The sequence below is a fragment of the Erythrolamprus reginae genome, chromosome 9, assembly GCF_031021105.1.
Source record: "Erythrolamprus reginae isolate rEryReg1 chromosome 9, rEryReg1.hap1, whole genome shotgun sequence".
NCBI classification, from domain to species: Eukaryota; Metazoa; Chordata; class Lepidosauria; order Squamata; family Dipsadidae; genus Erythrolamprus; species Erythrolamprus reginae.
The window spans coordinates 12,860,472-13,147,962 of NC_091958.1; the positions used below are offsets into that span (position 1 = coordinate 12,860,472).

Sequence of the window (287,491 nt, forward strand, 5' to 3'; positions counted from 1 at the left end):
ATAATTATTATTATTATTATTATCAATATCATCATCATCATTAATTGATTATGGCCGATTCCAGTGGGTTATTGATAGGGGATTTTCAGATATCATAAATACAGGTGACAGATGTATGAGCCAAATACAAAATACAAAAATGCAGATGTAATAAGGGGAAAACCCCTTATGAATTATAGCACATTTGCGCACCAGCACGGATTCGATCTCATTCAAAATAATAAATTGCTTTATAGAATTTGAATACATTTAGTTCACAGCAGGGGGGGAAAATGAGTGTAGATTCAGCCCGGGCCTTTTAAAGATACCTGCATAATGGGATAAACCTTGAACTAATGTAAGAGCTTAAAGTGCTATGTTGTGTAAATGAAATTGCTCCTAATCCTACCCTATGTTTCTTCCCCCAAGATAAATTATACGGCACTGTAATAAAATGTCACTTTTTATTAGGGAAAAAAATGCACGTCACAGAACCCTGTGATGCGAACACTTCAATAAATGTAACGGTGCTTTAATAAAAGCATTTTAAATGCATTATATGTCATTCTGGGCTTTCCTTTTCATAATATTATAAAGCCGTGATGTATTCTTCCTGGAGTTCATTTTCCTGGTAATTATTATTGAACTGAATAATTCATAGATTTAGGGAAAAAGTCGGCCCAGATTTAATTAAACATTACTTTTCACTACAGGCAGTATTGTTTTTCCTTATTCTCGATTTCCCCCAAGAATAGGATTAGACTTGAAGGCGAAAGCTAGCTGTTGAACGGAATTTTATCTGACAACATAACACCCCGTGCATTTATTTATGCATGCATTAAACAGATTTTTATAGTTTCCCAATTTGCACCACGTAATTCCAGGCAGCCCAAGATATCTATTGTTAAGCGAGACATTTGTTAAGCGCGTTGGGCCCAGTTTTACAACTTTTCTTGCCTCTGTTCTTATTTCTATTTATTTATTAATTGGATTTGTATGCCGCCCCTCTCTGAAGATTCTGGGCGGCTCACAACATCCAGTGTTCCCTTGACTTTCGCGGGTCCGACATTCGCCAAAAGTCTATACCACGGTTTTTCAAAAAATATTAATTAAAAAATACTTCGTGGTTTTTTTTCTATACCATGGTTTTTCCCGCCGGATGATGTCATACGTCATTGCCAAACTTTCATCCGCCTTTAATAAATATATTTTTTTAACAAACTTTGATAAATAAACATGGTGAGTAATAATCTAAATGGTTGCTAAGGGAATGGGAAATTGTAATTTAGGGGTTTAAAGTGTTAAGGGAAGGCTTGTAATACTGTTCATAGACAAAAATAGTGTATTTACTTCCGCATCTCTACTTCGCGGAAATTCGACTTTTGCAGGTGGTCTTGGAATGCATCCCCCGCGAAAGACAAGGGAACACTGCATATAAAAACATAATAATACATCTAATCCAATTAATATAATTTTAAAAAACCCCTAAAATAATTTAAAGCATTCAGTAGGACTCACTCTATACAGACTAAAAAAAAACACTCATTGGTCAGGGGAAAGATCTAATGATTCCAGGCCTGGCGACAAACATGAGTCTTTAAACTCTTTCGGAAGGCGAAGAGGGTGGGGGCAGTGCGAATCTCTCGGGGGAGCTGATTCCAGAGGGCCGGGCCCACCACAGAGAAGGCTCTTCCCCTAGGCTGATAAAACCCTGAGGAGACCAACTCTGTAGGACCTTAAGCGAATCACTGCAGTGGATAAGTTAGTGGTTCAGTTGTTAGGGGAATCTGGCTTCTCCATTGACAATTTTTGCTGATTTTTTGCTCCTGCGCATGTGCGTTGCAAGGTCGCAAACATGATCTTGGGATCATAGAACCGTCATAAATATGAGTCAGTGGCCAAGTGGCTGAATTTTGATCACTGACCTCGGGGATGCCGAGGTGGTCACAACTGTGAAAAAGCGGACATCAGTCACTTTTCTTAATGCCGTCGTAACTTTGGACAGTAACCAAAGGGGCTGATGTAAGTGGAGGACCAGGCTGTGCAGCATTTAAGAAACCCGCAATTTAACACATGTATGCTCAGTCCAGAGATGGTCTGCTACCAGAATGGTCAGGTGCGCTCCGGTAGCAATTTTTGGGATGCGCATATGCGCCCCATGTGAGATGATGATGATGATGATGATGATTATTATTATTATTATTATTATTATTATTATTATAATATTCACAAAAAAGAGTAGTACAAAATGAGATTGATATGCTGCATTTTGTATCACAATATCATAATATTAGTTTTTAAAAAAATATTATTATTATCATTATCATTATTTTCTTCACAAAAACAGCAATACACAGCAAATGAGATTGATATGCTGCACTTTGTATCACAATATCATGTATTAGTTGTTGTTATTATTATTATTTTATTCACAAAAAAAGCAATATCAGCAAATGAGATTGATATGCTGCATTTTGTATCACATTATCACAATATTAGTTGTTTATTATTATTATTATTATTAATTTATTATTTTATTCACAAAAAACAGCAATACACAGCAAATGAGATTGATATGCTGCATTTTGTATCACAATATTCTATTAGTTGATGTTGTTGTTATAATAATAATAATAATAACAACTATTATTGTTGTAGTTCTTGTTATTATTATTTTATTCACAAAAAACAACAATACACAGCAAATGAGATTGATATGCTGCATTTTGTATCACAATATTCTATTAGTTGATGTTGTTGTTATAATAATAATAACAACTATTATTGTTTTTGTTCTTGTTATTATTATTTTATTCACAAAAAACAATACACAGCAAATGAGATTGATATGCTGCATTTTGTATCACAATATCATATATTAGTTGTTGTTATCGTTATTATTATTATTATTATTATTATTATTATTATTATTATTATTATTATTATAAGTGACACCTCCACTCCCAGCCTCTTATGCTGAAAGAAAGTAGAGGAATGCAGGGTTTTGTTTTTTTAAAAAAAATATTTTAAATTCAAAGTAAAATATCCAGGTGGCTCCCTGGAGCTGAGATCTCTTATTCGCTCCTGGATATTTCGAAGGGCCTAATATTTGTCCCCCTCCCAGGAGCATTTTGCAGTCACGGGTAACTAAACGCCTGAAAAAGGCAAAAAAAACCCGCCCCCAACTCTGCTTGCTCCTCCTCTTTCCAGCCCCTTTTGTTCCGCGTTTCCCTCCAGCGACGCGCTTTCCCCGCTCAGACACATGAAGCCTGATCTGCGCCTGTGCTCAGCAGCCGGCGCCGTGGCTTAGTTGGTTAAAGCGCCTGTCTAGTAAACAGGAGATCCTGGGTTCGAATCCCAGCGGTGCCTCTGGAGCGGAGACTTCCGTTTTGCGTTAGAAATATAAATATATTTTATTGTGCCTTTTTTATTGTCTTCCTTCGTTTGCGGGGACCTGCAGGAAAGGGGTCGCTTTTTTAAAAGAAAATAAAAATAAAGGCCGTTCCATGTTTTATTCCCCCCGGTTTCTGTCCCCTACAGGTTTTAAAGGGCCGGATAGAGACCATTTTTCTTAAGTTCCCTTTCTGCACAACTTTTAAGAAGACTAGAAACCCCCAGAAATATATGCAAATTGGGAAGCAGGGAGGGGAGGAAAGAAATAGGGAGGGAGAGGATAAGGGAGGGAGAGAAAAAGAGAGAGAGAAAGAAAAAAAAGAAGAGGGAAAGAAAAAATGGCTAGGGAGAATTTGGAAGGAGGGTGGGAGGAAGAGAGGAAGGGAGAAAGAAAGAAAGAAAAAAGAAGGAAAGAAAGAGAAAGAAAAGAAGGAAGGAAGGGAAGGAAGGAAAGAAAAGAAAGAAAGAAAGAAAGTAAAAAGAAAGAAAGAAAGAAAGGGAGGAAGGAAGGAAGGAACAAAGGAAAGAAAGAAAGAAAAAGAAAAGAAGAAGGGGAGGAAGGGAGGAAGGGAGAGAAGAAATGGGCAGGGAATGAGGAAGAAGAGAAGAGAGAAAAAAGGGAGGAAGGAAGGGAAAAAGAAAGAGAAAAAGAAAAAGGGAAAAGAGAGAAAGAAAGAGAAGATAAAGATAAAGAGTAAAAGAAAAAGAAAGAGGGAGAATAGGGAGGGAAGAAATGTAGAGGTAGGGAGGAAGAGCGTAAGGAAGAAAGAGAGAGAGAGAGAGAAAGAAGGAAGGAACGAAGAGAGAGGGAGGGAAGAAATGGGGAGGAATGAGGAAGAAAGAAAGAAGGAAAGAAAGAAAGAAAGAAAGAGAGAGAGAAAGAAAGAAAGAAAGAAAGAAAGAAAGAAAGAAGGAGAATAGAGAGGGGAGAAATGTAGAGGGAGGGAGGAAGAGAGGAAGAAAGGAAGGAGAAAGAGAAAGAAAGAAGAGGGAGGGAAGAGGAAGGAAGGAAGGAAGGAAGGAAAGAAAAAGGAAAGAAGGAAGGGTTAGAATTAGGGGAAAATGTGTTGCAGCTTTCTTCTCCAAAGAAGCAGCAAAAGTCTATGAGTTGCATTCAAAACCCAAGAGAATATTCGGAAATTACTACCAATGCTTTCAGTATTTGACCTGCTGAAACATGATGAAATTTTCTTACTCTTTTCAAATCAAATGACATGCAGGATTTTTTTTTTTTTAAAAAGGAACGTTTGGGTGGAACAGAGCCAATTCACAGAAAAACATCCCATTACAAAGGCAGCGTTTTTAATGCCGAAAAATTCCCGAAGCGAACATGCCGAACTGTTCCCGAAGAAGCAAGATGCACGCCATAAGGTGCCCCACTCCCATTATGAAAATATTTCAGAACAAATCTGCTTCTTTTTCTCCTTCCTGTCTTTTTCTACCTGCTTAGCCCATCCCTCTCTGCCTCTGCTGTCCAAAGGATTTTTCTATCTGTTTTTCGGGGAGGAATTTACAGCAGCCGGTTCTATGGGTTTGGCTGGTGGGAAAACAAATCCAAAAAACTGCCTCCTTCCTGTGCAGTTAAAAGAGAAACATTAGGACAGGGGTCGGAAGACACACTGGTGCACTTATGCACACCCTTTACAGACCAATCCTTGAATAGGAGGTCATCTGTCTGGAACCCACACTGCATTTCGGACACAAATATATTAGAAAGTGTCCAGAGATACTTTACGAGAAGAGCCCTCCACTCCATCACTCCCTACGCAACTAGACTTACAATCCTAGGCTTAGAAAGCTTAGAACTACGTCGCCTTAAACACGACCTAAGCATAGCCCATAAAATCAACTGCTACAACGTCCTTCCTGTCAACGACTACTTCAGCTTCAACCACAACAACACACGGGCACACAACAGATACAAACTTAAAGTAAACTGCTCCAAACTCAACTGCGGGAAATACGACTTTAGTAACCGAGTAGTTGATGCATGGAACTCACTACCTGACTCTGTAGTATCGTCACCTAACCTCCAAAACTTTACCCTTAGACTCTCCATAGAAACATAGACGATTGATGGCAGAAAAAGACCTCATGGTCCATCTAGTTTGCCCTTATACCATTTCCTGTATTTTATCTTAGGATGGATTATATGGTTATCCCAGGCATGTTTAAATTCAGTTACTGTGGATTTACCAACCATGTCTGCTGGAAGTTTGTTCCAAGCATCTATTACTCTTTCAGTAAAATAATATTTTCTCACGTTACTTCTAATCTTTTCCCCAACTAACCTCAGATTGTGCCCCCTTGTTTTTGTGTTCACTTTCCTATTAACAACACTTCTCTCCTGAATCTTATTTAACACTTTAACATATTTAAATGTTAACCCTTTAACCCTTTAACATATGTAAATGTTTCAATCATGTCCCCCCTTTCCTTTCTGTCCTCCAGACTATATAGATATTCCTAAGAGGTCAGTAAGGGACGTGCATAAGTGCACCAGCGTGCCTACTTCCCCCTGACCTAATGTTTCTCTTTTACTAATATCATATCTATAAACGTTATTATATCTTTGTATACTACCAATACGTACTTGACAAAAAAAAAAGTTAAGTGAAAACTTAATTGCAGAAAAAACAATTGCTGCCAATCTGCCTTCCATTGAGGACCTGTATACTGCACGAGTCAAAAAGAGGGCGGGTAAAATATTTACTGACCCCTCGCATCCTGGACACAAATTGTTTCAACTCCTACCCTCAAAACATCGCTACAGAGCACTGCACACCAAGACAACTAGACACAAGAACAGTTTTTTCCCGAACGCCATCACTCTACTAAACAAATAATTCCCTCAAAACTGTCAGACTTTCTACTAAATCTGCACTTCTATTCTACTAGTTTTTCTCATCATTCCTTTCACCCATTTCTTCCCATGTTGACTGTATGACTGTAACTTGTTGCTTATATCCTAAGGTTTTTATTAATATTGCTTCTTCATTGCTTATTTGACCCCTATGACAATTATTAAGTGTTGTATCACATGATTCTTGACAAATGTATATTTTATTTTATGTACGTTGAGAGCATATGCACCAAGACAAATTCCTTGTGTGTCCAATCACACTTGGCCAATAAAAATTCTATTCTATTCTATTCTATTCTATTCTATTCTATTCTAATGCCCTAGAGAAGGCTGAGAAAGGTGGAAAGGTAAAGAAGAGGACTATGGAGATCCTTCATCATCCAGGTCATAGTTGTCTTATTAATGGTCCAGCTTCATTTTGAAAAAGCATCCTTGAGATACGGAAGAGGAAGACAGCCAGCAGCAAGATGAATAGACTCAGTTACCGTGGCGATGGGAGCCTCATCAGAAGAGCAGAAGGACCATATTAGGGACAGATCGTCATTGAAGAAATCCATCTAGGCGGTTGCTTAAGAGTTGGCAAGGACTTGATGGCAGATCATCACTCAAGATCCGCTCCAGAGGCCTTACGTCTTCCGTTTTAACTCCTATGGGATTGAATCTTGGCACCGAAATGAGATCCCAGCCAGCCTTATGATGACTCCTGGCGGTGCGACAGAATTCGCTGATTGCAAAAGTAAGATGAAAAATACTGAGACAGTCGGTTCTTTTAAGCTCTTTTTATTTGTAAAGGACAGGAAAGCTCTTTTTGTAAGTGACTTCAAGTAAGAACGCGACTGGAATAAACAATGCCAGTGCGCTCCTTTTATACTTTATGTTTCCCGCTAAAATCCTACTGTCAAACTCTTAGCCAATCAGAACGCACCAACCATTCAACTATTTACATTTACCTCAGCGCATATTTAACATACGACATAGGAGAGGTTTCGTAGAATTGCCTAATATAAGGCATCTCCCGAAAGCAAGACGTTTCGTTTCGTAGCATTCCCGAACAGAACATATATAACATATATTTGATGAAAGTATAATTGTTGTACATGGAAATAATGGTACGGTAGTAGTAAGAAATTCTTGATAGGATTCACAGTTTGTCTGGTTATGCTGGTTTGTGATGACAACTACTGTATAGTATATAATAAATGTTCAAATTTTTTTGTTCAGCAATAAATGTGAATTCTTCTTCACTGAAAATTAATAAGACATCCCCTGAAAATGAGACCTTAGCTTTCGTTAGCGTGCTGCTAACTTCACACAATTAGGCTTGCCGCAGAGGGGAGGGAAGGGTGTGGCCCTATGACGCGGGCAATGAGCAGACTGAATAATGCTTTATAAAGGTGATTGTCTCCCATGGCATTTTAATACTCTGACGAAGTTAGCAGCACGCTAACGAAAGCTAAGTGGTTTTATTAAAGTTTCTATGTTCCGGTGATCGAGATGGCTGCTGCCTCATCATTCACACACAGCAACCGGTGAGGTCCCACGGAGTCAGCCTTCTCCAGGTCTCATCAACTAGATAATGTCGCTTGGCGGGGCCTAGGGGAAGAGCCTTCTCTGTGGGGGCCCCAGCCTGCTAGAATCAACCCCCCGCCAGAGATTTGCATTACCCCCACCCTCCTCGCCTTTCACAAGAGTCTTAAGATTGATGTGGGATATTAAATTGATGCTACCGTTGGTTCAGCTGTCATCTGGAATATCAAAAGAAAAAAAATACCAGCGACCGGTTAGGTCCTACAGAGTTGGCCTTCTCCGGGTCCTGTCGCCTAAACAATGCTGTCTGGCGGGACCCAGGGGAGAGCCTTCTCTGTGGTGGCCCCGACCCTCTGGAACCAGCTCCTCCTGGTGATTAGAATTGCCCCCACCCTCCTTGCCTTTCGTAAACTTCTTAAAACCCACCTCTGCCATCATGCTTGGGGGAATTGAGACACCTCCCCCAGGCCTATACAGTTTATGCATAGTTATGTTTGTGTGTATGTTCTTTGCTTTTTAATAAGGGTTTTTTAGTGATTTTAAATTGTTAGATTTGTTATACATTGTTTTATTGTTGTTGTGAGCCGCCCCGAGTCTACGGAGAGGGGCGACATACAAATCTAACAAATAGATAGATAGATAGATAGATAGATAGATAGATAGATAGATAGATAGTTGTGGAAAAGGCTTAAAGTTAACACAGGAATCCTATTAAAAAATAATAATAAATGAGGCATAAACGTCCAGCAGACGTGGTTGGTAAATCCACAGTAACTGAATTTAAACATGCCTGGGATAAACATATATCCATCCTAAGATAAAATACAGGAAATAGTATAAGGGCAGACTAGATGGACCATGAGGTCTTTTTCTGCCATCAATCTTCCATGTTTCTATGTTTCTAACTGGATTGAATTAGAATAAATAGACAAACTGAAATACGGCTCTAATGAAAGAGGGAAAGAATATTTGTTTTCTTCTGTTTTGCTGTTCAAACTCCCTTTGTTGTCTTTGTTTTCTTTGCTACTGTTCATTTTGTACTAAGGGTAAAGAACATGTTCCACTAAAAATACATGGTTTGCTCTTCACAATGGTTTCGGGGATGATAGCATTGCCATCAGCTAAACAAGGCTAACTCTTGTTAAGCATTTTCCCACTGGATTCTAAGGAGAGCCTTTAACAAGGGCTTTTCAAAGCAAATGAATGTAACATGCTTGAAGGGAGCAATTCGGCAGAGCTGTGCATCTTGCTTATGTGGCTGAAAGAGACACCAAACATCCAAGGTTACATGGGAATTACCCTGAGCCATGAAATGCACCTTTTTCTTTTTACAAAAAGTTTTATTTTATTATAAACATACAACAACCAACATAAACAAAATTATAAAAATATTGGACAATGTGTGGCAGTCCTGTTTCTTATTTTCTATAATGGTATTACAGCCGCCTCGATTTTTCGGAGAAGGGCAGCATACAAATCTAATTAACAACAACAACAACAACAACAACAACAATAATATTTTCTATATTACCATCATTTAATATTTCTAATACTACATTGCTCAAAAAAATAAAGGGAACACTCAAAGAACACATCCTAGATCTGAATGAATGAAATATTCTCATTGAATACTTTGTTCTGTACAAAGTCGAATGTGCTGACAACATGCGAAATTGATTGTCAATCAGTGTTGCTTCCTAAGTGGACAGTTTGATGTCACAGAAAGCTGTCTATCATTTGTCCTTTTTGCGGCTATTCAAATAATGTGACTTAATCAACTGAAAAGGAGCCCAAGCACCTATTTGAAAACTTATCTTGGTTGGTAAGCCACTCCCATCCAGCCACATGACCTTTAAGCCACCCCATCACATGATTGTCAAGCCACTCCCACCTGGTCACATGGCCGGCAAGCCACTCCTACCTGGTCATATATTTTTTTAACCAAATCTGCACTTCTATTTCTACTAGTTTTTCTCATCACTCCTATCATCCTTTTCCTCCCACTTAGGACTGTATGACTGTAATTTGTTGCTTGTATCCTAAGATTTTTATTAATATTGTTTCTTCATTGCTTATTCATTCATTCATTCATTCATTCATTCATTCATTCATTCATTCATTTATTAGATTTGTATGCCGCCCCTCTCCGAAGACTCGGGGCGGCTAACAACAATATAAAAAGACAATGTAAACAAATCTAATATTAAAAATAGTCTTAAAAACCCCAATTTAAAGAACCACTCATACATACAAGCATACCATGTATAAATTCTATACGCCTAGGGGGAAAGGGAAATTTCAATTCTCCCATGCCTGATAACAGATGTGGGTTTTAAGGAGCTTGCGAAAGGCAAGGAGGGTGGGGGCAACTCTGATATCTCTGATTATTTGGCCCCTATGACATTCATTAAGTGTTGTACTACATAATTCTTGACAAATGTATCTTTTTCTTTTATTTAGGCTGAGAGCATCTGCACCAAGACAAATTCCTTGTGTGTCCAATCACACTTGGCCAATAAAAAATTCTATTCTATTCTATTCACAGGACCATCAAGCCACACCCACACAATAAGCCACGCCCACAGCATGGCAGTAAACATTTTGGCAGCCCATCACTGGGTGGTATTTACCGGTTCTCCGAACTACTTAAAATTTCCGTTACTGGTTTTCCAGACCTGAAACCCACCACTGACTTAAATGGATCCCTGCAAAGCAATTTTGCTGAATCCTTTTGCAGCTGACCTTACACGAACTTCAGCAGAACACGATGTGGAAGTGGATCAGGTTGTAAACCTTTTTTGCCTTCTAAATAATTCAGCTGCAACAATAAAGATTCAGCTGAAAGGACTGGAATATTTGGCTTGCAATTTTTCAAGCTGAAATTCAAGACCTGCTTTGAGAGACATGTTTTTTTTTAAAAAAAAGAACAAACAAACAAACAAATAAATAAAGACCAGGACTGCATTAATACATATTTTACTAGGTATTTCTATCACTCCAGTTACGAGGGTGTAATTTTAAACCTTGCCACTTCAAATGTAGGCAGCAATGATTTTAAGAGTCACAACGGCATAACGACATTGCAAAAGAGCTCTTTCAATGGGGAAACACATAGATTTCAGGGAAGGGTTCTGTTGAATTATTGTAATCCATAAAATGCTTCTGTGTTCTGCAGTTTCACTTCCTTCTTTTGGACTTCTGTTGAAGATGCTTGGCTTCTTTAAAATCTAAAGAATATTCTTCCAATGAAATCTCTTTGAAAATATGGGCAAGAGCTCCACAAACACCAATGCGCTACCTTTGAAGTGTTCGGAAACTTCAGATCGTGCAGAATGCAGCTGTGAGAGCAATCATGGGCTTTCACAAATATGCCCATGTTACACCAACACTCCGCTGTCTGCATTGGTTGCCGATCAGTTTCCGGTCACAATTCAAAGTGTTGGTTATGACCTATAAAGCCCTTCATGGCACCGGACCAGATTATCTCCGGGACCGCCTTCTGCTGCACGAATCACAGCGACCGGTTAGGTCCCACAGAGTGGGTCTTCTCCGGGTCCCATAGACTAAACAATACCACTTGGCGGGACCCAGGGGAAGAGCCTTCTCTGTGGGACCTAACCGGTCGCTGTGATTCGTGCAGCAGAAGGCGGTCCCGGAGATAATCTGGTTCCTCTGGAACCAACTCCCCCCAGAGATTAGAATTGCCCCCACCCTCCTTGCCTTTCGTAAGCTACTTAAAACCCACCTCTGCCACCAGGCATGGGGGAATTGAGATACTCCTTTACAATTTTATGCATGGTATGTCTGTATGTATGTTTGGGTTTTTTATAACAATGGGTTTTAATTGTTTTTAGTATTGGATTATTATTATATGCTGTCTTATTATTGCTGTTAGCCACCCTGAGTCTCCAGAGAGGGGCGGCATACAAATCCAATCAATCAATCAATCAATCAATCAATAAATATGCCCATCCTAAATTGGGAATGAAATAAATCCAATGGATGCTTAGATCACAGTTCCCCCAAGGCCTGGCCAGCAAGACCAATGGCCAGTTCTTATAGAAGTGATGAAATGGAGGTAGTCCTTGAGCTTACGGCCCATAACTGAGCCTCAAATTTCTGTTATGTAATTGAGATGGTTGTTAAGTGAATTTTGCCCTGTTTTGCAACCTTTCTCGCCTTAGTTTTTAAGTGAATCTCTGCAGCTGTGGAATCAGTAACCTGGTGTGTAAATGAATCTGGCTTACTCCTTCTGCTTGCCAGAAGGTTACAAAAGGGGAATCGCATGACCTTGGGACATTGCAACCGTTGTAAATATGAGTCAATGTCTGAATTTTAATCATGTTGAAGGAAAAGAATGATTAGTTGCAACTTTGCTTTCCTTTCGCCTCTCAATGATAATATACCAATGATTATACGTCAATTGATATATATATATATATTGCACACAAACACACATACAGTACATTCAAAGTGACAATAAAGTTCTGTTCTGTTCTGTCCTATCCACTATGTTCTGTTCTGTTCCGTTCGGTTCCATTCCACTCCATTTCTTTGAAGGGAGGCGCTGGCTCCTTTCCAATGCCAACCCATGTCCCTCTTGCTCCTTTCGGAGAGGGGAGGCGCTGACTCTCCACCCAACTCCTTCTGCTGCATGTGTGTGTGTGTGTGTGTCTGTGTGGTAGCCCCCCCCCCCCCGGAGGCGGCGGCCAGAAAACTCGGTGCAGGCTCAGAGGCCTTGGGAAAAAACCTGCGCCTGCCTTTAAAAAAAAAAAAAAGTTTTATTGACTTTTGCAGATTAAAATGTACAGTATATGCATCCCAATAATTTTTTTACAGATCTTTACTCATTTCCTTATAATTCTTATATTACACACTCTGGTTCACATTGATACATCTATCCGTTTTTTAATGTACCCTTACATGTTTATTCATTTCCTGCTTGTGTATTCATCCATTTTTGTAGCCCTTGCTTCTCTTTATCCATTTGCACCAATTATTCCACAGTCTCATGGTATTCTCTTTCCCTTATTCGCCTTATTTCCCACCGTGGCTTTATCCATTTCTGCACAGTTGTAGATGTTTAATTCCTATTCTATTCACTATATTCTCTCCTCTTCTCCTCTCTTTTCTTCTCCTCCTCTCTCCATTCTATTCTATTCACTATATTCTCTCTTCTCCTCTCTTCTCCCATTCAATTCTATTCTAACCTCTCCACTACTGTATATTCTATTCACGTTGGTAGATGTTTCATTTAATTTAATTCATTCGACTTCCATGCCGCCCAACTCCGACGTTGTTGTCGTCTGTTGTTTTCTGATGGAATCGTGTTTACCCCCCCCCCCCCCGGCCTGCCTTTTCCGGGTTCGGCACCGCCGCTGCGCCTCTCCTTTTTTTCTGCCAAGCCTCGCCAAGCATCCTCCTCCCGCGCCCCAGGGCGCACGGAGACGCGGCTGGGGAAGCGCGCGGGGCGGAGCCGGGCGGGAAGGAGGAGGAGGAGGAGGAGGAGGAAGAGGCGGCGGTCGAGCCGTGGCGTCACGCGGGGGGGGGGGGATGGCTCTCCCATCGCGGCCAAGGCGAACCGAGGGGGCCATGGAGCCCGGCCGGGATGCCGCTGCCGGCTGCCCCGCGCCCCTCTGACCCTGGCGGCGCGGAGACAGCCCGGCAAGCCCGCCATGGAAGCGCCGGCCGCAGAGCCGCGGGGCCCGGGCGCGCTGGGACCGCTGGCGGCGCTCTGCTTGGGTGAGTCGAGGCCAGCGCGGAGCTTTGGGTACCGGGGGAAGGGGGGGGTCCTTCTTTGCACCCGGGGGGGAGAATGGAGGCGCCCCAGGTGTGGGGGGCAGGTGGAGAGATATGGAAAGGTTGGACGGGGGGCGTGAGGTTGTGGGACCCCGCAGGAGGAGGAGGAGGAAGCCCGGGCAGCCGAGGGCGCATCTGGATCCTTTTGCGCGCACTTTCCCATCCGTGGCTCTCTCTCCTCTCCGTCTGGGAGGCCCGGAGAGCCTGGTGCGCGGGGGGGAGGCGCGGACTCTCCACGGGGCAGCTTAGGGAGCTTTTGAGGTCATGCAATCCAGCCCTCCCCCCCCCCAAGCCAAGACACACACGCACACACACACAAGGAGTCCAGGGACATCCTAGGGGGACTCCTAAGGTCATGCAATCCACCCCTCTCTTCCCCCAACCCAAAACGCACACACAAACAGACAAATACACACACACACAAACGCAGAGTCCAGGGACATCCTAGGAGACCCCTTAGGTCATGCAGTCCATCCCTGTTTCTATCCCAACCCAAAACACACATACACACAAACAAACATTCACACACACACACTAGGAGTCCAGGGACATCCTAGGGGGACTCCTGAGGTCATGCAATCCACCCCTCTCTTCCCCCAACCCAAAATGCACACACAAACAGACAAATACACACACACAAACGCAGAGTCCAGGGACATCATAGGGGACTCTTGAGGTCATGCAATCCACCCCTCCCCCCACAACCCAAAACACACACACACCAGGAGTCCTAGGGGACGCCTGAGGTCATGCAATCCACTCCTCTCTCACCACCACCAACCCAACACACATTCACATAAACACACCAGAACTCCAGGGACATCCTAGGGGACTCCTAAGGTCATGCAATCCACCCCTCTCCCCTCCCCAACCCAAAACACACACAAACACAGAGAGAGAGAGAGAGACAAGGAGTCCAGGGACACTCTATGTGAGACTCTTAAGGTCATGCAATCCATCCCTCCCCTCCCCAACATACACACACATGTACACACACAAACACACACCAGGCGTCCAGGATCCAGTAAACCAAAGGTGCAGTTGGAAAGGACCTAAAAGTGCTTTTTTGGAAAGGAGGCTGGTGGTGGTGGGGGGACGGTTGTGCATGACTGCAGCTTCGGCAAGCCGGCGTGTTTTTCCTCGTGCAAGGGCACTGCGGGATGAAGTGACATCAGCTTTGTTTGCCGGAGTGAAGGAGGTGGGTGTTTTTGTCCCCCCCTCCCTCTCTCTCTGGCGGCTTTGGCTAAGTTGCTAGACCTCAGTGAGGAAGGCCAGCCCCGATTCCATTTCACAACAAGTTTGGGGCAGTTTGGGTTAAAGGGAGAGGTTTGATTTATTGCCGATGACATCACAGAAATTGTATTGCTGCTTCTGGGACATTAAAAAAAAAAGTAATCTATTGAAAATTTCCAGATATGAATAATGCATAGAGAAAGCATTTTTTTTTTCCCAAAAACAAAACACCACATTTTTGAATAGATTTTTAGTTAGCTCAAAGGCTGGAAATGCACTTATAAAGCCATTATGAGCTAATAATGCAACTATAAAGTCACTTATAAGCTTACCTGGGAAGCCCATTTAGCTCATTTGGGCTTATTTCTAAACAGCTGTATCAATCCGGGCTATGAGGCAAACATTTAAGTTGTGAGTCTTGTCGCAGGATGGAAAAGGAATCTAATTTAATGATTTCCTGGGCCAGGAAGTCAATTTGTCTGCAAAATTTCACAGCATAAGCCAGAACGTAGCAATAACTTTCTGGTCCTTATAATTATGACTCTTCACGCAAACCTGTTCAATTTGGCATCGCTTTCATGTCTCGGCTCAATTAAAAAAAATTGGGAACCCGTAATAAGAACACATTTTTGGTATGGAGGTATATTTAGAAACATAAAAGATTGACGGCAGAAAAAGACCTCCTGGTCCATCTAGTCTGCCCTTATTCTATTTCCTGTATTTTATCTTAGGATGGATCTATGGTTATCCCAGGCATTTTAAAATTCAGTTACTGTGGATTTACCAACCACGTCTGCGGGAAGTTTGTTCCAAGCATCTACTACTCTTTCAGTAAAATAATATTTTCTCACGTTGCTTCTGATCTTTCCCCCAATTACCTTAGATTGTGCCCCCTTGTTCTTGTGTTCACTTTCCTATTAAAAACACTTCCCTCCTGAACCTTATTTAACCCTTTAACATATTTAAATGTTTCGATCACGTCCTCCCCTTTCCCTTCTGTACTTATTATACATAGTAGCCTATTTGGTTTGATACTAATTTCTAAAAAGCAGCAATGTTATCTTCACAGGCTTTGTTGGCAAGGTTGTATAAACATTTAACCTTTTTAATTTATGCCATCTCTATCTTTAGAAGTTGTAAGAGCTGCACTAACTATTTTAGCAATATCAATGGTGGATAGCAGTTGAGAAATAGCAGGATGCAATGTCCTTTACTATATTTGTTGTTTTATTCTTTGCATTGTTTCCTGTGTGTTTCATTTCCTGTCTTCTGTCCTGCCATTTGCAGTTAACACTTCTTCATTTTTCCAGGAGTTTTGATAGAGAAAAATAGACAGATAGTCTGCATAGCGATAGCAGCCTCAGATTTTGACTTATTAAGTACAGTGGTACCTCTACATACAAACACCTCTACTTACAAACTTTTCTAGATAAGAACCGGGTGTTCAAGATTATTTTGCCTCTTCTCAAGAATTATTTTCCATTTACAAACCCGAGCCTCCGAAATTATAACCGGAAAAGGCAGGGAGAAGCCTCCGTGGGGCCTCTCTAGGAATCTCCTGGGAGGAAACAGGGCCAGAAAAGGTGTGGAGAAGCCTCCGTGGGGTCTCTCTAGGAATCTCCTGGGAGGAAACAGGGCCGGAAAAGGCTGGGAGAAGCCTCCATGGGGCCTCTCTAGGAATCTCCTGGGAGGAAACAGGGCCGGAAAAGGCTGGGAGAAGCCTCTGTGGGGCCTCTGTAGGAATCTCCTGGGAGGAAATGGGCAGAAAAGGTGGGGAGAAGCCTCCGTGGGGCCTCTCTAGGAATCTCCTGAGAGGAAACAGGGCCAGAAAAGGCTGGGAGAAGCCTCCGTGGGGCCTCTGTAGGAATCTCCTGGGAGGAAATGGGCAGAAAAGGTGGGGGAAGCCTCCATGGAGCCTCTCTAGGAATCTCTTGGGAGGTAACAGGGCCCTATGCTTTCCCCAATCGCTTTTACATTGATTCCAATGGGAAAAATTGCTTCTTCTTACAAACTTTCTACTTAAGAACCTGGTCACAGAATGAATTAAGTTGGTAAGTAGAGGTAGCACTGTATTAGTTATCAACTAATACTCTTTACTTGTAAAGAGGAAGCTTTATTTTTTACTAAATAATTCCTTTGAGGAGAAGATGCATTAATGTGAATGAAATCTATAGATTTACTTCTTGGTAAGTGTGAGTAAGAAGAGTGAATTTGACAGGCCGCTTTGTAAGTTTCTCTGTGGTCGAGCACCTCCCAAATGCAGTGTTGATAATTAAGTCCTTGACGCTGTCTGAGCTTAGTGGGTTTTCTTTCAGACATTTCATTTCCAAACTAGGCAATATCATCAGTGTTGATTACCTTGCCGGCAGGCAAATGAAAAACTTAAAAATCCAAATAATTAGAGATGACCCTTGCCATTTATGCTTAATTTAGAGCAGTGACCCACAAATGTTTTGGTTTCAGGAACTTTTGATGTTCTTAAAAATAACTGAGGAGCATGTAGAGCTTTGGTGGATAGGAATTGTATCCATCATCATTTGCTGTATTATAAATTAAAACGGGGACATTTAAAAATATTAAAAATCTCAGCCTGGAGGGTAGAGTCAAGTGAGTAATAAACCTAGACTCTCACAAACAATCAAAATCCAACCAAATTCCATTAGCTCTTTTCTAGCTCCAATTTAGTGCTGCCCATTAGTTGACTAGATTCTTGTGTATGGGCATGAGTAATAATAATAGTAATAATAATAATAGTAATAATAATAGTAATAATAATAGTAATAATAACAGTAATAATAATAGTAATAATAATAGTAATAATAATAATAGTAATAATAATAGATTAGATTTGTATGCCGCCCCCCTCCGAAGACTCTGAGTAATAAATCAGTTTACTTGGAATTAAATGGGTGGTCCCGATTCTTTGCACCCAATGCCAGTTTTGAAAACCACTGATCTATGATAAGTTCCCAGTGGAAATCATTGATACTGGATACCGTTTGGAGCCAGGAGCCTGGAGCTAGAAGAAATTGAACGTGAGGTCAGTTGAGGATATATAAATGTACAGATTTACACATTTTTAGTCTTGGTGGATAAACCTCAGGTGAAAAAAACCCCAGGGATGTAAGCAGCTGCCTCCCCTTCCCCTGGTTTATTTTCTCCTTTCTGCCGTCAAAATTAATGCTATTCTATAAATAGAAATAACAGAAAAAGCCAGAGTCTTTGGGAATAATGTGATGTAGTTTTAATGAAAGGTGCCAGGGCTCTAGGCTATCGTACCATAGCTGAATTTTAAAGGCCTTTTCAGGTCACATCAAACATTCTGCAGAGCTTAAAGAGTTTTGTTGGCTTTTGCCAGTGATACAGGTATGCAGAACCGATAGAAAAATTTTAGTAAGGCATGCAGAACCAGTAGAAAAAAAAATTGCATTTTTTCTTTTCTTTTTCCTTCTGGGCTCTGGGTATGTTTTTCCTATCGCAGTAAATGAGGTTGAATGCGTATAATTTTAGAAGAGCTGTGCGTGTGTGTGTGTACATACACATAAAGTTTATATAGTAGATAATGTATATTTTTGTGTGCTTGTGCGTAATATGTATACATGCATAGGGCATATATACATAGAATTAAATAGTATATATTGGATGTTCAGTAATATGACCAATAAATGTGATGCGTGGCATGATTGGATTGATTAATACATTGGGTTTTTAGCTGTAGTTTTTTAATGTATTAGATTTGTCTTGTATGCTTTGTTTTTATGTTTATTCTGTGAGCCGCCCCGAGTTTTCGGAGAAGGGTGGCATGCAAGTCTAATAAAAAATAAATAAAATAATAATAATAATAATAATAATAATAATAATAATAATAAGCGCAGTGCCAAAGGATCTCAGCGGACATTTGAAAACCATCGGAATTGACAAAATCTCCATCTGTCAATTGCAAAAGGCCGCTTTACTGGGATTGGCAAACATAATTCGCCGCTACATCACGCAGTCCTAGGTGCTTGGGAAGCGCCCGACTGGTGATGAAATACGAAATCCAGCATGGTGTTCTCGTTTGCTGTGTTGTATTGACATAATAATAATAATAGTAGTAGTAGTAGTAGTAGTAAATAGACAGGGAAATTGTATCTCTTTGAGGCGAGAAGAGGCCAGGCACCCTAACGAAAACCCTTGACGTGAGTGAGGCCAAGTTGGCCATCTTTAAGCCAGTCACATGACCTTTAAGCCACCCCTGGTCACATGATCATCAAGCCACTCCCACCTGATCACATGGCTGGAAACCACACCCACAAAATAAGCCACGCTCACAGTGTGGTAGTAACATTTTTTGCAGCCCTTCACTGGCTTTCGCTGACCTATTCAGTATGATTTTTATTAACTTAATAATTTCAAAAAGGATTACAGTAAGGCGGAAGAAAGCAAAACGAGAATATATATAAGTAATTAACATGCCGATAGAAAAAACCATAAAAAACCCCGATGGGGTAAAGTGTAAAATAGCTATATATTAATTAATGATGTAATGTTTTCACAATTTATATGTGTGTTTTTGTTGTTGTTTCATTTGTATTGTTATTGCTTTGTTTTTTTCTTTTCTTTTGTATTGTTTTTAATGTATATAAATTAATAAAAACTATTAAAAAAAACAAAAATAAAAAGTTAAGCCCAAGATTGCTTGTAGCAACACTTTCAAAACACATCCGATATAGATATCTTTTTGATCAATATCTTACGGTAAATGCCACCCTCGTAACGTCTGATTCATGTTTTTTCAAAATAGTGAATCTCTTCCTGACTGGGAAAATTGAGACTGCGGTTCCTTCCTTAGGTAAGATAAATTTCCTTTTTATTATAATTGAAATTTCATAATCTTTTTGGTAATTTATAAGCCCGGATCAGTGTCATGTTAAAAAAAGACGCCCTTTTCAAAATACAGGAAAATGTATCGCGTAAAGACATTGATCAAAAGATAATGCTGAGACATTCCCTGAATGATTTCCTTAACAATTTACTCATTGTATAGTCAATAGAATATTATTATTATTATTATTATTATTATTATTATTATTAATATTTATATTATATTATATTATATTATATTATATTATATTATATTATATTATATTATATTATATTATATTATATTATATTATATTATATTATATTATATTATATTATATTATATTATATTATATTATATTATATTATATTATATTATATTATATTATATTATATTATATTATATTATATTATATTATTATCATCATCAACAACAACAACAAACAACAGAGTTGGTAGGGACCTTAGAGGTCTTCTAGTCCAACCCCCTGCTTAGGCAGAAAACCCTACACTACTTCAGATAAATGGTTATCCAACATCTTTAAAACTTCCGGTTTACTTTTTCTGGGGTCTAGAAACAACAACAGGATAACAGATTTAGAACTTTCCCAGCCTTTTAAAACTAATTTTGGAAAGTAAAATTTAGGTTTAAGGCTTGTGGACTTCAACTCCTAGAATTCTGGAGTTGAAGACCATAACATAGAAACATAGAAGTCTGATGGCAGAAAAAAACCTCCTGGTCCATCTAGTCTGCCCTTATACTATTTTCTGTATTTTATCTTAGGATGGATATATGTTTATCCCAGGCATGTTTAAATTTAGTTACTGTGGATTTATCTACCACGTCTGCTGGAAGTTTGTTCCAAGGATCTACTACTCTTTCAGTAAAATAATATTTTCTCATGTTGCTTTTGATCTTTCCCCCAACTAACTTCAGATTGTGCCCCCTTGTTCTTGTGTTCACTTTCCTATTAAAAACACTTCCCTCCTGGACCTTATTTAACCCTTTAACATATTTAAATGTTTCGATCATGTCCCCCCTTTTCCTTCTGTCCTCCAGACTATACAGATTGAGTTCATTAAGTCTTTCCTGATACATTTTATGCTTAAGACCTTCCACGATTCTTGTAGCCCGTCTTTGGACCCGTTCAATTTCATCAATATCTTTTTGTAGGTGAGGTCTCCAGAACTGAACACAGTATTCCCAATGTGGTCTCACCAGCATTCTATATAGCGGGATCATAATCTCCCTCTTCCTGCTTGTTATACCTCTAGCTATGCAGCCAAGCATCCTACTTGCTTTCCCTACCGCCTGACTGCACTGTTCACCCATTTTCAGACTGTCAGAAATCACTACCCCTAAATCCTTTTCTTCTGAAGTTTTTTCTAACACCTAACTTTAAAGTTGGCAAGTTTGGGGACTCTTGGTTTAGGAGAATTTTTTTTATTTTAAAAACCCCAATAGTTTCTGTGGACCAGCTAATTATTATTATTATTTTAATAGTAGTTGGCTTTGCTTTTGAATTCTGCCTGACGATGAGATTTCTTAACCGGTCATGTTTATTTCTTTGGCTCCCTTTGTGCAAAAAAATCCTTTCCTTTTGGCAGACCTATTTAGGGTATTGATCGTCTCCTAGGAAAAAAAAGCCTGTAACAGCACATTTCAGCCAAGCAAACAAAGAGTTTAGTAAAGTGATAGGAACAGGAATTGATCAGCCTGATGGTATTTTTCTCCGAAAAAAGAAATGCTATGGAGTTTTAACGTTCTGTTTTTGATGCTAATTCCAACAGCCGCTTGTAGTGGAAAACCCGAGCAGCATATGGAACGGAGAGGAGTCATTTATAGTCCTTCATGGCCACTCAACTATCTCCCAGCCATGAACTGCAGCTGGTACATCCAAGGAGACCGTGGCGATGTCATAACTATCAGGTGGGTTGTATAATTTTTTTGAAATGGATAATTAGAACTGCAGAAAAAACAGTTGCCACCAACCTGCCTTCCATACACATCGTGTATACTGCATAAGTCAAAAAGAAGACTGTGAAAATATTTACAGACCCCTCACATCCTGGATATAATTTGTTTCAACTTCTAACTTCAAAACGATGCTATAGGACTCTGCACACCAGAGCAACAAGACACAAGGACAGTTTTTTCCCCAAATGCCATCACTCTGCTAAAAAAACTAATTCCCACAACACTGTCAAATAATTTATTAAGACTGTATTCTTCTTCTTCTTCTCAACCTTACTAGTACCTATCTCTTCCCACAGATGGCTATATCCATGTTGCTTTACAACTTATATTGTTTTTATTGCTTCCTAGTATGATTTGATTAGTAGCCTATGATTATTACTAAATATTGTATCTTATGATTCTTGATGAGAATATTTTGTTTTTTCTTTATATATGCACACTGAGAGAATAAACACCAAAGAAAAATTCCTTGTGTATCCAATCACATTTTGATCCACATCTACCAATGTGGGCTGAGTCTGTCTGTCTGTCTGTCCGTCCGTCCGTCCATCCATCCATCCATCCATCCAACTCCATCCATCCATCCATCCATCCATCCATCCTATAAAATACAGTACCATTTGCTTAATCACCATTCAAAATTTCAATGATGCTGAAAAAAGTGCCTTATGACTGGTCTTCAGACTTACGACAGGATCCCGGCAGGTTCCTCCTCCCTGTACCCCAACCCCCCCCAAAACACCCATCTCTGACGGTCAGGAGACCAAGTGCCAGGCCTTCCAAGATGTGAACCAGGTTTATTTTCCTTCATTCGTATGACTTCTTCTTTTCTCTCCATCTTTTTGTCTCGATAGTTTTAAGAACTTTGATGTGGAGGACTCTCCCAAATGTTCCGTAGACTGGTTGATGATGGGTCCTTCTTCCAAAGGGGAGGACTACAAAGTCTGCGGATCATTTATCCCTCCTTCGTTCATCTCTGCCAGGGACCACATCTGGATCTTTTTCCACTCAGACCCATCAAGTTCAGCCCAGGCTCAGGGATTTCGCCTTTCTTACATTCGAGGTAAATTTTGCTCTGTTTGGTTCATTTTATCTCTGGATAGCACATCTGGGTGAGGGAGTAATTCCTTGCAAGGATAGAAGAGAGAACAATGAACTGGAATAAGCAAACACACCTTAGACCAATGGTTCTCAACCTTTCCAATGCTGTGACCCCTTAATACAGTTCCTCATGTTGTGGTGACCCCCAACCATAAGTCTAGCGCCAGTTCTCCCAACACAGCTTTAAGCTGATTGGGAGGAAGATCAGAGGGACACCCCCACTGTAAATGCCTGATTGGTCGGATTATAAAAATATATATTCCAAGGCACCAGAATTGCTAGGAGACTGGGAGTTCTGTCTGAGGTATGAAAACCAACTGGGTGACCTTGGGCCAATCACCAGGAGCCTGGGAGTTCTAGTTCGGCTTTAGGAATGAAATCCAGTGGGGGAGTGGTCCTAGTCAGAGGATAAGGAAGACATGAGAATAGAAAGTCAGTGGATAGATCCTCGCTATAGGAGATTGCTCAGAAGGTGAGAGGAGTTGCATAGGAAAAGGTATTAGTGTATTGACGTAGCCTCTTTGTGGTGTGATGTCACTTCTAGGAGTATAAAGGCAAAGGATCTTGAGAAATTGGGTGTGGGGATTCAACAAAACTATTCTTGTTGCTGTTAAAATATTTATTATCAAGTGTTGAATTTCTTTTTTATATTTTGGGGGAAGTATTCCTAATAAGAAAAATTCCAGGGTTTTTTCTTAACTCCTGTTTTGTTATTTCCCTTAACCATTTCTCAATAGTACAGTGTTCTCTCGATTTTCGCGGGGGTTGCGTTCCGAGACCGCCCGCGAAAGTCGAATTTCCGCGAAGTAGAGATGCGGAAGTAAATACACTATTTTTGGCTATGAACAGTATCACAAGCCTTCCCTTAACACTTTAAACCCCTAAACTGCAATTTCTCATTCCCTTATCAACCATTTAGATTATTACTCACCATGTTTATTTATTAAAGTTTATTAAAAAATATATTTATTAAAGGCGGACGAAAGTTTGGCGATGACATATGACGTCATCAGGCGGGAAAAACCGTGGTATAGGGAAAAAACCAGGAAAGTAATTTTTAATTAATATTTTTGAAAAACCGTGGTACTGTATAGCCGTTTCGCAAAGTTCGAACCCGCGAAAATCAAGGGACCACTGTATTCCAATATAGGTTGGCTTTGGGACACGTCCACCACTGGTGATAATAGGCGCCAATTTGGTCTTGCAAGTTTCTAACTCATCTTCCTTACTTCGCAGGAAAGGTTGGCCAAGCCAGCTGCCAATCGGACGAATTCCACTGCCTCAACGGCAAATGCATCCCCGTCACTTGGAAGTGCAACTCCATGGACGAATGCGGGGACAATTCCGACGAGAAAAACTGCAGCCTGCCCCCGACGGAGCCCCAGTCCAACCTCTGCCCTTTGGGGACCTTCCAGTGCAGCGTTGCCCATTCCACCAAGTGCCTGTTGAACGAGCTGAAATGCAACGCCGTCAAAGACTGCAGCGACGGGTCCGACGAAGAAAATTGCCCCGATCTCTCGTGCGGCAAGAAGCTCAGCCATTTCTACGGATCGTTCGCCTCGCCGGATTTGTTCCGCCCGGATCGGAACCGGGCCGACCTCTGTTGCACGTGGCAGGTGGACACCCAAGATAACCGCCACGTCCTTCTGCAGCTCACGTTGCAGCTGGGCTACAAGGATTATGTCAAGGTGTACGACGGCTTAGAGGAGAGGGCCGACAAGCTGATCGAGACGCTCTCGTATCGGAATAACAAGCACTCGGTCAGCCTGGAGTCCTCCAAGGGGCAAATGACCGTCTTGTACTACGCCTGGTCGAAAAGCACCGGCCACGGGTTCAACGCCACGTATCAAGTCAAAGGGTATTGCCTTCCCTGGGAGCACCCTTGCGGCGACGAGGAGGAGTGCTACTCCGACAAGCAGCACTGCGACGGGTGGTGGCATTGCGCCAACGGGAAGGACGAGGAGAATTGTCCCGCCTGTCAGAAAAACGAGTACCCCTGCGAAGGGAACAGCGGGCTCTGCTACTCCTTGCTCGACCGGTGCAACAATCAGAAGAACTGCCCCAACGGGTCGGACGAGAAGAACTGTTTCGTGTGCCAGCCAGGGAATTTCCATTGCGGCACCAACCTCTGCATTTTCGAGACCTGGCGTTGCGACGGGCAGGAGGATTGCCAGGACGGCAGCGACGAGCACAACTGTTTGGTGATTGTGCCCCGGAAAGTGATCACGGCGGCTCTCATCGGGAGCCTGGTCTGCGGGCTGCTGCTGGTGATCGCCTTGGGTTGTGCCTTCAAGCTGTACTCCCTGAGGAGCAGGGAATACCGGTGGGTGTTGTGAATGGTCCTTGTCCCGCTCAGGTCATGTCAGATTCGGAAGAGAATGAGCCAGGCCCCCTCTGGATACCCTGTGCATAAACTTACTTGCATAAGTAACAACAGACTCAAACTCAACCCTGATAAGACGGAGTGGCTGTGGATTTTGCCTCCTAAGGACAATTCCATCTGTCCATCCATTACCCTGTGGGGGGGAAATATTGATTGACCCCCTTATTTTTTATGATTGGATTTGTACTGTATTTTATTGTTGTGAGCTGCTCCAAGTCTTTGGAGAGGAGCGGCATACAAATCTAGTAAATAATTAATAACAATAATAATAATAATAATAAACTTAGCCACCCCGAGTTTTCAGAGAGGGGCGGCATACAAATCTAATAAATAATAATAATAATAATAATAATAATAATAATAATATTATTATTATTATTATTATTACTACCACTACTACTACTACTACTACATCCACTGCACTCCACAATCCCCCCGTGGGGGCAGCAGCCCCTCCCTGCCTGTCACATCTATCACTGCTTTTTACCCCCAGAACTAAGGTGGGGCTTTGCTGGCAGCGGAGGCTCTTCTGTCCCAAGGATCAGCCCATAGATTTCCACTGCTCTCCTCTCTTCTGCCTTCTGCAAAACTGTGTGTTAGGCACAGGACCCAGCTGTTCCTCTTCTTCCTCATCGGCCACCTCCAGACATGGGAACTGTTGACTCTCCACCTGAGGGCTGACGGATGACCCAGGCTCTGTCTCCATTCTCTCTTCCCCTTTGGGGCTTTCAGGTTGCCTTGATGCTGACCCTGACTCCCACACTGCCCCCCTCTCCTTTGAGTCGGCTGCTGGAGGGCCAACTGCCGACAGGCCACAACCAGTGATGGTTGTGCTACGTTGCGCTAGCGATTTTCGAGATGCGTTTCGATCAGCTGCTATGTTTCGCTAGCGATTTTCGGGATGCGCAAGCACATGCACATGCTCCCCCACGTGAGATTTGGCTTCTGCGCATGGGCAGCAAGTGAAATCTTGTGTGAAGATGCATGTGCGAGCGAGATTTTGGCAATTTTCGCCGATTCTTTTTGCTTCACCGCATGCACGGAAGCAAAAATATTGTCAAAAATCGCTGAAATCTTGCTTGTGTGTGTGTGTCCTCAGGTAAGAAGCCAAATTTTGCACCAACGTGTGTGCGCGTGCCCGCTGGGCGTCTGCGCCAGCCTCAGAGGCGCACCACTAGTGCCAATGATGGCAGTCCATTGCTGGCCACAACAAAGGAGAAGGCAGAATCTTGAAAAATGAAATACAAGTAGTCCTCAGCTTACATCCATTTGTTTAATGACTGTCGGAAGTTACAACGGAAGTGAAAAAAGTGACTTATGTCTGTTTTTCACACGACCTTTGCAGACTCTCCATGGTTACCTTGGCAACTGGCATTTACTGGCATTTACTGGCATTTTTCCTTTGATCCCGTTTTTAGGGCATTTGAAACCCAGATGACTCGCTTGGAGGCGGAGTTCGTAAGGCGCGAAGCCCCTCCTTCTTACGGGCAGCTGATCGCACAAGGCCTCATTCCTCCCGTGGAAGACTTTCCTGTTTATAATGCATCCCAGGTAAGGCCTTCTGGATAGAATAGAGTAGAGTAGAATTATGGAGTAGAATTAGGAATAGAATGGAATGGAATGGAATAGATATTGGAATGAAGAATAGAATAGAATATAGAATAGAATAGAATAGAATATAGAATAGAATAGAATATAGAATAGAATAGAATATAGAATAGAATAGAATAAATAAAATAGAATAGAATAAATAAAATAGAATAGAATAGAATAGGATAAATAAAATAGAATAGAATAGGATAAATAAAATAGAATAGAATAGAATAGAATAGAATATAGAGTAGAATAGAATAAATAGAATAGAATAGAATAGAATAAATAGAATAGAATAAATAGAATAGAATAGAATAAATAGAATAGAATAAATAGAATAGAATAGAATAGAATTCTTTCAAAAACAAAAATTCATGCAAGAATCTTTTAACAACCATCTCACTTAGCAACAGAAATTTCGGGCTCTAATTGTAGATCGTCAATCGAGGCCTACCTGTAAATAGCATGTTTGCAAAGCCTTAGATTAACAGAGCTGGTACCTTATAGGTCTTCTAGTCCAACCACCCACCGAATCAGAAGACCCTACACCAGTGATGGTGAACCCATGGCATGTGTGCCACAAGTGGCACGCTGAGCCATATCTGAGGGCACGCGATGTCAGGCCGAAGCCATCGTTTGAGTTAGAGAGTTGAGTTGTGTCAGAGTTCCACATGAAGTGTTGCCCTATGTCAGCTCCAGTGCGCTGATGTTCAGCTTTATTTGCTTGTTTGTTTGTTATCTATTTATCTATCTATCTATCTATCTATCTATCTATCTATCTATCTATCTATCTATCTATCTATCTATTTTTATGCCACCCTTCTCCTTAGACTCAGGGCGGCTTACAACATGTTAGCAATAGCACTTTTTAACAGAGCCAGCCTATTGCCCCAATAAACAGGGTTCTTTTCAGCCGTTTTTCGCTCTCCTCAGGTTTCAGGAGGCTTTTCTGAACCTGGGGGTGGCAAAAAACAGCCCAACGGGCCTACCGGAAGTCTGGAGGATTCAGTGAGGCCTGTGAACATGGGCATTGCATTATGGGTGTTGGCACACGTGTGCATATTGTTGAATGCGTGCGCACCCTTTTGGCACCCAAGCCCAAAAAAGGTTCACCATCACTGCCTTACCCAATTTCTAACAAAATGGCAGTTCAGTCTCTTCTTAAAAGCCTCCAATAATGAAGCTCCCGCAACTTCTCTTCCATTGGTTGATTGGTCTCACTTTTTTTTCTTTTTCTTTTTAAATTTTTTTAAAATTAATTTTTAACAAATGTATATTACACACAACATAAAACAGTGCATAGTGAAATGTGCCCACCACCCAGACACACACACATTCCCCACCACCAAATCGGGGGTGTTTCTTATATAATCCACTTGACCCAAGAGCAATATATCTATTTACATATTATCCAAGAGCAATATATCTATTTACATATTATCCAAGAGCAATATATCTATTTACATATTACCCAAGAGCAATATATCTATTTACATATTATCTATTTATCTATCTATCTATCTATCTATCTATCTATCTATCTATCTATCTATCTATCTATCTATCTATCTATCTATTTTTATGCCACCCTTCTCCTTAGACTCAGGGCGGCTTACAACATGTTAGCAATAGCACTTTTTAACAGAGCCAGCCTATTGCCCCAATAAACAGGGTTCTTTTCAGCCGTTTTTCGCTCTCCTCAGGTTTCAGGAGGCTTTTCTGAACCTGGGGGTGGCAAAAAACAGCCCAACGGGCCTACCGGAAGTCTGGAGGATTCAGTGAGGCCTGTGAACATGGGCATTGCATCTTCTTACCTTGTCCCACCGTCTCATCAGTTGTCCCAACTCAGTTTCATTATCCGAATTTATCCTTTTATCCATAATTTCAAATTGAATATGGTCCACCATGTACCTATACCAATTTTGCATTGTCCATTTTGTCGCATCCTTCCAACCCAAAACTATTACTGCCTGAGCGCTTTCTATTGCTGCGTTTTTTATTTCTCTAAATTCTCCCATCGCATGTTGATTGGCCTCACTGACAGAAAATTTCTCCTTATTTTTAGGTTGGATCAAAATTAGAGTTTTGATGAAACTCACCAGGGGAAAGATTTAATTTTTTTTTTTTTAAATCTTTGCAGGCTTCCGTGCTGCAGAACATCCGAACGGCCATGAGGCGGCAAATGAGGCGCCATTCCTCAAGGCGCAGCTCTTCCCGCCAACATTTGGGCAGACTCTGGAACAGATTCTTTCACAGGCCGCGAGCGAGAGGCCAGGTCCCGCTCTTGCACACGGCACGTACCTCCCAGACGGTTCTGGGGGACGGCATCCTGAACTGCACAGACGGGGCGCCTGCGGAAAGTCTCCCGGCTTCTCCTGAAGAGGCCTGTGGCCCGCCTGGAGGCCTTTCCGAACCTGGCAGCAGCCCCTTGGCCTTGGAGGCGGAAGCAGCGGAAGGCCCGTCCACCGAGAGTGCGCCAAGCCCTTGCCCAGCCGTTTCACCGGATGCTGAGGGCCACCACAGCTGCATGGCCGAAGCGGCCCCCGAGGGCAGACTCGCACAAGCCGGCAAGGCGGATTCAGGAAGAACATTTAGGGACCCTTTGTTGGAAAGAGTGACACCAATTCACCAACGGGGCAGGGCGTCGCGTGGCAGGACAGCTGGAGACGCCAGACATTCTCAGCTGCTGAGGGAAGAAACGCCTCACGCGACGCCCTTAAAAAACTGGGACTCTGGGTACCTTGAAAGCCCGGGAACCCTCCCTCTTCGGGGGGAACACCAGCCCAGTGGTGACCCGCACTCGTGTCACGAAGAACCTTTCGGCATTCACCCTCCTCGTTGCCATTCCATGGAAGTGCCAATAGCCGCCTCCCCTCTCCCAGCCCGTGAAAGTAGTCCCAGCGATGACGAGTCTTTGTTGGTGTGCTGAAGGGTCATGTTCGCGGGCCCTCAGGAGCCCAGCCTGAGCTCACGCGCTCCGACGCCAGGCAAATGGCGCAGGTCCCATAATCCACATCCCAGACGCAATGACACCGTGGGGCACGTCACCTCGCTAGCTCCCCGGTGCTGTGCGTGCCATGGTAGGATACCCCGCCCTCTGCCTACACCCCGCCCCCACATCTCCTTGGTCTCTTTCTTTATAGCAATTTTCTCTCTTCCCCACTTTTGGTTATAAATGGGCCGAGATGCATAGAGCAGTGTTTCCCAACTGAGGCAACTTGAAGATATCTGGACTTCAACTCCCAGAATTCTGGGAGTTGAAATCCAAATATCTTCAAGTTGCCAAGGTTGGGAAACACTGGCATAGAGGATAAATATAGTGGCTGACTGGCTGGCTCTGTGTACAAATCCCCCAGGGAACGGACACCTGCCTCTCGGCCGGTGGCTACTGAAGACAACCTCTTGTTGTCCTAGTTGTGATGCCCACAAACGGAAGGATTGCTTACAGAGAATGCGAGTCATCTGGAGAAACAGGATCGAAATGTGTGCTGGAGAGGGGGGAAGGTATAAAAGCTGGTGAGTTTTTGGCCGACCTAAAAGAAGAAAGTTGAGTCGGATGTCCAAGTGCCGCCTCTATGTTGGTTGAGGCAAGCAGGGTTCCCTTGGGTCCCTTTTGTTGGGGGTCAAGGGAAAGAGAGGGTCTTGCCTTCTCTTTCTGCTGAAGATCCCCATGGACAATTGGTGGGCCACTGTGTGACACAGAATGCTGGACTTGATGGGCTTTGGCCCGATTCAGCATGGCTCTTCTTATGTTCTTATGTTAAAAATTCAACGGGAGAAAAAAAAAATCAAGTTCCATGGGCATCATTCGGCCTTTGGAGTGCTTAAATCTGGTCCGCGGAGCCGTCCTAAAAACAGCGAAGGGCCGGCCCATGTGTGGGCCCCCCGAGCTCCGTTTTAAGCTGCAATGGCCTTCTACAGCCTTCTGCCAGTGAAAACGGACCTCAGGAGGCTGCAGGATATTAAGATGGCCCTGCACAGCCCTGCCTCACTCACTTCCTCCCCCCAAGGTCAAACACAACCCTGATGCAGCTCTTAAATCGAGTTTGATACCTCTATTCTAGGTCATCGTGTTGACCAACCAGCTGCCTGGGGAAGTCCACTAATCTCCTAGCAGATGGCCTTCAGAGGTAGCCCCACTGCCATCAAAGCTAATAGCTGTTGATCCCCAACACTTCCACCAATGGGTCCAACCATTTTTGAAGCCACCCGGGCATCACCGCTTTGGATAGTTGCTGCAGTTCTTCTACTGTTTTCATTATTATTATCCAGGGAGACTTTTTTTTGTCCCTTGACTTCCCAATCTGCAGTTCAGAGTGATTCCCTCTCCAGGTTCACAGAAGTGACCCCATCCAGAGGTCCCCAAGCTTGGCAACTTTAAGACCGGTGGACTTCAACTCCCAGAATTCTCCAGCCGGCGATGTCGGCAATGGAATATATTTTGTGGATAGGAAAACTAGGTTGCTTGTTGTAGTCTTCGGCAGCATCGGTCAGTGCTCTCTTGGTGTTTTCCCATCCTTTCTTTAAGGTTTCCATCCATTCAGCAGGGGACATGGAAGTGGGTGCTTCCGTAGGTGGTTCCGGCATGAGAATGAATTCTTGACCACTGGTGACTCAGTGTTGCTGTGGAGGGCATTGTTATACGCTACTTCTACAAATGGCAGCAGCCCCCACCCAGTCGTCTTGTTGGTAATCTATATATCAACGGAGGTACTGCTCCACCATCGCATTGACCAGTTCTGCCGCACCGTTGGTACTCGGATGGAAAGCCGAGCTAAGTCCTTGCATGGATCCAATCACGTGTATGGACTCTCTCCAAAACTTGGCGGTGAACTGCACCCCTCTATCATAGGAACATAGAAAACTGATGGCAAAAAAAGACCCATTTCCTGTATTTTATCTTAGGATGGATCTATGTTTAAATTCAGTGACTGTGGATTTACCAACCACGTCTGCTGGAAGTTTGTTCCAAGCATCTACTACTCTTTCCGTCAAATAATATTTTCTCACGTTGCTTCTGATCTTTCCCCCAACTGACCTCAGAATGTGCCCCCTTGTTCTTGCGTTCATTTTCCTATTAAAAACACTTCCCTCCCAAACCTTATTTAACCCTTGAACATATTTAAATGTTTCGGCCATGTCCCCCCTTTCCCTTCTGTCCCCCAGACCAGTGTTTCCCAACCTTGGCAACTTGGAGATATTTGGACTTCAATTCCCAGAATTCCCCAGCCAGTGAACGCTGGCTGGGGAATTCTGGGAGTTGAAGTCCAGATATCTTCAAGTTGCCACGGTTGGGAAACACTGCTCCAGACTATACAGATGGAGTTCATGAAGTCTTTCCTGATACGTTTTATGCTTAATACCTCCCACCATTTTGTAGCCCGTCTTTGGACCCGTTCAATTTTATCCACATCTTTTTGTATTGAACTGAGCTGAACACAGTATTCCAAATGCGGAATGCTGGCTGGAGAATTCTGGGAGTTGAAGTCCACCAGTCTTAAAGTTGCCAAGTTTGAAGACCTCTGCCCCAACCCAACATAGTTCACCTGCCGCTGACCCCTGGCTCCATGGACGCAAGTTGAAACCGCTGCTGTGAATTAAACCCTCTCTTTTCTTTGTACCTGTCTGTAAAATGGGTTCCTTCCGCTTCTTCAGGTGTGAGCTTTTCTACAACCCAGTCAGAAGCTGTAAGAGGCAGGGCTGGTTGACAGAGCAAGCATGGGGCCTGCGCTGTTATTACCGGGACTGCTTAAATGAAAAAAAACCCAAATCCAATTATTGCCAGTTTATAATATTGGTCTACACTGGGTAAAACTCTGATGGGAAAACCAAGCCCTTCTTGGCTGCACTTCTTTTATTTCTTTTAAAAATAAATAAATAAAAGCTTCATCCATTTGCTTGTTTGTTCCTTTCGTGTTAAAAGTCAAGAAATGCCCAGGATTATCAGCGGTTCTGTTTGGTACAGAAGAAGAAGAATATTGTATTTTATTACTGTATTTTTCAGAGTATAAGTGTTGTGGTTAGCTCTGGCCCAGCTCCTGCCCCAAGGACTGTGGATGTGGGGGAGACATCCACATGCTGCAGGCCTGTTTTGCCCCTGGTGGAATCTGATGGTGAAGGCTCCTCTGACCAAGAAGACATGAGTGACAGGGAGGAGAGTGTGGCAGACAGCTCAGAAGGAGATCAATTATCTAGCTCCTCCTTGGATTCAGAACAAGAGTTAATGATATAGCCACGCATGAGGAGAGCGATGCATAGGCAACAACAACTGAGAGATTATTATCAAAGAAAATGAGGCCACCTGTGGTTGGGTGGGGCTGTGGTGATTAGTGAGGCTGCTATAAATAGCAGCCTGTGGGTTTGGCCATTGTGGAGGATTATCTGATGGTTGTGTTTTGTACCTGCTTTGCTGACTTTGACCTTTGTGTGCTGATTTTTCCCCACTTTGAAACTATACCAGAGCAAAGAGTGTTTCACTTTGTGAAAGAAGAAGGACTGTGAATTGCTAAGTATCACAGAACTGATAAGGGAGTTGTACAAATTACCAGTTTGTTTGGAGACGAGTGCTCTTTGCTATACAAAAAGAGTGCTTAGTTTATTTGAATTTTCGTTATAAAGAACATTGTTTTGAATTTTCAAAAGTGTGTGTGTCTGAAATTGTATCTGCATTTTCGGGAGGATTATACCAGAGAGCTCGACAGAACAATAAGACACACCTTTTTCTCTCCCTAAAAGAGGCTGATAATTTGGGTTCATCTTATACTCTGAATGTAGCTTTTTTCCCCCCAGCCCTAACTAGCTGCTAACAATCTTCCCAGCTCTTATCCTGCAGGCTCTTTCATTGTTTCTCTCTGCAAATAATATTTTCCAAGCCCTAAGTCTTTGGAGGTTTTTTTTCCATTGCTTTACTTGCTCTGGATGTTTCTTTCCAACCCTACCCAGGTGCTAACAATGTTCCCAGCTCTTACCGGCTTGCAAGCTCTTTCATTGTTACTCTCTGCGAAGAATGTTTTCCAAGCCCTAAGTCTTTGCAGGATTTTTTCCATTGCTCTACTTGCTCCAAATGTTTCTTTCCAGGTGCTAATGATGTTCCCAGCTCTTACTGGCTTGCAACTTCTTTCATTGTTACTCACTCCAAATAAAGTTTTTTTAAAGCCCTAACCAGGGGATAAAATAATGTCCTGAAGCTCACCAGACTAAGGACGCTAGCCAGATCAATACCTGGTAAGCAGATTCTTTTTCCTATTTTCCTTCCCCCAAACTAAGGTGCATCTTATACTCCAGTGCATCTTATACTCCAGTGCGTATTATACTCCGAAAAATATGGTAGCTGTTACATTGCTATAATAACAAGCCAATGTTTTGAGATTGTGGGTTGGATCGAATGTCACATTCAGTAACAATTGTAATGCTGGGTATGATGCTTCAATTTCGCCGATTTAATCTTGTATCTTGCATCCCCCTTTCATCTCTGTATTTTCTGAGAAGAGGCCAATTTGAAATGTTGGGAAGGTTGGATCATTTCTGGCGTTGCATTTGAGTCCTGTCAATTGTCTTACGAGGTTTTCCTGGTGTTCATTGGAGAAAGAACTCATCAAATGCAAGGGTACTGGCCTTTAAAGAATGAACAAACCCTTGCTTCTATAAATTGGAGGCATCAACAGAGTATAATTTGTGCAAAATCCTTGGATGCAACCCTCAGGGATTTTCAAAAGTAATTTTGAATTTTAAAAGATGGAGAAAAATACTTAGCTACAGAAAAGGAGAAACAGTTTTTCATTGTACAATTTTGCATGATGATATGGGCCTATTATGTAATGATGATGGTGATTGATGATGGTAATTTAAAAATTTCCAGAAGCTGGCAAAAGGACAAACCTTACATCACTTCAGACAAATGGTCATCCAACATCTTAAAAACTGGAAGTTTGGAGCATTCACAACTTCTGGAGGCAAGTTGTTCCCTTGATTAATGGTCGTCACTTTCAGGAAATTTCTCCTGGCCAAAATTTCTCACTTTTAGCCACCAAAGTACTTAAAGGGGATCCATTGTGAAAATTTTTTTTTTTGAGAACCACTGAAGTACAGTGATACCTCGTCTTACAAACGCCTCGTCATACAAACTTTTTGAGATACAAACCCAGGGTTTATGATTTTTTTGCCTCTTCTTACAAACTATTTTCACCTTACAAACCCACCACCGCCGCTGGGATGCCCCACCTCTGTACTTCCGTTGTCAGCGAAGCACCCGTTTTTGCGCTGCTGAGATTCCCGTGAGACTCCCCTCCATGGGAAACCCCACCTCCGGACTTACGTGTTTTTGTGATGCTGCAGGGGAATCCCAGCAGGGGAATCCCAGCAGCGCAAAAATGGGCGCTTCGCTGGCAACGGAAGTACGGAGGTGGGGTTTCCCAGCAAGCGGAGCCTCAGTGAAATCACAGCATTGTAAAAACACAGAGGCCCGGAGGTGGGATTTCGAGGACTTCGGTGTTTTTCCATGCTGTGATTTCACTGATGCTCCCTTCGCTGGGAAACCCCACCTCCGGACTTCCGTTGCCAGCGAAGTGCTCGTTTTTGCACTGCTGGGATTGCCCTGCAACATCACAAAAACACAGAAGTCGGGAGGTGGAGTTTCCCATGGAGGGGAGCCTCAGGAGAATCCCAGCAGCACAAAAACGGGCGCTTCGGCTGGCAAAAGGGGTGAATTTTCGGCTTGCACACATTAATCGCTTTTCCATTGAGTCCTATGGGAAACATGGTTTCCTCTTACAAACTTTTCACCTTAAGAACTTCATCCCGGAACCGATTAAGTTTGTAAGACAAGGTATCACTGTGCTTTATAAAGGACAATAATAACCAGCCATGGTGTTTCTTTAAAGATGTGTTAGATTTTCAGAGACAAGACAGAGCGAGAGGACAGGCTCTCGGACATTTCCAATAACTTTACAAAAGCTTTTACGACTGTCCTAACAGATGGCTGGAAGCAATATCTTTATACATGGTCATTTCAACTTGCGTGTTAAAATGCATCATGAAAACAACAACAACTCACTGAGCTCATTTTACTTTATTTTGTTCCTTTTCAGGATAAAGAGCTAAACACTTTTAGGTATCTCCTAGAATTGTCCAAAGGCCGGTCCTTGTTTCTTAAAAAAAGAAAAAGAAAAGGAAAAAAAGACACCCCCCTAATCAAGGTTTTTCCCCCTCTCCCCTGCCAATATATATATATGTCATAATTCTGTAAAAAGTATCATTGTTTTTTTAAGGTCTTCTGACTTCTTGAGAGGGATAATCGGTGAAAGGTAGATCATCTTCAAGAGATCCCTTCTGAGGGTAGACAACAAAACAGAACTTCTGGCCCCAGTGGGTTACATATTCTGAAAAAAAGATCAGAGAGGTAAGGTTGATCATGCTAGTTTGGAGACTGGGGTGGGCATTATTAACTGGGAAGGCAATTTAACTCAACAGAATAGCATTAACAGAGTTGGAAGGGTCCTTGGAGGTCTTCTAGTCCAACCCCCTGCTTAGGCAGGAAACCCTACACCACTTCAGACAAATGGTTATCCAACTTCCAGTGTTGGAGCATTCCCAACTTCTGGAGGCAAGCAGTTCCACGGATTAATAGTTCTAACTGTCAGGAAATTTCTCCTTAGTTCTAAGTTGCTTCTCCCCTTGTTTAATTTCCATCCATGGCTTCTTGTTCTACCCTCAGGTGCTTTGGAGAATAGTTTGATTCCCTCTTCTTTGTTGTAGCCCCTCAAATATTGGAACACTGATATCATGTCACCCCTAGTCTTTCTTTTCAACATTTGCTTTCCATACAGAAGATCCAAGAGTTTAGTCCCATGTCTTAGAACAGGCATAGGCAAAGTTGGCTCTTCTATGACATGTGGACTTCAACTCCCAGAATTCCTGAGCTAGCAGGATTCGCTCAGGAATTCTGGGAATTGAAGTCCACAAGTCATAGAAGAGCCAACTTTGCCTATTCCTGCCTTAGAAGGACACGTTAGACATTTGGGCCTGATCCAAATGTTAATCCAGCGTTTTGTTTTTCCTCAGATTCTTCTGGATTATGCAAGAAATGGAGGCTCCTCTTTCTCTCTCTTCCACCATTTTCCTCAAAACTAGCTTTTATGGGCAGATGTTACCACAAGCGTGACCATGAACTTTGAAGGACCATAAGTCTTAATAATAATAATATGACTGGTGTGTATGAATGTTTTTAACTTGGGGTGTTTAGATCATTTTAAAATTGGGTTGTTGAATTGTTTTGTATTTTTTATATGTTATGAGCCACCCTGACTCTTCAGAGAAAGGTGGCTGTTGTGGTCAGCTCTGGCCCAGCTCCTGCCCCAAGGACTGTGGGTGTGGGGGAGACATCCACATGCTGCAGGCCTGTTTTGCCCCCGGTGAAATCTGCTGATGAAGGCTCCTCTGACCAAGAAGACATGAGTGACAAGGAGGAGGAGAGTGTGGCAGACAGCTCAGAAGGAGATCAATTATCTAGCTCCTCCTTGGATTCAGAACAAGAGTTAATGATACAGCCACGCATGCGGAGAGCGATGCATAGGCAACAACAACTGAGAGATTATTATCAAAGAAAATGAGGCCACCTGTGGTTGGGTGTGGCTGTGGTCATTAGTGAGGCTGCTATAAAGAGCAGCCTGTGGGTTTGGCCATTGTGGAGGATTAACTGATCGTTGTGTTTCGTGACTGCTTTACTGACTTTGACCTTTTGTGTGCTGATTTTTCCCCGCTTTGAAACTAAACCAGAGCAAAGTGTGTGTCACTTTGTGAAAGGAGAAGGACTGTGAATTGCCTCACAGCTGCAAGCTAAGTATCACAGAACTGATAAGGGACTTGTACAAATTACCAGTTTGTTTGGAGACAAGAGCTCTTTGCTATCCCAAAAGAGGGCTTAGGTTAAGTGAATTGTCATTATAAAGAACATTATTTTGAATTTTCAAACCTGTGTGTGTCTGAAATTTGTACCTGTGAATTTTTGGGAGGAGTCTACCAGAGAGCCCAACAGAACAGGTGGCATATAAACCCAATTAATTAATTAATTAATTAATTAATTAAATGAGAAGATCTTTCATCAATTTAAAAACTTCTCTGATTAGGACGGGTAGGCAAAGTTGGCTCTTCTATGACTTGTGGACTTCAACTCCCAGAATTCCTGAACGAATCATGCTAGCTCAGGAATTCTGGGAGTTGAAGTCCACATGTCATAGAAGAGCCAACTTTGCCTACCGCTGGATTAGGACAACCAGGTAATAAGATGGGTTTCCCTCCCCCTTTCTGACCTAATCTAAGGCAGATTTCTGCACATCTGTAATAGTGTGAGTCATATGGGCAACCAACCTTGCGTTAAAGAGTGGATTATCTTGTAATCAATGGATATACCTGGATGGTGCCTCCAAGATTGTTTTTATTTTTTATTTTATTTTTTCTTACCTGTTATTCTATTTACACACTTTGGTTTGTTTTTCCAGTACACGCCAATAAAAAACACTGGCACGCCAGTTAAGATGATAATCAGTCCAATGCCACAGACCACTGGCTCAGAATACAAACTGAAGATTAAGAGAAAGGCCCAAAAGATCAGGTAAGTGATTGGAACCAGGAGGTTTACCTAAGAGGAAAGAAAATATTGGAAGGGTACACAGAGATTTGTCGTTTCTGCCCTAATTCCCTTGGGGCTGATAGACAACATTGGACCATCCACCACTCAGCTTCAAGGGTAGGCAAAGTTGGCTCTTCTATGACATGTGGACTTCAACTCCCAGAATTCCTAGCATGGTTGGCCCAGGAATTCTGGGAGTTGAAGTCCACAAGTCATAGAAGAGCCCACTTTGCCTACCCCTGACTCAGCTAGACTACCAGGAGCTTCTTGGCTAATCCAAATGCCACACTTCTGGACACCAGTACCCCACACTGGTATCCATGATGGGCATGTAAATCTGGGGATGATGGGAACTGTAGTCCTAATCATTTAAAGCTCAGTAGGATCAGGAATGTAAGCTCATCTCTCTCTTTTCTTAATTCATGGGCGTACTTAAAGATCTGGCAGGTGAACGCCAAGTAATTTGACATCCGAGCCTCCAAGCTGTTTAACAAGTGAGGTTATAAACAGTGATGGGCTACCAAATTTTTTACTGCCACATTGTGGGTGTGGCTTATTTTGTGGGTGTGGCTTGATGGTCGTGACTAGGTAGGAGTAGCTTGACAGCCATGTGACCAGGTGAGAGTGGCGTGACAATCATGTGACCAGGAGGTGGCCTGAAGGTCATGTGACTGGGTGGGAGTGGCTTGCCGACCGAGATAAGTTTTCAAATAGATGCTTGGACTTTTTTTCCAGTTGATTAAGTCACATTATTTCAATAGCCACAACAGAGACAAATGATAGACAGCATTATTTGTTGAGGAGCACAGTCACATTGTAAGGTTTTGTACTGAACCCACAAGGCTCAGTATGATAACAGATTAGGCAAGTAGCTCGATTTTCTTTCATTGTTATAAAAGTTCAGTTCTAGATAATGATTGAAATTATTAAAACATTTATGGGTAAAAACATACTATTTAATTATTTCCTATTTTAAAAGTAATTAAGGATCATACTAAGGTACTAGAGAAGGAAGGACAATAAAACAACTGTATTAAGTATTCAATAAATGGTGCATAAACTTACTATTCTCACTGCATCCCCCTCCCCACCATGGGGGCAACAGCCCATTACTGGTTATAAACATGACTGGCTGCAAATCACTTTGTTCAATGCCCTTCTAGCTTCGAATGGTTGCTAAACGAAGCTTTGTAAGTCAAGAACAACCAGTATGGAGAAGAATTAAAATCGGATTCTGCCCCACTATTTTTCACCTTGATGGGTCTGAAGATGTGAGGCTTCCTCCATCTTAGCACAAGCATTCCTATTATTGTCACTCCGTAGCAGAGGTAGTTGATGAAGGACACGTAGTTAATTAATGTGTAGGTGTCTCCAACCAGCATGATGACCACAGTAGCTAGGCACTGGGGGTGGGGGAGAAAAAGGAAGGAGCGTATTCTTTCAATTGAGAAGCAAAAGGCAAAAACTTCCTCGGGTTAAAAATGCAGACTTCAGTGGAGGAGTGGGCGCCCAATAGCAGGATTGATTATCTATCTATCTATCTATCTATCTATCTATCTATCTATCTATCTATCTATCTATCTATCTATCTATCTATCTAATCTATCTCTATCCATTATCTCTCTGACTCTATCTATCTATCTATCTATCTATCTATCTATCTATCTATCTATCTATCTAATCTAATTTATCTCTATCAATTATCTCTCTGACTCACTCTATCTATCTATCTATCATCTATCTATCTATCTATCTATCTATCTATCTATCTATCTATCTATCTAATTTATCTCTATCCATTATCTCTCTGACTCACTCACTCACTCACTCACTCTATCTATCTATCTATCTATCTATCTATCTATCTATCTATCTATCTAATCTAATTTATCTCTATCCATTATCTCTCTGACACTCTATCTATCTATCTATCTATCTATCTATCTATCTATCTATCTATCATCTATCTATCTATCTATCTATCTATCTATCTATCTATCTATCTATCTATCTATCTATCTATTCCAATACACAATGAGGGTTTTAGTGGGTATATATCTATATACACATAGGAGACATGAAGAAGTTTGCCCATTCAAAAAGCTTAAGCCGGGATTTCCAATTTTAGGATTTGTGGACTTCAGCTCCCAGAATTCCTCAGCCAGCCACGTATGACTGGCTGGGGAATTCTGGGAGTTGAAGTCCATAAGTCTTAAAGTTGCCAAGGCTAGAAACTCCTGCCTTAAGCTATTGCAAAGATGATAGAACCACTGCTAGGATCAAACAGGCTAAGAAGACACTACAAATGAAAACTATAGATGTAAAGTTTTTGCTTTCCCATCCATCCGTCTGTCTTCTGTCTGTCTGTCTGTCTGTCTGTCTGTCTGTCTGTCTGTCTGTTAAAGCTACTGCCTTACAGGCAGACTCCCCAGATTCAAATCCCAGTAAGGGTATGGCTAGCTGATGAGAGCAAAATAGCTTAAAATAGATCTATACTTGTCTCCTTTCCTTTTCATTATCAGAAACAAAATGTTACACACACACACAGAGGGAGACACACACACACACACACAGATGGGTGGGGAAGTAAAAAGTTGAGGCTGTAGTGTTAATACTTCTTCTATTTTGCTAAAAAGAGTTGGGAGTCAAATATTTTTCTGTCTTTCCCCCCCATTTTAAGCTACACTTCTTTCTCTTTCTCTTCTCTTCCCCCCCAAATAGTTTCACTTTTTTGTTTGTATTTTATATCTTGATAATAAAATGAATCAAAGAAACCGAAAATTGCTGTTTGTATGATTAGCTGCCAATGGAGTTATATATGTCACGGTCGTTTATGTTCCCTCTTTCTTTTTTTGTTCTTTTCACATCTGTTTACGGATCTCTCGGCTTTCAACATTGGCAACCTAAACCTGTTTCTTCTTAAAGTTTTACAGTGATACCTTGTCTTACAAACTTAATTGGTTCCGGGACGATGTTCTTAAGGTGAAAAGTTTGTAAGACGAAACTATGTTTTCCATAGGAATCAGTGGAAAAGTAATTAATGCGTGCAAGCCCAAAATTCACCCCTTTTGCCAGCCGAAGTGCCCGTTTTTGCGCTGCTGGGATTCCCCTGAGGCTCCCCTCCATGGGAAACCCCAGCTCTAGACTTCTGTGTTTTTGCAATGTTGCAGGGGAATCCCAACAGAAGTCCAGAGGTGGGGTTTCCCAGCGAAGGGAGCATCAGTGAAATTGCAGCATTGCAAAAACACTGAAGTCCTCGAAACCCCACCTCCAGACCTCTGTGTTTTTGCAATGCTGCGATTTCACTGATGGTCCCTTCGCTGGGAAACCCCACCTCCGGACTTCTGTTGCCAGTGAAGCGCCCGTTTTTGCGCTGCTGGGATTCCCCTGCTGGGATTCCCCTGCAGCATTGCAAAAACATGGAAGTCTGGAGGTGGGGTTTCCCATGGAGGGGAGCATCAGGGGAATCCCAGCAGCACAAAAACAGGTGCTTCGCTGGCAATGGAAGTCCGGAGGCGGGGCATCCCAGCGGCGGTGGTGGGTTTGTAAGGTGAAAATAGTTTGTAAGAAGAGGCAAAAAAACTTAAACCCCGGGTTTGTATCTCGAAAAGTTTGTATGATGAGGCGTTTGTAAGATGAGGTATCACTGTATTTTATTAAATTTAACAAACTAATATATATATACATCACACTAACTATTTGTTTTACAGATCTTACCCATTTCATTATATTATAACCTGTTTCTTCCTTCTGTCTAGTGCAGTGTTTCCCAACCTTGGCAACTTGAAGATATTTGGACTTCAACTCCCAGAATTCCCCAGCCAGTGCTGGCTGGGGAATTCTGGGAGTTGAAGTCCAAATACTGTATCTCCAAGTTGCCAAGGTTGGGAAACACTGGTCTAGTGATTTGGCTACACTAAAAGTAATGCAAGTGGCAACCGCTGAGCTCCACATGGGTGATATTCCAAAATAGATTTGCTTGGTATTCAGTTAAACCAACAGTTCTTTCTATTATCTACGTCAATCAATTCTACAGGAATGGAAACACCTACACCAACGAGGAGAGCTGGAATTGGGGTGCAATGTTTGACGTGGATCATGGCCAGGAGACTTGGTAAGTGACCTTCTCTGGCACCAGAGAAACACAGCCTAGAAAAAGGGAAGAAGAAAAAACACTCCTGAGGCTGCCTTATTTTATCCCCTTTCAGCAAACACATAGTTTAACTTCTTTCTGATGTTTCCTTAAATGGAGTCATACCAACACCTCCCAATTATTTAAATAGATCTGCTCCAAACACGACTAAATCAAGGTTTAACTCAGCTGCCTGATCTTAATACTAAAGAGGACACTGTTACGTTTCAGATTATACTTTTACAGATCTTGAAAATTGATGTGGCTTTCTGGAAGTACAGTTATGCTCTGCTCTTTAAAAGAAGATACAATAGCACTGGGCCTCTTCAGCTCAAGCCTTTATTTTAAAAAGCTTCTTCATTTTGTTGTCTAGACCAGGGTTTCCCAACCTTGGCAACTTGAAGATATTTGGACTTCAACTCCCAGAATTCCCCAGCCAGCAAATGCTGGCTGGGGAATTCTGGGAGTTGAAGTCCAGATATCTTCAAGTTGCCAAGGTTGGGAAACACTGGTCTAGAACAATAATAATGCAGTCTTTAAAAAAATAAGTCTAATAATTTGAACATTCTAAAGACATTTATAGTTGTTGACTTACCTCCTTGCATCCAGTTCAGCAGAAAATAAAAATCTGTGTCCCTCTCCCAGCAATTTGCCTCCTTGCAGCTTTAGTTTCACTTTCAGTTTAGCCCATGGCTATCCTGCCTGCAGCCTCAAATTAGTTAAGGGTTGGGAAGCTGATAATGAGTTGCTTGGCTTAACAGGCTCTGTTCTGTTTGCTGCAAGGAGGTAAATTGCTAGGAGGCAGAGGCCAAAGGGTGGGGGTGGCTGGGTGGGGCTATATTCGGTGTATAAGAGTCACCCAAGTTTTCACTTGCTTTTGGGAGGTAAAAAGGTGCATGTCAAGGTTCCAGGTAACCTCCAAACTACGTAAATCAGAGTCCGAGTCAAAGTACAGGGAGGGTGGAGGCCCTGTTTCCTCCCAGGAGATTCCTAGAGAGGCCCCACGGAGGCTTCTCCCCACCTTTTCCGGCCCTGTTTCCTCCCAGGAGATTCCTAGAGAGGCCCCACAGAAGCTTCTCCCCGCCTTTTCCGGTTCTGTTTCCTGCCTGGAGATTCCTATATGGGCCTCACAGAGACTTCTCCCTGCCTTTTCCGGTTACAATTTCAGAGACTCGGGTTTGTAAGTGGGAAATGGTTCTTGAGAAGAGGCAAAAAAATCTTGAACACCCGGTTCTTATCTAGAACAGTTTGTAAGTAGAGGCGTTCTTAGGTAGAGGCGCCACTATACAGCCATTTGCATGGCCAGCTAAGTATATTAAGAGTTCCATATCCCAAAACTTTGTTCGGCATGAAACACAGGAGGATATGCCCACTAGGAAAGCAATGATATTTCTCCACCCTCTTCCCAAAATAAAGAAATGGTGGGGAAAAAAGATGTTCAGGAAAAAGAAGCAAACAAATAAATAAATCGTACTTTATCTAACCTTGAGGAGGTAAAAAGGTATCCATTTATTCCTCCAAATGTAGACAATGCCACAGACACTGGCATAACCCAGGAGAAATAGCCCAGCAACTTCTCACCAAATGTCTAAAGCAACAAAAGGCAGGAGGAGGGATGGAAACGAAACAATCAATGGCAAAGCACCAAACAGAAAGCAAAAAAAAAGATAATTTTTCAATGAATCCCAAACTCAAGTCAATAATTCCGGAGTATGGTTTTACTTACTACCGCCACAGCATTGGAAGACAGGAGTTCTTGGGGTGACATGGCCGTAAAATATGCAACGTTGGTGAAGGTGTATACAAAGGTCACCAGGGGGATGGAGATAAATATGGCGCGGGGTAGATTCCTAATTTCCAAAAACAAAAATGGGGGTGGGGGATTTGTTAAGCATTGATAAGCGAGGCCCGAGAAGCAAAACCCAACATGGAGATGGACTAAGGCTACATAAATGGTATTATACACCAGTACAATTAGCACATTTTCAAACAACGAAGAAAGGAAATTGTTGGCATGGGTGCAAGGAAAAAGGAGTATTTATGCATATGTTTTGGGAATGTAATAAAGTTCAAAAATTCTGGAAACAAATACAAATGGAAGTGAATAAAATTACGAATGGTAATTGGAAAATAACTAAGGAAGCAGCATTACTGATAAAAAATAGTGAGGTAAAAGAATATGAAGAAATCAAAATTGCAGCGATAGAAAGTGCCCAGGCAACTATAGTGCTTGGGTGGAAAGATGACAATAAATGGACGATAAAAAATTGGTGCAAATACATGGCGGATCACATTCACTATGAAATTATGGAAATTAGACTACATAATTATAATGAAGGAAAATTAGCAGCAACAATGAGGCGGTGGGAGAAGGTTAAAAATTATATATTAACAACATCAGTAAGCGATGCAAATGTAAGAAATAAAATTCAATCACTCTATAAAGAATGAACAATGTAACCCAGAGACAAAGCAAATGAAGGATACAAAATGGATTCTTCCCTGGTGAAGGGATTTTTTTTCTGTATGGTGATGGTACACTTTATGCTTTCTGTTTGTTTTTTGTAAAATTCTAAAAAAATCAATAAAAATATATTTTAAAAAAAAGAAAAAAAAAAGAAATGGACTAAGGCCAACAGGCAACTGAGATAGAATGTGGACGAAACTAAGCAAAGCTAAGTTGCGAGAACGTTAGGCCAAATCACATCCATGCAGGCGCATGTGGAAAAAGGTGACCAACCAGACCACAGACTGGCATGCTTATAGAACAATTTCTATCTCTTAGAAACATAGACAAACGTAGAAGATTGACGGCAGAAAAAGACCTCCTGGTTGTTGTGGTTAGCTCTGGCCCAGCTCCTGCCCCAAGGAATGTGCAGGTGGATGTGGGGGAAATATCCACATGCCGCAGGCCTGTTTTGCTCCCGATGGAATCTGCCGACGAAGCCTCCTCTGACCAAGGAGGCGTGAGTGACAGGGAAGAGGGGAGTTTGGCAGACAGCCCAGGAGGAGATCAATCACTTGTATCATCCCTGGATTCTGAACAAGAATTAATGACACATCCACGCATGCATAGAGTGATGCATAGGAGACAACAACTGAAGGATTATTACAAGAGAAAATGAGGCCACCTGTGGTTGGGTGGGGCTGCTGTAATTAGTGCTACAGATAAAAGTGCAGCTTGGTGTTTTAGCCTCATGGCAGTTTATCTGATTCATTGTTTCGTCAAGATTGTGGTTTTTGTGCTGTTCAAGATTGTGTGTGGACTCTCTGGACTTTAGAATTGGACTCAATTTTCCAGTTATTGGGTGAGCAATTGGATTGCATTTAACCTGTGCCTTGTGTGAACCAGAAAATCCCTTTGACATTTAAAAAGGGAGCGGGTTTTTTTTCTGTTTATAAAAACTTTTGTGTTTTCCTTTTATCGTGTGGTGTGTGTCTTTCTGGACTAATTACCCTGTAATTACGGGTGGTTGAAACACGCCGGCAGAACACTGGTCCATCTAGTCTGCCCTTATACTACAGTGTATTTCCTGTATTTTATCTTAGGATTGATATATGTTTATCCCAGGCACCCCTGTTTTAAACCTTCCCATCTTATCTATCATTCCGCCTTTTCGCCTACTGGTATCACCTTCTTTCCTCAAACAATAAGGAAATCACTGATCACCTGGAGCTGTAGGACGACAGCTTGACCTTTCTCCAAACCTTGCCCAAAGTGCACAGGTACACTTACCTGCGGGGATCAACCAGTTCTTCTGTCACGTAATTTAGGAAATTCCACCCACTGAATGCAAAGGAGCCTTGGAGAAAGGCTAGCGCCAAATGTCCCACAGTCGGGGTCATCCAGAAGCTGAAGGCATTGCTTGGTATTAATGCTTCATAGTTTTCTACAAGGAGAGCAGACTTCAGTGAGGGCATCGTCAGTTCACACAAACACATCATGTACTGTAGGGTCAAAAAAAGAGTCAAGATGGCAGCTGGTCCCGCATGATTGAAATCCCGTCCCTTTCAAATGTATATCATGTGTGTGTGTGGGGGAAATGGTAGGATTCACGTGATGGAGCTTCAGCTATCCTGTTGAGTTTTTGATAAGCTGTTGAGTTTTTGATAAGCTGTTGAGTTTTTGATAAGCTGTTGAGTTTTTGATAACATGTTGAGTTTTTGATAACATGTTGAATTTTTGATAACCTGTTAAGTTTTTGATAACCTGTTGAGTTTTTGATAACCTGTTAAGTTTTTGATAACCTGTTAAGTTTTTGATAACATGTTGAGTTTTTGATAACCTGTTAAGTTTTTGATAACCTGTTGAGTTTTTGATAACATGTTGAGTTTTTGATAACCTGTTGAGTTTTTGATAACCTGTTGAGCTTTTGATAACCTGTTGAGCTTTTGATAACCTGTTGAGCTTTTGACACACAGAAAAAGGGGGAAATGACTACAAGAAAAAGACCCATTATTGTCATCTGGACACAACCATCCTTGACCTCCCCTTTTTAAACACAATATGTACAATCAAGTATATTTCTTCTTTATTAAAATTATTTGGTAGAATGCTTGAAAGAACTATTTCTTTGACTGTTTTTCCTTGAAGATGTTTTGCTTCTCAGCCAAGAAGTTTCTTCAAAGAGTTGGAGTAGTGAAACATCTTCAAGTTGCCTTTTGAAAAAAAAGTACCTTTGGGACATCCTCCAGAAAACCTAATTTATCAAACGATGAGATTTTCCATCACATAATTGTCCTGTCTCTTTTGTGGGAATGATGGTAGAAAAATCAGGAGGTAATGCATTGTGGAGATAAATCCAATAAATAAATAATAATAATAATAAATACATTGTTCTCAATAGTTGATTACATCTGACATTTACTGCCCAAATTAGATGTTGGAGCCCATCATGAAGCTTATCACAGATGCTTTCAAATATCACGGCATCATGGCATCGGACCAGAATATCTCCGGGACCGCCTTCTGCCGCACAAATCCCAGCGACCGGTTAGGTCCCACAGAGTTGGCCTTCTCCGGATCCCGTCGACTAATCAATGTCGTTTGGCGGGACCCAGGGGAAGAGCCTTCTCTGTAGAGGCCCTGACCCTCTGGAACCAGCTCCTCCCAGATATCAGATTTGCCCCCACCCTTCTTGCCTTTCGCAAGCTCCTTAAAACGCACCTCTGTCGTCAGGCATGGGGGAATTGAAATTTCCCTTCCCCCTAGGCTTATAGAATTTATACATGGCATGCTTGTATGTATGAGTGATTCTTTAAATTGGGGTTTTCTAGATTATTTTTAATATTAGATTTGTTTACATTGTCTTTTTTATTGTTGTTAGCCGCCCCGAGTCTTCGGAGTGGGGCGGCATTCAAATCAAATCAAATCAAATCAAATCAAATCAAATCAAATCAAATCAAATCAAATCAATAAACAAACAAATAAATCACTTGAAAAACACTGGGATGCGGTAGTTTTTTTAAAAAAGTATTGAATTTCATGCAGAAGACCATTTAAACACCGGGGTTTTTTGTATCAGTACCTTTGAAGATTTGCACAAAGCCAACAGTTATGATGAGGCCCAAAGCCAAGAGTTTTCCTGCTGTGAAGATGTCCTGGATTCGTGTCGCCCACCGAACGCTGGAGCTGTTCACCCAAGTCAACAATGCTAGAGATTAGAAAGCAGAGTTCAGTTCCTCCAAAATAGGAAGCAAGAACAGGGGTGTCTGAAACAAGGCATTTTAAAAAAAGTCAAGATGGCAGCTGAAACTAGAGGGTTGAAACCCCGCCCTTTATTTAAATACAAGTAAATCGCGAAGTATTTTTTAATTAATATTTTTGGAAAAGCCGTGGCATAGGTTATTCGTGAAGTTCGGACCTGCGAAAATCGAGGGAACACTCGAGGGAACACTTCGGAGAGGGGCGGCATACAAATCTAAATAATAAAATAAATAAAAATAAAATAAATAATAAATCTAAATGCTCTATAAATATAAATGCTGTTGATAGCCCTCGGCCCAATCATAGCCTTACGAGATAAAGAAAACCGATGATAAACCCATACTTACATAAACATAATATGGAGAGGACTCGCGAAGCTTTGTAGGGTGGGATGCAATTGGGAAAGACTGGTTGTAGTACATAATTAGAAAAAGTCAATGCAATAACAGCCAGGCTGGTTGGGTACATGATAAGGACCGCGCTCCATAGCAGCAGAAACCTGCAATCAATATAAGCAATTCAAGATATCCCGTTAAGACTAGACTGCAGGGCAAAATAGCATCAGTCGTGGGTTGCTACCGATATGGCAAAGGACGGCACACTGGTAGCGAATGTTGCACTGCGTGCACAGTTTCTGTTCTCTTGTGTACTCATGTGCATGGTCCAGACTGCTTTTGCTTCTGCACATGTTCAGGAAGAAAAATCTCACGAGGGGACGGCGTGCAAGAGAGATTTCAACCATTTTTTGCTTTGGTGCATGCGGGGAAGCAAAAATATTGCCGAAATCTTACACGCGCATTTGTCCCTTCACAAGATTTTGCTTCCTGTGCAGGCACATGGAGCCATATCTGAGGGCCCATGAGACATTGCCCTATGTCAGCTCCAGTGTGGCTAACTGATTTTCGGTCTTTTTTTCCAGCTGTTGTCTCTCTCTCCCCAGGCTTCAGGGAAGCCTCCTGAAGCCAGGCGACGGCGAAAACCCCATGAAGTTCTGGTTGGCCTGTTGGGTCATTTTTCTTTGCAATCTCCCAGCTTAGAAACATAGAAACAGAAGATTGACGGCAGAAAAAGACCTCATGGTCCATCTAGTCTGCCCCTTATACTATTTTTTGTATTTTATCTTAGGCTGGATGGATGTTTATCCCAGGCATGTTGAAATTCAGTGACTGTGGATTTGCTGACCACGTTTGCTGGAAGTTTGTTCCAAGCATCTACTGCTCTTTCAGTCAAATCATATTTTCTCATGTTATTTCTAATCTTTCCCCCAACTAGCCTCAGATTGTGCCCCCTTGTTCTTGTGTTCACTTTCCTATTAAAAACACTTCCCTCCCAAACCTTATTTAACCCTTGAACATATTTAAATGTTTCGGCCATGTCCCCCCTTTCCCTTCTGAACCCTTTAACATATTTAAATGTTTTGATCATGTCTCCCCTTTTCCTTCTGTCCTCCACACTATACAGATTGAGTTCATGAAGTCTTTCCTGGTAAGTTTTATGCTTAAGAGCTTCAGGAAGCTTCCTTGAAGCTGGATAATGGTGAAAAACAGCTCAACAGGCCAACCGGAGGTTTGTTTCCGAACGTCTGGTTGGCCCTTTCAGACGTTTTTTGCCGTCCTCAGGTTTCAGGACTCGATTGTAAGGCCGGTGTGCACACATGGGGGGTCAGTGGGGGGAAGTGTACATGCACAGGGGAGGGCATGGATGTGGGAATGCACATGTACATTAGCATGCATTGTGGCTGACTGATATAGCATAATGTTAGGATAGGATTTGATATCTGTACTTCTAACGTAAATGCCTTATTCCTTGAATCTGGGAGTTAGTCTGCTAATGTTAATAAAATTGCCCCCATGTTACACATTTTCTGAGCTCAGATACAAATCAAATGGGAAAGTTACCCCCCCCTCCCTTTTATTACGTCCTATGTTTCCCTGTACCACTTCTTTTGAGTTTTGAAAAGATGATTTATATTTCTGAAGCGTTTAAAAACCTGCAAAGCCCATTTAACTGGGAGAAAATGCTTGTGTACCTCAAGAGCAACTGTAGCTCTCGCTGAAAATATACTGCTCAAAAAAATAAAGGGAACACTCAAATAACACATCCTAGATCTGAATGAATGAAATATTCTCATTGAATATTTCATTGGCACAACTATTCCGGAGAGGGGTAGCATACAAATCTAATAAATAATAATAATAATAATAATAATAATAATAATAATAATAATAATAATAATAATAATAATAATATTCCATTTGCACAACAGCATGCGAAATTGATTGTCAATTAGTGTTGCTTCCAAAGTGGACAGTTTGATTTCACAGAAGTTTGATTTACTTGGAGTTATATTCTCTTGTTTAAGTGTTCCCTTTATTATTATTTTTGAGCAGTATAGATTGAGTCTTGCACTGCAGTAAAAACCTTGCTCTGTAAAGAAAGGCAAGATTTGAATTATGTTTGGCTGAAGGAGGGAATTAATTCCTCCATAAAGTTGAATTTTCGAATGTCACCGATTTCAGTTTTTTCTATTCCCATTTAAAACTCGGTCCCTTCTTTTGCTGCAATAAACATTGATTTCTAGACAGGTCTGAGCTTTGGAATTTATCAGATGTTGCAGGAATAAAACCTTGCTTTTTGTTGCGTTTGTCATTTAATCCCGGAGTGCGCAAGCAATCTTCCTCAAAGGGAATCTAGCTTATTGTGCTCCTATAAATACAATTTAGGTCCTGCTTATCTATCAGCCCAAACTTGCCCTCCCTTCCTCCCCAAATCCAATCTTTATGCAGATGTTTTCTGCTTGTCTGCCCAAAACCCAGCACTCTGACTCTGCTGTAGGAATCTTGAACAGTCCATCAGATAGCAATTCAATAAATGTTCTTCTTCTGTTTCTTTCAAATTTTATGTTGCAAACAACAATAAAACACGACAAAGTGTCAAAACAATAATTACACCGTTATATAATAAATCGTTTTTGATTCACAGGTCACTGGATTCATAAGAAATTATACGGTTCCATAAATCCTTATGAAGAATTCCCTTCATCAGAAATAAATATTCATATATTTCTGCAAACATACAAAATATAATATATACTTGAACTGTAGTCCTACCCTTTGAAGCGAACATATTATTTTTCCTTCCTTCATCATCTGCTCTTTAAGTCATTTGGAGTACAGTGTTCCCTCGATTTCCGCTGGGGATGCGTTCCGAGACCGCCCGCGAAAGTTGAATTTCCGCGAAGTAGAGATGCGGAAGTAAATATACCATTTTTGGCTATGGACAGTATCACAAGCCTTCCCTTAACACTTTAAACCCTTAAATTACCATTTCCCATTCCCTTAACAACCATTTACTCACCATTATTACTGGTATTCACCATTGAATAAGACCCTTAGTGATCCTGATATTTATAAACATAATTATTTATTAACAATAATTTTTTTTTTGTTATTTATTTGAAAAAATTATTAGTTTGGTGATGACATATGACATCATCGGGTGGGAAAAACCGTGGTATAGGGGAAAAAACCATGAAGTATTTTTTAATTAATATTTTTTGAAAAACCGTGGTATAGGCTATTCGCGAAGTTCGAACCCGCGAAAATCGAGGGAACACTGTATCCCCAAGGAACCTTTTAACCTTTATTGTAAATACCATTCTGTCAGAGTGAACGGACGTACTGTATCACTATAGTGGTACTTCTACTTACGAACTTAATTCGTTCCATAACCAGGTTCTTAAGTAGAAAAGTTTGTAAGAATAAGAGATTTTTTCCCATAGGAATCAATTTAAAAGCAAATAATGTGTGCGATTAGGGAAACCACAGGGAGGGTGGAGGCCCTGTTTCCTCCCAGGAGATTCCTACAGAGGCCCCATGGAGGCTTCTCCCTGCCATTTATGGCCCTGTTTCCTCCCAGGAGATTCCCAGAGAGGCCCCACGGAGGCTTCTCCCTGCCTTTTTCGGTTACAGTTTCAGAGGCTCGGGTTTGTAAGTGGAAAATGGTTCTTAGGAAGAGGCAAAAAAATCTTGAACACCCGTTTCTTATCTAGAAAAGTTCTTAAGTAGAGGCATTCTTAGGTAGAGGTACCACCGTGTACAGTATATACTCAGAAAATGCCTCCATTTTCTAAAGAATGGGGCTATAAACTTGCTTTTGGATTTTTCTGCTTCTAAGCATTCTACATGAAAGAGTCGTTTCATTTGGTGTATCACCATGCCCACCGTAGGGACTGCGAGTTCCAGCCCAATGTTCTTCTTTTAAAAATGGATGGTTGTGGATGCTACTGAACCATGGGCCGTAATAAGTTTGGTTTAAAGCTTGGATCCTCAGCTGGTGAGCTCTGATCCTGGGGGGCCTTCAAAAAATTGCTGTGAAATTGAAATTTAAGTTTGAAAGAAGAGGGGGGTGGTTCAAATACCGCTGTTCCCCCCTTACCAATGCCTCTACTCAGAGTAGAGGCATGCCAGCTTTTTGCCATATTGTCGGGCACAAAGAATCAGGACTGTTAAATGGCAGTTTAGAAGATTTATGGCTCAAGCCTATACCCGAGTATCTAGTCAATTAAAGTTCAGTAGTAAATTTGTGCCAGATAAGATCAATGGAATACAAGAGGGGTTGGACTTGGACTGTTTGTGAGAATATAACAGTTCCAGGCTGATGACTCACTTAACTCCACCTCTTCCCAGCTCTACCAGTTTTTCTCCTACATAAATGTGATGCATGGTGTGATTGGATTGTCTGACTGAGTAATATATAGGGTTTTTAGTTGTACTTTTTAATATATTAGATTTGTCCTGTGTGATTTGTTTTTATATTTATTATGTGAGATAAATAAATAAATAAATAAATCTTTTACAAAAATCAACAGAGGATACAGTATAGGACACTGCAATGGATTTATTTTATAATACTGTATTTTTCAGAGTATAAGATGCACAAGAGTATAAGACGCACCTTAGTTTTTGGGGAGGAAAAATTACACATTATTTTATCTCCTGCTTAGGGCTTTAAAAAACCTTCTTTGGAGAGAGTAACAATGAAAGAACTTGCAATTTGGAGCAAGTAGAGCAATGCAAAATAACCCTACAAAGGCAGGGTTTGGAAAACATTCTTCAGAGAGAGTAACCATGAAAGAGCTTGCAAGTGGGTAAGAGCTGGGTACATCGTTAGCACCTGGTTAGGGCTGGAAAGAAACTTATTTGGAGCAAGTTAGAGCAATGAAAAAACCCTGCAAAGACTTAGGGCTTGGAAAACATTCTTTGCAGAGAGTAACAATGAAAGAGCTTGCAAGCTGGTAAAAGGTGGGAACATTGTTAGCATCTGTTTAAGGCTGGAAAGAAACTTACTCAGAGTAAGTTAGAGCAATGAAAAAACCCTGCAAAGACTTAGGGCTTGGAAAACATTATTTGCAGAGAGTAACAATGAAAGAACCTGCAAGGTTTGTTAGTACCTAGCTAGGGCTGGGGAAAAAAAGCTTTGAAAAAAGCAACATTCAGAGTACAAGGCACGCCTGAATTTTAAGCCTCTCTTAAGGAGGAAAAATGTGCATCTTATACTCCGAAAAATACGGTAATTGTGAACTGGAGTGGGCACAGAGTTCTTCTCTAATTTTGTTCCCATGACAACAACCCCATGCAAGAGATTGTTTTGGGAGGAGATGTTTGAAGCAACCAGCGGGTTCCAAAGTCAAATGAGGTCTCAATCCCAAGTTAGTTCCTAGTGAAAAATATTGCACACCGCTAACATGTTGTGGCTTAGACTAGCTCTGTAGAGGAGCATGAAATAAAATGCACAGCTGTGATTTGAAATCCTTGTGACAAAATTACTATCCACCCTGATCCTGAAGCCACACTTACCCAACTAATCCACCGAAAATCTCAGTGACGTAGGAGTAGTCACCTCCTGACTTTGGGATGGTAACTCCCAATTCAGCGTAACAGAGGGACCCAAGTGCTGAGATGCCACCTCCAAGTATCCATATGATGAGAGCGAGTCCCACTGACCCAGAATGCTCAAGAACTCCTTTTGGTGAAATGAAGATGCCAGAACCAATGATATTACCTAAAAGAGACAAAAAGGTGAAATGATATGGTTATAACATTCACACTCGGCATCAAGTAGATCTTAGCTGACCTTGAAAAATCTGGGCCATACGTGTTCTGCCTGGCTCACAGCACGAGCTCCCAATTAATTGCAAAGTTAGACAAATCAGACACACACACGTGAAAAGGCAAGAACGCTGTCTTTATCCAAAGCAAAGTACTGTAGAAGCAAAAACCCCTTTTGGTAGTCAAAGGGCTCACCTTCAAAGTAACAGAATTGAATGCGGTGAAAAACAATAAACAAACACAAAGCAATTAACAAGTAGCTGTGAAGACATCACAGCCACTCTCCTTCAAATGTTTTCAAACTCACATGTTTGACTATGGTTTAAGTTCAGAGTCCTGGTATCAAAGCAAAGAGAGTCCTTGGAGACGAAAGCCACTTCCACTGTCACCGAATGGATAAACCTCCACATTTCTGCAGCCAAAACACTGCCAATTTAACGGCAGCCCCAATTAGTTGAACCACACCCAACCACTGGTGAAACTCTCTTATCTCCTGAAGTATTTCCGCAGCTGCTCTTTCCTAGTCATTGCTCTGTGGCTGCGTACATCAATGAATGCTTCTTCATCTGAGTCCAGCAAAGATAAGGAGGAGGATGAATTGCTCCCTAATTCAGACGCTTCGCTGTCTGAAGCAGTCGGCAGTAAAACAGGCCTCTGACACTGGGAGGATTCACCCACATCCACCCCCGCAGTCCTTGGGGCAGTAGCGGGCCCAAAACCAAATACAACAATACGTGGACAGGAAACCACCTTGGAAGGTGTCAATGGAAGGTATCATAGTAGCAATGATATGCTCCTACAGGAACAGTCAGGAACACAGTTCCGGTAGCAAAATTTGGAGCTCTACCCCAGAGCACCCAATTTGCACTGAAAGATGTTGAAACAAAATGCATAAGCCATGCCCACAGTGTGGTAGTAAAAGTTTTGGTAGCCCATCACTGCACAGTAGTAACTGTGAGAGGGATCTTGGAGTCCTAGTGGACAACCCTTTAAATATGAGCCAGCAGTGTGCAGCAGCTACCAAAAAAGCCAACACAGTTCTAGGCTGCATTAACAGAGGGATAGAATCAAGATCACGTGAAGTGTTAATACCACTTTATAAGGCTTTGGTAAGGCCACACTTGGAATGCTGCATTCAATTTTGGTCACCACGATGCAAAAAGGATGTTGAGACTCTAGAAAAAGTGCAGAGAAGAGTAACAAAGATGATTAGGGGACTGGAGGCTAAAACATATGAAGAACGGTTGCAGGATCTGGGCATGGCTACTTTAATGAAAAGAAGGACCAGGGGAGACAAGATAGCAGTGTTCCAATATCTCAGGGATTGCCACAAAGAAGAAGGAGTCAACCTATTCTACAAAGCACCTGAGGGTAGAACAAGAAGCAATAGGTGGAAACTAATCAGGGAGAGAAGCAACTTAGAACTAAGGAGGAATTTCCTGACAGTTAGAACAATTAATCAGTGGAACAGCTTGCCTCCAGAAGTTGTGAATGCTCCAAGACTGGAAGTTTTAAAGAAGATGCTAGATAATTAGGCCTGCTGGTTTGCAGTCAGTGATGAGCCGGGTGAGCAATTACACCAAGATTTGAAGGTCATGGAGACACAGGATCAAGATGTACATGGGATGGCTGACTATTGTTGGAGCATCAAGCGAGAAGGTCCACAGATTAAACACTCCAGAAAAAGCTATAAGTGAAAATGTTTAAAACTTAATATGCATAATTACCAATCGATAAAAAACCAACTCTTTGTATGAACACAATTTAACTTGCAGTAACTATTATAGCCTTTGTATGAATAAAATTAATCTTTGTAAACAGTATATTGGGTAAGTTTTTCCTTTCCTTTGTATGCACAATTTGTATGACTTTGGAGGGTATCCTGTAGCTTAAAAAGTTGACATGATAGACAAAAACTGTGGTTATTTTTGGATCCAGAGGCCAAACGTCAGTTGAAAAGAAGTCACAGATTTAAGACAACAAACATTGCTGCTCCCCAGTGTAAACGCAGGCCAGATTAGTTGGAAAAAAAAAGCATGTTTCACCCTCAATGTGTCGAAAAGAAATAAACCCACTGTGGCTATAACCATCAAAAGATTGCCTGCCTCTTAGTGTAATATGTATTATGTTAATCTCATTTTACGGTTGTGCCTGTCCCTAGTCATCATTTGTGCCAACAACACAAATACTTCTGAAAGTTGGCAAACTCAGATGTCTTAGACATTATCCCAAGCCAATAAAGGATTTTTCTCATTTGTTTGCATGCTCCATGTAAGACCTTCAATTATACGCAAGTGTTAGGTTGAATTATTTCTCCTTCAGCGAGTTGGAGATGAAAATAGGATTATGTTGGCAACCTATTCATCTTCTACGGTGTTTCCAAAAACCACTTTTTTTTCCTAAACTCTTTGGAGAAGAATAAACAAGTATCACATGGACCCACTAAGCCATCACTCCCTAAACCAGTGTTTCTCAACCTTAGCAGTTTGAAGATGTGTGGACTTCAAATCCCAGAATTCCCCAGCCAGCGTTGCTGGTTGGGGAATTCTGGGAGTTGAAGTCCACACATCTTCAAACTTCCAAGGTTGAGAAACACTGCCCTAAACCTTGAATCCAGTAAACAAAAATGTCTAAGAAAACCAAATTATTAAAGTAATAATTTTTTTAAAAACCTCAAAATCCAGGTTTACAATTTTTATTTATTTATTTATTTATTTATTTATTTGTCTGTCTGTCTGTCTGTCTATTTTATTTATTTATTTATTTATTTATTTACTTATTTACCTACTTACTTATTTACTTATTTATTTGATTTGATTTGTATGCTTTTTTTTTTAGTATAAGGCCTATTGATCTCTCCCCCCTTTCTTACTCTCTTTTTTCTCAATGTTTGTTTCTTATCTTATAGCTGCATGCCGTAAAGAGAATTTTAACCTTGTAGCTAAATGGCTTCTTTGGCAAAGCCTTTAGACCCGACCAAAGGAGAATCTAATTAACATTCAGAAGACCTTTCTCTAAGGAAGACTGTCACCTTGGTCAGAATGCTAAACTAGTCGGAGGAAACCGGAGGAAATTCCAGAGCGTAGGGCAAGAGCAGCATAAACGGAATAAGTGGGATTCTGAAAACAAAAAGGAGAGATGGGCCAATTGGTTCCGATGTTTCTTTTCAAGGTCATGGGTTATATAAGGAGATGCTAAGGAAGCAGGAGAAGACTTGGCTAACCCCCAACAACAGCCTTTTAGTAAAAAACATTATCATGTTGAAGCTAAGTTTTAAAAAATATGCAATCTCTTTTTTCTAATTTTATTTGTAACCTGTTTTTTTGTCATATCAAATGACCTAAGTGCCAAAGCCCACTGCAACAACATCACCAAAAAGGCTTCAAGAGTTGTTCACCTAATCCTAGGTAGCTTCTGCTCCGGTAAACTCACACTGGTAATCAGAGCATACCCTTGAATACAGCTCATCTGTCTTGAACCCACACCGCATTTCGGACATAAATACTCTAGAAAATGTCCAGCGATATTTTACTAGAAGAACCCTCCATTCCTCTCGTAACAGAATACCCTACGCAACTAGACTTACAATCCTGGATTTAGAAAGCTTAGAACTACGTCGCCTTAAACACGACCTGACTACAGCCCATAAAATCATCTGCTACAACGTCCTTCCTGTCAACGACTACCTCAGCTTCAATCACAACAACGCATGAGCACACAACATATACAAACTTAAAGTAAACAGCTCCAAACTCGAATGCAGGAAATACAACATTAGTAACTGAGTAGTTGATGCATGGGACTCACTACCTGACTCTGTAGTATCATCACCTAACCCCCAAAGACTTTACCCTTAGACTGTCCACTGTTGACCTCTCCCGATTCCTAAGAGGTCACTAAGGGGCATGTATAAGTGCACTAGCATGCCTTCCGTCCCCTGTCCTAATGTTTCTCTCTTACTAGTATCATGTATATAAACATTGTTATATCTTTGTATACTACCAATACATACTTGACAAAATAATATAATAATATAATATAATATAATATAATATAATATAATATAATATAATATAATATAATATAATATAATATAATATAATAAATAACTCCTAATTGGAGTGGGGGTGGAATCAGTTGAGACTCAACAAGAGAAAGTCAAATGGCAAAGACAACAAGAAGATGCGCAGAAAAATTGTCATGATTCCAAGTATTTGCAATGAAAGCCTGATACGTTTGCTAAAGGGATAGCATTAGGTCAAAGGAATAAAGCATCTTGGAGCATCTTGGAGTGGCTTGTTGGCATGGTCTCATTAACCATGGTTATTGAAGAAACCACACTTGGTTTGCATGCCAAGCCATTTATCATGAGTAGCCACAAAGAAACTGCCCTATATTACAATGAAAAGGTTAGTATTTTCCCGAGGAACATCAAGTTGAACAATCGAGATTTTGAGCAGCAAGGGGACCCATACTCCATATGAAACAGGGATATTCGAGGTTAAGTTTCCGTCTTCTAAATAAGATTGATTGATTATGTGCCATCAAGATAGTGTCAACTTTTACCAGCCCTAAATAAGCTTGTCTGTTCCTAAATATATTTATTTATTTTTATTTATTTATTTTGTCCAATACACAATGAGGGTTTTAGTGGGTATATATCTATATACACATAGTAAAATACATGATGAAGGTTATAGAGGAGATACTCATAGTAAAATATATCTAAGAAATAATAGAAAAGAAGGTATAGGAATAGAACATATCAATGAAAGAATAGAAGAAGAGATATAGGAATAGAAGAAAGGTATAGGAGATATAGGAGAGAAATAGGACGGGACGGAAGGCACTCTAGTGCACTTGTACTCGCCCCTTACTGACCTCTTAGGAATCTGGATAGGTCAACCGTAGATAATCTAAGGGTAAAGTGTTGGGGGTTTGGGGATGACACTATGGAGTCCGGTAATTCTGAGGAAAATGGAATCTAATGTTTGTTATGGTTTGATGTTGATAAAAGTTTAGTTGCCACACTCTTCGCTACGACAAACAATAAGTCCAGCTTAGATATTCAAAAATTTTGAGCAGGCAAGAAATGGGTCAGACCTTATAAGGCCAATATAGATTTAGACACATTTGTTCATATGTTTTAATCAGAATTTAACTGTCTCTGTTGTTGATTATAACCAACCAACTGAACACAAATAAAGCAACAATATTTTCTTTGTTCAAAAATACTTTGTTAATATTCTCAAAGCCAAGCTAGGTGGGTATGGGTAGAACTGGCAAACACAGCAGTTGGGAACATTTGATCTTAAAGAAAGCACTTTTTGTTCCCAATGGTTTTGAGAAATTCCACCGTCAATCATTCCAGACCCAATCATTCATAACTCTCTGTAACACTGCCAAGGCGAAGAAGACCTTAGATGATCTCCAACAGAAAACATGATTGTCCATTACAGTGTAGCCACTTACAATAAGTGAGTGATACTTGGTTGGAGAAAAGAGAACACAAATGGTTTGAGTTTAGTGGTGCTCATGTTCTTTTGTTTCAATGAATAAGCATGGCTTTTAAAATTATTATTATTATTATTATTATTATTATTATTATTATTATTATTATTATGTCAGTACAACACAGCAAACGAGATCACTATGCTGGATTTCGTATTTCATCACCAGTCAGGCGCTTCCCAAGCACCTGATGTAGCGGCGAATTATGTTTGCCGATCCCAGTAAAGCGGCCTTTTGCAATTGACAGATGGAGATTTTGTCAATTCCAATGGTTTTCAAATGTCCGCTGAGATCCTTTGGCCCTGCGCCCAGCGTGCCAAGTACCACTGGGACCACTTTCACAGGTTTATGCCAGAGTCGTTGCAGCTCGATTTTTAGATCTTCGTATTTCACTAATTTCTCTAGCTGCTTCTCCTCAATTCTGCTGTCTCCTGGGATTGCGATGTCGATGATCCATACTTTCTTTTTCTCCACGATCACAATGTCTGGTGTGTTATGCTTCAGAATTCAGTCAGTCTGAAGTCGGAAGTCCCACAGTAGTTTTGCTTGCTCATTTTCGACCACTTTTTCGGGCTTATGATCCCACCAGTTCTTTGCCACTGGTAAATGGTAGTTCCGGCACAAGTTCCAGTGGATCATCTGTGCCACAGCATCATGTCTATGCTTGTAGTCAGTCTGTGCGATCTTTTTGCAGCAGCTGAGTATGTGATTGATTGTTTCATCTGTTTTTTTACAGAGTCTGCACTTTGGATCGTCTGTTCATTTTTCAATTCTGGCTTTGACAGCATTTGTTCTAATGGCCTGTTCTTGTTCCTCCTCCTCCTCCTCCTCCTCCTCCTCCTCCTCCTCCTCCTCCTCCTCCTCCTCCTCCTCTTCTTCTTATTATTATTATTATTATTATTATTATTATTATTATTATGATATCCAGAAGAGCAACAAAGATTACGAGGGTACCGGGGGCTAGTTTAATGAAAAGAAGGACCAGGGAGACATGATAGCAGTGTCCCAGTATCTCTGGGGCTGCCACAAAGAGGAAGGAGTCAACCTATTCTCCAAAGCACCTGAGGGTAGAACAAGAAGCAACGGGTGGAAACTAAACAAGGAGAGAAGAAACCTAGAACTAAGGAGAAATTTCCTGACAGAACAATAAATCTGTGGAACAGCTTGCCTCCAGAAGTTGTGAATGCTCCACCACTGGAAGTTTTTAAGCACATGTTAAGCAGCAGTGGAAGTGATGTGCCGGTGTCTGGAGGCTGTTGGGGCCTGGATGGGTGTCAACAGACTCAAACTCAACCCGGATAAGACGGAGTGGCTGTGGGTTTTGCCTCCCAAGGATAATTCCATCTGTCCTTCCATTACCCTGGGGGGGGGGGGAAATTATTGACCCCCTCAGAGAGGGTCCGCAACTTGGGCGTCCTCCTCGATCCACAGCTCACATTATAGAACCATCTTTCAGCTGTGGCGAGGGGGGCGTTTGCCCAGGTTCGCCTGGTGCACCAGTTGCGGCCCTATCTGGACCGGGACTCACTGCTCACAGTCACTCATGCCCTCATCACCTCGAGGTTCGACTACTGTAATGCTCTCTACATGGGGCTACCTTTGAAAAGTGTTCGGAAACTTCAGATCGTGCAGAATGCAGCTGCGAGAGCAGTCATGGGCTTACCTAGGTATGCCCATGTTTCACCAACACTCCGCAGTCTGCATTGGTTGCTGATCAACTTCCGGTCACAATTCAAAGTGTTGGTTATGACCTTTAAAGCCCTTCATGGCACTGGACCAGAATATCTCCGAGACCACCTGCTGCCACACGAATCCCAGCAACCAATTAGGTCAGAGTGGGCCTTCTCCAGGTCCCGTCAACTAAACAATGTCGGTTGGCGGGCCCCAGGGGAAGAGCCTTCTCTGTGGCGGCCCCGGCCCTCTGGAACCAACTCCCCCCAGAGATTAGAACTGCCCCTACCCTCCTTGCCTTTCATAAGCTCCTTAAGACCCACCTTTATTGTCAGGCATGGGGGAACTGAGACATCTCCCCCGGGCATATACAATTTATGAATGGTATGTTTGTATGTATCTGTGTTTAGAAAATGGGGTCTTTTAAATATTTTTAAACAGTAATTTAGATTTGTTGTAAATTGTTTTCACTTTGTTGTGAGCCGCCCCAAGAGGGGCGGCATACAAATCTAAATAATAAATAAATAAATAAATAAATAAATAAATAAATAAACCATCTGTCTGAAGTAGTGCAAAGTTTCCTGCCTAAGCAGGAAAAGAAGTTGGACTAGAAGACCTTCAAGGTCCCTTCCAACTCTGTTGTTGTTGTTATTATTATTATTATTATTGTTGTTGTTGTTGTTGTTATTATTATTATTATTATTTATTAGCTTTGTATTCCGTCCCTCTCCGTAGACTCAGGGCGGCTTACAGCAATGATAAAAACAATATATAATGACAAATCTAATAGTTAGAATCTAAAATAACAATAATACATTTAAAAAGTCTAAAAAACTATTATTGTTATTGTTGTTGTTGTTGTTATTATTATTATTATTATTATTATTATTATTATTATTATCCTTGATTTGGCTTCTGCACATGCACAGCAAACAAAATATCAACAAAATATGAGGATGCACGCGAGAGCGAGATTTCAGCGATTTTCGGCGATATTTTTGCTTCCGCGCATGCACAGAAGCAAAAAGTCGGCAAAAATTGGTGAAATCTCTCTGGCGTTCATGCGCAGAAGCCAAACCTCATGCGGGGGGGGGGCGTCAGGTACGCGTAGCTCTGTGCGCATCCCGGAATTTTCTACCACGAGGGAGCACCTGACTGCACCAGCTGCTGCTCACTACTGCTCCCATCCGGTCACATGACCATGAAGCTACGCCCACCGTCACATGACCATCAAGCCATGCCCACAAAATAAGCCACACCCACATTTTGGAACCTGTCCCTGCCTTTAGGGCTACACAACACTAAACCTTTTTTTGAATTTAGCAATGTGGAGACCCCACTTCTTCTACAGACAGGAGAATTACATATCTTCCTGAGTTACAGTCTAATTTTAACTTATCTGCTGCCCATTTGGCTTAGACACAGTTCTTAAATAACTACATTTCCTTTTGCTATAGGCTAGTTATGGCGAACCTATGGCACGGGTACCATAGGTGGCACATGGGGCCGTATCTGCTAGCACATGAGCTGTTGCCTTAGCTTAGCTCCACAGTGCATGAGTGTGACAGCCAGCTGATCCCAGGCTCTGGGAGGGCTTTTTTTGGCTTCCAGAGAGCCTCCAGGGGGATGGGGGAGGTCATTTTTACCCACCCCTGACTCCAGGAAAGCCTTTGGAGCCTGTGGAGGGCAAAACGTGAGCTATTGGGCCCATCAGAAGTTGGGAAACAGGCCATTTCCAGCCTCCAGAGGGCCTCCGGGGGGATGCTGTTTTTGCCCTCCCCAGTTATTGAATTATGGGTGTGGGCACTTGCGCATGAGCGATAGCATGTGCACACACTCTTTCGGCACCCGAGGAAAAAAAGGTTCCCCGTCACTGCTATAGGCCATCGTCGTCCCTTCTTCTGTTAGACACCCGTATGTTCTCCGATGCCGTGTTTTAAGCTTCTTCCGAATCCTCCGCCTTTCCTTCTGTTTCCGACATCCTGCTGCTCCCATCTTGCCAACTTTGGGTGATGAGGCTTGCATTTTATTAGGAGGGTTTTAAAAAAAAAACCACGTTACACAGCTAGTCAAGGCGGGATACAGTCTGGACAGTTATGCAAGGGAGTTTCTTAAGTTCAACTCGGGGGAAAAAGCCATCGCCGAGTGAGGTCTGGCAAACCAAAATAGAATTACCATTCGGCAAGTGAGAAGTGAGACTGAACAAATCTATTGTCAACATCTCTCCCCCACGTGCTTTTTTTTTTTTTGGGTCAAATCAGTGGAAATCTCGCTGGAATCTATCCTTCCCTGTTTAATTATTTTGCAATTTATTTTAGAACACTGCTCTTACGCAAAGAACTCGCGATGTAAATACTGAGAAAAGAAATACCGCTACATGAAAAAGAATCCTTCTTCCAGAATGTTTTAAAATTATTAAAAACTTAGCAAGGTATAAAAGAGGAGACTGTTAAGCAGTGAAGGGCTGCAAAAATTTTTACTACTACACTGTGGCCGTGACTTCTTTTGTGGGTGTGGCTTGCCGGCCATGTGACCAGGCGGGAGTGGTTTGATGATCATGTGGCAGGGCTTAAAGGTCATGTGACTGGCTTAAAGGTGGCCAACTTGATGTCACTCAAGTCAAGGGTTTGGGTTAGGGTGCCTGGCCTCTCCTCACCTCAAAGAGATAAAATTTCCCTATCTATTTGCTATGACTGAACATCCAAAATATACTATTTAATTCTATGTATATATGCCATATGTGTACCTACCTATTACAGACAGGCACACAAAAATATACATTGTCTAATATATAAACTATATATGTATGTTTCCCAAACTTTTGACATATGTGTACCCCTTCTATAATTTTCATAATGCTTAATACCCCTTGTAAAAAAAAATGGATGTATTTTAATAACAATCAATATATATTTTTTCTTTTTTTGTTACATACACAAAAAAATAATAAATGAAAAATAAAATTATTCATAATAAAATATAAATAAAAGTTATATTATAAATAACATTTATTTGGATCAATGAGAAGGATGAAATTGTTTGTGCTGAGATGACAGATCGTCATAATTTGGTTCCCTGGTTGTTAATTTTAATCTGAGATGCGATTCCATGTCCTATAGTCTCTTCCGTTTTTTCGACTGAATGTCTACAAATGCCGAAAAAGCAATTTCGCATAAATATGAAGTTGGAAAAGGCAAGGTGTATTTCATAACTTTTTCTGAACACATACCCCCACCAAACTCTTCCCATACCCCTGGGGATATGCGTACTACACTTTGGGAAACACTGGTGTAATTAATCAATTTTCAGAAGCTAATGAGGTAAGGATGCACCTTGCTTTTTTGAGTGGGTGGGTGGGTAGCTAAAGAGAGTTTACAAGTCAATCTTAACTCCTGGCAACTCCCTGGGTATGTCTCTGCACTTTTTTGGGGACAAGATTTCAGAAGTGGTGTGTCTTTGCCTCCTACCTAGGGTGAAGAGAGAGGTAACAGTCCAAAGTCACCCAGTTAGCTTCATCCCTAAAGTGGAACTAGAACTCAAAGTCTCCCAGTTTCTACTCTAAGAAGCTCTGATCATTATAAAAGCAAATATGGGGAAAAATTAGTGCCAATAAAAGAGAATATGTGTAGCCCAGGAATAAACTGTGCTCTCCTTGATTGTCTCTCAGCTTGGTGGCTTTCTTGCAGATGTTACATTACAAAGTTAGGTAACATAAGTGCACTGGTGATGTTACCTAGTTTGGTAGTGAAACGTCTGCAAGAAAAGTATCAAGATCCAGTACCTTCAAAAATTAGATCGTATCAAATGACCTAAGTGCCAAAGCCCACTGCAACAACATCGCCAAAAAGGCTTCAAGAGTTGTTAACCTCATCCCACGTAGCTTCTGCTCCGCTAAAACACTACTAAGCAGAGCATACAAAACTTTCACCAGACCAACCCTTGAATACAGCTCATCTGTTTTGAAGTCACACCGCATTTTGGACATAAACATTAGAAAATGTCCAGAGATACTTTATTAGAAGAGCCCTCCACTCCTCCACTCGCAACAGAATACCCACGGCAACTATACTTACAATCCTAGGTTTAGAAAGCTTAGAATTACGTTGCCTTAAACATGACCTAAGCATAGCCCATAAAATCATCTGCTACAATGTCCTTCCTGTCAATGACTACTTCAACTTCAACCACAACAACACACGAGCACACAACAGATACAAACGTAAAGTAAACCGCTCTAAACTGGACTGCAGGATAAACTTTAGTAACCAAGTAGTTGATGCCTGGAACTCACTACCAAACTCTGTAGTATCATCACCTAACCCCCAAATCTTTGCCCTTACACTATCTATCTATCTATCTATCTATCTATCTATCTATCTATCTATCTATCTATCTATCTATCTATCTATCTATCTATCTTATTTATTTATTTATTTATTTATTTATTTATTTATTTATTTATTTATTTATTTATTTATTTATTTATTTATTTAATTAGATTTGTATGCCGCCCCTCTCCGTAGACTCGGGGCGGCTCACAACAATAACAAGAACAATGTAAGAACAAATCTAATAATTTGAAAAACACTAAAACCCCCATTATTAAAAGCAAACATATACACAAACATACCATGTATAAACTGTATAGGCCCGGGGGAGATGTGTCAGTTCCCCCATGCCTGACGGCAGAGATGGGTCTTAAGAACTTTACGAAAGGCAAGGAGGGTGGGGGCAGTTCTAATCTCCGGGGGGGAGCTGGTTCCAGAAGGTCGGGGCCGCCACAGAGAAGGCTCTTCTTCTGGGTCCCGCCAAATGACATTGTTTAGTCGACGGGAGCCGGAGAAGGCCAACTCTGTGGGACCTAACCGGTCGCTGGGATTCGTGCTATCTACTGTTGACCTCTCCTGATTCCTAAGAGGTCAGTAAGGGGCGTGCATAAGTGCACCAGTGTGCCTTCCGTCCCCTGTCCTAATTTTTCTCTCTTACTAGTTTCATATATTGTTATATCTTTGTATACCACCAATATGTACTTGACAAAACAAACGAACAAAATAAATAAAATAAATAATCTCCCAAAGAATTGTGTCCACATCAATTCTTCCTCTGAACCTGCTTCATTTCAAATGGGCTCCCAAAGAAACACCCTTCTCCCAAAAACCTCAGGTAGGCAACTGTAAAAACTCTTGGCTTTACACAAAGATCTGCTTTATGGTCTGATTTCTGAAAGTTCACGTTTAACCTTCAAGCACCGAGCTAGAAAGCCAAAATACTGCCAGCTAATGCTGTTCTTTTCAATCACATGGGCAACATGAGATTAATTAGTGTTAAGTCCAAATTTATTAATTTCCTCCAAGGCTTCACCCAAGGCCAACTGGCTTTGATTCCTTCCAGTTGCAGTGGCCTTTGGGGGGTGCTTTAAAGAGTTCTTTCCAAGTTCTTCATTTTTTAAAAACAGGGCACCTAACCTTGTAACCAAGATCTGTAAGGAGTTGGAGGGGCGGGGATTGAGCCTAAGAGATATGTAATGAAGTAGGGGGAAATTGCATTTATCTAACAGTGTGCCTGGAATTTTTGTACCCAATGAACTCAATTTGTATAGTCTGGAGGACAGAAACGAAAGGGAGGACATGATCGAAACATTTAAATATGTCAAAGGGAAGTGTTTTTAATAGGAAAGTGAACACAAGAACAAGGGGGCACAATCTGAGGTTACATAGAAACATAGAAACATAGAAGTCTGACGGCAGAAAAAGACCTCATGGTCCATCTAGTCTGCCCTTATACTATTTTCTGTATTTTATCTTAGGATGGATATATGTTTATCCCAGGCATGTTTAAATTCAGTTACTGTGGATTTATCTACCACGTCTGCTGGAAGTTTGTTCCAAGGATCTACTACACTTTCAGTAAAATAATATTTTCTCATGTTGCTTTTGATCTTTCCCCCAACTAACTTCAGATTGTGTCCCCTTGTTCTTGTGTTCACTTTCCTATTAAAAATACTTCCCTCCAGGACCTTATTTAACCCTTTAATATATTTAAATGTTTCAATCATGTCCCCCCTTTTCCTTCTGTCCTCCAGTTAGTTGGGGGAAAGATCAGAAACAACGTGAGAAAATATTATTTGACCGAAAGAGGAGTAGATGCTTGGAACAAACCTCCAGCAGACGTGGTTGGTAAATCCACAGTAACTGAATTGAAACATGCCTGGGATAAACATAGATCCATCCTAAGATAAAATACAGGAAAGAGTATAAGGGCAGACTAGATGGACCATGAGGTCTTTTTCTGCCGTCAATCTTTCTATGTTTCTATGTTTTTAAATATTTTCATCGAAAGCAGGAGTCTCCAACCTTAGCAACTTTAAGACTGGTGGACTTCAACTCCCAGAATTCCTCAGACAGGAATTCTGGGAATTGAAGTCCACCATCTTAAAGTTGCCAAGATTGGGGACCCCTGATCTAGAGCACAAACAAGCTGTTCCTACAAGAAGCCAAAATGTTTAAACCTAGCAGGTTATAAGCCTGCACATTCACACAAGACAAATCACACTTCTAACTGTAAGAAAGTCAGACCTTGAAATGTGTAGTTCCTTTATGAATAGACTTCATGCTGGCTAGGAATTTGGGATGATGGTGTCACGGTTAAATAAAAAATCAATCAGGAAACTATCAATATTAATGTAAGTTATGATGTACTCTGCCTAGAGTCATCTAAAAAAATTAGAGAGTCAAACAAAAAAATAATAATGTTTAGTAATGGTTGTATAAAGACCTAGTCACCTTGGAAAGCTTTGAGCTTCCATTTAGAAGGATGTGACTATTCCATTCCAGATCAGGGGAGGGGGGAGAGGATATTTGTTTTTTTCAATTGATTGAAAGAAGTTGTAACTTAAAGTAAACATTAGCCTACATTCCTCCACTTAAAATAAAGGGGGGGACATGAACAGTTCAATACAAATATTTCTTCTCCTGTTTTGTATTTAGGATCAAGGTTTTTTTTCAAAGTTTTGTTTATCGATTTTCAAAGAGTAATAAAAAGAAAACAGAATAAATCTAATAGATTTTCCACAGGTCATAACCTGTATCCATTACAAGTTATTATTTATAATTCACTACGCAGTATATTCCATTCAAAATATGACCCCACTAATGTATGTGTGTGTGTGTATATATAAGTATGTATATATAGTGTTTGCCCTAGAACAAGGACAGAAACAGCAGCCTGAAGATGACGAGTGGGACCTCGTCGAAACGTCGCCAGAAATTTCCAAATCCTACAAGGGAAGAAACCCGAATATACCAAGACCGTCATACCTGTACCCGTGAAAATCTACAAAAACAAATGTATATATTTATGTCGGATCACCCTGGTATATTGAAGGAACGTCACAGCTCCTTTTTGCCTGTAGGCCCAACCTAGGACCATTTCAAGGCAGTTAATTTATTTATAGCCGACAACTATATTCTGTATGTGTCAAATGCTAAAAAAAACATATATATATATATATGTGTGTGTGTGTGTGTGTGTATACATACAATTTTTTTCACTTTATATATTATAAATGTATATATATGTCAAATGTTTTTTTAGCTTTAAAACTTTAAAAAAGTTTTCTTTTTTTGACACATACAGAATATAGTTGTCCACTATAAATAAATTAACTGCCTTGAAATGGTCCTGGGTTGGGCCTAGAGGCAAAAAGGAGCTGTGACGTTCCTTCAATATACTGTACCAGGGTGATCCGACATTAAAAAAACCATATATATATGGTTATATAGTATATATATAGGCCGAAATAGATCTATCCTAGTCTCCCTTAATTTTCAAATTCAGCTTAAACATGTGACATATATATATATATATGTGTGTGTGTGTGTGTGTGTGTGTATATATATATATATATATATATATATATATATATATATATATATATATATATATTATATATATACACACACACACATGCACACACACACACACACACATTTATAATATATAAAGTGAAAGAAATCGTGTTGATATCTCTTATTTTATATCAGTAAAGAGTTAACCGTATTTATAGTTACTTATTTCATCTAAGGGGTTTTTTTTTTATGTTAGGTGAAGATTAACAATAGCAGAGAGACCTGGCAGTGGATTAACAAAATTGTTTTGTGCACCCTCAAGGGCTCAATTAATATCACTGTGGAGTATGTTGGTCCGTTCTCCTCTTTCCTTTCGCCAAGAAAATTCTAATTAGAGCTCATTATTATTTTTCACATGAATTTCAGTTTTATTTTTGATCTTTTGGGGTCACACAGGTGAGCTGGCGAAGAGAACGTAGAGGACTTCCCAGAGGAAAGAAAGATGGAGATCTTTTGATAGAGGCGATACTTTGCAACCAACATCCAATAGAGCCTTGAGGTAGAATAATTCTTCCCAAAAGGAGCACCCTCCAAATTTTGGAACGGCAAATTCCATAATGCCCAGCCGGCTCATGAAAAAATGAACCAGGTAGTGGAACATTGAGGGGAATGAGAGCTAAATAGGCATTATATACCATTATATATTATGATGTAGGGTTTCCTATTTAAGCAGGGGATTGGGCTAGAAGACCTCCAAGGTCCCTTCCAACTATGTTATCCTATCCTATCCTATCCTATGCCATCCCATCCCATCCTATCATATCCTATTTTCTATTCTTCCCTTCTCTTCTCCTCTTCTCTCTTCCCTTCCCTTCCATTCCACTCCATTCCACTCTACTCTTCTGGCTGCAAACTGTGAGATTTTTTTATTTTGTATCCGTCATATAAACAAAAATAGTGTATTTGATCATGCAGTTGGGGATCAACAACATAACTTCCTTGTTCCTTCTGCAGACGTTTCTGGTTCCAACCCTAATATCATCTTCATCGTAACACCAATATGACGGGTGGATTTTGTTTTAGAATGTTGCTACTATCTTTATTTTATTTTTTAACTATATAACTCAAATAATATTAACCGCTCCAAACTTGACTGTAAAAAATATGACTTCAGTAACCGAGTTCTCGAAGCGTGGAACTCATTACCGGACTCCATAGTGTCATCCCCAAACCCCCAACACTTTACCCTTAGATTATCTACGGTTGACCTATCCAGATTCCTAAGAGGTCAGTAAGGGGCGAGTACAAGTGCACTAGAGTGCCATCCGTCCCCTGTCCTATTGCTCTCCTATATCTCCTATACCTTTCTTCTATTTCTATATCTCTTCTTCTATTCTTTCATTGATATGTTCTATTCCTATATCTTCTTTTCTATTATTTCTTAGATATATTTTACTATGAGTATCTCCTCTGTAACCGTCATCATGTATTTACTATGTGTATATAGATATATACCCACTAAAACCCTCATTGTGTATTGGACAAAATAAATAAATATAAATAAAAAATAAGAAAACCTCCCATTTTACCTAGAACAACTCTGTGAGGTAGGTTGGGCTGAGAGAATGGGAGTGGTCCAAAGTCACTCACCTAGGTTTTATGTGTAAGATGGGGCTAGTATCACATTCTCCTGGTGTACCGACCAGTCACTTCACCACAACATGAAGCTTGCTCTGCCTGGTCAACTATCTGTAGAATGAATCTCTTAGTCCTAATTGAGGCAAACTGTCAACGTCATCATTTTTTTCCAAGTCAACCCGATCACTTATGAAATTTTAGAATCTATCTCATGTCGATATTGGCTACAGTAGAAGAAGTAGTGCATCAAAGACAGGTGAAAACTTCATTGTCCTCTTTATAATGTCCCTTTTAAACTCCTCGCCCTCCCAAATCTTCCTGAGAAATCTGTATTCAATTTAGCCAACATTCTAGAGAAAATTCACAGATCAATAAAGACGAGTAGGGGACTGGAGGCTAAAACATACAAAGAATGGTCATAGTGATGGGCGAACCCAACTGTGTTCGGGTTCGGCAAGTTCGGACAAACTTTAGGCAAAATTCGGCTGAACCCGAACCGAACCCGAACGGGGAATCCCACCAAGAGATTCCGGGGGCAGAGCTTTGACGTCACGTATACCGGCAGGTTGCTAAGGACGCCAAGGTGATCCATGGAATCCAGGAAGTGATCACCTTGGCGTCCTTAGCAACCTGCCGGTGACGTCAAAGCTCTGAACGCCGAATGCGACCCCGAACTTTGCCCGAAGATTCAAAAAATTTTGGGTTCGTGTTCAGCATACCAAACACCGCAAAATTCAGTACGGACCCGAATTGTGCGGGTTCGGTTTGCCCATCACTGATCATAGGGTTGGATTTGTCTAGTTTAATAAAAAGAAGGAATAAAGGTAAAGGTTCCACTATCTCAGGGATTGCCACAAAGAAGAGGGAGTCAAACTATTTGCCAGCACCTGAGGGTAGAACAAGAAGCAATGGGTGGAAACTAATCAAGGAGAGAAGCAATTTAGAACTAAGGAGAAATTCCCTGACAATTAGAACAATTAATCCGTGGAATAACTTGCCTCCAGAAGTTGTGAGTGATCCAACACTGGAAGTTTTTAAAGAAGATGTTGGATAACCATTTGTCTGAAGTGGTGTAGGGTTTCCTGCCTAAGCAGGGGGTTGGACTACAAGACCTTCCAAGGTCCCTTCCAACTCTGTTATTCTGTTATAACATCTGATGCCCAGTTCCTGGTTGGACTTATTTAATAAGGATGGTAGCATATTATTTACCACAGGTAACATGATAGCTATAACTATAGCTTGTTATAACTATAACTATAATGATAACTATAAATGAAATCTGAGTGCAATCCTGAAATCAGAGTGTGGATCTATGATCTCCAAATCTTGCAAAAATAAGCCTGCATCGTATCTCTATTTTTTGCAGGGCATCAGTGTAAAAACCCAACAGGCATATACTAACTCTTCAAAATTATAACCATCAGGAGAAAATATTATAAAAATCATCTTGACAAAGAGAATGAAAGAAAGGGAATACTTATGCTTGAAATATCAGTAAATGGTAATTGATCTACAGTGTTCCCTCGATTTTCGCGGGGGATGCGTTCCAAGACCGCCCGCGAAAGTCGAATTTCCGCGAAGTAGAGATGCGGAAGTAAATGCACTATTTTTGGCTATGAACAGTATCCCAAGCCTTCCCTTAACCCTTTAAACCCCTAAATTACAATTTCCCATTTCCTTAGCAATCATTTAGATTATTACTCCCCATGTTTATTTATTAAAGTTTATTAAAAAAATGTTTTTTAAAGGCAAACGAAAGTTTGGCAATGACATATGACGTCATCGGGCGGGGAAAAACGTGGTATAGGGGAAAAAACCATGAAGTATTTTTTAATTAATATTTTTGAAAAACCGTGGTATAGACATTCCGCAAAGTTCGAACCCACCAAAATCGAGGGAACACTGTATTTGGAAATAATGGCAACAACTCTGCAAGAAATACAGTCCATCTTATCTTAGTTAGCATAACTATCCTGCTTCCTGTGCAAACGCAAAGCCCTGATGGGTAACATAAACTTTCTTCGATCCTAGTGCCAGGGATAGTGTAAAGGTAAAAGTGGTTAGAAAAGTTAATATGGCAGTTGCAAGGAGAAGATCGCTTTGAAGGAGGAAGAGGACACTATGTCCCAAAGCAGCAAAACCATCTTCTAGGAGAAGGGAAACTCTGACTGCAAACCTCCACTGCCTTGTGGCTATATCCGCCATTGGAAAAGGCTTCAGGAGTAAACATTGAGGAAAAATCCGGAGCTTGGAAGCAGTTAGCAACAACAACAACAACAACAGAGTTGGAAGGGATCTTGGAGGTCTTCTAGTCCAACCCCCTGCTTAGGCAGGAAACCCTACACTATTTCACACTTGGCCAATAAAGAATTCTATTCTATTCCACTCCACTCTACTCTACTTTACTCTTCATTATTCGATTCCATTCCATTCTATCCAATCCATTCATCCATTCCATTCCATTCACCCATTCCACTCCATTCTATCTATCCATTCCATTCCATTCCACTCCACTCCACTCCATTCTATCAATCCATTCCATTCCACTAAATTCTATCAATCCGTTCCATTCCATTCACCCATTCCACTCCATTCCATCTATCCATTCCATTCCACTCCATTCCATCCTATCAATCCATTCCACTCCACTCCATTCTATCAATCCATTCCATTCCATTCCACTCCACTCCATTCTATCAATCCATTCCATTCCATTCCACTCCATTCTATCAATCCATTCCATTCCACTCCATTCCATTCTATCAATCCATTCCATTCCACTCCATTCTATCAATCCATTCCATTCCACTCCACTCCATTCTATCAATCCATTCCACTCCACTCCACTCCATTCTATCAATCCATTCCATTCCATTCTAATCCACTCCACTTCATCCATCCATCCATCCACTCCACTCCACTCCACTCCACTCCACTCCACTCTTCATTATTCGATTCCATTCGATTCGATTTGATTCCATTCGATTCCATTCCATTCTATTCTATCCTATTTGGAGTAAGTACTACCAAACATGCTACCCTGAGGATTTTTTTTGGAAAAAGTGTAGGCTTAAGATTTGCACCACAATGAATTCCCAGGCACACATGTCTATTTCTTTCCTTAGAGCTTAAAATAACAGCCCCGTTTTCTACAGAAGCTTACCCAAAGACAATTAAAGCACCCCGTGCTGGTGCGCTGCCTTGGAAAAAGGCCTAAATAGGCAACGGCAAAGCTTCTGTCACAAAAATTAAGCAGCCTTAGGCTGGCAAAGACATTGTTGGTGGCATTTACGTAATTGGAATGATATATCAAAGCGTGGCTTTCTCCCAAAACTACCCTCTGAAGGAGCTGCCCTTTATCCAGACGGCTCCCAAGATTTAAAAAAGCAAAGCAAAGCAAAAGGACTCTTGGATTCTTGGTTAATTTGCCCCCCTCGGAGACCACCTGCAACATCTTCATTCATTAGCAGTGCTTGCTTGATAGATTTAAACAGGATTAACTGACTTCACCAAATTTTCTGGCTTTCCACAGCTAAATCCACAGGCACCCCAGGACTGGCTAAAATGTGAAAAATGCGAAAGGTTTATACGATGGCTAAAAACATACTATTTAATTATTTCCTATTTTAAAAGTAACAAAGGATCATACTAAGGCAGTGTTTTTCAACCAGTGTGCCGCGAGACATGGTCAGGTGTGCCGCGAAGAAGGAAGCTCAGGTTCCAGTCTCGCAATTTTTTGCTGAGAGAGAGAGAGAAAGAGAGAGAGAAAGAAAGAGAGAGAAAGAAAAGAGAAAGAGAAAGCAAGAGTGAGAGAGAGAGAAAGAAAGCAAGAAAGAGAGAGAAAAAAAGCAAGAGAGAGAGAGAGAGAGAAAAGGAGAAGAAGGGAGAGAGAGAGAGAAATGAGCAAAAAGGGGAGGAAAAAAGAGAAATGAGAAAATGATTGAGACAGAGAATGAGAGGAAAGAGAGAGAAACAAAAGAGAGAGAGAATTGACTCTTGATTTAAAGCATATGATAAAAAGCACCCAAAGAATAAGAGAGAGAAAAACCCCAGCCCTCACCTGTTTTGGGAAATGGTTCAAGAGTATACACACACACACACACACAAGGGGGGGGGAGGAGACAGGGATGGAAAAAGAGAGGAGAGTGTCTTAGGGTGTCATTTTGTGTCATTTTGGTTGGTGGTGTGCCCCAGGATTTTGTAAATGTAAAAAATGTGCCGCAGCTGAAAAAAGGTTGAAAATCACTGTACTAAAGTACTAGAGGACAAATAAACAAGATAAAGAATACTATATCGCGAGGGGTAAATTTTACAATTGGATTACAGTAATGGAAAAAAGGAAATAGAATGACTGTAAATTCAAAGAAAAATGGAGAAACCAAAGACACAGAAATGTAATTGTAAATATGTTTTTCACATTTGTTACACACTGCTTTTCTTTTTTGTTGTTTTTGTTTTCAAAAAATTTAATATAAATTATTTTTAAAAATAAAATAAAATGCGGTGGACAAATTGCAGTTCAGAGGGATGTGTGAACACAATTTGAACATAGGAACCTAAGAAGAGCCATGCTGAATCGGGCCAAAACCCATCGAGTCCAGCATTCTGTATCACACAGTGGCCCACCAATTGTCCATGGGGATCTTGAGCAGAAAGAGAAGGCAAGACCCTCCCTTTCCCTTGGCCCCCAACAAATGGTACCCAAGGGAATCTTGCCTGCCTCAACCAACATAGAGGCAGCACTTGGATATCTGTTTCAATAACCACCGATACACTTGGCATCCATGAATCTGTCTAATCCTGCCCCGAAGCTATCCAGGCTGACAGCTGTCACGACCTCTTCTGGAAGTGAATTCCATAAACCAAGGACCCTCTGGGTAAAGAAATATTTCCCTTTATTTGTCCTCATTTTCTTGCCTATGAGCTTTAGGGAGTGCCCCCTGGTCCTAGTATTGTGTGATAGAGAAAATATTTTTTCTCTATCCACCTTTTCTATCCCATGCGTGATTTTATACACTTCGATCAAGTCACCCCTTAAACGCCGTCTTTCAAGGCTGATGAGACCAAGGCATTGCAACCTGGTTTCATAAGGGAGGTGCTCCATTTCCTTGATCATTCTGGTTGACCTGTTTTGCACCTTTTCCAGTTTCATTATATCTTTCTTGAGGTGCAATGATCAGAACTGTACGCAGTTTTGAGACCCTCTTTTTATGCCCCCCATATCTGCCTTCAAAAATAGTAAGCGTTATTAATTTAGGTGAAACGTACATTGTAAGTCCATGTATGATATACAGCATGGGCTATAGAAATAAATCTGTGTTCATCAATAGGAAGTATGAATAAGGCAAAAAAGGTCTTTGAGGATCTCCAAAAGCTACTTAAGAAGGCCGGATTGACTGCAGGAAGTTGTTAAGTGCCCCCAAAATCCAGCAGAGTGCTGACCCACATGAGAAATGGCTCTAATCTCCAGGAGAAACCAATGTGATTGTCCATGGTTTGGGTGGAATTTGGGTGGAGGGGCAAACCAAGGATGATGAACTGTCTGCCAATGGGCTTGGCTGGCACAGTCTGCTGAGGCAACCACAAACCTAACCCAACCAATAATGGTAACAAACCAAGTTTCACCAACGTGTGAATGAAGTTGCTGGGGGATCAGCTGAACTGGTTAGTAGGAGGTTCAGAATAACAGAGTTGGAAGGGACCTTTGGAGGTCTTGTAGTCCAAACTCCTGCTCGGGCAGGAGACCCTACACTACTTCAGACAAATGGTTCTCCAACATCTTCTTAAAAACTTCCAGTGTTGGAGCATTCACAACTTCTGAAGGCAAGCTGTTCCACTGATCTATCTATCTGTCTGTCTGTCTGTCTATCTTTGTCTGTCCGTCCGTCCGTCCATCCATCCATCCATCCATCCATCCATCCATCCATCCATCCATCCATCCATCTGTCTATCTATTGGATTTCTATGCCGCCCCTCTCCGGGGACTCGGATCGGCTCACAAAATATAAAATATACAATAGACAATATCTTAAATCCAATTAACTAATTAAAAATCTAAACTCCCCCCTCCCCCCAGGAAATCATAAAAACAATCATTCAATTTACTCCACATTCTCTCAACTCATTCATTGGGCAGGGGGCAAAGATCTAATGGTCCCAGGCCTGGCGGGTTGTTCTGTCAGGAAATCTCTCCTTAGTTCTAAGTTGCTTCTCTCCTTGTTTAGTTTCTACCCATTGCTTCTTGTTCTACCCTCAAGTGCTTTGGAGAATAGGTTGACTCCTTCTTTGTGGCAACCCCTGAGATACTGGAAGACTGCTATCATGTCTTCCCTGGTCTTTCTTTTCATTAAACTAGCCGTGCCCAGTTCCTGCAACCATTCTTCATATGTTTTAGCCTCCAGCCAGATTCACTTCACAACCAAGGGACTAACTTATCAATTGAAGTGATAGAACGAGCGCAGGTAATGCCTCGAGTGAAGGATGCTAAACAGATAGGCCGTGCTTTTAAGTTCTCTCCCAATGGCAGGAATGGGGGATGTCTCCTTTAATGAAAAGAAGGACTAGGAGGGACAGGATACCAGTCCTCCAATATTTGAGGGGGTGGCCCCAAAGAAGACGGTGTGTGTGTGTGTGTCCATCTATATTCCAAAGCACGTGAATGCAGGTGAAGAAGCAATGGATGGAAACTCATCAAGGAGATAAGGCAACCTAGAAATAAGGAGAAACTTCTCAACAGTGAGAGCAATTAACTAGTGGAACAGCTTGCCACCAGAAGTTGTTGGTGCTCCATCACAGGAGATTTTAAAGAAGACATGGAACAGCCACTTGTGTCAAATGGTATAGGAAGGGTTTCATGCCTAAGCAGGGGGTTGCGCTAGACTCCAATGTCCCTTCCAACTCTGTTGTTCTGTTCTGTTTTGTTCTTCTCTGCTCTACAGTTCACTATTCTATTCTGTTCTTCTCTGTTCTCTTCTCTTCTCTTCTATCTGATAGATAAATTAGTGAAGATTGGACTTAATCCCTGGATAGTTCAGTGGATTTCAAGCTGGCTGAAGCATAGACATCAGAGAGTTATTGTTAATGGCGAGTATTCTAAGCAGAGACAGGTTACAAGCGGTGTGTCACAAGGGTCTGTTCTGGGTCCTATTCTTTTTAATATGTTTGTGAGTGACATAGGGGAATGTTTGGTAGGGAAGGTTTGCCTATTTGCCGATGACTCTAAAGTGTGCAATAGGGTTGATATTCCTGGAGGGGTCTGTAATATGGTAAATGATTTAGCTTTACTAGATAAATGGTCAAAGCAATGGAAACTGCAGTTTAATGTTTCCAAATGTAAAATAATGCACTTGGGGAAAAGGAATCCTCAACCTGAGTATTGCATTGGCAGTTCTGTGTTAGCAAAAACTTCAGAAGAGAAGGATTTAAGGGTAGTGATTTCTGACAGTCTCAAAATGGGTGAGCAGTGTGGTCGGGCGGTAGGAAAAGCAAGTAGGATGCTTGGCTGCATAGCTAGAGGTATAACAAGCAGGAAGAGGGAGATTGTGATCCCCTTATAAAGAGCGCTGGTGAGACCACATTTGGAGTACTGTGTTCAGTTCTGGAGACCTCACCTACAAAAAGATATTGACAAAATTGAACGGGTCGAAAGACGGGCTACAAGAATGGTGGAAGGTCTTAAGTATAAAACATATCAGGAAAGACTTAATGAACTCAATCTGTATAGTCTGGAGGACAGAAGGAAAAGGGGAGACATGATCGAAACATTTAAATATGTTAAAGGGTTAAATAGGGTTCAGGAGGGAAGTGTTTTTAATAGGAAAGTGAACACAAGAACAAGGGGACACAATCTGAAGTTAGTTGGGGGAAAGATCAAAGGCAACATGAGAAAATATTATTTTACTGAAAGAGTAGTAGATCCTTGGAACAAACTTCCAGAAGACTTGGTTGGTAAATCCACAGTAACCGAATTTAAACATGCCTGGGATAAACATATATCCATTGTAAGATAAAATACAGGAAATAGTATAAGGGCAGACTAGATGGACCATGAGGTCTTTTTCTGCCGTCAGTCTTCTATGTTTCTATGTTTCTATTAATTAGGAGTTTCCAATCTTGGCAACTTTTAAGACTTATGGTCTTCAACTCCCAGAATCCCTCAGGCGGCCAAGCTTGGCTAGGAACTGAAAGTTTCATTGAAATGTTTTCATATTGAGGTGAAGAAAGCTTCATTGAAATGTTTGATTAACTGATCTATGTTTATTTTTGTTGTGAGCTGCCCTGAGTCCCTAGGGAGTTGGGCGGCATAGAAATAGATAAATAGATAGGTAGATAGGTAGATAGGTAGATAGGTAGATAGGTAGATAGGTAGATAGGTAGATAGGTAGATAGATATAGATAATAATAATAATAATAATAATAATAATAATAATAATTTATTGGATTTGTATGCCGCCCCTGTCCGTAGACTCGGGGCAGCTAACAACAATAATAAAAACGGCATGTGACAATCTAATAATAAAACAGCTAAAAACTCTTATTACAAAACCAAACATACAGACAAACATACCATGCATAACTTGTAATGGCCTAGGGGAAGGAATATCTCAACTCCCGCATGCCTGGCAGTATAAATGAGCCTTGAGTAGTTTACGAAAGACAGGGAGGGTGGGGGCAATTCTAATCTCTGGGGGGAGCTGGTTCCAGAGGGCCGCGGCTGCCACAGAGAAGAGATGGATAGACAGAGCTAGATAGATGGAGGGAGGGAGGGAGAGAGAGAAAGAGAGAAAGAGAGATAGATAGATAGATAGATAGATAGATAGATAGATAGATACCAGTAAATAGCTAGATATAGCTAGATAGATTGATCCTAGGAGTTGAAGTTCACAAGTCTTTAAAGTTGCCAAGGTTAGAGACACCTGCGCAAGATGCCCTACAACTTCCCTTCCAACTCCGTTCCATCTGTAAAGAAGTGAAAAGAGGAGGGAGGGGTCCCCCTGCATGCAGCCTCGCCTGCCCCCCCTCCCTTGTCCCCCATCCAGAGAGACTTTCCAAGGCAGGGGAAAACTCTTCTTCCAAGTGAGTAAGAGACGCCCCCTCCCCCGCTTGGGGAATGGAGTAGGATGGGGGGTCCCCCTCCTCACCTATGATGATGGTGCAAGCGCTGACCAAGCCGATCTCCTTCTTGAGCGTCACCCGCTCCTGGTCTCCGGCTCTGTCCGGGCTGGGGGCGCTGGGCGGCGGGGGCGGCGGCGGGGGCGACTGCGGGGCCGGCTGCTGCTGCGCCGCCGCGATGCTCTTCCGGAGAGTCCGCTGCTGGTTCTCCCCAGCCATCGCCTCCCTGGCCGGCCGCTGGTGGAAGATCTGCCTTGGGTTCTTCTGCTGGAGAGCTGGTCAGCGCGGAGGCGCATGCGCGGCTCCGGCCCCATCACTCCGGCCAGGAACTTTTTTGGAACTTTGAGTTGTGGGGGTGGGGGGCAGGGATGGAGGGGGTGCGTGTACATCTCAGACTGGGGAGTTTTGGGGACGAGAGGGGCTCGTGGAAGAGGCGAGGGAGCCAGGACCCCCTCCTTTCCCCCTTGCCCTCCTAGGCGCAGCATCCTAGCCCCCTTGCCAAAAAGGGGGTGGCACTGGCCTTAAGGGAGGTTCCGGTCCAAAATGGCCTGGGGTGAGGACAGGGAAACCTGCTCCGGCCCTTCATTTCGACGGGGGGGGTGGGTTCCGGCGTTTTGCAAGGGAGTCAGGGAGGACTTGCTTCAGGATCCATCATCCAAAAGAATGGGGCAAGCTTTGGAGTTCTGCAGAGCTCTTCCTATCGCGGATGGAGTGGCAGAGGAGGAGGAGGAGGAGAAGAAAGAAGGAGAGAAGAAGAAGAAAAATAACACAATACTCCAGACCTCACGATAGTGGAAAAGCGTGGATCATTGATGTAAGGTGAATTGATGAAAAACAACAAGAAAAACTTAGCCGCTATCAGGATCTACAATGACTCTGGCATAAACCAGCACAGGTGGTCCCAGTTGTAATAGGCACTCTGGGTGCTGGGCCAAAAGACCTCAGCCGGCATTTGAAAACAATAAACATTGACAAAATCACGGTCCATCCGTTGCAAAAGGCCACCGTACTTGGGTCTGTGCAAATCATACGAGAATACAACGCACAGTTTTAGACGCTTGGAAAGTATTCGACTTGTGATATTGTGATACGAAATCCAGCATATCAATCTCGTTTGCTCTGTATTACTGTTTTTGGTAACAATAATAACAATAACAACAACAATAACAACAACAACAATAATAATCAACAGATGATCCAAAGTGCAGACTCTGTAAAGAAACAGATGAAACAATCAATCACATACTCAGCTGCTGCAAAAAGATCGCACAGACTGACTACAAGCATAGACACGATGCTGTGGCACAGATGATCCACTGGAACTTGTGCCGGAACTACCATTTATCAGTGGCAAAGAACTGGTGGGATCATAAGCCAGAAAAAATGGTCGAAAATGAGCAAACAAAACTACTGTGGGACTTCCGACTTCAGACTGACCGAATTCTGAAGCATAACACACCAGACATCTTGATTGTGGAGAAAAAGAAAGTATGGATCATCAACATCGCAATCCCAAGGGACAGCAGAATTGAGGAGAAGCAGCTAGAGAAATTAGTGAAATACGAAGATCTAAAAATCGAGCTGCAACGACTCTGTCATAAGCCAGTGAAAGTGGTCCCAGTGGTAAGAAGAGAATTGGCCTTCTCTTCTTACCACTCCCCTTTGGTCCAATTTCCTATCCCCCTTCCCCTTATATCTCTTTCCCTTCTTCCCCAACCCCCTACCTTTCTTCTTTTCCCCCTCCCCACCCAAGTGTACTATATAAGTAAATTATAAATGTTAGAATGTATATTATATATATCCCTTTTGCTTTTCTGTACCCTGTTTTTAATGTATATATTCAATTAAAAAAAATTTATTTTTTAAAAAAAGAAAGTGGTCCCAGTGGTACTTGGCATGCTGGGCGCAGTGCCAAAGGATCTGAGCGGACATTTGAAAACCATCGGAATTGACAAAATTTCCATCTGTCAATTGCAAAAGGCCACTTTACTGGGATCGGCAAACATAATTTGCCGCTACATCACGCAGTCCTAGGTGCTTGGGAAGCGTCTGACTGGTGATGAAATACGAAATCCAACATAGTTACTATTACTATTGTACACTGTTTTATTGTTGCTGTTAGCCGCCCCGAGTCTCCGGAGAGGGGCGGCATACAAATCCAATAAATGAATGAATGAATGAATGAATGAATGAATGAATGAATGAATAAATAAATAGTGATCTCGTTTGCTGAGTTGTATTGACATAATAATAATAATAATAATAATAATAATAATAATAATAATAATTTGTAATATACATAGATATAACATTGTTTATATATATGAGATGGGCACTGATAAGAGGGAACATTAGTATAGGCACTCTGGTGCACTTATGCATGCCCCTTACTGACCTCTTAGGAATTGGGTGAGGTCAACAGTCAACAGTCTAAGGGTAAGGTTTTGGGGGTTTGGTGACAAAATTAGAGTCTCGTCACCAAACTAGGGTTGGATAAGGCGGCACAAAGAAACTTCAGAACCAGGGTGTTAGGATGCAAAAAAATTGACTTGCATTCTGGGTATGGCTAGCGTAGAGAAAAGGACAACTAAGGGGAAACGTGAGTACAGTATTTGAGGGGCTGCCACAAAGAAGAAGGAGTGAAGCTATTTCTCCAAAGCACCAGAGAAGAGGACAAGAAAAAATGGATGGATGTTATAATTACTGTATTTATATATGAATATATACTTTGCCTCCTTTTCGCTATGTAAGTTTATTTCTAGTGTTATTAGTATGTGTTATATTTTTGTTTTTTGTTGTCTGTTTCTGTTGTTGTTTGTAAATATGTTTGTTTTTCTTTGCTATTTCTTTTTTAAAAAAAATCAATAAAAACATTTTTTTTAAAGAAACAATGGATGGAAACTAATCGAGGAGAGAAGCAACCTGGAATTAAGGAGAAACGGTGAGAACAAACAGCTTGCCTTCAGAAATTGTGAGTGGAGGTTTGAAAGAAGAAACTTGTCTGAAATGCTTGATCAGGGAGCTGGACTAGAAGACCTCCAAGGTCCCTTCCAGCTCTATTTGGACCGATTGGGTGAAAGTTATAGAAACTGAACAGAAACAGATGTAAGGTTTTCATTTAATGGAAAAGAATCAAAATGACCATTTGGAATATCTGACTTTGTAACAATACTTGCAGCAAATCAAGAAACAAATCCTGAAATTGCGGTTGATCCTAAGCTGAATATGTATCGGCAGGAGTTGTCTGCTAAAAGAAAAAAGCAGGGAAATCTGGTTTGCTGCTGTGAAAATATCATCTTTTGAATTTAGGAAGCCTTTATTCCTTTCTCTTCTGGGTCGATCCAATGAATCTTGAATGCTCCGTTGTCCTGGTTTGCATTTTTTTTAATTGATTGATTGATTGATTGATTGATTGATTTACTCACTCACTCACTTACTCACTCGTTCATTCATTCATTCATTCATTTGTCCAATACACAAATACATAGGAAGAAAAATAGACATGTATTAATATATATAGGGGTAAAGTGAACTTAGAGGAGAGGATATATGAAAGAAAGAAAATATATATGATAAGTGAGAGAAAGGAAAGACAATTGGACAGGGGACGAAAGGCACACCAGTGCACTTATGTACGCCCCTTACTGGCCTCTTAGGAACCTGGAGAGGTCAATCGTGGAGAGTCTAAGGGAGAAATGTTGGGGGTTAGGGGTTGACACAATTGAGTCCGGCAATGAGTTCCATGCTTCGATAACTCGATTGTTGAAATCATATTTTTTACAGTCAAGTTTGGAGCGGTTCGTATTAAGTTTGAATCTGTTGCGTGCTCTTGTGTTGTTGCGGTTGGAGCTGAAGTAGTCATTGACCGGTAGGACGTTGCAGCATATGATCTTGTGGGCAATACTCAAATCGTGTTTTAGGCGCCGTAGTTCTAGGCTTTCTAGGCCCAGGATTGTTAGTCTATTTTCGTAGGATATTCTGTTTCGAGTGGAGGAAAAGGTGAGAGGAACTCGGAAAAAGCTTGAGCAAAGGGGCTTGGAAACCGAAGCACATTTTAAGAAGGCAAAAGAAAAACATCTGATTTGCTAAGCGGGTGGCACCGACCTGCACCACTGTACAAATACGATCAAGCTGTGTGTAGGAGGGACAGTTAAAAAAGAAACAAGTCAAGTAATCAAGAAAAGTGCCAAGTTCTGTTTCCAGGGCTGCTATGCAAAATGCCTTCTTGAGATGATGATAATGATGATGATAGCAACAACAACAACAGCAGCAATCAGCTGATGACCCAAAATGCAGACTTTGCAAGGAAGCTGGTGAAACAATTGATCACATCGCACAAACTGGCTACAAACAGAGGCATCCGGGCACAAAGTTGTCCCTCTGTGTGCTTAAGGAGGCCAACATGAACTTGGAGCAGCAGAACCAGCCTAGAATAGAATAGAATAGAATAGGGAATGGTATGGTATGGTATGGTATGGTATGGTATGGTATGGAATGGAATGGAATAGAATAGGGAATGTTATGGTATGGTATGGAATGGAATAGAATAGAATAGAATAGGGAATGGTATGGAATGGAATAGAATAGAATAGGGAATGGTATGGAATGGAATGGAATGGAATAGGGAATGGAATGGAATAGAATAGAATAGGGAATGGAATGGAATAGAATAGGAAATGGTATGGTATAGTATGGTATGGTATGGAATGGAATAGAATAGGGAATGGAATGGAATGGAATAGAATAGAATAGGGAATGGTATGGTATGGAATGGAATGGAATAGAATAGGGAATGGTATGGAATGGAATGGAATAGAATAGGGAATGGAATAGAATAGAATAGAATAGAATAGAATAGGGAATGGTATGGTATGGTATGATATGGAATGGAATAGAATAGAATAGGGAATGAAATGGTATGGAATGGAATGGAATGGTATGGAATGGAATGGAATAGAATTGATTAGGGAATGGAATAGAATAGAATAGAATATGGAATGGTATGGTATGGTATGGAATGGAATAGAATAGAATAGAATTTGATTGGACACACAAGGAATTTGTCTTGGTGCAGATGCTCTCAGCGTACATAAAAGAAAAAGAAACATTTGTCAAGAATCATGTGGTACAACACTTAATGATTGTCATAGGGGTCAAATAAGCAATGAAGAAACAATCAATATTAATAAAAATCTTAAGATACAAGCGACAAGTTACAGTCATACAGTCCTAAGTGGGAGGAAAAGGAGGATAGGAATGATGAGAAAAAACTAGTAGAAATAGAAGTGCAGATTTACGGTAGTTAAAAGTCTGACAGTGTTATGGGAATCATTTGTTTAGCAGAGTGAAGGCGTTCGGGGGGGAAAATGTTCTTGTGTCCATTTGTCATGATGTGTAGTACTGTATAGCGTTGTTTTGAGGGTAGGAGTTGAAACAGTTTATGTCCAGGATGCGAGGGATCAGTAAATATTTTCCCCGCCCTCTTTTTGACTCGTGCAGTATACAGGTCCTCAATGGAAGGCAGGTTGGCAGTAATTGTTTTTTCTCAATCAGCCTGGCTGGTTGAGGATTTCTCGGAGTTGAAGTTCACATGCCCATGTTACACCAACACTCCGCAGTCTGCATTGGTTGCCGATCAGTTTCCGGTCACAATTCAAAGTGTTGGTTATGACCTATAAAGCCCTTCATGGCACCGGACCAGATTACCTCAGGGACCGCCTTCTGCTGCACGAATCCCAGTGACCAGTTAGGTCCCACAGAGTGGGTCTTCTCTGGGTCCCGTCAACCAAACAATGTTGCTTGGCGGGACCCAGAGGAAGAGGCTTCTCTGTGGCGGCCCCGGCCCTCTGGAACCAACTCCCCTCAGAGATTAGAATTGCCCCCACCCTCCTTGCCTTTCGAAAGCTGCTTAAAACCCACCTCTGCCACCAGGCATGGGGGAACTGAGATACTCTTTCCCCCTAGGCCTTTACAATTTTATGCATGGTATGTCTGTATGTATGTTTGGTTTTTATATAATGGGTTTTTAACTGTTTTTAGTATTGGATTTTGTTATACTGTTTTATTGTTGTTGTTAGCCGCCCCGAGTCTGTGGAGAGGGGCGGCATACAAATCCAATAAAAATAAATAAATAAATAAATAAATAAATAAACAAACAAACAAACAAATAAGTCATCAAGTTGTCAAGTTTGGGCAACCTGGTGTTATACTGTGTGTTATCAACTTCTGTATTATTGGCAAATATTTTCCCCTTCCCTCAGGGCCTCGCGCTGCCCAGGAGATTGGGAATTTTAAGTCTCCCCTCTTTGCCCTCTTGTTCTGTTTCATCCAATACAGAAATATGTGCTGGATGGCAATCAATTCTTCCATTATTTGTAGAAAAATTAAGCTCTTAAGGAGTTTAGCTTGATTATTAAGCATTGTTGGTAGGCAGCAGCACTCCACTGTGAACGAGCAAGAGGTTGTGATAAAGGGAATTAATTTTTCCAACCCCTTTGCAGAGTTCAGGATTTAAATGTTTTTCCTCTTGGCAGGATTTATTTTAATCTCCTACTTTAATCTATCTTTGGATAGCTTTTTTTTTTAATGATGGTTGAGTTTTTAAAAATGAATTTCTTTTCCATTTCCTGTTAAAATAGTTTTGCTGCATCTTGTACACTCGGGTGCTGAAGGAGGTTGAAATCACGGAAACCTTGTCAGAAGTATAAAAATAGACTTTGTTATTTATTTTCCCTTCTGAACAGCAGAGGAAAGCGGGCCATCTACCTGTAAAAATTCCTTTTTAAAAATAATAAAATAAAATACACTTTCTTGATGCTGAGCAGGACATTCTGTTTGGAGAAGGATATAGAAAAACTGGACAATAATCATAAAAAAGATGAACTGGACGATAAGATTGTGGCAGAGCAAATTCTATGAGGAACAGTTGAAAAATAGTGGTTTGATTCACCCAGGAAAAGGTTATGGGGTCAATAATATTCCTTCCTTCAGAAGGAATATTTTATTTATTTGTATCCTGCCTTTATTATTATTATTTTTGCTACAGAAAAGATAGAATGGGTACATCTGTTGCAATAGTGCGTTGCAGCCAGAACACCTGGAATTTATTTATTTATTTATTGGATTTGTATGCCGCCCCGCTCCGGAGACTCGGGGCGGCTAACAGCGACAATAAAACAGTGTACAATAATAATTTGGTATTAGAAATGATTAAAAATCCATTAATATAAAAACCAAACATACAAACATACATACCATGCATAGAATTGTAAAGGCCTAGGGGGAAAGAGTATCTCAGTTCCCCCATGCCTGGCGGCAGAGGTGGGTTTTAAGTTGTTTACGAAAGGCAAGGAGGGTGGGGGCAGTTCTAATCTCTGGGGGGAGTTGGTTCCAGAGGGCCGGGGCCGCCACAGAGAAGGCTCTTCCCCTGGGTCCCGCCAGGCGACATTGCTTAGTTGACGGGACCCGGAGAAGATCCACTCTGTGGGACCTAACTGGTCGTTGGGATTCGTGCAGCAGAAGGCGGTCCCTGAGGTTATCTGGTCCGGTGCCATGAAGGGCTTTATAGGTCATAACCAACCGGTGGCGAAAACGGAAATGTGCACACATATCCATGCCCCTGATGCGAGCACGTATGAGATTTCGCTTCTGTGTATGCGCAGCAAGTGAAATCTCAGAGGACACTCTCGCGCACAAGATTTTGCCGATTTTTGGACATTTTTTGCTTCTGCGTATGCGCGGAAGCAAAGAAATCGCCAAAAATCGCCAAAATCCCACACCCGCGAGCACCCTCATGCGAGATTTTACTTGCTGCGCATATGCAGAAGCGAAATCTCACACTGACGGTTGCACGCGTGGCCACAACAATCCCAGAGAGCATAGCAGTAGCGGCAGGTAAGTGGAACCCTCTCCTGCTCTGTTGAGCTAACAGTGAACCAGGTTGGAATTCATGGATAGGCCATCATCTTTTAATGACTTCATAATTCCTTGCGGCATGCAGTCTGGGAACTGAATGGAGCTGTTACTGGCCGGATGCCTTTCCCTGTCGCCATTGCGGAGTTTTGTTCAGCACTTTTATTCTCATTGTGCCCAGAGAGAAAAATATCTGCCTCTATCCAGCATTGAATTCACAGCCTCTTGATTGTAACGTGAGAGCTCCAACTCTAGGCTAAAATTCTATTCTATTCCTTAGAATAGAATAGAATTTAGAATAGAATAGAATAGAATAAAGTGGAATGGAATAGGAATAGAATGGGAATAGGTTAGAATAGAATAGGTTAGAATGGAATACAATAGAATAGAATAGGAATGGAATGGAATGAAATAGGAATAGGTTAGAATAGAGTAGAGTAGAATAGAATGGAATGGAAATAGGAATAGAATAGAATATGTTAGAATAGAATAGAATAGAATAAAGTAGAATAGAATGGAATGGAATGGAATAGGAATTGAATATGAATAGGTTAGAATAGATTAGAATGGAATACAATAGAATAGAATAGAAATGGAATGGAATGAAATAGTAATAGGTTAGAATAGAGTAGAGTAGAATAGAATGGAATGGAATAGAATAGAATATGTTAGAATAGAATAGAATAGAATAAAGTAGAATAGAATGGAATGGAATAGGAATTGAATAGGAATAGGTTAGAATAGATTAGAATGGAATAGAATAGAATAGAAATGGAATGGAATAAAATAGGAATAGGTTAGAATAGAATAGAGTAGAATAGAATGGAATGGAATAGAATAGGAATAGGAATAGAATATGTTAGAATAGAATAGAATAGGAATAGAAAAGAATATGTTAGAATAGAATAGAATAGGAATAAGTTAGAACCGAACAGAACAGAATCAACCTACTTGGAATATCTTTACTAAGAGAGGGCCTCCTTTGGCAAGCTATTATGACAATCACTCTACTGCCATGACCATAGTTCAAATTTACGCAGAACAAATTTTTGTGGCTTTGGTTTTGCATGCACCCAAGTTCTGCAGTAAAGCAGCAGAGTGTGCTCCCTTTCCCCCTTCCCTGTAAATACATTATAAAAACCCATTGTAAAAGAAAAAACAGTGGTTACAAACAAAAAAAAAAACGATGAGAAGGATGACCCATCCTGAGTACCAAAGAAATGGCAAATCTCTCTCTTTCTCTCTCTTTTTTTTAAAGTAAAAAAAAAGCAAAACAAAACAAAACAAAAATGCCCAGAACTTGGTGCCTGCCGACACTGCGGTGTGCATTAAGATGAAGTGGCCTTTTGTGCTTTTTGCAAAGTTGCATCCTCTGCCCGCCACCGCACATAATTATCTCCTCCCGGTGGAGGAGGGGACAGGAGGCCTTCAAGGGACACCCACCTGCCAGCGAGCGTCTCCCCAAAGTCAACTCTGCAGAAGTAATGACTTCCTTTGGGCAGGCGGCTCTGAACACGCTGTGTGTTCCCTTGAAGGATGGAATGGGGGGGGGAAGCCAAAGACAGGGGGGGCAGAGGAAGGGAAGGGAAGTGCTTTGGGGCAGAGCAGCCGCCGCGTAGCAACTGAGCAGGCCAGGGGAAAAAATAAAATAAAATAGAGGCCAGCGGGACCCAGCCAGGTGCTTTAAAAATAATAATAATCTTTGGCCTGTTTTTTTCCTCCCTGCCTTTGGATATTTTTTTTTAAACAACTAAAAATGTGAACACTCACTCACACTTGTGTCGGGTGGATTCTGTTACCGGTGTGCTTCAGGTCTCTTGCGTGCGCGCACATCGCCTGCTAGATTGTGTTTCTGTGCATGCACCAGAAGCAAAATTGTGCACATGTGTGAGATTTCGGCAATTGTTTTTGCTTTTTTGCGTGGAAGCAAAAAATCCCCGAAGCAAAACCATGCTGGGATGCAGCCACATGCATGAAAGGTACCCGAAGCTGTGCGCGCAGGGATCACTACTGGTGCGCCGTCCTTTATCGTACTGGTAGCGACCCATTACTGATTTGTGTATGTCTATACAAACACACGCTCTCTCTCTTGCTCTGTGGATATATGTAAGAAAGTAGAGAAGATGGAATAGAATGGAATGGAATAGGGAAAGGATGGAATAATATAATATAATACAGTATAATATAATATAATATAATATAATATAATATAATATAATATAATATAATATAATAATAAATATAATAAATATAATAAATATAATAAATATAATAAATATAATAAATATAATATAATATAATATAATATAATATAATATAATATAATATAATGGAACGGAATAGGGATAGGATGGAATAGAATAGAATAGAATGGAATAGGGATAGGATGGAATAGAATAGAATAGAATAGAATGGAATAGGGATAGGATGGAATAGAATAGAATGGAATGGAATAGGGATAGAATGGAATAGAATAGAATAGAATGGAATAGAGATAGGATGGAATAGAATAGAATAGAATGGAATAGGGATAGGATGGAATAGAATAGAATAGAATGGAATAGGGATAGGATGGAATAGAATAGAATAGAATGGAATGGAATAGGGATAGGATGGAACAGAACAGAACAGAACAGAATGGGACGGGACAGAATGGAATGGAATGGAATGGAACAGAATGGAGTATGGATAGGATGGAATAGTCTAGCCCAGCCCAGCCCAGCCCAGCCCACCCCAGTCCAGCCCAGCCCAGCCCAGCCCAGCATAGCACAGCAAAGCATAGCACAGCAAAGCATAGCACAGCACAGCATAGCCACAAATGGTTGTGTTTTTTCAAGATAGAAAAATAAAATCCCATTGTTCTCAGACAGCCTAAATATTTATGACACTGTTATCTGGCTATTATTCTAAACTTCTTGAGCTTTTGCCTAGTGAATGTTTCCTTTCTTTTTCATTTCTAGCAGGAAAAAAAAAATTGTGTGGACAGTCAGCTCTCCAGAGAGGGATTTTTCCAATATAATTACTATGAGATCTTATGTTTTCCATATGGAAAATTTGCATATTCCTAATGTCTTTCCCTGTTTTTAATTTCAAGAAACCTCTCAAGGATAGAAGGAATGAAATAGGTACAAAATATATTTCAGCTGGTGGCATCTACTGCCTGAACTAATTCCTACACATATTCAAAAGACTTGTATCAGCAATTGGATTCCTTTATATTCCCACAGAATAAAAGAAAATTAATCCCTGGCCTCACACCGCCATCTCCTGGTAATAGAATAGAATAGAATTCCTTATTGGCCAAATGTGATTGGACATACAAGGAATTTTTTTGGTGTACTGTATATGCTTACATAAAAGAAAATATATGTTCATCAAGAATCATAAGGTACAAAGCAATCAAATCATATTAGGAATATAAATTGCAAGGATACAAGCCACAACGTTACAGTCATATAGTCATTTGTGGGAGGAGATGGGAGCGATGAGAAGTTTAATAGTAGTGCAGACTTAGTAAATAGTTTGACAGTGTCGAGGGAATTATTTGTTTAGCAGAGTGATGGCATTGGGAAAGAACTGTTCTTGTGTCTAGTTGTTCTGGTGTGCAGAGCTCTATAGCGTCGTTTTGAGGGTAGGAGTTGAAACAATTTATGTCCAGGGTGTGAATATTTTCACAGCCCTCTTTTTGACTTATGCTGTATACAGGTCCTCAATGGAAGGCAGGCTGGGAGCAATTTTTTTTCACTGCAGTTCTAATTAGCCTCTGAAGTCTGTGTCTGTTTTGTTGGGTTGCAGAGCCAAACCAGTTATAGAAGTGCAGATGACAGACTCAATAATTCCTCTGTAGAACTGTATCAGCAGCTCTTTCCTATCAACGACTACTTCAGCTTCAACCACAACAATGTACGAGCACACAACAGATATAAACTTAAAGTAAATCGCTCTAAACTCGACTGCAGGAAATACGACTTTAGTAACCGAGTAGTTGATGCATGGAACTCACTACCAGACTCTGTAGTATCATCACCTAACCCCCAAAACTTTACCCTTAGATTATCCACTGTTGACCTCTCCCGATTCCTAAGAGGTCAGTAAGGGGCGTGCATAAGTGCACCAGTGTGCCTTCCATCCCCTGTCCTAATGTTTCTCTCTTACTAGTATCAAGTATATAAACATTGTTATATGTTTGTATACCACCAATATGTATTTGACAAAACAAATAAATAAATTAAAATAAATAACTAAAAAATAAATAACTAAATAAATAAGTTTGAGCTTTCTGAGTTGGCACAGAAATAACATTCTATGTTGTCCTTTTTTGATGGACATTTTTGATTTCAGGTGTTCATTTTAGACCTTGCGATATGGCCGAACCTAGAAATTTGAAGGTCTCTACTGTTGATACCATGTTGTCTAGTATTGTAAGAGTGGAAGTTTGGGCGGGTTTCTTCTAAAGTCTCCCTTAAATAGAAAAATAAGAGAAGTTAAAGAAATAATTGCATTATGGGTGCTGGCTGTTGCTCATGTGTGCACTTTCGACAGGCCATGAGAGAAAGGTTAGCCATCACCGAACTAGGCTAACTCTAACAAACCTTTCCTTCTGCCTGGAACATTTATTTATTTATTTATTTTATTTATTTATTTTGTCCAATACACAAAGAGGGTTTAGTGGGTATATATCTATATACACATAGTAAAATACATGATGGAGGTTATAGAGGAGATATAATAAAATATATCTAAGAAATAATAGAAAAGAAGATATAGGAATAGAACATATCAATGAAAGAATAGAAGAAGAGATATACGAATAGAAGAAAGGTATAGGAGATATAGGAGAGCAATAGGACAGGGGACGGAAGGCACTCTAGTGCACTTGTACTCGCCCCTTACTCACCTCTTAGGAATCTGGATAGGTCAACTGTAGATAATCTAAGGGTAAAGTGTTGGGGGTTTGGGGATGACACTATGGAGTCCGGTAATGAGTTCCACACTTCAACAACTCGGTTACTGAAGTCATATTATTTACAGTCAAGTTTGGAGTGGTTAATATTAAGTTTAAATCTGCTGTGTGGTCTTGTGTTGCTGTGGTTGAAGCTGAAGTAGTCGCCGACAGGCAGGACGTTGCAGCATATGATCTTGTGGGCAATACCTAGATCTTGTTTAAGGCGTCTTAGTTCTAAACTTTCTAGGCCCAGGATTGAAAGTCTAGTCTCATAGGGTGTTCTATTTCGAGTGGAGGAGTGAAGGGCTCTTCTAGTGAAGTATCTTTGGACATTTTCAAAGGTGTTGATGTCTGAGATGCGATATGGGTTCCAAACAGATGAGCTGTATTCGAGGATGGGTCTGGCAAAAGTTTTGTAAGCTCTGGTAAGTAGTGTGAGATTGCCAGAGCAGAAGCTACGTAGGATTAGGTTTACAACTCTTGAAGCCTTCTTGTCTATATTGTTGCAGTGGGTTTTGGCACTTAAATTATTTGTTATTAGTATACCAAGGTCTTTAACCGACTGGGGATTATCTGTGATAATTTGATTATTCAGTTTGTATTTGGAGTTCAGATTCTTCTTCCCAATGTATAGGACAGAGCATTTGCTAGTTGAGAAACAGTGTCAAGGTCTTTTTGGAGAGTAGTGAAGCCAACTTTGCTCACCTGGATCTCTAAACATGGGTTATGTTCTTCTGGATTTGTGATACTGTCACTAGTACCTTGCAAATTGTAAGTCTAGGGCAAGGTTGTGGACTTGTGGACTTCAGCTATGCTGGCTGGGGAATTCTGGGAGTTGAAGTCCACAAGTCTTCAAGTTGGTAAGGTTGGTGTCAGTATTCCAATTAACATCTGAGAAATAAATCAGAGTTCAAATCAATTCCTCCAAGTTCCAATTTTTTTCATATTATTATTATTATTATTATTATTATTATTATTATTATTATTATTATTATTATTATGTCAGTACAACACAGCAAACGAGATCACTATGCTGGATTTCGTATTTCATCACCAGTCGGGCGTTTCCCAAGCACCTAGGACTGCGTGATGTAGCGGCGAATTATGTTTGCCGATCCCAGTAAAGGGGCCTTTTGCAATTGACAGATGGAGATTTTGTCAATTCCGATGGTTTTCAAATGTCCGCTGAGATCCTTTGGCACTGCGCCCAGCGTGCCAAGTACCACTGGGACCACTTTCACTGGCTTATGCCAGAGTCGTTGCAGCTTGATTTTTAGATCTTCGTATTTCACTAATTTCTCTAGCTGCTTCTCCTCAATTCTGCTGTCCCCTGGGATTGCGATGTCGATGAGCCATACTTTTCTCCACAATCACAATGTCTGGTGTGTTATGCTTCAGAATTCGGTCAGTCTGAAGTCGGAAGTCCCACAGTAGTTTTGCTTATAATAATTATAATAATAATATTATTATTATTATTATTATTATTATTATTATTATTATTATTATTAATTAGATTTGTATGCCGCCCCACTCCGAAGACTCGGAGCCTTGTTAACAGAGTCTTGTTGGTTATGAACTGTAGTTAACCTAACTTTTCCTACAGTTTTCCACCCAGATTAAGGTTCATCTCTCATCCCCACACCCATAAGTTCATCATATGGACCATTCCTGCTTCTCTCAATGTCCACGATCCTCCCCTGTACTTCCGGCTGGTGCTGAACAAAAGCTGACCTTGAATCTCTGGAAATAATTTGCTGTGGCTGGTATTTCTTCCTCTCATGCAACCGCCTCTCCCCAATTCCCACAGTATTATTCTACTTGTGGCGGGCCAAAGTCTCCAACTCAAAACGATGGCTTTGGAGTGAGTTGGACAACCCTGATTTAACACATCAGATGGACACAGATTGGAGAAAATTGGGAAGCAACAACCTAAGAAGCCAGAGCCCACATATCCCCGGAGGGCACAAGATTGCACAAAATTCAGGATTTTTCCCAAGCATCTGCTCTTCACCTCACCCCAAAGATCCTGTGGATCTCCAACAGTGAAGGACTGCAAACATTTTTACTACCACACTGTCGGCGTGGCTTATTGTGTGGGTGTGGCTTGCTGATCATGTGACCAGGTAGGAGTGGCTTACCGGCCATGTGACTAGATGGGAGTGGCTTGACAATCATGTGACTGGAGTGGGGCTTAAAGGTCATGTGACTGGGTGGGAGTGACTTACCGACCAAAATAGTTTTTCAAATAGGTGCTTAAACTCTTTTTCGGTTGATGAAGTCATATTATTTGAATAGCCCCCAAAAGGACAAATGATAGACAGCATTATTTGTTGAGGAGCACAGGAACATTTTCAGGTTTTGTACTGCACCCACAAGGTTCAGTATGATAACAGACTAGGCAAGTAGCTCAATTTCCTTTCATTGCTATAAAAGTTCAGTTCTAGATAATAATTAAAATGATTAAAGTGTTTATGGGTAAAAACATACTATTTAATTATTTCCTATTTTAAAAGTAATTAAGGATTATAGTAAGGTACTAGAGAAGGAATCATAGAATCATAGAGTTGGAAGGGACCTCCAGAGTCATCGGGTCCTACCCCCTGCTCAATGCAGGACAATAAAAAACTATTAAGTATTCAATAAATAGTGCATAAACTTACTACCCCCACTGAGCAGCAGCCCATCACTGATCTCCAACCTCCCTAGATACCCATCAATTACTGTACTTGTAAGACCCCCCCCACAACTACGGCCTAAATCACCCTCCACCCACAATAATGAGTAGCTGCTTGCAGTGAAGGGCTGCAAATTTTTTTACTACCATGTTATGGGCATGGCTTATTTTGTGGGTGTGACTCACCAGCCATGTGACCAGGTGGGAGTGGCTTGATGATCATGTGACTGGGGGGTAGGCTTAAAGGTCATGTGACTGGCTTAAAGGTGGCCAACTTGACATCACTCATGTCAAGGGTTTGGATGAGGGTTAGGGTGGCCTGGCCTCTCCTCGCCTCAAAAAGATACAATTTTCCTATCTATTTACTATTACTGAACATCCAAAATATACTATTTAATTCTATTTATTTATTTATTTATTTGTTTGTTTTGTCAAGTACGCATAGGTGGTATACAAAGATATAATAATATTCATATACATGATACAGTACTAGTAAAAAAGAAACATTAGGACAGGGGACGGAAGGCACGCTGGTGCAATTATGCACGCCCTTTACTGACCTCTTAGGAATTTGGAGAGGTGAACAGTGCATAGTCTAAGGGTAAATATGTGTAATAATAATAATAATAATAATAATAATAATAATAATAATAATAATAATAATAATTTATTAGATTTGTATGCCGCCCCTCTCTGAGGACTTGGAGTGGCTCACAACAAGCAATACATATACAAATCCAATATTAAAAAACAATTTTAAAAAACCCTTATAAAAAACAATCATACAGTCCAGACAAACTATACATAAATCGGAGCAGCTAGGGATATGTCAATTTCCCCGTGCCTAGTGACATAGATGCGTTTTCAGGAGTTTGCGAAAGGCAAGGAGGGTGGGGGCAGTCCTAATCTCCGGGGGAAGTTGATTCCAGAGGCCGGGGCCACCACAGAGAAGGCTCTTCCCCTGGATCCCACCAGAGGACATTGTTTTGTCGACGGGACCCAGAGAAGGCCAACGCTGTGGAACTTAATGAGTCGCTGGGATTCGTGCAGCAGAAACCTGTCCTGGAGGTATTCTGGTACATACATATTGCACACAGGCACACAAAAATATACATTATCTACTATATAAACTGTATGTGTATGCACACACACGCACACCTCTTCTAAAATTATACACATTCCAACCTCATTTACTGCGATAGGAAAAAACATACCCAGAGCCCAGAAGGGAAAAAAAGAAAAAAATGCAAAAATTTTCTACTGGTTCTGCGTACCTGACTAAACTTCTACCGGTTCTGTTTACCTGACCGTACCAGTAGGAGCCCATCACTTTCCTCCACCCACAATAATGAGGAGCCTCTCGTCAGGATGGACAATGTATGACTGTAAAAATCCCCCCCTGCTCATGATGTGGAGATGGTTTGCCTCGCCTGACCCTTCCCCCTCCTGTCTAACATCCCCCCCAACTCACCATGCCAGTTGGTACATTCCTCTGCTACGGTATACAGGCTGGGTACGATCCAGATCCATCCGTTCCATGAAGGAGGGGGGTCGGGGAAGGAGAACGGCTGCCCACCAACCTTGCTGGGGGCTCGGAGAGAGACTGACGGATTTGGCACCGGGTCCTTCTTCCCTCCCCTTCTCTCTCCTCTCTTTCCCTCCCTCCCCTCCCTCTTTCTCTCTCTCGGGTGGCATGACACTTTTCGGCCGCAGAGAAGGGTGCTGGAGATGTGAGTAACCCTATTTGGTTCATTGGGCTGGACGTAAGGCTTCACTCCCCCCCCCAAGGTGGCACGGATTTGCCTGCCAAGGCAGAGGCAAACAGGGGGCGAAAACAGGAAGGGAAGAGGAGGCAGGGAGGGAGAGAAAGGAGGAGAGAAGGAAGCCTTGGCGAGGGAGGGAGGGAGGGTTGCTTCTACATTTCACCAGCTTCGTCCTTCTCCTACACAGAGGCTAGACACATTTGAAGAGAAAGCAACACAAATCAATGTATTTACATTTTGCTATGCAGAATAACCTCTCTCTCTCTCTCCCTCCTTCCCTCCCTCCCTTATCTCTCTTTCTGTGTGTGTGTGTGTGTGTTTGTGTGTGTGCTGTTTTTTTTGTGGGGGTGGTGAGGTTGTTTCACGCTCGACAACAAAGCACGCCATTTGCTCATCCTCTCCTCCGTTTTTTTAATATTTTATTATTTTATTTTATTTTATTTTATTTTTTATTTTATTTTATTTTATTTCATTTTATTTATTTTCATTTTATTTATTTTTATTTTATTTATTTTGTTTATTTTGTTTATTTTATTTATTTTGTTTATTTTATTTATTTTGTTTATTTTATTTATTTTATTTATTTTATTTATTTTATTTTATTTCATTTTTTTATTTTATTTCATTTTTTATTTTATTTTGTTTTATTTTGTTATTTATTTATTTATTTTTATTATTTTATTATTTTATTATATTTATTATTTTATTTATTTATTTATTTATTGGATTTGTATGCCGCCCCTCTCTGCAGACTCCTAACAACAGCAGTAAAACAGTACAATTTTGTTTGTTTGTCAACCAAGTAATAGGATAGTAGATTATCTCAACATATAAACATGACATAGAAAGTAAGGATAAAAGAAGACAAAAGGACAGGGACAGTAGGCACAATGGTCCGCTTATGCATGCCCCTCTTAAAAAAGAGGAGAGGTCAACTGTAGACAATCTAATTTTAATAATAATGATAATAAACAGAGTTGGAACGGAACTTGGAGGTCTTCTAGTCCAACCCCCTGCTTAGGCAGGAAACCCTACCCTACTTCAGACAGATGGTTATCCAGAGGGTTATTTTCTCCTCTATATAATTTCTTGGGTTGAAATTATTATTTGTTTGTTTGTTTGTTAACCAAGTACTACTGGGTGCGTTGCAAAGTAATGCAATTATTATTTTTTAAAGTAATTTATTGAACAGATTTGCCCAAACACTTAAAATTCTGCAAAGTACTGTCCTTGGGCCTCTACACATTTTTCCCAGCGACTCTGCCATGACCGCTACGTGCCCTGGAAGGCGTCTTCGTGGCCCTCTCGCAAGGTCTTCGTCACGGCTGATTGGATCTCTTCTATGGATGAAAAACGGGTTCCTTTCAGGGCTGCCTTAATCCCAGGGAACAAAAAGAAGTCTGCTGGGGCGACATCAGGAGTATAGGGGGTGGGGGCAGTGTTGGCACCTGGTGTTTGGCCAGGAACTCGTGGACTCGTAGCGCGTTGTGGCCAGGAGCGTTTTTCGTCCATAGAAGAGATCCAATCAGCCGTGACGAAGACCTTGCGAGAGGTCCCCGAAGATACCTTCCAGGACGTGGCAGAGTTGCTGGAAAAAACGTGTAGAGGCCCAAGGATGATACTTTGAAGAATTTTAAGTGTTTGTGCAAATCTGTTCAATATATTACTTTAAAAAAAATTTATTACCTTTGGAACACACCCTGTAGGATAGTAGATTACCTCAACATATAAACATGATATAGAAAGTAATGATTAAAAAAAGACAATAGGACATTAGGCCAAAACGGTAGGCATGTGCGCCGTACAAAAACTCATGAATTTTTTTTTAAAAGACCAAACCAAAATGGTGATGCATGCGTGGTGCCAGAAACTTGGCTTCTGCGCATGCACAGAAGAAAATTTTTTTTAAAAAAAATGCCCCCCTAAAAAATTGAAAAAAAAAATTGAAAAAGATTTTTTAAGAAGATGGCGGTGCCCACAGACTCCGGCACTGATGGATACGGTTTGGTGATGTCATCATGACGTCACCAGCAGGCCGCTACTGTTTCGGATAAACTGGTTCAAACCAGGAGGAATCCACCTCTGGATTCCGGGGGTGCCATTATTGGCTGGAGCTTGGTGTGAATCCATCTGGAATAGATAAAAACAAAAGATAGAAGCAGATTTTTGGAAGGACAAAGTTTGTCTCGTGTATTCAATTTTCCTGCGTTTGCATGAATGCTCAGATCTGAAATCTACCGACTGCTCTAGAATCTTTTCACCCTAGGTCAATGATGGTGAACCTATGGCACGAATGCCACAGCTGGCACATGGAGCCATATCTGCTGGCACGCGAGCCATTGCCCTAGTTTAAAGCCCTACATGGAATTGGACCAGAATACCTCCAGAACCGCATTCTACTGCACGAATCCCAGCGGCCGATAAGGTTCCACAGAGTTGGCCTTCTCCGGGTCCCTTCGACCAAACAATGTTGTTTGGCGGGCCCCAGGGGAAGAGCCTTCTCTGTGGCGGCCCCGGCCCCCTGGAATCAACTCCCCCGGATATTAGGACGGCCCCCACCCTCCTTGTATTTTGCAAATTACTCAAGACCGCCAGGCATGGGGGAACTGAGACATCCTCCCCCAGGCTTTTATATTTTATGTTTGGTATGTATGTGTTGTATGGTTTTAAATTGTTGGGGTTTTAGATATGTTTTAATTTAATATTAGATTTGTCTCACTGTTATATTGTTTTTGTATTACTGTCATGAGCTGCCCCGAGTCTTTGGAGAGGGGCGGCATACAAATCTAATAAATAATAATAATAATAATAATAATAATAATAATAATAATAATAATGATGATGATGATGATGATGATGATGATGATGATGATATATTTTGGATTTTTAGTGCAGCTAAAGTAATACACCAAACAGGAAACAATAATTTTATACAGTGATACCTCATCTTACAAACGCCTCGTCATACAAACTTTTTGAGATACAAACCCGGGGTTTAAGATTTTTTTGCCTCTTCTTACAAACTATTTTCATCTTACAAACCCACCGCTGCCACTGGGATGCCCCGCCTCCGGACTTCCGTTGCCAGCAAAGCGTCCGTTTTTGCACTGCTGGGATTCCCCTGAGGCTTCCCTCCATGGGAAATCCCACCTCCGGACTTCCATGTTTTTGTGATGCTGCAGGGGAATCCCAGTAGCACAAAAACGGGCGCTTCGCTGGCAACGGAAGTCCAGAGGTGGGGTTTCCCAGCGAGGGGAGCCTCAGTGAAATCGCAGCATTGCAAAAACACAGAAGTCCGGAGGTGGGGTTTCCCATGGAGGGAATCCCAGCAGCCCAAAAACTGGCGCTTTGGCTGGCAAAAGGGGTGAATTTTGGGCTTGCACGCATTAATCGCTTTTCCATTGATTCCTATGGGAAACATTGTTTTGTCTTACAAACTTTTCACCTTAAGAACCTCGTCCCGGAACCAATTAAGTTTGTAAGACAAGGTATCACTGTATCAGAAAAAAAGATAACAATCTTGACTCATCCTTTGCAAACGAGATGGGAAAGAAGCAAGCTTGTCTTTTCCCCCTCCCTGCTCAGAAGGAGCATCTTTGCCCTCCCCAGGGGGTTCAATGACGCTTAAAATTGCATCTCTTCTGCCAGTCCCCTTGAGTGCAGAGTCTAATTCTGTCCTCACACAATTACAAAGCTGATAAATAGCACAGATAGGTTCAAAAGATGTCCATGCCTTGTTTCATTTTAAATTTTAGCTTCAATTTTCTCTTCTTCATAATAGAATAGAATGGAATGGAATGGAATGGAATGGAATAGGAATAGGAATAGAATTATTCTAAATAAAGAATTCCTAAATATGCCCATGTCACACCAACATTGGTTGTCGATCGGTTTCCGGTCACAATTCAAAGTGTTGGTTATGACCTATAAAGCCCTTCATGGCATCGGACCAGAATATGTCCGGGACCGTCTCCTGCCGCACGAATCCCAGCGACCAGTTAGGTCCCCACAGAGTTACAATGTCGTTTGGCGGGACCCAGGGGAAGAGCCTTCTCTGTGGCGGTCCCAACCCTCTGGAACCAACTCCCCCCAGATATCAGAGTTGCCCCCACCCTCCTTGCCTTTCGTAAGCTCCTTAAAACCCACCTCTGTCATCAGGCATGGGGGAATTGAGATATTCCCTTCCCCCTAGGCTTATAAAATTTATGCATGGTATGTCTGTATGTATGATTGGTTTCTTAAATTGGTTTTTTTTTACATTACTTTTAATATTAGATTTGTTCGTATTGTCTTTTTACTGTTGTTAGCCGTCCCGAGTCTGCGGAGAGGGGCGGCATTCAAATCAAATCAAATCAAATCAAATCAAATCAAATCAAATCAAATCAAATCAAATCAAATCAAATCAAATCAAATCAAATCAAATCAAATCAAATCAAATCAAATCAAATCAAATCAAATCAAATCAAATCAAATCAAATCAAATCAAATCAAATCAAATCAAATCAAATCAAATCAAATCAAATCAAATCAAATCAAATCAAATCAAATCAAATCAAATCAAATCAAATCAAATCAAATCAAATCAAATCAAATCAAATCAAATCAAATCAAATCAAATCAAATCAAATCAAATCAAATCAAATCAAATCAAAAAATATTTATTGGCCAAGTGTGATTGGACACACAAGGAATTTTTCTTTGGTCCATATGCTCTCAGTGTACATAAAAGAAAAAAGATGCATTTGTCAAGAATCATGAGGTACAACACTTAATGATTGTCATAGGGGTCAAATAAGCAATCAAGAAACAATCAATATTAATAAAAATCTTAAGGAGACAAGCAACAAGTTACAGTCGTACAGTCATTAGTGGGAGGAGATGGGTGATAGGAATGATGAGAAAAAAATATTAGTAATAGTGGTGCAGACTTAGTAAATAGTTTGACAGCATTGAGGGAATTATTTGTTTAGGCGAGAGATGCCGTTCAGGAAAAACCTGTTCTTGTGTCTAGTTGTCTTGGTGTGCAGTGCTCTGCAGCAAAGTTTTGAGGGTGGGAGTTGAAACAGTTTGTGTCCGGGATGTGAGGGGTCAGTAAATACTTTCACTGCCCTCATTTTGACTCATGCAGTATACAGGTCCTCAGTGGAAGGCAGGTTTGCACTAACTATTTTTTCTGCAGTTCTGATTATCCTCTGAAGTCTGTGTCGGTTTTGTTGGGTTGCAGAATCAAACCAGAAGCTATTTTTTTTTCTTTTTCTCTAGATATAAACATGGCCCGAGAGCCTAAACTGAGCCATACTAGGCCTGGCCAGAAGAGGCAGCACACCGGGAGCCTGTATCCGTGAGTCCCCTCCACCACTATCGTTTCTCTACTCTCCCCCCTGCCCCAATTGCTGCTGTTTCCCCAAACCTAACCCTTGGTTTCTACTTTAAATTGCTTGGAATGGTTCCATTAATCTCCAGATTGGTCCAAACTCAGATATGGTTGTAATCAAAATCAAATCTTCTTGGAGACTGGATTAAGAATACCAAATTATATATGTGTGATATATCAGAGAAAAGCATGCAAATAGGCAAGATAAGATTTAGTACATTGATTTTAGAGAATTGCTTGAGGTTGGGATCTATCTATCTATCTATCTATCTATCTATCTATCTATCTATCTATCTAATTAACTATCTAGAGATAAAGATATCTCTATCTTTATCTCTACTTACCTACGTACTTACCTATCTATCTTCCATCTATATATCTATCATTCTATCTATCTATCTATCTATCTATCTATCTATCTATCTAATTAACTATCTAGAGATAAAGATATCTCTATCTTTATCTCTACTTACCTATCTACTTACCTATCTATCTTCCATCTATATATCTATCATATCTATCTATCTATCTATCTATCTATCTATCTATCTATCTATCTATCTATCTATCTATATCTGTCTATCTTTATATCTATCTGTCTGTCTGTCTGTCTGTCTGTCTGTCTGTCTATCCATATTATTCCTCATTACAATATGGATAGATAGACAATTTCCCCTAAAATGATGCTGAAACGGACGAGGTCAAGGTTTCAGGGAGGTTCACTTGTCAAGTTGATCAGAAAATAGACAAAGCATCAAGAGAAGAATGGAAGAGTGAAGGCCATAAAAATAGAAGTGTCTTTTTAAAAAAAAGCTACATCACAAATGCAGGAAATAAGGATGGACCTTTCAAAAGCTCAAAGGGGAAGAAATGACGTAACAGCTGGATCAAAAGCAATGAGACTGAAACTTCCACCTCCCACACTTATGAGTGGTGTGTCTAGCTTTGTGTTCTAAACACAGCAGACCTCGTGTTGTGTTCTTTGTCATGCGCCTATTGAGCTGTGATCTTTTTTTAGAGACTGACACCACTAAGGTACTGCCCCGAGTCTAATAAAATAATAATAATAATAATAATAATAATAATAATAATAATAATAATAATAATAATAATAATAATAATAATAATATAATTCATAATTCACTTCCAGTTTGCCCATTGTGCTGTTTTTTTTGCATTCCGGGACTTCAGGAAGCTTCCCTGAACCCTCCAGAGTGCAAAAACCAGCACAACGGCAAACCGAAAATGCGTTTTTCCAAACTTCCGGTTTGTCCGTTGGGCATTTTTCTTTTTTTACCTCCGGGGCTTTCGGGAGGCTTCCCCCGAAGTGTCTGGAGGGCAAAGCGGCTTTTCCCAAGGCCGAAAATCAGCTGGGCAGCAAATGCATGCATGCTGGAGCTAAAACGTGGCCAAACCTCACATGCCCTCCAATATGGCTCCACATGCCATAGGTTTGCCATCACAGGTATACGGTCTCCAGCTTGAGCAGGGGGTTGGACTAGAGGACCTCCAAGGTCCCTCCCAGATCTATTCTGATTGACATGGTATTCAGTTATACCTTGTCTTTCGAACCCCTCTTCATACGAACTTTTCGCGATACAAACCTGGTGCTTAAGATTTTTTTGCCTCTTCTTCCGAACTATGTTCACCTTACGCACCCAAGCTGCAGCCGCTGAGATGCCCCACCTCTAGACTTTTACATTGATTCCTATGGGGAAAATTGCTTCGTCTTACAAACTTTTCATCTTACGAACCTGGTCACAGAACAAATTAAGTTCGTAAGTAGAGATATCACTGTACATTGTATTTAGGAAGCCTCCACTCCTGTCTCAGCTTCAATCATATAAAACTAGGGAGAGAGAGAGAGAGACAGAGAGAGAGACAGAGAGAGAGAGAGAGAGAGAAATAGGGAGATTATCTTTTTATCCAACCCTGGATAAAACTCCACTTTCATGCTAAAAAAAATATTGGTCTGTCAGCAAGAAAACCGATTTTTTTTCTGACAGCCGTTTGCATTCCGAAATGGCTGCAGATAAAAGAAAAAAGAGCAAACCCTGTGATCTATTATCACACGTAGATTTCCTCCTCCTCCTCCGTTTTGATCCTCTTAAGGGACTCCTCTTCGCTGCCAATAAAAGAGATTAGAAGGGAGTTGATGGAATAGATTGAGGGCTCCGATGGGGTTTTACCTGTTTATTTATTTATTTAGGTCTGTGGAGGAAAACGACTGGGTTGCAAACAGTAATTTCAGTGGGGAGTCAATGCATGTAAAATAAATAAACAAACAAACAAACAAACAAACAAACAAATTTTTTAACCCTTATTTTATAATAATTGCCTTTAAGAAGAAGAAAAAACCAAAAAATTATTTATCTTCAATGGAGGATAGTTTTCCATCTCCATGGAGTCTAGTGGAATCTGGGAATCATTTGCTAGGATAGATATGTCCAGGGGAAGGATTCTGCAAAATCCCCATTCCCTCCCTACTCCAGGGGAAGGATCCTCTTTCCCTCCCCACTCCAGGGGAAGGATACTACAAAATCTCCATTCCCTCCCCACTCTGGGGGAAGGATACTGCAAAATCCCCATTCCCTTCCCACTCCAGGGGAAGGATACCGCAAAATCCCCTTTCCTTCCCCACTCCTGGGGGAAGGATGTCGCAAAATCTCCATATTGGCCAGTTCTCCGAACTACTCAAAATTTCTGCTACTGCTTCTCCAAACCCTGTTAGTAGTACCTGATGGATTTCAATCACCTGGACAACAGCCTGAAGATCAGCTGAGGGCCCTTGTAGGGTAGACTCTGGAGACAATTCAGAGACCACACTTTGCATGACGTTAAACCAGGCTGCAGGTAAAAATTAAATAAGTAAGAATTTACAATTATTTGTACTCATTAATTTGATGGTAAACTGTATGCATACCGTGTTTCCCCGAAAGTAAGACAGTGTCTTACTTTCTTTTTATCCCCAAAAGCCCCACTATGTCTTACTTTTGGGGTATGTCTTATATTGGGAAAAAAATTGTCAATTTTTTTGTTTTAACCATAAAATTAACATTTATTAACAACCTGAACAGTATTGTATTCACCACAAAACAGCAGATGATGCCCCAGTATGCCAGTGTGTATGTTTTACTGATGTATGATTAATACTGTGTGCATTACCGTATTTCAAGCAGGAGGCGGCAGTGACAAGTGCAGGGGACGGCGTGGTGACGTATGGAGAGGGGGACGGCGCGGTGACGTATGGAGAGGGGGGCGGCGCTGAAGTGGGCAGGAGGCGGCGCTCATTAAGATCAGAGGGAGGTGGCAGACGCGGCGACGTATAGAGAGGGGGACAGTGCGGACGTGGGCAGGAGGCGGCGCGCAGCTAGATGAGAGGGAGGCGGCAATACCCCCGTGTTTCCCCGAAAGTAAGACATATGTCTTACTTTCGGGGTATGGCTTGTATTAGCCGACCCCCCTGAAACCCCCGATACGTCTTACAATCGGGGGTGTCTTACTATCGGGGAAACAGGGTACTGTATATGAATAGTTTAAAAATAATATAAACATAGGGTAGATTTGTAATATGATAAATTTAGAAGTGATATATTTTATGTTTTATTTTAGATTAAAATTTGATACGTAAGAAAATTAATGAATATAGAAAGTGTAGAGTTAAAATTAATAAGAATATAGAGTATGTATGTTATGTTTTTGTATCGATCTGATCATAGTTAGGCTTTTTTCTTTTTTGTATTAGTTAGACTTCTATGATAAGCGGAGCAATGGTAGCTCCTTAAATGTTGAATGTTGTTTGTCCTTTGTCTGTCTTTTGAAAAAACAATTATAAAATTATAAAAAACAAAAACAAAAACCAGGCTGCAGGGAGGTGGTTGCTCAGGATCCCTAGAATCCTGGGGGAATCTAGAAAGATCCTCCCCCAATTCCTGACATACAGGGAACTGCAACCTTGGTGCCTGGAGAGACCATGTCCAGCGGGTCTCATTTCAGTCACAAATCGGTCCCTCTGGACCAGTTGGAGCAGCCAACAGATGGGAGCTTGGAAAACAATGGGGCCTTAACAAAGAACCCAAAAATAACTTCCAGGGGAAAACAATAGCTCCTCTGCACAGCCTTTTTGGAATTCCTGGCTTGGTCCATCCTCAGGGTTGCCAGCAAGTTGCTTCTCTCTGCCTTTAAAAGGAGGAGGGATGTTTTTATTAGCCATCCGTAAATCTCTCCTGGATGCCAGGTTCATTTTCTGCTCCATTTCAGGGTTAGACATCTTGGGAATTGGCAGCCCTCCTGTTTTTGGGTCTCAGTCTTTGGGTATGGCATGAATTGGCATCAATTGCCACCAGGCTTGGGGGACATAACTGACCCTTAACTGTTTCATTTTATATATGGATTTAATGGATGGTATGACTGTTTTATCATGGGTTTTTATAATTGTTTTTAATATTACATTTGTGCTTTGTATTTTTGTTGTGAGCTGCTCCGAGTCTTTGGAGAGGGGCGGCATACAAGTCTAATTAATAATAATAATAATAATAATAATAATAATAATAATAATAATAATAATATTAGACTTGTATGCCGCCCCTCTCTAGATAAGAGAGGGGCGGTTCTTATCTAGAAAAGTTCTTAAGTACAGGCACTTTTAAGTAGAGGTACCACTGTAATTCTAAATTTACTTTCATCTATAGTTGTTGAGATTTATTTCCACATATACATATATTTGACCCCATGACAATCATTATTATTATTAATAATAATAATAATAATAATTATTATCATCATCATCATCATCTCCGGGACTGCCTTCTGCCACATGAATCCCAGCAAGCGGTTAGGTCCCACAGAGTTGGCCTTCTCCGGGTCCCGTCGACGAAACAATGTCGTCTGGCGGGACCCAGGGGAAGAGCCTTCTCTGTGACGGCCCCGATTCTCTGGAACCAGCTCTCCCCAGAGATTAGGGTTGCCCCCACCCTCCTTGCCTTTCGTAAACATCTTAAAACTCACCTCTTCCGTCAGGCATGGGGAAATCGAGACATCTCCCCCAGACCTATATAATTTATGTATGGTATGTTTGTGTGTAGGTTTCGTTTTTAAATAAGGGGTTTTAGATATTTTTAAAATATATTAGATTTGTCATTGTGCATTGTTTTTATTATTGCTGTGAGCCGCTCCGAGTCTGCGGAGAACGGTGGCATACAAATCTAAATAATAATAATAATAATAATAATAATAATAATAATAATAATAATAATAATTGGTCTGGAGGAGAAAGCATGGGCTACTCTGAGGATAGAAAGAGGTGAAGAACACAAAGAAAGCCTCAACACATATTCAGAAACACGCTCTCTAGAACAGTGGTGGCGAACCTATGGCACGGGTGTCACAGGTGGCACACGGAGCCATATCTGCTGGCACACGAGCCGTTGCCCTAGCTCAGCTCCAATGTGCATGTGTGTGCTGGCCAACTGATTTTTGACTGGCATAGAGGCGCTGGGAGGGTGTTTTTGGCTTCCAGAGAGCCTCCAGGGGGGATGGGGAGGGTGTTTTTACTCTCCCCCAGCTCCAGGGAAGCCTTTGGAACATGGGGAGGACAAAACATGAGCCTACTGGGCCCACCAGAAGTTGGGAAACAGTACTTTTCCGGTCTGCAGAGGGCCTCCAAGGGGATGGAGGAAGCGGTTTTTGGCCTCCCCAGGGATTGAATTATGGGCGTGGGCGCATGTGAGATACACTCTTTCGGCACCCGAGGAAAAAAAGGCTCGCCACCACTGGTATATAGGGTCTCCTGCTTGAACATGGGGTTGCACTAGAAGACTTTCAATGTCCCTAGCAGCTCTATTCTGATGGGTTCAAATGCCTCTCTGAGTTTATTTTATTTTATTTTATTATTTATTTTATTTTATTTTATTTTTTTATTTTTTTATTTTTTTATTTTATTTTTTTATTTTTTTATTTTTTTATTTTTAATATTTTTTTATTTTTTTATTTTTATTTTATCTTATTTTATTTTTTTATTTTTTATTATTTTTTATTTTATTTTATTTTTTTATTTTATTTTATTTTTTTATTTTATTTGTTTTATTTGTTTTTATTTTTTTTATTTCATTTTTTATTTATTTTATTTTATTTTATTTATTTATTTTATTTTATTTTATTTTATTTTATTTTATTTTATTTTATTTTATTTTATTTTATTTTTTATTTATTTATTTATTTTATTTTTTTATTTTTTTTATTTTATTTTATTTTTTTATTTTATTTTATTTTATTTTATTTCATTTTTTATTTATTTTATTTTATTTTATTTATTTTATTTTATTTTATTTTATTTTATTTTATTTTATTTTATTTTATTTTATTTCATTTTATTTTACTTTATTTTACTTTATTTTACTTTATTTTATTTTATTTTATTTTATTTTTTGTTTATTTATTTAGTCCAATACACAATACATATTGAAGAGGAGAAACATGAAGTATTATATATAAAGAAAAGATATAAAAGTAGAGGAGAAGATATATGAAAGGAAGAAAAGATATATGACATATGAGATAAGGAGGGACAACTGGACAGGGGATGAAAGGCAGGCTAGTGCACTTATGTACGCCCTACATAACCTATGTAGTTATTGGGAAGTGTTGCTTATTAGCAGAAGAGTTGCACATTTAACTTTTTGTGCTTTCACCAAGTACAGTCATACCTCGTCTTCCGAACCTAATTGGTTCCAGGGGGAGGTTCGTAAGACGAAACATTGTTTCCCATAGGAAATAATGTAAAGTCAATTAATCCGTGCAACCAAAAAAAAAACCCCGCAAAAAAAACCGCTGCCCCCCGGCTGTCACCTTTTAAAACAGCCTGGGGGTTTCCCAGCACCCCCCCCAACCCCGAACCCGGAAGTTCGGCAAAAGTTCGGGGTTCGGGGGGGTGCTGGGAAGCCCCCCAGCCCGGCGGTGACCTTTTAAAACAGCCGCACGGCTTCCCAGCTGTCTCTGAATGCCGAACGCGGAAGTTTGGGTTTGGCGTTCGGCTTCGGGAGACAGCTGGGAAACCGCGCGGCTGTTTTAAAAGGTCACCGCCGGGCTGGGGGGCTTCCCAGCACCCCCCGAACCCCGAACTTTTGCCGAACTTCTGGGTTCGGGGTTCGGGGGGGTGCTGGGAAGCCCCCCAGCCCGGCTGTGACCTTTTAAAAACAGCCGCGCGGCTTCCCAGCTGTCTCCCGAACACCGGTTCGTAACTCGAAAAAAGTTCGTAAGAAGAGGCAAAATTTTTCTGAACCCCGGGTTCGTATCACGAGTTGTTCGTAAGACAAGAGGTTCGTATCTTGAGGTACCACTGTACGTATTTTCCATTTCAGCTTTCAATTTTAAGGCTAGAAATCTATTTTTTCATATTGTTCCACTGAAATGTATAGCTAACAGCTACGTTATCGGGCGTTAGGTAGCATGCATGTTTAGTACATCATCATTATTATAGCAATATTCACATTCTGCATCCATTCCCTGGTGCAACCGCATCGCATAGCACTGGCAATAATACACCCTGAAGTAGAATATTAGTTCCACTCGCTCAGTGTGTTTTCTCTTAGTTTCCAGTAGTGTGCCCAAGTGAATGGCTCTAAAAGCCACTGTTTACACAAGTCTGCCTGCTCTGCATAATCGTGGAGGCTTCATTGGTTCCAATGCGATCTCTAAAGTGCTCTTCAATTGCTTTTGGTCTCTAGGCCGTGCAGAAAACAAGGAAAAGAGCAGGGGGAACAAGGCACAATGACATCTCAAAACCGAAATGTGCATATTCACAATAGGGTTCAAAACCAAAGGAATAAGTGGAAAATTGGAAATGTAATTCCACAGTTCTGTATGAACAAATTCCTCTTGAATTTTGAAGAGGTTTAGAAGCGTTGTTCTCCCTCCGCCTCCTCTTCCTCCCTCCTCCTCTTCCTCCCTCCTTCTCTTCCTCCTCTTCCTCCTCTTCTTTCTTCTCCTTCTCTTCCTTCTTCTTCCTCTTCTTCCTTCTCCTCCTCTTCTTCCTCCTCCTCCTCTTCTTTCTTCTCCTTCTCCTCCTTCCTCTCACCTCCTCCTCCTCCTCCTCCTCCTCCTCCTCCTCCTCCTCCTCCTTCTTCTTCTTCTTCTTCTTCTTCTTCCATGGGCGGAGCTTTCACATCACAAAGATGTCCTTCCTGGAGTCCACGTTTCGGCCGGCCAGGAAGGACGTCTTTGTGACGTCAAAGCTCCGCCCATGGAATTCCCTATTGGGATTCCCCACCTCCTTTCCAGCCTCCTGACCGGCCTGACAGCTCAGCGGCTCTTTTGAAAAGCTAACAGCCAGGCAGCGGGGCTTCTCAGTGTCCTCCTGAACCCGAACCCAACCCTGAACTTTTGCCGAACTTCTGGGTTCGGTGTTCGGGAGAACGCCGAGAAGCCCCCCAGCTGTTCCAAAAGGCGACAGCCGGGCGGTGGGGCTTCTCGGCGGCCTCCCGAACGCCGAAACCGGAAGTTTGTCAAAAGTTCGGGTTTGGCGTTTGGGTTCGGGAGGACGCTGAGAAGCCCCCCGGCTGTTTCAAAAAGCGACAGCCAGGCGGCAGGGCTTCTCGGCGGCCATCCGAACCCCAACTTTTGCCGAACGTCCGGGTTCAGCGTTCGGCGGCGGGTTCGTAAGACGGAAAAAGTTCAGAAGAAGAGGCAAAAAATTTCTGAACCCCGGGTTTGTATCTCGGATTGTTCATATCACGAGGTACCACTGTAATATAATAAATATAATATATAATAACATTATAATATAATATAATGTAATGTAATGTAATGTAATGTAATATAATATAATATAATATAATATAATATAATATAATATAATATAATATAATATAATATAATCTAATATAATATAATATAATATAATATAATATAATATAATATAATATCCATTTCTACACCTTTCTTCTCCTTTGCAGGAACAACTGTGACCTGGAATATGAGTTTTACAAATATGATTTACCAAACAGGTGACTTTGGTGATTTAATTTAGTCTACATTGTGATTCAACTCTAGAGAGGGCAGCTTCCTTAGCTTTGATTTCTCCTAAATTTCTTCACTATTCTGTCTTGAATTTAGGCTTTAAAAAGGGACCTAGTTAATCAACTTCTCCTGCCCACCTTTCCTGCAGGATCTACGAATACCAAAAGATCCCTCCTCTTATTGGACACATCCCTATCAAGACCAGACGGAGCCATCTCGGTGCTGAAAGTAAAACCAGACTGAGGTCACTGACAGACTTAACAAGCAACAGCAATCCCACAACAGGACGTACAAAATGTGAGTGCCTGGGGACCCTGTAGTTGGAGGGAGACTTTGGTGGCAAAGGTGGTCTTTTGAGTCATCTTGTACTACAAGAACCATGTTAATTTGGGGCAATCTTTCTCCACCTTGGCACCTTGGAAGATCTGCGGACTTCAACTCCCAGAATTCTCCAGCCAGAAATTCTGGGAGTTGAAGTCCATACATCTTTGTCAACATAAGTAGTCAAGATTGAGAAATACCTGGTTTTGGGTGGCAAAAATCAGGAATGGAATGGAGTAGAGTAGAGTAGAGTAGAATAGAATAGAATAGAATAGAATAGAATAAGAGAAGATATGGAATGGAATAGAACAGAATAGGGAAGATATGGATTGGATCGGAGCGGAATAGTACAGAATGGAATAGAATAACAGAGTTGGAAGGGACCTTGGAGGTCTTCTAGTCCAACCCCCTGCTTAGGCAGGAAACCCTATACCACTTCAGACAAATGGTTATCCAACATCTTCTTAAAAACTTCCAGTGTTGGAGCTTTCACAATTTCTGGAGGCAAGTTGTTCCACGGATTAATTGTTCTAACTGGCAGGAAATTTCTCCTTAGTTTTAGGCTGCTTCTCTTCTTGTTTAGTTTCCACCCATTGCTTGTTCTACCCTCCAGGTGCTTTGGAGAATAGGTTGACTCCTTCTTCTTTGTGGCAACCCTTGAGATATTGGAACACTGCTATCATGTCTCCCCTGGTCCTTGTTTTCATTAAACTACCTAGTTCCTGCAACCGTCCCGGTAGCATCTGGTATCACTAGGGACCTTATAAGTCATCTAGTCCAACCCTCCATTCAAGCGCCATCAAATATGGCAGAAATATTTGCTTAGGAATTTTCTGCTTAATTTTCTGCTTCCATATTAAGAGAAAAGACAGAATAGACAAGAAACGTAACGTGGAGAAACGATGGTGGAAATTTAGAAAAACGAAAGCAACATTTCGTATTGATCCGAACTAGCTAGCTGATTCAATCAGAGGCCAGGAATAACGCACAGGCCTTTCCTATACAAATCTGCTTCTTGTGAAGGAAAGGATTTCTGGGTTTTTTAAAAATCCCAAGACTCCATATGCGCCAATTTGTGCATGGCTGGACTTGCAGATGTGCACAGGGAAACAATTCTCCTGATCTTTATTGCGGTGTCTTTTGTAGCAGCTGGGTTTTTTTAGATTTTGTTGTTTACAAAGCTAGGAAATTATCCTGTTCATTAGCGCGGATGCAAATAGCTGCCGGCATATCATTCTGTCTGTCTGTCTGTCTGTCTGTCTGTCTGTCTGTCTGTCTGTCTGTCTGACTGTCTGTCTCTGTCTGTGTCTCTCTGTCTGTCTCTCTCTCTCTCTGTCTCTCTGTCTGTCTGTCTCTCTCTGTCTGCCTCTGTCTGTCTGTCTGTCTGTCTCTGTCTGTCTGTCTCTCTATCTGTCTCTGTCTGTCTGTCTCTCTCTCTCTGTCCTTTTCCCCGCAGTGCGAGCCGAAGAATTGCACTCCATCAAAGGAGAATTAAGCCAGATCAAAGCACAGGTGGACAACTTGCTAGAAAGCCTCAATCGGATGGATCAACAGCGGGAACACCCCACAGGTGAGGGAGAGAAGGGTCTTATAGAATTTTTTATTGATTGATTGATTGATCAGATTTCTATGCTGCCCTTCTTCGCAGACCCGGGGCGGCTACACAACAAAAATAAATACATTCATACAATATACAGTGGTACCTCTACTTAAGAACTTCATTCGTTCCATGACCAGGTTCTTAAGTAGAAAAGTTTGTAAGTAGAAGCAATTTTTCCCATAGGAATCAATGTAAAAGCAAATAATGTGTGCAAATCCATTAGGAAAGAAATAAAAGCTTGGAATTTGGGTGGGAGGAGGAGGAGGAAGAAGAGGAGGAGGACAGTCGCTGTCGAAGGAAGAAGGTCAGGTGAAGGGAATCAAAAAGAATCCAAAACTTTAAGGATTAAAAAAAAAAGAGGGACTCTGTAGTGGCAAGGAGGAGCACGTGCCTCCCATACACCCGGCGTGAGGCTGCCTCCCATACACTGCGCCAGAGAGAGAAACCCAGGGGAATGGCAGGAAACTGGCCGCTCTTAAATTTCCTGGGCAATTTTTCCAGGCTCAGGTTCTTAAGTAGAATATGGTTCTTAAGAAGAGGCAAAAAAATCTTCCCCATCATCTGTTTTAAGGCAATTAATTAGTTTCTTTTCTTTTTGTTTTTTGAGTTTATTAGCTAGCCATTTGCTGGGTTTGTTCGCATTTTCAAAGTTATATTGTTTAGTACTTTTAATTTGTTGAGCAAGTTTCTCTTTATGTAACAAGTTTATTTGATGTTTGATCCAAGACATCTTTTGTTTTAAGAGGCAAATTTTTTTTGTACACCTGGTTCTTATCTTGAAAAGTTCTTAAGTAGAGGTACCACTGTATAATTATGATTGTGGACGAATGATATGTATGTTCTGTAGTCATCCTAATACGAGTTTTAGCTAGGGTTTTAGTAATTATATTCTTTTTTCTTTGACTTCTTTTATTGCTGTTGTAATTCTTTATTGTTGTAAGCCGCCTTGAGTCCTTCCGGTTTGGGCAGCATAGAAATCAAACTAAATAAATAAATCAGAAAAAAACCCACCTCCAGCATCTCTGATCTTACAGGTACCAAGGAGAGCAAGAGAAAATTGTTCGCCGGCCTGGATGCTTCCTCTCCAGCGGGAGAACTGATCAGGATGAAGGACAGCGTCAAAAGTGAGGGTCCCGCCCCTCAGCAAGAGACCGCTGACAGCGCAGAGGAAAGCACAGACACCGAAGAAGCCAACAACGCGGTAAGTGAGGCTCTGAGATTTGATGTTCATCCATCATGTTCAAAGAGGACCTTGATCTCTAACGGGTTGTGGGCTGTCTATGATGTGTCCGCAGGTGGCTGGTAAGAATAGAATAGAATAAATAGAATAGAATGAATAGAATAGAATAAATAGAATAGAATAGAATAAATAGAATAGAATAGAATAAATAGAATAGAATAGAATAGAATAAATAGAATAGAATAGAATAGAATTTTATTGGCCAAGTGTGATTGGACACACAAGGAATTTGTCTTTGGTGCAGATGCTCTCAGAGTACATAAAAGAAAAAGACACATTTGTCAAGAATCATGTGGCACCACACTTAACGATTGTCATAGAGGTCAAATAAGCAATGAAGAAACAATCAATATTAATAAAAATCTTAGGATACAAGCAACAAGTTGGCGGGACCCAGGGGAAGAGCCTTCTCTGTGGCGGCCCCGAGCCTTTGGAACCAACTCCCCCCCAGATATCAGAGTTGCCCCCACCCTCCTTGCCTTTCGTAAGCTCCTTAAAACCCACCTCTGTCGTCAGGCATGGGGGAATTGAGATATTCCCTTCCCCCTAGGCTTATAAAATTTATGCATGGTATGTCTGTAGGTATGATTGGTTTCTTAAATTAGGGTTTTTAAATTAACTTAAATTATTGGATTTGTTTATATTGTTTTATTGTTGTTGTTAGCATCCCCGAGTCTACGGAGAGGGGCGGCATACAAATCTGATAAATAAACAAACAAACAAACAAACAAACACACAAGTTACAGTCATACAGTCCTAAGTGGGAGGAAAAGGATGATGGGAATGATGAGAAAAACTAGTAGAAATAGAAGTGCAGATTTAGTAACAAGTCTGACAGTGTTGAGGGAATTATTTGTTTAGCGGAGTGATAGCGTTCAGGAAAAAACTGTTCTTGTGTCTAGTTGTCTTGGTGTGCAGTGCTCTGTAGCGACGTTTTGAGGGTAGGAGTTGAAACAGTTTCTGTCCAGGATGCGAGGGATCAGTAAATATTTTCCCCGCCCTCTTTTTGACTCGTGCAGTATACAGGTCCTCAATGGAAGGCAGGTTGGCAGCCATTGTTTTTTCTGCAGTTCTAGGCCTATACGGGCACGAAATCTTCTGCCACATGTTGGGCAGACATGTTTGGGCACCACTGTCGCAGCATTTGCAGCTCTGGCTTTGTGTAGTGCTCGCTTTTCTTGTGCTGTGGTTGTTTTGCTGTCCTCAGATTGTCTGGCAGCCTCGGTGGATCAGCGGGTGCCATGCTGGTCGATCTTGTGCCAGGGTTTTCCAGGAGTAGTATTGCGTTCCTGGGGGAGGGCAGCGTTCCGGTAGGAAAAATGGAACTGTACACAGATCCGCGTCCCTCACAATCGCGCTCACCCGCATGAGACTTGGTTTCTGCACATGCGCAAGAAGCCAAATCTTGTGCGAGGATGCTCTCGCGCATCAGATTTCGTCGATTTTCGGAAATTTGTTTTGCTTCCATGAAGCAAAAAACCGCCCAAACGCAGCGAAATCTCACGCGCAACAGCCCATCGCTTTATACAGCTCTAGATATGGTGACCCTTGTGGTTAGCTCTGGCCTGGCTCCTGCCCCAAGGACTGTGGATGTGGGGGAGACATCCACATGCTGCAGGCCTGTTTTGCCCCCGGTGGAATCTGCTGATGAAGGCTCCTCTGACCAAGAAGACATGAGTGACAGGGAGGAGTGTGTGGCAGACAGCTCAGAAGGAGATCAATTATCTAGCTCCTCCTTGGATTCAGAACAAGAGTTAATGCTACAGCCACGCATGCGGAGAGCGATGCATAGGCAGCAACAACTGAGAGATTATTATCAAAGAAAATGAGGCCACCTGTGGTTGGGTGGGGCTATGGTCATTAGTGAGGCTGCTATAAATAGCAGCCTGTGGGTTTGGCCATTGTGGAGGATTATCTGATCTTTGTGTTTCGTGACTGCTTTACTGACTTTGACCTTTTGTGTGCTGATTTCCCCCTGCTTTGAAACTAAACCAGGGCAAAGTGTGTTTCACTTTGTGAAAGAAGAAGGACTGTGAATTGCTAAGTATCACAGAACTGATAAGGGACTTGTACAAATTACCAGTTTGTTTGGAGACGAGTGCTCTTTGCTATACCAAAAGAGGGCTTGGTTTAAGGGAATTTTCATTATAAAGAACATTGTTTTGAATTTTCAAACGTGTGTTTCTGAAATTTGTACCTGTGAATTTTTGGGAGGAGTCTGCCAGAGAGCCCGACAGAACAGTGACCGAGCTCAGAGGCCATAGGAAGCCACGGTTGACCCTCCCATCTGCTTAAAAACAAGAGAAATTGGAACTGGACAAGCTCTAGAGTTGCCATATGGATATTTTTGTTCCCTTACAGGTGAGAAATCACACTCCGGATCCCGAAGGAAGCAAGTAGAGAGACCTACCTTGATGGGAATCCCTCGCCAAGCGCTTCCTTTTTTTTCTATGTATAGCCTTTCCTTCCCATAACTTCAGCCTCTGCAGCCCCCCCGACGTTGATTCCTCGCAATCCGTGGAGGTATCAGGGTGTCCAGGAGGAAAGCATTTTGAAATCCCCTGATATTTCCCTGACATTTCCCTGTAACTTGCGATTTAGTTTAAGGTGCGGTCGTAGATGACGTCATACCAAACGGCCAAGCCATGGAGAAATATCGGTAGCTGAGCAAGCAAGTTGTTGCAACAATTATGCTCATGTTTGCTCGACTCTTGCCAGGCAGTGCGATCCGTTTTTTTTTAACATGATTTTTCCCTTTTTAAACATTTTAATAGTTTGTTCCTCCCCCCCCCCCCGATTTATTCACTTTTTCCCCAAATTCCCCGATAATTCTGATATTTCCCAAACTGCTGATTTCCCTGATAATTTCCCTATTTTCCAGGTTTGCTGGACACTCTTGGTATAAAGGAGAGAGAAATCCAGCTACAGCTTTGCTACTGCCCCCTAAGCTGGTGGAGAACTTCCTACTTAAGGGAGTCCTTGAGTGTGGTTGTTAGATAACCTTAAACACAGGTCCAGGATGGAAGAAAGTTGGGGAGGGAGAAGGAAAAAAGCAGGCAAAGTAGCTGCACATTTGAATCCATTAGTGTGGCTCCGAAATAAACAGTAGCAATGTGCAACAGATCAAACGTGTCTTTCTTTTATTGGGTGCCCAAAGAGCAAATGCACGCCACGTTCAAGATGCTTTGAGTCCAGAGTAACTTTGTCTGCAGACACCAAAGGATGCCAGGAAAGACTTCATGAACTCAATCTGTATAGTCTGGAGCAGGGTTAGGCAAAGTTGGCTCTTCTGACATGTGGACTTCAACTCCCAGAATTCCTAAGCTAGCATGATGGGCTCAGGAATTCTGGGAGTTGAAGTCCACAAGTCATATAAGAGCCAACTTTGCCTACCCCTGGTCTACAAAAATGGTGGAAGGTCTTAAGCATAAAACGTATCAGGAAAGACTTCATGAACTCAATCTGTATAGTCTGGAGGACAGAAGGGAAAGGTGGGGGGACATGATCTAAACATATAAATAGGTTAAAGGGTTAAATAAGGTTCAGGAGGGAAGTGTTTTTAACAGGAAAGTGAACACAAGAACAAGGGGACACAATCTGAGGTTAGTTGGGGGAAAGATCAGAAGCAACGTGATATTATTTGACTGAGAGTAGTAGATGCTTGGAACAAACTTCCAGTAGACGTGGTTGGTAAATCCACAGGAACTGAATTTAAAGATACCTGGGATAAACATATATCCATCCTAAGATAAGATACAGGAAATAGTATAAGGGCAGATTAGATGGACCATGAGGTCTTTTTCTGCTGTCAATCTTTTTCTACGTTTCTATGCCGTTATGGGATTTGTGTTGCAACACATTGTTCCAAGGCCCAGTGGTTCCCAACCTTTCTAATGCCGCGACCCCTTAATACAGTTCCTTGCGTTGTGGTGACCCCCAGCCATAAGTCCTGCGCCAATTCTCCCAACAGAGCTTGAAGCTGATTGGCAGGAAGGTCAGAGGGACAACCCCTACTGTAAACGCCCGATTGGTTGGATTGTAAAAATATATTCCAAGGCGCCAGAATAGAAGTTTTAGTTCCTAACACCGTGGTAAATTTGTCTTTTCTCATGCACTTAGGCGACCCCTGTGAAATGGCTATTCAACCCTCAAAGGAGTCCCGACCCCCAGGTTGAGAACCACTGTAATCAAAGCAAAGCAGGATGGAGATTTGATGGTGTTACTATTTTATTTATTTCCCATTTTCTAAATAACCCATCGCCCTCAAAGGGGAGTGCTTCGGTAATTAATGACAGATGCCATGTGTGCCTTTAATCCTTTAAAAGAAAGATTGGATCCACACAGTTGTAAGGGGGTGTAAAAGGTGTCAAAAAACTCTACAGACTGTAGATTTTTTGCTCTGCTTACTCTCGGAGCGTTTTGAAAACAACATGCCTTCTCTGTGGCGGCCCTGGCCCTCTGGAACCAACTCCCCCCTGGAGATTAGAACTGCCCCACCCTCCCTGTCTTTCGTAAACTACTCAAGACTCATTTATGCCGCCAGGCATGGGGGAGTTAAGATATTCCTTCACCCTAGGCGAAGTTATGAATGGTATGTTTGTGTGTATGTTTGGTTTTATTATACTGTAAGGGTTTTTAGTTGTTTTATTAATTGGATTTCTACATGCTGTTTTTATCATTGTTGTTAGCCGCCCCGAGTCTGCGGAGAGGAGCGGCATACAAATCCAATAAATAATAATAATAATAATAATAATAATAATAATAATAATAAATGGCTATGTAACACTCCTCTGTTTTTGTACTCACCATAGCTTATTTTAAATATAGTTTAATGAATTAACTACAATGGCTACAACTATGGAGACACTAAATCAGTGTCAAAAAAAGTTTGCCATCACTGGGCTATAATAGATTTTTTTCCAAGTCTGATTGGGTGATCCCCTTCATCCTCCTCCTTATACTGTACTTCTGTGAATTGGGGGGAGGTCTCTGCCTGATCCCGTTCTGAATGTTATCTCTTCTCTCTGGACTTAAAAAGTTTTGAATACAGGCCTCTTCACCCCAGTACAGTTTTTGCTCATTTTAATTGAAATAATGTTCTTTATTCTCTATAATCGGCTGCCGATTGGTTATAAACTGTTGGTTATGACCTATAAAGCCCTACATGACATCAGTCCAGATTACTTATGGGACCACCTTCTGCCGCATGAGTCCCAGCAACTGGATAGGTCCTACAGAGTCAGTCTTCTCCAGGTCCCATCCACTAGACAATATCACTTGGCAGGACCTAGGAGAAGGGCCTTCTTTGTGGGGGGCCCCAGCCCTCTGGATCCAGCTCCCTCCAGAGATTCACTCAACCCCCACCCGCCTTGCCTTCCATCTTAAGAGTCTTATGATTCATTTATGCCGCCAGGCTTGGGGCTATTAATTACTTGATCCCTGACCAATGAATGAAATGGATGCTTGCTGTTTGAATGGGAGTGATTGATTTTTTAATGTACTTGGGTTTTAGACCAGTGAGTTTTAAATTTAAATTGGATTTCAGATATTTTTATTGTCTTTTATACACTGCTCAAAAAACTAAAGGGAACATTTAAACAACACAATATAACTCCCAAGTAAATCAAACTTCTGTGAAATCAAACTGTCCACTTAGGAAGCAACACTGATTGACCATCAATTTCACATGCTGTTGTGCACAATCAACTTTGTACAGAACAAAGTATTCAATGAGAATATTTCATTCATTGAGATCTAGGATGTGTTATTTGAGTGTTGCCTTTATTTTTTTGAGCAGTATATGTTGTAAGCAGTATATGTTGTAAGCTGCCCCGAGTCCTTGGAGAGGGGCAACATATAAACCCAATAAATAGATAGATAAATAGATAGATGGATAGATAGATAGATAGATAATGGGAGGAAGTAAAATGTTTCAATATGCAAAGCAGCCTATGGAAAACACAAAAGCTTTACAAAATAAGTGTTTTAATGATAAACAAGGCAACCAGCCAGTCAAACTGGTGTTTTTCAAATAACAGCCAGAAAAACCAATACTCAGTGAATTATTATTACCAAAGGGGAAAAAATCACACGGAATGAAAAGTCAGGAGAAAGCCAGAGAAGATTTAAAAAAATATGTATTAACAAGGATTCAGTCAACCTAAAATCAAAAACAGAAAAGAAAAAACAAAAACAATGATTTCCTAGACAGAAGAAGCTAGAAACCAAAGCAAACCAAATAGACTGGGTTTCCCCCCCCTTCATTTTTGTATGAAATTTGAAAAAAAAATGGCATCAACATTAATTTGACCGTTAAAAACATACATTTTGCACAAGCTCCTGTCTGTTATCTGTCCAAAGCACTAAATAAATTATGGTTAACCACTGGATTACACTGGGTTCATCATGAACAAAATAAGCCATGTTATTATTGCTTAATGTCATAACCTGAGTCCACACAGCCCTCTTAAGACGTTACCCCATTTTAGATCAATTGTGGTTAAACGGTGGTTTCTGGTGAAACTCAGTCGTCCCTTCAACCTAACCCAGAAGGTCTTCAAACTTGGCAACTTTTAAGGATTGTGGACTTCAACTCCCAGAATTCTGGGAGTTGAAGTCCACAAGCCTTAAAAGTCGCCAAGTTTGGGGACCCCTGATAAACTAACTTCCCAGAAACTCCCGTGAAACCAGGTTTTCCCCCTTTTCATCCAAGTTACCATATTAAGAAATAGGGCAGAGTCTGCCTCCGTGGGACCCCCATTCTCTTATCACATCCACACCCAATTTCAAGACTAAAAACAGGGCATCGGTTGTGGGTTCAAGAGACGCCTCCGGTTACCCAAGTAAAAAATAAAAGTCAACGGTACAAAATTGGGAGTCCAAACAATCACAGCTTCTTGGGGGGAAGTTGTAGCAAAATCACCCCAAAACAGCGGGCTCAGAAAGTTTCCAAATTAAGTCTTAGGGGAACCAGGAAGGTCTCTCGCTTCGCATCCTGTGTATCGTTCACCCGCTTTCCTACATCGTGGTCCGACGTGCACCTCCAAGCTGTCAGATCATGCACAAAAGGCCCCGTGCGTGAGAAAGCGATTTCAGGCCATCCTCATGGGAGATCTCAATTCTGCTGCATCCATCTGCATGGGATCTTGTGGATTGGGTGCCCAGTGCTTGGTGGTGCGCAGGCGGCTTTGGTGCAGCAACGCATAAAGGCTATGGCAAGGGTCGAGGCCCAGGCGGAGCGCTTGAACCCAGCTGTCCGCCATAGTCTTCATCCGCTTTCCTACATCAAGATCTGACTTGTGCTCCCAAGCTCTCAAGATTATGCGCAAAAGGCCCGGCGTAGAAAAGCGATTTCAGGACATCCCCGACGGAGATCCCCCCTTCGCCAGATCCATCTGCACAGGTTCTTGTGGATCAGGCGCCTGGCACTTCGTGACACACAGGCTTTGGCGCAACCGCGGATAAAGGCGTCAGCAGGCGTTGAGGCCCAGGTGGATCGCTTGAGTCCAAATGTCCACCTGCCCGCCGTTGCTGTATCTTTCACCCATATCCTACACCGAGGTCCGAAGTGCGGCCCCAAGCTTTCAGGATCGTGCGTAAAAGACCCCCGCATGGAAATGGAAAAGCAATTTCAGGCCATTTCCGCTGTCCATCTGCGCAGGCTCTTGTGGATCGGGTGCCCAGCGGTGCGCATGTTTTGGTGCATAAAGGCGCTGGCAGGAGCACTTGAGCCCAGTTGTCCGCATGCCCGCTGTATCCTTCATCTGTCTGACGTGCGCCCTCCAAGCTTTCAGGATCCTGCGCAAAAGGTCCTGCGTGTTGAAAAGCGATTTCACGTTGCTTCTGTGGGAAATTCTCCTGCCACCAAGTCCATCTGCGTAAGTTCTTGTGGATTGGGCGCCTGGCAGTGTTCAGGAGGCTTTGGCTCAGGAGCGGGTAAAGGGAGCATCGAGGTCCAGGCTTCCTACACCAAGCCCCAGCTGTCAGGATCCCGCGCAAAAGGCCTCCATGTGGAAAAAACGATTTCAGGCCTTCTCAGCCTGAGGTTCCCCCGCCGCCGTGTCCATCTGCGCGGGCTCTTGCGGACCGGGCGCCCGTCGCTTGGCTGCGCGCAGGAGGCTTTGGCGCAGGAGCGGGTAAAGGCGCTGGCAGCCGTCGAGGCCCAGCCGGAGAGCTTGGGCCCAGCTGTCGGCCTGCCCACCGTCGCCGCTGCCCAGCAAGCCGGCCACTTGGTTGAGGGACGGCAGGAGCGCCACAGTGAGGCGGGCGGCGGCGGCGCGCTCCTCGGGCTCGGTGGGCTGGAGCCGCCATTCGTCGGGCCCTGACGGCCCCACCGCCCGGCTGAGGGCGCAGGCCGCCACCAGGTCGTAGAGCTCGATGCCCGCGTCGGCCAGCGCCAGCCCGGCGGCGCACGTGGCGGCGGCCAAGGCCGAGCCGCCGTCCTGGAGGAGCAGCGCGCTCACCTCCAGCTGCGCCCGCGGGTAGCGCGCCAAGCGCACGGCCGGTTCCAGCGCCTCCTGCAGCGCCAGGGCCAGCTCGGGTTCCTTCTCGCCCGGCCAGATGCGGGCGCCTCGGCCGGAGAAAGGCGCCCGGCGGAAGTCGCACACCAAGCGGCCGCGCTGCTCCGACGGGGCGCCGATGCTGCCGACGCCCGCTTCGCGCGGCCCGGCCACGGAACACAGCACCTTGGTGCCCCCGTCCAGCTCCACGTAGGCCGAGCCTTTGGCTTGGCTCAGCAGCCCCACGCGGGCGAAGAACGGCTGGAGCGCCGAAGGGTCCCGGCTGGGCTCGCCGCCGCTCTCCTCCTTCTCCTGGCCGGCGGGCACGTAGAGCAGCGGCGACTGGGACTCCTCCGGGCCCGGCACTCGGCGGTGATCCAGCGGCATGGCCTCCCCTGTCTTTGGCGCGCCTGGCTCCGGAAGAGGAAGGTGCGGAGGAAAGGCGCCCACCCGGGCCTTCCTTCCCCGGGAGCTCCTCCTACCGGCTTCCTTCGGCCCTCCGCGGCTTCTGGAGCCCGGCGCCCGGTTTGTTTATTTATTTTGTCCAATACACAATGAGGGTTTTAGGGTGTGTGTGTACACACATACATACACACACACACACACACACACACACACACACACACATAGTAAAATACACAATGAAGGTTATAGAGGAGATACTCATAGTAAAATATATCTAAGAAATAATAGAAAAGAAGATACAGTATAGGAATAAAACATATCAATGAAAGAATAGAAGAGACATAGGAATAGAAGAAAGGTATAGGAGATATAGGAGAGCAATAGGACAGGGGACGGAAGGCACTCTACTGCACTTGTACTCGCCCCTTACTGACCTCTTAGGAATATGGATAGGTCAACCATGGATAATCTAAGGGTAAAGTGTTGGGGGTTTGGGGATGACACTATGGAGTCCGGTAATGAGTTCCACGCTTCAACAACTCGGTTACTGAAGTCATATTTTTTACAGTCAAGTTTGGAGCGTTTAATATTAAGTTTAAATATGTTGTGTGCTCTTGTGTTGTTGCGGTTGAAGCTGAAGTAGTCGCTGACAGGCAGGACGTTGCAGCATATGATCTTGTGGGCAATACTTACATCTTGTTTAAGGCGTCTTAGTTCTAGGCTTTCTAGGCCCAGGATTGAAAGTCTAGTCTCGTATTCTGTTTCGAGTGGAGGAGTGAAGGGCTCTTCTGGTGAGGTATCTTTGGAGCGCCTCCTCCTCCGCTGGAGCGCTTATGTGCAAGGCTGCCGTTTCACGGGGCGGATAATATATCCCTTAGTTATTATAATTTATGTACGGTCTGTTTGAGCTGTATGACTATTTTATAAGGGTTTTTAAAATTGTTTTTAACTACAGTATTAGATTTGTATATTGTGTATTGTTGTGAGCCGCCCCGAGTCCTCGTAGAGGGGTGGCATACAAATCTAATAAATTATGATGATAATGATCCATTCGCGGTCAGGGACGTCAAGCGATATTTTCACAGTCAAAACGATAGCTAGCAACGTTCAATCTGGGAAACTTTTTTGAAAAAATTATTTGGTGGAGATCCCAGAAGACAAAATTAGATCTATTATTATTTTTATACAGTATATTATTATTAGTAGTAGTAGCGGTAGTAATAGTAGTGGTATATTATATTATTATTTTATTATTGTCATCATCATCATCATTTTACAAGCTGCCTTATTTCAGTAAAGTATACCTGGAATAATGTGTTTTATATATATAAAAAATTATAAAATTATACGAGCCAAGGTGGTGCAGTGGATAGAGTGCAGCACTTCAGACCACTAAAGCTGACAGTAGATCTGTAGGTCAGAGGTTCAAATCTCATCACCGGTTCAAGGTTGACTCAGCCTTCCATCCTTCCGAGGTGGGTAAAATGAGGAGCCGGATTGTGGGGGCAACAGGCTGGCTCTGTTCAAAAGTGCTATTGCTGACATGTTGTAAGCTGCCCTGAGTCTAAGGAGAACGGCGGCATAAAACCTCCCAAATAAATAAATAAATGATTGTATAATCACTTACTGTAGTAGGCCAGACTGGGAAGTTTAAAGAAGAAAAAAAAGCTATTAGTGCAATCTGGCTTAAGACTTCTTTACACAGAAACATAGAAGACTGATGGCAGGAAAAGACCTCCTGGTCCATCTAGTCTGCCCTTATACTATTTCCTGTATTTTATCTTAGGATGGATATCTCCAGGACCGTCTTCTGCCGCACGAATCCCAGCGACAGGTTAGGTCCTACAGTGTTGGCCTTCTCCGGGTCCCATCGACTAAACAATGTTGTTTGGCGGGACCCAGGGAAAGAGCCTTCTCTGTGGCGGCCCCGACCCTCTGGAACCAACTCCCCCCAGATATCAGAGTTGCCCCCACCCTCCTTGCCTTTCGTAAGCTCCTTAAAACCCACCTCTGTCGTCAGGTATGGGAGAATTGAGATATTCCCTTCCTCCTAGGCTTATAAAATTTTTGTATGGTATGTCTGTATGTATGATTGGTTCCTTAAATTGGGGCTTTAAAAATTACTTTTAATATTAGATTTGTTATATTGTCTTTTTTACTGCTGTTAACTGCCCTGAGTCTGCGGAGAGGGGCAGCATACAAATCAAATCAAACCAAATCAATAAATAAATGTTTATCCCGGGCATGTGGATTCAGTTACTGTGGATTTACCAACCACATCTGGAAGTTTGTTACAAGCATCTACTACTCTGTCAAATAATATGACCTTTCAAGACTAATAAACCTGTGTATGCAGAGAGAAGAAAGTTGGTTATATGTTCATCTCTAAGTCCTTTATCTCTGAGAACACTTCCCCAACCCACAATGGAGCAACATATTCATCCGTGTTTGCATTTATCACTAAATTAAGCTGCAACAGATTTTGAGATTTCTGAGTCTCCTTTTCTTTCATGGCTTCCAAGAGGACAGTTGTTCAAGTTAATGAAGTTTCTTCCCAGTCAAGATCTTAGGTGACTTTCGTGACCATATTCAGCTGAAGAGGGGCGGCATACAAATCTAATCTAATAAATAAATTCCGTGGCGATGGAATTTGTTTTCCCCCAAATAAGTCATCCCCTGATAAAAAGCCCAATCGGGCTTTTGAGTGTGTGGCAATAAACGTCAAGTGCTTATTTCAGGGTTGAAAAAAATATAAGACAGGGTCTTATTTTCGGGGAAACAGTCTTTGGAGAGGGGCAGCATACAAATCTAATAAACTATAACTAACTATAGCCTAGAAGTGGTTTGATATTAACCCCCCATTAGGCTTTCCCTAGTCTAGTCAATAATCCTGATAGCCCCCCCCCCCCCAAATAAGGGTTACCCTGCTTAAATTTTTTCAAGATCACCCAAAGCATAATTAAAGTAATCAAGATAATTTCAATAAGCCTCGTATCTGTTATGAGTTACAATTTCAACCAGGCCATCATCCATAACCATAGCTTGTTACGGGATAGGGAAAAGGCTTCATTTCTCCAATGCTTTTTGCAAAGGAGGTTAAAAGAGAAAGAACTGTGTAAATCTGAAGATTGCAGACATGCAATGCAATAATAAAAATAAATAAATAATAACAATAATGGTAATTACTACTACTACTACTATTATTGCATTGCATGCATGTAGGAATATTAATAACATTATTGTTGTTGTTACTATAACAAATCATTGGACGGGACCTTGGAGGTCTTCTAGTCCAACCCTCTGCTTAGGCAGGAAACCCTACACTACTTCAAACAAATAGTTATCCAACATCTTAAAAACTTCCAGTGTTGGAGCATTCACTTCTAGTGGCAAGCTGTTCCACTGATCAATTGTTCTCATTGTCAGGAAATTTCTCCTTTGTTCTAAGTTACTTCTCTCCTTGTTTAGTTTCCACCCATTGCTTCTTGTCCTACCGTCAGGTGCTCTGGAGAAATACCTTGATTCCCTCTTCTTTGTGGCAACCCCTGAGACATTGGAAAATTGCTGTTATGCAATAAAACAACACACTTGTTATTTCCACTGTGCGATACACAGAGTCTGCTTGTTTTATTCAGCGCTGGCCCTATCTGACCCCCAATTTTCCATGGGTAGGGCAGGCTTGTTCTAACGGAGGTTAAAACAATGAGGGGAGGGAGGTTTCTACGGTTAGGAAAAAAATGTGGGGCCTTCCTGCGCATATTCACATTATAATACCCCGAACTTAAACGTTTAATGACAGACGAAAAGGAAACAACACAATTCCCTTTAAACTGCACAGTGGCATTGCAATGAAGGATACACTTATGTGACAACTGGAGGGTCAGTTCCTTAGCAGCAGGTGTCCTGAGATGGCGTGGCTATTCTCTGATGTGGCTCAAAGGGACACAGCCCTGGCTTCAATTATCTCCAGATAATCGACTTTGCCAACTATCTTTCTTGAGTTTGTGCCAGATAACTGTAGGACAACCAGGTATGGTCTAGTCCTCCAGTTGGTCGTGCTAAAAAGAAACATCTAAGCTATCGGCCTGCAGGCAAGGAACATCCTTCCCGAGTTTGACCCCAGGTGCGCGTTCAGTTCTTCAACTCGCCGAGCTTCAGCTTGGCAAATTCGGTGGCCACCTGCAGGGCTTCCTCGAGGCAATCGGTGTTTTTGCCCGTGGCCTGGGCAGAGAGGTCTTTCCCTCCTCCCTTGCCGTCCATCAGCACTGAGACTTGCTGCACCCACTCGCTGGCCTTCAGCCCTTTGCCCGCAACTTCCTGAAATCGATAGAAGGGAATTGTCAAGGTTCCAGGTAACATCGAAATTTAGATCGGAGTCCGAGTCAAGGCATTCCTCAAAGTTCCAATTTATTTCTGGCGCCTACACCGGGGAACCTGAATCTGAGCTTTTCACCCACTTGAAAGTTCACATGCCCACACACTTGTCATGTTGCCCACTTAGATTGTGCCAGTCACTTAGACTGCTCACAGTCACTCATGCCCTCCATCAACTCGAGGCTCGACTACTGTAACGCTCTCTACATGGCGCTACCTTTGAAAAGTGTTCGGAAACTTCAGGACGTGCAGAATGCAGCTGCGAGAGCAATCATGGGCTTCTCTAAATATGCTCATGTCACACCAACACTCCGCAGTCTGCATTGGTTGCTGATCAGTTTCTGGTCACAATTCAAAGTGTTGGTTATGACCTATAAAGCCCTTCATGGCACCGGACCAGACTATCTCAGGGACCGCCTTCTGCTGCACGAATTCCAGCGACCAGTTAGGTCCCACAGAGTGGGTTTTCTCCGGGTCCTGTCAACTAAACAATGTCGCTTGGTGGGACCCAGGGGAAGAGCCTTCTCTGTGGCGGCCCCGGCCCTCTGGATCCAACTCCCCCCAGAGATTAGAATTGCTCTGACCCTCCTTGCCTTTCGTAAGCTTCTTAAAACCCACCTCTGTCGCCAGGCATGGGGGAATTGAGATACTCTTTCCCCCTAGGCTTTTACAATTGTATGCATGGTATGTCTGTATGTATGTTTGGTTTTACAATAAGGGTTTTTAACTGTTTTAATATTGGATTGTCATATGCTGTTTTACTACTGTTGTTAGCCGCCCTGAGTCTATGGAGAGGGGCGGCATACAAATCCAATAAAATCAAATCAGATTAAATCAAATCAAAACTCCTCCTTCTGTTTCCGCTCAGGTGGTGGAGATATGATGACCTTGAACTTCTCTAAAGAATGCTTTGAGCATCTGCTCCCTCGTGAAATCACCCCTCCCAAGTTCCCATCAACCTCAGGCCTTCTACACATAGTGTGGCAAGCTGTTGATCTTATAAAATTATTCTTTTTAAACAATACACTGGGTAGGTTTTTACTTTCCTTTCCTTTATATGCACAATTTATATGACTTTTGACGTATGACGGTAGCTTAAAAAGTTGGACATGCCCAAAATCTAAGATGTATTGGAACAAGGTAGAAAAATGGTTGAAAGAAATTACAAAGAAGGAAATTAAGAAGACTCCAGAATTTTTTTTACTAGGTATCGCTGATATTAAATGTAAAAAAGAAGTATATTACTTAATAATTCATATATTAGTAGCTGCAAGAATTGCATTCGCACAAAACCAAGTCTTCAGAGAGGAGGGGCATACAAATCTAAATAATAATAATAATAATAATAATAATAATAATAATAATAATAATAATAATAATTTTAAAAAATGGAAAGAAAAGGAAACTCCAAAAGACGAAGAGATTTTTAGGAAGATTATGGAATGTGCAGAATTGGATATGATGACGAGAAGGTAAAATAACCAAGTGGAATCTGAATTTTATAAAACTTGGGAAAAAGTGTATAAATGGTGGAATTAAAAAAAAATAAAAAACAAAGATTAAGATAATAAAATAAAGTATGGAACAGCAAATGTATAATGTTGAATATAACACATCTGATGAATAACTTTATTTTTATCACTTGAGTTTAATTATTCTAACCATAATTATATAATTAATAGAAAATATTTGAAATTGCATATTTTTTACATTAGTATTGAATACAAATAGATATTTTATTGATAAGTTAACTTTTCTGTATTGATCTAAATAGAATTAGCTTTTTCATTTTTGTATTAAGAAGACTTCTCTAATAAGAGGAGCAATGGCAGCTCCTATATATGTTAAATGTTGTTTGTTTTGTTTGTCTTATATTTTAAAAAATCAATTAAAAAAAAAAAGTCGATGAGACAGACAAAAACTTTTGGATCCAGAGGCCAAAAATTAGTTGAAAACAAGTCACAGATTTAAGAGAACAAAATTGCTGTTTGCCCGTGTTATCCATATTTTACCCAGGTAAAACTGCCCATCTTACTTACCTGAGGAACTTGGCACAAGCAGATGATTTTGCCTGCTTCGTTATCTACGGTGAAAAGCATGGCAGCTGTTTCGGGAGAATTGGTCTTCAAGAGCTTCAGGGATTCATTCAAGGCCTGTAGAGAAAAAGTACATTGGGAACAGACATTTGAAGCCGGACTGGGAAAGAACCGACTACTGTAACGCTCTCTACATGGGGCTACCTTTGAAGAGTGTTCGGAAACTTCAGATCGTGCAGAATGCAGCTGCGAGCGCAATCATGGGCTTTCCCAAATAATCCCATGTTACACCAACACTCCGCAGTCTGCATTGATTGCCGATCGGTTTCCGGTCACAATTCAAAGTGTTGGTTATGACCTATAAAGCCCTTCATGGCACCGGACCAGAATATCTGCGAGACCGCCTTCTGCCGTATGAATCCCAGCGGACGGTTATTACGACTTCAAATTTAGGTGTGTAACAGGAATATAATTTCCCTTTAGTTCTTATTGCTTTTATAGTAACTCTAGTTGGTTTTTGCAACTTTTTTTTTTAATAGAAGGGTAAGTGATTTGTTAATTGTATCGTATTTATCGGTGTTTTGAAGGTTTGCTCTCAGGATGTTTGGAGTATCTTTATATTGAATCAATCGCTGTCTTATGTAAGTTGTTTATGGTATTTACGATGGGGGTTGGTTCATAGGTTGTTGTATGTCGGAGTTATTTTGCTGGACAGTCGTCTGAGCCATCAGCCAAGTAGCTGGGACCCTCCCCACTTTTTCATCCTTTCTTTCTCCCCCTCTCTTTATTCCTTATTTTCTTGTTTTCTGCTATCCTCAATGTGATATGTATAACTACGTCAAAGTAAATAGTGTGCATTATTCATGTCGACTAAACAATGTCATCTGGCAGGCCCCAGGGGAACAGCCTTCTCTGTGGTGGCCCTGGCCCTCTGGAATCAACTCCCCCCAGAGATTAGAACTGCCCCCACCCTCCTTGCCTTTCGTAAATTTCTTAAAACCCACCTATACCGCCAGGCATGGGGGAATTGAGACATTTCCCCCAGGCTGATATAGTTTTATGTATGGTATAAGCTTGTGTTGTAAGGTTTTATATAATGGGTTTTTAGATATCTCTTTTTTAAATATTAGATTTGTTTACTGTATACTGTTTATTATTGTTGTGAGCCGCCCTGAGTCTTCGGAGAGGGGCAGCATACAAATCTAATAAATTATTATTATTATTATGTGTGCGTTTTTTCTATCCTTTTAATGTATAAACTCAATAAAGACTTTAAAAAAAAAAAAAGAGGGACCTTAGCAGAAGCACCGTTCTCCATTTCCAGAATGACCAGCGGCTGGTTGGGGTGCGCCTCAATGAGCTGCTTCATCTTGTCCAGCACCTTGGAGAAGAAAGAAAAAGCATCAGACCAATGGGAGGTTTGTCCCAATCAAGGTTACAAACAATGGAGGTGGAAAAACTATGCTCTTTGAAGAGGCAGAGAGAGAGAGTTCTTTCTCTACATCAGGGATGGCAAATCTTTTTTTGACTCGTGTGCCAAAAGGACGCGCATGGGCCCGCTCCCGTGCGCTCCTCATGCGCATACGCACAATCCCCACATTGCCCCCAACCGTTTCCCTCCAAGCATGCGCATGGGTCTTACAATGGACTCCTTGAAGTCTGGGGATGGCGAAAATGGCCGAAAAGAAGTCCAAAAATCAGCTGGTCAGTGCGCGAATGGGCACTGGAGCTGACATAGGACAACACCTTGTGTGCCTTCCGATATAGCACTATATGCCACCTGTGGCACGTGTGCCACAAGTTTGCCATCACGGCTCAGTACTGACCTGACATAATATCCCAAATGCTTGAAGAAGGATTGCAATTAATATAATGAGTAATAACAAGTAAAGAATGCTGAGTCACTGTGAATCTACAGAATGTGCTGCAACCTGATTGGTGGATAAACGTATAAAACGTAATGCACCTTTGCAAAGGTGTGGTTTGTGGCTTGTTGCGGGGTGGTTTGTTGTAGGTGGCTTTTTGTGAATTGTGGTTGGGCTTATTGTACTGGAAAGATAGTTATAGTGTAAATAGATAGAATGGTTTTTGCTACGAGGAAGTAAAATATATTCTCAAGAACTCCTGCTACATTGAATTCATTCAAGACTTCAATCTTGGTCTGTGGCGGGCTGGCTGGGCTATACATATTGTGCGAAACGCTACTCTGACAAGCTCTAAGTGTTGTGTTTAGCTGGGGATTATGTAGTGTGCCAGGTACCATTAATGGCACACTACATAAAGTTTTTTCCCGAACGCCATCACTCTACTAAACAAATAATTCCCCCAACACTGTCAAACTTTCTACTAAATCTGCACTTCTATTCTACTAGTTTTTCTCATCATTCCTATCACCCATTTCCTCCCATGTTGACTGTATGACTGTAACTTGTTGCTTATATCCTACGATTTTTATTAATATTGCTTCTTCATTGCTTATTTGACCTCTATGACAATCATTAAGTGTTGTACCACATGACTCTTGACAAATGTATATTTTATTTTATGTATGCTGAGAGCACATGCACCAAGACAAATTCCTTGTGTGTCCAATCACACTTGGCCAATAAAAATTCTATTCTATTCTATTCTATGATGGCACATATGTGCATGCCCACATCCATAATGCAATGCTCTCCCATGCATGCACGCACAACCCCCTGCGCTGCCCCCCACTGCATGCACGCAGGACTCACTGAAACCTCAGATTTTCTGGTTGGCCCGTTGGGTTCATTTTTTCACCATCCTCAGGCTCCAAAGGCTTTCTGGAAGCCTGGGGAGGGCGGAAATAGCTTTCCCCGGCCCCCTGGAAGGCTGAAAATCAGCCGGCCAGCGGACATGCGCGCTGGAGCTGACATGGGGCAAAGCCTTGTGCGCCATAGGTTCACCATCACAGTTCTAAGCTCTTCATGTGTTAACAGCATGGGGGGGGGGGAAACCAGGAGGCAGGCTCACCCTTTTCTGGATGTCGGCCTTGCTGGCCCGATCCAAGTCATCCATGACCTTCTTCAGTGCTTTTAAGGCTTCTCTGAGTTCATCCTTTTGCCACTGGGGAATGATGGCTGTAGCCAGGCTCTGCAAAAGGCATAACATCTCAAAGTTACAACTCCAGATGTGGTGGGCTCCCATCAGTAAAATTTTGAAATTCTTAAATTAAATGAGCCAGGGTGGCGCAGCAGGTAGAGTGCTGTACTGCAGGCCACTGAAGCTGACTGTAGATCTGTAGGTCAGCGGTTCAAATCTCAACACCGGCTCAAGGTTGACTCAGCCTTCCATCCTCCCGAGGTGGGTAAAATGAGGACCTGGATTGTGGGGCCAATAGGCTGGCTCCGTTAAAAAAGAGCTATTGCTAACATGTTGTAAGCCACCCTGAGTCTAAGGAGAAGGGCGGCATAAAAAAACACACACACACACACAAACAAATAAACAAATAAATAAATAAATAAATAAATAAATAAATAAAGAAAGAAAGAAAGAAAGAAAGAAATAAAGAATTTTTTTAAAAAAAATGAGGACCAGGATTGTGGGGGCAATATGCTGGCTCTGTTAAAAAGTACTATTGCTAACATGTTGTAAGCCGCCCTGAGTCTAAAGGAGAAGGGCGGAATAAAAATTGAATGAATGAATGAATGAATGAATGAATGAATGAATGAATGAATGAATGAAATCTTTGATCTGAAGCTCTGGAGGCAGCACAGACTTCCAAGATGGCCTGGCCTGGATCTTTGCCTCTGGCACCGAACCTCCTCCAGACTCCAAGCCTGGCCCAGGTTCCTCCCCAGCCTCCTCGCTTTCCGTCTCTGCTGCCAGTTCCGCAGGCCATTGGTGGACCACAACAAGAAGGGCTACAGACGCCTTTCCTTTCTTTTTCCTTACCTCGCCAAGATCCGCAATCTCACGTTGGACATCTTTGTTGGGCGTCGTTTGGATCTTCACTTTGGTTTCTAGGTCAGCCAGCTGCTTCTTCAGACCCTCCGATTTCCTCAAGGCCTTGCGGAGAAAAGGGATGTAAGTAAGAGGTGGGCTGTGCACACCACTGGTTCGCCAAAAATGTGAGCGTGCGCGCAGCACCTAGAACTAGGCATTTTCTGGTTCTGTGATCTGTATCTGGGTCTATCTCTGGGCCCGTAACCTGTACAGATATATTGAGATACGCAGCAGACCTTTCCAGATACAGTGGTACCTCGACATACAAATCTAATTCGTTCCAGACCCGAGCTCGTATATCGATCAACTCGCATCTCAAACAAATGTCTGTAGACTTTGTTTTTCGCGCCAAGATAACTGGAAGCAAGGAATTCTTGCGCCACCTAGTGGAAGCTCGGCTCGTATCCCGAATTTGAGCTCGGGTGTCGAACAGAAATTTTGCTCGCGTCTCGGCTCGTAACTTGGAATACTCGCATGTGGAGCAGCTCGTATCTAGAGGTACTACTGTACCAGAATTTATGGTGTGGCAATTGAGGAACCGGTGCAGAGAAATAACAGAGAATCTTTTGTAGAAAAATAATAAACAGTTTTATTCTTCGGTGCAAACAAAATATCTTCTTAGTCTTCTATACTGCTAAAAAATAAATAAATAAAGGGAACACTTAAACAGCACAATATAACTCCAAGTAAATCAAACTTCTGTGAAATCAAACTGTCCACTTAGGAAGCAACACTGATGGACAATCCATTTCACATGCTGTTGTGCACATTCAACTTTGTACAGAACAAAGTATTCAATGAGAATATTTCATTCATTCAGATCTAGGATGTGTTATTTGAGGGTTCCCTTTATCTTTTGAGCAGTGTATATACAGGAACAAACTTTGCTTTAACGACATGCAGCAAAGCTTAGTTACATGTAGATACTAAACCAATCCAGGTTTCTCCATATCAACCTCACAGCTCTAACTTAACTACTCACACTCAAACTGCTTCGGCCAGCCAACTAACAACCACCAACAAACCACACCAACTGTAACGGAGCTTTGCATTTTATAATGCTCTGGCCCAATCAGGTTGCAGTTTACACTCAGCCTTAACATGCTTACATTCTTCTTTTACCTTATATGGTAATATAATGGAATGTCACTTAGGATTGAGCTACAATCCTTGACCTTTTCCATAGGGGTGGCTTCCGGCACACCTGCTAGGTCAGCCATGGGTAGTAGAACGGGGGAGGCCTGCGAAATCAGCTGGGCTGCAGGGCATGGCAAGCGAGCCCGGAAAGTGAGATATCTAGGACCAGATAGCATTGGGGGCGGATGGGAGGGACCAATCGGTGCTTGGACCAATCAGTGCTTAGAACTATCGGTTTGGGCAAACCTGGTACAAATAGGCAGCAGGCTCTGCCTAGCGTGCCTAAAGGGAAAACAATCAAGTTGACTGGTCTCTTAGTTTAAAATAAAAACAGGGATCTAATGGATCAATCCTGGTGTTATCTAAAACAGGGTCAGGTTCTCAACTCGCTCAGCTTTCCCCAGAGCAGGGGTAGGCAAAGCTGCCTCTTCTATGACTTGTGGACTTCAACTCCCAGAATCCCTGGGCCAATCATGCTAGCTCAGGAATTCTGGGAGTTGAAGTCCAAATGTCATAGAAGAGCCAACTTTGCCTACCCCTGCCCGAGAGCATCTGGCTCTCTCTTCCTTCTCCGCTGACCTTTTGCGCTTCGGCACCAGTGACGGCCACTATCCTCCGGATGCCCTTCGCTATGGCTTCTTCCGACACGATGACGAAGTGTCCGGCGTGACTTGAGTTCTGCAAATGCCTGTACAAACATGGAAAGAAAGATGTATACTCACCATTGCACATAAATGACGAGGAAGTGGAGAAGGCTGGTAGTTTCAAATTTCCGGGCACTTATATCTCAGAAGACCTCTCATGGACTATGAATGTCAACATGCTTTTTTCTTTTTGGTAGACCGGTGGTTTTCCCCCCCCCTGCGCCCCCGATCTACTCACGTGCCCCCGCAGAACTCGACCGAGGTGACAGCCCCTGCTGCGCTGGAGGGATCGTTCAACATGTCCTCCACCGGTATGCCGATAGAGACCACACGTACAGGATCTGGGTAAGTCTCGTCAAATACCGCTCGGAGGCCTTGGATGGCCTTGGCAGCCGCCAGTGGACAGTCCTTGGCGTACACAACCTGAGAAGTTGACACTGAAGATTAGCAGATTCCAGGGGAGGAGATCCAGTGGCTAGGGTCTCCTAGGGCAACTATCGCAAGATCATTCTGTTCAGTTTGCAGCAGCATTCACACCCAGAAAGCACACACAAGTACTGTATTTTTCGGAGTATAAGATGCACCTTTCCGTAAAATGTTGAAGACTCACCTGTTACAGCTTTCTGGAAAATGTTGAAGACTGACCTTTGCCGCCAGGTGTGGGGGAGATTAATCTCCCCCCTCCTTTTTTTTGCTGACCCTATTATGTTTATTATGGTTTTATTTACTTGGACTGAGTGTGTATGACTGTGTAGTAGATAAGTTTTTTATAATGTATTTTTAAATTAGTTTTTGTCAATTTTTTAACATTAGATTTGTATCTATATTGTATTGCTATTGTGTTGTGAGCCGCCCCGAGTCTTTGGAGAGGGGCGGCTTACAAATCTAAATAATAATAATAATAATAATAATAATAATAATAATAATAATAATAATAATAATACCGTATTTTCCGGCGTATAAGACAACTTTTTAACCCCTGAAAATCTTTTCCAAAGTGGGGGGTCGTCTTATAGGCCGGATACTGCGCCCATTCCACAGCCGCGGGCGGGAGGAGGCCGGGAGCGGGATTGGGGGGGGGGAGCGGACCCGCGCTCACTTTCGGCTCCGGGGACTGCGGGTGGCTATGGCGCCGAAAGGAAAAAGCGCTGCTGTTGCTGCTGTCGCTGCCGCCTGAGGCGGCGGCACTCGAATCTGGCGTGGTGGAAAATCTGGAGGCAGGCAAAGATTTTCCACCACGCCAGATTCGAGTGCCGCCGCCTCAGGCGGCAGCGACAGCAGCAACAGCAGCAACAGCAGCGCGTTGATGAAGCCGGCGAGGGAGCTCCGGAATCGGTTGGTGCTCGCCCGACGCCTTGTTTTTTTATTTCCCCCTTTGGTTTCTCTTCACAGGCGGGAGTTCGGGAGGCAAGGGAGCGCTCGAGGAGACAGCGTCTTGCGGCATCGCTCAGCAACTTCTTTTTCCTTTCGGCGCCATAGCCATCCGCAGTCCCCGGAGCCGAAAGTGAGCGCGGGTCCGCTCCGCCCGCCCGGTTTGCAAGCGGCGGAGATCCCGGAGCGAGGCTTCCATTCAGGACGGGGGCAGGAGGGAGGGAGGGAAGGGAAACGCAGCCCTTTGCCTCAACCCGCCGGCTCCGGGGACTGCGGGTGGCTATGGCGCCGAAAGGAAAAAGAAGTTGCTGAGCGTCCCTTCGTCGTAAACCCGACGGGAGGCGATGCCACAAGACGCTGTCTCCTCGAGCGCTCCTTTGCCAAAGGGGGAAATAAAAAAACAAGGCGTCGGGCGAGCACCAACCGATTCCGGAGCTCCCTCGCCGGCTTTGCTGGGGTGGAGCGCCACTCCCGGCGGCAGGAACTGCGGGGGATAGCCGGCATAACGAGCCCTTGCTGCAGCTATCCGCCGCTTCTTTCTTCTCCGCCTTGCCTCCGCTACTCCCGCCGCCGCCTTTGCCTCTTGCCCGGCGGGGAGAGCAAAGGCGGCGGCGGGAGTAGCGGAGGCGAGGCGTTCCTGCCGCCGGGAAGCAGCCCCTTTACATTAGCGGTGGCTGCAACGGCACTGGCGATGCGGCCGCTAGCCGCTCCGAGCGGTGTGGGGGCTGCTTCCCATCCTCCTGCCAGCTTGCTCAGAAGGAAACCTTCTGAGAAGGAGGATGGGAAGCAGCCCCTTTACTGTCAGCTCGGGACCGGACTGTGAGAGGGGTGGGCGTTCCCACAGCGCTCGGAGCGGCTAGCGGCCGGATCGCCAGCGCCGCTGTAGCCACCGTTGTGGGAGGAGCCTCAGAAAGAAAATAAGAGAGAACAAGAGAGAGGGAGAGAGGTGATTCTTGAATCATATGGTAAAAAGCACCCAAATAATAAGAAACACCCCCCAGCCCACACCTGTGTTTGAAAAGAATAAAAGAGAAAAAAACCCCAGCCCTCAACTGGTTTTGGAAATGGTTCGAGTGTGTATACACACACACACACACACACACACGTAAGGGGGGGGGAGAGACAGGGATGGAAAAAGAGGAGAAGTGAGAGGGAGAAGGAATGAGGGAAAAAGGGAGGAAGAGAGAGAAATGAGAAACATGAGAGAGAAAAGGGGGAAAGACAGGAGAAGAACCCAGAAATGAGACAGTGGTATAAATTTGAGGAGGGATGATTGATGATTGACTGTATTTATAAGGGGATGTTACATGGGATTGTATATATGAGGGGGTTATTTATGTGTGTGTGTGTGTGTGTGTGTGTGTGTGTGTGTGTGTGTGTGTATGTATGTATGTATGTATGTATGTATGTATGTATGTATTTATTTATTAGATTTGTGTAATTTTGGTTGGTGATGTGCCCCAGGATTTTGTAAATGTAAAAAATGTGCTGCGGCTCAAAAAAGGTTGAAAATCACTGCTCTAGCAGGTGGTAAATCAGCACTCCTTTTAACTGACAAGGGACCCATTTCCCAGACTTTGATAATTTCCCCAGGTATTTTTGTACCTACTTGACCAACATTATTAGTGGTTGCAAAATTGAATGTTAAACTGGATGCATTTATTTCTGCCTGTTTGTATTTGTTCTTATGTTTAACCATTGAAAATGTACTTTTCCTCCAAAAAGAATCATCTTTCCATATTTCTTAGGCAACATTTTAAAATAACTTTAAAAGCTGAGGTCATATTATTCACCCTGCTCTGTATCATAGCACACTGCACAGTACTGAAAATTGGCAGGGTCACTAATTAAACCCGACAAGTTAAAATCTGTTTAAGTGACATTGCAAGAGGATAAAGACAGAAAGTGCGGAAAGAGGAAAAAATGGATGGGCTGTTTGGATTGCCATATCATGATATCACATACAGATTCTCATTCCATAATAGATTCTCACATAGGTGTCAGCATGCTGCATGTTAGACTGAAAGATACCTGCAGAATAGATGGTAGGAGAAAGAAAAATAGCCAGGTTCACCTTTTTGTGTTGACAAATTATGATGAGTTATAATAGTAAACTTAATTGTGGTGAGGAGAAATATGAGAGGCAGACAAGACAGATAGACAGAGACATATGGAGAGATAGACAGAAGAGTGTTCCCACTTGGCTCTCTCTCTCTAAATAATTCATTCATAATTTTAACAATAAGATCTTCATCATTAGTAATTAAAATATTGTGTTATCATATCTCAAATTCTATATTTTAACTGGAAAAGTTAGGGGGTCGTCTTATACGCCCAGTCGTCTTATACGCCGGAAAATACGGTAGTTATTATTATTTTGGGCAGGAAAATAGGGAAAAAATCAGCCTATCAGATATTAATCTGGCTAGCGTCCTTAGTTTGGTCAGCTTCAGCACATTATTTTATCCCCTGGTTCTGGCTTTAAAAAACCCTTATCTGGAGCGAATATTAATGAAAAATAGCCTGCAAAAACTTAGGGCTGGAAAAAACCTTTTTCGGAGAGATTAGCAATGAAAAAAAAGCCTGTAAGCTAGTAAGATCGTTATCACCTTGTTAGGGCTGGGAAAAAAAGCTTCGAAAAAAGCTACATTCGGAGTATAAGACTCTTTTAGAAGGGGGGAAAGGTGCTTCTTATAGTCCAAAAAATACAGTAACTGATTCAACAGGATTCAATAACTTCTTTTTATGTATAACATAACATATGAAGTAAATATACAATACCAAAAGCAGTTTTTTTCCAACGTGGTAGTAAATACAAGCAAAACATAAGCAGAGGAGTCTCAGTTTTAGTTTCAGAGCTCAGCACAGACTCAGAGCTGCAGAGCTAAGCCACGCCCAGGTCCCTTTGCTGTCTTGTTGCTCACACAGCAAATACTGTTTCGGTTTCCAAACAGCCCTCAACTCTCTCACACACTGACAAGAACGCTAGCTAGACGAATGGCAGAATATTTTTTTTTCTTATTTTCCTCTCCAAAAATTAAGGTGTGTCTTATACTCCAGAGCGAGTTTTATTCTGAAAAATTATGTTCCAAAGGGATTCAACGCAAGGACGCTTTTTTTCACGGTACCTTGGCTTCTTGAATCATCCCGTTAACAATCTCTTCTGCCTTCTTGATTTCCTGGGTAGACATGGCTCCCTTGGCGGTGAAGTCAAACCGCAACCGGTCTGGAGCCACCAAGGATCCTCGCTGATCGGCTTCTCCCAGCACAGAACGTAAAGCAAAGTTGAGGATGTGGGTGGCGGTGTGGTTGTTCATAACGGGCCTTCGCCTTGGCTGAAAGTGTAAGAGAGAGAGATGACCGTAGATGAGGATCTACAAGGGAAGGAAGGATCCTTCTCATCGAGGATCCCCAAACGTCAGGATCAATTTGTCAAATTTCTTCTACCTTCTCTCCTTCTTGAGTCACTCACCTCATCAATAAACAAACGCACACGATCTCCCACCTTCAGGCTCCCATAGACCGTGCCCACGTGGAGCACGTAACCACCTCGGATTTGTACGTTTTTCACCGTAAATTCCGTCTTCTGCAAAGCAAAGAAGAGAGTCAGCAGATCGGGTTCATCAAATCAACCAAAGAGGTTGATAAACAAGACACGATCCCAATGAGCCGAGCACATGCTAGATCCTAGAACCTGTTCTGATCCCTTCTTACTAGACTGAAGAACTGGTTGTGATCCTCCAACTTGCTAGACAGCAGGAGTTAAGGGGGAGGAAGATGGTGTATTTGTCCACCAAGCCCTCCCACCTCCAAACGAAATCGAGGTTCCCACCAAATCTACTCGGTCAACCTACGTCTTCAGCGCCATCGTCTTCTTTAACGAAGTAGCCTTCGTCGTAGATCTGTCCCCCCTGCTCGGCATAGAAACAGGTCTGGTCCAGTACAACCCCACACTCTTGGCCTGTATGAACTTCCTCCACAAAAGTCTTTTCCCATCGGAGAGCTTTCACTGTGGCCTCGGGGTTGCCGAATTCTGTCGGTCGAAACAAAACACCCCAGTAGGGTAAGGAAAAAATAACAGTCGTATCACATCATGGAGCAACAAGGACCATGCAAAAGACGGGCAAAGACAGTCTTGACGTTTGTATAATTCAGAGGTTGCCACAAAGAAGAGGGAGTCAAACTATTTTCCAAAGCACCTGACGGTAGGACAAGAAGCAATGGGTGGAAACTAATCAAGGAGAGAAGCAAATTAGTGTGTTGTTTTATTGCATAATAGCAATTCGGAGACGGGCGGCATACAAATCTAAATAATAATAATAATAATAATAATAATAATAATAATAATAATAATAATAATAATAATAATTTCCCAATGTCTCAGGGGTTGCCACAAAGAAGAGGGAATCAAGCTATTTCTCCAAAGCACCTGGAGGGTAGAACAAGAAGCAATGGGTGGAAACTAAACAAGGAGAAAAAGTAACTTAGAACAAAGAAATTTCCTGACAGTGAGAACAATTAATCGTTGGAACAGCTTGCCTCCAGAAGTTGTGAATGCTACAACATTGGAAGTTTTTAAGAAGATGTTGGATAACCATTTGTCTTAAGTAGTGTGGGGCCTCCTGCCCAAGCAGGGGGTTGGACTAGAAGACCTCCAAGGTCCTTTCCAACTCTGTTGTTATTATTATTATTAGAAGAGAACATTCGGGGCCAGACGAATGGATGTGTTGGGATACAATCCCCAGAATTTATTGCCTATAAGTCCCTACTCTTCCTTGGATACCAAGGGAAACATGTTGATCCTGGGACAGGCATAAAGGAAGGGTCTGGGACTCACCATAGAAGCCTTCTGGATCCGACCGATAGTTGTATTTCAGGGAGTCGTCGGTGGGCTCCAGAGCTTTGGCACGGAGATCTTCAATTGCATAGATGTCCAACATGATGAGATCTTCATCACCACCTCCCTTGCCCTGGGACTTCAGCTGGAAATGTAAGAAACCCAAACATGAAGGTTGGATTAAGGCAGAGGTCTTCAAACTTGGTAACTTTCAAGACCTGTGGACTTCCACTCCCAGAATTCTGGGAATTGAAGTTCACGAGTCTCAAAGTTGCCAAGTTTTGAAGACCTCTGGGTTTAATGCTTGATTGTTAGTGGGAAGGCGAAAACAGCTTCCCCCACCCCTGGAGTCTGGAAATGGCCTGTTTCCCACTTTCTGGTGGGCCTAATAGGCTCGTGTTTCACCTTCTCCAGGCTCCAAAGGGTTCCCTGGTGCTGGGGGGAAGGTAAAAACGTCCTTCCCCATCCCCTTGGAGGCTCTCTGGAAGCCAAAAAAGCCCTCCCAGAGCCTCTGGGGAAGCCAAAAATCAGCTGGCTGGCACACACATGCACGTTGGAGCTGAACCATAGGTTCGCCATCACTGATATACATTAATATTAATATTAACCGCTCTAAACTTGACTGTAAAAAACATGACTTTAGCAATCGAGTTGTCGAAGCGTGGAACTCATTACCGGACTCAATAGTGTCAACTCCCAAACCCCAACATTTCTCCCTTAGACTCTCCACGATTGACCGCTCCAGGTTCCTAAGAGGCCAGTAAGGGGCGTACATAAGTGCACTGGTGTGCCTTTCGTCCCCTGTCCAATTGTGTTTCCTTATCTCATATATCATATATATTCTCTCCCTCTCATCTACTTCTCTTCTTTTTCACTTACTATCTTTATATACTATATATTACTTAATGTCTATTCTCTTCCATATGTATTGTATATTGGACAAAGAATGAATGAATGAATGAATGAATGAATGAATAAATAAATAATAAAAAGTGACCATTTTCAGGGCCCTTGTAACTTTCACTGGTCAATAAATGAATATTTGTAAGTCAGGGGCCACCTATACAGATGCCCTTTAAAGGTCAGCAGTAGCCCACGCCCTACCTGTGCGGTCTTCCTTTCCTCCTCAAAGGCCTCCATGTCGACTCTTAAGCCCTTCTCTTCCGCGATTAGCCCGGTGAGATCCACAGGGAAGCCGTATGTGTCATATAGGAGCCATGCTGTGTCTCCTGAATAAGGACCGGAAAGGAAGAGCCAATGGTCAAAGTGCCATGTGAACTGTTCTGCTCGGGTCTACTCGGATTGGAACAATCCACGCGCTGAGATTTCAAATCAAACACTTTTTATATGAAAAGCTGGGTTTATACAAGCAAATTCAGGCGATCATGTTGGCAACTTTCCCAGTTAAATTGGCTAAGAGATAAAGGTCCGGGCTACAGCTGAGAGTCAAAGTTAATTAACATTCCCAGGATGTCCAGGGGGAAAGCATTTTGAAATCCCCTGATATTTCCCTGACATTTCCCTGTAACTTGTCATCAGGTTAAGGCGCGGTCATAGAGGACGTCATACCAAACGGCTAAGCCATGGAGAAATATCAGTAGCTGAGGAAGCAAGTTGTTTTTAAACTCTTTCAGAAGGTGAGGAGGGTGCGGGCAATGTGAGTCTCCGGGGGGAGCTGATTCCAGAGGGCCGGGGCCCACACAGAGAAGGCTCTTCCCCTAGGTCATTTTTGCTTGACTCTGCCAGGCAGCACGATCCATTTAGTTTTTACATTTTTTTTTCCCGGGCATAAAATTTTTCTTTATTTTTCTTTCAAACATACAATAAAACAACATGAGCAATAAAAAACACAGAATCAATGCTTAAAATAATAATTGATAATATTTCTTAGATATGTTAAACATTCGGAGAGAGAAAAAAGTGCTAATAATACTTTCAATATGTACTTCTTTGCTAAGTTAATTGAAATTAACCAATTTTACATTATTTTTACCTGACTTTTAAACATCTTACTACCGTCTGTTTTTCCCCTGATTTATTCTGTTTTCCCCCTGAATTCCCTGATATTTCCCGAATTGCCAATTTCCCTGATTTCTCTGTTTTCCAGGTTTGCTGGACACCCTATAACTAAAATTTCACTTTTGTTATATTGTATGCATTACTTACTGTTGTTAGCCACCCTGAGTCTCTTTGGGATTAGGCGGCATAGAAGTCAAATTAATCTGCCGCACGAATCCCAGCGACCAGTTAGGTCCCACAGAGTTGGCCTTCTCCGGGTCCCGTCGACAAAACAATGTCGATTGGCGGGACCCAGGGGAAAAGCCTTCTCTGTGGCGGCCCCGGCCCTCTGGAACCAGCTCTACCCAGAGATCAGAATTGCCCCCACCCTCCTCGCCTTTCGTAAGCTCCTTAAAACCCACCTCTGTCGTCAGGCATGGGGGAACTGAGATATCCTTTCCCCCGGGGCCTATACAATTTATACATGGTATGTTTGTGTGTGTGCTTGTTTGGTTTTTAATAAGGGTTTTTTAAGTTATTTTAAATATTAGATTTGTTATATGCTGTTTTTATTATTGTTGTTAGCCGCCCTGAGTCTATGGAGAGGGGCGGCATACAAATCTAATAAATAAATAAAATAAATAAAATAAACAAATAAAATAAATAAATAAATAAATAAATAAATAAATAAATAACTAACATTATTAATAGGAAGGGTAGCATATTACATACCAGGAATTATTTTATTGTCTCCCAAGCTTTGAATCTTCCTGTCAAGGATGCGCCGTCCTCGGTTGAGTGTCTTCAAGAACTGCACCTCCTCTTCGTTGATGATATCTTTCACCATGTCTGGGTCTTTTGTCAGTTCGGGGAAGGCTCCACCCTGTGAGGAACAGGATTCAGTGAAGGAGGGTCCATCTCCTCTGCTCAGCCATCCATGCTGAGCAGGAGCAGCCCTCCCCTGATGCCTTCTAGGTAGAGTGGAGACTACAATTCCCAGAATTCTAATTGCAAGGGTAGGCAAAGTTGGCTCTTCTATGACTTGTGGACTTCGACTCCCAGAATTCCTGAGCCAATCACGCTAGCTCAGGAATTCTGGGAGTTGAAGTCCACATGTCATAGAAGAGCCAACTTTGCCAATCCCTGTTCTAAGACATGGGACTAAACTCTTGGATATTCTGTATTGAAAGCAGATGATGAAAAGAAGGACTACGGGTGACATGATATCAGTGTTCCAATATTTGAGGGGCTACCACAAAGAAGAGGGAATCAAATTATTCTCCAAAGCACCTGAGGGTGGAACACGAAACCATGGATGGAAATTAAACAAGGGGAGAAGCAACTTAGAACTAAGGAGAAATTTCCTGACAGTTAGAACTATTAATCCGTGGCAAAACATGAGAGTAGGATTACCAGGGACTGAACCACCACATCGACCAGTGTGGCGAAGAATCCCTTGGGAGCGTTGAGCTTCTCGTGAGCATAGCGCACTGCGCGCCGGAGGATGCGCCTCAGAACGTACCTGCAGTTAAGAACACGAGGGAAGAATCTGTTTTACACACTGGCGAGTCGTATTTCTGAAAACATTTGAGATGCAGAGAGAAGTGACGGCGAGTGCATTAGGGCAGAGGGGCTCAACACCCGAGCCACAATGTGCAAAGTGTGTGTGTGTAAAGCACCATTTGCACGAGCAGCAGCTGCTTGTGTTTATAGGAGCAGCTGTTTGTGTGAGCGTCAAGCAGGCATACCTGCTAGGGGTGAGAAGCCACGTTTCAGCCGGCCAGGAAGGACGTCTTTGTGACGTCAAAGCTCCGCCCATGGAATTCCTTATTGGGATTCCCCACCTCCTTTCCAGCCTCCCGACCGGCCCGACAGCTCCGTGGCTCTTTTGCAAAGGTGACAGCCGGGCGGCGGTGTACCCGAACGCCGACCCAGAACTTTTCCCGAACTTCCGGGTTCGGCGTTCAGGAGAACGCTGAGAAGCCCCCTGGCTGTTTGAAAAGGTGACAGCTGGGCGGCGGGGCTTCTAGGCGGCCTCCTGAATGCCGAACCCGGAAGTTCGGCAAAAGTTCGGGTTTGGGGTTCGGGAGGACGCCGAGAAGCCCCCCGGCTGTTTCAAAAGGTGACAGCTGGGCGGCGGGGCTTCTCGGCGGCCACCCGAACCCAAACTTTTGCTGAACTTCCCCGTTTGGCATTGGGAGAATGCTGAGAAGCGCCCGGCTGTTTCAAAAGGTGACAGCTGGGCGTCATGGGTTTTTTTTCTTGCATGCATTAATTCATTTTACATTGTTTCCTATGGGAAACAATGTTTCGTCTTACGAACTTTTCGCATTACGAACCTCCTCCAGGAACCAATTAGGTTCGTAAGACGAGGTATTACTGTATCAGATTTGTTTTGTATGCTTTGTTTCTATATTTATTCTGTGAGCCGCCCCAGATTTTCGGAGAAGGGCGGCATACAAATCTAAATAATAATAATAATAATAATAATAATAATAATAATAATAATAATAATAATAATAATAATAATCCCCTTTTAATAATAATAATAATAATAATTTGTTAGATTTGTATGCTGCCCCTCTCTGTAGACTCGGAGCGGCTCACAATTTTCCCAGGATTCACCCCAAGGAATTACGGGCAGCCTCACCCTCTGCCGGTATTATCGGGTCTCCCCCCGTCTGAGAGGGCTATGGTGATGGTCCGGGCATGGTCAGCCAGGACTCGGTAAGCCATATCTATGCCGTCGACATCTTCCTCCCCAACCTGCCCGGCATAAGGTCGGCAGCCGGTCCCCTGTGAAAAAGAAGGAATGAATGAAACTGGAAATTTTCATGAATGTGAGCCAGTACCAGTAAATTTCTTTCTTTCTTTTTTGGATTTATATGCTGCCCCAGGACTCGGGGCGGCTTACAACATCTATCTGAAAATATAAGATCAATCTACACATTCTAACGAGGTATAAAAAAGATTCGGAAGGGACAGGGATTAACAGTCATATTCAGCAGTTAGACAATTAACAGCCCCAGAGGAAAAACTGACCCGCCCTGAACTTGGGACGTACCTTCTGAATAGCCTCAAAATAAGGCACAAAAAGATCGGTGTCATAATTGGACATTTTGTTCTGCAACACGGACACCAGCCGTTCCAGCCCCATCCCGGTATCGATGCTTTTCTTCGGCAGTGGTTTCAAGGTTCCATCAGCCTCTCTGGCCCAGGAAGAAAATAATTGATTATAATTAATCAATCCTATCCTATCCTATCCTATCTTTCTTTCTTCTATCATCTCTCTCTCTCTCTCTCTATGTATGTGTGTGTGTGTATGTACGTACGTATGTAAGAGGGTGTCCAGGGGGAAAGCATTTTGAAATTCCCTGGTATTTCCCTGACATTTCTCTGTAACTTGCAATTTAGTTAAGGCACAGACATCATACCAAATGGCTATGCCGTGGAGAAATATTGATAGCTGAGGAGGCAAGTTGTTGCCACAGTTATGCTCATTTTTGCTCGACTCTGCCAGGCAGCGCGATCTGTTTTTTTACATGATTTCCCCCGGCCTTTTAAACATTTTAATACAGTTTGCCCCCCCTTCCGATTTACAGTGATCCCTCGAGTTTCGCGATCTCAATCTTCGCGAAACGCTATATCGCGATTAAAAAAAAAAAATTAATTAAAAAAACCCCACTTCTGCGTTTGGCTTCGGGAGTCAGCTGGGAAGCGGCGCGGCTGTTTTAAAAGGTCGCAGCCGGCCTGGCGGGGCTTCCCAGCACCCCCCCGAACCCCCAACCCGGGTTCGGGGGGGTGCTGGGAAGCCCCCCAGGCCGGCTGCGACCTTTTAAAACAGCTGCGCCGCTTCCCAGCTGAGTCCTGAAGCCAAACGCCAAAGGCGAACTTCCGCGTTTGGCTTCAGGACTCAGCTGGGAAGCGGCGCGGCTGTTTTAAAAGGTCGCAGCCGGCCTGGGGGGCTTCCCAGCACCCCCTCGAACCTGGGTGGCCGGGCGAGCAGCGAGCGAAGGGCGGGTGGCCGGGCGAAGGGCGGGCGAACGGGTGCTGCAATCTGTCGGCTTCCGCACTTTCGTCGCCCCCCACCTCCACCATCTGCGCATGCGTGGCCATGAAAAAAAAGGGCGCGCATGCGCAGATGGTGTTTTTACTTCCGCAACCCTACATCGCGAAAAATCAATTATCGCGAGGGGTCTTGGAACGGAACCCTCGCGATAATCAAGGGATCACTGTATTCCCTTTTTTCACGAATTCCCTGATATTTCCCAAACCGCTGATTTCCCTGATTTCCTTATTTTCCAGGATTGCTGGACATCCTGATGTATGTATGAATGTACCCAACACCCTGAATTATGACCAGAAACTAATTGGTAACCAGTGCAAGCCACAGAGTGTTGGTGTTATGTGAGTGTATCTAGGTACACTCAAAACAGCTCACACGGCTGCATTCCAAACACTTTCCAATGGTAGCCCCATTACCTGTTGAACTGTATGAACACCAAATTCCAGATCTCGAGCACGTTGGGATCATCTTGATTGACAAGGTGGGAAGCGTCTCGGTCCCCGATCCGGTCATAATGCATCTCGCTGCAAGGGCCACAGGGCCCGGTGTCTCCCATTTCCCAGAAGTTGTCCTTCATGCTACCTGGAAGGATCTTGCTCTCTTCCAGGCTGTAAGTGGAAAAGAAATCCATGAGTAACAATCTGGAGAAAGAGCCCATTGAGTCGTTAACTTCATTGCTCTGGATCCATGAGGAGCCCAGACTGGTTTTAAATAGCTTTGGAAATATTCAATAGCCAGAGCCGTGATGGCACTGGGATTAGAATGCAGCATTAGAGCAGTGTTTCCCAACCTTGGCAACTTGAAGATATCTGGACTTCAACTCCCAGAATTCCCCAGCCAGCATTCACTGGCTGGGGAATTCTGGGAGTTGAAGTCCAAATATCTTCAAGTTGCCAAGATTGGGAAACACTGCATTAGAGGATAATTCACTGCCCACTTCCAGTTTGATTCTGCCCAGTTCAAAAGGGTGGATACAGCCTTCCACCCTTCCAAGGTCAGTAAAATGAGGAGTCAGATTGTTGGGGCCAATAGGCTTTGTAAGCCGCTTACAGAGGGCAGTAAAGCACTATAAAGTTATATATAAGTCTAAGGACTATTGCTATTCCTTCCTTCCTTCCCTTTGCTTCCCCCTTCCTTCCTTCCTTCCCTTTGCTTCCCCCTTCCTTCCTTTTTCTTCCCCCTTCCTTCTTCCCTCCTTCCCTTTGCTTCCCCCTTCCTTCCTTCCTTCTCTTTGCTTCCCCCTTCCTTCCTTCCTTTTTCTTCCCCTTCCTTCCTTCCTTCCTTCTTCCCTCCTTCCCTTTGCTTCCCCCTTCCTTCCTTCCTTTTTCTTCCCCCTTCCTTCTTCCTTCCTTCTTCCTTCCCTCCTTCCCTTTGCTTCCCCCTTCCTTCCTTCCTCCTTCCCTTTGCTTCCCCCTTCCTTCCTTCCTTCCCTTTTCTTCCCCCTTCCTTCCCTTTTGTTCCCCCTTCCTTCCCTCCTTCCTTCCTCCTTCCTTCCTCCTTCCTTCCTTCCAACCATCCTTCCATCCATCCATGTTAGTGCAGCGGTTAAAGTGCCATATTACAGGCTAGCTCTGCCCACAGCCCAGAGTTCGATCCTGACTGGCTCAAGGTTGACTCAGCCTTCCATCCTTCCAAGGTCGGTAAAATGAAGATCCAGATTGTTGGGGGCAAGAGAATGACTATATAAACTGCTTAGAGAGGGCAATAAAGCACTATGAAGTGGCACATAAATCTAAGGGCTATTGCTATGTTATCCTTTCCTTCCCTCCCCATGTGCCCACACCCATAATGCAATGCTCTGCCCCCGTGCATGTGTGTAGCCCTCTCTGAAGCCTCCAGACTTCGAGTTGGGCCGTTTTTCACCCTCCCCAGGCTACAGGAAAGCCTCCAGAGCCTGTGGACGGCAAAAAACAGATCCAACGGGCCTACCAGAAGTTTGGAAATGAACTTCTGGTAGTCTCATTGGGCTGTTCTTTGGAAATTCTCCCGAAGCCTGGGGAGGGCGAAAAACGGTCCAATGGGCCTCCTGGCAGTCCATGTGCATAGGGCAATGCCTCTCGGATATGGCTCCATGTGCCACCTGCGATACACTTGTCATAGGTTCACCGTCCCTGGACTAGAGCTTAGAAAGAGCTGATGTCTGTTACACCTGCATGCCTGGTCTTTAACCCCTTCGCTTCTTTTGGGAGGGGTTGGAGTTGCTTTTCGACAGTCCAGGGAGAATTTCCTGGGTAACAGCAACTCACCCGAGATCCAGCCAAATTTGCTTGCAATCCAAGTCAGGCTCCAAGCCGGCTGCTTCGTTGCCCCCAAAATAGGTCACGTAGAGCCTTTCGATGGGGATGCCAAATTCTTTGGTGAGCAGGTCCAGAGCAAGTTTGCAAGCCAGTTCCTGCAAGGCGACAATGGGGAGAAAAACACAGCTGTGACTGTCTTGCCAGACAGAAGGATCATCTACCTCCTTTCTTTTCACATTCCACCTTTTCCTAAATGCGGCAATAACACCACCAAGCCATCACAGAGACAGGCAGCCCCCCACTTATGCCCACAACAGGGGCCACAATATTCACTGCTAAGCCAGGCAGGTATTAAGTCACACATGTTTATGAGCTTTATTGCCATGGTTGTTAAGCAGGGGCAAAGCATTTTGAAATCCCCTGATATTTCCCTGTAACTTGCGATCTAGTTATATGCGCGGTCGTAGATGACGTCATACCAAACGGCTAAGCCGTGGAGAAATATCGGTAGCTGAGGAAGCAAGTGGTTGCCACAGTTATGCTCATTTTTGCTCGACTCTGCCAGGCAGTGCAATCCTTTTTTTTTTTAACATAATTTTTTCCTGACTTTTAAACATTTTAATGCAGTTTGCCCCCCCACCCCCCGATTTATTCCATTCTTTTCACAAATTCCCTGATATTTCCCAAATTTATTCATTTATTAGATTTGTATGCCGCCCCTCTCTGTAGACTCGGGGCGGCTCACAGCAACAATAAAACAATGTACAACAAATCTAATAATTTAAAAACACTAAAAATCCCATTATTAAAAGCAAACATACACACAAGCATAACATACATAAACTGTATAGGCCCGGGGGAGATGTCTCAATTCCCCCATGCCTGATGGCAGAGGTGGGTTTTAAGGAGTTTGCGAAAGGCAAGGAGGGTGGGGGCAGTTCTAATCTCCAGGGGGAGCTGCTTCCAGAGGGTCGGGGCCGCCACAGAGAAGGCTCTTTCCCTGGGTCCCACCAAATGACATTGTTTAGTCGACGGGGCCCGCAGAAGGCCAACTCTGTGGGACCTAACCGGTTGCTGGGATTCGTGCGGCAGAAGGTGGTCCCGGAGAAATTGCTGATTTCCCTGAAAATTCCCTGATTTCCCTGTTTTCCAGATTTGCTGGATACCCTGCAAGCAAACCGCTGCGGGGAATTACACGTTGGTTAAATGAATTCAACTTTCTTCACTGACTTTGCCTGTCAAGATGCCAGCTTAGGAAAGTCGCAAGTAACAATCATGTTATTTGATGCGAAAACCTCTGTAAATGCCCGTCGGCTGCACATGACCAGTAGTAAGAAAGAAATTGGATTCCACCATTGACACAACCCACCCTACATCATATCCCCGAATTGAGAGCTCCTTGCTGTGTTCCCGCCGTACCTTGAAGTAATCGCCGAAAGACCAGGAGCCCAGCATCTCAAAGAAAGTATGATGATACACATCCTTCCCCACGTCGTCCAAATCGTTGTGTTTGCCGCCAGCTCGAATACACTTCTGGGTGTTGACGGCTCGTGTCAGCTTGGCCATGGGATGGGAAGGGTCAATTGTGTTGAGGAAGATAGGCTTGAACTGGGATAACAGAGAAGAAAACAATTCTTAGCTCCAGAGTTCTGTGCAAAATAGGCCGAGAACTTAAAAAAACATATTTTAAAAACACGAGCCACAGTGGTGCAGTGCTCAGAGTACAGTATGGCAGACCACTTCTGCTGACTGCTGTTTGCCTGCCATTTGGCAGTTCAAATCTCACCAGGCTCAAGGTTGACTCATCCTTCCGAGGTGGGTTAAAATGAGGACCCAGAGTTAAGAAGCTTGGAGAGGGCTGTAAGAGCATTGTAAAGCGGTATATGAGTGTCAAGTTGCTGTAGAAACTGATGATACTATCTATAGAAGACCTGATATATGTGGGAACCCGGAAGGGGTGAGTGGCAGGAGGGAATGGGTGTAGCTACAAAGCAGGCTTTTGAGTGGTTCAAGGACAGGAGAAAGGATTGTCCACCATTTGAATGGGCAAATTGACAAGTTTGTTAATGGGGGACAAGGGACTAATTAGTCTAAGTGCAAGGAGAAGGGCAGCCTATAAATCTACTTATTATTATTAACAACAACAACAACAATAGTAGAGAAAGCAGTTGAAAACTAACATGCCAAAATACTTGGGGACTTTAAAATTCAAACTGACAAGGTTTTGAAACACAATACACCGGTCCTCACGATATTGTGGAAAAGAAAAAAGTGTGGATCATTGATGTCGCCATACCAGGTTTCAGTCAAATTGATGAAAAACAAGAAAAACGTAGCCGATATCATGATCTTAAAATCGAACTACAACGACTCTGGCATAAACCAGTGCAGGTGGTTGCAGTAGTAATTGGCACACTGGGTATTGTGCCAGAAGATCTCAGCCGGCATTAGAAAACAATAAACATTGACAAAATCATGATCTGTCAGTTGCAAAAGGCCACCACACTTGGATTTGTGCACATCATATGAAAATACATCGCACAGTCCTAGATGCTTGGTGTTCGACTTGTGATATTGTTATACAAAACCCAGCATATAGAAACATAGAAACATAGAAGACTGACGGCAGAAAAAGACCCCATGGTCCATCTAGTCTGCCCTTTTACTATTTCCTGTATTTTATCTTACAATGGATATATGTTTATCCCAGGCATGTTTAAATTCGGTTACTGTGGATTTACCAACCACGTCTGCTGGTAGTTTGTTCCAAGGATCTACTACTCTTTCAGTAAAATAATACTTTCTCATATTGCCTTTGATCTTTCCCCCAACTAACTTCAGATTGTGTCCCCTTGTTCTTGTGTTCACTTTCCTGTTAAAAACACTTCCCTCCTGAACCCTATTTAACCCTTTAACATATTTAAATGTTTCGATCATGTCCCCCCTTTTCCTTCTGTCTTCCAGACTACACAGATTGAGTTCATTAAGTCTTTCCTGATACGTTTTATACTTCAGACCTTCCACCATTCTTGTAGCCCATCTTTGGACCCGTTCAATTTTGTCAATATCTTTTTGTAGGTGAGGTCTCCAGAACTGAATACAGTACTCCAAATGTGGTCTCACCAGCGCTCTATATAAGGGGATCACAATCTCCCTCTTCCTGCTTGTTATACCTCTAGCTATGCAGCCAAGCATCCTACTTGCCTTTCCTACCGCCTGACCACACTGCTCACCCATTTTGAGACTGTCAGAAATCACTACCCCTAAATCCTTCTCTTCTGAAGTTTTTGCTAACACAGAACTGCCAATGCAATACTCAGATTTAGGATTCCTTTTCCCCAAGTGCATTATTTTACATTTGGAAACATTAAACTGCAGTTTCCATTGCTTTGACCATTTATCTAGTAACGCTAAATCATTTACCATATTACAGACCCCTCCAGTAATATCAACCCTATTGCACACTTTAGAGTCATCGGCAAATAGGCAAACCTTCCCTACCAAACCTTCCCCTATGTCACTCACAAACATATTAAAAAGAATAGGACCCAGAACAGACCCTTGTGGCACACCGCTTGTAACCTGTCTCTGCTCAGAATACTCGCCATTAACAATAACTCTCTGATGTCTATGCTTCAGCCAGCTTGAAATCCACTGAACTATCCAGGGATTAAGTCCAATCTTCACTAATTTATCTATCAGCTCTTTATAAATCTTGTTTGCTGTGTATTACTGTTTTTTGTAGTAATAATAATAATAATGATGATGATGATGATGATGATGGTGGTGATGATGATTGTTCTGCCGGTAGGAGCCTCCCAAAAATTCAAAGATACAAATTTCAGACACACACACATTTCAAAACAATGTTCTTTATCACAAAATTCAAAATAATCTAAGCACTCTTTTTGTATTGCAAAGAGCACTCGTCCCAAAACAACCGGGTAGTTTGTACAAGTCCCTTATCAGTTCGTAAGTACTTAGCTTGCAGCTGTGAAGAAAGTCACAGCCCTTCTTCTTCCACGAAGTGAAACACACTTTGCTCTGCTTTGGTTTCAAAGTGGTGAAAAGTCAACAAACAAAGGCCGGAGTCAGCAAGACATTCATGAAACACAACGATCAGATAATTCTCCACAACGGCCAAACCCACACGCTGCTATTTATAGCAGCAGCACTAATTACAGCAGCCCCACCCAACCACAGGTGGCCTCATTTTCTCTTGTAATAATCCTTCAGTTGTTGTCTTCTATGCATCACTCTACGCATGCGGGGATGTGTCATTAATTCTTGTTCAGAATCCAAGGATGATACAGATGATTGATCTCCTCCTGGGCTGTCTGCCTCTTCCCTGTCACTCATGCTTCCTTGGTCAGAGGAGGCTTCGTCGGCAGATTCCATTGGGAGCAAAACAGGTCTGCAGCATGTGGATGTCTCCCCCACATCCACCTGCACATTCCTTGGCGCAGGAGCTGGGCCAGAGCTAACCATAACAATGATGATGCTATTTTTTGTCAGCCCTAAATTTCTGAATTATGAACAAGAGATAACAGTTCCCTCTGCTTTACAGGCATCTATTATCACTGACCTGGTTCATGCCAGCATTGGCAAAGAGGAGAGTAGGGTCATCCAGAGGGATGGTAGCAGACGAGTGTACGTAAGTGTGTCGGTTGTCCACAAAGAAATTGATGAAGCGTTGACGGATCTCACTGGCTGTCAGGGTCTCCATTGTGAGATTTGTGCTCAGTGCTGGTGAGAGAAAGGTGGGAAAAAGAAGGACCAGATTTGAAGAAAGGAAAAGTTATAAAAAAATTGTTCCCACCTTAAGACATGAAACCTGACTTGGTGATCTGGGGTCGGTTATTCTCTCTCATCTCATCCCACCTTGCAGGGTTGTTTTTGTGGAGAAAATAGGATGAGGAGGAAACATTAAATATACAGTGTCCTTGATTTACAACCGCAATCGAAGCCAACATTTATGTTGTTAACGGAGACAGACGTTAAATGAATTTTGCATAGCTAGCTGGAAAATTCTGGGAATTGAAGTCCAATACAGTATTTTTTAAAAAATATTGATGTAATCATTTAAGGTATTTAAGTGTATATACTAGAAGATTCATCACATATTTGTTAATTGTTTCTTTTTTTGGTGTTGTTTGTTATGTGTGTTTTATCAATAAAAAATAAATAAAAATCCACAAGTCTTAAAGTTGCCAAGCTTGAAGATCTCTGCAGCCTTAGGACAAGGGGTGCACAATGGGCCTTAAGACATAGTATATCGCTGTGACCCATGGCTGCGGGGCTGCTGGCCATAAATCAAATTCACTTTGGAGTTGGAGTTCCAAAGGTGGTTTTTTTAAAGATAATTGGACTTTCTTGTTTTTTTCCTTTGACCACCTTTCTCTTCCCATCCAAGGACCTTCTTCCATTTTAACTGACCTCTGAGTAATGGAAAGTTTTATATTCTTTGCAGTCAATCTTGACTCAGTCTTTCCATTCCCCACATTTGGTCAGTTAGAATGGAAGAAGCTTCTTGGATAAGTGAAACATTTTCAAAAGGAAAAAAATATATATACCCAAGAAAGTTCAATGTTTCCTTTGGGGAAAAGCACTGTTGGGACAATCCTGACTTGGATCATTTAAGAAGCTCTGTAGATAAACAGGGTTGGAGACAAATCATGGGGCATTTAAGAATCTGACATCCCAAACCAGCAACCTAAAGCCCAGTTCCTAAGACCCCTTTTACAGCTGGAGAGCTCAAGCAATGGGGCAAAAAGGATGTTGAGACTCTAGAAAAAGTGCAGAGAAGAGCAACAAAAATGATTAGGGGACTGGAGGCTAAAACATATGAAGAATGGTTGCAGGAACTGCGTGTGTCTAGTTTAATGAAGAGAAGGACTAGGGGAGACATGATAGCAGTGTTCCAATATCTCAGTGGTTGCCACAAAGAAGAAGGAGTCAATCTATTCTCCAAAACACCTGAGCATAGAACAAGAAGCAATGGGTGGAAACTAATCAAGGAGAGAAGCAATGGAGTCCACGGAGAGGGGCGGCATACAAATCCAATAAATAAATAAAATAAATAAACTTAGAACTAAGGAGAAATTTCCTGACAGTTAGAACTATTAATCAATTGCCTGCAAAAGTTATGAATGCTCCAGCCCTGGAAGTTTTTAAGATGTTTATTTATTCGATTTTGGATAACCATCTGTCTGAAGTAGTGTAGGGTTTCCTGCCCAAGCAGGGGGTTGGACTAGAAGACCTCCAAGGTCCCTTTCAATTGTTATTCTATTCTATTCTATTCTATTCTCTAAAGCATCTGAGGGTAGAACAAGAAGCAATGGGTGGAAATTAAACAAGGAGAAAAGCAACTTAGAACTAAGGAGAAATTTCCTGACAGTTAGAATAATCAGTGGAACTCCTTGCCTCCAGAAGTTGTGAATGCTCCAGCACTGTAAGTTTTTTAAAAGATGTTGGATAACCATCTGTCTGAAGTAGTGTAGGGTTTCCTGCCCAAGCAGGGGGTTGGACTAGAAGACCTCCAAGGTCCCTTCGAACTCTGTTATTATTATTAATTATTTATTATTATTATTATTATTATTATTATTATTATTATTATTATTATTATTATTAAAAAAATGTACGGGGGCAAAAATGCATGCAGCAAGCCACCGTCTCACCACCACGTTTGTGGCGCGCTTGGAGACTCAGCTGATTTTTCTCCGCCCAGCCTACCTTGCAGGGCTGATGTGCGGACAGACTGGAAGGGGAGGAGGGAACCACGGAGGAGGAGGAACCGCCGCCTTTTGCGCCTGTGGAAAACAGACAACAGATGCCAGAGCGGAACAAACACATTTATTTCATTGCTTCCCATTCAAAGGATCCCCCAACGACAACCCTACCTGGCTTCTGCCGCTGCTCCCCCCAACCCGCGTTGTCGCTTCCAGCAGCTGCGCCGGCGCTTGTCGCTTACGCAGCCGACCTGGGAAGGCGGGCTTTTCTTTAGCTCGCACGTCCTATTGGCCCAAGAGGCTGAAAGGCGGACGGAGATTGGTTCAAAGTCTCGCCTATCATCTTAAATAGGGGGCCGAGTCATGCCAGCATTGACAGCATTGCTGAGATTGAGGGTTTTGGCCCGGCTGATGCAATGGCTGCGAAACTGAGGTCACGTGGCCTTCCAATTAAGGGCATGAAGGCCGCGAGGGGGCCGCCATTAAGGGAAGAAGGAAAGATCTAATTACAGAGAATGGTTTATAATTCGAGATTGGTTGGATAGGAGATTATATGATGGAGGAAGGACCGCATCGTTAAAATACATTATTCTTGATTTTTCTTTAAAAAAAAAAGTGATGTGATTTTATCGGATATGCTTAGTTTTTTTGTTTTAAAAGTGACCTAAGCATAGCCCAGAAAATCATCTGCTACATTGTCCTTCCTGTCAATGACTACTTCAGCTTCAACCACAACAACACAGGAGCACACAACAGATACAAATGTAAAGTAAATCGCTCTAAACTCAACTGCAGGAAATACAACTTTAGTAACCGAGTAGTTGATGCATGGAACTCACTACCAGACTCTGTAGTATCATCCAAAACTTTACCCTTAGATTATTTATTTTATTTTATTTATTTATTTTGTCTAATACACAATGAAGGTTATAGAGGATATAGTAGAGAAGAAATACGAGATATAGGAGAGACTATAGGACAGGGGACATGCGCTTACTGACATCTTAGGAATCTGGAGAGGTCAACCATGGATAGTCTAAGGGTAAAATGTTGGGGGTTAGGGGATGATACTATAAAGTCCGGTAAGGAGTTCCACGCTTCGACAACCCGATTACTAAAGTCATATTTTTTACAGTCAAGTTTGGAGCGGTTAATATTAAGCTTGAATCTGTTGTGTGCTCTTGTGTTGTTGTGGTTGAAGCTGAAGTAGTCTTTGACAGGCAGATTATCCACTGTTGACATCTCCCGATTCCTAAGAAGTAAGGGGGCGTGCATAAATGCACCAGCGTGCTTACAGTTCCTGTCCTGTAGTTGAGTTTACAGCGGTTTACTTTACGTTTGTATTTGTTGTGTGCTCGTGTGTTGTTGTGGTTGAAGCTGAAGTAGTCGTTGACAGGAAGGACATTGTAGCAGATGATTTTCTGGGCTGTGCTCAGGTCGTGTTTAAGGCAAGCTGCCCAACTGTGGTTAAAAAACACCACTTATAGGGTGGGATCAAACCTCAAACTTTTTTTTAAGCTGTAATTCATTAAAAAATGGATAAAGCTTCAATAATATGGTCTTATGTGGACTTTTTTAAAAATCACATTCTGCAGTCCTAATTGTAACTATTTCCAGAATTCCTCAGCCAGCTCTAGTGTTGGAGCACCCACAACTTCTGAAGGCAAAATGTTCCACTGATCTATTGCTCTCACGGTCAGGAAATTTATCCTTAGGATCTCTCTTCGCTAAGCTTCCGTCCATGATTCTGGTCTTGACCCCAGGTGGAATTCAATAACCATCATAAAGGCATCCAAATTTTCCATTTGATAATAAAGCCAACACCACGGTGACGCAGTGGTTCAAATGCAGTTCTACAGGTTAGTTCTGGTGTCTCCTGGCTGCCAGTGGTTCGGCAGTTCGATTCTCACCAGCTCAAGGTGGACTCAGCCTGCTATCCTTCTAAGTGTTCTGTTGAGCTCTCTGGTAGAATCCTCCAAAAAATGCCCAGATACAATTTCGGACACACACACGTTTGAAAATTCAAAACAATGTGCTTTATACCGAAAATGCAAATAAACGAAGCCCTCTTTTTGTATAGCAAAGAGCACTCCAAGCAAACTGGTAATTTGTACAAGTCCCTTATAAGTTCTGTGATACTTAGCTTGCAGCTGTGAGGCAATTCACAGTCCTTCTTCTTTCACAAAGTGAAACACACTTTGCTCTGGTTTAGTTTCAAAGCGGGGAAAAATCAGCACACAAAGATCAAAGTCAGCAAAGCAGGCATGAAACACAATGATCAGATAATCCTCCACAATGGCCAAACCCACAGGCTGCTATTTATAGCAGCCTCACTAATTACCACAGCCCCACCCAACCACAGGTGGCCTCATTTTCTTGATAATAATCTCTCAGTTGTTGTTGCCTATGCATCGCTCTCTGCATGCGTGGCTGTATCATTAACTCTTGCTCTGAATCCAAGGAGGAGCTAGATAATTGATCTCCTTCTGAGCTCTCTGCCACACTCTCCTCCTCCCTGTCACTCATGTCTTCTTGGTCAGAGGAGCCTTCATCAGCAGATTCCACCAGGGTCAAAACAGGCCTGCAGCATGTGGATGTCTCCCCCACATCCACAGTCCTTGGGGCAGGAGCTGGGCCAGAGCTAACCACAACACTAAGGTTGGCAAAATGAGGACCCAGATTGTTGGGGGCGATATGCTGACTCTGAAAACCTCTTGGAGAGGGCTGTGATCGTACTGGGAAGCAGTGTATATAAATCTAAATTCTATTGCTATTGCCATCGCTGGTTCTTTAGTGTATGGCACATCAGCCCATGGTGCTAGCAATTGACACATAAAGTCAACAGAGGCTCAGTGAATGAAACTGCAGTCAATCAGTCATAACCGTAGGAACAGATGATGTCATAATAGCCATAGAGTCAGTGGAAACTATATCTTTGTCTTTATAGCTGCTAAGATGTTTTTCCTTGGGTAGGACAGGTGTAATTTTAGATGAAGTGGAGAATAGAAACACAGAGATGGTTCCAGAGGATGGAGGAGATGGGAAGAGCAACATAATGCTGCCAAATCTGTTTTGGGGGTTTCCAGATCGCAAATAAAAGAAGACGTCTTGCTCTTCCTTGATTTAAATTGTCCAGGGAACTAATTCTTGGGATTCCTCCATTTGCTTCAGGTAAAATACCTGGAAGATAACCTGATTAGATAAGGAATAGCAAAGCCAATTTTAAAGTTTGTGGGAATTTCCTAATCTGCCTTCACTAAATAGCCTAAGATATGAGAAGTGATAGAAATACATTAGATGCATCTAATGCATTCCAGGAGAACCAGTGCAACATGTTTTATCAATGGCACTTACCACTAGAGAGATTATCTAAAATGTTCCCAAATGTTTCTTCTATGTGCCGGGAGCGCAAAAAAGAAAAAGGAACATTTTACCATCAATGATGGTACAGAAGTCAAAAACTATTGGAATAAGTGGGGGAATGGATAAAAGTAACTACAAAAGAAGAAGTGGAGAAAAAAACATAATTATATTTATTGAGTATTTTTAATAAGAAATTCAAAAAAGAAGTACGATATTTGATTATTCATATTCTAACAGCAGCAAGGATAATATATCATCAATGGTGGAAATCTGATAGAATACCCGAAGAAGGGATGGTAATTAAAAAGGTGATGGATTGCTCAGAGATGGATATGCTTTCAAAGAAGCTAGACAGGAAAGAAGACTCAGAATATTATAAGATATGGGAGAATTTATATAATTGGCTAGAGCAGTGATTTTCAACCTTTTTTGAGCCGCGGCACATTTTTTACATTTACAAAAGCATGGGGCACATTGAGGGGGGGGTGGCTAAAAAAAGTTTGGACAAAAAAAATCTCTCTCTCTCTCCCTCCTTTCACTCTATTTCTCTCTCCCTCCCTCTTTCTCTCCCTTCCTCTTTTTTTCTCTCTCTCTCCATCCCTTTCTTTCTTCCTTCTTTCCTCTTTTTTGCTCTTTCTCTCTCTCTCCCTACCTCCCTCTATGTTTTTCTCTCTCCCACCTTCCCTCCCTCTCTTTCTCTCTCTCTCTTTTTCTTTCTTTCTTTTTTTCTTTCTCTCTCTCTCTTTCTCTCTCTCTCGCTTTCTTTCTCTCTTGTTCTCTTTCTCTCTTTCTTGCTTTCTCTCCCTCTCTCTCTTTCGTTCTTTTGCTTTCTCTCTCTCTCTCTCTTGCTTTCTTTCTCTCTCTCTTGTTTTCTTTCTCTCCCTCTTGCTCTTTCTTTCTTTCTCTCTCTTTCTTTCTTTCTCTCTCTCTTGTTTTCTTTCTCTCTCTGAGCTTCGCGGCACACCTGACCATGTCTCACGGCACACTGGTTGAAAAACACTGGGCTAGAGGAAAGAAAGGATAAAAGAAAAGGAACCAGCGACCAGTTAGGTCCCACAGAGTTGGCCTTCTCCGGGTCCCGTCGACTAAACATTGCCGTTTGGCGGGACCCAGGGGAAGAGCCTTCTCTGTGGCGGCCCCGGCCCTCTGGAACCAACTCCCCCCGGATATCAGAGTTGCCCCCACCCTCCTTGCCTTTCGTAAGGTCCTTAAAACCCACCTCTGTCGTCAGGCATGGGGGAATTGAGATATTCCCTTCCCCCTAGGCTTATAAAAAATTTATGCATGGTATGTCTGTATGTATGATTGGTTTCTCAAACTGGGGTTTCTTTTTAAATTAACTTAAATATTAGATTTGTTTATATTGTTTTATTACTGTTGTTAGCCGCCCCGAGTCTACGAAGAGGGGCAGCATACAAATTTGATTAATAAATAAATAAATAAATAAATAAACTACATAGAAAGATAATTGAAGAAATCAATAAATAAAATTCAAAGATAAATATGCAAATATGTAAAAATGGCAAAGCATTAGTTAACAAAATAAAAGGTAAAAAATGGATAACTCTCCGATTGAAATTCTGAATAAGTGGGGAATGTAAACACCCCAAATTTATGTTTTATGTTTTGTTTTGATTGTCATTGTTATGTTTGTGTATGGATATAAAAATAATAAAAAAAGAAGACAAGTGATAGAAATATTATAATATACAAATAATTAAGAATGGAGTTGGGAGGGACATTGAAGGTCTTCTAGTCCAACTCCTTGCTCAAGCAGGGGACTCTATACCAGTGATGTTACAGGACCATTTTAGGTCTTGAGATATGGTAGAACCTAGAAATTGTAAGGTCTCTACTGTTGATACTGTGTTGTCTAGTATTCTAGGTGGTGATAGAATGGGAGGGTTTCTCCTAAAGTCTAGTACTATTTCTAAGAGAATTACCTGTTGTTGTGTTTAAGAGAGTCCACTTCAGGCTAGTCTAATAATGGTAACCTCTTCCTATTTGGTGATGCAGATGTCATCACCTGTCCAAAGGCCAACAGTGTTGAAGAGCAAAAATGTTTCAAGTAGCTCGTAACATCCTGGTGACTGGCACCAACCGGGGAATTGGATTTGGACTGGTGAAGGAGCTGGTGAAATTGAACCCTCCTTCTGGACATATTTTTGCAACTTGTAGGAACCCTACAGGACCTGAATCAAAGGTATGTAGAAGACCAACCATAATTCAACATCTTTAAGACGCAAGATGAAGTAATGTACTGGTGTAGGCTTCCATTTCAAGCATCAATGAATTGAGGCATTTGAGGCAAAAGATTACCATATTTTTTGGAGTATAAGATGCACCTTTCACCCCCTAAAAATTTGGGTGCGTTTTATATTCCGAATGTAGCTTTTACTAAGTTTTTTAAAAAGCTTTAACGAGATGCTAATGCATTTTTCCATGCATTGCTAGCTAAGCAATCTTCCCTTTGCCTGCTTCTTTCATTGCTGCTCCCTCAGCTGAGCCTTTTTTCAGCCCTAACAGTGAATCAATCTTCCATGCTTTGCTAGCAAGCGATCTTCTGCCTTTTTTTTCAGCCCCAACAAGATGCTGAAATGGGTGAAGCGATCTTTTGTGCTTTGCTAAATAAACGATTGTCCCTTTGACTGATTTTCTCATTGTTTCTCTCTGAAGAGAGAGAGAGAGAAGTGTTGGTTATGACCTATAAAGCCCTTCATGGCACCGGACCAGATTACCTCAGGGACCGCCTTCTGCCGCACGAATCCCAGTGGCCAGTTAGGTCCCACAGAGTGGGTCTTCTCCGGGTCCCGTCAACTAAACAATGCCGCTTGGTGGGACCCAGGGGAAGAGCCTTCTCTGTGGCGGCCCCGACCCTCTGGAACCAACTCCCCCCCAGAGATTAGAATTGCCCCCACCCTCCTTGCCTTTCGTAATCTACTTAAAACCCACCTCTGCCACCAGGCATGGGGGAATTAAGATTTCTTCTCCCCCTAGGCGGTTACAATGGTATGCATGGTATGTTTGTATGTGTGTTTGGTTTTGTATATTAAGGGGTTTTAATTTGCTTTTAGTATTGGATTATTATTGTATACTGTCTATGATTGCTGTTAGCCGCCCCGGGTTTTCGGAGAGGGGCGGCATATAAATCCAATAAAACTTGAAACTTGAAACTTGAAGTGTTTTATAAACTGTTTTTCATCCCCAACCAGGGGATGAAAAGCAAGCACATACACTCAAAAACAGCAAACTAATGTGTCGAAGCTGACCAAGATAAATACCTGGTAGGCAGATTATTTTTTCCCCTGTTTTTCTCCCCAAAAACTAAAGTGTGTCTTATACTCCAAAATACAGTAGTCCCTCGCTATACCGCGCTTCACCTACTGCGGCTTCACTTCATCGCGGGTTTCTGAGGAAGTCGATCGGCAGATTTAAACAGCCCGCCGAACTCGATCGGCAGGTTTTTCAAAAAAGAAAATATATCTAAAATTGTAAATACTGTATTTAAATACTGTATCTAAAATAAATACTGTGTGGGAAGGGTTTATAAACACTTAAAACAATGAAAACTTACCAAACAATTACAATATAAATACTTAAATAAGTACTATCAGTCGATAAATTCCCCATCGCGGATTTCACCTATCGCGGCCAGGTCTGGAACGTAACACCAGCGATAGGTGAGGGACTACTGTATATTGCTTGGGATTCAGATTCATGCTAAGACATACCGAACCATAAAACTCACCTGGTTTGTTATTGTTATTGTTGTTATTGCTATTGCTATTGCTAATCAGGTGGGAGTGGCTTGATGATCATGTGACAGGAGGAGGCTTAAAGGTCATGTGACTGGCTTAAAGGTGGCCAACTTGACATCACTCACGTCAAGGGTTTGCGTTAGGGTGCCTGGCTTCTCCTCGTCTCAAAGAGATACAATTTCCCTATCTATTTACTATTATTATTATTATTATTATTATTATTATTATTATTATTATTGTCAATGTAACACAGCAAACAAGATCACTATGCTGGATTTCGTATTTCATCACCAGTCGGGCGCTTCCCAAGCACCTAGGACTGCGTGATGTAGCGGCGAATTATGTTTGCCGATCTCAGTAAAGTGGCCTTTTGCAATTGACAGATGGAGATTTTGTCAATTCCGATGGTTTTTAAATGTCCGCTGAGATCCTTTGGCACTGCGCCCAGCGTGCCAAGTACCACTGGGTGGTATTATTATTATTATTATTATTATTATTATTATTATTATTATTATTATTATTAATTAGATTTGTATGCCGCCCTTCTTCGAAAACTCGGGGCGGCTCACAGAATAAATATAGAAACAAAGCGTACAAAACAAATCTAATACATTAAAAAGCTACAGCTAAAAATCCTATATATTACTCAATCAGACAATGCAATCACCCCATGCATCACATTTATTGGTCTGGGGGGCAAGATCTAATTAGCCCTCCTTGATTGTTTTAAATGAATTTAACACAGAGAACAACAATACAACCATGATAATATAAACAAAAAGAGAGATATAAACAGCTAGTTCTAGTTTTAAAAAGACACAGCCTGCAAATTATAATAGCTGCAGATAAAAACAATTCATTCGGATATTTTACTCTAAAGGAATTGAAGACAGGTGTGGTGGGTTAGAGGTGAAGACACTTGCCTCCCACTCCGAAGGTTGAGAGTTCAATCCCAGGCGGCAACAGTTGTTTCTCTGTCAGGACACAAAGAGAAACTACCTGTTATGAAGTTGTACCAACTCCACCCTGAATAAAAGAGATTAAAGGATTATAAAAAGAAAAAAAAACTGTAAATGAATTAAGATGGAAGAATGTCCTTTTAAAATATTTTATCCATTCAACCTGTTCTTTTTAACGTTTTCTTTCTCAATTGCAGATTCTGCAGAAGTTGGCTAGTCAACATGAAAACACCCACGTGATTCAATTAGGTATGGGGTTGATACTCTTTCAGTACTAACAGTGAAAGCCATAAAAATTTCAGTGAAAAGCCACAAAATACTTTAATGTATTTCTTACAGTATAGTGTTTCAGGAAAAAAAGGGAGTAAGCTTCTTGACACCAGCAACTGACACAACATACAATCATACCTATCATCATTAATTCCAAGAGTATTACCAGACTTACAACACACCTGATTCTCAATTTGGGGATTTTTATGCTCATTTCTGTAGTACAAATGCAGTGATATCAGTTGAGGTGAATAGTTTTTTATTTTTAAATAGTTCTATTCTATTCCATTCCATTCCATTCCATTCCACTCTACTCCACCCTACTCTACATTCTCTTCTCTTCTTTTCTCCTCTCCTCTCTTCTCTTCTCCCTGATCCTATCCTACCATACCCAACTCTATTCTATTCCATTCCATTCCATTCCACTCCACTCCACTCCACCCTACTCTACATTCTCTTCTCTTCTCTTCTCCCCTATCCTATCATATCCTACCAAACCCAACTCTATTCTATTCTATTCTATTCTATTCTATTCTACTCTACTCTTCTCTACTCTACGCTAACTTGCCCTACACTACACTACACTACACTACCATACCCTACTCCATTCCATTCCTTTCCTTTCCATTCCATTCTCTTCCACTCCACTCCTCTCCACCCTACTCTACATTCTCCTCTCTTCTCCCCGATCCTATCCTACCATACCCAACTCTATTCTATTCTATTCTATTCTACTCTACTCTACCCTACCCTACCCTACCCTACCCTACACTACCCTACACTACCCTACTCCATTCCATTCCTTTCCATTCCACTCCACTCCACTCCTCTCCACCCTACTCTACATTCTCTTCTCTTCTCTTCTCCTCTCATTATTATTATTATTATTATTATTATTATTATTATTATTATTATTATTATTAATTAGATTTGTATGCCGCCCCTCTCTGTAGACTCGGGGCGGCTCCTCTCCTCTCTCCTCCCCTCCTCTCCTCTCTTCTCTTCTCCCCGATCCTATCCTACCATACCCAACTCTATTCTATTCTATTCTACCCTACCCTACCGTACCCTACTCTACCATACCCTACCCTACCCTACTCTACTCCATTCCATTCCTTTCCATTCCATTCCATTCTACCCTAGTCTAACCTAGTCTACCCTAGTCTAATCTAATCTAGTCTAGTCTAGTCCTCTCACAAAACTAACATCAATCTTCCAAGTCAAAAAGTCTCCGTTCCACCCTTCATTTTTCCTTTCTTGAACACTAGGGAAGATCCCTTCTGAGACCTTTGGCATCCCTCCCCCCCCTCCTCCTTTGTTTGACTCAAACCTTTCATTTAAAAGGTAAAAGGTTCCCTGTCCAGTCATTTCTGACTCTAGGGCATGGTCCTCGTCTCCTTTTCTTGGCCCAAAACAATTTCCATGGACATGTGGCCAGCATGGTTACACGCCAAAGGTTCACGGAAGGCTGTTATGTTCCCACCAAAGTGGTACTTATTCATCTACTCGCATTTGCATGCTTTCGAGCTACTAGGTGGGCAAAAATTCATTCATCAGACTGTTATCTAGGCCAGTGTTTCCCAACCTTGGCAACTTGAAGATATTTGGACTTCAACTCCCAGAATTCCCCAGCTGGGGAATTCTGGGAGTTGAAGTCCAAATATCTTCTTTTTTTAAAATAATTTTTTAAAATTAATTTTTAACAAATTTATATTACACACAACATAAAACAGTGCATAGTGAAATGTGCCCACCACCCAGACACACACACATTCCCCACCACCAAATCGGGGGTGTTTCTTATATAGTCCACTTGACCCAAGAGCAATATATCTATTTATATTATAGAGTGATTCCAATTTATTTCTTGTAGCTTGGTCTCGGATTCTGCTCGTCATATATCATCTTACCTTGTCCCACCGTCCCATCAGTTGTCCCAACTCAGTTTCATTATCCGAATTTATCCTTTTATCCATAATTTCAAATTGAATATGGTCCACCATGTACCTATACCAATTTTGCATTGTCCATTTTGTCGCATCCTTCCAACCCAAGACTATTACTGCCTGAGCGCTTTCTATTGCTGCTTTTTTTATTTCTCTAAATTTTCCCATCGCATTGCTTTTAACTAGTACTGCCATTTCCTTAGTGATTGTCCATTGTATATTTAGCATTCTATTGATATCCTCTTTCACTTTTAAGTCCAAATATCTTCAAGTTGCCAAGGTTGGGAAACACGGATCTGGGCTGCAGCTTTTCTCCCTGTCACTGAACGTCTTTTATTTTCCATTACACTTCCATTACACTCACATCAAACTAGGAACCGAGTGATTTTAACTGACACCTGTCCAATTAGCTTTCTTCTCTGTGTGTGGTAGATACGACGAAACCTTCCAGCATGAAGCGGGCTGTGTCAGAAGTGGAATCCCATCTGAAAGGACAAGGGCTCAATCTGCTCATCAACAACACCAGCAGAAATTCCCTTTTCCTCGAAAACATCAATCGGAAAGATTTGTCAAAGTCATACAAGATCAATGCAGTGGGGCCTCTCCTGGTTGTCAGAGTAAGTCTGGTTTAGGGACTATACAGGTAGCCCTCAACTTACAACCATTCGTTTAGGTACCGTTTGAAGTTACAACGCCACTGGAAAAAAAGTGGCTGCTTTTTTTACACAACTGATGTAGCATCCTCTCTTGGGATCAAAATCAGACATTTGTTTATTTTATTTATTTATTTTATATATTTATTTTGTCCAATACACAATGAGGGTTTTAGTGGGTATATATCTATATATACATAATAAAATATATGATGAAGGTTATAGAGGAGATACTCATAGTAAAATATAAGAAATAATAGAAAAGAAGGTATAGTAATAGAACATATCAATGAAAGAATAGAAGAAGAGATATAGGAATAGAAGAAAGGTATAGGAGATATAGGAGAGCAATAGGACAGGGGACGGAAGGCACTCTAGTGCACTTGTACCCGCCCCTTACTGACCTCTTAGGAATCTGGATAGGTCAACCGTAGATAATCTAAGGGTAAAGTGTTGGGGCTTTGGGGATGACACTATGGAGTCCGGTAATGAGTTCCACGCTTTGACAACTCGGTTACTGAAGTCATATTTTTTACAGTCAAGTTTGGAGCAGTTAATATTAAGTTCAAATCTGTTGTGTGCTCTTGTGTTGTTGTGGTTGAAGCTGAAGTAGTCGCCGACAGGCAGGACGTTGCAGCCTATGATCTTGTGGGCAATACTTAGATCTTGTTTAAGGCGTCTTAGTTCTAAACTTTCTAGGCCCAGGATTGAAAGTCAAGTCTCAGTAGTGGGTTCTAAAACTCTTTACTACTGGTTTGCTCATGCGTTCCGGGAGAGTGAGTGAAGCCTCCCACCAATCAGCGCCACCAGTTCTTAGAACTGGTCTGAACTGGGAGCAAACCACTGCCAGTCCTGGGGTCATGTAATTCCTTTTTGAGACTCTCAGACAAAAAATATATATACTTTTCCATTGCGCAATATTTCACATAAACCTAATCTTATTTTTCTACTTACCGTTCTACAAGTAAGTCTTTTACTACTCTAACCAATACTTATTATTCTTATGAGCTTTAATTAATACGATGAGATAGATAAATGAATTATTTATAGTAATAAGATACAAATGTGAATATTGAAATTCTGTTCCATTTTGTTACATATATTATGAAACATAATATCATGTGATAAATACCCTTACCCATTTTGAATTTACCTCCCCCTTTTTTCCTGCCCCCCATTTATCCCTCGTTAATAAATAATTTTAAAAAATAATAATAATAATAAAAGGCAGTGAGAATAGCATTAGCATTCAGACTTCTATACAGTGAACGGCTGCAAAAAATGTTTACTACCACATTGTGGGCGTGGCTTATTTTGTGGGTGTGGCTTGCCAGCCATGTGACCAAGTGGGAGTGGCTTGGTGATCATGTCATCGGGCGTGGCTTAAAAGTCATGTGACTGGCTTAAAGGTGGCCAACTTGACGTCACTCATGTCAAGGGTTTGGGTTAGTGTGCCTGGCCTCTCCTCACCTCAAAGAGATACAATTTCCTTTTCTATTTACTATTCCTGGACATCCAAAATATACTATTTAATTCTATGTATATACGCGATATGTGTACATACATATTACACACAGGCACACAAAAATATATATTATCCACTATATAAAATGTATGTATATAAGTGTAATTTATTCTGTGTCCAATCACACTTGGCCAATGAAGAATTCTATTCTATTCTATTCTACACACACACACGCACCGTGTTGAATTATACACATTCCACCTCATTAACTGCAATAGGAAAAACATATCCAGAGCTCAGAAGGGAAAAAAAAATTATCATAATTTTTCTTCCAGTTTTGCGTATCTGACAAAAGATCAGATCGTGCAGAATGCAGCTGCGAGAGCAATCATGGGCTTTCCCAAATATGCCCATGTTACACCAACACTCCGCAGTCTGCATTGGTTGCCGATCAGTTTCCGGTCACAATTCAAAGTGTTGGTTATGACCTATAAAACCCTTCATGGCACCGGACCAGATTATCTCAGGGACCGCCTTCTGCTGCACGAATCCCAGCGACCAGTTAGGTCCCACAGAGTGGGTCTTCTCCAGGTCCCGTCAATTAAACAATGCCGCTTGGCGGGACCCAGAGGAAGAGCCTTCTCTGTGGCGGCCCCGGCCCTCTGGAACCAACTCCCCCCAGAGATTAGAATTGCCCCCACCCTCCTTCCCTTTCGTAAGCTACTTAAAACCCACCTCTGCCACCAGGCATGGGGGAATTGAGATACTCTTTCCCCCTAGGCCTTTACAATTTTATGCATGGTATGTCTGTATGTATGTTTGGTTTTTATAATAATGGGTTTTTAATTGCTTTTAGTATTGGATTATTATTATATGCTGTTTTATTACTGCTGTTAGCCGCCCCGAGTCTCCCGAGAGGGGCAGCATACAAATCCAATAAATAAATTAAATAAATAAATAATAAATTAAAAAATTTTCTATCGGTATTGCAAACCTGACCGTACCTGTAAGAGCCCATAACTGAGTAGAGTAATCAAAGGGCAGGGGTGGGTTACTACCCGGACAGAGAGGAGTAGCGAAAATGGAGCTCCACCCCAGAGTACCAAAATTTTTCTACTGGTTCTGCGTACCTGACCCTACCCTTAAGAGTCCATCACTGCTTATATACCGCTTCACAGTGCTTTACAGCCCTCTCTCTAAATGGTTTACAGAGAGTAAGCATATTGCCCCCAACAATCTGGGTCCTCATTTTACCGGCCTTGGAAGGATGGAAGGCTGAGTCAACCTTGAGCCTGGTGGGATTCGATCTGCCAAGCTGCTGGCAGCCGGTGATCAGCAGAAGTACCCTGCAGAAGTACTCTAACCACTGCGCCACCGTGACTCTAAAACAAGGATCTGAAGGAGAGGCAATAAGAAGAGAAATGTAACGTTTCGCCCTACTGTTTCATATGTATTTTAGGAATTCCTGCCTCTCCTGAAGAAGGCTGCCAAAGAGACCACAAATGACAACTTAAGAGGCCACAAGGCAGTTGTCGTCAACATATCTACTTTCATTAGCCCCTTTGGGCAGGGTTTTAAGACTGCAACACAACCTTCCCCAGGGTACCAATATCTTGTCAACAAGGTAATGGGGTAATGCTCTTATTTTGAACATAACCAATGAGATAGTCCAAGATATCTCTAGCCAGAGGTGAAATCTACTTACTTTTCCTATTGATTTAGAAGTTAGTTAGTTAGTTAGTTAGGTTTTTTTTGTTTTTTTGTCTGTCTATCTGTCTGTCTGTCTGTCTATCTGTCTATCTCTCTCTCTTTATCTATCTATCTATCTATCTATCTATCTATCTATCTATCATCTATCTATCTATCTATCTATCTATCTATCTATCTATCTATCTATCTATCTATCTATCTACCTACCTACCTACCTACCCACCCACCCACCCACCTATTTGTTTATCTATCTATCTATCTATCTATCTATCTATCTATCTATCTATCTATCTATCTATCTATCTATCTATCATCTATCTATCTATCTATCTATCTATCTATCTATCTATCTATCTATCTATCTATTTTAGTTAATTTAGTTAACAAAATGTTTGGAAGCCTACCCAAAAGCTTAGAAAATGAACCTCCACTCTTATCCTATACCAAGTTACAGATACCCTTGGAACAAACTTCCAGCAGACGTGGTTGGTAAATCCACAGTAACTGAATTTAAACATGCCTGGGATAAACATATATCCATTGTAAGATAAAATACAGGAAATAGTATAAGGGCAGACTAGATGGACCATGAGGTCTTTTTCTGCCGTCAGTCTTCTATGTTTCTATGTTTCTATATTCACCATTATTGCAAACCACACTGCTAAAAAAAATAAAGGGAACACTTAAGCAACACAATATAACTCCAAGTAAATCAAACTTCTGTGAAAACAAACTGTCCACTTAGGGAGCAACACTGATTGACAATTTCACATGCTGTTGTGCACATTCAACTTTGTACCGAACGAAGTATTCAATGAAAATATTTCATTCATTCAGATCTAGGACGTGTTCTTTGAGTGTTCCCTTTTATTTTCTTTGTATTTAGTATATTTTATTGCTAGATGCCTATGCACAGGGATCAATTATGAGTCAGCTCCTACTTGGAGTTAGACAGGGGCTCCCAGCACTCAAGGAGGGTTGGACTTAGTTCACTTGTAGCTATGTAGGGATTCTAGGCTGATCTCCCTTTTCATCCCGTCCCCCCAAGTTCTTCCATTCATTTTCTCACGCTTTGTTTTATAGACAGCACTGAACATGGTCAATACCAGTTTTGCAGAGGAACTGAAAAAAGATGGAATTGCATGTGTTGTACTCCATCCTGGATGGGTGAAAACTGACATGGGCTCAGAACAGGTACTATAAGGTGATGGGAGGGAATAAGGAATATCTTCAAAAAATGGGAAATTTAATCATTGAGAGCCAGTTTGGTCTAGTCACCCAGTTGGCTTTCCTGCCTAAGGCAGGACTAGAACTCAACATCTACTGATGATTGGCCCAAGGTCACGCTCTTGTGCCTAAGCTGAGATTAGAATTTAGCATCTCCTGATGATTGACCCAAAGTTACCCAACTAGATTTATGCCTAAAACGGGACTAGATATCATCTCCAGATGATTGGCCCAAAGTTACCCAATTGGCTTTCATGTTTAAGGCAGGACTAGAACTCATCATCTCCAGATGATTGGCCCAAAGTTACCCAATTGGCTTTCATGTTTAAGGCGGGACTAGAACTCATCATCTCCAGATGATTGGCCCAAAGATACCCAATTGGCTTTCATGTTTAAGGCGGGACTAGAACTCATCATCTCCAGATGATTGGCCCAAAGTTACCCAATTGGCTTTCATGTTTAAGGCAGGACTAGAACTCATCATCTCCAGATGATTGGCCCAAAGTTACCCAATTGGCTTTCATGTTTAAGGTGGGACTAGAACTCATCATCTCCAAATGATTGCCCCAAAGTTACCCAATTGGGTTTCATGCTTAAGGCAGGACTAGAACTCATCATCTCCAGATGATTGGCCCAAAGTTACCCAATTGGCTTTCATGCTTAAAGCGGGACTAGAACTCAGCATGCTGATGATTGGCCTTTTCTGCCTAAACTGAGATTAGAATTTAGCATCTCCTGATGATTGGTCCAAAGTTACCCAACTAGATTTCATGCCTAAGGCGGGACTAGAACTCACCATCTCCAGATGATTGGCCTATAGTGACCTTTTGTGCCTAAGATGAGATTAACATCTCATGATGATTGGCTCAAAGGTACCATCTGATGTTCTATGTGTGTCAGGCTTAGTCTGACCCTAATCTTAAGTAACAACAACAACAATAACAACAATAACAATAAATATAAATCAATTTTCAGGGATAGAAAAGGTGGATAGAGAGAAATTCTTTTCTCTATCACACAATGCTAGGACGAGGGGGCACTCCCTAAAGCTCATAGGTAAGAAAGTGAGGACAAATCAAGGGAAATATTTCTTCACCCAAAGGGTTCTTGGTTTATGGAATTCACTTCCAGAAGAGGTCGTGACAGCTGTCAGCCTGGATAGCTTCAAGGCAGGATTAGACAGATTCATGGATGCCAAGTGTATCGGTGGTTATTGAAACGGATGTCCATGTGCCACCTCTATGTTAGTTGAGGCAGGCAGGATTCCCTTGAGTACCATTTGTTGGGGGTCAAGGGAAAGGGAGAGTCTTGCCTTCTCTTTCTGCTCAAGATCCCCATGGACAATTGGTGGGCCACTGTATGACACAGAGCGTGGACTCAATGGGCTTTGGCCTGATTCAGCAGGGCTCTTCTTAGGTTCTTACGTTTATTTATTTATTTATTTATTACTTGGATTTGTATGCCGCCCCTCTCCGAAGACTCGGGGCGGCTCACAACATGTAAAAAACAAATCATAAGTAATCAACAATTTAAAATTTTAAAGATTTAAAAACCCCACAAACTAACAGACTCACACACAAGCATACCATATATAAATTCAACGTGCCCAGGGGGGGGGATGTTTCAATTCCCCCATGCCTGACGGCAAAGGTGGGTTTTAAGAAGTTTGCGGAAGGCAGGAAGAGTAGGGGCAGTTCTAATCTCCGGGGGGAGTTGGTTCCAGAGGGCCGGTGCCGCCACAGAGAAGGCTCTTCCCCTGGGGCCCGCCAACCGACATTGCTTAGTTGACGGGACCCGGAGAAGGCCCACTCTGTGGGACCTAATTGGTCGCTGGGATTCGTGCGGCAGGAGGCGGTCTCGGAGATATTCTGGTCCAGTGCCATGAAGGGCTTTAAAGGTCATAACCAACACTTTGAATTGTGACTGGAAACTGATCGGCAGCCAGTGCAGAACCATAATCCAGCTTCTCCTTTTCATGGCAGGCCCTGATGACAGTGGAGTCGAGTAGTAAGAGCTTGGTGAATGTCATTGCTGGCTTAGATTCGTCATCACCTGGCACTTTTCTGGATTGGGAGGGGAAGAAAATAGTCTGGTGAACAGAATAAGCATCCTTGAGTTTCCTGCTGGGAAAAAGCATCCTCCTTTCGTGGACCGAAAGGAGAAATCTTCTGTCCGGCTTCTGCTCCTGGAGGAACCATGTCCTTAAACACAGTAGGAGGGCCTCACTGTTGTTTATTATCAATAAAGGTGCCACGTTTGTGGAAAATCTTGCCATCCCCTTTCATTCCAAGCGCCACATGTGGGAAGGATCACTCTCGTAGAGCAGTTGCTGTTGCTATTTATTTGTGGGAATCCAGACCTAAGGGGGAAGGTTTACTATTTAATTTAATTAATTTATTTATTTTGTCCAATACACAATGAGGGTTTTAGTGGGTATATATCTATATACACATAGTAAAATACATGAAGAAGGTTATAGAGGAGATACTCATAGTAAAATATTATCTAAGAAATAATAGAAAAGAAGGTATAGTAATAGAACATATCAATGAAAGAATAGAAGAAGAGATATAGGAATAGAAGAAAGGTATAGGAGATATAGGAGAGCAATAGGACAGGGGACAGAAGGCACTCTAGTGCACTTGAACTCGCCCCTTGTGAGCAATACTTGTGAGCAATACTTGTGAGCAATATTTAGATCGTGTTTTAGGTGTCGTAGTTCTAAGCTTTCAAGACCTAGGATTGATAGTCTGCTTTCGTAGGGTATTCTGTTTCGAGTGGAGGAGTAAATGGCTCTCACTGTCAGGAAATTTCCTCTTTAGGATCTTTCTTTGTTAAGCTTCCATCCATGATTCATGAACTTGCCCTCCGGTGTAATCAGAAGTGGGCAGCAGGCAGGACGGTGTGCAACACAGTTCCACCAGCCGAAATGAAGATGCGTGCATAGCTCCAGTGATCGGCAGCCGTCACTTCCTGGATTACTGGTCTTGGCTCAGCTCTCCTTTTTTCCCCATGCTACATCTGTGCTCCTTGCTTTTTTCCTCTTTCCTCCTTCCTGGCCTCGGACAAGCTTCCCTCTCTCCTGCCTGGCTCGACTCCAGCCTCACACGGCCACCTCCCTCTGAGGTGCAAGCAGAAGGCGTGGGTGGAAGCGGCGCTGGCAGCATTTATGCTTCTAGCAGCACCCGTTCGCCTAGCTACCCAGCCTGAGGCAGGGAAGGTGACCCAGGAAGGAGAGCGCGGGAAACGTGAAGCAAATTGTCACCCCAGCAAGCGACACTGGTAAGGTTGTACGTCGAGGACTTAACAGTTCACTTGAACGATGATGATTGTTCAAGCCACTCCTACCTGGTCGCTTGGCCGGCAAGCCACTCCAACCCAGTCACATGACTCATTAAGCCACACCCACAAAATAAGCCACACCCACAGTGTGTGGCAGTAAAACCTTTGGCTGCCCATTATTGTGTGTAATTCAGGAAGCATCATAATGGTGTCCACATTTTCCATTGTACAGGAAAGTCCACGTTTATCTATTTACATCATCCATCGACCAGGAATATACTGTATATTAAGACTTCATAAAACCAACAGAGTTTATGAACGAAACTGTAGTCAATCATAACTGTAGGAACAAAGAAAAGATGTCATAATTACCGTGCAGACAGTAAGGAAAAGATATCTTTGTCCTTACAGCTGCTGAAATAGTTGTGGGTATGAAAGGCATAATTTTAGATGAAGTGGAGAAGAGAAACCAGAGATGGTGCTAGAGAAAGGAGGCGGTGGCAGAAAGGGTTATATAATACTGCTAAATCTGTTTTTTTGGGGGGTGTAGATCAGTCCTAGATCGCAACAAACAGAAATCTTCCTCTCCCCTGGCATAATTGTCCAGGACAATTTCTTTGAGACTCTCCCATTCGCTTCAGGTAAGACACCTGCAAGAAAGTCTGATTAAGGAAGGAATCTTCAAAGTTTGTGACTCTGCAGGAACTTTCTGCTTTTTCTATGTAGTCTAAGCCTTGAGAAGTGATAGAAATATATGTCTATAACTGATTCAGAATAAAAGATATGTTAGAGATCTTAGAAGCTGGTTGAAAAGGTTTCAAATGGTGATCATGTGACCCTGAGTGGCTGCAACCCTTGTCAGTAGCTGCCGGTAGTAGCAGGTTGCAGTTGGTATGGTCCAATACGGCATGACGGTAGCGACAATGGAACTCCGCGTGTAGCTTCAGCTGACTGGCGGGTGGGCGCACATGCAGGGGTGGGCTACTGCCTGAATGGGGGGAAACTCGCAGTGGGGTAGTGAGAATAGAGCTCCACCCCAGAGCACCCAATTTGCACTGAAAGATGTTGAAAGAAAACGCATAAGCCATACCCAGAGTGTGTTAGTAAAAATTTTGGTAGCCCTTCACTGCGCATACGTCAGAACGAGATTTGGCTTCTGTGCATGTTCTGGAAGCCAAATCTCATATGACGACATGTGCGAGTGCGAGATTTTGCTGATGTTTGCTGATTTTTTTGCTTCCGTGATTGCGTCACTTAACAATCATAACACACACACACACATACAAAATCATAAAACCAGATGCGACTCACTTGAACAACTGCCCTGCTTAGTATTGGAAATTCTGGTTCTTCCAATTACGGCAATAAGTCGAGATTTACATGTTGTGTTTAAGAGAATCCACTTCAGGCTAGTCTAATAACGGTAACCTCTTCTTATTTGGAGGTGCAGATGTCACCACCTGTCAAAAGGCCAATAGTGTTGACGTGCAAAATTCAAGGGTCAGAATGTTTCAAGTAGCTCGGAACATCCTGGTTACTGGCACCAACCGGGGAATCGGATTTGGACTGGTGAAAGAGCTGGTGAAATTGAACCCTCCTTCTGGACATATTTTTGCAACCTGTAGGAACCCTACTGGACCTGAATCGAAGGTATGTAGAAGACCAATCATAATTCAACCTCTTTAAGATACGAGCTCGAGTAACGTACTGATGTGGGCTTCAGTGAAGAGCGGCCAATATTTTTATTGCCATGCTATGGGCATGGATTATTGTGTGGGTGTGGCTTGAGGGTCATGTGACTGGGTAGGAATGGCTTGCTGGCCATGACACCAGGTGGGAGTGGCTTGATAATCATGTCACCGGGGGTTGCTTAAAAGTCATGTGACTGGGTGGGAATGTATTTTCCCTTTGAGTCTCTTGATCTCTTGGAATTTTTCTTACAGTGTTATAAAAAGGGGGAAAAACCTTTTTGTATTGAACCTGAGATTGCAGAAGATACATTTTGATGTTTTATCCATTTGTTCAACCTGTTCTTTTTTAACATTTTCTTTCTCAATTGCAGGCTTTGCAGAATTTTGCTAGTCAGCACAACAATACTCACGTGATTCAATTAGGTATGGGATCCTATTCTTTTTAATATGTTTGTGTGTGACATAGGGGAAGGTTTGGTAGGGAAGGTTTGCCTATTTGCTGATGACTCTAAAGTGTTCAATAGGGTTGATATTCCTGGAGGGGTCTGTAATATGGTAAATGATTTAGCTTTACTAGATAAATGGTCAAAGCAATGGAAACTGCAGTTTAATGTTTCCAAATGTAAAATAATGCACTTGGGGAAAAGGAATCCTCAATCTGAGTATTGCATTGGCAGTTTTGTGTTAGCAAAAACTTCAGAAGAAAAGGATTTAGGGGTAGTGATTTCTGACAGTCTCAAAATGGGTGAGCAGTGTGGTTGGGCAGTAGGAAAAGCAAGTAGGATGCTTGGCTGCATAGCTAGAGGTATAACAAGCAGGAAGAAGGAGATTATGATCCCGCTATATAGAGTGCTGGTGAGACCACATTTGGAATACTGTGTTCAGTTCTGGAGACCTCACCTACAGAAAGATATTGACAAAATTGAAGGGGTCCAAAGACGGGCTACAAGAATGGTGGAAGTACTTAAGCATAAAATGTATCAGGAAAGACTTAATGAACTCAATCTGTATAGTCTGGAGGACAGAAGGAAAAGGGGGGACATGATCGAAACATTTAAATATGTTAAAGGGTTAAATAATGTTCAGGAGGGAAGTGTTTTTAATAGGAAAGTGAACACAAGAACAAGGGGACACAATCTGAAGTTAGTTGGGGGAAAGATCAAAAGCAATGTTAGAAAATATTATTTCACTGAAAGAGTAGTAGATCCTTGGAACAAACTTCCAGCAGACGTGGTTGGTAAATCCACAGTAACTGAATTTAAACATGCCTGGGATAAACATATATCCATCCTAAGATAAAATACCGGAAATAGTATAAGGGCAGACTAGATGGACCATGAGGTCTTTTTCTGCCGTGAGTCTTCTATGTTTCTATGTTTCTATCATTACTCCCTGGGTATTTATTACAACAGAAGCCAACAAACATGATCTACTCTACTTTATTCCATTCTAAAAAACTAACATCAATCTTCGAAGTCAGGAAGTCTGTATTAACTGTACCAAGTCTTCTACCCCTCAAATTTTTTTTACTCTCTGGAACACTAGGGAAGGTCCTTTCTGAGACACATAGGCATCCCTCCTCCATTTTACTCAAATATTTCATTTAAAAGGTAAAAGGTTCCCTATCCATGTAAAACGTTCCCTATATGGAATTCACTTCCAGAAGAGGTCATGACAGCTGTTAGCCTTGACATCTTCAAGGCAGGATTAGACAGATTCATGGATGCCAAGTGTATCAGTGGTTATTGAAACGGATGTCCATGTGTTACCTCTATGTTGGTTGAGGCTGACATAATTCCATTTGTTGGGGGTCAAGGGAAAGGGAGAGTTTTGCCTTCTCTTTCTGCTCAAGATCCCCATGGACAATTTGTGGGCCACTGTGTGACACAGAATGCTGGACTTGATGGGCTTTGGCCTGATTCAGCATGGCTCTTCTTATGTTCTTATAATTAATAATAATAATAATAATAATAATAATAATAATAATAATAATAATAATAATTTATTGGATTTGTATGCCGCCCCTCTCCGTAGAACTATGTCCTTCTGTCCTTCTGTCCTTCTGTCCTTCTGTCCTTCTGTCCTTCTGTCCTTCTGTCCTTCTGTCCTTCTGTCCTTCTGTCCTTCTGTCCTTCTGTCCTTCTGTCCTTCTGTCCTTCTGTCCTTCTGTCCTTCTGTCCTTCTGTCCTTCTGTCCTTCTGTCCTTCTGTCCTTCTGTCCTTCTGTCCTTCTGTCCTTCTGTCCTTATGTCCTTATGTCCTTATGTCCTTATGTTCTTATCCAGTTCTGTCTGACTCTAGGGCATGGTGTTCATATCCTTTTCTTGGCCCTAGGGAGCCAGTGTTAACTGATGACAATTTTCATGGACATTTGACCAGCATAGCTATAAGCCCCAAATGCTGTTACGGTCCCATCGAAGTGGTACCTATTTATCTACTCACATTTGCATGCTTTCAACTGCTAGGTAGGCAAAATCCCTTTCCGAGATTATTACCTAGGCTGCAGTTTTTCTTCCTGTCTCCGAAGGTCTCTTCTTTTCCATTATATTTTACATGCGCTCATCAAGCTAGGAACCACGTCATTTTTACTGATACCTGTCCTGTTATCTTTCTTCTGTGTGTGGTAGATGCGACAGACGTGTCCAGCATAAGGCGGACAGCGTCAGAAGTGGAATCCCATCTGAAAGGACAAGGGCTCAATCTGCTAATCAACAATGCTGCCAGAAATTCCCATGCCTATTACCTGGAAAACGTCGATCAAGAAGACATGCTATTGTCATACAAGACCAATACAGTGGGACCTCTCCTAGTGGTCAAAGTAAGTCTGGTTTAGGGGCCTAGGTGCTATACAGCAGTGATGGGCTCCTATGGGTACAGTGGGGTATGCAGAACTGGTAGAAAAAAAATTGAATTTTTTTTCTTTTTTTCCCTTCTGCACTCTGGGTACGTTTTTCCTTTCATGGTAAATCAGGTTCAAAGTGTATAATTTTAGAAGAACTGTGTGTGTGTGTGTGTGTGTACATACACACACACTTTATATAGTAGATAATATATATTTTTGTGTGCCTGTGTGTAATATGTGTGTACACATATGGCATATATACATAGAATTAAAGAGTATGTTTTGGATGTTCAGTAATAATAAATAGATGGGGAAATTGTATCTCTTTGAGGCAAGGAGAGGCCAGGCACCCTAACCCAAACCCTTAATGTTAGTGACGTCAAGTTGGCCAACTTTAAGTCAGTCACATGACCTTTAAGCCACCCCGGTCACATGGTTGTCAAGCCACTTCCATCTGGTCACATGTCTAGTAAGCCACACCCACAAAATAAAGCCATGCCCACAGTGTGGTAGTAAATTTTTTTGCCGCCCTTCACTGCTCTACAGGTAGTCCAAGAAGGTCAACCATGAGCCAATGAGATTGGAGGTGGCACCAAAAAACCCCATGATTTGGGAAATTTTAAAAAGACAATGAGAATAAAACTAGTGGTCTGAAGGAGACCCAGGCAGAAGAAAAATGTAACGTTTTGGCCTACTGTTTTATATGTATTTTAGGAATTCCTGCCTCTCCTGAAGAAGGCTGCCAAGGAGACCACAAAAGGCAACGTGGGAGGCCCCAAGGCAGTTGTCGTCAACATATCTTCTATCATTAGCTCCATTGGGCAGGGTTTTAAAAACCTACCAATGGAAGTTCCTCCATTGTACCAATATCGTATCAGCAAGGTAATTTGGAATTGTTGTTATTTTGAACATAACCAACGAGATCCTCCAAGGCATGTCTAGCCCCTCTTGAGTCAATCTCTGGCTCCAGTAGTCTCTGATCAATATGAAGTCTTTGTAAAGAGAAGCTGGACTGGGACCAAAGTCTAGAAGATGTTGACTATCCGAGAAAGACTTGTTAAAATGATGATGGAAATGATGATGGAAACTCAGGTCCCCACATGAAGGTTACGTTATACTAGAAACATAGAAACATAGAAGATTGACAGCAGAAAAAGACTTCATGGTCCATCTTGTCTGCCTTTATACTATTTCCTGTATTTTATCTTAGGATTGATATACAGTGATACCTCGTCTTACGAACTTAATTGGTTCTGGGACGAGGTTGGTAAGGTGAAAAGTTTGTAAGACGAAACAATGTTTTCCATAGGAATGAATGGAAAAGCGATTAATGCATGCAAGCCCAAAACGTACCCCTTTTGCCAGCCGAAGTGCCCGTTTTTGCACTGCTGGGATTATTATTATTATTTGTATTATTATTATTATTATTATTATTATTATTATTATTATTGATTAGATTTGTATGCCGTCCCTCTCCATAGACCCTCCATGGGAAACCCCACCTCCAGACTTCCGTGTTTTTGTTATGCTGCAGGGGAATCCCAGCAGGGGAATCCCAGCAGTGCAAAAATGGGTGCTTCACTGGCAACGGAAGTCCGGAGGTGGGGTTTCCCAGCGAGGGGAGCTTCAGTGAAATTGCAGCATCACAAAACACACAAGTCCTCGAAATCCACCTCTGGACTTCTGTGTTTTTGTGATGCTGTAATTTCGCTAAGGCTCCCCTCGCTGGGAAACCACACCTCCGGACTTCCGTTGCCAGTGAAGCACCCATTTGTGTGCTGCTTGGATTCCCCTGCAGCATCACAAAAACATGGAAGTCTGGAGGTGGTGTTTCCCATGGAGGGGAGCCTCAGGGGAATCCCAGGACTGCAAAATGGGCGCTTCGCTGGCAACAAAAATCTGGAGGTGGGGCATTCCAGTGGCGGCAGCTTGGGTTTGTAAGGTGAAAATAGTTTGGAAGAAGAGGCAAAAAAATCTTAAACCCCGAATTTGTATCTCAAAATGTTTGTATGACGAGGGGTTTGTAAGACGACGTATCACTGTATGTTTATCCCAGGCATGTTTAAATTCAGTTACTGTGGATTTACCAATCACGTCTGCTGAAAGTTTGTTCCAAGCATCAACTAATCTTTCAGTAAAATAATATTTTCTCCTGTTGCTTCTTTTTGTAGCCCATCTTTGGACGCATTCAGTTTTATCAATGTAGGTGAGGTCTCCAGAACTTAACACTGTATTCCAAATGTGGTCTCACCCGCGCTCTATATAGCGGGATCACAATCTCCCTCTTCCTGTTTGTTACACCTCTAGCTATGCAGCCAAGCGTTCTACTTGCTTTCCCTACCACCTGACCGCAGTGTTCACCCATTTTGAGATTGTCAGACATCACTATCTCTAAATCCTTCTCTTCTGAAGTTTTTGCTAACATAGAACTGCCAATACAGTACTCAGATTGATGATTCCTTTTCCCCAAATGCATTATTTTACATTTGGAAATATTAAACTGCAGTTTCCGTTGCTTTGATCACTTATCTAGTAAAGCTAAATCATTTGCCATATTACAGATGCCTCCAGGAATATCAACCCTATTGCACACTTTAGAATCATTGGCAAATAGGCAAACCTTCCCTTCAGAAGACAAGAACCTCAGTTGACGCAACCCACACCTCCCTGTCACAACTCCCCTCACAAGTCCCATGCCTGACATGACCCTCACCTCCTATGACCTCCCAGTCACAAGACCTACAGACCACATGGCCTTATAAGCTGAAGAAAACCAACATGGACATCCCTGAAACTCTTCTGAAGATGTTACCTAGTCCAGTAACGAAGCAATTTGAAACCGGCCCACAAACTCAGAGAACAAACCTCATCCTACACCTGAGTGACAGATATTCACCACTATTGCAAACTGATTTGTTGCTAAATGGCTATGCACAGGAATCTTCTCAATTTGGAGTCAGAAGCAACTTGGACCTCGACAGGTGTCTACAGCACTCAAGGAGGGTTGGACCTAGTTTGCTTGTGACAATGTAGGGACTCTAGGCTGATCCCTCTTTTCATCCCACCTCCCGAGATTCTTCCATTCATTCTCTCACGCTTTGTTTTATAGACAGCGTTGAACATGGTCAATGCCTGCCTTGCAGTGGAACTGAAAAAAGATGGAATTTCATTTGTCCTGCTCCATCCTGGATGGGTGAAAACTGACATGGGCTCAGAACAGGTACTATAAATGTGTTCTTATAAGGTACCATGCAGCTTCCTCTCTGGTAACATTGATCTGCTAACCAGAGCATACAAAACATTTGTCAGACCAATCCTAGAACACAGCTCGCCTGTATGGAACCCACATTGCATATCTGACGTCAACACAATTGAGAGAGTCCAGAAATATTTTACAAGAAGATTCCTTCACTCCTATAATTGTTTGACAAAATTTATAAATAAATAAACAAAAATAAAGGTGTTGGGAGGGGATAATGAATATTCTCAGAAAAATTGGAAACTTAGTAATTGAGAGCTAGTTTGGTTTAGTAGCCTCTGATCAATATGAAGTCTTTTTAAAGTGAAGCTGGACTGGGACCAAAGTCCAGAAGATGTCTGACCATCCGAGAAAGACTTGTTTAAATGATGATGGAAATAATGATGGAAACTCAGGTCCCCACATGAAGGTTACATTATACTAGAAACATAGAAACATAGAAGATGGACAGCAGAAAAAGACCTCATGGTCCATCTTGTCTGCCCTTATACTATTACCTGTATTTTATCTTAGGATGGATATATGTTTATCCCAGGCATGTTTAAATTCAGTTACTGTGGGGCGGAGCCAACTGAGGAGCCTAACGGACGGTGTGGAGCTGAGCTCTGTTAAATATCGCCGTTTTATAGGTATTCAATCGGTCCTCTGGGACCACAGACCTTGCGATGAAAGGTCTGAAGGAAGGGAGGTGCCGTTAGTTCGATTTTTGGGGCGGCAGCCTGATCAATGAAACGGATTATCTCCTGGAAAGACTGAGTGCCTGTATGCTAGGAGCGTCATGGCGGCCTAGAGTGTTCCCAGTTGGAGGAGGATAAAGCTTTGACTAGCGAGGGCGATCGAGATGGTGGAGTTGGCTTTAAAATTTACTGGAACTGGATATATCGTGAGATTGAAATCCAAAAGTGAGTTTACCCTCAGGAAATGCGTTGCTTTCTAATTTAATTTGCAACCTGTATGGATCAAAGAAGGAAGGAGGAGGGAGATGTTATCTTACCCCCCCTCCGCGTGCGGTGAGCTACAATTTAAGAGAAAATAAACACTTTTAAAAAGTACTAAAATCTGTATCTTTCTTTAAGAAGACCTGACGCTCCCCGAGGGAAAGTTAAAAGCCAGAAATAGCACTCTTTTTTTCTCTTGGAGAACATCGACAGCGGATTTAATCAGACTTCGCGACTTTCTCATTCTCTGCCTTCCTGCTTCCTTTTTTGCTGCGTCACAGCTTGAACTGCGAACTGAACAGCAGTTTAAATTCCTACTTTAATCTTCTTGACATCAACAAAGGGCCGGGATCGAGATCGGATCTCGAGACTGGATCTCGAGGGGGCCCTGAGAAATTTGTGCTGTTGGACCTGCAGTAGCGACAGGAAAGGAAATGATTTGTAAGATCTCGGAACTCTTGAGAGAGACTAAATAGAGGCGTGCAGATTGATGGTCTAACTTCTGCTCACGGGGGAAAAGACAATCGGGTGAATTAAGAAAGAAGATTTACAGCGTTGCTCGAAGCAGGGCTAGAAGCGAATTCAAAGACTTTGTTTTGGCAAATACCTAACTGTTCCTCCTATTAACTTTTTTACACCCTGGAATCCTAGCCTGTGCTTAAGGAATTTAACGTCACTATTGGTACAAGGAAACTGAAGAAGGGTCTGATTCAATTAACTTGCCTGAATATATTCTTAATTCTTCTTAAACATTTTCTTGATTTAAAAGATACGTCTATTAATAATACAGCTGATGGCTTGTCTATTAGAACATTAGATTATTTCATTATGTTAGTCAAGTAGTTTATATTATATTATCCATATTAATTACTAGGTATTATTATTAGTTATTAGAAACATTCTGAATTAATTAATAAATGCTATAGATTTATATGTTAAGTAATTACTAGTCTTTATATCTATATTGTGTTTATAAAAATATTTTATTGCATATCCAACTAATTAATTTACTATTTTAAAAACATATAATATCTATAAAACTACATAATATACAGAATTTTTAGAATAATTTTAAAACTGGAATGAATTTTGAATGAATTAACTATTAGCTAATTTTTTCTTCCTTCTTTTGTTTTTGTGCCTATATTATCATTAGAACTGATCTCTCTGTATATACATATTACTACCACATTAGATTTACTGTCTGATAAGAGTTATATTTATTAAGTCAATACTTAGTTAATGAAATTGTGATATTCTTTACCCTTTACTTTTGATTGCTGTTTATAATATAATTAATTGAAAATAGATATATCTAGATCTTCAAAAGGATAAGAAAGAAAGCAATATTATACCTGCTGATTATATTTATTGATTGACAACTTTTTGAGGTTCTTGAAATAGAGCAATAAGAAACTCTCTAATCTGTTTGATATAAGCAAGTATTCTCTCCTCCCTCCTCAAAATATGGATAAAAGACATGAGGTCTTCCAACAGCAGATGTTAAAACATGAACAAAAAATCCAAGAATTGGAAGACAGATTGGACCAGGATCATAGACAGATGGAGGACTTAACTGAAAAGCTAGTTCAAGCTAACAAGGAATTGGAAAATACAGTTAAGCAACTAGAGAGTGAGAAAGCTAATCACTTCCTCCGATTCCAAAACTTAAGGGAGGACAAAAGTGAGGATTTACCAGATATCATGGCAGACATTCTGTCAAAGGCGCTGGGCACTGAAAAAGATATGATGTTAAATGAGATTGATGAAGTATACAGAATTAACACCAACTATGCCAGACGCCATAACCTCCCTAAGGAGGTTCACATCAAATTGGTTAAAAAATCAGTTATGGATGAAATACTTCACAGAGCTCGTGAAGATCCCATCGAATATAAAGGGAGACAGTTAGTTATCTTAAAGCAAGTCCCAAAGCATGTTAGAGATCTACGTAAGCCATATACCTTCCTATCTGCCAAGCTAACTAGACATAACATAAATTTTAGATGGCTACTCCCAGAGGGAATGTTAGTGACTTGGCAAGACAAAAAAATTAAAATAGACTCGATTGATAAAGCAGAAGAGTTCTTTGAAATTTTTTTTACTAATGAACACGTAGCCGAAGACAAAAATCAAATTGAAACAAGGAACCCTCCTCCAATTACAGAACGTCCAGAAGATCAGACTTTAAATAGAACAGAAGAGGTATTGGCCACAAATAAAAAATTTAACAATAAAGATGGCTACGCAGACTTACCAAAAGATACCAGAAGTACTAGGGCAGTTAGACCTAAATACAGATAACTTAAACTTAGCTTTACCAAGAACGAACAACTGGGGGATTGAAATCTATTCTATTAATATAAATGGCCTGAATTCGCCAAATAAAAGAAATAAAACTCTAAATAAATTAGCCAAATTAAATGTAGATATAATTGCTATGCAAGAGGTACATATTAAAAATAAATTTGAGCACCTACTTAAAAGGACTAAACTAGGGAACCTTTATTCACCTTTAGCACAAGAAAAGAAAAGAGGTGTAATTTGCTATATCAATCCAAATATACAAGCCAAAATAAAATACAAAGATAGTGAAGGCAGAATTCTAATAATAGAAATCCAAAAGGATCTAGAAATAATAACATTAATTAACATATATGCCCCGAATGAAGGACAAGAAAATTTTTATAAAAGACTACAAACCATTATTAATGAGTATGCTACCGACAACATTTGTCTATTAGGGGATTTTAATGGAATAATTGATAAAGAACTAGATTATAATAACGATGGAAGGAAAAAACAAAAGAAAAGAATCCTCCCTAAATCCTTCTTTGAATTAATTAAAGATTTGAAACTTAAAGACAGTTGGAGAGATAGAAATCCAAAACTTAAAAAATTTACTTTTTATTCAGATAGACATAATTCATGGTCGAGACTAGATATGGTTTGGACAACAACAGAGCTTAATACCAAAATACAGTCGATTGAAATAGAACCTTATCTCATATTGGATCACAATGCCCTTAAAATAATTTGGAAAGGAACAAAAAAGTGTCATAGATGGACGTTTCAAAAATCAATTTTAAATTGAGAAAACTTTAAACAAAAACTCCAAACAGAAATTAATTTTTTCTTCCAAGAAAATATTAAAGAACACACTAATGTACAAAACCTATGGGATACAGCCAAAGCAGTAATTAGGGGAATTGTCATCTCATATATGGCTAAAGAACATAAACTTAAAAAACGAGAAATGCAAAAATTAGAAGAAGACTACATAACATTAGAAGAAAATTTACAAAAATACCCCCAAAAGAAGGAATTAAGACAAAAGATGTCCTTGATAAAACATCAGCTAAATTTACTAGATAAAGAAAAACTAGCACAACAAATTAAAAGTAGCAATCAATACAATTTTGAAAATGCAAATAAATCTAGTAAATGGCTAACCAATAAACTTAAAAAACAAAGAGAAAAGAAATTAATTAACTGTCTTAAAACAAACGAGGGGGAACTATGTCACAGTCTAAAAAAACAACAACAGATTGCTAGAGAATTTTACAGTAACCTTTATGACAATCAAGAAAATTTATCTAAGGAAATACAAGAAAAAACCCCCACAAGAAATATTAGAACAGACTGATCTCCCTAAAATCCCAAATGAAACTAAAGACTTATTAAACAAGGAAATTACTATTACTGAGCTAAAGGAGGCAATTAAAAAACAAAAAATTAATAAAGCCCCAGGCCCAGATGGCCTTCCAAGTGAACTATACAAAGATCTTCCACCAGCAATGGAAAAGACCTTATTAGAAGTTTTAAATGAGGCCTTAGAAAAGGGTATAATTCCAGTGTCCTGGACAGAAGCAAACTTAGCCTTAATAGCCAAAAAAGACTCCGATCCCACATAAATTGCCAATTATCAACCTATCTCCTTACTTAATGCAGATTATAAAATTTTTACTTTTAGCAAACAGAATAAAAGGTTTCCTAAACCAATTTATTCACTCTGACCAAAATGGTTTTCTCCCAGGGAGACAACTAAGAAACAACATAAGAATGATAATGGATACCCTCGAATATTATGAATTTCATAACGAAAAACAAGTGGCACTAATATTCTTAGATGCCCAGAAGGCCTTTGATAACATATCGTGGAACTTTATGTTTAAACAACTAGAGTATATGGAATTTGGCCAAAAATTTATAAACGCTATTAAAGCCATATATACTCACCAATCTGCATATATTATTCTCAACGGATATGTAACATCAAAAATACCTATACAAAAAGGCACAAGACAAGGCTGACCACTTTCTCCTTTACTCTTCATCCTGATGCTAGAAGTCCTAACTAGAATTATTAGACAAAATGAAGAAATAAAAGGTCTAAAATGTAAAAATGAAACATATAAATTGCAAGCGTTTGCAGATGACCTAGTCTTCATCCTAGAAGATCCGCTTGAATCAGGACCAAAATTATTGGCTATCTTAGAGAAATATGGCTCAGTGGCAGGGCTAAAAATTAATAAATTAAAAATTCAAATTTTAACTAAAAATATGAAAGACCCACAAAAAGCTATCTTAGTTTCGAGGCTAGATATTCAAATAATCAAAAAAATCAAATACCTAGGTATTAATATGACAGCCAAAATCTCTAGTCTGAAAGAAAATAATTATGACAAATTAATTGAAAAAATACAAAAAGATCTTGAGAAATGGAAGAAATTACAACTCTCATTATTAGGAAGAATAGCGGTTGTTAAACTCAACATATTGGAAAAAAATTATATTTTTATTTCAAACAATCCCAATCCATTTGAAGCAAGATTTTTTCACAAAATTGAATAGAATTACTAGCAATTTCATTTGGCAGAATAAATGCCCCAGAATCCGTCTAAAGCAGTGATTTTCAACCTTTTTTGAGCCGTGGCACATTTTTTACACGTACAAAATCCTGGGGCACACCACCAACCAAAATGACACAAAATGACACCCTAAGGCACTCTCCTCTCTTTTTTCATCCCTGTCTCCTCCCCACCCTTGTGTGTGTGTGTGTGTGTGTGTGTGTGTGTGTATACACATGCTTTTTATCATATGCTTTAAATCAAGAGTCACTTCTCTCTTTTGTTTCTCTCTCTTTCCTCTCATTCTCTGTCTCAATCATTTTCTCACTTCTCTTTTTTCCTCCCCTTTTTGCTCATTTCTCTCTCTCTCCCCCTTCCTCTCCTTTTCTCTTTCTCTCTCTTGCTTTCTCTCTTTTCTTTCTCTCTCTTGATTTCTCTTTCTCTCTCTTGATTTCTCTTTCTCTCTCTTTCTCTCTCTCTTTCTTTCTCTCTCTCTCTCAGCAAAAAGTTGCAAGACTGGAACCTGAGCTTCCTTCTTCGCGGCACACCTGACCATGTCTCGCGGCACACTAGTGTGCCATGGCACACTGGTTGAAAAACACTGGTCTAAAGTATATGCAAGACAGAAAAGAAGAAGGAGGCCTCGCCTTACCAATATGGAAGGATTACTACAATGCAGCATCTCTAACATGGATAAGAGAATGGATGCTCTTAACTAATACTAGGCTATTAAGTTTAGAAGGACATGGCCTTCACTCAGGATGGCACTACTATCCGTGGGAGGAAAAATCCAAAACCCATAAGTATTTTACTAATCATCTGGTTAGGAAATCCTTGGTGTACACTTGGAAATAAATTAGGAAAAAGTTATATAAAGGGATTCCACTTTGGTATGCCCCATTGGAGGCTTATGTACACCCCAATTTCCACAAAAAACCCAACATAATAAGGTATAAGGATATAATAAATACCATCGGAGAAATTAGAACCAGAACAGAATTAGAGACCCTGGGCCAAAAAACAGAATGGTGGGAGTATTTACAAATACAGTCAAAATTTAATAAAGACAAAATTATGCCAGGAATTGCTAAAAATGCTCTCCTAGATAAAATATGTACAGGACCCCAGGATCAATTGATTAAATTTTTTTACTGCTATTTAACTTCTAATGAATTTGAAAACGCCAACATAAAAATAAACATTAAACAATGGAATCTTGACCTTAAAATAGAAATTAAAGACGAAGAATGGCAACAATTATGGAATAGAAACTATAAATTAACCATTGCTACATCTTATAAAGAAAATTTAATTAAAATGTTCTATAGGTGGCACATCACCCTGATAAAATTAGCTAAATTAAATAACCAACTATCGCCCCACTGCTGGAAATGTCATCAAGAACTAGGTACTTATTTCCATCTTTGGTGGCAATGCCAAAAATCACAGATTTATTGGAATATAATTTGACTCTGGATAGAGGAAATACTAAATTTGAAAATAGAAAAAACACCGGAATGTTTCCTCCTGGGTATTTTTAGACAGAATCTTCCTAACATCCAAATACATCTAATTATTCATCTAACCACTGCAGCTAGACTAACCTTCGCGCAGTGGTGGAAAAATGAAGATATACCCCCAGAAGATGCTATAGTAAGGAAAATTAAATACTGTGCAGAGATGAATAGGCTAACCATGGCAGTTAGAAATGAAACCGAATCTTCATTCAACAAATGTTGGGATTCCTTTTATAGGTGGCTAAAAAAAAGAGAACAATTTGCTTAAACAATGGAGCGATCTGTATATATTAGATTAGACACAAATCTAGTATAAAACCCTTATTTTCTATTCCAAATGCTGCAAGAGATATTGGATATATCTCTTGGCACTGGACCAGAATATCTGGTCCAGTGCTCTTCATGGCACTGGACCAGAATATCTCCGAGACCGCCTTCTGCCGCACGAATCCCAGCGACCGATTAGGTCCCACAGAGTGGGTCTTCTCCGGGTCCCGTCAACTAAACAATGTCGGTTGGCGGGCCCCAGGGGAAGAGCCTTCTCTGTGGCAGCCCCGACTCTCTGGAACCAACTCCCCCCAGAGATTAGAACTGCCCCTACTCTCCCTGCCTTCCGTAAACTCCTTAAAACCCACCTTTGCCGTCAGGCATGGGGGAACTGAAACACCTCCCCCGGGCATGTACAATTTATGCATGGTATGTTTGTGTGTGTGTTTGTTAATAAATGGGGTTCTTTTTAAATCTTTTTAAATATTTTAAATTTATTTGGATTTGTCATGATTTGCTGTATCTTGCTGTGAGCTGCCCCGAGTCTGCGGAGAGGGGTGGCATACAAATCTAAATAATACATAAATAATAATAAATAAATATAAAAAGATAAAATTTTACGTTTAGTTCCAAATCTCTATACCATGATAAATTCAACGCTTTTCTCTATCTATACGGCTAATCTTGATCTAAGGTAATGAGCTAATAAAGTTAAAATCAGTTTACATTCTCAACACAACTTCACTGTACACTCGCCCACCCTTCTCTCTTCTTCTTTTTCTCTCCTCTTCATTGCTTCACCTCTTTTTCTTTCTTCTCCTCCTTTTCTCTCTACTATCTCTCTATTTTTTCTTTTTTTTTCTCTTTCTTTTTCGTAATGTCTATATGCTTACTGAATGCTATAATATATATACATATGTAGTGTAATAGACTCCAATGTCAACTGTTATGATTGTTTTTTATGTTCTGTATATTTGTAAATAAAATTTTTATTTAAAAAAAAATTCACTTACTGTGGATTTACCAACCACGTCGGCTGGAAGCTTGTTCCAAACATCTACTATTCTTTCAGTAAAATAATATTTTCTCACGTTGGTTCTGATCTTTTCTCCAACTAATCTCAGATTGTGCCCCCTTGTTCTTGGGTTCACTTTCCTATTAAAAACACTTCCCTCCTGAACCTTATTTAACCCTTTAACATATTTAAATGTTTCGATCATGTCCCCCCTTTCCCCTCTGTCCTCCAGGCTACCATTTTTGTAGCCCATCTTTGGACCTGTTTAATTTTATCAATATCTTTTTGTAGGTGAGGTCTGCAGAACTGAACACTGTATTCCAAATGTCTCACCAGTGCTCTATATAGCGGGATCACAACCTCCCTCTTCCTGCTTCTTATACCTCTATCTATGCAGCCAAGCGTTCTACTTGCTTTCCCTACCACCTGACCGCAGTGTTCACCCATTTTGAGACTGTCAGACATCACTACCTCTAAATTCTTCTCTTCTGACGTTTTTGCTAATACAGAACTGTCAATACAGTACTCAGATTGATGATTCATTTTCCCCAAATGCATTATTTTACATTTGGAAACATTAAACTGCATTTTATGTTGCTTTGATCAGTTATCTAGTAAAGCTAAATCATTTGCCATATTACAGACGCCTCCAGGAATATCAACCCGATTGCATACTTTAGAATCATTGGCAAATGCGCCGGCTGGAGGGGTTGGGAGTTGGAGGCACTGTTCTTCAGTGGTTCTCCTCCTACCTCTCCGGTCGGTCGCAGTCGGTGTTAGTGGGGGGTCAGAGGTCGACCCGAGGTCTCTCCCTTGTGGGGTGCTTAGAACTGCCCCTACTCTCCTTGCCTTTCGTAAGCTCCTTAAGACCCACCTGTGTCGTCAGGCATGGAGGTACTGAGACATCTCCCCCGGGCATATACAATTTATGAATGGCATGTGTGTATGTATGTGTGTTTAGAAAATGGGGTTTTAAAAAATGTTTTTAGTAGAAATTTAGATTTGTTTTAAACTGTTTTTTTCACTTTGTTGTGAGCCGCCCCGACTCTGCGGAGAGGGGCGGCATACAAATCTAAATAAACATAAACATAAACATATTGCAAACTGATTTATTGCTAAATGGCTATGCACAGGAATCTTCTCAATTCGGAGTCAGAAGCAACTTGGACCTCGACAGGTGTCCACAGCACTCAAGGAGGGTTGGACCTAGTTTGCTTGTGACAATGTAGGGACTCTAGGCTGATCCCTCTTTTCACCCCACCTCCCGAGATTCTTCCATTCATTCTCTCACGCTTTGTTTTATAGTCAGTGTTGAACATGGTCAATGCCTGCCTTGCAAAGGAACGGAAAAGAGATGGAATTTCATCTGTTCTGCTCCATCCCGAATGGGTGAAAACTGAAATGGGCTCAGAACAGGTACTATAAATGTGTTCTTATAAGGTAACATGCAGCTTCCTCTCTGGTAACATTGATCTGCTAACCAGAGCATACAAAACATTTGTCAGACCAATCCTAGAACACAGCTCACCTGTATGGAACCCACATTGCATATCTGACGTCAACACAATTGAGAGAGTCCAGAAATATTTCACAAGAAGATTATTTCACTCCTATAATTGTTTGACAAAATTTATAAATAAATAAACAAATAAAATAAAGGTGGTGGGAGAGGATAATGAATATTCTCAGAAAAATTGGAAACTTAGTAATTGAGAGCTAGTTTGGTTTAGACATTCAACTGGATTTCAGGCCTAAGGCAGGACTAGAAAACATCACCTGATGATTGGCTCAAAGTCATCCAATTGGCTTTCATGCCCAAGACAGGATTATTGCATATTAAAATTTCAACAATAACTACAACAAGAATAAGAATGTAAACCAATTTGCAGAACCCTAATCCAGCTTCTCCTTTTCTCGCAGGCTTCTCTGACAGTGGAGGAGAGTAGTAGAGATATAGTGAAGGTGATTGCCGGCTTAGATTCCTCGTCATCTGGAACTTTTCTGGATTGGGAGGGGAATAAAATAGTCTGGTGAACAGAATAAGCATCCTTGAGTTTCCTGCTGGGAAAAAGCATCCTCCTTTCGTGGACCGAAAGGAGAAATCTTCCGTCCGGCTTCTGCTCCTGGAGGAACCGTGTCCCTAAACACAGTAGGGGGCACAATCTGAAGTTAGTTGGGGGAAAGATCAGAAACAACGTGAGAAAATATTATTTTATTGAAAGAGTAGTAGATGCTTGGAACAAACTTCCAGCACACATGGTTGGTCAATCCACAGTCACTGAATTTAAACATGCCTGGAATAAACATGGTTAGGTTAGGTTTATTGGATTTATATGCCGCCCCTCTCCGCAAACTCGGGGCGGCTCACAACAATAATAAAAAAACAGTACAGTACATAATACCAAATCCAATGCCCACCCATCTAGTTACAATTTAAATTAATAATCTCATAAAAACAGTATATATAAAAAACAGGCACACAGTCAATGAATCAACAAAACAACATGGGCAAGGGGGAGGTGTTTTAGTTCCCCCATGCCTGACGGCAAAGGTGGATCTTAAGGAGTTTACGAAAGGCAGGGAGGGTGGGGGCAATCCTAATCTCAGGGGGGAGCTGGTTCCAGAGGGTCGGGCCCCCCACAGAGAAGGCTCTTCTCCTGGGTCCCGCCAGACGACATTGTTTAGTCGACGGGACCCGGAGAAGGCCAACTCTGTGGGACCTAACCGGTTGCTGGGATTCGTGCGGCAGGAGGCGGTCCCGAAGATATTCTGGTCCGATGCCATGAAGGGCTTTATAGGTCATAACCAACACTTTGAATTGTGACCGGAAACTGATCGGCAGCCAATGCAGACTGCGGAGTGTTGGAGTGATATGGGCATACTTGGAGAAGCCCATAATTGCTCTCGCAGCTGCATTCTGCACGATATGAAGTTTCCGAACACTTTTCAAAGGTAGCCCCATGTACAGAGCGTTACAGTAGTCGAGCCTCGAGGTGATGAGGGCATGAGTGACTGTGAGCAATGAATCCCAGTCCAAATAGGGCCGCAACTGGCGCACCAGGCGAACCTGGGCAAACGCCTCCCTCGCCACAGCTGAAAGGTGTTTTTCTAATGTGAGCTGTGGATCGAGGAGGACGCCCAAGTTGCGGACCCTCTCTGAGGGGGTCAATAATTCCCCCCCCAGGGTAATGGACGGACAGATAGAATTGTCCTTGGGATGCAAAACCCACAGCCACTCCGTCTTGTCTGGGTTGAGTTTGAGTTTGTTGACACCCATCCAGGCCCCAACAGCCTCCAGGCACCGGCACATCACTTCCACTGCTTCGTTGACTGGACATGGGGTGGAGATGTACAACTGGGTATCATCGGCATATTGATGATACCTCACCCCATGCCCCATGTCCATCCTAAGATAAAATACAGGAAATAGTATAAGGGCAGACTACATGGACCATGAGGTCTTTTTCTGCCGTCAATCTTCTGTGTTTCTATGGCTAGGGATCAGCTTGTCTGACTCAGCTAGGGATCAGGCTGCTATCAGGCCGCTTTTTGCTAGAAACTGTAGGCTCTTCTTATCAGCTGGGAGTCTGTTGGCAGCGGTGAGAGTTTTGGGTGGGTGCAGATGGCTGGGGCTGCTTGGCTTCGTTAGGGTCGCTTGGGGATTTCAGATTACTCATGGTCAGATTCTCCGGTGTCTTGTTTCTTTTTGGTTTAGGAGTAGCCTTCGGTTGTTTACGGTTGTGGAGTTATTGGTCTATCTTGCTTTGTCCGGCTGGTTCCAGATACCTCACTGCTGGTCAGTTCTTGTTTCTTTTGGTCTTAAGATATTATAGATATTAGTTTTAATGCTAACACTGTTCTGTCAATTTACTTTTATTCTGTCTGATTTACTTTAAGCTAAAAATTGAGCTCTAAAAATTACCAGTTTTGGTCTCCGGTGATGTGGTTAGCATCCAATAGAATCGCCAGGCTCTTTCATTGTTTCTCTGGGCAAAGAATGCTTTTCAAGCCCTAAGTCTTTGCAGGCTTTGTTTCCATTGCTCTACTTGCTCCAAATGTTTCTTTCCAGCCCTAAAGAAGTGCTAACAATGTTCCCAGCTGTTAGCAGCTTGCAAGCTCTTTCATTGTCACTCTCTGCAAATAATGTTTTTCAAGCCCTAAGTCTTTGCAGAGTTTTTTTCCCATTGCTCTACTTGCTCCAAATGTTTATTTCCAGCCCTGACAAGGTGCTAACAATGTTTCCAGCTCATAGTGGCTTGCAAGCTCTATCATTGTTACTCTCTCCGAATAAGGTGGGTTTTTTTTAAAGCCTTAAGCAGGGGATACAATAATGTGCTGAAGCTGACCAGACAAATGATACTAGCCAGATGAATACCTGGTAGGCAGTTATTTTTCCCTATTTTCCTCCCCAAAAACTAAGGTGTATCTTATACTATGAAAAATAAATAATTGTTGGAGAAAAAAATGTGGTGCATTATGTTGTGCATGACCCTCGTATAAAGCTTAAAAAAAATAAAAGAAAGGCAAATGTCTTAGAAGACTAAAAGAGGTTCAAGACATTCACTATCCTAGCTGCTAAAACAATAATATGGAGAGAATTGAAGGTGTGGAAGGGCTATCTTGCTGGCAATTACTGTGGATCGAACAGATTTATTTATTTTATTTATTTGTTTTGTCAAGTACGTATTGGTGGTATACAAAGATATAATAATATTTATATACATGATACTAGTAAAAGAGAAACATTAGGACAGGGGATGGAAGGCACTCTGATGCACTTATGCAGGCCCCTTGCTGACCTCTGAGGAATCGGGAGAGGTCAACAGTGGATAATCTAAGGGTAAAGTTTTGGAGGTTAGGTGATGATACTACAGAGTCTGGTAGAGTCCCATGCATCAACTACTCGGTTTCTAAAGTCGTATTGCCTGCAGTTGAGTTTAGAATGGTTTACATTGAGTTTGTATCTTTTGTGTGCTCGTGTGTTGTTGTGGTTGAAGCTGAAGTAGTTGTTGACAGGAAGGACGTTGTAGCAGATGATTTTATGGGCTATGCTTAACTACAGATCTAAAATGGGGTGGATAACTTTTTGGTGACTCAGAATTGGAATGGGGTGAGAAACAAGAAAACGATGCCTAGAAAACTATTATTGTTATTATTATTATTATTATTATTATTATTATTATTATTATTATTTAGACTTGTATGCTGCCCTTCTCTGAGGACTCGGGACAAATCTAATAGTTAAAAACTCAAAACTAAAATCCCATTACATTAACTCAATCACATCCACCCATAACATTTCATGGTCAGAAAGATCCAGAACGTGGGCACAGTAAAAAATAAAATAAAATTGTTCACTGAAAATTGGAGCAGGGATTTTGGTGTGTTCGCTGTCATGAGGTGATGGGTTGCAGTGAGAAAAATGTAATCCAGGGAGTTCTAGGCTTGCAAAAACAGGAAATCCCATACAGCTGCCAGCCACAGGCTACCTAGAAGGATGACATGAACCAGAAAGCAAAATTAGAAGTTTCGCCACTCTTCAAAGCCTTCCTGTCTTGACTTGTTTCATAACAGGAGTCCCCGAACTTGACAACTTTAAGACTGGTGGATTTCAACTCCCAGAATTCTCCAGCAAGCTGCTGCTGCTGCTTCTTCTTCTTCTTCTTCTTCTTCTTCTTCTTCTTCTTCTTCTTCTTCTTCTTCTTCTTCTTCTTCTTCTTCTTCTTCCTCCTCCTCCTCCTCCTTCTCTTCCTCTTCTTTTTTTTGCACAACTCTAATAGTAATTCAAAATGAATTATTTTCAGAAATACAATCCTGGTCCCAACTTTTCAAGACTTTTTGCTGAACAAAGGAAAATAAATGAACCAGTGATTTATGGATTTGATAACTAGAAAGAGTAATTTGTTTGTTTGTTGATTTCATTTGATTTGATTTGATTTGTATGCCGCCCCTCTCCATAGACTCGGGGCGGCTCTGAACAACAATAGAAAACAGTTCATAACAAATCTAATAATTTTAACGATTAAAATAGAAAACATTAAAATCCCCGTTATTAAAACATACACACACACAGACATACCATACTTAAATTGTATAGGCCCGAGGGAGATGATTCAATTCCCCCATGTCTGATGGCAAAGGTGGGTTTTAAGAAGTTTACGAAAGGCAGGGAGGGTGGGGGTAGTTCTAATCTCCGGGGGGAGCTGGCTCCAGAGGGTCGGGGCCGCCACAGAGAAGGCTGTTCCCCTGGGGCCCGCCAAATGACATTGTTTAGTCAACGAGACCCGGAGAAGGCCAACACTGTGGGACCTAATCGGTCGCTGGGATTCGTGCGGCAGATGTTGTTATCGATGGGGTTAAAATTAGGATTGCAGGGTGTAAGCTGTTATTATTATTATTATTATTATTATTATTATTATTATTATTATTATTATTATTAAACCTGGCTGTACAGCCAGATGTTTCGACCGGATGTGGTATTTTAATTGCCTATCAAATTATTATTATTAGTATTATTATTATTAGGTTGATCCTCATTTTCTTTTGGACAAGCACCAGCCTCAAGTCTAAGTCAATATTTCGCTCTCCAAGCATGATTTCTGCAGCTTGGATTACTTGCTGTGCAACAATTAGAAAGCCACATTTTAAAAAGAATGCATGAGTAAGCATTTGTCTACAGATGAGGGAATAGATATGAAAACTTTTTGAAAATGTGACAATGTTTTAGTTTCCAAAGACTGCAATAAAAACAGTAGAACATCAGGTAAAATATTTCGGCTGTGGGCTATAGGAAAGGCGAGATAACCACTGCAAACGAAAAACACAGAAGAATGAAAAATCCGTGTCAAAGGTTTACCTGCTTGAAAGCCAAAAAAAGGAAGAATGTGACTAGACAAGAAACCATCAATTAGAGTAAGAAATTATCAGAATGTCTCTGGCATTAAATAATAGGGTAAAACCAGATGTGAAATTAAGCAGTTTCTGACAGATTCTGAAGAACTGGTGGTGGAAATTTTGAGTAGGTCGGAGAACCAGTACATTTCACCTCTGGCTTGGCCCCAGAGTAGAGAAGGAACGGGGATTTTGCAATTCTCACACTACTCACCAGAGCCTACAAAACTTTTGCCAGACCCATCCTTGAATACAGTTCATCTGTCTGGAACCCATATCGCATCTCGGACATCAACACCCTTGAAAATGTCCAAAGATACTTCGCCAGAAGAGCCCTTCACTCCTCCACTCGAAACAGAATACACTACGAAAGCAGACTATCAGTCCTAGGTCTTGAAAGCTTAGAACTATGACGCCTAAAACACGATCTAGGTATTGCTCACAAGATCATATGCTGCAATGTTCTACCTGTCAATGACTACTTCAGCTTCAACAGCAACAACACAAGAGCACGCAACAGATTCAAACTTACGGTAATATTAACCGTTCCAAACTTGACTGTAAAAAATATGACTTCAGCAACCGAGTTGTTGAAGCGTGGAACTCATTACCAGATCGTTCAAGCCACTCCTACCTGGTCGCTTGGCCGGCAAGCCACTCCTACCCAGTCACATGACTCATTAAGCCACACCCACAAAATAAGCCACACCCACAGTGTGTGGCAGTAAAAACTTTGGCTGCCCATTACTGTGTGTAATTCTGGAATCATCATAATGGTGTCCACATTTTCCATTGTACAGGAAAGTCCACGTTTATCTATTTAGCATTTGGCACATCATCCACCGACCAGCAATATACTGTATATTAAGACTTCATAAAATCAACAAAGTTTATGAAAGAAACTGCAGCCAATCATAACTCTAGGAACAGAGAAATGATGTCATAATTGTCAAGCAGACAGTGAGGAAAAGATATCTTTGTCCTTACAGCTGCTGAAATAGTTGTGGGTATGAAAGGCATAATTTTAGATGAAGTGGAGAAGAGAAACCAGAGATGGTGCTAGGAAAAGGAGGCGGTGGCAGAAAGGGTTATATAATACTGCTAAATCTGTTTTTTTGGGGGGTGTAGATCAGTCCTAGATCGCAACAAACAGAAATCTTCCTTTCCCCTGGCATAATTGTCCAGGAATCTTTGAGACTCTCCCATTCGCTTCAGGTAAGACACCTGTGAGATAGTCTAATTAAGGAAGGAATAGCAAAGACAGTCTTAAAAGTTTGTGACTCTGCAGGAACTTTCTGCTTTTTCTATGTAGTCTAAGCCCTGAGAAGTGATAGAAATATATGTCTATAACCAATTCAGAATAAAAGATATGTAAAACTAGCACACTTCCAGAAGAAAGGGAAAGGAAATTGCTGGCATGGTTGCCAAATAAAAGGAGCTTTTATGCATATGCTCTGGGAATGTGTTGAAGTTCAAAAATTTTGGAAGGAAGTACAGAATGAAATAAATAATATGCTAAACATTAATTGGATAATTACAAAAGAATTAGCAACACTAGTTAAATATGGGGAATTACGAGAATTTAAAGAAATCAAAACAGCAGCTTTGGAAAGCGCTCAAGCAGTAGTGGTATTAGGGTGGAAGGATAGCAATAAATGGACAATCCAGAATTGGTACTGGTACATGGTGGACCACATCCACTTCGAAATTATGGAAATAAGATTAAATAACTTTGATGAAAATAAATTGGAAAAGCTGATGGCACGAAGGAATAAGGTGAAAAATTATATCTTAAGTAGAATTTATGACGACAATGTGAAAAATAAATTCCAATCACTTTTTGTATGTAAAGAAATGTAAACCGGAGCTAAGGAAGAAATTGAAACTTATTGCAAATAATTTAACCCCCTAAATGGTGGTGGTGGTTTTATTGGTGTTGGGCACGTTTTCTTTTAAGTATTTTTTTGTTTGTTGTAATAAAATTTAATTTTAAAAAAAAGAATCAAAGATATGTTAGAGATCTTAGAAGCTGGTTGAAAAGCTTTCAAATGGTGATCATGTGACCCTGAATGGCTGCAACTATTGTCAGTAGCTGCCGGTAGTAGCGGGTTGCAGTTGGTATGGTCCAATACGGCATCCCGGTAGCGAAAATGGAACTCCGCGCGTAGCTTCAGCTGACAGGTGGGTGGGCGCACATGCAGGGGTGGGCTACTGCCTGGATGGGGGGAAACTCACAGTGGGGTAGTGAGAATAGAGCTACACCCCAGAGCACTCAATTTGCACTGAAAGATGTTGAAAGAAAACGCATAAGCCATACCCACCTCTGCCGTCAGGCATGGGGGAACTGAAACATCTCCCCCTTGCCCATGTTGTTTTGGTGTTAGATTGATTGTGTGCTTGTTTTTTAATATTCTGGGGTTGTTTTTTATGAATTTTTTAGCTTAAAATTGTAATTGGATTGGTGGGTATTGGATTTGTTATTATGCATTGTTTTTACCTTGTTGTGAGCCACCCCGAGTTTGTGGAGAGGGGCGGCATATACAGTGAACCCTCGATCATCGCGAGGGTTCCGTTCCAGGACCCCACGCGATGATCGATTTTTAGCGAAGTAGCGGTGCGGAAGTAAAAACACCATCTGCGCTTGCGCAGATGGTGTTTTTGCTTCCACTGCCGCCCGCCCTTCGCCCGCCCACCCCGTTGCTCGCGCCCGCCCACCCCATTGCTCACGCTGTTGCTGGGGCCGCTTCCCAGCTGGGGAGCCGAGCTAGGGAGTCCCGACCGCCCGCGCGTTGCTGGGGAAAGCGCGCGCGCTTGGGGAATCCCTAGCTCCGCTCCCCAGCTGGGGAGCCGAGCTAGGGATTCCCCAAGCGCGCGCGCTTTCCCCAGCAACGCGCGCGCGGTCCGGACTCCCTAGCTCGGCTCCCCAGCTGGGGAGCGAGCTGCGATGTCCCCAAGCGCGCGGGCACCGCCCGCCCGCCCACGCTGTTGCTGGGGCCGCTTCCCAGCTGGGAAGCCGAGCTAGGGAGTCCGGACCGCGCGCGCGTTGCTGGGGAAAGCGCGCGCGCTTGGGGAATCCCTAGCTCCGCTCCCCAGCTGGGGAGCCGAGCTAGGGATTCCCCAAGCGCGCGCGCTTTCCCCAGCAACGCGCGCGCGGTCCGGACTCCCTAGCTCGGCTCCCCAGCTGGGGAGCGAGCTGCGATGTCCCCAAGCGCGCGGGCACCGCCCGCCCGCCCACGCTGTTGCTGGGGCCGCTTCCCAGCTGGGGAGCCGAGCTAGGGAGTCCGGACCGCGCGCGCGTTGCTGGGGAAAGCGCGCGCGCTTGGGGAATCCCTAGCTCCGCTCCCCAGCTGGGAAGCGGAGCTAGGGATTCCCCAAGCGCGCGCGCTTTCCCCAGCAACACGCGCGCGGTCCGGACTCCCTAGCTCGGCTCCCCAGCTGGGGAGCGAGCTGCGATGTCCCCAAGCGCGCGGGCACCGCCCGCCCGCCCACGCTGTTGCTGGGGCCGCTTCCCAGCTGGGGAGCCGAGCTGGGGTGTCCCCGCGCGTGCCGCCCGCCCGCCCACGCCGTTGCTCGCGCCGCCGCTGGGGTCTTACGGGGGCAAGAGGGGGAAGACCCAGGGAAGCCTCTGCCCGGCGGGGAAACTCCACCATCTACGCATGCGTGGAAGGGCACGCATGCGTAGATGGTGGAGTTTACTTCCGGGTTGAAAACTCGCGAAATAGCCCTTTCGCGATCCTTGAGGACGCGAAACTCGAGGGTTCACTGTACATCCAATAAATCTAATCTAATCTAATCCACAGTGTGGTAGTAAAAATTTTGGTAGCCCCTCACTGCGCATAGGTCAGCACGAGATTTGGCTTCTGTGCATGTTCTGGAAGCCAAATCTCATATGACGACATGTGTGAGTGTGAGATTTCGCTGATTTTTGCCGATTTTTTGCTTTTGTGAATGCTTCACTTAACAATCATAATACATACACACACACATACAAAATCATAAAAGCAGGTGCTTGGACAACTGCCCTGCTTAGTATTGGAAATTCTGGTTCTTCCGCTTACGGCAATAAGTCGAGATTTACCTGTTGTTGTGTTTAAGAGAATCCACTTCAGGCTAGTCCAATAATGGTAACCTCTTCTTATTTGGAGGTGCAGATGTCACCTGTCCAAAGACCAACAGTGTTGAAAAGCAAAAATGAAGGGTCAGAATGTTTTAAGTAGCTCGGAACATTTATTGAGTTTGTTAACTCTCAAGTAACTGTGAAACTGTAACAACTCAGTATAAGTAGAACAGTTAGTAGGACGAACGAACACTTCAGAACCCTGACAGCTCTATTTATACGAGCGGTATTTACACTATTTATACAAGCACTATTTATATGAACAGTAACAGCCAATCCGGTTGAAGGAAACTCCCGCTTCCTGAACCAACCAATCCGGGGTGCTTTGGTCGTTGTCAGGGACGTAACACACTTCAGGCAAGTCTAATAACGGTAACCTCTTTTTATTTGGAGATGCAGATGTCACCACCTGTCAAAAGGCCAACAGTGTTGACGTGCCAAATTCAAGGGTCAGAATGTTTCAAGTAGCTCGGAACATCCTGATAACCGGAAGCAACCGGGGAATCGGACTTGGACTGTTGAAAGAGCTGGTGAAATTGAACCCTGCTTCTGGACATATTTTTGCAACCTGTAGGAACCCTACTGGACCTGAATCGAAGGTATGTAGAAGACCAACCATAATTCAACCTCTTTAAGATATGAGCTGGAGTAACGTACTGATGTGGGCTTCCGTGAAAGGCTGCCAATATTTTTACTGCCATGCCATGGCCTTGGCTTATTGTGTGGGTGTGGCTTCAGAGTCATGTGACTGGGTAGGAATGGCTTGCTGGCCCTGAGACCAGGTGGGAGTGGCTTGACAATCATGTGACCGGGGGTTGCTTAAAAGTCATGTGACTGGGTGGGAGTGTATTTTCCCTTTGAGTCTCTTGATCTCTTGGAATTTTTCTTACAGTGCTAAAAAAAGGGGGGGGGGGGACCCTTTTGTATTGGACCTGAGATTGCAGAAGATACATTTTGATGTTTTATCCATTTGTTTAACCTGTTCTTTTTTAACATTTTCTTTCTCAATTGCAGGCTTTGCAGAATTTTGCTAGTCAGCACAACAATACTCACATCATTCAATTAGGTATGGCATCGTTACTCTCTGGGTATTTATTGCAATAGAAGCCTACTCTACTTTATTCCATTCTAAAAAACTAACATCAATCTGCGAAGTCAGGAAGTCTGTATTAACTGTACCAAGTCTTCTACCCCTCAATTTTTTTTTACTCTCTGGAACACTAGGGAAGGTCCCTTCTGAGACACCGTAGGCATCCCCCCCCCCCGTTTTACTCAAATACTGTATTTCATTTAAAAGGTAAAAGGTTCCCTATCCATGTAAAACGTTCCCTATATGGAATTCACTTCCGGAAGAGGTCCTGACAGCTGTCAGCCTTGACATCTTCAAGGCAGGATTAGACAGATTCATTGATGCCAAGTGTATCAGTGGTTATTGAAACGGATGTCCATGTGCTGCCTCTATGTTGGTTGAGGCTGACATAATTCCATTTGTTGGGGGACAAGGGAAAGGGAGGGTTTTGCCTTCTCTTTCTGCTCAAGATCCCCACGGACAATTTGTGGGCCACTGTGTGACACAGAATGCTGGACTCAATGGGCTTTGGCCTGATTCAGCATGGCTGTTCTTATGTTCTTATAATTAATAATAATAATAATAATAATAATAATAATAATAATAATAATAATTTATTGGATTTGTATGCCACCCCTGTCTGTAGAACTATGTTCTTATGTTCTTATGTTCTTATGTTATGTCCTTATGTCCTTATGTCCTTATGTCCTTATGTTCTTATCCAGTTCTGTCTGACTCTAGGGCATGGTGTTCATATCCTTTTCTTGGCCCTAGGGAGCCAGTGTTAACTGATGACAATTTTCTTTTTAAAAAAAAAATTTTTTTTTATTATATTACAAAGGTAAAAAAAGAAGAGCAAATATATCTTATTTTACATCACTATTTCGACGTATGCTTATAGTTATATAATCATTGTACTTATCTTCTTAATTATTTTGTACAGATATTCCATATCATTTCAAAACGAAAAGGCTATTATTTCAACAATTAAGAATAGATTCTAAACTTTCTATCTAAATACTTTGTACATTCTTGCCCTTCACTCACCCAACCCCCCCCCCCTATTGAACTGTTTTATAACAGTTCCAGATTTCTTTAATTGTTGGTATGCGGCATATGGCAGCAGCGGTTTTTACGAGATTTTATTCTGACATACACTTTATCTAAGGTCAGTTTGGATTGAGTTTAATATCAAATCAATGACAATTTTCATGGACATTTGACCAGCATAGCTATAAGCCCCAAACGCTGTTACGGTTCCATCAAAGTGGTACCTATTTATCTACTCACATTTGCATGCTTTCAACTGCTAGGTAGGCAAAATCCATTTCCGAGATTACAGTAGTCCCTCGCTATACCGCGCTTCACCTACTGCGGCTTCACTTCATCGCGGGTTTCTGAGGAAGTCGATCGGCAGATTTAAACAGCCTACCAAACTCGATCGGCAGGTTTTTCAAAATAAAAGAAAATATCTAAAATTGTAAATACTGTATTTAAATACTGTATCTAAAATAAATACTGTGTGGGAAGGGTTTATAAACACTTCAAACAATGAAAACCTACCAAACAATTACAATATAAATACTTAAATAAGTAATATCAGTCGATAAATTCCCCATCGCGGATTTCACCTATCGCAGCCGGGTCTGGAACGTAACACCAGCGATAGGTGAGGGATTACTGTATTACCCAGGCTGCAGCTTTCATTCCTTTCTCCGAAGGTCTCTTCTTTTCCATTATATTTTACCTGCGCTCATCAAGCTAGGAACCACATCATTTTTACTGATACCTGTCCTGTTATCTTTCTTCTGTGTGTGGTAGATGCGTCAGACGTGTCCAGCATAAGGCGGGCGGCATCAGAAATGGAATCCTATCTGAAAGGACAAGGGCTCAATCTGCTAATCAACAATGCTGGCAGAAATTCTCAAGCCCTTTTCCTGGAAAACGTCGATCAAGAAGATATGCTATTGTCATACAAGACCAATACAGTGGGACCTCTCCTAATGGTCAAGGTAAGTCTGGTTTAGGGGCCTAGGTGCTATACAGCAGTGATGGGCTCCTATGGGTACAGTTGGGTACGCAGAACTGGTAGAAAAAAAGTGATTTTCTTTTCTTTTTTTTCCTTCTGGGCTCTGGGTATGTTTTTCCTATCACGGTAAATCAGGTTCAAAGCAGTGTTCCCTCTAATTTTTTGGGGGGATGGGCGGAAAAGTATAGTGTCTGAGCAGCAATTCCTTTCGGGACTGGGCGGCACAGAAATAATAAATAAATAAATAAATAAATAAATAAACAAACAAACAAACAAACAAACAAACAAACAAACTTTAAAAACCACCCTGTTTTGCCTCAGAGAATTTCAAAATAAAATACTGTACTGTGTGTCTATAACAGTAAGCTCATAATAGGGCAACTCTATCAATATCAAAATGCCACTTAAATAGTTGAGCTAGTTTCAAACTAGATTTTGATTTTCTTTCTCTCTTCCTTACTCCCATTCTTTTTCTTTCTCTTTTCCTTCCTCTCTTTTTTCTATCTGTTTCTCTCTCTTCCTCTCTTCCTTTCTCTCTCCTTCCCTCTCACTCTTTCCCTCTCGGCTTCTGGGCAGGTTTGGAAAACTCTGAGTTGATGATGATTTTTAAGTGAGCGATTGCTCACTGCTCAGCTTAGAGGGAACTATGGTTCAAAGTGTATAATTTTAGAAGAACTGTGTGTGTGTGTGTGTACATACACACACACTTTCTATAGTAGATAATATATATTTTTGTGTACACATATGGCATATATACATAGAATTAAAGAGTATGTTTTGGATGTTCAGTAATAATAAATAGATGGGGAAATTGTATCTCTTTGAGGCAAGGAGAGGCCAGGCACCCTAACCCAAACCCTTAATGTTAGTGATGTCAAGTTGGCCAACTTTAAGTCAGTCACATGACCTTTAAGCCACCCCGGTCACATGGTTGTCAAGCCACTTCCATCTGGTCACATGTCTAGTAAGCCACACCCACAAAATAAAGCCATACCCACAGTGTGGTAGTAATTTTTTTTGCCGCCCTTCACTGCTCTACAGGTAGTCCAAGAAGGTCAATCATGAGCCAATGAGATTGGAGGTGGCACCAAAAAACCCCATGATTTGGGAAATTTTAAAAAGACAGTGAGAATAAAACTAGCGGTCTGAAGGAGATCCAGGGAGAAGAAAAATGTAACGTTTTGGCCTACTGTTTTATATGTATTTTAGGAATTCCTGCCTCTCCTGAAGAAGGCTGCCAAGGAGACCACAAAAGGCAACGTGGGAGGCCCCAAGGCAGTTGTCGCCAACATATCTACTGTCATTAGCTCCATTGGGCAGGGTTTTAAAAACCTATCAATAGAAGTTCCTCCAATGTACCAATATCGTGTCAGCAAGGTAATTTGGAATTTTTGTTATTTTGAACATAACGAGATCCTCCAAGGCGTGTCTAGCCCCTCTTGGGTCAATCTCTGGCTCCAGTAGCCTCTGATCAATATGAAGTCTTTGTAAAGAGAAGCTGGACTGGGACCAAAGTCTAGAAGATGTCTGACCATCCGAGAAAGACTTGTTTAAATGATGATGGAAATGATGATGGAAACTCAGGTCCCCACATGAAGGTTACGTTATACTAGAAACATAGAAACATAGAAGATTGACAGCAGAAAAAGACTTCATGGTCCATCTTGTCTGCCTTTATACTATTTCCTGTATTTTATCTTAGGATTGATATACAGTGATACCTCGTCTTACGAACTTAATTGGTTCTGGGACGAGGTTGGTAAGGTGAAAAGTTTGTAAGACGAAACAATGTTTTCCATAGGAATGAATGGAAAAGCGATTAATGCATGTAAGCCCCAAACGTACCCCTTTTGTCAGCCGAAGCGCCCGTTTTTGCACTGCTGGGATTATTATTATTATTATTATTATTATTATTATTATTTATTAGATTTGTATGCTGCCCCTCTCCGTAGACCCACCATGGGAAACCCCACCTCCGGACTTCCGTGTTTTTGTTATGCTGCAGGGGAATCCCAGCAGTGCAAAAATGGGTGCATCGCTGGCAATGGAAGTCCGGAGGTGGGGTTTCCCAGCGAGGGGAGCTTCAGTGAAATTGCAGCATCACAAAACACAGAAGTCCTCGAAATCCCACCTCCGGACTTCTGTGTTTTTGTGATGCTGTGATTTCGCTGAGGCTCTCCGCGCTGGGAAACCCCACCTCCGGACTTCCGTTGCCAGGGAAGCACCAGTTTTTGTGCTGCTTGGATTCCCCTGTAGCCTCGCAAAAAACACAGAAGTCCATAGGTGGTGTTTCCCATGGAGGGGAGCCTCAGGGGAATCCCAGGAGTGCAAAATGGGCGCTTCGCTGGCAACAAAAATCTGGAGGTGGGGCATTCCAGTGGCGGCGGCTTGGGTTTGTAAGGTGAAAATAGTTTGGAAGAAGAGGCAAAAAAATCTTAAACCCCGAATTTGTATCTCAAAATGTTTGTATGACGAGGGGTTTGTAAGACGATGTATCACTGTATGTTTATCCCAGGCATGTTTAAATTCAGTTACTGTGGATTTACCAGTCACGTCTGCTGGACATTTGTTCCAAGCATCAACTAATCTTTCAGTAAAATAATATTTTCTCCTGTTGCTTCTGATCTTTTCCCCAACTAACTTCAGATTGTGTCCCCTTGTTCTTGTGTTCACTTTCCTATTGAAAACACTTCCCTCCTGAACCTTATTTAACCCTTTAATAAATGTTTTGATCATGTCTCCCCTTTCCCTTCTGTCCTTCAGACTATACAGATTGAGTTCAGTAAGTCTTTCCTGATAAGTTTTATGCTTGAGACCTTCCACCATTTTTGTAGCCCATCTTTGGACGCATTCAGTTTTATCAATGTAGGTGAGGTCTCCAGAACTTAACACTGTATTCCAAATGTGGTCTCACCTGCACTCTATACAGCGGGATCACAATCTCCCTCTTCCTGTATGTTACACCTCTAGCTATGCAGCCAAGCGTTCTACATGCTTTCCCTACCACCTGACCGCAGTGTTCACCCATTTTGAGATTGTCAGACATCACTATCTCTAAATCCTTCTCTTCTGAAGTTTTTGCTAACATAGAACTGCCAATACAGTACTCAGATTGATGATTCCTTTTCCCCAAATGCATTATTTTACATTTGGAAACATTAAACTGCAGTTTCCGTTGCTTTGATCACTTATCTAGTAAAGCTAAATCATTTGCCATATTACAGATGCCTCCAGGAATATCAACCCTATTGCACACTTTAGAATCATTGGCAAATAGGCAAACCTTCCCTTCAGAAGACAAGAACCTCAGTTGACGCAACCCACACCTCCCTGTCACAACTCCCCTCACAAGTCCCATGCCTGACATGACCCTCAGCTCCTATTACCTCCCAGTCACAAGACCTACTGACCACATGGCCTTATAAGCAGAAGAAAACCAACATGGACATCCCTGAAACTCTGCTGAAGATGTTACCTCGTCTAGTAATGAAACAATTTGAAACCAGGCCACAAACTCAGAGACAAACCTCATCCTACACCTGAGTGACAGATATTCACCACTATTGCAAACTGATTTATTGCTAAATGGCTATGCACAGGAATCTTCTCAATTCGGAGTCAGAAGCAACTTGGACCTCGACAGGTGTCCACAGCCAATGTTCCCTCTAATTTTTTTTCGGTGTGGGCGGAAAAGTATAGTGTCTGAGCGACAGTCCCTTTGGGACTGGGCGGCATAGAAGTATAAATAAATAAATAAATAAACAAACAAACAAACAAACAAACAAACAAACAAGGGGAAAAATCCCTTCTTTTTAATTAAAAGAACTTAGTAATTAAAAAAACCCAAAATCCATTACTATTAAAAGTAAAACTAGCAGCAAAACTATTAATAAAAACAGGTGAGGACTCAGGGTTTTTTTCTGTTATTATTTAAGTGCTTTTACCATATGCTTTAAATCAAGAGTCACTTCTCTCTCTGTTTCTCTCTCCTGTCATTTTCTGCCTCAATCATTTCCTCATTTCTCTTTTTTTCTCCTTTTTTCTATCATTTCTCTCTCTCTCTTCCTTCGACTATTCTCGCTATCTCTCTTCCTCTCTCTCACTCTCTTCCTTCCTCTCTCATCTTTCTTTCTTTCTCTCTCTCTCTTTCTCTATCTTGCTTTCTTCCTCTCTCTCACTCTCTTTCTTCCTCTCTCATTTCTTTCTTTCTTTCTCTCTCTCTCTTTCTCTATCTTGCTTTCTTCCTCTCTCTCACTCTCTTCCTTCCTCTCTCATCTCTCTCTCTCTCTCTCTCTTTCTTTCTTTCCTTCTCTCTCTTTATCTCTCCCCCTCTTGCTCTCTCTCTTTTTCTCACTTTCCCTCTCTTGTTTTCTTTCTCTTACTCTTCCTCGTTCTCTCTCTCTTGCTATCTCTTTCTCTCCCCCCTCTTTCTCTCTCTCTCTCTTTCTCACTTTCTCTCTATCTTGCTCTGTCGCTCTCACTCTCATTCTCCGGAGGCTGGCAAAAGTGATTTACAATGTGGGGCGCGCGGGCTGGTGCGCGCTCTCCCCATCTCCCTGCCAGCCCGCCCGGAACATTCAAAATAAGAAAACCCTTCGTTCTTTCTTTGAATGTTCAAAGTAGATGGGAGATGGGGAGAGCGCGCGCCGGCTGCCCCCTGCCTGCCCGCCCGATCCGCCTCTCTTTCTCCTCCGCTGCAAGAGAGGCAGGGCAGGTGTTCTCCGGAGGAGAAAGAGAGGCAGATCGGGTGGGCGGGGGGCAGCCAGCGCGCGCTCTCCACATCTCCCTGCCAGCCCCCCGGAACATTGAAAATAAGAAAACCCTTCGCTCTTACTTTGAATGTTCAAAGTAGATGGGAGATGGGGAGAGTGCGCGCCGGCCCGCACACCCCACATTATAAATCACTTTTGCCAGCCTCCAGAGAACGCCGGCCCCGCCTCTCTTGCAATGGAGGAGAAAGAGAGGCGGATCGGGTGGGGGGGGCAGGGCCGAGAGGCCAGGAGCGTGAGGGGGCCGGAGGCACCATGGAGAGGCAGGGGAAGCCGCGGCTCCCTTCTACTTCCCGCGCCTCCCCACCCACCCCCCCTGCAGGCTGGCAGGGGGATGGGGAGCGCGTGACCGAGGAAAAGGGTGTGCGGAGGCTATTTTGGAGCGCGTGCGCACGCACACAGCTTACGAGGATCAATGTCCACAGCACTCAAGGAGGGTTGGACTTAGTTTGCTTGTGACAATGTAGGGACTCTAGGCTGATCCCTCTTTTCATCCCACCTCTCGAAATTCTTCCATTCATTCTCTCATGCTTTGTTTTATAGACAGCGTTGAACATGGTCAATGCTTGCCTTGCAGTGGAACTGAAAAAAGATGGAATTTCATCTGTTCTGCTCCATCCTGGATGGGTGAAAACTGAAATGGGGTCAGATCAGGTACTATAAATGTGTTCTTATAAGGTACCATGCAGCTTCTTCTCTGGTAACATTGATCTGCTAACCACAGCATACAAAACATTTGCCAGACCAATCCTAGAATACAGCTCACCTGTATGGAACCCACATTGCATATCTGATGTCAACACAATTGAGAGAGTCCAGAAATATTTCACAAGACGATTCCTTCTCTCCTATAATTGTTTGACAAAATTTATAAATAAATAAACAAATAAAATAAAGGTGTTGGGAGGGGATAATGAATATTCTCAGAAAAATTGGAAACTTAGTAATTGAGAGCTAGTTTGGTTTAGACATTCACCTGATGATTGGCTCAAGGTCATCCAATTGGCTTTCATGCCCAAAACAGGATTATTGCATATTAAAATTTCAACAACTACAACAAGAATAAGGATGTAAACCAATTTGCAGAACCCTAATCCAGCTTCTCCTTTTCTCGCAGGCTCCTATGACAGTGGAGGAGAGTAGTAAGGGTTTGGTGAAGGTGATTGCCGGCTTAGATTCCTCGTCTTCCGGGACTTTTCTGGATTGGCAGGGGAATAAAATAGTCTGGTGAACAGAATAAGCATCCTTGAGCTTCCTGCTGGGAAGAAGCATGAGACCTTGGTGAACCGAAAGGAGAAATCTTCCCGCCGGCTTCTGCTGCAGGACAAACCTGTCGCTAAGCATGTGTTGATTATTATCAATAAAATGTACCATGGTCATGGAAAAATCTTACCATCACCTTTCATCCCAAGTGCCACTTATTTATTTGTTTGCTTGTTTATTTTTCTATCTATCTATCTATCTATCTATCTATCTATCTATCTATCTATCTATCTATCTATCTATCTATCTATCTATCTATCTATCTGTTCTGCCGGGCTCTATGGTAAGAGTCTCCCGAAAATTCAAGGGTACAAATTTCATACACACACACACACTTGAAAGTTCAAAAACAATGTTCTTTATCACAAAAACTCAAAAGAAACAAAGCACCCTTTTTGTATTGCAAAGAGCACTCGTCCCAAAACAACCTGGCAGTCTGTGCAATCCCATTAATCAGTCCTTAAGTACTTAGCTAGCAGCTGTGAAGGAACGTCACAGCCCTCCTTCTTCCATAAAGTGAGACTCCCACATTTTGCTCTGCTTTGGTTTCAAAGTTGTGAAAAATCAACAAAGTCTGGAAGCAGCAAGGCACAGTCCTGAAGAAACAACAATCAGATAATCTTCCACAACGGCCAAGCCAGCACGCTGCTATTTATATCAGCAGCTCTAATTACTGGAGCACCACCCAAACACAGGTGGCCTCTCTTATCTCCTGTAATATTTCTGCAATTGGTCTCTTCTATGCATAATTCTGCGCATGCGTGGGTCTAACACTTCCTCATCTGAATCGACCGAAGATAACGGAGATTGGCTTCCTGGGCTGTGTGCCATGCGCCCCTCTTCCAAGTCACCCCCACCTTTTTCTTCATCTGAGGAAACTGCACTACCTGACTCTGTTGGCAATAAAACAGGCCTATGACATGTTGATATTTCCCCTGCATCCACCTCCACATTCCTTGGGGCAGGAGCTGGGCCAGAGCCAACCACAACACTATCTATCTATCTATCTATCTATCTATCTATCTATCTATCTATCTATCTATCTATCTATCTATCTATCTATCTGCCACTGCTCTCCAGGGACTCGAGGCGGCTTAAAAGATATTTTAAAAACCCAATAAAATACCCTAAATCCAATTATAAAATTAACTAACAAGTCTAAAATCCCAATTTCTTAAAAACCAATCACTCTCATTCAAACAATATAACATGCATTCCATTCATCAACCAGCAGATAACATCAAATGCTCCCAGGCCTGTTGGCAGAAGTGCGTCTTAAGACCCTTATGGAAGGCGAGGAGGGTGGGGGCAGTGCGAATCTCTGGAGGGAGCTGATTCCAGAGGGCTGGGGCCCCCACAGAGAAGGCTTTTCCCCTAGGCACCACGAAGCCCCGGGCGGCTCGAGTCTCATAAAGTCAAGAGAGTTTATGAACAAAATTGCAGCCAATCATAACTCTAGGAACAGAGAAATGATGTCATAATTGTCATGCAGACAGTGAGGAAAATATATCTTTGTCCTTTCAGCTGCTGAAATAGTTGTGGGTATGAAAGGCATAATTTTAGATGAAGTGGAGAAAAGAAATATAGAGATGGTGCTAGAGAAAGGAGGTGACAGAAAGAGTTATATAATACAGTTAAATCTGTGTTTTTGGGGGGTGTAAATCAGTCCTGGATCGCAACAATAGAAATCTTTCTCTCCCCTATCATAATTGTCCAGGACAATCTCTTTGAGACTCTCCCATTTGCTTCAGGTAAGACACCTGCAAGAAAGTCTGATTAGAGAAGGAATAGCAAAGCCAGTCATTAAAGTTTGTGACTCCAGGACCTTTCTGTTTTTTCTACATAGCCTAAGCCATGAAAAATGATAGAAATACAGTGGTACCTCTACCTACAAATGCCTCTACTTACAGACTTTTCTAGATCAAGACCAGGTGCTAGTTTAATAATGGTAACCTCTTCTTATTTGGAGAAGCAGATGTCACCACCTGTCCAAAGACCAACAGTTTTAAAGATGAAAAATCAAGGGTCAGAATGTTTCAAGTAGCTTGGAACATTCATCGAGTTATTAACTCTCAAGTAACAGTAACACAGCATCAAGTCAGTATAGTGATACCCAATGTACCCTCTAATTTTTTTTCGGTGTGGGCGGAAAAGTATAGTGTCTGAGCGACAGTCCCTTTGGGACTGGGCGGAATAAATAAATAAATAAATGAATGAATGAATGAAAATGAATAAATAAGAAAAAAAATCCCTTCTTTTTATTAAAAGAAATTAATAATTTTTAAAAACTAAAATCCATTACTATTAAAACTAAATCAACCAGCAAAACCAAAAACATAACTATTAATAAAAACAGGTGAGGGCTGGGGTTTTTTTCTATGTTATTATTTAAGTGCTTTTACCATATGCTTTAAATCAAGTCACTTCTCTCTCTGTTTCTCTCTCTTTCCTGTCATTCTCTGCCTCATTTTCTCATTTCTCTTTTCTCCCCTTTTTTCTATCATTTCTCTCTATATCTTCCTTCCACTCTTCTCTCTCTCTCTTGCTTTCTCTGTCTCTCTCTCTCTTGCTTTCTTCCTCTCTCACACTCTCTTCCTTCCTCTCTCATCTCTCTCTTTCTTTCTCTCTCTCTCTTTCCCCCTCTTGCTCTCTCTCTTTTTCTCACTTAAAGCAAATAATGCATGCAAACCCATTAGGAAAGAAATAAAAGCTCGGAATTTGGGTGGGAGGAGGAGGAAGAGGAAGAAGAGGAGGACAATCACTGCTGAAGGAAGAAGGGGAGGTGAGGGGAATCAAAAGAATCCAAAACTTTCAGGCTTAAACATAAAAAAAGAGGGCCACGCGCCTCTCATATACTGCGCCAGAGAGAGAAATCCAGGGGGAATGGCAGGAAACTGGCTGGGCTTTCGTGCCATTCTCAAATTTTCTGGGAAATTTTTCCAGGCTCGGATTCTGAAGTAGAAAATGTTTTTAAGAAGAAGCAAAACAATCTTGAACACCTGGTTCTTATCTAGATAAGTTCTCAAGTCGAGGTACCACTGTATAACAGTATAGTAGGACGAACAAATACCTCAGAACCCTGACAGCTCTATTTATACGAGCACTATTTATATGAACAGCAACAGCCAATCAGGCTGAAGGAAACTCCCGCTTCCTGAACCAACCAATCCAGGGCGCTTTGGCAGTTGCCAGGGATGTAACACACTTCAGGCTAGTCTAATAACGGTAACCTCTTCTTATTTGGAGATGCAGATGTCACCATCTGTCCAAAGGAGAGCAGTGTTGACGTGCAAAAGTCAAGGGTCAGAATGTTTCAAGTAGCTCGGAACATCCTGGTAACCGGAACCAACCAGGGAATTGGATTTGGACTGGTGAAAGAGCTGGTGAAATTGAACCCTCCTCCTGGTCATATTTTTGCAGCCTGTCTGAACCCTCCTGGACCTGAATCAACGGTATGTAGAAGACCAACCATAATTCAACCTCTTTAAGATATGAGCTGGAGTAACGTACTGATGCTGGGCTTCAGTGAAGGGCTGCCAAATTTTTTACTGCCATACAACGGGCGTGGATTATTGTGTGGGTGTGGCTTGATGGTCATGTGACTGGGTAGGAGTGGCTTGCCGGCCATGTGATCAGGTGCGAGTGGCTTAACAATCACGTGACCGGGGGTGGCTTAAAAGTCATGTGACTGCGTGCTTGGACTCTTTTTCAGTTGATGAAGTCACGTTATTTGAATAGCCACAAAAAGGACAAATGATAGACAGCATTGTTTATTGAGGAGCACAGTAACATTTTAAGCTTTTGTACCAAACCCACAAGGTTCAGTAAGATAACAGTTTAGGGTAGTAGCTCAATTTTCTTTAATTGCTATAAAAGTTCAGTGCTAGATAATGATTATAATGATTAATGCATTTATGGGTAGAAACATACTATTTAATTGTTTCCTATTTTCGATACCATCGACCATGGTATCCTTCTGCACCGGCTGGAGGGGTTGGGAGTGGGAGGCACTGTTCTTCAGTGGTTCTCCTCCTACCTCTCCAGTCGGTCGCAGTCAGTGTTAGTGGGGGGTCAGAGGTCGACCTCGAGGTCTCTCCCTTGTGGGGTGCCTCAGGGGTCGGTCCTCTCCCCCCTGCTATTTAATATCTACATGAAACCGCTGGGTGAGATCATCCAAGGGCATGGGGTGAGGTATCATCAATACGCCGATGATACCGAGTTGTACATCTCCACCCCATGTCCAGTCAACGAAGCAGTGGAAGTGATGTGCCGGTGCCTGGAGGCTGTTGGGGCCTGGATGGGTGTCAACAAACTCAAACTCAACCCAGACAAGACGGAGTGGCTGTGGGTTTTGCCTCCCAAGGACAATTCTATCTGTCCGTCCATTACCCTGGGGGGGGAATTATTGATCCCCTCAGAGAGGGTCCGCAACTTGGGCGTCCTCCTCGATCCACAGCTCACATTAGAGAAACACCTTTCAGCTGTGGCGAGGGGGGCGTTTGCCCAGGTTCGCCTGGTGCGCCAGTTGCGGCCCTATTTGAACCGGGAGTCATTACTCACAGTCACTCATGCCCTCATCACCTCGAGGCTCGACTACTGTAATGCTCTCTACATTGGGCTACCTTTGAAAAGTGTTTGGAAACTTCAGATCGTGCAGAATGCAGCTGCGAGAGCAATTATGGGCTTCTCTAAGTATGCCCATATTACTCCAACGCTCTGCAGTCTGCATTGGTTGCCGATCAGTTTCCGGTCACAATTCAAAGTGTTGGTTATGACCTATAAATCCCTTCATGGCACCGGACCAGAATATCTTCAGGACCGCCTCCTGCCGCACGAATCCCAGCGACCAGTTAGGTACCACAGAGTCGGCCTTCTTCAGGTCCCATCGACTAAACAATGTCGTCTGGTGGGACCCAGGGGAAGAGCCTTCTCTGTGGGGGCTCTGACCCTCTGGAACCAGCTCCCCCCTGAGATTAGGATTGCCCCCACCCTCCCTGCCTTTCGTAAACTCCTTAAAACCCACCTCTCTCGTCAAGCATGGGGGAACTAAAACATCTCCCCCTTGCCCATGTTGTTTTGCCGTCTGATTGATTGACTGTGTGTCTGTTTTTTATATATATTGGAATTGTTTTATGAATTTTTTAATTTAAAATTGTAATTAGATTGGTGGGAATTGGATTTGTTACTATGTACTGTTTTTATTATTGTTGTGAGCCGCCCCGAGTTTGCGGAGAGGGGCGGCATATAAATCCAATAAATCTAATCTAATCTAATCTAAAAGTAATTAAGGATCATACTAAGACTACTTTAGCTTCAATCGCAACAACACAAGAGCACACAACAGATTCAAACTTAATAAGTATTTTCCCTTTTATTCTCTTTGTCTCTTGGAATTTTTTTTAACAGTGTTATAAAAAGACAATCCTCTGCTGTATTGGAACTGAGATTGCAGAAGATACATTTTTATATTTTATCCATTTGTTCAACCTGTTCTGTTTTGACATTTTCTTTCTCAATTGCAGGCTTTGCAGAATTTTGCTAGTCAGCATAACAACACTCACATCATTCAATTAGGTATGGCATCGTTACTCTCTGGGTATTTATTGCAATAGAAGCCAACAAACGTGATCTACTCTACTTCGTTCCATTCTAAAAAACTAACATCAATATTCAAAGTCAGGAAGTCTGTATTATCTGCACCAAGTCTTCTACCCCTCTTTTTTTTTTTTTACTCTCTTGAACACTACGGAAGGTCCCTTCTGAGATTCCATAAGATCCCTCCTCCGTTTTACTCAAATATTTCATCTAAAAGGTAGAAGGTTCCCTATCCAGCCGTGTCTGATTCTAGGGCAGTGATGGGCAACCTTTTGAGCTTGGTGTGTCAAAATTCGCCAAAAAACCGAGCATAACTCGGCTGGTGTTTCACCTTGAGAAAAAAAACATAATTTTGTGATATTTATAGTTTAAATAACAAATATGTATAATTATTTAACTTACCTGCTTAGTGACTTCTTTGTTAATCTGTCAGTTGGTTTCTTTTGTTGGTCTTGCTGTTATTTAACTTGTGTGGGGTGCCATGAACTAAGATAAGTGAGGGGGAGGGGAAATTCTTCCAGTGATGGCAAACCTGTGGCAGTCCAGCTGGACTGCCACAGGTTCGCCATCACTGATTTAGTGACTTTTTTGTTGCTGAATTTCATTGGCTAAATCTTCAATTGAAGGCTGGTATTTTGTACACTTCAAGCCCAAGCAAGCGTTGTAGTAATCACAGGACCTCCAGACAGCGATCACAGGACCTCCAGACAGCGATCACAGGACCTCCAGACAGCGATCACAGGACCTCAGATATGCGTCCCCCACAGCGTTCCGCTGCTTCCTGCTGCGCCAGCCGGAAGTTCGGCCTACCGGAAGTCCCAGGCCTAGATGCTCTGTGCCGGAGCTCTGCTGTTCTGGCCTACAGACCTCCGGCACAGAGTCACTAGTCTACAGTCTACACTACAGCAATTTTTTTATCCTCAGCTACTGCACCTGGCCATGTAGGAGCCTAGGATGAAACATAACTCTCTGAAAGTTTCTCCGGCGGCCGCGTGTCACTGAAAATGGCTATGCGTGTCAGTGCTGACATGCGTGTCATAGGTTCGCCATCACTGTTCTAGGGCATGGTACTCATATCCTTTTCTTGACCTAGGGAGCCAGCGTTTTTTTACAATTTTCATGGACATTGGTCAATAGAGCTATAAGCCAAAGGCGCCCAAAACGCTGTTACATTCCGACCGAAGTGGTACCTATTTATCTACTCGCATTTGCATACTTTCAACTGCTAGGTAGGCAAAATCCCTTTCCGAGATTATTACCTAGGCTGCAGTTTTTCTTCCTGTCTCCGAAGGTCTCTTCTTTTCCATTATATTTTACCTGCGCTCATCAAGCTGGGAACCACGTCATTTTTACTGGTACCTCTCCTGTTATCTTTCTTCCGAGTGTGGTAGATGTGACAAACGTGTCCAGCATAAGGCGGGCGGCATCAGAAGTGGAATCCCATCTGAAAGGACAAGGGCTCAATCTGCTAATCAACAATGCTGGCAGAAATTCCCAAGCCTATTTCCTGGAAAACGTCAATCAGGAAGATATGCTATTGTCATACAAGACCAATACAGTGGGACCTCTCCTAATGGTCAAGGTAAGTCTGGTTTAGGGGCATAGGTGCTATACAGCAGTGATGGGCTCCTATGGGTACAGTCGGGTACGCAGAACTGGTAGAAAAAAATGATTTTTCGCCCCCCTTTTTTTTCCTTCTGGGCTCTGGGTATGTTTTTCCTATTACAGTACATGAGGTTGAACATGGATAACTTTAGAAGTTATAGATAAAGATAACTTTATTTTGTGTGTGTGTGTACATACACACAAACTTTATAGAGTAGATAATAAATATTTTTGTGTGTGTGTGTGTAATATGTGTGTACACACATGGCATATACAGTAATACCGCGTCTTACGAACTTCATTGGTGACGGGAGGAGGTTCGTAAGGTGAAAAGTTCGTAAGACGAAACATAGTTTCCAATAGGAATCAATGGAAAATGATTAATGCACGCAAGCCCAAAACTCAGAAACCCGGAAGCCGGCCGCCACCACCGAAGGAGGTTTGAGCCTCCCGATCCTCCCCGCCCCTTTGCCATGCATGTCATCCTGGATGAAGCGCTGGGGGGAGGGAGTCAGGAAGGTCCTCCTTCTCCCCCCCCAGCCAAAAACACAAAGGTGGTCTGCCGCCGCCCGCGGAGCAATGGGAAGCTGAAGCCGCCCGTGGTTTGAGCCTCCCTTTGCTGCATGCTGCTTCGCCCTGCCTGTTGTCCTGGGCGAAGTGCTGGGGGGAGGGAATTAGGAAGGTTCTCCTGCTCCCCCCTCCAGCCAAACACACAAAGGCGGTCTACCGCCGCCCGCGGGGCAATGGGAAGCTGAAGCCGGCGGCGGCTTCAGCTTCCCATTGCTCCACGCCGCTTCACCCTGCCTGTCATCCTGGCTCAAGTGGACGGCGGCAGACCGCCTTTGTGTTTTTGGCCGGCGGGACAAGGAAGCCTCTTGCAGCAGCAGAGACATTTGGGGGTTTCGCTGGGGGGGGAAGGCAGGAGGTTCGGCGCTTCACCACCCCTCCCAGCCAAAAAGGCAAAGCCGGGCAGCTCCTGCCTTCTGCCTCCCCCCTGCTCTTCTGCCGGCGACGGGCGATGGATGGGACAGAGGGGTGGGGTTAAGCCTCCTTCGGCGGCTGCGGAGCTGCCCGGCTTTACCTTTTTGCCTGGGAGGGGTGGTGAAGCGCCAGACCTCCTGCCACTGAGAAGCCCCGCCGCCTGGCTGTCACCTTTTAAAACAGCCGGGGGGCTTCTCGGTGGCCGCAGCGGCAGGTTCGTAAGAAGGAAAAAGTTTGTAAGAAGAGGCAAAAAATTCTGAACCCCGGGTTCGTATCTCGGGTTGTTCGTAAGACGAGGGGTTCGTATCATGAAGTACCACTGTATACATACAATTAAATAGTATATTTTGGATGCTCAGTAATAGTAAATAGATGGGGAAATTGTATCTTTTTGAGGTGAGGAGAGGCCAGGCACCCTAACCCAACCCTTTGATGTGAGTGACGTCAAGTTGGCCACCTTTAAGCCAGTCACATGACCTTTAAGCCACCCCCCTGGTCACATGGCCAGCAAGCCACACCCACAAAATAAAGCCATGCCCACAGTGTGGGAGTCCAAGAAGGTCAACCATGAGCCAATGAGATTGCAGGTGGCACCAACCCCCCCCCCCCATGATTTGGGAAATTTTAAAAAGACAGTGAGAAAAAAACTAGGGATCTGAAGGAGACCCAGGAAAAAGAGAAATGCAATGTTTTGGCCTCCTGTTTCATATGTACTTTAGGAATTCCTACCTCTCCTGAAGAAGGCTGCCAAGGAGACCACAAAAGACAAAGTGGGGAGCCCCAAGGCAGTTGTCGTCAACATGTCTACTATCATTAGTTCCATTGGGCACGGTTTTGATCCCTCCCTAACAGAGATTCCTCCATTGTACCAATATCGTGCCAGCAAGGTAATTTGGAATTTTTGTTATTTTGAACATAGCCAATGAGATCCTCCACGACGTATCCAGCCTCTCTTGGGTCAATCTCTGGCTCCAGTAGCCTCTGATCAATGTGAAGTCTTTTTAAAGTGAAGCTGGACTAGGACCTAAGTCCAGAAGATGTCTGACCATCCGAGAAAGACTTGTTTAAATGATGATGGAAATGATGATGGAAACTCAGGTCCCCACATGAAAGTTACGTTATACAGTACTAGAAACATAGAAACATAGAAGATTGACAGCAGGAAAAGACCTCCTGGTCCATCTAGTCTGCCCTTATACTATTGCCTGTATTTTATCTTAGGATGGATATATGTTTATCCCAGGCATGCTTAAATTCAGTTACTGTGGATTTACCAACCATGTCTGCTGGTCATTTGTTCCAAGCATCTACTATTCTTTCGGTAAAATAATATTTTCTCACATTGGTTCTGATCTTTTCTCCAACTAATCTCAGATTGTGCCCCCTTGTTCTTGGGTTCACTTTCCTTTTGAAAACACTTCCCTCCTGAACCTTATTTAACCCTTTAACATATTTAAATGTTTCGATCATGTCCCCCCTTTCCCCTCTGTCCTCCAGGCTACCATTTTTGTAGCCCATATTTGGACCTGTTTAATTTTATCAATATCTTTTTGTAGGTGAGGTCTGCAGAACTGAACACAGTATTCCAAATGTGGTCTCACCAGTGCTCTATACAGCAGGATTACAACCTCCCTCTTCATGCTTGTTATACCTCTATCTATGCAGCTAAGCATTCTACTTGCTTTCCATACCACCTGAGGTTCACCCATTTTGGGACTGTCAGAAATCACTACCCCTAAATCCTTCTCTTCTGAGGTTTTTGCAAACACAGAACTGAAAACAAGACTCAGATTGAGGATTCCTTTTCCCCACGTGCATTATTTTACATTTGGAAACAGTAAACTGCAGTTTCCATTGCTTTGATCACTTATCTAGTAAAGCTAAATAATTTGCCATATTACAGATGCCTCCAGGAATATCAACCCTATTGCACACTTTAGAATCATTGGCAAATAGGCAAACCTTCCCTTCAGAAGACAAGAACCTCAGTTGACGCAACCCACACCTCCCTGTCACACCTCCCCTCACAAGTCTGATGCCTGACATGACCCTCAGCTCCTATGACCTCCCAGTCACAAGACTGACCACATGGCCTTATAAGCAGAAGAAAACCAACTCTGCTGAAGATGTTACCTAGTCTAGTAACGTGACAGATATTCACCACTATTGCAAACTGATTTATTGCTAAATGGCTATGCACAGGAATCTTCTCAATTAAGTCAGAAGCAACTTGGACCTCAACAGGTGTCCACAGCACTCAAGGAGGGTTGGACTTAGTTTGCTTGTGACAATGTAGGGACTCTAGGCTGATCCCTCTTTTCATCCCACCTCCCGAGATTCTTCCATTCATTCTCTCACGCTTTGTTTTATAGACAGCGTTGAATATGGTCAATGCCTGCCTTGCAGTCGAACTGAAAAAAGATGGAATTTCATCTGTTCTGCTCTATCCTGGATGGGTGAAAACTGACATGGGCTTAGAACTGGTACTATAAATATGTTCTTATAAAGTACCATGCAGCTTCTTCTCTGGTAACATTGATCTGCTAACCAGAGCATACAAAACATTTGTCAGACCAATCCTAGATTAACACATTAGAATATTATGAACAACATCCTGGAAAAACAGTATCACTAATGTTCCTTGATGCTAAAAAAGCTTTTGATAATGTTAATTGGACTTTTATAAAAATGCAACTAAACAAAATGAGATTTGGTACTAAATTTGTAAATTTAATAGACGCTATTTATTCAAAACAAACAAGAAAAATTATATTAAATAATGAGCAACTGGAAACATTTGAAATAAGTAAAGGAGTTCGACAAGGATGTCCGATATCACCCTTATTATTTATTTTATCTTTAGAAATTTTATTGAGAAAAGTAAGAGCAGATCCAAAACTAAAAGGTTTGACTATTGGGAAAGAAATATATAAAGTCCAATATGGAAAAGTTGCAGGATTAAAATAAAACTCAAGAAAGAAAGCTTGAACGTATTACAGATATGAAAATAGTTAAGAAAGTTAAATATTTGGGAATATGGATAACATCAAAAATGATATCATTAAAAAATGAGAATTATATGAAATTAATTGCAGAAATTAAAAAAGATTTAGAAATATGGAACAACCTAAAAATATCCTTTTTGGGGAGAATTGCCACAATTAAGATGAATATTTTACCTAAAATTTTGTTTTTGTTCCAGGTTATTCCAATAAATCCTGGGGGAAATTTTAAATTTTTTTTAACAATGATAGTTAAAAAATTCTTATGGCAAGGGAAAAAAGCAAGAATAAAGATAAATATTTTGGAAGATATCAAAGAAAGAGGAGGATTTGCTTTACCTAACTGGAAATTATATTATCAGGCAGCCACCTTAACATGGATTAGAGATTGGATAGTGTTAGAAGACAAAAGAACATTAAAATTAGAAGGACATGATGTTATGCTTGGTTGGCATGCCTTTATATGGTATGATAAGGATAAAATTCATACATATTTCAAAAGACATACAATAAGAAAGTATTTGTTGGACGTTTGGAAAGACATAAAAAAAGAATCATTTTTTGACTATTCACGAATGGATCTCCCACTTAGAAGCAATAATACACCCAAATTCAATAAGGGAAACAAAATAATAAGATATATGGAATTACTGGACGATCAAATGAAATTAAAGTCAAGAAATAAATTACAAAAGAAGGGACTACAATTGACTGGTGGCAATACGCCCCGATTCAGTCTAGATTTCAGAGAGATAGTATGACATACATTTTTAATAAGAATAAAAATTTCTTAGGTAACTTATTAATTACTAACCAGACTAAATTAATAGGGAAAGTTTATAAATATTTGATTGCCCATAAAAATATAGATTTGACCTTAAAGGATAACATGATAAATTGGTGCAAAAATATTGGTAAAGAAATAGATATAGATACATGGGAAAATGTTTGGATCTCAAACTGGGAAATGACAAAATCAGTTTCCCTAAAAGAAAACCAAATTAAAATGTTTTATAGGTGGCACCTCCCACCAAATAGGATAGCAAAAATGTTCCCAAAGATTTCACCATTCTGTTGGAAGTGTAAGAAGGAAATAGGGTCCTATTATCATCAATGGTAGACGTGTAGTAAAGTTAAGCTTTACTGGAAAATGATAGAAAGAATAATAAAAGAAATAATAAAACAGGAGATAGAAATAACCCTGGAATTTTATTTACTGGGTATAACCAATCAGAAATATAAGAAAGAAATTCTACATTTAGTTATTCATATTTTGACCGTGGCCAGGATAATATATGCGCAAAATTGGAAAGGGGAAAATATCCCCAAAGAAGAAGAAGTTATCAAAAAAATATTAGATTGCGCTGAAATGGATATGATGACAAGATGGTTAAAAGGTCAAGAAGAAACAGAATTTTATGAAATATGGAACAAAGTGTATATAAACAAGAAGAAATATTAAAAGTTAAAATAAATAAATAAATAAATAAATAAATAAATAAGAGAATTGTATTAGTAGAGATATGATTGAAGTGTTATGTTAGAATTAGTAGGCATAAGATTAAAGAGTTATGCTAGAATTAGTTTATGTATGAAGATTTATTATAAAAAGTTAAACGAATTTCTTCTTTTCATTTAAAATAATAAGTTGATTTTAAGCATCATTTGAATGTATTCTTTTTTCTGTATTGAAATTTTACTTCTAGAATAAGCGGGGAAGATACAACCCCATCTCTATGTTAAATGTATGTTTGTCAGTTTTGTCTATTTTAAGAAAATTAATAAAATGTATTGGAAAAAAAACCAAAAAACGTTTGTCAGACCAATCCTAGAATACAGCTCACCTGTATGGAACCCACATTGCATATCTGACATCAACACAATTGAGAGAGTCCAGAAATATTTCACAAGAAGAGTCCTTCACTCCTATAATTGTTTGACAAAATTTATAAATAAATAAACAAATAAAATAAAGGTGGTGGGAGGGGATAATGAATATTCTCAGAAAAATTGGAAACTTAGTAATTGAGAGCTAGTTTGGTTTAGACATTCAACTGGCTTTCAGGCCTAAGGCAGGACTAGAAAACATCACCTGATGATTGGCTCAAGGTCATCCAATTGGCTTTCATGCCCAAGACAGGATTATTGCATATTAAAATGTCAACAACAACTATAACAAGAATAAGAATGTAAACCAATTTGCAGAACCCTAATCCAGCTTCTCCTTTTCTTGCAGGCTCCTATGACAGTGGAGGAGAGTACTAAGGGTTTGGTGAAGGTGATTGCCGGCTTAGATTCCTCGTCATCTGGAACTTTTCTGACTTGGGAGGGGAATAAAATAGTCTGGTGAACAAAATAAGCATCCTTGAGCTTCCTGCTTGGAAAAAGCATGAGACCTTGAAAGGAGAAATCTTCCCGCTGGCTTCTGCTGCAGGACGAACCTGTCGCTAAGCATGTGTTGATTATTATCAATAAAATGTACCATGGTCATGGAAAAATCTTACCATCACCCTTCATCCCAAGTGCCACTTATTTATTTATTTGTTTGCTTGTCTGTCTGTCTATCTATCTATCTATCTATCTATCTATCTATCTATCTATCTATCTATCTATCTATCTATCATCTATCTATCTATCTATCTATCATCCATCCATCCATCCATCCATCCATCCATCCATCCATCCATCCATCTATCTATCTATCTATCTATCTATCTATCTATCTGCCACTGCTCTCCAGGGACTCGAGGCGGCTTAAAAGATATTTTAAAAAACCCAATAAAATACCCTAAATCCAATTATAAAATTAACTAACAAGTCTAAAATCCCAATTTCTTAAAAACCAATCACTCTCATTCAAACAATATAACAGGCATTCCATTCATCAACCAGCGGATAATATCAAATGCTCCCAGGCCTGTTTTCACAAGTGCGTCTTAAGACTCTTATGGAAGGCGAGGAGGGTGGGGGCAGTGCGAATCTCTGGAGGGAGCTGATTCCTGAGGGCTGGGGCCCCCACAGAGAAGGCTTTTACCCTAGGCACCACGAAGCCCCGTGCGGCTTGAGTCTCCTCTCCAAACGGCCCCAGTAGCGGCAGAGGTGTCCCACACTCACCAAACGAGCGCTGCGCTCTCTGGCCCCACCTAGCAGTAGGTGCTTTCGCTGCTGGCTCGGGTGGTGTGATTTGGAGGGATCAGGACTGGTGGCTCAACTGCTAACTCTCTGCCTTACAAGGCAGAGGCTGCCAGATCGAATCCCAGTAAGGAAGGGTGTGGCTAGCTGATGAGGCCAGAACAAGGCGGAAATGGTACCATCCTAGTCTCCCTTAATTTTAAAATTTCAGCTAAAAACATTTTATATATGTATATATATATATGTATGTATGTATGTGTATATATATATATATATATATATATATATATATATATATATATATATATATATAATAAAGTCAAGAGAGTTTATGAACAAAACTGCAGCCAATCATAACTCTAGGAACAGAGAAATGATGTCATAATTGTCATGCAGACAGTGAGGAAAATATATCTTTGTCCTTTCAGCTGCTGAAATAGTTGTGGGTATGAAAGGCATAATTTTAGATGAAGTGGAGAAGAGAAATATAGACATGGTGCTAGAGAAAGGAGAAGGTGACAGAAAGAGTTATATAATACAGTTAAATCTGTGTTTTTGGGGGGTGTAAAGCAGTCCTGGATCGCAACAATAGAAATCTTTCTCTCCCCTATCATAATTGTCCAGGACAATCTCTTTGAGACTCTCCCATTTGCTTCAGGTAAGACACCTGCAAGTAAGTCTGATTAGAGAAGGAATAGCAAAGCCAGTCATTAAAGTTTGTGACTCTGCAGGAACTTTCTGTTTTTTCTACATAGCCTAAGCCGTGAAAAACGATAGAAATACAGTGGTACATCTACCTAAAAATGCCTCTACTTACAAACTTTTCTAGATTAAGACCAGGTTTTCAAGATTTTTTTGCATCTTCTCAAGAACCATATTCCACTTACAAACCCGAGTCTCTGAAACTGTAACCGGAAAAGGCAGGGAGAAGCCTCTTTGGGGCCTCTCTAGGAATCTCCTGGAAGGAAAGAGCGCCGGAAAAGGCAGGGAGAAGCCTCCATGTGGCCTCTCTAGGAATCTCCTGGGAGGAAACAGGGCCTCCACCCTCCCTGCGCTTTCCCCAATTACACGCATTAAACTTTTCTACTTAAGAACCTGGTCACGGAACGAAGTCAGTCCGCAAGTAGAGGTATCACTGTATATGTATATAATTAATTCAGAATAAAAGTGAAAGATATGTTAGAGATCTTAAAAGCTGGTTGGAAAGATCTCAAATGGAGATCATGTGACCCTGAGTGGCTGCAACCATTGTCAATACCTGCCAGCAGTAGCGGGTTGAAGCTGGTATGGTCCAATACGGCGTCCCGGTAGTGAAAATGGAGCTCCACGTGCAGCTTCAGCTGACCGGCGGGTGAGTGCATGCATCACCGTAATATTCATCTTCTGCGCATGTGCTGGAAGCCAAAATTAATGTGGAGGACATGCGCGAGAGTTAGATTTTGGTGATTTTTGTTATTTTTTTTGCTTCTGCGCATGGGCAGAAGCAAAAATATCAGCGAAGATCACCCTGACAAAGGTTGCAGCTGCCAGGGTCACATGATCACTATTGGAGACCTTTTCAACCAGCTTCTGTTAAGCAAAGACAATGGGGGAAGCCACATTCCCTTATTTATTTATTTATTTATTTATTTATTTATTTATTCATTCATTCATTCATTCATTCATTCATTCATTCATTTATTCATTCACTTACTTCCTTACTTACTTCCTTACTTACTTCCTTACTTCCTTACTTACTTCTTTACTTCTTTACTTCTTTACTTCTTTACTTCTTTACTTCTTTACTTCTTTACTTATTCATTTATTTATTTAATTATTTATTTAATTATTTATTTAATTATTTATTTATTTAATTATTTATTTACTTATTCGATTTTTATGCCGCCCTTCTCCTTAGACTCAGGGCGGCTTACAACATGTTAGCAATAGCACTTTTTTAAACAGAGCTAGGCTATTGCCCCCACAATCCGGGTCCTCATTTTACCCACCTCGGAAGGATGGAAGGCTGAGTCAACCTTGAGCCGGTGATGAGATTTGAACCACTGACCTTCAGATCTATAGGTCAGCGTTAGTAGCCTGCAGTACTGCACTCTACCTGCTGTGCCATCTCAGCTCCTTAACTTAAGAACCATAACATACACACACATAGAAAATCATAAAACCAGGTGCAACTCACTTGAACAACTGCCCTGCTTAGCATTGAAAATTCTGGTTCTAATTACAGCTAAAAGTTGAGATTTACTTGTTGTTGTGTTTAAGAGAATCCACTTCAAGCTAGTCTAATAATGGTAACCTCTTCTTATTTGGAGAAGCAGATGTCACCACCTGTCCAAAGACCAACAGCTTTAAAGATGAAAAATCAAGGGTCAGAATGTTTCAAGTAGCTTGGAACATTTATTGAGTTTATTAACTCCCAAGTAACAGTAAAAAAGCATCAAGTCAGTACAGTGGTACCTCTACTTAAGAACTTAATTCGTTCTTTGACCAGGTTCTTAAGTAGAAAAATTTGTAAGCAGAAGCAAATTTTCCCATAGGAATCAATGAAAAAGCAAATAATGCATGCAAACCCATTAGGAAAGAAATAAAAGCTCGGAATTTGGGTGGGAGGAGGAGGAAGAGGAAGAAGAAGAAGAAGAGGAGGACAGTCGCTGCTGAAGGAAGAAGGGGAGGTGAGGGGAATCAAAAAAATCCAAAACTTTAAGGCTTAAAAAAAAAAGTGGGGGGGGGGGACTATGAGGCAGCAAGGAGGAGCACGCGCCTCTCATATACTGCGCCAGAGAGAGAAACCCAGGGGGAATGGCAGGAAACTGGCCGGGCCTTCATGTCATTCTCAAATTTTCTGGGAAATTTTTCCAGGCTCGGATTCTGAAGTAGAAAATGTTTTTTAAGAAGAGGCAAAAAAAATCTTGAACACCCGGTTCTTATCTAGATAAGTTCTCAAGTCGAGGTACCACTGTATAAGTAGAACAGTATAGTAGGACGAACAAATACAGTGGTACCTCATCTTATGAACGCCTCTTCTAACGAACTTTTCAAGATACGAACCCGGTGTTTAAGATTTTTTTGCCTCTTCTTCCAAACTATTTTCACCTTACGAACCCAAGCAGCTGCTGCTGGGATGAAAAGGTTTCTTTCCCCCCCCTTTTTTTGAAGAAAGAAAAGGGAGGGGCAGCTTGGAGGAGTAAAGATTTTGCATGCTTGCAAAGGCACTGAAACAGTGTCTTTTTAAGAAAGAAAAGGGAGGGGCGGCTTGGAGGGGGAAAGACTGCAGAGAACAACGTGCTTGCAGAGGCACTGAAAGGGTGTCTTTTGAAGAAAGAAAAGGGAGGGGCGCCCCCCCTTGCCTTTCTTCTTTCCCACTCACCCTTTAGCCTAGCCTTGCTTTTTCCACCCGCCCCCTTTCGCTGCTCCTCCCTGCCCTCTGTTCGCCACCCTTCTAAAGTTTGGGATTTTCCTGAAGGATTTGCACGCATTATTTGCTTTTGTACATTGATTCCTATGGGAAACATTGTTTCATCTTACGAACTTTTCACCTTACGAACCTCCTCCTGGAACCAATTAAGTTCGTATGATGAGGTACCACTGTACCTCAGAACCCTGACAGCTCTATTTATACGAGCACTATTTATATGAACAGCAACAGCCAATCAGGCTGAAGGAAACTCCCGCTTCCTGAACCAACCAATCCGGGGCGCTTTGGCCCTTGCCAGGGACGTAACACACTTCAGGGTAGTCTAATAAGGGTAACCTCTTCTTGTTTGGAGATGCAGATGTCACCATCTGTCCAAAGGCGAGCAGTGTTGATGTGCAAAAGTCAAGGGTCAGAATGTTTCAAGTAGCTCGCAACATCCTGGTAACCGGAACCAACCAGGGAATTGGATTTGGACTGGTGAAAGAGCTGGTGAAACTGAACCCTCCTCCTGGACATATTTTTGCAACCTGTATGAACCCTCCTGGACCTGAATCAAAGGTATGTAGAAGACCAACCATAATTCAACCTCTTTAAGATATAAGCTGGAGTAACGTACTGATGTGGGCTTCAGTGAAGGACTGCCAAATTTTTTACTGCCATGCTATGGGCGTGGATTATTGTGTGGGTGTGGCTTGATGATCATGTGACTGGGTAGGAGTGGCTTGCCGGCCATGTGATCAGGTGCGAGTGGCTTGACAATCACGTGACCGGGGGTGGCTTAAAAGTCATGTGACTGCGTGCTTGGACTCTTTTTCAGTTGATGAAGTCACGTTATTTGAATAGCCACAAAAAGGACAAATGATAGACAGCATTGTTTATTGAGGAGCACAGTAACATTTTAAGCTTTTGTACCAAACCCATAAGGTTCAGTAAGATAACAGTTTAGGCAAGTAGCTCAATTTTCTTTAATTGCTATAAAAGTTCAGTGCTAGATTAGATTAGATTAGATTAGATTTATTGGATTTATATGCCGCCCCTCTCTGCAAGCTCGGGGCGGCTCACAACAATGGTAAAAACAATACATAATAACAAATCCAGCTAGATAATGATTATAATGATTAATGCATTTATGGGTAAAAACATACTATTTAATTATTTCCTATTTTAAAAGTAATTAAGGATCATAGTAAGACTACTTTAGCTTCAATCGCAACAACACAAGAGCACGCAACAGATTCAAACTTAATAAGTATTTTCCCTTTTATTCTCTTCGTCTCTTGGAATTTTTTTTTACAATGTTATAAAAAGACAGTCCTCTGCTGTATTGGAACTGAGATTGCAGAGGATACATTTTTATATTTTATCCATTTGTTCAACCTGTTCTGTTTTGACATTTTCTTTCTCAATTGCAGGCTTTGCAGAATTTTGCTAGTCAGCACGGCAACACTCACATCATTCAATTAGGTATGGCATCGTTACTCTCTGGGTATTTATTGCAATAGAAGCCAACAAACGTGATCTGCTCTACTTGGTTCCATTCTAAAAAACGAACATCAATCTTCCAAGTCAGGAAGTCTGTATTATCTGTGCCAAGTCTTATACCCCTCTTTTTTTTTTTTTACTGTCTTGAACACTAGGGAAGGTCTCTTCTGAGATTCCATAAGATCCCTCCTCTGTTTTACTCAAATATTTCATTTAAAAGGTAAAAGGTTCCCTATCCAACTGTGTCTGATTCTAGGGCATGGTGCTCATATCCTTTTCTTGGCCCTAGGGAGCCAGTGTTAACTGATGACAATTTTCATGGACATTTGACCAGCATAGCTATAAGCCCCAAACAGGGCCACCATCAGGAATTTTGGGGCCCCATACAGCCTAAGTGTCTGCCCCCCCCACCATTTTAAAACTATTTTAAGTCGCCAAGCCACTCCATCCCCCGGGGATCATTTCCCGCTTCACGCCAAGCGAGGCGGTCCCATAGGTCAGTGTTTCCCAACCTTGGCAACTTGAAGATATCTGGACTTTAACTCCCAGAATTCCCCAGCCAGCGAATGCTGGCTGGGGAATTCTGGGAGTTGAAGTCCAGATATCTTCAAGTTGTCAAGGTTGGGAAGCACTGCCATAGGCTATTTCAGGAACTGGGTTAAGCCGATTGTGTGGACTCGTCCAGGAGAAAGAAAGAAGCGGGAGTGACAAGGGAAAGAAAGATCCTGGCATCGGTCAGGCGGAGCGAGGCTTATTTACGGCTCCTTGGCACTTCTCCCTTCTTGTTGACAAAACCATGTGCTTTCTAGCGAGGGGAGAGGGGAGGGGGATCCCACACCCGGCAGCCACCGGAGAGGAGCTGGAAAGGACGAGGGGAGAGAAAAAGCAGGGTACCAGCAGTCAGGCGGGTGTCTTGACGGGGCACTCCCATCTGGAAGGAAGGGAAGAAAGGTGAGGGCGAGCTAGGAAGTAAGGAAGGAAGGGTAAAAGGTGCGATCAAGAGAGGAATGGGTGAATGAATGGACGGAGGGTGGTAAGGAAGGAAGGAAAGAGGGAAGGGACAGGGACAGAGGAAGGGTGCAAAGAAAGCAAGGAAAGGTGTGAAAGGGGAGAGGAAGAGAGGAAGGAGTGAAAGAAGGGAGTGAGGGAGGAAAGAAGGGAGGAATGAGAAGGAAAGCAAGAAATGGAGGGAGGGAATGAAAGAAAGAAAGAAAGGGGGAAGGGACAGGAACAGAGGAAGGAAGGAAACTTATGAAAGGGGAGAGTAAGAGAGGAAGGACTGAAGGAAGGGAGGGAGGGAAGAAGGTAGGAAGGAAAAAGAAAAGAAGAAATAGAGGAAGGGAAGGTAAAAGAGAGAAAGAAAAAGAGCAAGAAAGAGAAAGAAAGAAAAAGAAAGAGAATGAAAGAGAAATAAAAAGAGAGAGGGGGAATGAAAGAAATGGAAGGAGGGAAGGAAGGAGAGAAAGAAAGAGGGAGAAAGAAAGCAAGAGAAAGAAAAAAGAATGAAAGAGCAAGAGAGAAAGAGAGAAAAAGAGAAAGAAAGAAAAAGAAAAGAAAGAAAGAGGAAAGAAAGAGAATGAAAGAGAAATAAAAAGAGAGGGGGAATGAAAGAAATGGAAAGAGGGAAGGAAGGAGAGAAAGCAAGAGAAAGAAAGAAAGCAAGATAAAGAAAAAAGAATGAAAGAGCAAGAGAGAAATAGAGAAAGAAAGAAAAAGCAACGAAAGAAATTGTGATTTTTACAATTCCCTCCCCCGCTCCCCACAAACCACCTACCCCTCTACCGCAAGAGGGAAGCGCCCGAGGCGCCGGGTTCCCCTTTCTCCCTCGCCCGCATCCTTGCCGTGGTGACTCACCAGGAGAAGGCTGGAGACCCAAGCGGCTCCTCGGGGGGCCTTGCGGAAGGCGGCAGCGGAAGCCCCCATGGCCGGCACTGGGTGCAAGAAAGGATGCTTTCTGCGCGGGCGGAGGCCGAGAGCTGAGAAGGGCGTGCCTTGCCCACCCTCACCGGAAGAGCTGCCCATCTAGCAGTCCCGCTGCCCCATTGCCCGGCAGGGGATGATGGGCAAGGGACGCCTCGGCAAAGGAGGCCAGGGCGGGAAGGGAAGGAGGGGGCTGGCGGGGGTTTAGGAAAGGCAAGCCCGCCGGGCACGAGGGAATGCTGGCCACGCGGGGCTCCGAGGCCAGCCTTGCAGCTCCTCGGCGGGAGGAGCCGAAAGCCACCGGGAGAGGACTGGGCTCAGCAGGAGAAGCGCCGCCCCCCCCATTATTCAATTTCCCCGGGCCCGTGACGCGACTCCAAGTAGTACCGGTCTATCGGCGGCCCTGGCCCCAAACGCTGTTACGGTCCCATCAAAGTGGTACCTATTTATCTACTCGCATTTGCATACTTTCAACTGCTAGGTAGGCAAAATCCATTTCCAAGATTATTACCTAGGCTGCAATTTTCCTTCCTGTCTCCGAAGGTCTCTTCTTTTCCATTATATTTTACCTGCGCTCATCAAACTGGGAACCATGCCATTTTTACTGATACCTGTCCTGTTATCTTTCTTCTGTGTGTGGTAGATGTGACAAACGTGTCCAGCATAAGCAGGGCGGCATCAGAAGTAGAATCCCATCTGAAAGGACAAGGGCTCAATCTGCTAATCAACAATGCTGGCAGAAATTCCCATGCTTATTACCTGGAAAACGTCAATCAGGAAGATATGCTATTGTCATACAAGACCAATACAGTGGGACCTCTCCTAATGGTCAAGGTAAGTCTGGTTTAGGGGCCTAGGTGCTATACAGCAGTGATGGGCTCCTATGGGTACAGTCGGGTACGCAGAACTGGTAGAAAAAAAATGATTCCCCCCCCCTTTTTTCCCCTTCTGGGCTCTGGGTATGTTTTTCCTATTACAGTACATGAGGTTGAACATGGATAACTTTAGAAGTTATAGATAAAGATAACTTTATTTTGTGTGTGTGTGTGTGTGTGTACATACACACAAACTTTATAGAGTAGATAATAAATATTTTTGTGTGTCTGTGTGTAATATGTGTGTACACACATGGCATATACAGTAATACCTCATTTTACGAACTTAATTGGTGCCGGGAGGAGGTTTGTAAGGTGAAAAGTTCGTAAGACAAAACATTGTTTCCCATAGGAATCAATGGAAAAGCGATTAATGCACGCAAGCCCAAAACTCAGAAACCCGGAAGCCGGCTGTCACCACCGAAGGAGGTTTGAGCCTCCCGATGCTCCCTGCCCCTTTGCCATGCATGTCATCCTGGATGAAGCGCTGGGGGGGAGGGAGTCAGGAAGGTCCTCCTGCTCCCCCCCAGCCAAAAACACAAAGGCGGTCTGCCGCCGCCCGCGGAGCAATGGGAAGCTGAAACCGTCGGCGGTTTGAGCCTCCCTTTGCTGCACGCTGCTTCGCCCTGCCTGTTGTCCTGGGCGAAGTGCTGGGGGGAGGGAATTAGGAAGGTTCTCCTGCTCCCCCTCCAGCCAAACACACAAAGGCGGTCTACCGCCGCCCGCGGAGCAATGGGAAGCTGAAGCCGGCGGCGGCTTCAGCTTCCCATTGCTCCACGCCGCTTCGCCCTGCCTGTCATCCTGGCTCAAGCGGACGGCGGCAGACCGCCTTTGTGTTTTTGGCCGGCGGGACGGGGAAGCCTCTTGCAGCAGCGGAGACATTTGGGGTTTTGGCTGGGGGGGAAGGCAGGAGGTCAGGCGCTTCACCACCCCTCCCCGCCGCAGGAGGCTTTCCCGCCCCTCGCCCGTGGCCGGCAGAAGAGCGCTCTTGCCCGGCGGGGTGGGGAAGCCTCTTGCAGCAGCGGAGGCATTTGGGGTTTTGGCTGGGGGGGGAAGGCAGGAGGTTCGGCGCTTCACCACCCCTCCCAGCCAAAAAGGCAAAGCCGGACAGCTCCTGCCTTCTGCCTCCCCCCCGCTCTTCTGCCGGCCACGGGCGATGGGTGGGACAGAGGGGTGGGGTTAAGCCTCCTTCGGCGGCTGGGGAGCTGCCCGGCTTTACCTTTTTGCCTGGGAGGGGTGGTGAAGCGCCAGACCTCCTGCCGCTGAGAAGCCCCGCTGCCTGGCTGTCACCTTTTAAAACAGCCGGGGGGCTTCTTGGTGGCCTCCCGAACACCGAACCTGGAAGTTCGGGTTTGGCGTTCGGGTTCAGGAGGACGCTGAGAACCCCCCGGCTGTTTCAAAAAGCAACAGCCGGGTGGCGGGGCTTCTCGGCGACCGCAGCGGTGGGTTCGTAAGAAGGAAAAAGTTTGTAAGAAGAGGCAAAAAATTCTGAACCCCGGGTTCGTATCTCGGGTTGTTCGTAAGACGAGGGGTTCGTATCATGAGGTACCACTGTATACATACAATTAAATAGTATATTTTGGATGCTCAGTAATAGTAAATAGATGGGGAAATTGTATCTTTTTGAGGTGAGGAGAGGCCAGGCACCCTAACCCAAACCTTTGATGTGAGTGACGTCAAGTTGGCCACCTTTAAGCCAGTCACATGACCTTTAAGCCACCCCCTGGTCACATGGCCAGCAAGCCACACCCACAAAATAAAGCCATGCCCACAGTGTGGTAGTCCAAGAAGGTCAACCATGAGCCAATGAGATTGGAGGTGGCACCAAACCCCCCCCCCCATGATTTGGGAAATTTTAAAAAGACAGTGAGAAAAAAACTAGGGATCTGAAGGACACCCAGGAAAAAGAGAAATGCAATGTTTTGGCCTCCTGTTTCATATGTACTTTAGGAATTCCTACCTCTCCTGAAGAAGGCTGCCAAGGAGACCACAAATGACAAAGTGGGGAGCCCCAAGGCAGTTGTCGTCAACATGTCTTCTATCATTGGTTCCATTGGGTACGGTTTTGATCCCTCCCTAACAGAGATGCCTCCATCGTACCAATATCGTGCCAGCAAGGTAATTTGGAATTTTTGTTATTTTGAACATAGCCAACGAGATCCTCCACGACGTATCCAGCCTCTCTTGGGTCAATCTCTGGCTCCAGTAGCCTCTGATCAATGTGACGTCTTTTTAAAGTGAAGCTGGACTCGGACTAAAGTCCAGAAGATGTCTGACCATCCGAGAAAGACTTGTTTAAATGATGATGGAAATGATGATGGAAACTCAGGTCCCCACATGAAGGTTACGTTATACTAGAAACATAGAAACATAGAAACATAGAAGATTGACAGCAGGAAAAGACCTCATGGTCCATCTAATCTGCCCTTATACTATTGCCTGTATTTTATCTTAGGATGGATATATGTTTATCCCAGGCATGCTTAAATTCAGTTACTGTGGATTTACCAACCATGTCTGCTGGTCATTTGTTCCAAGCATCTACTATTCTTTCAGTAAAATAATATTTTCTCACATTGGTTCTGATCTTTTCTCCAACTAATCTCAGATTGTGCCCCCTTGTTCTTGGGTTCACTTTCCTTTTGAAAACACTTCCCTCCTGAACCTTATTTAACCCTTTAACATATTTAAATGTTTCGATCATGTCCCCCCTTTCCCCTCTGTCCTCCAGGCTACCATTTTTGTAGCCCATCTTTGGACCTGTTTAATTTTATCAATATCTTTTTGTAGGTGAGGTCTGCAGAACTGAACACAGTATTCCAAATGTGGTCTCACCAGTGCTCTATACAGCAGGATTACAACCTCCCTCTTCATGCTTGTTATACCTCTATCTATGCAGCTAAGCATTCTACTTGCTTTCCATACCACCTGAGGTTCACCCATTTTGAGACTGTCAGAAATCAATACCCCTAAATCCTTCTCTTCTGAGGTTTTTGCAAACACAGAACTGAAAACAAGACTCAGATTGAGGATTCCTTTTCCCCACGTGCATTATTTTACATTTGGAAACAGTAAACTGCAGTTTCCATTGCTTTGATCACTTATCTAGTAAAGCTAAATCATTTGCCATATTACAGACGCCTCCAGGAATATCAACCCTATTGCACACTTTAGAATCATTGGCAAATAGGCAAACCTTCCCTTCAGAAGACAAGAACCTCAGTTGACGCAACCCACACCTCCCTGTCACAACTCCCCTCACAAGTCCCATGCCTGACATGACCCTCACCTCCTATGACCTCCCAGTCACAAGACCTACTGACCACATGGCCTTATAAGCAGAAAAAAACCAACTCTGCTGAAGATGTTACCTAGTCTAGTAACGTGACAGATATTCACCACTATTGCAAACTGATTTATTGCTAAATGGCTATGCACAGGAATCTTCTCAATTAAGTCAGAAGCAACTTGGACCTCAACACGTGTCCACAGCACTCAAGGAGGGTTGGACTTAGTTTGCTTGTGACAATGTAGGGACTCTAGGCTGATCCCTCTTTTCATCCCATCTCCCGAGATTCTTCCATTCATTCTCTCATGCTTTGTTTTATAGACAGCGTTGAATATGGTCAATGCCTGCCTTGCAGTCGAACTGAAAAAAGATGGAATTTCATCTGTTCTGCTCTATCCTGGATGGGTGAAAACTGACCTGGGCTTAGAACTGGTACTATAAATATGTTCTTATAAAGTACCATGCAGCTTCTTCTCTGGTAACATTGATCTGCTAACCAGAGCATACAAAACATTTGTCAGACCAATCCTAGATTAACACATTAGAATATTATGAACAACATCCTGGAAAAACAGTATCACTAATGTTCCTTGATGCTAAAAAAGCTTTTGATAATGTTAATTGGACTTTTATAAAAATGCAACTAAACAAAATGAGATTTGGTACTAAATTTGTAAATTTAATAGACGCTATTTATTCAAAACAAACAAGAAAAATTATATTAAATAATGAGCAACTGGAAACATTTGAAATAAGTAAAGGAGTTCGACAAGGATGTCCGATATCACCCTTATTATTTATTTTATCTTTAGAAATTTTATTGATAAAAGTAAGAGCAGATCCAAAAATAAAAGGTTTGACTATTGGGAAAGAAATATATAAAGTCCAAGCATTTGCGGTTGATTTGACTTTTATAATAGAAGATCCGATAACAACAGCTCCAATATTAATACAGACAATAGAACAATATGGAAAAGTTGCAGGATTAAAAATAAATAAGAGTAAAACACAATTTATAGTGAAAAATATGAATAAAACTCAAGAAAGAAAACTTGAACGTATTACAGATATGAAAATAGTTAAGAAAGTTAAATATTTGGGAATATGGATAACATCAAAAACGATATCATTAAAAAATGAGAATTATATGAAATTAATTGCAGAAATTAAAAAAGATTTAGAAATATGGAACAACCTAAAAATATCCTTTTTGGGGAGAATTGCCACAATTAAGATGAATATTTTACCTAAAATTTTGTTTTTGTTCCAGGTTATTCCAATAAATCCTGGGGGAATTTTTTTAAAAAATTTAGCAATGATAGTTAAAAAATTCTTATGGCAAGGGAAAAAAGCAAGAATAAAGATAAATATTTTGGAAGATATTAAAGAAAGAGGAGGATTTGCTTTACCTAACTGGAAATTATATTATCAGGCAGCCACCTTAACATGGATTAGAGATTGGATAGTGTTAGAAGACAAAAGAACATTAAAATTAGAAGGACATAATCTTATGCTTGGTTGGCATGCCTTTATATGGTATGATAAGGATAAAATTCATACATATTTCAAAAGACATACAATAAGAAAGTATTTGTTGGAAGTTTGGAAAGACATAAAAAAGAATCATTTTTTGACTATTCCCTAATGGATCTCCCCCTTATAAGCAATAATACACCTAAATTCAATAAGGGAAACGATATAAGGAATTACTGGATGATCAAATGAAATTAAAGTCAAGAAATAAATTACAAGAAGGGACTACAATTGACTGGTGGCAATACGCCCAGATTCAGTCTAGATTTCAGAGAGAAAGTATGACATGCATTTTTAATAAGAATAAAAATTTCTTAGGTAACTTATTAATTACTAACCAGACTAAATTAATAGGGAAAGTTTATAAATATTTGATTGCCCATAAAAATATAGATTTGACCTTAAAGGATAACATGATAAATTGGTGCAAAAATATTGGTAAAGAAATAGATATAGATACATGGGAAAATGTTTGGATCTCAAATTGGAAAATGACAACATCAGTTTCCCTAAAAGAAAACCAAATTAAAATGTTTTATAGGTGGCACCTCCCACCAAATGGGATAGCAAAAATGTTCCCAAAGATTTCACCATTATGTTGGAAGTGTAAGAAGGAAATAGGGTCCTATTATCATCAATGGTGGACGTGTAGTAAAGTTAAGCTTTACTGGAAAATGATAGAAAGAATAATAAAAGAAATAATAAAACAGGAGATAGAAATAAGCCCGGAATTTTATTTACTGGGTATAACCAATCAGAAATATAAGAAAGAAATTCTACATTTAGTTATTCATATTTTGACCGCGGCCAGGATAATATATGCGCAAAATTGGAAAGGGGAAAATATCCCCAAAGAAGAAGAAGTTATCAAAAAAGTATTAGATTGCGCTGAAATGGATATGATGACAAGATGGTTAAAAGGTCAAGAAGAAATAGAATTTTATGAAATATGGAACAAAGTGTATATAAACAAGAAGAAATATTAAAAGTTAAAATAAATAAATAAATAAATAAATAAATAAGAGAATTGTATTAGTAGAGATATGATTGAAGTTTTATGTTAGAATTAGTAGGGATAAGATTTAAGAGTTATGCTAGAATTTATTATAAAAAGTTAAACAAATTTCTTCTTTTCATTTAAAATAATAAGTTGATTTTAAGCATTTTTTGAATGTATTCTTTTTTCTGTATTGAAATTTTACTTCTGGAATAAGCGGGGAAGATACAACCCCATCTCTATGTTAAATGTATGTTTGTCAGTTTTGCCTTTTTTAAGAAAATTAATAAAATTTATTGGAAAAAAAACCATTTGTCAGACCAATCCTAGAACACAACACATCTGTATGGAACCCACATTGCATATCTGACGTCAGCACAATTGAGAGAGTCCAGAAATACTTCACAAGAAGATTCCTTCACTCCTATAATTGTATGACAAAATTTATAAATAAATAAACAAATAAAATAAAGGTGGTGGGAGGGGATAATGAATATTCTCAGAAAAATTGGAAACTTAGCAATTGAGAGCTAGTTTGGTTTAGACATTCAACTGGATTTCAGGCCTAAGGCAGGACTAGAAAACATCACCTGATGATTGGCTCAAGGTCATCCAATTGGCTTTCATGCCCAAGACAGGATTATTGCATATTAAAATTTCAACAACAACTACAACAAGAATCAGAATGTAAACCAATTTGCAGAACCCTAATCCAGCTTCTCCTTTTCTCGCAGGCTCCTATGACAGTGGAGGAGAGTACTAAGGGTTTGGTGAAGGTGATTGACGGCTTAGATCCCTCGTCATCTGGAACTTTTCTGGATTGGGAGGGGAATAAAATAGTCTGGTGAACAAAATAAGCATCCTTGAGCTTCCTGCTGGGAAAAAGCATGAGACCTTGGTGGACCGAAAGGAGAAATCTTCCCGCTGGCTTCTGCTGCAGGACAAACCTGTCGCTAAGCATGTGTTGATTATTATCAATAAAATGTACCATGGTCATGGAAAAATCTTACCATCACCTTTCATCCCAAGTGCCACTTATTTATTTGTTTGCTTGTTTATCTATCTATCTATCTATCTATCTATCTATCTATCTATCTATCTATCTATCTATCTATCTATCTATCTACCTACCTACCTACCTACCTGCCTACCGATCTATCTATCTATCTATCTATCTATCTATCTATCTATCTATCTATCTATCTATCTATCTATCTATCTATCTATCATCTATCTGCCACTGCTCTTCAGGGACTCGAGGCGGTTTAAAAGATATTTTAAAAACCCAATAAAATACCCTAAATCCAATTATAAAATTAACCAACAAGTCTAAAATCCCAATTTCTTAAAAAACCAATCACTCTCATTCAAACAATATAACATGCATTCCATTCATCAACCAGCAGATAATATCAAATGCTCCCAGGCCTGTTGGCACAAGTGCGTCTTAAGACTCTTATGGAAGGCGAGGAGGGTGGGGGCAGTGCGAATCTCTGGAGGGAGCTGATTCCAGAGGGCTGGGCCCCCCACAGAGAAGGCTTTTCCCCTAGGCACCACGAAGCTCCGGGCGCTTCGAGTCTCCTCTACAAACGGCCCCAGTAGTGGCAGAGGTGCCCCACACTCTCTGGCCCCACCTAGCAGTAGGTGCTTTCACTGCTGGCTCGGGTGGTGAGATTTGGCTTCTGCACATGCGTAGAAGGCGAATCTCAGGTGCAAGGAATGTGCACAGCGTTTGAACAGTAGGTGGTGACAGAGATGCGTGCACAAGTCCATTTTTGCTGGTGGAATGGCATTCCACCCCATCCTGGCAGCAGCCGACCCCTGTATATACATATATCTATCTATCTATCATAAAGTCAAGAGAGTTTATGAACAAAACTGCAGTCAATCATAACTGTAGGAACAGAGAAATGATGTCATAATTGTCATGCAGACAGTGAAGAAAATATATCTTTGTCCTTTCAGCTGCTGAAATAGTTGTGGGTATGAAAGGCATAATTTTAGATGAAGTGGAGAAGAGAAATATAGAGATGGTGCTAGAGAAAGGAGAAGGTGACAGAAAGAGTTATATAATACAGCTAAATCTGTTTTTTTGGGGGGTGTAAATCAGTCCTGGATCGCAACAATAGAAATCTTTCTCTCCCCTATCATAATTGTCCAGGACAATCTCTTTGAGACTCTCCCATTTGCTTCAGGTAAGACACCTGCAAGAAAGTCCGATTAGAGAAGGAATAGCAAAGTCAATCATTAAAGTTTGTGACTGCAGGAACTTTCTGTTTTTTCTACATAGCCTAAGCTATGAAAAACGATAGAAATACAGTGGTACATCTACCTAAAAATGCCTCTACTTACAAACTTTTCTAGATTAAGACCAGGTTTTCAAGATTTTTTTGCATCTTCTCAAGAACCATATTCCACTTACAAACCCGAGTCTCTGAAACTGTAACCGGAAAAGGCAGGGAGAAGCCTCTTTGGGGCCTCTCTAGGAATCTCCTGGAAGGAAAGAGCGCCGGAAAAGGCAGGGAGAAGCCTCCATGTGGCCTCTCTAGGAATCTCCTGGGAGGAAACAGGGCCTCCACCCTCCCTGCGCTTTCCCCAATTACACGCATTAAACTTTTCTACTTAAGAACCTGGTCACGGAACGAAGTCAGTCCGCAAGTAGAGGTATCACTGTATATGTATATAATTAATTCAGAATAAAAGTGAAAGATATGTTAGAGATCTTAGAAGCTGGTTGGAAAGATCTCAAATGGAGATCATGTGACCCTGAGTGGCTGCAACCATTGTCAATACCTGCCAGCAGTAGCGGGTTGAAGCTGGTATGGTCCAATACAGCGTCCCGGTAGTGAAAATGGAGCTCCACGTGCAGCTTCAGCTGACCGGCGGGTGAGTGCATGCATCACCGTAATATTCATCTTCTGCGCATGTGCTGGAAGCCAAAATTAATGTGGAGGACATGCGCGAGAGTGAGATTTTGGTGATTTTTGTTATTTTTTTTGCTTCTGCGCATGGGCAGAAGCAAAAATATCAGCGAAGATCACCCTGACAAAGGTTGCAGCTGCCAGGGTCACATGATCACTATTGGAGACCTTTTCAACCAGCTTCTGTTAAGCAAAGACAATGGGGGAAGCCACATTCCCTTATTTATTTATTTATTTATTTATTTATTTATTTATTTATTTATTTATTTATTTATTTATTTATTTATTATTTATTTATTTATTTATTCATTCATTCATTCATTCATTCACTTACTTCCTTACTTACTTCCTTACTTACTTCCTTACTTCCTTACTTCTTTACTTCTTTACTTATTCATTTATTTATTTAATTATTTGTTTAATTATTTATTTAATTATTTATTTAATTATTTATTTACTTATTTGATTTTTATGCCGCCCTTCTCCTTAGACTCAGGGCGGCTTACAACATGTTAGCAATAGCACTTTTTTAAACAGAGCTAGGCTATTGCCCCCACAATCCGGGTCCTCATTTTACCCACCTCGGAAGGATGGAAGGCTGAGTCAACCTTGAGCCGGTGATGAGATTTGAACCACTGACCTTCAGATCTATAAGTCAGCGTTAGTAGCCTGCAGTACTGCACTCTACCTGCTGTGCCATCTCAGTCCTTAACTTAAGAACCATAACATACACACACATAGAAAATCATAAAACCAGGTGCAACTCACTTGAAAAACTGCCCTGCTTAGCATTGAAAATTCTGGTTCTAATTACGGCTAAAAGTTGAGATTTACCTGTTGTTGTGTTTAAGAGAATCCACTTCAAGCTAGTCTAATAATGGTAACCTCTTCATATTTGGAGAAGCAGATGTCACCACCTGTCCAAAGACCAACAGTTTTAAAGATGAAAAATCAAGGGTCAGAATGTTTCAAGTAGTTCAGAACATTTATTGAGTTTATTAACTCTCAAGTAACAGTAAAAAAGCATCAAGTCAGTACAGTGGTACCTCTACTTAAGAACTTAATTCGTTCTGTGACCAGGTTCTTAAGTAGAAAAATTTGTAAGCAGAAGCAAATTTTCCCATAGGAATCAATGAAAAAGCAAATAATGCATGCAAACCCATTAGGAAAGAAATAAAAGCTCAGAATTTGGGTGGGAGGAGGAGGAAGAGAAAGAAGAGGAGGAGTGTTAAGTCTGTAAAAAGAAATTCTGTAAAAATACTGTCTCTGTCAATTTAAAATGTGAATAAATCAAGGTCGCGTCTGATTGGTTAAGACGCGCGGCCGTTTCTTTTAGGCGCGAGCCTTTAAAGTATAAATAGGGCTGTTTTGACACTGACAGCCCAGACGCGTTCCTTGCTGAAGTCACTTGCAAGAGAGCTGAATAAACGGAACCGTCTTCAAAGATTCCTGTGTGGTCTGCTTCATTTCACTGGCGACGAGAGAGCGACGAATCCACGTGTCAAGAATGAACAACCTCCAGATCGGCCGGGCTCCCGACTACTTCGACCCCGAAAAGTCGTCATGGGACGCCTACATGGCAAAATTCGAGATTTTCCTCGAAGCAGCAGGAATGGGAGAAGCCGAAGCCGACAGGAAGCGGGCGATTTTTCTAAATTATTGCGGTACTGAAATCTTCGACCTCGTCCAAACGCTGACCGACCCGCTCCCGGCTAAAGCTGTTCCTTGGGACGACCTTCAAGAAAGACTCGCCAATCACTTTAAGCCAACGAAACCTGCCGTAGTCTACAGACACCAATTTTCAAGAATGACACAACGTGAGTCGGAATCCATAAACCAATTCGCCACGCGACTTCGTACGGTGCTGTCAAAGTGCAAATTTGACAGCCTGGAAGCTCTGCTGAGGAAGAAGGGGAGGTGAGGGGAATCAAAAGAATCCAAAACTTCCAGGCTTAAACATAAAAAAAGAGGGCCACGGGCCTCTCATATACTGCGCCAGAGAGAGAAACCCAGGGGGAATGGCAGGAAACTGGCCGGGCCTTCATGCCATTCTCAAATTTTCTGGAAAATTTTTCCAGGCTCAGATTCTGAAGTAGAAAATGTTTTTAAGAAGAGGCAAAAAAATCTTGAACACCTGGTTCTTCTCTAGATAAGTTCTCAAGTCGAGGTACCACTGTATAAGTAGAACAGTATAGTAGGACAAACAAATACCTCAGAACCCTGACAGCTCTATTTATACGAACACTAACAGTAACAGCCAATCAGACTGAAGGAAACTCCCACTTCCTGAACCAACCAATCCGGGGCGCTTTGGCCGTTGTCAGGGACGTAACACACTTCAGGCTAGTCTAATAACGGTAACCTCTTCTTATTTGGAGATGCAGATGTCACCATCTGTCCAAAGGAGAGCAGTGTTGACGTGCAAAAGTCAAGGGTCAGAATGTTTCAAGTAGCTCGCAACATCCTGGTAACCGGAACCAACCAGGGAATTGGATTTGGACTGGTGAAAGAGCTGGTGAAACGGAACCCTCCTCCTGGACGTATTTTTGCAGCCTGTCTGAACCCTCCTGGACCTGAATCAACGGTATGTAGAAGACCAACCATAATTCAACCTCTTTAAGATATGAGCTGGAGTAACGTACTGATGCTGGGCTTCAGTGAAGGGCTGCCAAATTTTTTACTGCCATACAATGGGCGTGGATTATTGTGTGGGTGTGGCTTGATAGTCATGTGACTGGGTAGGAGTGGCTTGCCGGCCATGTGATCAGGTGCGAGTGGCTTGACAATCATGTGACCGGGGGTGGCTTAAAAGTCATGTGACTGCGTGCTTGGACTCTTTTTCAGTTGATGAAGTCACGTTATTTGAATAGCCACAAAAAGGACAAATGATAGACAGCATTGTTTATTGAGGAGCACAGTAACATTTTAAGCTTTTGTACCAAACCCATAAGGTTCAGTAAGATAACAGTTTAGGCAAGTAGCTCAATTTTCTTTAATTGCTATAAAAGTTCAGTGCTAGATAATAATTATAATGATTAATGTATTTATGGGTAAAAACATACTATTTAATTGTTTCCTATTTTAAAAGTAATTAAGGATCATACTAAGACTACTTTAGCTTCAATCGCAACAACACAAGAGCACGCACCAGATTCAAACTTAATAAGTATTTTCCCTTTTATTCTCTTCGTCTCTTGGATTTTTTTTTTTACAGTGTTATAAAAAGACAGTCCTCTGCTGTATTGGAACTGAGATTGCAGAAGATACATTTTTATGTTTTATCCATTTGTTCAACCTGTTCTGTTTTGACATTTTCTTTCTCAATTGCAGGCTTTGCAGAATTTTGCTAGTCAGTACGGCAACACTCACATCATTCAATTAGGTATGGCATCGTTACTCTCTGGGTATTTATTGCAATAGAAGCCAACAAACGTGATCTACTCTACTTTCTTCCTTTCTAAAAAACTAACATCAATCTTCCAAGTCAGGAAGTCTGTATCATCTGTACCACGTGTTTTTTTTATATATATTTATTTTTATTTTGTTTGACATACAAACATTTAGACATCATACAATACAACATTGAACATTTACGATTTATATATTTACAAAATTTATTTTTTACAATTCTATTTGCTATATCTTTTTCTTAACTTCCACCCAGTTGTATATTTTTTCCCACACTTTGTAATAGTCCTCATTTTGTTGGTTTTGTATCTCATATGTTAATTTGCTAAATTTGGCGCAGTCTTATATTTTTTTAATCACCATTTCTTTGTTTGGAGTCTTTTCTTGTTTCCAAACTTGTGCATATGCTAATCTTGCAGCAGTAAGTAAGTGATTTACTAGGTAGTAATTTTCTTTGCTATGTTTACCTTTGATTATGCCTAATAAATACATTTCCGGTTTTATCTCAAGTATATAGCTGAAGTCTTATACCCTTCTTTTTTTTTTTTACTGTCTTGAACACTAGGAAAGGTCTCTTCTGAGATTCCATAAGATCCCTCCTCTGCTTGACTCAAATATTTCATTTAAAAGGTAGAAGGTTCCCTGTCCAGCCGTGTCTGATTCTAGGGCATGGTGCTCATATCCTTTTCTTGACCTAGGGAGCCAGCGTTCTCTGACAATTTTCATGGACATTGGTCAATAGAGCTATAAGCCAAAGGCGCCCAAAATGCTGTTACGGTCCCACCGAAGTGGTACCTATTTATCTACTCGCATTTGCATGCTTTCAACTGCTAGGTAGGCAAAATCCCTTTCCGAGATTATTACCTAGGCTGCAGCTTTCCTTCCTGTCTCCGAAGGTCTCTTCTTTTCCATTATATTTTACCGGCGCTCATCAAGCTGGGAACCATGTCATTTTTACTGATACCTGTCCTGTTATCTTTCTTCTGTGTGTGGTAGATGTGACAAACGTGTCCAGCATAAGGCGGGTGGCATCAGAAGTGGAATCCCATCTGAAAGGACAAGGGCTCAATCTGCTAATCAACAATGCTGGCATTATTTCCCAAGCCTATTTCCTGGAAAACGTCAATCAGGAAGATATGCTATTGTCATACAAGACCAATACAGTGGGACCTCTCCTAATGGTCAAGGTAAGTCTGGTTTAGGGGCCTAGGTGCTATACAGCAGTGATGGGCTCCTATGGGTACAGTCGGGTACGCAGAACTGGTAGAAAAAAAATGATTCCCCCCCCCCTTTTTTTCCTTCTGGGCTCTGGGTATGTTTTTCATATTACAGTAAATGAGGTTGAACATGGATAACTTTAGAAGTTATAGATAAAGATAACTTTATTTTGTGTGTGTGTGTGTGTGTACACACACATGGCATATACAGTAATACCTCGTCTTACGAAATTAATTGGTGCCGGGAGGAGGTTCGTAAGGTGAAAAGTTCATAAGATGAAACATTGTTTCCCATAGGAATCAATGGAAAAGCGATTAATGCGTGCAAGCCCAAAACTCAGAAACCCGGAAGCCGGCCGCCACCACCGAAGGAGGTTTGAGCCTCCCGATCCTCCCCGCCCCTTTGTCATGCATGTCATCCTGGATGAAGCGCTGGGGAGAGGGAGTCAGGAAGGTCCTCCTGCTCCCCCCCCAGCCAAACACACAAAGGCGGTCTACCGCCACCCGCGGAGCAATGGGAAGCTGAAGCCGGCGGCGGCTTCAGCTTCCCATTGCTCCACGCCGCTTCGCCCTGCCTGTCATTGTGGCTCAAGCGGACGGCGGCAGACCGCCTTTGTGTTTTTGGCCGGCGGGACGGGGAAGCCTCTTGCAGCAGCGGAGAGATTTGGGGTTTTGGCTGGGGGGGGAAGGCAGGAGGTTCGGTGCTTCACCACCCCTCCCAGCCAAAAAGGCAAAGCCGGGCAGCTCCTGCCTTCTGCCTCCCCCCGCTCTTCTGCCGGCCATGGGTGATGGGTGGGACAGAGGGGTGGGGTTAAGCCTCCTTCGGCGGCTGGGGAGCTGCCCTGCTTTACCTTTTTGCCTGGGAGGGGTGGTGAAGCGCCAGACCTCCTGCCACTGAGAAGGCCCACCGCCCAGCTGTCACCTTTTAAAACAGCTGGGGGGGCTTCTCAGGGGCCTCCCGAACACCGAACCCGGAAGTTTGTGTTTGGCGTTCGGGTTCAGGAGGATGCTAAGAAGCCCCCCGGCTGTTTCAAAAAGCAACAGCCGGGCGGGGGGGCTTCTTGGTGGCCGCAGCGGTGGGTTCGTAAGAAGGAAAAAGTTCGTAGGAAGAGGCAAAAAATCTGAACCCCGGGTTCATATCTCGGGTTGTTCGTAAGATGAGGGATTCGTATCATGAGGTACCACTGTATACATACAATTAAATAGTATATTTTGGATGCTCAGTAATAGTAAATAGATGGGGAAATTGTATCTTTCTGAGGTGAGGAGAGGCCAGGCACCCTAACCCAAACCTTTGATGTGAGTGACATCAAGTTGGCCACCTTTAAGCCAGTCACATGACCTTTAAGCCACCCCCTGGTCACATGGCCAGCAAGCCACACCCACAAAATAACCCAAATCTTTGATGTGAGTGACGTCAAGTTGGCCAGTCACATGACCTTTAAGCCACCCCCTGGTCACATGGCGAGCAAGCCACACCCACAAAATAAAGCCATGTCCACAGTGTGGTAGTCCAAGAAGGTCTACCATGAGCCAATGAGATTGGAGGTGGCACCAAAAAACCCCGTGATTTGGGAAATTTTAAAAAGACAGTGAGAATAAAACTAGGGGTATGAAGGAGACCCCGGAAAAAGAGAAATGCAACATTTTGGCCCCCTGTTTCATATGTATCTTAGGAATTCCTGCCTCTCCTGAAGAAGGCTGCCAAGGAGACCACAAAAGACAAAGTGGGGAGCCCCAAGGCAGTTGTCGTCAACATATCTTCTATCGCTAGCTCCATTGGGCAGGGTTTTGATCCCTCACTAGCAATGATTCCTCCATTGTACCAATATCGTGCCAGCAAGGTAATTTGGAATTTTTGTTATTTTGAACATAACCAACGAGATCCTCCATGGCGTATCCAGCCTCTCTTGGGTCAATCTCTGGCTCCAGTAGCCTCTGATCAATGTGAAGTCTTTTTAAAGTGAAACTGGACTGGGACCAAAGTCCAGAAGATGTCTGACCATCCAAGAAAGACTTGTTTAAATGATGATGGAAATGATGATGGAAACTCAGGTCCCCACATAAAAGTTACGTTATACTAGAAACATAGAAACATAGAACATTGACAGCAGGAAAAGACCTCATGGTCCATCTAGTCTGCCCTTGTACTATTACCTGTATTTTATCCTAGGATGGATATATATTTATCCCAGGCATGCTTAAATTCAGTTACTGTGGATTTACCAACCATGTCTGCTGATCGTTTGTTCCAAGCATCTACTATTCTTTCGGTAAAATAATATTTTCTCACGTTGCTTCTGATCTTTTCTCCAACTAATCTCAGATTGTGCCCCCTTGTTCTTGGGTTCACTTTCCTATTAAAAACACTTCCCTCCTGAACCTTATTTAACCCTTTAACATATTTAAATGTTTCGATCATGTCCCCCCTTTCCCCTCTGTCCTCCAGGCTACCATTTTTGCAGCCCACTTTTGGACATGTTTAATTTTATCAATATCTTTTTGTAGGTGAGGTCTGCAGAACTGAACACAGTATTCCAAATGTGGTCTCACCAGTGCTCTATACAGCAGGATTACAACCTCCCTCTTCATGGTTGTTATACCTCTATCTATGCAGCTAAGCATTCTACTTGCTTTCCATACCACCTGAGGTTCACCCATTTTGAGACTGTCAGAAATCACTACCCCTAAATCCTTCTCTTCTGAAGTTTTTGCAAACACAGTACTGAAAACAAGACTCAGATTGATTATTCCTTTTCCCCACGTGCATTATTTTACATTTCGAAACAGTAAACTGCAATTTCCATTGCTTTGATCACTTATCTAGTAAAGCTAAATCATTTGCCATATTACAGACGCCTCCAGGAATATCAACCCTATTGTACACTTTAGAATCATTGGCAAATAGGCAAACCTTCCCTTCAGAAGACAAGAACCTCAGTTGACGCAACCCACACCTCCCTGTCACAACTCCCCTCAAAAGTCCCATGCCTGACATGACCCTCAGCTCCTATGACCTCCCAGTCACAAGACCTACTGACCACATGGCCTTATAAGCAGAAGAAAACCAACATGGACATCCCTGAAACTCTGCTGAAGATGTTACCTCGTCTAGTAACGAAACAATTTGAAACCGGCCCACAAACTCAGAGAACAAACCTCATCCTACACCTGAGTGACAGATATTCACCACTATTGCAAACTGATTTATTGCTAAATGGCTATGCACAGGAATCTTCTCAATTAGGAGTCAGAAGCAGCTTGGACCTCGACAGGTGTCCACAGCACTCAAGGAGGGTTGGACCTTGTTTGCTTGTGACAATGTAGGGATTCTAGGCTGATCCTTCTTTTCATCCCACCTCCCGAGATTCTTCCATTCATTCTCTCACACTTTGTTTTATAGACAGCGTTGAACATGGTCAATGCCTGCCTTGCAGTTGAACTGAAAAAAGATGGAATTTCATCTGTTCTGCTCCATCCTGGATGGGTGAAAACTGTCATGGGCACAGAACAGGTACTATAAATGTGTTCTTATAAAGTACCATGCAGCTTCCTCTCTGGTAACATTGATCTGCTAACCAGAGTATACAAAACATTTGTCAGACCAATCCTAGAACACAGCTCGCCTGTATGGAACCCACATTGCATATCTGACGTCAACACAATTGAGAGAGTCCAGAAATATTTCACAAGAAGATTATTTCACTCCTATAATTGTTTGACAAAATTTATAAATAAATAAACAAATAAAATAAAGGTGGTGGGAGGGGATAATGAATATTCTCAGAAAAATTGGAAACTTAGTAACTGAGAGCTAGTTTGGTTTAGACATTCAACTGGATTTCAGGCCTAAGGCAGGACTAGAAAACATCACCTGATGATTGGCTCAAGGTCATCCAATTGGCTTTCATGCCCAAGACAGGATTATTGCACATTAAAATTTCAACAACAACTACAACAAGAATAACAATGTAAACCGATTTGCAGAACCCTAATCCAGCTTCTCCTTTTCTCGCAGGCTCCTATGACAGTGGAGGAGAGTACTAAGGGTTTGGTGAAGGTGATTGACGGCTTAGATCCCTCGTCATCTGGAACTTTTCTGAGTTGGCAGGGGAATAAAACAGTCTGGTGAACAGAATAAGCATCCTTGAGCTTCCTGCTGGGAAAAAAGCATCAGATCTTGGTGGACTGAAAGGAGAAATCTTCCCGCCGGCTTCTACTGCAGGACAAACCTGTCGCTAAGCATGTGTTGATTATTATCAATAAAATGTGCCATGGTCATGGAAAAATCTTACCATCACCTTTCATCCCAAGTGCCACTTATTTATTTGTTTGCTTGTTTGTCTGTCTGTCTGTCTGTCTGTCTGTCTGTCTGTCTGTCTGTCTGTCTGTCTGTCTGTCTGTCTGTCTATCTATCTATCTATCTATCTATCTATCATCTATCATCTATCTATCATCTATCTATCTATCTATCTATCTATCTATCTATCATCTATCTATCTATCTATCTATCATCTATCTATCTATCTATCTATCTATCTATCATCTATCTATCTATCTATCATCTATCATCTATCATCTATCTATCTATCTATCTATCTATCTATCTATCTATCATCTATCGATCTATCTATCTATCTATCTATCATTATCTATCTATCTATCTATCTATCTATCTATCTATCATCTATCATCTATCTATCTATCTTTCTATCTATGTATCTATCTATCTATCTATCATCTATCTATCTATCATCTATCTATCTATGTATCTATCTATCTATCTATCTATCTATCTATCTATCATCTATCTATCTATCATCTATCTATCTATCATCTATCATCTATCTATCTATCTATCTATCTATCTATCATCTATCTATCTATCTATCTATCTATCTATCATCTATCTATCTATCTATCTATCTATCTATCTATCTATCTATCTATCTATCTATCTATCTGCCACTGCTCTCCAGGGACTCGAGGCGGCTTAAAAGATATTTTAAAAACCCATATAAATACCCTAAATCCAATTATAAAATTAACCAACAAGTCTAAAATCCCAATTTCTTAAAAACCAATCACTCTCATTCAAACAATATAACATGCATTCCATTCATCAACCAGCGGATAATATCAAATGCTCCCAGGCCTGTTGGCACAAGTGCGTCTTAAGACTCTTATGGAAGGCGAGGAGGGTGGGGGCAGTGCGAATCTCTGGAGGGAGCTGATTCCTGAGGGCTGGGGCCCCCACAGAGAAGGCTTTTCCCCTAGGCACCACGAAGCTCCGGGCGCTTCGAGTCTCCTCTACAAACGGCCCCAGTAGTGGCAGAGGTGCCCCACACTCTCTGGCCCCACCTAGCAGTAGGTGTTTTTGCTGCTGGTTCGGGTGGTGAGATTTAGCTTCTGCACATGCGTAGAAGCCGAATCTCAGGTGCAAGGTGCATGCACGGTAGGTGGCGACAGTCCAAGTCCAAGTGCCCAAGTCCATTTTTGCTGGTGGAACGATGTTCCACCCCGTCCTGGCAGCAGCCCACCTCTGAATAGAATAGAATAGAATAGAATTTTTATTGGCCAAGTGTGATTGGACACACAAGGAATTTGTCTTGGCGCATATGCTCTCAGCGTACATAAAATAAAATATACATTATATATACAGTGATCCCTCGATCATCGCGAGGGTTCCGTTCCAGGACCCCACGCGATGATCGATTTTTAGCGAAGTAGCGGTGCAGAAGTAAAAACACCATCTGCGCATGCGCAGATGGTGTTTTTACTTCCACTGCCGCCCGCCCGCCGCCCGCCCACACCGTTGCTCGCGCCTGGGGTGCGCGCGCGCTTGGGGACACCCCAGCTCCGCTTCCCAGCTGGGAAGCGGAGGTGGGGTGTCCCCAAGCGCGCACGCTTTCCCCAGCAACGTGCGCGCGCGTGGGGACACCCTAGCTCCGCTTCCCAGCTGTGAAGCGGAGGTGGGGTGTCCCCAAGCTCGCGCGCGCTGCCCGCCCGCCCACGCTGTTGCCGGCTCCGCTTCCCAGCTGGGAAGCGGAGCTGGGGTTTCCCGCGCGCGTGCCGCCCGCCAGCCCACGCCGTTGCTCGCGCCGCCGCTGGGGTCTTACCGGGGCAAGAGGGGGAAGACCCAGGGAAGCCTCTGCCCGGTGGGGAAACTCCACCATCTACGCATGCGTGGAAGGGCACGCATGCGCAGATGGTGGAGTTTACTTCCGGGTTGAAAACTCGCGATATAGCCCTTTCGCGATGCTCGAGGACGCGAAACTCGAGGGATCACTGTATATCATAAAGTCAAGAGAGTTTATGAACAAAACTGCAGCCAATCATAACTCTAGGAACAGAGAAATGATGTCATAATTGTCATGCAGACAGTGAGGAAAATATATCTTTGTCCTTACAGCTGCTGAAATAGTTGTGGGTATGAAAGGCATAATTTTAGATGAAGTGGAGAAGAGAAATATAGAGATGGTGCTAGAGAAAGGAGAAGGTGACAGAAAGAGTTATATAATACAGTTAAATCTGTTTTTTTGGGGGGTGTAAATCAGTCCTGGATCGCAACAAACAGAAATCTTTCTCTCCCCTATCATAATTGTCCAGGACAATCTCTTTGAGACTCTCCCATTTGCTTCAGGTAAGACACCTGCAAGAAAGTCTGATTAGAGAAGGAATAGCAAAGCCAGTCATTAAAGTTTGTGACTCTGCAGGAACTTTCTACATAGCCTAAGCCGTGAAAAATGATAGAAATACAGTGGTACCTCTACCTACAAACGCCTCTACTTACAGACTTTTCTAGATCAAGACCAGTTGTTCAAAAAAAAATTTGCCTCTTAAGAACCATTTTCCACTTACAAACCCTAGTCTCTGAAGTGTAACCGGAAAAGGCAGGGAGAAGCCTCTTTGGGGCCTCTCTAGGAATCTCCTGGGAGGAAAGAGCGCCGGAAAAGGCAGGGAGAAGCCTCCATGTGGCCTCTCTAGGAATCTCCTGGGAGGAAACAGGGCCTCCACCCTCTCTGTGCTTTCCCCAATTACACGCATTAAACTTTTCTACTTAAGAACCTGGTCACGGAACGAATTCAGTTCGCAAGTAGAGGTTTCACTGTATATGTATATAATTAATTCAGAATAAAAGTGGGGACATGCGCAAGAGTGAGATTCTGCGCATGGGCAGAAGCAAAAATATCAGCGAAGATCACCCTGACAAAGGTTGCAGCTGCCAGGGTCACATGATCACTATTGGAGACCTTTTCAACCAGCTTCTGTTAAGCAAAGACAATGGGGGAAGCCACATTCCCTTATTTATTTATTTATTTATTTATTTATTTATTTATTTATTTATTTATTTATTTATTTATTTACTTACTTACTTACTTACTTACTTACTTACTTACTTACTTATTTACTTATTTACTTGTTTATTTATTCATTCATTCATTCATTCATTCATTCATTCATTCATTCATTCACTTATTTATTTACTTACTTACTTACTTACTTACTTACTTACTTACTTACTTACTTACTTACTTACTTACTTACTTACTTACTTATTTATTTATTCGATTTTTATGCCGCCCTTCTCCTTAGACTCAGGGCGGCTTACAACATGTTAGCAGTAGCACTTTTTTTTAACAGAGCTAGGCTATTGCCCCCACAATCCAGGTCCTCATTTTACCCACCTCGGAAGGATGGAAGGCTGAGTCAACCTTGAGCCAGTGATGAGATTTGAACCGCTGAGCTTCAGATCTATAAGTCAGCGTTAGTGGCCTGCAGTAAAGCACTCTACCTGCTGCGCCACCCCGGCTTAATGACCATAGTGATTATTGATTGATTGATTGATTGATTGATTGATTGATTGATTCATTGATTGATTGATTCATTCATTTTTTTAATGCCGCCCTTCTCCTTAGACTCAGGGCACCTTACAACATGTTAGCAATAGCACCTTTTTTTAACAGAGCCAGTATATTGCCCGCAACAATCCGGGTCCTCATTTTACCCACCTCGGAGGGATGGAAGGTTGAGTCAACCTTGAACCGGTGATGAGATTTGAACTGTTGACCTGCAGTTCTAACAATCAGCTTTAGTAGCCTGCAGTACTGCACTCTACCTGCTGCGCCATCTCAGCTCCTTAACCTAAGAACCATAACACACACACATACAAAATCATAAAACTAGGTGCAATTCACTTGAACAATTGCCCTGCTTGGCATTGGAAATTCTGGTTCCCATTACGGCTATAAGTCAAGATTTACCTGTTGTTGTGTTTAAGAGAAGCCACTTCCAGCTAGTCTAATAACGGTAACCTCTTCTTATTTGGAGATGCAGATGTCACCACCTGTCCAAAGGCGAGCAGAGTTGACGTGCAAAAGTCAAGGGTCAGAATGTTTCAAGTAGCTCGCAACATCCTGGTAACCGGAACCAACCGGGGAATCGGACTTGGACTGGTGAAAGAGCTGGTGAAACGGAACCCTCCTCCTGGACATATTTTTGCAGCCTGTCTGAACCCTCCTGGACCTGAATCAACGGTATGTAGAAGACCAAGCATAATTCAACCTCTTTAAGATATGAGCTGGAGTAACGTACTGATGCTGGGCTTCAGTGAAGGGCTGCCAAATTTTTTACTGCCATGCTATCGGCGTGGATGTGGTGGATGTGGTGGATGTGGGTGTGTCTTGATGGTCATGTGACTGGGTAGGAGTGGCTTGCTGGCCATGTGACCAGGTGCGAGTGGCTTGACAATCATGTGACCGGGGTGGCTTAAAAGTCATGTGACTGCGTGCTTGGACTCTTTTTCAGTTGTGAAGTCACGTTATTTGAATAGCCACAAAAAGGACAAATGATAGACAGCATTGTTTATTGAGGAGCACAGTAACATTTTAAGCTTTTGTACCAAACCCATAAGGTTCAGTAAGATAACAGTTTAGGCAAGTAGCTCAATTTTCTTTAATTGCTATAAAAGTTCAGTGCTAGATAATGATTATAATGATTAATGCATTTAATGGGTAAAAACATACTATTTAATTATTTCCTATTTTAAAAGTAATTAAGGATCATACTAAGACTACTTTAGCTTCAATCGCAACAACACAAAAGCACGCAACAGATTCAAACTTAATAAGTATTTCCTCTTTTATTCTCTTCGTCTCTTGGATTTTTTTTACAGTGTTATAAAAAGACAATCCTCTGCTGTATTGGAACTGAGATTGCAGAAGATACATTTTTATATTTTATCCATTTGTTCAACCTGTTCTGTTTTGACATTTTCTTTCTCAATTGCAGGCTTTGCAGAATTTTGCTAATCAGCATAACAACACTCACGTCATTCAATTAGGTATGGCATCGTTACTCTCTGGGTATTTATTGCAATAGAAGCCAGCAAACCTGATCTACTCTACTTCGTTCCATTCTAAAAAACTAACATCAATCTTCCAAGTCAGGAAGTCTGTATTAACTGTACCAAGTCTTCTACCCCTCTTTTTTGTTTTTACTCTCTTGAACACTAGGGAAGGTCCCTTCTGAGATTCCATAAGATCCCTCTTCCGTTTTACTCAAATATTTCATTTCAAAGGTAAAAGGTTCCCTGTCCAACCATGTCTGATTCTAGGGCATGTTACTCATCATAATTCCCTCTAAGCTGAGCAGTGAGCAATCGCTCACTTAAAAATCATCATCAACTCAGAGTTTTCCAAACCTGCCGAGAAGCCAAGAGGGAAAGAGTGAGAGGGAAGGAGAGAGAGAGGAAGAGAGAGAAACAGATAGAAAAAAGAGAGGAAGGAAAAGAGAAAGAAAAAGAATGGGAGTAAGGAAGAGAGAAAGAAAATCAAAATCTAGTTTGAAACTAGCTCAACTATTTAAGTGGCATTTTGATATTGATAGAGTTGCCCTATTATGAGCTCACTGTTATAGACACACAGTACAGTATTTTATTTTGAAATTCTCTGAGGCAAAACAGGGTGGTTTTTTAAATTTGTTTGTTTGTTTGTTTGTTTGTTTGTTTGTTTATTTATTTATTTATTTATTTATTTATTTATTTATTTATTAATTTATTATTTCTGTGCCGCCCAATCCCGAAGGGACTGCCGATCAGACACTATACTTTTCCGCCCACCCACCCCAAAAAATTAGAGGGAACACTGGTACTCATATCCTTTTCTTGGCCTAGGAAGCCAGTGTTTTCTGACAATTTTTTTAATATAAATATCTTTATTGTTTTCCAAAAAGAAATAAAGAAAAAGAAAGTAAAAAGAATAAGGAGTAAAAAAAATATTTCTCACATATTTTGTTCTAATTTAACAGATCTTAATCCATTTCTATTCCTTTCCGATACATGTCTTCATACATTTATACATTTACATATAAATATCGTAAGTAGATTTTACTATTAGTGTTGAAAGAAATACATAGAAAAAGAGATCATATATCTTAAGGTAATTGTTATCCTTCTTTTGTATACTGATACAGTGAGACCTAGTCTTACAAACGCCTCATCATACACACTTTTCGAGATACAAACCTGGGGTTTAAGATTTTTTTGCCTCTTCTTACAAACTATTTTCACCTTACAAACCCGCTGCCACCACTGGAATGCCCCGCCTCTGGACTTCCGTTGCCAGCGAAGCACCCGTTTTTGTCTGGAGGTGGGGTTTCCCAGCGAGGGGAGCCTCAGTGAAATCGCAGCATCGCAAAAACACAGAGGTCTGGAGGTGGGGTTTTGAGGACTTCGGTGTTTTTGCGATGCTGCGATTTCACTGAGGTTCCCTTCGCTGGGAAACCCACCTCCAGACTTCCGTTGCCAGCGAAGCGCTCGTTTTTGCGATGCTGGGATTCCCCTGCAGCATCGCAAAAACACAGAAGTCCGGAGGTGGGGTTTCCCATGGAGGGGAGCCTCAGGGGAATCCCAGCAGCACAAAAACGAGCGCTTCGGCTGGCAAAAGGGGTGAATTTTGGGCTTGCACACATTAATTACAAACTTTTCACCTTAAGAACCTCGTCCCGGAACCAATTAAGTTCGTAAGACAAGGTATCACTGTACTTTGTATTGTTATATTTTCAATCTTTGCTTTGAATCCTTTCATGCCATTTGTGCCATAATCGTTTGGATTTTTTGCTTTCGATCCCCTTAATTGAGTTTATCATTTCATCCATCTCAATACATTTATATATTTTATCAATAATTAAGCTCTCTGTTGGCGTTTGTTCATTTTTCCATGTTTGTGCCAATGAGATTCTGACTGCGGTACTTATATGTGTTATGAGGAAGAGTGTTTGTTTAGTATAAGGTCTTTTCCAGATTCCTAAGAGTAAACCTTCTGGTGTGTATTCTATCTCCTCTTTTATAATTTCAGTGAGCCATTTATGAGTTGCTTTCCATATTTTTTGAATTTTGGGGCAGGACCACCACATATGAAAAAAGGAACCTTTTTGTTTTTTACATTTCCAGCAGGTGTCTTGTAATATCGGGTATATCTTTGCTAGTCTTGATGGTGGGATATACCATCTATAAAAAGTTGGTAACCTTCCACCATATAGAATTTCTAAAATGTTTCCGTCTGTATCGCCTATTTGTTGGAAATGTAAAAAAGAAATTGGTGCATACTATCATGCGTGGTGGACATGTTCTGAGACAAAAAGATTTTGGAATAAAGTAGAGAACTGGATAAATGAAATAACAAAGGAGAAGATTAAAAAATCTCCTGAACTCTTTTTATTGGGTATTTCAAACACAAAGTACAAAAAAGATACTTATTATTTAATGATACATATATTGGTTGCGGCTAGAATAGTATTTGCACAGAAATGGAAAGAAAAGAGAATACCAAAAGACACAAATTATAGAATGTGCAGAATGAGATATGATGACTAAACGTTTAAATAACCAAACCGAAAAAGAATTTTATAAAATATGGAATAAAGTATATGACTGGTGGAATTTTAAAAATGGTATTAACAATTAATTATAAGATAAAATAAAATAGTATATAGTATAATTAACTTAGAAGTGCATATTCTTTCTTCTTTAATTCTTTTTTCTTTGTATTACTAATAATCTCTTCTTTCTTCTTTTGTAAGTATAGACTATTTTAAAATACAAAGAAATTTAATAAGTTTAATATTAAAAATATAGAGTTAAATTCAACAAGAATGTAACTTCTACAGCAAGCGGAGCAATGGTAGCTCCTTAAATGTTTAATGTTGTATGTCTTTGTCTGTCTTTTTGAAAATTAATAAAAAATATTTTTTTTAAAAAGTTTGTAATAATTTTCTTTATACGCAGCTGGCAGTGTTATTTTAGATATTGTATTCCATGATTTCTCCCAGTCTGCTAAATGGATATCATGTTGGACATTTTTGGCCCATGCTATCATAGGGTTTTTAATTGTGTCCTTTATTTTTTCTTGTTCTAGGAGTAATTGGTAAATTTTAGTGATCTGTTTGTCCTCATACCCTGTCAATATTTTGTCTAGGGGTTTTGTAGTGATTCCAATACCGGGTGTATGTTTATCTTTATTATATCTAGATTTTATTTGTGTATAAGTCCACCATTCTATTTTATAGATTTGTAATTCTAGTTCTTGTCTGGTTTTTAAGTCCCCATTTAGATAGAGAATATCTGCATATTTTAATGTTTTTGTTGGGTCTATAAAATTTGGATAGCTGATAGCTTCCATGGTAGATAACCATCTAGGGATTTTAGTGTAATATTTCCTTTTGATTTCATACCAAGTTTTTAATAAAGATTTTCTAATCATGTGATTATTGAAAGTATTTTGTGGTTTCTTTTCATCTTTCCAAATTCTGACAATTTTCATGGACATTAGCCAATAGAACTATAAGCCAAAGGCGCCCAAAACGCTGTTATGTTCCCACCGAAGAGGTACCTATTTATCTACTATCATTTGCATGCTTTCAAACCGTTAGGTAGGCATAATCCATTTCTGAGATTATTACCTAGGCTGCAGCTTTCATTCCTGTCTCCAAAGGTCTCTTTTTTTCCCCATTACATTTTACCTGCGCTCATCAAGCTGGGAACCATGTCATTTTTACTGATACCTGTTCTGTTATCTTTCTTCTGTGTGTGGTAGATGTGACAGACGTGTCCAGCATAAGGCGGGCGGCATCAGAAGTGGAATCCCATCTGAAAGGACAAGGGCTCAATCTGATAATCAACAATGCTGCCAGAACTTCCATAGACTTTTTTCTGGAAAACGTCGATCAGGAAGACATGCTATTGTCATACAAGACCAATACAGTGGGACCTCTCCTAGTGGTGAAGGTAAGTCTGGTTTAGGGGCCTAGGTGCTATACAGCAGTGATGGGCTCCTAAGGGTACAGTCGGGTACGCAGAACTGGTAGAAAAATTTGATTTTTTAAAATTTTATTTGATTTGATTTGTTTTATTGGATTTGTATGCCGCCCCTCTCCGGAGACTCAGGGCGGCTAACAACAATAATAGAACAGTATACACAATAATCCAATAGTAAAAACAATTAAAAACCCATTAAAGTAAAAACCAAACGTACATTTTTTCTGGAAAACGTCGATCAGGAAGACATGCTATTGTCATACAAGACCAATACAGTGGGACCTCTCCTAGTGGTGAAGGTAAGTCTGGTTTAGGGGCCTAGGTGCTATACAGCAGTGATGGGCTCCTAAGGGTACAGTCGGGTACGCAGAACTGGTAGAAAAATTTGATTTTTTAAAATTTTATTTGATTTGATTTGTTTTATTGGATTTGTATGCCGCCCCTCTCCGGAGACTCAGGGCGGCTAACAACAATAATAGAACAGTATACACAATAATCCAATAGTAAAAACAATTAAAAACCCATTAAAGTAAAAACCAAACGTACATTCAGACATACCATGCATAAATTGTAAAGGCCTAGGGGGAAAGAGTATCTCAATTCCCCCATGCCTGGCGGCAGAGGTGGGTTTTAAGTAGCTTACAAAAGGCAAGGAGGGTGGGGGCAATTATAATCTCTGGGGGGAGTTGGTTCCAGAGGGCTGGGGCCGCCACAGAGAAGGCTCTTTCCCTGGGTCCCGCCAAGGGGCATTGTTTAGTTGATGGGACCTGGAGAAGGCCCACTCTGTGGGACCTAACTGGTCGCTGGGATTCGTGCAGCAGAAGGCGGTCCCTGAGATAATCTGGTCCGGTGCGATGAAGGGCTTTATAGGTCATAACCAACACTTTGAATTGTGACCAGAAACTGATCGGCAACCAATGCAGACTGCGGAGTGTTGGTGTGACATGGGCATATTTAGGGAAGCCCATGATTGCTCTCGCAGCTGCATTCTGCACGATCTGAAGTTTCCGAAAACTTTTCAAAGGTAGCCCCATGTAGAGAGCGTTACAGTAGTCGAGCCTCGAGGTGATGAGGGCATGAGTGACTGTGAGCAGTGACTCCCGGTCTAAATAGGGTCGCAACTGGTGTACCAGGTGAACCTGGGCGAAAGCCCCCCTCGCCACAGCTGAAAGATGTTTCTCTAAGGTGAGCTGTGGATCGAGGAGGATGCCCAAGTTGCGGAACCTCTCTGAGGGGGTCAATGATTCTCCCCCCAGGGTAATGGACGGACAGATGGAATTGTCCTTGGGAGGCATTGACAATCTCCTGGACCCAGCTCCGTGTCACCTCTCGACTGGCCGAAACCAACCAAGAGGGACACGGATCCAGTAGACAGGTGGCGGAACTCACAGCTCCAATGGCCTTGTCCACTTCATCAGGTGTCACCAAATCAAACTCCTCCCTTTTCCTTTCTGGGCTCTGGGTATTTTTTTCCTATTACAGTAAATGAGGTTGAACGTGGATAACTTTAGAAGTTATAGATAAAGATAACTTTATTTTGTGTGTGTGTGTGTGTGTGTGTTACACATAAACTTTATAGAGTAGATAATAAATATTTTTGTGTGTCTGTGTGTAATATGTGTGTACACACATGGCTTATATACATAGAATTAAATAGTATATTTTGGATGCTCAGTAATAGTAAATAGATGGGGAAATTGTATCTTTTTGAGGTGAGGAGAGGCCAGGCACCCTAACTCAAACCTTTGATGTGAGTGACCACCTTTAAGCCAGTCACATGACCTTTAAGCCACCCCCCTGGTCACATGACCAGCAAGCCACACCCACAAAATAAAGCCATGCCCACAGTGTGGTAGTCCAAGAAGGTCAACCATGAGCCAATGAGATTGGAGGTGGAACCAAAAAACCCCATGATTTGGGAAATTTTAAAAAGACAGTGAGAATAAAACTAGGGATCTGAAGGAGACCCAGGAAAAAGAGAAATGCAACATTTTGGCCTCCTGTTTCATATGTATCTTAGGAATTCCTGCCTCTCCTGAAGAAGGCTGCCAAGGAGACCACAAAAGACAAAGTGGGGAGCCCCAAGGCAGTTGTCGTCAACATATCTTCTATCGCTAGCTCCATTGGGCAGGGTTTTGATCCCTCACTAGCAGAGGTTCCTCCATGGTACCAATATCGTGCCAGCAAGGTAATTCGGAATTTTTGTTATTTTGAACATAACCAACGAGATCCTCCATGACGTATCCAGCCTCTCTTGGGTCAATCTCTGGCTCCAGTAGCCTCTGATCAATGTGAAGTCTTTTTTAAAGTGAAGCTGGACTGGGACCAAAGTCCAGAATCTGATGGAAATGATGATGGAAACTCAGGTCCCCACATGAAATTTACGTTATACTAGAAACATAGAAACATAGAAGATTGATGGCAGAAAAAGACCTCATGGTCCATCTAGTCTGCCCTTATACGATTTCCTGTATTTTATCTTAGGATGGATATATGTTTATCCCAGGCATGCTTAAATTCAGTTACTGTGGATTTACCAACCACGTCTGCTGGAAGTTTGTTCCAAACATCTACTATTCTTTCAGTAAAATAATATTTTCTCATGTTGCTTCTGATCCTTTCTCCAACTAACCTCAGATTGTGCTCCCTTGTTCTTGTGTTCACTTTCCTATTAAAAACACTTCTCTCCTGAACCTTATTTAACCCTTTAACATATTTAAATGTTTCGATCAGGTCTCCCCTTTCCCCTCTGTCCTCCAGGCTACCATTTTTGTAGCCCATCTTTGGACCTGTTTAATTTTATCAATATCTTTTTGTAGGTGACAATGTAGGGACTCTAGGCTGATCCCTCCTTTCATCCCGCCTCCCGAGATTCTTCCATTCATTCTCTCACGCTTTGTTTTATAGGCAGCGCTGAACATGGTCAATGCCTGCCTTGCAGTGGAACTGAAAAAAGATGGAATTTCATCTGTTCTGATCCATCCCGGATGGGTGAAAACTGACATGGGCTCAGAACGGGTATTTATATATGGCATCGGACCAGAATACCTCCGGGACCGCCTTCTTCCACACGAAATCCCAGCGACCGACTAGTTCCCACAGAGTTGGCCTTCTCTGGGTCCCCTCGACAAAACAATGTCATCTGGTGGGACCCATGGGAAGAGCCTTCTCTGTGGTGGCCCCAGCCCTCTGGAATCAACTCCCCCCGGAGATTAGGACTGCTTCCACACTCCTTACTTTTCGCAAACTCCTGAAAACACATCTATGTCACCAGACATGGGGAAATTGATATACCCCTAGCTGTTATGATTTATGAATGGTTAGTCTGGATTGTATGGTCATTTTATATGGGTTTTTAAAAATTGTTTATTTTTTAAAATTGGATTTGTAGATGTATTGCTTGTTGTGAGCCACTCCAAGTCCTCGTAGAGGGGTAGCATACAAATCTAATAATAAGAAAGTTGTTCTTATAAGGTACCATGCAGCTTCTTGTCTGGTAACATTGATCTACCAGAGCATACAAAACATTTGTCAGACCAATCCTAGAACACAGCTCACCTGTATGGAACCCACATTGCATATCTGATGTCAACACAATTGAGAGAGTCCAGAAATATTTCACAAGAAGAGTCCTTCACTCCTCTGCTCACAACACAATACCTTATTCCGCCAGACTTGAAATTCTTTGATTAGACAACTTACACTTCGATCCCTCCGTTCTGACTTAACAATAGTTCACAAAATCATGTACCAAAATGTCCTTCCTGTGAGTGACTACTTCACCTTCAACTGCAACAACACACGAGCATGCAATAGATTTAAACTAAATGTCAACCGCTCTAAACTAGACTGCAAAAAATACGACTTCAGCAATAGAGTAATCAACGCCTGGACTACACTACCTGCCTCTGTGGTTTCTACTCCTCCTAACACCAAAACCTTTAACCTCAAACTGTCTACAATTGACCTCTCCCCCTTTCTAAGAGATCTGAAAGGGGCATTCATAAGTGCACCATTGGGCCTACCGTCTCTGTCCTACGCTCTTATTGTCTTTTATCGTGACTTTTTATCATTACTTTTCTAATGTTATGTTTATACAAACTACCATCCTACAATTGTTTGACAAAATATATCAATAAATAAACAAATAAAATAAAGGTGGTGGGAGGGGATAATGGATATTCTCATAAAAATTGGAAACTTAGTAATTGAGAGCTGGTTTGGTTTAGACATCCAAATGGCAGGACTGGGAACTATCACCTGATGATTGACTCAAGGACTCAATTGGCTTTTATAACTAAAACAGGATTAGGACTCGCCATCTCCTGATGATTGACCTAAATGTGTTTATGAAAGTTGATTGAATGGGAATGACTGTTTTTTATGGTTTTGGCTTTTTTTTTTTTAAAGATTTTATATTTAATTAATTAGATTTAAGATGTTATGCATTATTTTATTATATGTTGCGAGCTGCCCTGAGTCCTTGGAGAGGGGCGGCATAAAAGTCCAATTGATAAAATAAATAAATAAAGTCATCCAATTGGGTTCCTAGTCCTAGAGTGTGAATCGAATTGCATATTAAAATTTCAACAACAACTACAACAAGAATAAGAATGTAAACCGATTTGCAGAACCCTAATCCAGCTTCTCCTTTTCTCGCAGGCTCCTATGACAGTGGAGGAGAGTAGTAAGGGTTTGGTGAAGGTGATTGCCGGCTTAGATTCCTCGTCATCTGGAACTTTTCTGGATTGGGAGGGGAATAAAATAGTCTGGTGAACAGAATAAGCATCCTTGAGTTTCCTGCTGGGAAAAAGCATCAGATCTTGTTGGACTGAAAGGAGAAATCTTCTTGCTGGTTTCTACTGTAGGATGAACCTGTCGCTAAGCAGGTCTCACTGTTGTCTATTATCAATAAAATATGCCATGGTCATGGAAAAATCTTACCATCACCTTTCATCTCAAGTGCCACTTATTTATTTATTTATTTATTTGTTTGTTTGTTTGTTTGTTTATTATATTTATTTGATTTATATGCCACCTTTCTCCAAGGACTCAAGGCGGATTAAAATATATTTTTTTAAAAATCCTAAGTCCAATCATAAAATTAACTAACAAGTCTGAAATCCCAATTTCTTAAAAATCGATCGCTCTCATTTAAACAATATAACATGTATTCCATTCATCAACCAGTGGATAATATCTAAGGGTCCCAGGCCTGTTGGCACAAATGCGTCTTAAGTACTCTTATGGAAGGCAAGGAGGGTGGGAGCAGTGTGAATCTCCAAGGGAGCTGATTCCAGAGGGCCAAAGTCCCCACAGAGAAGGCTCTTCCCCTAGGTCCCGACAAGAGACATTGTCTACTTGACGGGACCTGGAGAAGGCCGACACTGTGGGACCTGACCAGTCGCTGGGACTCAAACAGCATAATCTCGTAAGTAATCTGGTCCAATGACATGTAGGGCTTTATAGGTCAAAACCAACACCTTGAATTGCGTTCGGAAACCAATCAGCAACCAATGCAGACTGTTGTGTGCTGGAGACACATGGGCGTACGAAGGCCCATGACTGCTCACGCGGCTGTATTTTGCTCGAGTCTCCTCTCCAAATGGCCACAGCAACAGAAAAGGCGTCCCACGGCCACCGAGTGACCGTTGCGCTCTCTGGCCCCACCTACCAATAGATGTTTTCGTTGCTGGCTGGGGTGGCGAGATTTGGATTCTGCACATGCGTAGAACCTGAATTTCGCGTGCACAGCGTATGCACAGTGCATGAACAGTAGTTGGTGATGGAGATTTGCATGCAAGTCCATTTTCACCGGCGGAACGGTGTTCCACCCCGCCCTAGCAGCAGCCCACCTCTGTATATACACATATATATCATAAAGTCAGCAGAGTTTATGAAAGAAACTGCAGTCAATCATAAGGAACAGAGAAATGATGTCATAATTGTCATGCAGACAGTGAAGAAAATATATCTTTGTTTTTACAGATGCTGAAATATTTGTGGGTATGAAAGGCATAATTTTAGATGAAGTGGAGAAGAGAAACACAGAGATGGTTGTAGAGAAAGGAGGAGGTGGCAGAAAGTGTTATATAATACAGCTAAATCTGGTTTTTTTTTGGGGGGGGGTTAAATCAGTCCTGGATCACAATGAACAATAGAAATCTTCTTCCCCCTATCAGGACAATCTCTTTGAGACTCTTTTATTTGCTTCAGGTAAGACACCTGCAAGATAGTCTGATTAAGGAAGGAATAGCAAAGCCAATCATTAAAGTTTGTGACTCTCTAGGAACTTTCTGCTTTTTCTATATAACCAACCAATCCGGGGGCGCTTTGGCCATTGCCAGGGACATAACACACTTCAGGCTAGTCTAATAACAGTAACCTCTTCTTATTTGGAGGTGCAGATGTCACAACTTGTCCAAAGACCAACAGTGTTGAAAAGCAAAAATGAAGGGTCAGAATGTTTGAAGTAGCTCGGAACATTTATTGAGTTTGTTAACTGTCAAGTAACTGTAAAACAGTAACAACTCAGTATAAGTAGAACAGTTAGTAGGATGAACGTACACTTCAAAACCCTGACAGCTCTATTTATACGAGCGGTATTTACACTATTTATACGAGCACTATTTATATGAACAGTAACAGCCAATCAGACTGAAGGAAACTCCCACTTCCTGAACCAACCAATCCGGGGCGCTTTGGCCGTTGTCAGGGACGTAATACACTTCAGGCTAGTCTAATAACGGTAACCTCTTCTTATTTGGAGATGCAGATGTCACCACCTGTCAAAAGGCCAACAGTGTTGATGTGCAAAAGTCAAAGGTCAGAATGTTTCAAGTAGCTCGGAACATCCTGGTAACCGGAAGCAACCGGGGAATTGGACTTGGACTGGTGAAAGAGCTGGTGAAATTGAACCCTCCTCCTGGACATATTTTTGCAACCTGTAGGAACCCTACTGGCCCAGAATCAAAGGTATGTAGAAGACCAACCGTAATTCAACCTCTTTAAGATATGAGCTGGGTTGGAATAAGACATTAAGAAACCTATAAATGATGTGTCCTGTATTGAGCAAATCACCCCAGAGATACACAGGTGTCTCTCCGTGATCTCATTGGTTCCCTGTATGCATACCGGTCTATTTTTTTCTTTATTTTATTGTCAATAATGTAGTCTTTTGGTCTCTTGAAATTTTTCTTACAGTGTTATAAAAAAAAAAGGGGGGGGGGAAGCTCTGCTGTATTGGAACTGAGATTGCAGAAGATACATTTTTGTTCTGTTGGGCTCTCTGGTAGAATCCTCCCAAAAATTCACAGGTACAAATTTCAGACACACACACGTTTGAAAATTCAAAACAATGTTCTTTATAATGAAAAGTCACATAAACTAAGCCCTCTTTTGGGATAGCAAAGAGCACTTGTCTCCAAACAAACTGGTAATTTGTACAAGTCCCTTATCAGTTCTGTGATACTTAGCTTGCAGCTGTGAGGCAATTCACAGTCCTTCTCCTTTCACAAAGTGAATCACACTTTGCCCAGGTTTAGTTTCAAAGCAGGGAAAAATCAGCACACAAAAAGTCAAAGTCAGTATAGCAGTCACGAAACACAACGATCAGATAATCCTCCACAATGGCCAAACCCACAGGCTGCTATTTGTAGCAGCCTCACTAATTACCACAGCCCCACCCAACCACAGGTGGCCTCATTTTCTTTGATAATAATCTCTCAGTTGTTGTTGCCTATGCATCGCTCTCCACATGCGTGGCTGTATCATTAACTCTTGTTCTGAATCCAAGGAGGAGCTAGATAATTGATCTCCTTCTGAGCTGTCTGCCCCACTCTCCTCCTCCCTGTCACTCATGTCTTCTTGGTCAGAGGAGCCTTCATCAACAGATTCCACCGGGGGCAAAACAGGCCTGCAGCATGTGGATGCCTCCCCTACATCCAAAGTCCTTGGGGCAGGAGCAGGGCCAGAGCTAACCACAACACATTTTTATGTTTTATCCATTTGTTCAACCTGTTCTTTTTTAACATTTTCTTTCTCAATTGCAGGCTTTGCAGAATTTTGCTAGTCAGCATGGCAACACTCACGTCATTCAATTAGGTATGGCATTGTTACTCTCTGGGTATTTATTGCAATAGAAGCCAGCAAACCTGATCTACTCTACTTCGTTCCATTCTAAAAAACTAACATCAATCTTCCAAGTCAGGAAGTCTGTATCATCTGTACCAAGTCTTCTACCCCTCTTTTTTGTTTTTACTCTCTTGAACACTAGGGAAGGTCCCTTATGAGATTCCATAAGATCCCTCCTCTGTTTTACTCAAATATTTCATTTAAAAGGTAGAAGGTTCCCTGTCCAGCCGTGTCTGGTTCTAGGGCATGGTACTCATATCCTTTTCTTGACCTAGGGAGCCAGCATTTTCTGACAATTTTCATGGACATTGGTCAACAGAGCTATAAGCCAAAGGCGCCCAAAAAGCTGTTACGTTCCCACCGAAGTGGTACCTATTTATCTACTCGCATTTGCATGCTTTCAAACTGCTAGGTAGGCAAAATTCATTTCTGAGATTATTATCTAGGCTGCAGCTTTCCTTCCTGTCTCCGAAGGTCTCTTCTTTTCCATTATATTTTACCTGCGCTCATCAAGCTGGGAACCACATCATCTTGATTGACACCTGTCCTATTAGCTTTCTTCTCTGTGTGGTAGATACGGCAGACCTTTCCAGCATAAAGCGGGCAGCGTCAGACGTGGAATCCCATCTGAAAGGAAAAGGGCTCAATCTGCTAATCAACAATGCTGCCAGAAATTCCCTAGCCTTTTCCCTGGAAAACGTCGATCAGGAAGATATGCTATTGTCGTACAAGATCAATACAGTGGGACCTCTCCTAATGGTCAAAGTAAGTCTGGTTTAGGGGCCTAGGTGCTATGCAGCAGTGATGGGCTCCTATGGGTAAATTCAGGTATGCAGAACTGGTAGAAAAGGGCCGGGGCCGCCACAGAGAAGGCTTTTCCCCTGGGTGCTGCCAATCGACATTGTTTGGTCGACGGGACCAGGAGAAGGCCAACTCTGTGGGACCTAACTGGTTGCTGGGATTCGTGTGGCAGAAGGTGGTCCCGGAGATAGGTATGCTTTTCCTATCACAGTAAATGAGGTTGAATGTGTATAATTTTATAAGAGCTCTCTCTCTCTCTCTCTGTGTGTGTGTGTACATACACATACACAGAAGTGGGCAGCAGGCAAGGCGGGGTGGCACGCAGTTCCACCAGCGGAAATGAAGCTGCATGCACAGCTCCAGCTGACTGGTGGCAATCACTTCCTGGATTACCAATCTTGGCTCACGTCTCTTTTCCCCCCCCCCTCCTGCTGCTGCTGCTGTGTGTGCCTCGCTTTTTTCCTCTTTCCTCCTTCCTGGCCTCGGACAAGTATCCCTCTCTCCTGCTCGGCTCCCCTCCAGCCTCACGCAGCCACCTCCTGAGGCCCTGACTCTGCCCGCAGCTGAGATGAAAAGGCATTGTGCGGCAATAATAACCTTATGACTCTCCCTCAGTTTTCTGATATTTTTAAACACCCCCCCTCCCGTCCTCCTCCTCCTCGGAAAGTGGCAGGGAAACCAGCACCGGCAGGAGTTGTGGGGGGTCCTTTTCCTCCCCCATGTTTTCTCAACAGCTGATAGGCCTGAGGCGGGAAGTAACCCAGGAAGTATAGTGTGGGAAACACGAAGCAAATTGTCACTCCAGCGAGCGACACTGCTGAGGTTGTAAGTTGAAGACTTAACAGTTCACTTGAACGATGATGATCGTTCAAGCCACTCCCACCTGCTCAGATGGCCGCCAAGCCACTCCTACCCAGTCACATGACCATCAAGCTACACCCACAAAATAAGCCACACCCACAGCGTGGCAGTAAAAATTTTGGCTGCCCATTACTGCACATATACTTTATATAGTAGATCATATATATATTTGTGTGCCTGTGTGTAATATGTGTGTACACATATGGCATATATACATAGAATTAAATAGTATGTTTTGGATGTTCAGCAATAGTAAATAGATGGGGAAATTGATTCTCTTTGACTTGAAGAGAGGCCAAGCACCCTAACCCAAACCCTTGACGTGAGTGACATCAAGTTGGCCACCTTTAAGCCAGTCACATGACCTTTAAGCCATCTTCTGGTCACATGATTGTCAAACCATTCCCATCTGGTCACATGGCTGGCAAGCCACACCCACAAAATAAGCATGATAATTAAAAAAATTTGCCGCCCTTCACTGCTCTACAGGTAATCCAAGAAGGTCAACCATGAGCCAATGAGATGGGAGGTGGAACCAAGAAAAAGCCATGATTTGGGAAATTTTAAAAAGACGGTGAGAATAAAACTGGGGATCTGAAGGAGACCCAGGAAGAAGAGAAATGTAACATTTTGGCCTACTGTTTCATATGTATTTTAGGAATTCCTGCCTCTCCTAAAGAAGGCTGCCAAGGAGACCACAAAAGGCCACGTGGGAGGCCCCAAGGCAGTTGTCATCAACGTAACTTCTGTCGTTGGCTCCATTGGGCAGGGTTTTACATCCTTACCAGTAGATGTTCCTCCGTTGTACCAATATCGTGTCAGCAAGGTAATTTGGAATTTTTGTTATTTTGAACATAACCAACGAGATCCTCCAAGGCATATCTAGCCCCTCTTGGGTCAATCTCTGGCTCCAGTAGCCTCTGATCAATGTGAAGTCTTTTTAAAGTGAAGCTGGACTGTGTTCTGTCGGGCTCTCTGGTAGACTCCTCCCAAAAATTCACAGGTACAAATTTCAGACACACACACGTTTGAAAATTCAAAACAATGTTCTTTATAACTTAAGCCCTCTTTTGGTATAGCAAAGAGCACTCGTCTCCAAACAAACTGGTAATTTATACAAGTCTCTTATCAGTTCTGTGATACTTAGCTTGCAGCTGTGAGGCAATTCACAGTCCTTCTTCTTTCACAAAGTGACACACATTTTGCTCTGGTTTAGTTTCAAAGCGGGGAAAAATCAGCACACAAAAGGTCAAAGACAGTAAAGCAGTCACGAAACACAACGATCAGATAATCCTCCATAATGGCCAAACCCACAGGCTGATATTTATAGCAGCCTCACTAATTACCACAGCCCCACCCAACCACAGGTGGCCTCATTTTCTTTGACAATAATCTCTCAGTTGTTGTTGCCTATGCATCACTCTCCGCATGCGTGGCTGTATCATTAACTCTTGTTCTGAATCCAAGGAGGAGCTAGATAATTGATCTCCTTCTGAGCTGTCTGCCACACTCTCCTCCTCCCTGTCACTCATGTCTTCTTGGTCAGAGGAGCCTTCATCATCAGATTCCACCGGGGGCAAAACAGGCCTGCAGCATGTGGATGTCTCCCCCACATCCACAGTCCTTGGGGCAGGAGCTGGGCCAGAGCTAACCACAAAAGACTGGGACCAAAGTCCAGAAAATGTATGACCATCCGAGAAAGTTTGTTAAAATGATGACAGAAATGATGGTGAAAGCTCAGGTCCGCATATGAAAGTTACATTATACTGATTTATTGAGGGTGAAGGGTTTCTGAACATTTTGTTACCAGCCTAGGTAACATCTTCAATGGAGCTTAGGGCAGTGATGGCAACCCTTTTTTCCCCTCGGGTGCTGAATGTGTGTGCGCACACACCATCGCACCTGCATGAGTGCCCACACCTATAAGTCAATGCCTGGGGAGGGTGAAAATTACCTTCCTCACCCCACTGGAGGCCAGAAACAGCCCATTTCCCAACTTCTGGTAGACCCGGTAGGACAGATTTACACCCTCCCCAGGCTCCAGAAGAACCATGTGGAACTGGGTAGGTTTGGGTCATGTCAAGCGAGGGTCTTGTCTTCTGATAGATCTTGTGATGGGTCAGGTATGAGTAGTGGTGGGTTGCTATTGGTTCACACCGGTTTGGATAAACCAGTAGCAGAGTGGCGTGAGACTCTGCCCAGTCATGCGGGTGTCATCAAAAGTGCTCTGTGCCCATGCACTTCCGTTCCCGAATTAGTAGCAAAGGTAAATCCTCAATCTGAGTATTGTATCGGCAGTTCTGTGTTAGCAAAAACTTCAGAAGAGAAGGATTTAGGGGTAGTGATTTCTGACAGTCTCAAAATGGGTGAACAGTGCAGTCAGGCGGTAGGAAAAGCAAGTAGGGTGCTTGGCTGCATAGCTAGAGGTATAACAAGCAGGAAGAGGGAGATTGTGATCCCGCTATATAGAGTGCTGGTGAGACCTCATTTGGAATACTGTGTTCAGTTCTGGAGACCTCACCTACAAAAAGATGTTGACAAAATTGAAGGGGTCCAAAGACGGGCTACAAGAATGGTGGAAGGTCTTAAGCATAAAACGTATCAGGAAAGACTTAATGGACTCAATCTGTATAGTCTGGAGGACAGAAGGAAAAGGGAAGACATGATCGAAACATTTAAATATGTTAAAGGGTTAAATAAGGTCCAGGAGGGAAGTGTTTTTAATAGGAAAGTGAACACAAGAACAAGGGGACACAATCTGAAGTTAGTTGGGGGAAAGATCAAAAGCAACGTGAGAAAATATTATTTTACTGAAAGAGTAGTAGATCCTTGGAACAAACTTCCAGCAGACGTGGTAGATAAATCCACAGTCACTGAATTTAAACATGCCTGGGATAAACATATATCCACCCTAAGATAAAATACAGAAAATAGTATAAGGGCAGACTAGATGGACCATGAGGTTTTTTTCTGCCATCAGACTTCTATAGTTTCTATGTAAATGAAACCCACTACTGGGTGTTCTGGTCCGACTAAGCAATTTCACAAATCTTTTCCCAAGGCTCTGATCTTCAAATAAATAAACCCTTTATTCTCTCTTACACAGAATATAATTGGCAATGAAACAAACAGGGATTGCAATGATCATGCACAGTGAATACTCTACGATGCAATTTCACATTCCAAGCTCAAAAGCTGGAAAAACAAGGCTATAAATCTCTCTTAAGGCGTAAGGGCTTATTCAGTACTAAAAAGGCTCTGCTCAGTGTTCTTGTTAATCTAAATTAGCATAGTCTGTCATGGTTTATCAAAAAGCTTACTTTTTCCGGAGATATAAATCATGCCATATTTCAATGGCATGTTGTCCAAAAGGACTTCTTTTCTGCTATATTTCAGGAAGTGACGTCTGCCTTTGTAGCCAATTCTAGCAACTGCTGATTCAGAACATTTCCCCAAGAATTTCTTCTCTTCGTTTTGCAAATCTCTTGAACCTAGGATTTACCCATGGGCTGTCAGCTATTCCCCCATTATCTGAAGATGAACCACTTTCCATGCTAACTTCTCTTACACTCTTGTCCCCACTGCCTTCTGATAATCTTTTTAACCCAAGATAATCTAAAACATTTGTTTCCTCATCCTCTGAATCTGATACTTCCTGAGGCTGGCAAGGAACACTCACAACACTGGGTGTGGGTTATCATAAGACCCATCAGAAGACAAGAAGACAAGATGTGGCTCACACCTATCACAACTCCCCACACAAGACCCATGCCTGATATTATGAGACTGTCAGAAATCACTACCTCTAAATCCTTCTCTTCTGAAATTTTTGCAAACACAGAAAGGCCAATACAAGACTCAGATGGAGGATTCCTTTTCCCCACGTGCATTATTTTACATTTGGAAACAGTAAACTGTAGTTTCCATTGCTTTGATGACTTATCTAGTAAAGCTAAATTATTTGCCATATTACAGATGCTTCCAGGAATATCAACTCTATTGCACACTTTAGAGTCATCGGCAAATAGGCAAACCTTCCCTTCAGAAAACAAGAACCTCAGTTGATGCAACCCACACCTACCTGTCACAACTCCCCTCACAAGTCCCATGTCTGACATGACTCTCACCTCCTATGACCTCCCAGTCACAATGTCTCCTATGACCTCCCAGTCCCATGTCTGACATGACTCTCACCTCCTATGACCTCCCAGTCACAAGACCTACTGACCACATCGCCTTATAAGCAGAAGAAAACCAACATGGACCTCCCTGAAACTCTGCTCAAGATGTTACCTAGTCTAGTAATGAAACAATTGGAAACCGGGCCACGAACTCAGAGAACGAACCTCCTCCTACCCCTGAGTTACAGATATTCACCACTAAATGGCTATGCACAGGAATCTTCTCAATTAGAGTCAGAACCAACTTGGAACTTGACAGGGGTCCACAGCACTCAAGGAGGGTTGGACTTAGTTTGCTTGTGACAATGTAGAGATTCTAGGCTGATCCCTCTTTTCATCCCGCCTCCCGAGATTCTTCCATTAATTCTATTTATTTTTATTTATTTATTTATTTTGTCCAAACACAATGAAGGTTATAGAGGATATACTCATAGTAAAATATATCAGAGAAACAATAGAAGAGATATAGGAATAGAATATAGCAATAAACATAGAAACATAGAAACATAGAAGACTGGCGGCAGAAAAAGACCTCATGGTCCATCTAGTCTGCCCATATACTATTTCCTGTATTTCATCTTACAATAGATATATGTATATCCCAGGCATGTTTAAATTCAGTTACTGTGGATTTACCAACCACGTCTGCTGGAAGTTTGTTCCAAGGATCTACTACTCTTTCAGTGAAATAATATTTTCTCACGTTGCTTCTGATCTTTCCCGCAACTAACTTCAGATTGTGTCCCCTTGTTCTTGTGTTCACTTTCCTACTAAAAACACTTCCCTCCTGGACCTTATTTAACCCTTTAACATATTTAAATGTTTCGATCATGTCCCCCCTTTTCCTTCTGTCCTCCAGACTATACAGATTGAGTTAAGTCTTTCCTGATATAGATATAGGATATAGGAATAAGATATAGGAATAAAATATATCAATGAAAGAATAGAGAAAGGATATAGGGATAGAAGAGAAGATATAAGAGATATAGGAGAGACAATAGGACTGGGGACGGAAGGCACGCTAGTGCACTTATGCACACCCCTTACTGACCTCTTAGGAATCTGGTTAGGTGAACTGTGGATAGTCTAAAGGTAAAATGTTGGGGGTTAGGTCATGACACTACAGAGTCCAGTAATGAGTTCCGTGCTTCGACAACTCGATTACTAAAGTCGTATATTTTACAGTCAAGTTTGGAGCGGTTAATATTAAGTTTGAATCTGTTGTGTTTTGTGAATTCTCTCACGCTTGGTTTTATAGGCAGCGCTGAACATGGTCAATGCCTGCCTTGCAGTGGAACTGAAAAAAGATGGAATTTCATCTGTTCTGATCCATCCCGGATGGGTGAAAACTGACATGGGCTCAGAACAGGTACTATAAAGGTATTCCTATAAGATACTACACAGCTTCTTCTCTGGTAACATTGATCCGCTAACCAGAACATACAAAACATTTGTCAGACCAATCCTAGAATACAGCTCGCCTCTATGGAACCCACATTGCATATCTGACATCAATACAATTGAGAGAGTCCAGAAATATTTTGCAAGAAGAGTCCTCCACTCCTCTTCCCGCAACAAAATACCTTACTCCACCAGACTGGAAATACTTCGATTAGACAACTTACAACTTCGACCCCTCTGTTCTGACTTAACAATAGTTCACAAAATCATGTAGCAAAATGTCTTTCCTGTGAGTGACTACTTCACCTTCAACCACAACAACACACGAGCACGCAATAGATTTAAACTAAATGTTAACTGTTCTAAACTAGACTGCAAAAAATACGACTTCAGCAATAGAGTAATCAACGCCTGGAATGCAGTACCTGACTCTGCGGTTTCTTCCCCCAACCCCAAAATCTTCAACCTTAGACTGTCTACAATTGACCTCTCCCCCTTTCTAAGAGGTCTGTAAGGGGCGTGCATAAGCGCACCATTGTGCCTACCGTCCCTGTCCTATGCTCCTATTGCCCTTTATCATGACTTTTTATCATTATTTTTCTAATGTTATGTTTATACAAGCTACCATCCTATAATTGTTTGACCAAATATATTAATTAATTAATTAATTAATTAAATAAATAAATAAAAGTGGTGGGAGGGGATAATGAATATTCTCAAAAAATGGAAATTAGTAACTGAGAGTTAGTTTGGTTTAGACATCCAACTGGCTAAGTCAGGACTAGAAACCATCACCTGATGATTGACTCAAGGTCATCCAATTGGCTTTCATGCCCAAGACAGGATTAGAACTCACCATCTCCTGATCATTGGCCTAAATGTGTGAATGAAATTTGATCAAATGGGAATGACTGTTGTTTATGGTTTTGGGGTTTTTAAAATATTTTTTATATTTTATATTTAATTAATTGGATTTCGGATGTTTTTATTTTTATTTTTATTTTTATTTATTAGATTTGTATGCCACCCCTCTCCGGAGACTCGGAGCAGCTCACAACAAAAAGCACAGTACAAATCCAATAGTTAAAAAGCAACTTAAATTTAAAACCCTTAATATAAAAACAGTCATACATCCCAGACAAAAACCATACACGAAGCGGGAACATCCCGGGGGAATCAATTTCCCCATGCCTGACAGCAGAGGTGGGTTTTAAGGAGTTTGCGAAAGGCAAGGTTATGCATTGCTTGTTGTGAGCCACCCTGAGTCCTCGGAGAGGGGCAGCATAAAAGTCCAAACAAATAAATAAGTAAGTAAGTAAGTAAGTAAGTAAGTAAGTAAGTAAGTAAGTAAGTAAGTAAGTAAGTAAGTATGTAAGTATGTAAGTAAGTAAGTAAGTAAGTAAGTAAGTAAGTAAGTAAGTAAGTAAGTAAGTAAGTAAGTAAGTCATCCAATTGGGTTCCTAGTCCTAGAGTGTGAATCGAATTGAATATTAAAATTTCAACCACAGGGATAAGAATGTAAACCAATTTGCAGAACCCTAATCCAGCTTCTCCTTTTCCCGTAGGCTCCTGTGACAGTGGAGGAGAGTAGTAGAGGTACGGTGAAGGTGATTGCTGGCTTAGATTCCTCGTCATCCGGGACTTTTCTGGATTGGGAGGGGAATAAAATAGTCTGGTGAACAGAATAAGCATCCTTGAGTTTCCTGCTGGGAAAAAGCATCAGATCTTGGTGGACTGAAAAGAGAAATCTTCCTGCTGGTTTCTACTGTAGGATGAACCTGTCGCTAAGCAGGTCTCACTGTTGTTTATTATCAATAAAATGCGCCATGGTCACGGAAAAATCTTGCCATCACCTTTCATCCCAAGTGCCACATTGATTGATTAATTGATTGATTTGATTTGATTTGATTTGATTTGATTTATATTCCGCCCCTCTCCAAGGACCTGAGGTGGCTTAAAAGATATATATATGTTGTGATTCCGTCTGAGGCTCCTCAGGGAACGGCTGAACCTCTGCCGGCTCCCTGCTCAGAGGGGGAGGATGAGGAACAGGAGGAGGAGGAGGAGGCCCAGGCAGAAGGGGAGGAGGAATATCAGGCCGAGGGAGAGGGGGAACAGCCAGAGTCCCCCGGGGTGGAGCTCTCCCCAGCAAGCAGCCTGGAGTCCTTAGATGAAAATGCTCAAGCCATCATCGATCACAGGCAGAGAAGAGCAGAACAACGAAGGGGACAATTAGCCAGGTACTTCCAGTCCTAAATAGGTAACAGCTGGGTTTGGGTGTGGTTCTCCCCAGAAAGGCTGAAAATGCAGACCCACCCTTCCTGTCTTGTGGAGTAGCATCTTTGGGAGTCCTGGGACCTGGCTGTGATCTTTGGCGTCTCTGATTCTGACTTGTGGCCTTGAAGGCTGAAACCTTGGGGGAAAAGGCGTGGGGGCTTATTCTCTACAGTGGTGTGTGTGCCAGCAAGAAGTCTGCTGTATTGTCTGGCCGTCAGGACTTTGCTGTGAAGTCTCATAGCCTGCCTGTTGGGAAGAACAGGTTTTTCTCTGTGTTTATTTTTCAAACTATAAAGTGCTTTTGCTTTTACCAGCGTGTCTGGCTGCTTTTTCCAGTTGGTGTTGAAGTCTGGGGGCACCCAGACAGAACAATATAAAAACAATAAAATACCCTAAATCCAATTATAAAATTAACTAACAAGTCTAAAATCCCAATTTCTGAAAAACCGATCACTCTCATTCAAACAATATAACATGCATTCCATTCATCAACCAGAGGATAATATCAAATGCTCCCAGGCCTGTTGGCACAAGTGCGTCTTAAGACTTTTACGGAAGGCAAGGAGGGTGGGGACAGTGCAAATCTCTGGAGGGAGCTGATTCCAGCTGGTGCCCCCACAGAGAAGGCTCTTCCCCTAGGCCCCACCAGGCCACATTGTCTAGTTCAGGGGTAGGTAAATTTGGCTCTTTTATGACTTGTGGACTTCAACTCCCAGAATTCTAAAGACAATCATGCTAGCTCAGGAATTCTGGGAATGGAAGTCCACATGTCATAGAAGAACCAACTTTGCCTACCCCTGGTCTAGTTGATGGGATCTGGAGAAGGCCAACTCTGTGGGACCTGACCGGTCACTGGGACTCATACGACGGAAGGTGGTCCCATAAGTAATCTGGTCCGATGCCAAATAGGGCATTATAAGTCAAAACCAACACTTTGAATTGCAACCAATGCAGCCTGTGGAGTGCTGGAGAAACATGGACCTATCTACGAAGGCCTATGACCGCTAGTGTGACTGCGTTTGGCACGATCTGTAATTTCTGGACGTTCTTCAAAGATAGCCCCGTGTAGGGAGCATTACAGTAATAATAATAATAATAATTAATAATAATTTATTAGATTTGTATGCCGCCCCTCTCCGAAGACTCGGGGCGGCTCACAACAATAATAATAACTGTTACAATGTAAACACATCTAATATTAAAAAACATCTAAAAACCCCATCATTTAAAAACCATGCACCCCACACATACCAAACATAAAAATATAAAAGCCTGGGGGAGATATCTCAATTCCCCCATGCCTGGCGATACAGGTGGGTCTTAAGCAATTTATGAAAGACAAGGAGGGTGGGGGCAGTTCTAATCTCCAGGGGGAGTAGATTCCAGAGGGCTGGGGCCGCCACAGAGAAGGCTCTTCCCCTGTGGCCCACCAGATGACATTATTTAGTCAACAGGACCTGAGAAAGCCAACTCTGTGGGACCTTATTGGCCGCTGGGATTCGTGCGCAGGAGACGGTCCCGTAGGTATTCCGGTTCGATGCCATGTAGGGCTTTATAGGCCATTACCAACATATCGAATATGGAAAGGGTCTCTCCCCGGAAGAATTTGCTGTTGCTATTTATTTGTGTCATTGATTTGTGTGAACCCAGACCTAAGGGGAAGGCTTAGAAACCTCCCAAAGGGTGTGCAAATTGGGTGAGTAGCAGAGAGGAGGAGATCACATTTCCTCCACCGAACAACAATTAATCAAGACCATAAACTCCAGTGCCAGAAACAATACTAATTACAACAAACTTAGATCCAGATTAGATCTATCTCTCCTACAATGTATCCGTTCCTGTGAACTACGGGCAGAACTTAAGAGACGACTGGATCTTGGAGAAACAAACTTATTCATTCATTCATTCATTCATTCATTCATTCATTCATTCATTTATTTATTCATTTGTCCAATACAAAAATACATAGGAAGAAAAATAGACATGTAGTAATATATATAAGGGTAAAGTGAACTTAGAGGAGAGGCTATATGAAAGAAAGAAAATATATATGATAAGTGAGAGAAAGGAAAGACAATTGGACAGGGGACGAAAGGCACACCAGTATAGTATTTAGTATTTATTAGATTTGTATGCCGCCCCTCTCTGTAGACTCGGGGCGGCTCACAACACAATAAAAAACAGTTCCTGACAGTGCACTTATGTACGCCCCTTACTGGCCTCTTAAGAACCTGGAGAGGTCAATCGTGGAGAGTCTAAGGGAGAAATGTTGGGGGTTAGGGGTTGACACAATTGAGTCCGGCAATGAGTTCCACGCTTCGATAACTCGATTGTTGAAATCATATTTTTTACAGTCAAGTTTGGAGCGGTTCGTATTAAGTTTGAATCTGTTGCGTGCTCTTGTATTGTTGCGGTTGAAGCTGATTACATAGATTACCATCGAATTCAAGACCCACAATGCATCCCACATCTCCCAACCTGCCATCCCTCAACAACAACAACAAATCGACATCCCAAGTACCCCCAACCAAGAATAGGGAAGCGCGCCCCTTACTTCTTCAATCTGATCCAAAACCAATCTCGAATACAAAACCAATCTCAAATGCAAACAAATCAATGCAAGAAGCATAGCTAACAAGATGTCTGAATTCCTCCTTCTAGACACTTTCGACATTATTTTTGTCTGCGAAACATGGCGAAATGCATCCTATCCTATCCCTATGCTTTTTCCCTGTCCTATCATTTCTCCTATACCTCCTATATCTTCTCTTCTATATCTTCTATATCTTCTCTCCATCATCTATCTGTTATATCTCTCTAATCTCTTATATTTTCTGCTGTTCTCTCTAGTTATATTTTACTCCTATATTTTCTCTTCTATACTCTCTTTGATACATTCTACTTGTATATATCCTCTACAAACTTCATAGTATATTATTGTGTATTTATTTATTTTATTTATTTGTTTATTTTGTCCAATACACAATACATATAGAAGAGAATAGACAGGAGGTAATATATATAAAGAAAAATATAAAATAGAGGAGAAGATATATGAAAGGAAGAAAATATATATGATATATGAGATAAAGGAAAGACAATAGGACAAGGGACGAAAGGCACACTGGTGCACTTATGTACGCCCCTTACTGACCTCTTAGAAACCTGGAGAGGTCAATTGTGGATAGTCTAAGGGAGAAATGTTGGGGGTTAGGGGTTGACACTAATGAGTCCGGTAATGAGTTCCACGCTTTGATAACTCCATTGTTAAAGTCATATTTTTTACAGTCAAGTTTGCAGCGGTTAATATTAAGTTTGAATCTGTTGCGTGCTCTTGTGTTGTTGCGGTTGAAGCTTTATTGGACAAAACAAATAAAAATGAATGTGTTGTGGTTAGCTCTGGCCCTGCTCCTGCCCCAAGGACTGTGGATGTGGGGGAGACATCCACATGCTGCAGGCCTGTTTTGCCCACAGTGGAATCTGCTAATGAAGGCTCCTCTGACCAAGAAGACATGAATGACAGGGAGGAAGAGAGTGTGGCAGACAGCTCAGAAGGAGATCAATTATCTAGCTCCTCCTTGGATTCAGAACAAGAGTTAATGATACAGCCACGCATGAGGAGAGTGATGCATAGGCAACAACAACTGAGAGATTATTATCAAAGAAAATGAGGCCACCTGTGGTTGGGTGGGGCTGTGGTAATTAGTGAGGCTGCTATAAATAGCAGCCTGTGGGTTTGGCCATTGTGGAGGATTATCTGATCGTTGTGTTTCGTGACTGCTTTACTGACTTTGACTTTTTGTGTGCTGATTTTTCCCCGCTTTGAAACTAAAGAGCAAAGTGTGTTTCACTTTGTGAAAGAAGAAGGATTGTGAATTGCCTCACAGCTGCAAGCTAAGTATCACAGAACTGATAAGGGACTTGTACAAATTACCAGTTTGTTTGGAGACAGTGCTCTTTGCTATCCCAAAAGAGGGCTTGGTTTAAGTGAATTTTCATTATAAAGAACATTGTTTTGAATTTTCAAAAATGTGTGTGTCTGAAATTTGTACCTGTGAATTTTTGGGAAGATTCTACCAGAGAGCCCGACAGAACAGAATGAATGAATAAATAAATAAATAAATAAATAAGTGTCAAGGGTTGGCCTAAAACACGCAAGGCCTGTTTTCCCTATCAATTCTTTCCCGCTGTGCTCTTGAAACACCCATCCAAGGACCTGTCGCCGAAACAATTGCCTTAAGAGCTGTTCTTCCCAGGGAAAGATTTGCATGCTGTAGCCTGGGGCAAATGAGGAGATTGTGTCGAGAGAGACACACCTCTTTTCCTAACATTACAGTTAACCAAACCACTGAACAAAGTCCAGGCAGTGCAAAAAAGTAAGAGTTCAGCGAAAGGATGGCTCCGTTAGCTCGTAGCATATTGGTGACCGGTTCCAACCGGGGGATTGGGTTGGAACTGATCCAACAGCTGGTGAAGATGGATGAGCCTCCAGAACATATCTTTGCAACCTGCCGGACCCCAACTGGACCCAGAGGGAAGGTTTGTAGAAAGATATTATGCTCGAAGGACAGGGGAAAAGCATGCTGTTGCTTTTATGTTAAAGGTTTAAACAAGGTTCAGGAAGGAGGTGTTTTTAATAGGAAAGTGTACCCAAGAACAAGGGAGCACAATCTGAGGTTAGTTGGGGGGAAGATCAGAAGCAACGAGAGAAAATATTATTTTACTGAAAGAGTAGTAGATGCTTGGAACAAACTTCCAGCAGACGTGGTTGGTAAATCCACAGTAACTGAATTTAACATGCCTATCTATCTATATTTATCTATCCTAAGAAAAAATACAGGATATAGTATAAACTAGATGGACGGTGAAGTCTATCAAAGCAACTTTGCTTTACGTTCTTGAGGAAGGTGACGCAGGTGGCTGCTTGTCTATCACCTGTAGTTATCTTAATATTGCTGCAGGGCTAAAGCTACAGAAGATAGCAGAACCTATGCAGATGTTTCTCCCTCCAGAGAAGTAGGATATATAGCTTAAAATAAAACAAGAGAAGCAGAAACGCCTTAAAAAAAACCAGAAAAAAAACAAGGGCATTCGCTTAGCCTTTAAAACAGGAGTCCCCAAACTTGGCAACTTTAAGACTTGTGGACTTCAACTCCAACCAGCTATGCTGGCTGGAGAATTCTGGGAGTTGAAGTCCATGAGCAGACGTGGTTGGTAAATCCACAGTAACTGAATTTAAACATGCCTGGGATAAACATATATCCATTGTAAGATAAAATACAGGAATTAGTATAAGGGCAGACTAGATGGACCATGAGGTCTTTTTCTGCCATCAGTCTTCTATGTTTCTAAGGTGACCAATCGTCCTCCTTTAGGGAAGACAGCCCTTCTTTTGTAGGTTCTGGCCTTCCTCGAAAAGTGTCTTCCAGCCTGTCCTCCTTTTCGATATATTTAAAACTAATCTGTTAATCTCTGTATTCAGAGATGCCACGCTGAATTGTTACATGTCATGTGATGGTACAGTTCGGAAAGACGCAATTATGAAACGCATGCGCAGGGCACAGGAGAACTTCACGTGTCTCACACCTGCCTCTTTATTATACTCCGTGTTTACTTCTAACAGAAACACAAAATGATTTCTTTCTCAGTGAATATTATAATCAGGCAAGTACAATTCACGTTTTATGAATTCACTAATTCAATTTTATACAACCCTGTTTTCAAGTGAGAAATAATTTAAATATAGATTTAGTAAAGTTAGAAACATAGAAACATAGAAGATTGACGGCAGAAAAAGACCTCATGGTCCATCTAGTCTGCCCTTATACTATTTCCTGTATTTTATCTTAGGATGGATATATGTTTATCCCAGACATGTTTAAATTCAGTTACTGTCTGCTGGACGTTTGTTCCAAGCATCTATTACTCTTTCAGTAAAATTTTTAAGTTTTACTTAAAAGCGATAAAAGTTTTATCGCTTTTGTTATTAAGGTTTTAGTTAGAAACATAGAAATATAGAAGATTGACAGCAGAATAAGACCTCATGGTCCATCTAGTCTGCCCTTATACTATTTCCTGTATTTTATTTTAGGATGGATATATGTTTATCCCAGGCATGTTTACATTCAGTTACTGTCTGCTGGACGTTTGTTCCAAGCATCTATTACTCTTTCAGTAAAATTTTTAAGTTTTATTTAAAAGCGATAAAAGTTTTATTAAAGTTTTAGTTTTAATGATTAAATTTATTTATTCATAATGACATAAATGTTTCATTTACTTACATTGTATATTTTTCTTACATTTTTTTCATCCTCCTTTTCATTGTAAAAATATTGGTCACCTTATTTAAAGTTGCCAAGTTTGAAGACCAATAACATTTGCATAAGCCGCCTTACAGAGGGAATTCGACAAGTTAGCCAGGATACCGTGGGAAACGCTATCTTGCTAGCAATTACTGTGGGACAGATGCCATTATCTGCTGGAGGAGATTGAAATAGCAAAACAATTACCTGAACTACAGCTCTAAAATGGATTACGATTGGGTGACTCAGAAGTGAGATGGGGTGAGAGTCACATGGACATGACAATGTTTCACAGGAACATTAGGCAGAGTACAAATTTGTTCACTGGATATTGAAAGACAAGAGAACATTGTCACTTGTTTTTGAAGCATTGCTTTGGACGTCATTGTTGTCTTGAGATGATGGGTTGCACGTGATCCAGGCCCTCAAAAAACCAGGGAATCTCATACAGCTGCCAGCCACAGGCTCCCTGGAAGGGCGACAGGAACCAGAAAGCAAAATTAGAAGCTTTGCCACTCTTCAAAGCCTACTTGTCTAGGCTTGTTTTTAAATCACCTCATATTCACTGACATAAGACATAAAACAGGCAGAGAAAGAGAAAACCTAGATAAGTCTCTTCTTTTTTTTGCACCATTTTGCCTACTGTCCCTGTCTTAATATTCTACTGTCTTCTATCATTACTTTTTATCGTTCCCTATGTAATGTTTATTTGCACAAATTATCATCCTATAATTGTTTCACAAATAAATGAATGAATGAATGAATAAAATGAAACTCTAACTCTAATTTTTTTTTGCACAACTCTAACTTGGACTCAGCTCCAAGTCCTTGCAGAGGGGTGACATATCAATCCAATTAATAAAGAAATAAAATAAATAATAGTTATTCAGAATGAATTATTTTTAGAAATACAGTCATGGTTTCAACTTTTTGACACTTTTTTCTGAACAAACAAAAGGAAGGAGGCAGAAGAGGAAGAGGAAGGAGAAAGAGAGAGGGAAGGGGGAAGGGGAGGAGGAAGAAGGAGAAGAGGAAGAAGAGGAAGAGGAAGAAGAAGAAGAAGAAGAAGAAGAAGAAGAAGAAGAAGAAGAAGAAGAAGAAGAAGAAGAAGAACGAACTGGTGATTTATGGATTCAATGGCTAAAAAGGGTAGATTAAGGAAAGAAGGAAATTACGATGTAATCTTAGAGGACATAAAATTAAAAAATGTAGATATAGCCTCTTTTAAGATCAGAAGACAATTCTTGGATATGTTTTCTTCTCTCTTTTTGACTTCTTTGACTTTATTTCTTTTTCACTATCCTCCGTTCCTTTTTATGTTCAGTGGAAAATTTATATTGTTTTTGTTGAAAACCTTAGAATATTTTTTTTAAAATACAATCTTGTTTAAATAAAAGAGATCGAAGAACAATTAGAATGTCTTGGGAGAAAGTTCCATGGGAGCCAAGGATAGGAAGCAAATGTTTCCCATTGCTCCTTGGATCTTCTTCTCGAGTCAAAAAGAGGGCGGGTAAAATATTTACTGACCCCTCGCATCCTGGACACAAATTGTTTCAACTCCTACCCTCAAAACGTCGCTACAGAGCACTGCACACCAAGACAACTAGACACAAGAACAGTTTTTTTCCGAACGCCATCACTCTACTAAACAAATAATTCCCTCAACACTGTCAGACTTTCTACCAAATCTGCACTTCTATTCTACTAGTTTTTCTCATCATTCCTTTCACCCATTTCCTCCCATGTTGACTGTATGACTGTAACTTGTTGCTTATATCCTAAGATTTTTATTAATATTGCTTCTTCATTGCTTATTTCACCCCTATGACAATCATTAAGTGTTGTACCACATGATTCTTGACAAATGTATATTTTATTTTATGTACGTTGAGAGCATATGCACCAAGACAAATTCGTTGTGTGTCCAATCACACTTGGCCAATAAAAATTCTATTCTATTCTATACTATTCTATTCTATTCTCTTGACTTCTTCTTCTTAATTCCAGGCCCTGAAGGATCTCGCTAGCAAGCATTCCAACGTCCACATCATCCAGCTGGGTAAGAGAGCTTTCCATTTCTTTTCTGTTCCAATTTGACCTCTATCTTTTAAAAAAAAATCCATTGAGAAATCTACGTGGACTATGGACAGTTTGACTGTGCTGTATGTGTATTTTAGCTTTCAAACGTTTGTATCTCGGTGCGGGTAATGCTCGATTTACTCCTGCCATTAACCCCAAAATTTCTGTTGCTAAGCAAGGAAGTTATTAAGTGAGTTTTGCCCCATTTTATGACCTTTCTTAACAGAGTTGTTAAGGAAATCACTGCAGTTGTTAAGTTAGTAACTTTTATGTACAGTGAGAGTATATGCACCAATGAAAATTCCTTGTGTGTCCAATCACACTTGACCAATAAAGAATTATATTCCGTTCCGTTCCGTTCCATTCCATTCCATTCCACTCCTCTCTAATTCTGCATTCTATTCTATTCTATTCTATTCTATTCTATTTACTGACCCCT

At 41.8% G+C, this 287,491-nt stretch overlaps 14 protein-coding genes and 1 non-coding gene across 20 annotated transcripts in view; 12 read left to right on the forward strand and 3 right to left on the reverse strand.

Moving 5' to 3' along the window:
• The first annotated feature begins 3,274 nt into the window (after window positions 1–3,274).
• On the forward strand, window positions 3,275–3,348 carry TRNAT-AGU (transfer RNA threonine (anticodon AGU)). The gene has a single exon. It is a non-coding gene; the product is annotated as a tRNA-Thr (tRNA).
• A 10,026-nt stretch (window positions 3,349–13,374) lies between these two features.
• On the forward strand, window positions 13,375–31,874 carry LRP3 (LDL receptor related protein 3). Its single transcript, XM_070760327.1, has 7 exons — window positions 13,375–13,504; window positions 19,578–19,625; window positions 21,428–21,566; window positions 22,469–22,677; window positions 23,952–25,038; window positions 26,517–26,649; window positions 28,832–31,874. The coding sequence occupies exons 1-7, from the start codon at window positions 13,438–13,440 to the stop codon at window positions 29,618–29,620; spliced, it is 2,472 nt and encodes an 823-aa protein (XP_070616428.1). The 5' UTR covers window positions 13,375–13,437; the 3' UTR covers window positions 29,621–31,874.
• Window positions 31,875–35,743: 3,869 nt separating this feature from the next.
• SLC7A10 (solute carrier family 7 member 10) lies at window positions 35,744–97,137 on the reverse strand. Of its 2 annotated transcripts, none has more exons than XM_070760329.1 (11): window positions 97,046–97,137; window positions 54,015–54,219; window positions 48,504–48,655; window positions 47,978–48,103; window positions 46,186–46,339; window positions 44,176–44,299; window positions 43,934–44,037; window positions 42,370–42,466; window positions 39,571–39,720; window positions 38,149–38,326; window positions 35,744–36,068 (listed from the first exon to the last, which is right to left on the reverse strand). In XM_070760329.1, exons 3-11 carry the CDS (start codon window positions 48,622–48,624, stop codon window positions 35,953–35,955), a joined length of 1,170 nt encoding a protein of 389 aa, XP_070616430.1. In that variant the 5' UTR covers window positions 48,625–48,655; window positions 54,015–54,219; window positions 97,046–97,137; the 3' UTR covers window positions 35,744–35,952. The 2 variants fall into 2 exon arrangements, with proteins under 2 accessions (XP_070616430.1, XP_070616429.1); XM_070760328.1 differs by lacking the exon at window positions 97,046–97,137 and adding an exon at window positions 80,074–80,266.
• LOC139171864 (RNA-binding Raly-like protein) lies at window positions 97,062–118,010 on the forward strand. Of its 3 annotated transcripts, none has more exons than XM_070760331.1 (7): window positions 97,062–97,304; window positions 102,600–102,678; window positions 111,663–111,713; window positions 111,875–112,023; window positions 113,504–113,617; window positions 114,682–114,848; window positions 117,249–118,010. In XM_070760331.1, the coding sequence occupies exons 1-7, from the start codon at window positions 97,112–97,114 to the stop codon at window positions 117,285–117,287; spliced, it is 792 nt and encodes a 263-aa protein (XP_070616432.1). In that variant the 5' UTR covers window positions 97,062–97,111; the 3' UTR covers window positions 117,288–118,010. The 3 variants fall into 3 exon arrangements, with proteins under 3 accessions (XP_070616432.1, XP_070616433.1, XP_070616434.1); XM_070760333.1 differs by lacking the exon at window positions 97,062–97,304 and adding an exon at window positions 97,546–97,563; XM_070760332.1 differs by lacking the exon at window positions 111,663–111,713.
• Window positions 118,011–120,855: 2,845 nt separating this feature from the next.
• Window positions 120,856–123,858, reverse strand: EXOSC6 (exosome component 6). The gene has a single exon (XM_070760315.1). It carries the CDS (start codon window positions 123,770–123,772, stop codon window positions 122,912–122,914), a length of 861 nt encoding a protein of 286 aa, XP_070616416.1. The 5' UTR covers window positions 123,773–123,858; the 3' UTR covers window positions 120,856–122,911.
• A 3,523-nt stretch (window positions 123,859–127,381) lies between these two features.
• AARS1 (alanyl-tRNA synthetase 1) lies at window positions 127,382–157,454 on the reverse strand. The gene is made up of 22 exons (XM_070760314.1): window positions 157,356–157,454; window positions 157,189–157,265; window positions 155,042–155,202; window positions 151,876–152,064; window positions 150,466–150,611; window positions 148,636–148,827; window positions 147,218–147,362; window positions 146,804–146,949; window positions 145,567–145,675; window positions 144,886–145,036; window positions 143,260–143,384; window positions 142,156–142,300; window positions 141,173–141,351; window positions 140,791–140,904; window positions 140,447–140,653; window positions 136,186–136,370; window positions 135,883–135,991; window positions 134,116–134,229; window positions 133,195–133,314; window positions 131,495–131,581; window positions 130,204–130,317; window positions 127,382–128,107 (listed from the first exon to the last, which is right to left on the reverse strand). Exons 3-22 carry the CDS (start codon window positions 155,180–155,182, stop codon window positions 127,922–127,924), a joined length of 2,904 nt encoding a protein of 967 aa, XP_070616415.1. The 5' UTR covers window positions 155,183–155,202; window positions 157,189–157,265; window positions 157,356–157,454; the 3' UTR covers window positions 127,382–127,921.
• A 5,152-nt stretch (window positions 157,455–162,606) lies between these two features.
• On the forward strand, window positions 162,607–174,631 carry LOC139172482 (C-signal-like). The gene is made up of 6 exons (XM_070761630.1): window positions 162,607–162,750; window positions 165,462–165,513; window positions 167,913–168,097; window positions 171,058–171,222; window positions 172,392–172,502; window positions 174,518–174,631. The coding sequence occupies exons 1-6, from the start codon at window positions 162,607–162,609 to the stop codon at window positions 174,629–174,631; spliced, it is 771 nt and encodes a 256-aa protein (XP_070617731.1).
• A 2,643-nt stretch (window positions 174,632–177,274) lies between these two features.
• Window positions 177,275–194,251, forward strand: LOC139172510 (C-signal-like). Its single transcript, XM_070761659.1, has 6 exons — window positions 177,275–177,467; window positions 177,880–177,931; window positions 180,135–180,325; window positions 181,064–181,231; window positions 183,459–183,569; window positions 194,116–194,251. Exons 1-6 carry the CDS (start codon window positions 177,324–177,326, stop codon window positions 194,227–194,229), a joined length of 780 nt encoding a protein of 259 aa, XP_070617760.1. The 5' UTR covers window positions 177,275–177,323; the 3' UTR covers window positions 194,230–194,251.
• A 1,666-nt stretch (window positions 194,252–195,917) lies between these two features.
• LOC139172509 (C-signal-like) lies at window positions 195,918–212,431 on the forward strand. The gene is made up of 7 exons (XM_070761658.1): window positions 195,918–195,991; window positions 203,603–203,802; window positions 204,218–204,269; window positions 206,094–206,284; window positions 207,511–207,678; window positions 211,614–211,724; window positions 212,188–212,431. Exons 2-7 carry the CDS (start codon window positions 203,659–203,661, stop codon window positions 212,299–212,301), a joined length of 780 nt encoding a protein of 259 aa, XP_070617759.1. The 5' UTR covers window positions 195,918–195,991; window positions 203,603–203,658; the 3' UTR covers window positions 212,302–212,431.
• Window positions 212,432–215,641: 3,210 nt separating this feature from the next.
• Window positions 215,642–225,866, forward strand: LOC139172511 (C-signal-like). The gene is made up of 6 exons (XM_070761660.1): window positions 215,642–215,785; window positions 217,856–217,907; window positions 219,320–219,510; window positions 221,234–221,401; window positions 222,887–222,997; window positions 225,753–225,866. Exons 1-6 carry the CDS (start codon window positions 215,642–215,644, stop codon window positions 225,864–225,866), a joined length of 780 nt encoding a protein of 259 aa, XP_070617761.1.
• Window positions 225,867–230,474: 4,608 nt separating this feature from the next.
• LOC139172483 (C-signal-like) lies at window positions 230,475–241,109 on the forward strand. The gene is made up of 6 exons (XM_070761632.1): window positions 230,475–230,618; window positions 231,473–231,524; window positions 234,106–234,296; window positions 236,288–236,455; window positions 237,948–238,058; window positions 240,891–241,109. Exons 1-6 carry the CDS (start codon window positions 230,475–230,477, stop codon window positions 241,002–241,004), a joined length of 780 nt encoding a protein of 259 aa, XP_070617733.1. The 3' UTR covers window positions 241,005–241,109.
• A 1,032-nt stretch (window positions 241,110–242,141) lies between these two features.
• On the forward strand, window positions 242,142–251,834 carry LOC139172485 (C-signal-like). The gene is made up of 7 exons (XM_070761634.1): window positions 242,142–242,208; window positions 245,462–245,661; window positions 246,408–246,459; window positions 247,482–247,672; window positions 249,379–249,546; window positions 251,106–251,216; window positions 251,721–251,834. Exons 1-7 carry the CDS (start codon window positions 242,142–242,144, stop codon window positions 251,832–251,834), a joined length of 903 nt encoding a protein of 300 aa, XP_070617735.1.
• Window positions 251,835–256,095: 4,261 nt separating this feature from the next.
• Window positions 256,096–265,813, forward strand: LOC139172512 (C-signal-like). The gene is made up of 6 exons (XM_070761661.1): window positions 256,096–256,239; window positions 256,994–257,045; window positions 260,797–260,987; window positions 263,038–263,205; window positions 263,925–264,035; window positions 265,680–265,813. The coding sequence occupies exons 1-6, from the start codon at window positions 256,096–256,098 to the stop codon at window positions 265,791–265,793; spliced, it is 780 nt and encodes a 259-aa protein (XP_070617762.1). The 3' UTR covers window positions 265,794–265,813.
• A 2,035-nt stretch (window positions 265,814–267,848) lies between these two features.
• Window positions 267,849–278,073, forward strand: LOC139171860 (C-signal-like). The gene is made up of 6 exons (XM_070760321.1): window positions 267,849–267,992; window positions 269,069–269,120; window positions 269,725–269,915; window positions 271,471–271,638; window positions 276,252–276,362; window positions 277,960–278,073. The coding sequence occupies exons 1-6, from the start codon at window positions 267,849–267,851 to the stop codon at window positions 278,071–278,073; spliced, it is 780 nt and encodes a 259-aa protein (XP_070616422.1).
• A 4,953-nt stretch (window positions 278,074–283,026) lies between these two features.
• The window catches only part of LOC139171859 (C-signal-like), a 28,788-nt gene continuing 24,323 nt past the window's right edge, over window positions 283,027–287,491 (forward strand). The window contains exons 1-2 of one of the 3 annotated variants that reach the window (XM_070760318.1): window positions 283,027–283,210; window positions 286,981–287,032. In XM_070760318.1, coding sequence (XP_070616419.1) covers window positions 283,067–283,210; window positions 286,981–287,032 — 196 coding nt within the window. In that variant the 5' untranslated portion in view covers window positions 283,027–283,066. The remainder of the gene's footprint in view (window positions 283,211–286,980; window positions 287,033–287,491) is intronic. The other 2 variants (XM_070760317.1, XM_070760319.1) reach the window with 2 other exon arrangements.

Coding starts and splice junctions, on each gene's coding strand:
- LOC139172485 (XM_070761634.1), top strand. CDS start 242,142: ATGAAAGGCATAATTTTAGATGAAGTGGAGAAGAGAAATATAGAGATG. Junction 242,209..245,461: donor GGTGCTAGAGAAAGGAGAAG/GTGACAGAAAGA, acceptor TTGGAGATGCAG/ATGTCACCATCTGTCCAAAG. Junction 249,547..251,105: donor ACCAATATCGTGCCAGCAAG/GTAATTTGGAAT, acceptor TTTGTTTTATAG/ACAGCGTTGAACATGGTCAA.
- AARS1 (XM_070760314.1), bottom strand. CDS start 155,182: ATGGAGACCCTGACAGCCAGTGAGATCCGTCAACGCTTCATCAATTTC. Junction 145,676..146,803: donor CCCGATAATACCGGCAGAGG/GTGAGGCTGCCC, acceptor TCTTAACTGCAG/GTACGTTCTGAGGCGCATCC. Junction 128,108..130,203: donor GCTTGTGCCAAGTTCCTCAG/GTAAGTAAGATG, acceptor TATCGATTTCAG/GAAGTTGCGGGCAAAGGGCT.
- LOC139172482 (XM_070761630.1), top strand. CDS start 162,607: ATGTTTCAAGTAGCTCGTAACATCCTGGTGACTGGCACCAACCGGGGA. Junction 162,751..165,461: donor CTACAGGACCTGAATCAAAG/GTATGTAGAAGA, acceptor TCTCAATTGCAG/ATTCTGCAGAAGTTGGCTAG. Junction 168,098..171,057: donor GGCCTCTCCTGGTTGTCAGA/GTAAGTCTGGTT, acceptor TATGTATTTTAG/GAATTCCTGCCTCTCCTGAA.
- LOC139172510 (XM_070761659.1), top strand. CDS start 177,324: ATGTTTCAAGTAGCTCGGAACATCCTGGTTACTGGCACCAACCGGGGA. Junction 177,468..177,879: donor CTACTGGACCTGAATCGAAG/GTATGTAGAAGA, acceptor TCTCAATTGCAG/GCTTTGCAGAATTTTGCTAG. Junction 180,326..181,063: donor GACCTCTCCTAGTGGTCAAA/GTAAGTCTGGTT, acceptor TATGTATTTTAG/GAATTCCTGCCTCTCCTGAA.
- LOC139172483 (XM_070761632.1), top strand. CDS start 230,475: ATGTTTCAAGTAGCTCGCAACATCCTGGTAACCGGAACCAACCAGGGA. Junction 234,297..236,287: donor GACCTCTCCTAATGGTCAAG/GTAAGTCTGGTT, acceptor TATGTACTTTAG/GAATTCCTACCTCTCCTGAA. Junction 238,059..240,890: donor CTGACCTGGGCTTAGAACTG/GTACTATAAATA, acceptor CTTTTCTCGCAG/GCTCCTATGACAGTGGAGGA.
- LOC139172512 (XM_070761661.1), top strand. CDS start 256,096: ATGTTTCAAGTAGCTCGCAACATCCTGGTAACCGGAACCAACCGGGGA. Junction 256,240..256,993: donor CTCCTGGACCTGAATCAACG/GTATGTAGAAGA, acceptor TCTCAATTGCAG/GCTTTGCAGAATTTTGCTAA. Junction 264,036..265,679: donor CTGACATGGGCTCAGAACGG/GTATTTATATAT, acceptor CTTTTCTCGCAG/GCTCCTATGACAGTGGAGGA.
- LOC139171860 (XM_070760321.1), top strand. CDS start 267,849: ATGTTTCAAGTAGCTCGGAACATCCTGGTAACCGGAAGCAACCGGGGA. Junction 269,121..269,724: donor CACTCACGTCATTCAATTAG/GTATGGCATTGT, acceptor TCTGTGTGGTAG/ATACGGCAGACCTTTCCAGC. Junction 269,916..271,470: donor GACCTCTCCTAATGGTCAAA/GTAAGTCTGGTT, acceptor TATGTATTTTAG/GAATTCCTGCCTCTCCTAAA.
- LOC139172509 (XM_070761658.1), top strand. CDS start 203,659: ATGTTTCAAGTAGCTCGGAACATCCTGATAACCGGAAGCAACCGGGGA. Junction 203,803..204,217: donor CTACTGGACCTGAATCGAAG/GTATGTAGAAGA, acceptor TCTCAATTGCAG/GCTTTGCAGAATTTTGCTAG. Junction 211,725..212,187: donor CTGAAATGGGGTCAGATCAG/GTACTATAAATG, acceptor CTTTTCTCGCAG/GCTCCTATGACAGTGGAGGA.
- SLC7A10 (XM_070760328.1), bottom strand. CDS start 80,263: ATGGCTGGGGAGAACCAGCAGCGGACTCTCCGGAAGAGCATCGCGGCG. Junction 54,220..80,073: donor CGCTTGCACCATCATCATAG/GTGAGGAGGGGG, acceptor TGTCTCTTTTAG/GTAATATCATTGGTTCTGGC. Junction 46,340..47,977: donor CTTTGTGCAAATCTTCAAAG/GTACTGATACAA, acceptor CTCTCCTTGTAG/AAAACTATGAAGCATTAATA.
- LOC139172511 (XM_070761660.1), top strand. CDS start 215,642: ATGTTTCAAGTAGCTCGGAACATCCTGGTAACCGGAACCAACCAGGGA. Junction 215,786..217,855: donor CTCCTGGACCTGAATCAACG/GTATGTAGAAGA, acceptor TCTCAATTGCAG/GCTTTGCAGAATTTTGCTAG. Junction 219,511..221,233: donor GACCTCTCCTAATGGTCAAG/GTAAGTCTGGTT, acceptor TATGTACTTTAG/GAATTCCTACCTCTCCTGAA.
- LOC139171864 (XM_070760331.1), top strand. CDS start 97,112: ATGAAGGAGGGGGGTCGGGGAAGGAGAACGGCTGCCCACCAACCTTGC. Junction 102,679..111,662: donor CACACCGGGAGCCTGTATCC/GTGAGTCCCCTC, acceptor TCTCCTTTGCAG/GAACAACTGTGACCTGGAAT. Junction 113,618..114,681: donor ACAGCGGGAACACCCCACAG/GTGAGGGAGAGA, acceptor CTGATCTTACAG/GTACCAAGGAGAGCAAGAGA.
- LRP3 (XM_070760327.1), top strand. CDS start 13,438: ATGGAAGCGCCGGCCGCAGAGCCGCGGGGCCCGGGCGCGCTGGGACCG. Junction 22,678..23,951: donor TCGCCTTTCTTACATTCGAG/GTAAATTTTGCT, acceptor CTTACTTCGCAG/GAAAGGTTGGCCAAGCCAGC. Junction 26,650..28,831: donor CTGTTTATAATGCATCCCAG/GTAAGGCCTTCT, acceptor AAATCTTTGCAG/GCTTCCGTGCTGCAGAACAT.
- EXOSC6 (XM_070760315.1), bottom strand. CDS start 123,772: ATGCCGCTGGATCACCGCCGAGTGCCGGGCCCGGAGGAGTCCCAGTCG.